The 214958-nt window shown below is 51.7% G+C and overlaps 9 protein-coding genes across 11 annotated transcripts in view; 2 read left to right on the forward strand and 7 right to left on the reverse strand.

Moving 5' to 3' along the window:
• Window positions 1-3125: 3125 nt before the first annotated feature.
• Window positions 3126-66292, reverse strand: NRF1 (nuclear respiratory factor 1). Its single transcript, XM_077783724.1, has 11 exons — window positions 66225-66292; window positions 48207-48438; window positions 46741-46855; window positions 44311-44437; window positions 43197-43337; window positions 37133-37291; window positions 36079-36273; window positions 32756-32857; window positions 28017-28174; window positions 26466-26590; window positions 3126-3452 (listed from the first exon to the last, which is right to left on the reverse strand). Exons 2-11 carry the CDS (start codon window positions 48427-48429, stop codon window positions 3289-3291), a joined length of 1509 nt encoding a protein of 502 aa, XP_077639850.1. The 5' UTR covers window positions 48430-48438; window positions 66225-66292; the 3' UTR covers window positions 3126-3288.
• Window positions 66293-78910: 12618 nt separating this feature from the next.
• On the reverse strand, window positions 78911-81492 carry SMKR1 (small lysine rich protein 1). Its single transcript, XM_031506740.2, has 3 exons — window positions 81406-81492; window positions 80738-80790; window positions 78911-79184 (listed from the first exon to the last, which is right to left on the reverse strand). The coding sequence occupies exons 2-3, from the start codon at window positions 80738-80740 to the stop codon at window positions 78981-78983; spliced, it is 207 nt and encodes a 68-aa protein (XP_031362600.1). The 5' UTR covers window positions 80741-80790; window positions 81406-81492; the 3' UTR covers window positions 78911-78980.
• Window positions 81493-84095: 2603 nt separating this feature from the next.
• Window positions 84096-103971, reverse strand: STRIP2 (striatin interacting protein 2). Its single transcript, XM_077783725.1, has 21 exons — window positions 103816-103971; window positions 102222-102291; window positions 101185-101259; window positions 100961-101095; window positions 100670-100790; window positions 100005-100073; window positions 99814-99920; window positions 99578-99705; window positions 98575-98769; window positions 97185-97408; window positions 95826-95891; window positions 95111-95174; window positions 94409-94480; window positions 94219-94293; window positions 93640-93737; window positions 93029-93155; window positions 91202-91302; window positions 89840-89906; window positions 86738-86842; window positions 86154-86358; window positions 84096-85476 (listed from the first exon to the last, which is right to left on the reverse strand). The coding sequence occupies exons 1-21, from the start codon at window positions 103969-103971 to the stop codon at window positions 85226-85228; spliced, it is 2511 nt and encodes an 836-aa protein (XP_077639851.1). The 3' UTR covers window positions 84096-85225.
• A 3167-nt stretch (window positions 103972-107138) lies between these two features.
• Window positions 107139-171227, reverse strand: AHCYL2 (adenosylhomocysteinase like 2). Of its 3 annotated transcripts, none has more exons than XM_077783726.1 (17): window positions 170783-171227; window positions 131475-131583; window positions 129495-129638; window positions 127093-127193; window positions 125725-125827; window positions 123989-124083; window positions 119261-119367; window positions 117461-117577; window positions 115302-115365; window positions 114397-114485; window positions 112879-112949; window positions 112665-112759; window positions 111101-111199; window positions 110430-110498; window positions 110271-110349; window positions 108897-109017; window positions 107139-107317 (listed from the first exon to the last, which is right to left on the reverse strand). In XM_077783726.1, the coding sequence occupies exons 1-17, from the start codon at window positions 171167-171169 to the stop codon at window positions 107311-107313; spliced, it is 1857 nt and encodes a 618-aa protein (XP_077639852.1). In that variant the 5' UTR covers window positions 171170-171227; the 3' UTR covers window positions 107139-107310. The 3 variants fall into 3 exon arrangements, with proteins under 3 accessions (XP_077639852.1, XP_077639854.1, XP_077639853.1); XM_077783728.1 differs by lacking the exon at window positions 170783-171227 and adding an exon at window positions 139289-139308; XM_077783727.1 differs by lacking the exon at window positions 170783-171227 and adding an exon at window positions 133305-133377.
• A 5042-nt stretch (window positions 171228-176269) lies between these two features.
• On the reverse strand, window positions 176270-183593 carry SMO (smoothened, frizzled class receptor). The gene is made up of 12 exons (XM_077783145.1): window positions 183415-183593; window positions 180636-180841; window positions 179891-180100; window positions 179637-179809; window positions 179254-179473; window positions 179050-179173; window positions 178875-178967; window positions 178561-178669; window positions 178211-178396; window positions 177776-177924; window positions 177556-177690; window positions 176270-177355 (listed from the first exon to the last, which is right to left on the reverse strand). The coding sequence occupies exons 2-12, from the start codon at window positions 180780-180782 to the stop codon at window positions 176853-176855; spliced, it is 2049 nt and encodes a 682-aa protein (XP_077639271.1). The 5' UTR covers window positions 180783-180841; window positions 183415-183593; the 3' UTR covers window positions 176270-176852.
• Window positions 183594-189409: 5816 nt separating this feature from the next.
• On the reverse strand, window positions 189410-194419 carry TSPAN33 (tetraspanin 33). Its single transcript, XM_077783146.1, has 8 exons — window positions 194288-194419; window positions 193072-193129; window positions 192851-192978; window positions 192679-192753; window positions 192489-192584; window positions 192126-192254; window positions 190621-190782; window positions 189410-190104 (listed from the first exon to the last, which is right to left on the reverse strand). Exons 1-8 carry the CDS (start codon window positions 194390-194392, stop codon window positions 190003-190005), a joined length of 855 nt encoding a protein of 284 aa, XP_077639272.1. The 5' UTR covers window positions 194393-194419; the 3' UTR covers window positions 189410-190002.
• A 4884-nt stretch (window positions 194420-199303) lies between these two features.
• Window positions 199304-203795, forward strand: LOC116184386 (acrosin-like). Its single transcript, XM_077783162.1, has 6 exons — window positions 199304-199385; window positions 201054-201126; window positions 201246-201509; window positions 201979-202244; window positions 202373-202518; window positions 203316-203795. The coding sequence occupies exons 1-6, from the start codon at window positions 199304-199306 to the stop codon at window positions 203793-203795; spliced, it is 1311 nt and encodes a 436-aa protein (XP_077639288.1).
• Window positions 203796-205599: 1804 nt separating this feature from the next.
• On the forward strand, window positions 205600-208456 carry LOC144246291 (acrosin-like). The gene is made up of 4 exons (XM_077783163.1): window positions 205600-205805; window positions 206863-207128; window positions 207258-207403; window positions 208052-208456. The coding sequence occupies exons 1-4, from the start codon at window positions 205600-205602 to the stop codon at window positions 208454-208456; spliced, it is 1023 nt and encodes a 340-aa protein (XP_077639289.1).
• Window positions 208457-210086: 1630 nt separating this feature from the next.
• The window catches only part of ARSA (arylsulfatase A), a 14694-nt gene continuing 9822 nt past the window's right edge, over window positions 210087-214958 (reverse strand). Inside the window, exons 5-8 of the mRNA XM_077783729.1 lie at window positions 214482-214606; window positions 213176-213303; window positions 211297-211399; window positions 210087-210481 (exon numbers count right to left, since the gene is read on the reverse strand). Of these exons, the coding sequence (XP_077639855.1) occupies window positions 210147-210481; window positions 211297-211399; window positions 213176-213303; window positions 214482-214606 (691 nt within the window). The 3' untranslated portion in view covers window positions 210087-210146. The remainder of the gene's footprint in view (window positions 210482-211296; window positions 211400-213175; window positions 213304-214481; window positions 214607-214958) is intronic.

The raw sequence follows: 214958 nt of genomic DNA on the forward strand, positions 1-214958 counted from the left end.
GTGCAGGTCCAGCCCCACCAGTCTGGCCCAGTACGAGCTGGGGGTTACTGGTGCAGGGTCCCAGTACGAGCTGGGGGTTACTGGTGCAGGTCCAGCCCCACCAGTCTGGCCCAGTACGAGCTGGGGGTTACTGGTGCAGGTCCCAGTACGAGCTGGGGGTTACTGGTGCAGGTCCAGCCCCACCAGTCTGGCCCAGTACGAGCTGGGGGTTACTGGTGCAGGATCCCAGTACGAGCTGGCGGTTACTGGTGCAGGTCCCAGTACAAACTGGGGGTTACTGGTGCAGGTCCAGCCCCACCAGTTGTCCCAGTACGAGCTGGGGGTTACTGGTGCAGGTCCAGCCCCACCAGTCTGGCCCAGTACGAGCTGGGGGTTACTGGTGCAGGGTGCCAGTACGAGCTGGGGGTTACTGGTGCAGGTCCCAGTACAAACTGGGGGTTACTGGTGCAGGTCCAGCCCCACCAACCTGTCCCAGTACGAGCTGGGGGTTACTGGTGCAGGGTCCCAGTACGAGCTGGGGGTTACTGGTGCAGGTCCAGCCCCACCAACCTGTCCCAGTACGAGCTGGGGGTTACTGGTGCAGGGTCCCAGTACGAGCTGGGGGTTACTGGTGCAGGTCCCAGTACAAACTGGGGGTTACTGGTGCAGGTCCCAGTACAAACTGGGGGTTACTGGTGCAGGTCCAGCCCCACCAGTTGTCCCAGTACGAGCTGGGGGTTGCTGCTGCAGGAGCTGCCCCAGCAGGAGGCCCCGACCTGCTTATTAAAGGCCGATTAACGAAGATTAAAACCTGCCAGCAGCGTCTGCCCGGCCGAGCTGCCTCCCCCGGCCCTGCTGCCGGACCCGGGGCCCCTTTGGGGCACCCCAGCCCTGCCGTGGGGTGTCCTGATGTCCCCAGAGGTCCCCAAAGCCCCGGGGCACCCTCTCGGCCGAGGATTTGCTCCAGCTGTGGGAACACCGTGGAGCTCCCCAGGTTCTCCAGGGAAGCAGCCCCGTTGCTCCTTCCTCCCTCTCTCTGTCCTTCCAGCTTCTCCTCCTCTTCCTCTCAGCCCCGGCCTCCAGGAGCCCCCCAGGATTCCCTGGATCCAGCAACCATCCTTCAATAAAGCTGCTGAAACCCATCCCTGCGTTTCCCGGCTCCTCCTTGGGTTTGCACTCCCCCCCAAAAAAAAAAAAAAAATCATCGGCCCTGGGGGTGACAAGAGGCTGAAAATGGAGGAATTCACCCCAAAAGGCAGCTCAGCCCCTGGGGGGATGCTCCAGCACCCCCAAGGTTGGTGCTGGAAGATGAAAATGAGATAAATTGCACCAAAAAAAACCCAAAAAAAAAAAGGATTAAACCCCAAAACCATCCTGGTGATGCTCAGCTTCTCTCCAGCCCCAGCATGGGAGCAGGGAGGGATCAAACCCCAAAACACCCAGCAGGAAGGGAGGGATGGCAAATACTCCTAAAAATCCCCCCAAATCCCCCAAAACAGGAGAGTTGGACACCCAGGTAGACACATTTGTAACAATTTATTGAATGAGGCAATAATAGACACTGGGAAAACAAGGGGGGGTCCATGCTCTGCAATTTGCCTGGTTTTTGTCTTTATTTTTTTTTTTTTTTTGGGGGGTGGGGACTGAAAGAACCTCATTTCATCGCCAAAGAAACACTGACTTGGAAAGCCACCGACATCTTCACAACGACGATAAAAAAATAATCATTAGAAAAGGGAAAAAAAAAACCCCAAAAAACTTCATCAATTGGAGAACCAGGACCGTTTCTATGGAAAATCTCCCTCCCCTCGGAAAAAGGACCAAAGAACTGTATACAAAGAACATTTGATAGGTTTGTTTTTGTGGTTTGTTTTTTTGTTCTTTTTTTTTTTTTCCCCCATATAAAACAAGGAAATACAAGAATCTGAGAAAAACTTCCTCGAAGGCAGAGCGAGACGTGAAGAACTTGGAAATCATATTTAAAAAAAAAAAAACAAACCCTGAAATAACCCCAAAAATGAAATCCCATGGGAAGTGCTTACGGGGAGGGGGTCTGGTCGGGCACCAGGGTTTGGCCCGTGGGGATGCTGAGTAAAATCTGCCCCCCAAAAAAACAGCCCAGCCCACCCCAAAGGCTTTTTTGGACCCTCCTGGGAGGGTTTTGGGGTTAAAACCGTGCACAGGGCAGGGTGGGGCAGAGGGGCCCCCCAAAGGGAAGGGTCTCGCTCGCATCCCCCCTTCAGGCAAAGCTTTTCCTGGAGGAATTGCAGGAGGAGAATTCGGGGCTGGCAGCGGGGAATGGGACGAGCCCGAGGTGGCTCCTTAGGGAGGGAAATCCCGGGAATGTGGCAGGAAAAAAGGGGGGGACACGCAGCCAGAGCCCCTTCAGAGGCGCTTCCGCTGCGGCCTAGAGCCACGAAATAATAATAATAACAACGACATCAACGACAATAATAATAATAATAAAGGAAAAAAAAAAAAAACAACCAAAAAACACAACAACAACACAACCCCGAGGATCTCAAATGGCAGGTAGGAGAGCAGAGAAGTGGGAACGGGTCTCCAGTGTGCACCAAGGGCAGCCGAGCGGGCGCGGATCCTCCGGCAGGCTCCTGGAAGAGCATCGTCCCTCCACGAGGTCTGCACCCCCCTGCAGTCACACATGCAGCTTCTTTTTTTGTTTTTTTGTTTTTTTTTTTACTTTTCCCAGGAGAGGAGTCTTTTTTTTTTTTTTTTTTTAATCCTTTTTGTGGTTTGTCGGGTTTTTTTTTTTTTTTTTGGTTGGTTTTTTGTTTGTTTGTTGGTTTTTTTTCCAGGGCGGGTTTTTTTTTGTTGGAATATAAAAGTCCATGTTAAAATCTTTGATACCTAATTTGCTGTTGAGGTCGGTGCTGGCTGAGGGTGTCCGTGCTGGGCCCCAGCCTCCTCCTGCTTGATCCCACATGGGGGAAAACGGGGCGTAAAGGGTCGCTTTATTTCTATTTTCTTTTCAACCTCCTCAGAATCAAAGTCCCGTCACAATTTGGCTTCTCGTTCCTCCAAGAGCAGAGTGGCGCTAGAAAAATGCACTTTACACACATCCTCCGCCAGGATTTGTTTGTTTGGTTTTTTTTTTTTTGTTGTTTTTTTTTCTATTTTTCTCGATTTAAAAAAAAAAGAAAAAAAAAAAAAAAAAGAAAAAAAGGTCAAGTACACCTTTCGTTTCCAAAGCTGGGAGACTCAAATGCCACCTTGATTGCATCTCTGGAGAGGCGTAAAAATAAAGAAACGACGTGGAGGAGAAGGGCCGCGGCGGCGCCGGCCCGACGGTCACTGATCCAAGGTCACCACCTCCACCGCCTGCCCGTCCATGGTGACGGCCGTGTCCGCTATCCGCGTGGTCACCGGCGCCATGGCCACCTGCACGGGGCCGTTGCCCTGCGCCAGGCTGGTCACCACGGTCTGGTACATGCTGACGGGGATCTGCACGAGCCCTGCGGGGACACGAGGGACAGCGCTGGCACCGGGAGGGACGCGGGAGCTCCTGGGGCTGCTGGGGGGGATCCTGAGGAGCTGCCCCAGGGCTGGAGCTCCTCAGGGAGAGCTGGGGATGTTCTCCTGGAGAAGGGAGGGATCCAGGGAGAGCTTCCAGCACATTCCAGGGGCTCCAGGAGAGCTGCAGAGGGACTGGGGACAAGGATGGAGGGACAGGACCCAGGGAATGGCTCCCACTGCCAGAGGGGAAGGATGGATGGGATCTTGGGAATGAGTAATTCCTGGCTGGGCTGGGATTGCCAGAGCAGCTGGGGCTGCCCCTGGATCCCTGGGATGTCCCAGGAAGGACTGGAGCACCCTGAGATCATGGCAGGTGGCCCTGGAATGAGCTTGGAGGTCCCTTCCCACCCAAACTGGTCCAGGATTCTGGGATTTGGGACACTCAGGATCCATCCCGAGGGATTTTTATGGAAAATGGGGATAGAAAAGAGAGGAAAAGGGAAGGGAGACCCTTGATGGCTTCCTGAGATTCCAAGTGAAGCCCCTGGGTCCATGAATTTCTTGGAGAGGAGATGGATCCAATGTCAGGCTGGGAGAGCTGGGAATGTTCCCTGGAGAGGAGAAGGATCCAGGGAGAGCTTCCAGCACATTCCAGGGCCTGAAGGGGCTCCAGGAGAGCTGCAGAGGGACTGGGGACAAGGATGGAGGGACAGGACCCAGGGAATGGCTCCCACTGCCAGAGGGCAGCCAGGGATGGGAGATTAGGAATGAGGAATTCCTGGTTGGGCTGGGATTGCCAGAGCAGCTGGGGCTGCCCCTGGATCCCTGGAATGTCCAAGGAAATGTTGGACACTGGGGATGGAGCAGCCTGGGACAGTGGGAGGTGTCCCTGCCCATGGTCTGGGTTGGAAGTGGATGATCTTTAAAGTTCCTTCCCACCCAAACCATTCCATGATTCCATCCATGAGAACCAGCCATCAGGAAGGGCAGTGGCCCCACCACCCAGCTGTGTCCAGGCTGGATAAAGGGTCCAGGCCCAGGCTGGATGAAGGGTCCAGGCCCAGGCTGGATGAAGGATCCAGGCCCAGGCTGGATGAAGGATCTGTGCCTCAGTGGCCTCGCCAAGCTGGACCTGCCCTCCCTGAAGCCATCGGGATGGGAGCGGGGATGGGATGGGGTTGAGATGGGTGGCAGCACCTTGGGGCCCACACCCCAGGGCCGTGCGGCTCCAGGGAGGGAATAAGGACGAGGAGGAAAGAATTAATGTAATTTCTGCAGGAGGAACCCAACCCAGCCATGTTTTTGCGTGGTGCAGCAGGGACCTGCTCAGCCACGTTTTCCTGGAGGCAGGGATTGCTCCCAACCACCCCACAGCCCACCAGAGACCATCCACTGACGAGGAACATGCTCCCCACGTGCGCTTCCCACTTGATAGTCCCACAGTTGGGAACTGTAGGGCTGAGAAGGGGAAAAATTTGGCTTTTCCCATCTCCTGTACTCTGCAAGTCACCCAAACACCTCCCCACGGGTGGCACGTGAGAGGATCCCATTGCTGTGCCTCCGTGGACCCCGTTACAACAATTCCCTTCCTCCTGCTCCCTCTCCAAACCAGCCAGGTCCTTCTGCCCTCCCAGGGAAAGTGTGGGACCAACAAGACGTGGCCAAGCCAAACCTGCTCCTGGCACTGGCCCCAGGCTCTCTCTCACACGTGTATGTGACACATAAAACAGAGAAAGGAAAGCAATCCCCCTCCCTCAGCCCTTCCCAAATCCATGGATGGGCCCAGCTAAGAAGAAACAGCTTTTCCCAAGGCTGGCCCAGCTGCAGGAATGGATCAGATGCCTCCAGGCTGAGGATGGAGCTGGCAAAGGTTTGGGCTGGGAGGAAAACGCCAACCGAGGAGGCCCCCGAGGGTCACTGCGATGTGAACGGTGCAAAGAGGTGCAAAAACCACCAAGGAGCACTGGGCAGAGCTGGGCAGGGGAGGGGAATGGCAAATCCTGCGGGCTGGGAGGAGAAACTCCATCGTTCTACTCCGGCGTTATCCCTGTGCCCACCTCCACCTTTGGCTCGGCCAAGGGGGATTTGGGCAAGCGAGAAAATTTAGACATTTCAGAAACCACCCACACCTCTGCTGGGGGAAAAAAACCAGCTTTTTGAGGTCAACAACTCCTTGCAGCAGCGGGATGGATGGGCAGCCCTGCCACGACACCAGGGCGCCGAGCGAGGCGTTCTCGAAAAAGCAGCGCGACCCCTCTGCCGGCCACGGGCACCGGTTTGGTCACGGGGGCGGCCCCGTGTCCTCGGCTAACTCGGTGTGCAGACAGGAAAGCTTAGGAGTTAATCGTGCTGCCCAGGTGGGTGACCCCGGCACTCCTCCGGCATCCCTCCCGCCGGGCTCCGGGCGCTCCATGTGCTCGGAAGTTTCCCGATCCAACCCGGAGGGGTCGCGGCCACGTTGCCCAGGCCCAGATGAAGAATTGGTTCCCTGGTCGGATGTTCAGCTCAAGCAGAGTCAGGAGGAGGTTCCCAGCACGCTCTCGGGTCAGTGGGGATTTCAGGCAACGGAACGAATGAGAAAACAGAGCTCAGGCTCAGCCCTGCTGAAGAAAATCTCCGAGCAGACCCCTCGGGGGAACACAGCACATCCCAGTTTAGGCAAGAGCTGGAGCTCTGGCCTGGGATGCACCTCAAATCCCCGCTCCAGACCAACAAGCCAACTAAGCCCTTTGGGTTACTTGGGCTGTAAACCCAGAGGAGATCAAACGACACATGGACAACGCAAGGAGCAGAGCCACCACCGCCCGCGTGGGCCACGGACCACGCCGCGCTCGAGCCACCATCCCCCCCGTGCCGTCCGAACGCGCCAAAACCGGGCGCCGGCGAGGCCTGAGCACCCACGGGGGGTATTTGGGAAGGGCGAGTTAATTCGGACAGGGCTTGGCCACCCCTGGGAGCGCGGGGAAGTCTCGGGGAGAGCCGGTGCGGCGCGGATCCCGTTGGGCGTGGGATTAACGCAAATCGCCTCAGCAGATGACGTGGCGGCCCTTCCTGCCAGGGGTGGTGGCAAACCAAAGGAGGAGAGGGCTGGAGAGTCTGCTGTGCATTAGAGCAGAGCCGATCGCCCTTGGGAGGGAGGCGATTAAAGCACTGAGATGCTGTAATCAGGTCTGGGATTGGCCCCGCGCCGCATCTGCTCAGACCTGCACCCTGATTAGCCCTAATCTAGCTGGCATATGTTAATCTAAAGCGTGGATTTCAGACCCTTTCAATTGTATTAAAAGCAGGAAATCCATTAGACCAAAAAAAAAAAAAAAAAAAAAACCCAACCAGCCCCAAACCAATTTCTCGAGTCTTCGGAAAAATTTGGAAAATACATTTCTGCAAAGAAAGTGGAGCGGGGCCGGCAGGGAAATGGGATTCCACTGGAACCCGTGGCTGCTCAGCCCAGCTCCTGCCTGGCAGGGAGAACAGCAGAGGTGATGGAGCAGCACAAACCATGGCCACGGGCTGCCAGGAAGATGCAGCCAGGCTGTGCCTTTGCTTCCCCGCCGTGAAGCCACCCAAAAAAGCCCCTCCTGTCCTCGGCAGGGTGAGGAGCCAGCTGCAGGCAGGGAGCACAAGGGAGGCAGCTGGGCCAGGACCAGCTCCTGCCACACCCCAGAGAAAGATGGTTTTGGTGGAGGAACAGCTGGATTTGGGATGAAGGAGGGTCCAGCATGGCCGGTGATGCCATGGGGGGAAGGGGTAGGACACGAGGGTGGCCAAGGGAGGAGAAGACCCACAGCCTTCAGGGGATGAAAAATGAAATGTTTGCCCTCAGTGGGCAGAACTGGGCATGCTTTGGTCTGCCTTTCCAGGTGTAAATACATCAAGGCTGATGCAGGTTAAGTAGGGAATAATAATCTTTTCTGATTGTCTTTCCCCCACTAAGACACGAGCTTGAAGGGCAGCGTGGAAACCTGCACTTAGGAGGTGGAAAAAATCCCAGATGACAACTAAATATAAGGCTGGTGAAGCTCTGGAGCAAAGTCTCCATCACTGGAGGTGTTTTAGAGGAAGTAAGACTGAGGCTGGCTCAGGAAAAGGGTTGGTCCTAGAGAACCCTGAAGCAAAAACCATTTCTACCCTCACCAGCTGCACTTTTGGAGTGTTGCTGCCAACACCGCTCAGCACAAACATTAAAATGCCCCACAATTGATTTTTGTTAGATGTTTCCTTTGACTGGGAACTTGGTTTGCAAAGATTTCAAAAAAAAATCCTCCTGAGGTGATTCTCCCTTCTGGGGAACTGACTTGAGGGGCCTTCAAGAGGTGGAGGAGGGGGACAACCAGTGGGCACGAGGGTGTATTTCCAGGGAGATAAACCAGCTTCTAACCAGGTCCAGCCACAGCAGCTGAAACAAGAGCTCTCAAAGTCAGGGGTTACCCTGACAAATCCCAAAGTGCCAAACTAAACGTGTCCCTTAAGGCATGAGGTGACACCATGGAAGGGGTTTCACCCCAAACCAGCCTCAGAAATAAAGCATTTCAGGAACCCCACCACACTCAGCGGTGACAGAGGAGCAGAAGGCAGCTCTCAACATGGGCTTGGTTTAAGATAAAATGAACTGCAAGCTCAGCCCTCCATCTTTTAGCACCTCAACTGCAAGAGCATCCATGATTAACTCTGACATCTTTCAGGATGATCATTGGAAAAGTTTTTCCCATCAGAAATGGCTCAGTGCCCCATCTCTGGAAGTGTCCAAGGCCAGGTTGGACGGGGCTTGGTGGGAGGTGTGGCTGGAACAGGATGATCTTTGGTCCTTTCCAACCCAAGCTGGTGTGGATTCTGTGGTATTGACAAACCACAAAACCCCCATGCAGTGATTTAAGCTCTGAGAACTTTCCAGGCTCACAAGTCACAGCTCTTCCCTACAGGACCTCTGTGCCAGCCAGGTCCAAACATGAAGGTTTCTCCACCAAATTATCTGCAAAAAGCTGCAGTCCTCATTCAAGATCTTCCATCATCTGTCTTTTCAGGAGCTACTCAGATTAAAACCCCAATAAACAACAATTTAATGAGGCACCTGAAGCTTTGATATCAAAGTTGAATCAATTAAGTTACATCACAGCCCTGACTTTTCCTTAGGGCGGAAGATAAATGCAGGAGATGAGGTCCAACATTCCCATCCACAGCTGCACGGGATGCAGCCCTGGAGTCACTGCCTCCTTTCCTGCACCCACCACACCTCCATGGCCACGTCTCATCTCTCAGGCTGCCCCCGGGGGTCACCTGCCTGCTTAACATTGGCAGGGACTCCTTCTTTCCTGAGCTTTTCAAGGAATGCCTGGACGTGGCACTCAGGGCTCTGGGCTGGGGGGACAAAGTGGGACTCGATGACCTTGGAGATCTTCTCCAAGCTCACTGAGCCAGTGAGGGATTCTTTGGTTCCTCTGGATGTGCTGCAGGGAATTTTCCTTCTCTGCTCACTCAGAGTTGCTGGTGACCCCTAAAGCCACTGGTTGATCCGGGACCTCCCGCCCGACGCCATCGGAACGGGACTGGTCAGGAGGCAACACCACATTTGCACAGCTCAACCTTCCTCCCACCCACTCAGCTCCAGCAGAATGTTGCTGTTTTGCATCAAGGTGTTGTTTTAAATAAAATCCAAACACTCAAACTTGAGGTTTGTCTCCAAATCTCCATCAGGGACCAACCTTCCTTCCCTAGCTGGGAGCAGCAGCATCTTTGGGACATTCCTGGTTTCTTCCACCCTCTGAGGAGGGAAGGGCCATGGCCTAGGCAAGACCTGAAGCATCTTTGGATTCATCTCCCTTATTTCCTCCAGATCTTTTGTGGGGGCTTTGAGTTTCTGGGGTTTGTTTTGGATGTTTAGGGAGTTTCTAGACTTCTTTTAAGGCTGTGGCACTTTGAGATAAAAACCACAGGGCTGGAACTCCTGATTTACAGGAATTATCTCCTCTGGAACCTCAGCACTTCCATGGAAAGAGGAAAATCCCAGTGAGCCAACCTGATGCCCAGACCCTTCCCTGGCACAGCAAAGACCCACAGTCTGCAGCAGTGGTGACAGCCGTGTCCCTCACTGGTGACACCAGTGACACGGACCTGCAGTGAGGACAGTCCCAGAAGGAAAAAAAACCCAAAAAACTTGCAATGATGTTTAACGTGGAAAACAATCTGAAATCCCATGTTTTCATTTTTTTTTTTTTGATGGAAAAACTCCCAAGGAAAGGGTGCTTGGGAAAAGCAGACCAGCAGTTTGGTGTCCTGGGGGTGGATTTAGGCTCACACCTTTTGCTTTGTCTTACCTGAGGCCATCTGTCCCCTCCTCTCCCCTTCATGGGGCGAATTCAGAGCTGGAGAACAGGCCCTGGGCATCACCTGGGGCAGAATTAAGCTGTCCCTGCTTCAACTCAGTCCTCACCTAGACCTGCCCCTCTAGTGCTGGGTCTCCAGGGCGTGGTACCTTCAACTGGAGTCGATTGTCACTTAGGAGGGGTGACAAGCACAGGGAATGTGTCTGCCTGTGGGGAGGAAGGTTTTTCCTGGGCTCCGGGGCTGGAAGCTTAGAGAATAACCTGTCTAAGCCTCCGTGATGAGCTGGCTTTGGCGTGGACACACCTGAGAAGATTAGAAGTCTATCGTGGTCAATCATCTCTACACGAAGCACAGATAAAAATAGAGAAAGTCCAAGCCCCAAAGGTCTGCTCCAGCTGGGCTTTGCTTTTTCCCCACGATCTGCTGGGTGTGGATACAAAACTCGGGGCAGGCAGGGGCGATCTGTGCCAAGCTTCTCAGGAAGCAGGTGAAACATAAATTTTAAGGAATTTAGAGATTTTAGAGGAGCTAAGATTTTAGTTAGAAATAAGCCTTACTAGAGTTAATTAAAATAATAATAATAAATGAGTAGGCCTAGATGAAGTAAGGAGTTAGTAGTTAACGAATAATTGATTGCTTGTCAGCACAATGTTCAGTTAGCTGGGTTTATAACAAAGAATATAAATTGACAAAGAGCTTTTAGGAACATAAGACAATTGTGGACCTCCTCTTTCTGAAACCAACTGAAGACAAGGAATGGGAGTTCTACCAAGAGTTCATTTGTCAGATTGGCATTGAAAAGGCAGAAAGGTCAGAACGAGGAAGACTTCATTTACTTCCTCATTTTGGGACCCCTCCCCATGAAAGGGACACTGACCCATTTCAAGGAACAAACTACACATGCTTAATAGATTTTGGAGTAATTAGCATACGAAGCGGGGAATGGGATGTAGCAAAATGATGAATATGTATTTGTATTTTGGGTATTCAATACTTGTATGGATAAAAGACTCTGTAATCACCTGGGAGCTGCGGTGTGGATTTGGGAGCGATCCCACACACAATAAACACACACTTTCTAACTTTAAACTGTTAGAGAGTTTTGTCCGTCACATCTGGATATCGGTACTAGATCAATATCCATATTTTTTAAATAAATCACAGGGAGAGGAAACACCTCAGAAAAAATCAGAGCCCGTTCTTCTTCTCAGCAATCAGGTGTTAAACCATGAATGAGATTCTGAACAATCACCTCAAAGGGATCCCCGGTAGATTTTTCCATAAATACTTTGCTGACTGCCCTGTTAGGCTTTTAACATCCCCAGGGGCTCTCCCAGAGGAAGAGATGGATTCTTATCCTGCTTTTTTAAACAGCTTTTAGTGTCCTGTATTTTCCACAGGTTTTTATTAATGGCTACTGTGTGAAGCATGCAGGGCACCACTTGAAATTACAAAACCATTTTATTACCATTTTATGTGATATCACCACATCCCAAAGGCATTTCAACCCCAAATGGTGTCCAGGCACAAAAACCAGACAGACAGAGCCCCTTTAACCCCAAGAAACACCAAGAGGGAACTAAAGGCCCAAGTGCAAAACCAGCTAAATCCCAGCATTCCAAACTACCACCACAAAAATCCACTCACCTGATGAACCCTCTGCCACGTTCCACTTGCAACATGAATAGTCTGCTGCTAGGATGCCTGACAATGAAATGCAAGTGTAAAAGGAGAAATACTATAGCTGGAGAGAGGGATTTAGTGGGGTGATTAATGTATTCATAGGAAATGCATCCTTTGGTTTACTGGATGAGTGCAAAAATTCAGTGCCCACATAGGAGTAGCACCCCAATATCAGGCAGAGCAACTAAAATATTTCTAATTCCGCACAGAACGTTGAGTGTGTAAGTGGGAGGTAAAGTGGGAGGTAAGAATAAGGCACTGCCAGATATTTTACCAACATTTAGATGTTTAATTGGCCCAGAGAGGCCCAATGAGGAAAGTCTGCACTGAAGCAGTGAAATCCATCACGGAGAAGCTCGGGCCACCTCCAGCAAAGCTCTCCACAATTCCCACCGTGAGAGACGAATGAGGAGCAGAAATGGCTGCCAAAGTAGAATTTCTACATATCCCAGGAGCACGAGGCTGGGAAGTTCATGAAATCCAGGCACTCCTTGGGGCCTGGGAGGAGCTCCATGTGATTTAAGGCTCTGAGGGCCTGGCTGGTTGCAGCGGGGCCGGTGCCGACGGATCACGTGCGAGCACGGACGCGGGCACATCCTACGGAGGCCTTGGGCACACGGAGACATAAAGCAGCCATTGTGCTGGCAGAAAGGCAGCCTGTAACCAGATAGGCCCTGGCTCCATCTAAAAGCCATTTTCCCAGCATTTTTGCTGGTTTGCTCCCCAGGAGCCTTCCCTGCCACAACAGGATGCACATTCACGGCCAAGCGGCGGGTCCAACGCCACGGGTCCTCCCCCCGTGCCCCATCAGTGCCTCTGTGCCAGGGAATTCTGTGCTCTTAACCCAACAGAGGTGGCATGAGCCCCCCAGCAGAGCCTTTGGAGGAGGAGAATTCCTTGGGAAGGCATTTAAAGCTTGATATGGAAAGCTGCAGCTGTGGTGATCTGCTGGAGCCTCACCTCGCACTAAGTCCTGCCCAGCTACCAGGAGGTAAGTTTGGCTTTTTTCCTCAGGGGAAAAGGGGCTGGAAATGCACCTGAAGGCTCCTTTTTTTCCTTTCTCCTCAAAGCACAGCCTCCAAATCCAGCTAGAAAAGCATCCCTGCTCTAAACCAGCACATCCCCTCCTGCAGCAGCGTGTCCACGGCCTGTCCTTTATAGGACAAGGGACACGTTTAGCACAGCTTCCCCCCAGGTAGGACCTGGCCCGTCCTCAGCAAGGTAAGCAATAAATCACAGCGAAAACACGGCTCAGATGTGGAACTCTTCATGTAAAGAGCAAGTTTTTACAGTCCACATTCCTCCTTTTTTTTTTGTACACCACCGTCTCACGCTGCCCGGCAGGTGAGATGGGTTCCCACCTCGCTCTCCTGAGAGTATTTATCCTTGGAATGCTGCTGCCTCTGGCAGATTCCTCCCTTTTAAACTCTGCACATCTGGTGCTAAAAACAAACATTTTGGGCTCTGGCCTGGCAACTGAAGGCACAGAACTTTTGTGTCCCAACCATCCAGGCCTGGGGGTTTGGAAGTGTCCTTTGCACACCAAGAGAAAGCAACGATGGGTGCAGGGAGAGGGATGAGTTTGTTTTCCCAAAAAGGAGATTTCCAGTTGTTTTGTCCCTGTGGGTCTCCCCCTGGATGTGCAAAATGGAGATTTATGGGACATGGACCCACACAGACAGAATTTGTCAGGAGAATCAAGCAGTGCAAGAGCCCGTCCTGTCCCTTCCCAGGCAGACAGAACAGGTTGGAAAATGAAAGAGCTGTGCTGGTGGTGGCTGGAGAACTAATTCTGTTTTTCATTTGCTGGGATGGTTCATGCCCAAATTCTCTCAGATGGGAGGCCCACAGGTGAGGAAGCACAACTCCAACAGCAGCAAACACACACAAACCCTAAAACCCGTCAGAGTCCAAGTCTTAATTTTCTGCTGGACTTCAAAGCTCTTAACATGTAATTCCTATTTGGAATTACACCAGGAACCTCTGAGAAGGACTTCATCACTCATCCATGGGTCAAAGCAATGGGAAATAACAGGGACCAAACTCAGTGCTGGCTCTGATTGAACAGAAACCCCCCCCAGCTGCTGATCCCTGCGCCTTCAAAGGAGCTGAACATCCCCTATTTATGCCAGCAATAAAATTCCACTTCCATTAGCTCCATGTCCACCACTTAAACGCAGCAGTCCCAACTGACACGCCAATTAGAGCTCCCCTAATGCTTGGGAGTACAAAGCTTTGGGGTTTTTGGTTTTTTTACCCCCCGATGGGAAGAGGTGGAAGGGAAGAGATCAGGAGGCTCAGGGGAATAGCAGAGAGCCTTTCACTGCGAGGGCTCGGGCTCAAATCTGTCCTAGGCCACAGGAACAGATGGTCCCTCCCGAGGGCTGGGCTGTGGCTTACATGAAATAAGGGATTGTCTCAGGCCACTGGTGGACAATTTCTTGCAGCCACAAACATCCTGCTGGTGGTTTCTTGCTCAAGAAACCCAGGGGTTCCACGGCTGCGAAGCAACTGCTGCCCACCTGATCCCAAACACCTCATTCCTGCAGGGAACTGAGGGGAATTGCTGCCTGTGAGGTGCAGGAACCTGGATCTCAGGCTAAAGCCACCTGCCTTAGCTGTCATCAGCTCCTTGGACTTGTCAGCACCAGCACACAGTCACTGAACTTCCCCTGGGAGGTCTGGGAGGTTCAAATCATGGGGAAAATGGAGATGGGGAAGTTCAGGGATCTGTGGTAACAAGGGGGCAAACCCACAGGGAAAGGAAGTTTGCTCCAGTCTGTAAGCTGGGGATGGGAATCATAAACCCATGATTGATTTCAAACCAATTCTGAGCTCCCTCAGCCTGTATCTTCCAATCCAAACCAATTTTGAGCTCCCTCAGCCTGTATCTTCCAATTCAAACCAATTCCAAGCTCCCTCAGCCTCTATCTTCCAATTCAAATTCCAAGCTCCCTCAGCCTCTATCTTCCAATCCAAACCAATTCCAAATTCCCTCAGCCTGTATCTTGCAATCCAAACCAATTCCAGGCTCCCTCAGTCTTTATTTTCCAATTCAAACCAATTCCAAGTTCCCTCAGCCTGTATCTTCCCATTAAAACCAATTCCAAGCTCCCTCAGCCTGGTATCTTCTCCAGGGCAGAACTGAACTTCCCATGGGCAGATGGCAAAAAGTCCAGTGAGTATCCCAGGAGCAGGAGAGGGTCCACATGAGCCATCAGAAAGTGTTACCCAGAGAGAGGAATTTGTATAACTGAGAGGGAATATATTATGCCAAAAGATATGGAGGGTGGGAGGCAGAAGTCAAATTCGGGCTTAAAAATGCCACTCATGGTTTTGGAAAATATCCAGAGGAAACCACTTGGGGAGAAATGGTTTTTTTAAAAATCTTGGAACCTGTTGTGCAGCTCCAGGAGGGCTCCCAGGAGGAATCCTGGAAGTGAGGGCTCCTGGCCTGGCTTTTCAGGAATGCTTCCAGAGGCATCCAGTGGGGATGGGCTCGTGCAGCCTGTGCCAGCCTCCTGCCCCGGTGTGTGGAGCAGGGAAAATAGGGCGATTCCCTGGAATCTTCCTGCACAGCTGTTTAGCTGCTGAGGATTACTGCTGTCACATGAGCTGCTTTACAGCAAAGCCAAGCTGTCTCCATGAGCTGAGAAGGTCACTGGGAGACAGGGACAGACACATCACCCTCCTCTGCCACTGCCATCCCCAAGGGACACCAGGCTGTGGGAAAAGCATTCCCGACGGTCAGAGGGCAAGGGAAGGTGGTTTCACCTCCTCCCCTCTGCTCAGCTGGACTCCACATCACAGGGACAGCCCACTGCTGTCCATGGACAGGCTCCAAGCAAAGTGCTGGGAGCTGGAGGAGTCCTCATGTTGACAAATGTGCCTTGGGTGCTCACCGGTGGCTGGGACAAAGCCACCCGCCGGTCACCAGCCAAGGGACACCAAGGTGCAGCTGCATCTCTTCAGACTCTTGTGCAACCTGCTGATGCCTCAAATAACACCCAGGAAATGTCCTCCCCAACCCCAAATCCAACGGCTGAACGGCAAGGAAGAGGAAAGAGCTTCACTTGGGAAAACAGAAATCTGCAAGTTCAGTGCAGCCACTTGGGGAAATTCATTAAAACCTCCCACCTTCCTCTCTCTGCCAGGGCAGGGCTGGTGCACGAGGAAAACCTTTCTGCTCCCAGTCTCGGGGGGCTGCAGGACAGGGCTCTTTACTATGCCCCAGAGGCATAGGACAGATGGGGCTGTGCTTTTAGGCTTTAAAATCAGACCCTGCTCCTGAGATCCAATGGGGAGGATAAATCCAGGCACCAAGTGATCCTCTGGATGTGCTGGGGAAAAAGCAATAGAGGAACTTGGGAGGTCAGAGCCGGCTAAAGCAGCAGCTGAAGCTCTCAGAAAAGAGGGGCTGAGCACTTTTCAAGGCAAAGAAAGCCAACAGCCACCTGGAGTTTGGAGAAGTCCATCCAGGAAGCGGGGAATGCACATTCCAAAGAGGAGCAGGGATCCAGGGAGAACAGAAACCACAAGTGGCCCTCAGGGAGGAAACTTTGGCATAAAACAAAGGGCCACGAGCTTGGTAAATGAAGAGGCAGCAAACCTCAGTGCAGGGAGCAGCCCCAAGCTTCAGGCAGGGCATTTCTCCTTCCCCGGGGCTGCTCACAAAGCCCATCACCGACAGCTTGCTGGGATTTCAGCCAGCTTCCCATTTGGATCAGGTTGCACCCTGCACCCACTGAGAGCCATTAAGGGCCCGCAGCTCGCAGAGTGCCCCCGGGTCAGACGAGCCTCCAGCTTTCCCCTGCAGCGACATTTTCAGCTCTGCGGGTGGAGAGGGTGGCCTGAGCCAGCCCAGCTCCGGCGCACCTGGCAGGGATGGCAGGAGCTGTGCCCTGCTGTCACCTACCAGCAGATTGCAGCAGGTTCTGCCGTGGGGGTGCAGGGGGGTCTCCATCTGCCCAGGGCGGTCACAGGTAATGAATTCCTTGGGTGGTGCAAGGAGTGGCACGGCACAGGTGGGAACAGCAGGGACCGCCCCAGCCTTGCCCGTGGTGCAGCACTGTGCCTTCCCACCACGGGTGGGGATGAGGCAAGCCAAAATCTGCCCAAATCTGCCTAAATCTGCACTGGGAGATGCTCCACAGCTGTGGAGAGCACTGCCCATCCTCAGCTGAAGGAACTGCCCTGAGCTCCAGGCACAAATTTAGCTCTGCTCTGGGCAGCAGCTCACAGGAGGGAGAGCTGGTACCTCTTTTTGGGGTTTCCTGGAGGAGCAGGATGAGCAGAGACGGTGCCAGCAGCACGAAACTGCCCTGGGATCTCTGCTGTTAAGCTGGAAGATCTGCCAGAGATGGGCTCAAAAAGCTGAGGCGGGGCTGCCACATGCTTCAGATAGTTTGGAACGAGTTGTTACTACAGGGAGAATCCAGCACACAGGAATTTTATCCTGGAGAAAGGAGCAGCAAAGCAGAGCTGGTCTTGATTTTGGCTTCATCTTTCTTTCATTCTTTCATCCACCCAGCTCCACACTGGTGGGTTTGAAAGTTCAGCTCCACACCCAGCACAGATGTGTCCAGCAGAAATGGCACAAAGCTGCTTTCCCCGGGCTGGTGGTGCCTTCCAGGAGCACCACAACCCTATCTGGACCCCCTGAAGAAGCTCTGCTGGTCAAGCTCTGCCAAGCCTCTGATCCAGGATAGGTTAAGCATGGAGGAGGAGGAGGAGACCTGGAAAAAGGACTCAGCAGCACTTCTGATGGGTCAGGAGAGATGCAGGGCTGGGCAGAGCTGGATTTCTGCCCCCATCTGTGTCCTTCTCCCTAAGCCAAGGGTTATAAATAAAACAGCACCAGGCTGGAGAGGTGCAGCTTGTCAGGAGAGCAATTCCCTATCCGGGAGCCAAAACACCGATCCCAGAGGGTGGCACTGCTGAGATCTGCTTGCAGACACCCTGCAGAAACACCTCCATCCTTTCCATCCCCACCCCTGGGCTGAAAACAGTGGCAAACAAGGAAATGTTTGTCTGTCCAGCTCTGTGCTTCCAGATTTAGGAAAAGATGCCAACTCTCCTGGCTGCCATCCCTTTCCTGCTTGGATTCAAGCACATCTCTTTTAGACAGGAGCTTGTCCAAGGATTAAAATTCCCACCTACTGCAGATACCCCAAAAAATTTGCTGTGGCCACAGAGCCATGGGCCCTGACAGCCCCAGACACCCAGACAGGGCGAGGAAAGCCCTGTTGGCTCCCAAAGCCAAGTTTTTGGGGATTTTGACACAATAATGGAAAAAAACCCCTGGAATTTAATGTGAATGTTGGTGGTGGTAAAGCCAAATGAAAAGTCACTAAGAGTTCATAGAACCATGGAATGGTTTGGGTGGGAAAGGACCTTTTAAGGTCCTTGCAGCCACTCCCTGCCATAGCCAGGGACACCTTCCACTGTCTCAGGGTGCTCCAAGCCCTGCCCAGCCTTTCCTTGGACATCCCAGGGATCCAGGGGCAGCCCCAGCTGCTCTGGCAATCCCAGCCCAGCCAGGAATTCCTCATTCCCAATCTCCCATCCCTGGCTGCCCTCTGGCAGTGGGAGCCATTCCCTGTGTCCTGTCCCTCCATCCTTGTCCCCAGTCCCTCTGCAGCTCTCCTGGAGCCCCTTCAGGCCCTGCCAGGGGCTCTGAGCTCTCCCTGGAGCTTTGGTTTCTTGAAGACAGAGAAAAGCAGGATCCAAGGAATACAGAAGCATCCCTTCACCTGCCAAAAGGCCTCTTTTCAGCACCCACCCTGCACTGAGCAGCTCCTTCTGAAGCCACCTGAATTCCTGAGGGGCCGTGAGATAAAAGTGCCGAAGCCTGGAAAAATATCATACAAATCCACCAAACAAACAGGCTTCAAATCCAACCCAAACCCACCAGGAGTCCCAGTCAAGCATCACATTCAGAGTGTTCCAGACTGACTAATTCCTGGTTTTGGGAGAAAGAGTCACCATGCAAATTGTGAGATTTAACAAAAAAAAAATAACCAGAATCCATCAAATATGAAATTTCTCAACATGACAACTCAGAAGACAGTCAGATCATCTGACTTTTCCAAGGGAAATTCAGGATCAGCCAAAAGAACTTCGGCTTCCTGTTAGCATGGCAAAGATGGGAAGTGCTTGAGGTAGTCAGACCCGCTTTAAATTCTTGCACCAGCCAACAGGCAGCTCCTCTTTCAAAATTTATGGCTAAAGAAGAAATCCTGCCCAGCCTGGAGTCGCTAGCAGTCCTGCTCCCTTCCCTCTTGCAGCCCAGAACAAAAGGGAACATATTGCAGCTATGCTGAGAGAGAGAGAGGAGGGCTGCTGTCTATTGCTTTAAATGTAATGTTAATGCCCTGTAATCAGCTTTAATTTTTAAACAGACCCAGCCCTCCTGTCCATTTCCCCTAATTCAGGACACGTGGAAGGTAAATGGCCTGGGCTGTGACAGCTGGGCAGCCTGTAAGGCTCAACTGCCTGATCACAGCAATGGATGTCAAAACTCACCAGGGGAGGGCAAACGGGGAGGGCAGGGGAGGTGCTGGAGATGCTGGGAGGTCAGGGAGAAGCCAGGAGACAAGGCCAGGCTCATTTAGGGGCTGGGAGCTCCCCAGGAAAAGGGAGTGGGAGAAATGATGGAAGGGATGGAGCTGTCCAAGGAAAGGCCTCGGAGGTGGCTCCCTGCCCCAGGGAAGGGGTTCCCTTTTGGGATGTTGAGAACCCTGGCATGGAAACGCTGAGCAGAAATGGCTGCTGGCTTTTTGGGGCAGCATCAGGAGCTGAGTCACTCCTGAGGCCTCCCCAGGGCGCTGCCTCCTTCCTCTGTGCTCTCAAAGAGCAGCCTGGAGACCTCATGTGAGACTTGGATACAGAACAGGGGCACAAAACCACCCGGGAGGCTCCTTGTGCTCCTCAGGCACTCTGTGAAGAGGAGAGAGGCCTTGGAACATCCCAGGTGCTCATCATATCCAAATATCCCCAAAAATCACAGAATGCTTTGGGCTGGAAGGGATTTTAAAGATCCAGCTCCAGTCCCCTGCCCTCATGGCAAGGACACCTCCCCCTGTCCCAGTTTGCTCCAAGCCCTGTCCAGCCTGGCCCTGGACATTCCAGGGATCCAGGGGCAGCCACAGCTGCTCTGGGCAACCTGTGCCAGGGCCTCCTCCACCCTCCCAGCTTGGAATTCCTTCCCAAAATCCCATCAGACAGTGGGAAGCCATTCCTGTAAGCCTCACTCCTCAAAGTCCCCATTCCACACCGGAGGGCTGCTGTAAGCTCTCCCTGGAGCCTTCTCTTCTCCAGGCTGAATAAAGACAATAAAATGATGTTTTTCTACCCCAAAAGGCCAAAGTGTCCCCAGAAATGACCATTCTGTGTTGCTATCAAGGAAGACTAAAGGAATCCACCTCCAGCCCCTGCTGGGTTGTGCGGGGCCGGTTCCACCCCACACCTGGAGCGGGATCGGGGGAAGCTCCGGGGAAGCTCCAGCCAGGGATGTGGGACAGAAGGGACAGGAGGGACAGGAGGGACAGGAGGGACTATTTTTAACCACGGTTGGTGGGCAGACAAATCCTAATCGGCAGCAGCAGCACCGCCTCATCAGCAGGGCCAGGATGTCAGAGCAAAGCCGTGACAGCCCCACGTCACGGGGCCAGCGGGATTAACGCCGGCAGCCAGCCAGGGCTGGCTTCAGAGGGCAGGGCAGGGTGTGCCAGGGTGGGCAAGCAGCACTTCTGGATGGCTGGGGGATGGTTTTGTGCCAGGGTGGGCAAAGAGCAGCTCTGGATGGCTGGGGGATGCTTTTGTGCCAGGGTGGGCAAGAAGCACTTATGGATGATTGGGGGATGGTTTTGTGCCAGGGTGGGCAAGCAGCAGCTCTGGATGACTAGGGGATTTTGTGCCAGGGGGGGAAAGCAGCAGCTCTGGATTGCTGGGGGATGGTTTTGTGCCAGGGTGGGCAAGAAGCACTTATGGATGATTGGGGGATGGTTTTGTGCCAGGGTGGGCAAGCAGCAGCTCTGGATGGCTGGGGGATGCTTTTGGCTCTCCTGGTGGTGGCATCGCAGCTGTGGTTGGTGCCCCAAAATGCCAACGTTTGATTTGTTGGCATTTGTGGTCACACCCAGCAGAGAGCCAACAAAAGCGTTGGTTGGTTTTCCCAGCTTTTATTATAGAGATGGGGTATCTAACTGAGAGGTGTTCAAAGAGATTTTATTCTGTTAGCAGTTCTGATGAATGGTGAGGCACAAGGGATGTAAAACTCAACGCTATTCCATCAGAAGCTGACTTAATTTTTGGTTGCAATACTTTGTAAATGTTTTTCAGCCTATGAGCTTTTGCCACACAATGCTCAAATTACTTCTAATACTGATCACTTAGCATTACCCCATCTTGATAAAAACTAAAAAAACCAACAACAGGGAATGGGGGTGGGCACGGGATGCAGTCAGGAACCCCCTCTCTACAGGGCACATGCAGGGGAGTGAGTGTCCTTGGAATCATGGAATCATGAAGGTGGGAAAACACCTCCCAGACCGAGTCCCACCATCCCCCAGCACTGCCAAGGCCACCATTGCCCCACGTCCCCAAGTGCCACATCCACAGGGCTTTGGAATCCCTCCAGGAATGGGGACTCCAGCCCTAACTTGGGTAGCTGTGCCAGGGCTGGACAAACCTTTCCATGAAGGAATTTTCCCTAAAATCCCCCCTGAGGCTGTCCTGGCCCAGCCTGAGGCCGTTCCCTCTCCTCCTGTCCCTGTTCCCTGGAGCACAGCCCGACCCCACATCCCCAAGTGCCACATCCACATGGATTTGAAATCCCCCAAGGGATGGGGACTCCAGCCCTGCCCTGTTCCAATGCCTGACAAGAGAGGAATTTCAGTGCCTTTCAATGAGGAATTTTTTCCCTACACCTCCCTGATGTAATTTGAGGCCCTTTCCTCTGGTCCTGTCGTTGTTCCCTGGGAGAAGAGACCAGGACCTGACACAGATTAAGCTCCTTTTAACTGAGGCTTATGCCAAGGTATTTCACTCAGAGCCCAACAGCTCCATTGCTGATAATTATTCATTGATACACAGCAATTTCTCCTCTAGGAAACACCTCTCTCCGCTCCTGGAGCTGCTCAGCAAACCCAGGAATTCACTCTTCTGCTCTCCTGGTTGGCTGCTGCCACTGGCTTCTCTTCTACCCTCTCATCTGAAACACACCTGCAAAAAGGATTTTCCTCACCTTTCCTTCAGATTGGGATTAAATCCTACCTGTTTCAGGGTAAACCTTCATAAAAAAATTCTGTTCCCACCAGGGAGGCCCTACAAAAAGCTGCACTCTTTCCTTCCTGTCCTCCTGGATGCAAACATGCTGATCTGCACTTTGCCATGCCGCTAGCAACTCATTTGGCTCCATCTTCCCTAAAAAGGAGATCCAACAGGAAAAACATAAAAAACTCCTTTTTAAAAAGTGACATTTGCAGCCCCTAAGCCTCCCCCAGATTAAATTTATAAATATGTTTCTCATGTGAAAAAGCCATCCGTGCTGCACCTCCCTGTCCCGAGGAATCCCAAACCTGTGCCGGGTTTTCCCATCTGTGTTCCTGCCCTCTGGGAGACACACCCAGCACAGGGAGCAGGATCCCAGTCCTGCCTTTCCCTCCTGGATGTGTTTTCATCTGCAAACAGCCGGGTGGGACCGGCAGGGACACAGCTCCAGGCCCGGAGCTGCCAGAGCAGCGTTCCCATTTCCCATCTGCACGGCCCAGCCTGGGGACACTTCCCACCTGCTGACTTTGTGTGGGAAGCTGGCCCAGAACCGAAGCTTTTCCACCATTTAAACCTCTTCCCACACAGAAATCACCACCTGGAGCAGCAGTTCTGTGTGGTGCTGTCACCCCAAACTCCGCTGAGGCTCCTTTATCCTGCGCGTGTTGGAGTCCTGGGTGCTGAGAATTTTAAACTTTCTGTGCTGAAGGGCACAGAGCCACAGGAAAATACTATATTTGACCTGGGGCCGTGGAGAAAGCTTCCAAAATTGATTGGTAGCACTGAAATTATGGGTGTGTAGTTTGATTAGAAGTGTGTGATATTACATGGTGGAAAACTTAAGAATGTAACGTTTTAGAATATAACAATATATATGGGGTGAGATAGAAGTTTTAGGGCAGTGGCTAGTTGTTCTTCACCTTCATCTTCGTAAGTTTAAGTAGTATTTTGTAATTAGACAAAAAGGTCTGCATTGCAGACTTTGAGTGATCGGTTATTAAGTTAAAAGTGAAAATAATTTAGGTGTAATTTTTTAATTGGATAGCTTAGCCTTAAAAGACCTTTTGTAGCTTGTTAGTAGAATGCTGCAGAACTCACCACTTGTATTATAAATAAGAAATAATAAACACCTAAATCTGAACACAAAATATCGTCTTGAGAGCTTGAGAGATGCAGCCTTGAGAGGAGAAGAAAAAAGAAGCCAAAACCCAAGAGAGCTGATGCCTCCTTCCGGGGCTTGTGAAAGCAGGGAGCTCTCTAATCCCTGCCCACGTCAGACCCTAATGCTCCTCACAGATCCTGGCTCAGCCCAGCCCTGAACACAGCCCCCTCTGCTTGTATGGAGAGCAGGGATTGGATTTTTGGGATGGAGAAGGGCAGGACCCCTCTCAGTGTCCCCCTTTGTGCTCCCAGGAGCATCTCCAGCAGCACGGGGAAGAGATCCAGCAGGAAAATCTGCTCTGGGGACAGGAAAAGAGCAGCCAAGGGGGACAAGAAGGATCCATTGGATTTCTGGCTGGGCCAAGCTCCGGTCTGTGAAATCCATTCCCTGGTTATGGCTTGATCCCACAGCTTCTTCCTTCCCAGCTCTTCCCACGGCGCCTCATTCCATGCCCTGCTTTGAGTCCCAGCTGGAGCTGGAGTGCTCCACTCCTCTCAGCTTCCACAAGAAGCCTGGATTCGTGCTGCCCCAGGCTGATGAACCCTGCCTGGGCAGGAGCTGCTCTGCCCCTCCCGGGCACGGCCCTGCCAGGAGCCTCATCAATATTTCAGGATGCAGCCGGGAAGCCCTGGCAGCTCTCAGGGCCCCACGGATCAATGGCAAACAAAAGGCTGCGGGAGGAGGATGCTCCAGCGCCGCTCACCGAGCTCCTCTCCCTCCAAAAGCAGCTCCAGGGCACAGAGTTCTCCTTAGCAGAGCAGTTCCCAGCATTTTCAGGGACTGCTGCTGCCACACTGCCCTCCACTCGCTCTCCATATTCCTCTGTTCAATAGCAACCACTTAGGAACAAAACCATCTGAGCCTCCAAGCGTGGGGTCACCAGTTCCTGCATCCCCACTCGCAGCAGATGCTCCTGAGGAGCAGGAAAACCATAATGCACTTAGCTGGGTTGACACTGCACGGGAGCAGGAGATCTTGTTTCCTTCAGCTGGGAATGGAACAGATCACAAGATTATCCACAGCCCTTCCGCAGTTCCTGCAAGATATCCAGCCCTAGATTCCAACATTTCCATGAAAATTCAGAGGTCTCCTCTTTTTAGCCATCTTGTATTGTTATTATTATACAGATAATTCCAGAGGAGATGGGAAAAATGTCACAGTGAGAGAGAAACAACAACAACAAAAAAAAATAGAATAAAAGAGATTAACTACACTTAATGGCTAAAATCAGGAAAGAAACACCTTGCCTGACCTCCAGACATTTTCACAGAAATCATGGAATGGTTTGGGTTGGAAGTGAGTTAAAGATCATCTCGTTCCTGCCATGGGGACACCTTCCACTATCCCAGGTTTTTCCAAACCTGGCCAACCTGGCCTTGGACACTGCCAGGGATGGGGAGGTGTCAAACTATCTCCTTTACCTTATCAGTAAGATGCAGATAAAATTTCTATCCTATCCTTCCAGACAGGTTTTTTTTTCCTCAGAAAAGTCCTGCAGAATGATCAGAGCATTCCCAGAAAGAAGCATTTATTGGGAATATCAGCAAATTAAGACCTTGCAAGCAACAGCGAGAAGGGGGATTTGCTGGTTAGGACCATTCTGGCTCTGGCAGTTATTTTTTTCCAAATCACTCCCACCTCCTCTGGACAGAAGGGCACAGAGTGGATTTTTCCTGCTGCATCCATCAAATGGTGTCCAGGAGGATGCTCCCAGTCCCAGCCCAGCTACGGAGATAAATCCTGCCGGCAGTGAAATCCATCTGCTCTCCCTCCCCAGACAGAGACAGCAGCAATGGATACCAACATCTCCTCCATCCCTGAGGGAGATATATTAGCTGGTTACGTAAGGAACCAACAGCACGGAGCTTCCAAGGACTCCAAAGCCCTTCCCCTTAATACCACCGGAGATTAGAGCAAATCGAAGGAGAGTGGAAACCAAGTGAGGGGCTGTGGGCGAGGCTGTGCTCACAGGAAAATGCTGCAGTCTCTCCTCTTAATGCACTCTAAATCCCATCTGATTTCCAACTCGGCTGCTAGGAAAAAAAAAAAAAAGGAGAAAAAAAAAGGAAAAAGAAAAAAGCCCAGCCTGTATTGAAATGATGCCAGTGCTGGGAGAGTGAGGTGGAGTGAGTCAGGGAGGGTGTGGAGAAGGGGAGTTTGAGGTTTTAGGGGAAGCATCCAGAGGAATCCAGACTGTGAAAGCATTTTGGAAGCAGAGCAAAAGGAGCCAGGGGTGCAGATCTGCTTTTCCAAATCTGATTAGTTGCTGGTTTTGAGCATCTAGGGTCAGATCCTGCCTCCGATAAACACACAGCACTTATCGCCCTCACACCAGGCTGCCGGCACAACAAACACAATCCTGCTCGTCCCTCGGTGCCAGATGCATCCCCAGCTCCGGGGACAGGCATTTCCCTTCATTTCTGCTCCCTCTTCAGGCTGGCTGACTCCACAGCAAGGGAATCAAAGCAGCTCCGAGGCAAATCCCTCCTCTGCTGCAAACTAAACCTCGGTGTTCACGCTGGGTGAGGATGCTGATGGAAGGCAGCTCTCAGCTGAGCAGGTTTCTGCTTTCCTGCAAAGTGACAGTCCTGTCACCCAGCCACACGTGCTTGGCCTCTCTTTGACAATTCCTGTCCAAACAGCCCCACCCTCGAGGTTTCTTTACAGCTTCACTCTTTGCGCCCTTTTCCAGCTGGTTTTGACACACCTCCTTCTACCTAACCCAAACAACCAGTGGGTTTCTTGGGTAATTGCATAATAACCAGTCTGAGCTCGGAAATTATCCCAGAGTCAGGCTGGAAAAGACCTTTGGGATCACTGAATCCAACCTGTGACCCAACACCAAGGTGTTCAGTGCCACTTCCAGGTGTTCCTTAAACACCTCCAGGGGCAGGCTGAAGCACAGGGCAACGGGAGGTAGTGGGTGAACCCCAACGAGGCACCTTTTCATATTCCATTCATCTCTTGAACTGGATTTTACAGATTTACAGTTTTAATTCTAGTTTGAAGAGCTGCAAAAGTCACCAGACTTGATAGAAGGCAGGTGAGAAATGAACAGGTGAGAAATGCTACAGAGAATCCCTGGAATCAAGAGACTGACTGTGGTGAGAAGATGGAAAATGAAGCAGGACGAAAATGACCTGGGGCTGACTCAGGAACAGCCACCAAGCACAGAAAAAAAGCCTTGAGAAGGGCAGGAAATTAGTAGTAAAATGTTGGTTTAAGAGTTCTGGAGATGAGTTTATTATGGCACCGACTAATTGTGTTAATTGATCAAGGCTGGCCCTTCCTGTGCTGGGCACAGACACACATCACAGAGCAGTTTTCCCAAAAAAACCCTAAGGTTTTGTCAGAGGAGGGAAAGATCAGAGCCACCATCACCACGGGAGCAAACAAGGAGTTAATGCTCCCATTCCACCCTGAGATTAAAACCCACAACTTGTCAGTGACCCCTTGAGCGAGGGAGGAGTATTTTACCACCCAAACCGTGCCATTTCAACTAAAAGAGAGGAAAAGGGTGTTTTTAAGAGCCTAAATAAAAAAAGCCAAAAGGAAACCTTTGCAGAGGCCTTACCATTGGCATCCTGGACTCCGGTGAGCGCCCCGACCGCCGCTGCAGTTTCCCCAGACAGGACAATCTGTCCCCCTCCTTGGAGGGTGGCCTCGGCCAGCGTGGCTACGGCGTGGGCAGCGGCTTCACTGCGGGCGTGCAGAGGGGACAGAAGGGTTAGGAGCACCAGGGAAACCAAAAAATCTCCATTTTAACCAGCAAACACACACCAGGAGAGCAGCCCAGAGCAGGGGAATTTGTATCTGGCCTGGATGAAGTGATGCGCAGCAGGAAATCAACACTGAAGGAGGAATGGATGGGAAGAAGCTGCTTCTGGTGGATTGTGCTTAGAGCAGCCCTTTCTTTCAACAGGGACTTGGATAAAAATTTGGGACAATCCAAGCAGTTATTCCACGTGGCTCCTTCCTGCTTCTGCATTCAGGTATCAGACTTTTGGCACTGGCACATCCTGGGGCTCTGCAGATTTCAGAGCTCTCCCTTCACCCCTGGTTCTGCCCCTTCACCTCGCCCTGCTGCCATGACCAGCATCACCAGCTCTGCCTTCAGCTCCTCCCCAGCCCAGTGGCTTAATAATTATTTTAAATGAGCATTATTCATTATTTTCCAGCAGAGTGCTGTTAAATTTCTTCACACAAATGAGGCCAGGCCCAAAAGCCCTACAAAGGTGTTCAAGGAGTTCCAGAACAGGGAAGTTCCAGAATCCAGCAAGTTGGATTTGGGGAGATAGGGCTTTTTCCTGTAACTCCAGTGTCCTGGAAATACCATTTATTTTTAAAAGGGAATTTTACAGGGAAACTATTTAGTAAAACAAGTCGATTTGACCAGACTCATGTAGCAGATAAGAAATATCTGAAGGACCCAAGTCTGCATCATAAACAGCAGAAACAGTTCTAGGTGTGTTTGGGATTCAATCCCAACAGAGATTTGGGAGCAAACTGGGGTCAAAGGGATTCCTTCAGCAATTTCTGGATGGAGCAAGGTCTTGGAGCTTTATTCCAGCTACCAGCAGGGTGGTCTGGTGCTGTGTCCTATCCCTTGGCTGCTCAGCCAACAGCCTCTAACCAGGATCCTGGTTTGGATGAGGGAAATTCTTGTCCACACCTCAGCAGTGAGGAACCTCCTTCACTGCTGCACTGGGATTTCCTATCCCTCAGGGAGTGCCACAGCCATTGCCAGGTTGTAGGAACAGCAGGATGAGTTTAAGCAGCTCAGCAGAACTGAGCAAAGATATTTTGTCCTGCCGGATGGACCTGTGGAGCTACACCTCACATCTTGCTAACCTAAGTGCAGCCAAAAACCCTAATAACCACTGCAGCTCCTTCAGCTTCTACTACAGAAAGATTGGAAGGAAAAAAACCCCAAAACCAGTGACGTGAGGAGGAAATCCTGATTCTGAACAGAGCAGGAATCAGGAGCCATCCTGCACACACCACCCGCCGTAGGAATCCGCTGAGGAAAAGACTTCCCACCTGCACAGGGTGAAGTCTGCCCCAGCAGAAGGAAACCCAGGCAGGAGAAAATTCAGGTTGTGGCAGCTGTGCCCTCCCCAGGTACCTGTTGAGTGCCATGGTGACGGTGGCTCCCTGCTGCATCTCCTGTGACGCCGCCACCGCTGCCTCGGCTAAGGAGGCCACCGCCTGCGTGGCCTCCGAGGCCTGCGTCGTCTGGATGGTCATCTCCCCACCCTGTAGCGTCGCCCAGTTCTGCTCCACCTGCCAGGGGAACACAGGGAGGGGCTTTAGGATCAGCATCACCCCCCCTCCAGGGCTGGCTGTTTCCCAAAAAGACAACTGGATGGGTTTTCGCAGAGTTCTGCGGGTGTCCGGTCCCTCAGAGCGGGGAAAAAGGGGAGGGAGGTTGGGATGCAGCTGAGGATGTGGCTGGGCACTGCAGCCCTCCATCAGCCATGAGGCTCACAGTGCATAAAGATCCAGAAAAGGCCTCAAAACCTCAGAATTCACAGAATTCACACAATGCCTGGGTTGGGAGAAAGCTCCAGGAGCATCGAGCCCAGCCAGCCCCTGGCACCCAGTGCCACATCCAGGCTTTTCAAACACATCCAGGCCTGGTGACTCCACCACCTCCCCGGGCAGCCATCCCAGAGCTTCATCACCTTTCTGGAAAAGCTTTTTCCTGCTCTCCCACCTGGATTTCCCTGGGCACAGCTTGAGGCTGTGTGCTCTGGTTGTGTCAGGGCTGCCTGGAGCCAGAGCCCCAGCCCAGCTGGGCACAGGCACCTTCCAGGAGCTGTGGGAGCGATGGGGCCAGCCCTGAGTCTCCTTTTCTCCAGGCTGAGCACCCCCAGCTCCCTCAGCCCCTCACAGGGTTTGTGCTCCCAGCCCTTCCAAATCCCTCTTGTCCTGCCAAATCCTCAACAAAACAGGGCAGTGTAGTTTTTGTTGTACCTGAATCGCTGCCTGCCAGACCGGGGTGTTCATTAATTAGCTGTGTTTAATGGCCATCAATTAAAACACAAGTCCCACCTCACCATGAGGAAGAACTTCGTTCCATGGAGAGTGGCAGAGCTGTGGAACAGCTGCCCGGGGAAGCTGTGGAGTCTGTCTGGAGACATCCCAAAGCCACCTGGATGTGTCCTGGTGTCACCTGCTCTGGGTGGCCCTGCCTTGGACTGGATTACTCCCAAGGGTGCCTCCCAGCCCCAGCTATTCTGGAATTCTGTGTTCCTGCAGTGCTGGAGCCCCAGCACAGATCATATCCCTTGGGGAAATGAGCTCTGTTTGCCCCCCTGTTTCTATTTGCACATTTTGGGGATTGGTCCATGTTCCCATCTAGGATTTACCTGGACAGCAGCTGTGACTGTGGATGGGATTGAGCCATATTGCTTAATAAAAGATGATGGTGGCTGCAAATGTTTATTTATCCCAGGTATTTAAAATTCCAGACATTCCCACAGATAATTTTTGTATTACCTAAAGTTCACCCCGTTGCTCATTTTTCCCCATATTTTCATGTGGAGCTTCACAGCTGGTGAGATAATGATGATATGGCCACAAAGTCCACCAGGAGGAGAATTAAAAACATACTTTGGACCAAAAAAGCAGAGGATCTACTGACAAATCCTACTGGCTGCTTTGCAAGGTGGAGATCTCCTCCACCTCCCATCCCCAGAAACGTTTTTTAGGAACTTCTTAGACACAAATAAAAATGGTGTTAGGGGGTGATGAAAAAAAAAACTCAATTTGTTGGGATAGAGATGGTTAAAAAATCCACAAAAGCAGAGGTGATTTGAGGCTCAAGGTGAAATTTTGCACGAGGAAATCTTGCTGCCTTTGGGCAAAGGTTAATTCCAACACAGGATGGGGAGGGAGGGAAATTCTGGGTGGGAAGGGAGATCCCAGTGATGACAAAGGTGCTCGAGGAGTTCCAGAAGAGGGATGGGGTAAGGAAAGAAGGAAAAAAAGCTGAGATTGTCTCCAGAAAAGTTGAGCTGCTGAGATTCCACAGCTGAGAGGGTGTAAAAAGACTTTAAACCCACCCAGATCCAGGGCAGGGACACCTTCCACACCCAGGTGAGCTCCACCCAGGCTTGTTGGTGCCTTGGAAGGATTTCCTGCAGCTCTCAGGAGATAAAAGTGGTTTGTGACAAGCCCAAAGCAGCTGCAGAGGGCTTCAAGGTCAGCCCAGGGCTGAGACGGGAACTGGGGTTGTGGCCAGCAAAGCTGTTCTGTGCTGCCACCTCTCGCCGTGACACCCCAGCTGGACACAGGGACAGAGAGGGACAGAGAGGGACAGAGGGACAGAGAGGGACAGGGAGGGACAGAGGGACAGAGAGGGACAGGGAGGGACAGAGGGACAGAGGGACAGAGAGGGACAGAGGGGGACAGAGGGACAGAGAGGGACAGGGAGGGACAGAGGGACAGAGGGGGACAGAGGGGGACAGAGGGGGACAGAGGGACAGAGAGGGACAGAGAGGGACAGAGGGACAGAGGGACAGAGAGGGACAGAGAGGGACAGGGAGGGACAGAAGGACAGGGAGGGACAGGGAGGGACAGGGAGGGACAGGGAGGGACAGAGGGACAGAGAGGGACAGAGGGGGACAGAGGGACAGGGAGGGACAGGGAGGGACAGGGAGGGACAGAGAGGGACAGAGAGGGACAGAGAGAGACAGGGAGGGACAGGGAGGGACAGAGAGGGACAGAGGGACAGAGAGACAGAGGGGGACAGAGGGACAGGGAGGGACAGGGAGGGACAGGGAGGGACAGAAGGACAGGGAGGGACAGGGAGGGACAGAGGGACAGAGAGGGACAGGGAGGGACAGGGAGGGACAGAGAGGGACAGAGAGGGACAGAGGGACAGGGAGGGACAGAGGGACAGAGAGGGACAGAGGGGGACAGAGGGGGACAGAGAGGGACAGGGAGGGACAGGGAGGGACAGAGAGAGACAGGGAGGGACAGGGAGGGACAGAGAGGGACAGAGGGACAGAGAGGGACAGAGGGACAGAGAGGGACAGAGGGGGACAGAGAGGGACAGGGAGGGACAGAGAGGGACAGAGAGGGACAGAGAGGGACAGAGGGACAGAGAGGGACAGAGAGGGACAGAGAGGGACAGAGGGACAGAGAGGGACAGAGGGGGACAGAGGGACAGAGAGGGACAGAGGGACAGAGAGGGTCAGAGGGACAGAGAGGGACAGAGGGGGACAGAGGGACAGAGGGACAGAGAGGGACAGAGGGACAGAGGGACAGAGAGGGACAGGGAGGGACAGAGGAACAGAGAGGGACAGAGAGGGACAGAGAGGGACAGAGAGAGACAGGGAGGGACAGAGAGGGACAGAGAGGGACAGAGGGGGACAGAGAGGGACAGAGGGACAGAGAGGGACAGAGGGACAGAGAGGGACAGAGGGGGACAGAGGGACAGGGAGGGACAGGGAGGGACAGAGAGGGACAGAGAGGGACAGACCTAAGACTTCCACTATAACTGTGGAATTATATATACATATATATATATATATATATGTGTGTGTGTGTGTGTATATGTATATATATGTATATAATATAATTTATATTTATAATGTAATTTATATTTTATATATAGAAAGTACTGAATTGTTATTTCAGCTCAGGACTATGCAAATACAATTTTATGTACATACCTATAAATAAAATATTATATATATTATATATATTATATAAAATTGTATATATAAAACCATATATAATGTACAGTTTTTTATATATTATATATAATATAATTTATTTTAAAAATATATAATTGTGTTTCCAGAGTCTTGAGCCAAAATTATATATACACAATAATATATATAATTATATGTATAATTGTGTATTATACTATACGCAGTTATATAAATATTAGATTACATATTATATATAATTATAGAAAAACAAAATATATAATTATATATATAATTTTATACATAGTATATTATATGCATTACATATTTTTATAAATATTAAAATTATACATATAAACTATTTTAGATATATTATATTACATATATTGTGTATATAATTATATATAAAATATCATATACAAGTATATATATGTTGTCCATATTATTATATTATATTATATTATATTATATTATATTATATTATATTATATTATATTATAATTATATATAATTGTGTTTGCAGAGTCCTGAGCTGAAATTACATATGTACACAGTGATATATATATGTTCCATTGTATATATTATGTATATAATTATATATATAATTTTTATACATTATATATAATATATATTATATATTATATACATAATAATAATATATATAAAGTATATAATAATATATATTCTATCTATTATATAGTATTTTAAAAAATTTATATATATATAAAATATTGTTTACAGAATCCTGAGCTGAAATTACATATGTACACAATGACATATATATCTACCATTTTATCTATTATGTACATAATTTTATATATTATTATATATATATAATATATATATTAATTATTACATATATAATTATATATTATATATATTATATATTATTTTAATACATGATATATAATATAATATAATATAATATAATATAATATAATATAATATAATATAATATAATATAATATAATATAATATAATATAATATATACATTATATATTATATATTATATATTATATATACAATATATAATATATTATATTATATATGGTATTATAATATATTATATATTGTATTATATTATATATATTATATTATTTTTACACATGATATAGATCACATTATATACATTATATACATTATATAGTATTTTTTTTAATTTATACATATATAAAATAGCATTGGCAGAGCCCTGAGCCTCACCTCCCCGTCAGCCACCGCCGAGTAATTGACCTGTGCCACGGTGACCGTGGTGGGCAGCTCCGAGGCGTCGGCCAGCGTGGCCACCGTGGCTCCGGTGCCGACCTGTGGGGACGAGAGAGCGCGGCTGTCACGGCACCGGGGCCAGCGGGGCTCACCGGCTGCCTCACCACCGGGCTGTGCCGGGTGGGTCGCAGCAACTCCCAAATGAGCAGCACCAACGTTTAATCTCCCTCTGCTCATCCCCTCCTTTCCCCAAGGCATCCCCCTGGAGAGCCACCATGATCCAGTGAAGGTGGCCCTGCTCAGTGCAGGGTTGGAGGAGAAAAGTCTGCTCATCCCCTCCTTTCCCCAAGGAATCCCCCTGGAGAGCCACCATGATCCAGTGAAGGTGGCCCTGCTCAGCGCAGGGTTGGATGAGAAAAGTCTGCTCATCCCCTCGTGTCCCCGAGGAATCCCCCTGGAGAGCCACCATGATCCAGTGAAGGTGGCCCTGTTCAGTGCAGGGTTGGAGGAGAAAAGTCTGCTCATCCCCTCCTTTCCCCAAGGAATCCCCCTGGAGAGACACCATGATCCAGTGAAGGTGGCCCTGCTCAGTGCAGGGTTGGAGGAGAAAAGTCTGCTCATCCCCTCCTTTCCCTCAGGAATCCCCCTGGAGAGCCACCATGATCCAGTGAAGGTGTCCCTGTTCAGTGCAGGGTTGGAGGAGAAAAGTCTGCTCATCCCCTCCTTCCCCCAAGGAATCCCCCTGGAGAGCCACCATGATCCAGTGAAGGTGGCCCTGCTCAGTGCAGGGTTGGATAAGAAGACTTTTAAAAGGGCCCTTGTAACCCAAACCATTCTGTGACCCCAAGCAGAAAACCACAGTGATTTGGGACAGCACCAAAAAGCTGCCGGATTAAAATAATTAAAAGGAATTGACTGTGTGGGTGGTGCAGGGAGGTTGTGGATGTCCCATCCCTGGAGGTGTCCGAGGACAGGATGGACAGGGCTTGGAGCAGCCTGGGATGGTGGAAGGTGCCCTGCCCCTGGCAATGGAGTGTCAGAATCTGTGGTATTGATGATTCTGAGATTGTAGAAAGTCTCTGTCTGTCAGCCCTGCTGCCAAAGAAGAAGTGATAATTCATCTGTGCTGCTTCCAAGTTTGTTTATTCTATTTCTCTCTCACATGTTCTGCTGCCCTGCCCAGCTCTGTCCTGCAGGGCAGCGTGTGGGGCTCTGCCCTCAGTGGGATGTTACAAACATTAAATACCAGAAACTCCCTGGGCTGGATTTACAATAACGTGCCAATATCTGTCACCCACGTTGGACAGTGTGTCCCCAGCCTGAACCAACAGAAAAATGCCAACACCACAGTGAGACATGGAGGACATGAAGAAGGAGAAAAAGGACAAGGCACACCCAATTTCCTCCATCTTGTCCTGCTTTGGACTCTTAATCTAGAATCCTAAAATTTTCCTTTTGCACCCATGCCACACTTAATTATTACTGATATCAAACACTCAGAGCTGGTAATTGATCCTGTAAGATTGAAAACTCTTTTCCATGGACAGAGATCACAGCCAGTGTCTCTGGGGGCTCTGTCCAGGGGGTTCCTGACCCCTGCCAGGGTCCCAGGGCAGCCAGAGGGAAGCCATGGACTGCCACATCAGAGGATCTTTAAGGTCAATTCCAACCCCCTCAAATTCCATGATTCTGTGACTAATTGTAATTGCAGAGCTCACAGAAAACATGGAATTCCTCCCAAGGGGGAGGAATCCCAAGGTTAATCCGTGGCAGCTCCCAGACTGGAACCAAGTTTTGCACATCCCTCGTGCTGTCCCCTGTGCCCATGAAGGTCTCAGCAGCCTCCCAGCCTCAGGAAGAGCAGCTGTGGGAGCATGGTGGAGTCAGCTCCCTTCTCCCAGCCAGCCAGCAGTGGCTCAGAATTCCCTGCACACCCTCTTTGCTCCCCATTTCCCTGGGACTTATCTCCAGGCACCTCAGCAAACATGAGCTCCTCCTCACCACCCCTTTGGAAATGATCTTTTCCCCGTTTAACAGCTGGGAAAGGACAAAGGCAGGGAGATGGGCAGCTTTGTCTTGGAGGAGAATGAAATATAAATGCCAGGAAGTCAATGGGATCTCAGGTGTCCAGCACCTGAAAGGACACCAGTCAAAGGGAGATTGTATGGACAGGTGAGCAAAGAGAACCAGCCTGGCAAGTCTGCTGGGCCTTGGTGGGGAACAGAAAACTCCAACAGCCACTGAAAAGCTTCATTTGGGAAAAAACACCCTGCTCATACACTCAGTTTTTATCTGCATTATATCAGAAAAGTATGTCTGAGACTTCACTAAAAATGTGATGCTCAAGAGGCACAAAGTGCTGGGCCTGGTTAGGAACCACCACCAGTGGTGGTTTGGGGGTACAGGGGAAATTGAGGTTCAATTCTCACTCCCACAAGGAGTTTGTGGGAAGTTTCAAGAGAAAACCTAATTTTTTTGACATCCTGAGCTGCCAGAATCTGCCTTCCCACACAGGGAACACAGGGAAAGCAGCAGCAGCACTGAGCTAAGAATAGTGTGGGAAGAATCTGTATTCCATGAGGACAAATATGTATTTGGTGTTTATAATAAATATAATACACTTCAGGGGTCAGATGAAGACCTGAGGCACAGAAATACCTGATCTATATATAGATATATATCTTCTATATAAATATCTATAAAATATATATCTATATTTATATATATATATGTATTTGGTGTTTGTAATAAATATAATACACTTCATGGGTCAGATGAAGACCTGAGGCACAGAAATACCTAATCTATATATATATATATATTTTTAAAAATATATATATATAAAATATATATATATGTATTTGGTGTTTGTAATAAATATAATACATTTCATGGGCCAGATGAAGACCTGGGGCCTGAGATAGACAGATAGATAATTTAAAAAAAGAAATATAAATATAAAATACCTGAAATGTAGCTAATTAAACTACATCTCATACCATTAAAGGAAGGCAGTTCCACCACCTCTCCTCCCATTGCCACCACAGGTGTTTTGTGGTGGCACCAGGGACTGGATTTGTTGTAAGTAGATCCACTAAACTCGGGTCAAATCCCTGAATTTTTTTGACCACATGACAGAAATCCTTGCACAGGAGAACAAGGGGTGGGAGTTGGGAAGAGAGAGGATGAGGACGGGGATCTTTGCCGTGGGGGAAGACACGATAAAGGCAAAAATCCCCCAAGGACAAGCTGAGCTCCTGAGTTTCCTTCCAGCAGCTGGCTGAGGCGCTGGAAACGGGACAGCCGGGGGCTGCTCTCACCTGGATGAGGGACACGGTGCCGTCGGGGTTGCTGAAGGTTTGTACCACGGTCTGGGAGGGCACCAGGTGGGCGATGCTGTGCGTGGTCGTGGTCTGCGGGGTCTGCTGGTCCTCGAAGGCGTAGAGCAGGTCCTCGCGCCCGTGCTGCTTGTAGCAGTTCTTCACGATGGTCCGCAGGGCCTGGGTCCAGGACACCTTCCAGCAGGAAGGAACAGAGCATGGTCAGCCCAGGGAAGGGTTCTGGAGCAGCTCGGCGCTGGGATTTGCATGTGTGTCTTCACTGGGCTTTGCCGGGTGGTTTGCAGCAATTTCCAAATGAGCAACCCCAATATTTAATCTCCCTCTGCTCATCCCCTCCTTTCCCGGAGGAATCCCCCTGGAGAGCCACCATGATCCAGTGAAGGTGTCCCTGCTCAGTGCAGGGTTGGAGGAGAAAAGTCTGCTCATCCCCTCCTTTCCCCTAGGAATCCCCCTGGAGAGCCACCATGATCCAGTGAAGGTGTCCCTACTCAGTGCAGGGTTGGATGAGAAAAGTCTGCTCATCCCCTCCTTCCCCTGAGGAATCCCCCTGGAGAGCCACCATGATCCAGTGAAGGTGGCCCTGCTCAGTGCAGGGTTGGAGGAGAAGACTTTTAAAAGGGCCCTTGTAACCCAAACCATTCTGTGACCCCAAGCAGAAAACCAGGGTGATTTGGGACAGCACCAAAATGCTGCCACAGCGCCATTTCCAACCTCCCCACCCAACCAGCCCTGAACCAGCCTGCACAGGTCCTGCTGCCTCCACACCACGGTGGCTTTATCTCTGTGACAGGTCGATTTAAACTTTACTTTTTCACCTGGTTCTCTCATTTTCCCTGGCTCCACTGCACATCCACGACTCTTTCCTTGAAGCACAAAGCTCCCTTGCTGCTGCTCTGAACAGGACAGCATCCCCTCCCTCCTTCAGGAGGCCATCACACAGACCTTTTCTTCTGTCCCTCAAGGCAAAAACCACTGCCAAAAGCCAGCCTGCAGCCCCCTGTGCTCCATTTGGAGCAGACAGGGAGGCACCCACCCGCTGCTTCTGTTCCTCCGTGCGGACGTCGCTGCGGACGTTGGCCCACGGAATGTCCTCGGGCCACCAGATGGGCTTGCAGCTCTCCTTGCCCCAGCCTGGCTTCCCACGACCCGTGGAATACTTCAGCATCTCGGGGATGAAGGCTCTCAGCTGTGCCTGGAACAAACAGAAGGTTGAGAGGTGTTTAGAATTCACATCTTGGGTAGTTTTGAGGTGCGTCGTACGGAATTATCGCGTTCAACTTCCATCTTGGAGCCACCAACTGGAAGAGGCCTGAAAACCCAAGGAAGGTGGACGATACTTTGTCATCTTCTCCCAAGATTCAGCATGGCAGCAGGTGGGAGAAACAGAATTCAATCAGCCAAAACAAAATTACAACACCAAGGCACAGCCATTGTATTGACATTTCACAGTTCAAACACAAGCAGAAAGAAAACAAGGCAACCTGAAATGGAAAAAAAGCATCACAAAAACCTATTAAAAACCCAATGTCCCTACAGTGGCAGTGTGAGCTGATGCATCATTTACAGAGATGCTGCGAGGGGATGGAGCTTCAGTGACTGCTGAAATGTGGAAACCACGATCTCACGCTTCTCCAGCCCTGCCCTGCCAAAATAAATAAAGAACTCACAAAGGGTTTTGTGACAAGACTGGTTTTGTACCAAGGACTCCTTGGAGCACCAGGAAAAGGCTGGTTCAGCTGCAGAGTAGAGGAGGAAGGGGAGAGCTCTCTTTATATCAGAGGAAATAACATTTAGAGTTTAAAAACTGCATTTAGGAACAGGTCCTTGCATTCCTTCAGAGCTTTTAGAGTAAATTATTTCATAGAACCACGGAGTCCCTTTGGTTGGAAAAGAGCTTTAAGTTCCCCAGCACTGCCAAGGCCACCACTGACTGTGTCCCCAAGTGCCACATCCACAGGGCTTTGAAATCCCTCCAGGGATGGGGACTCCACCCCTGTGCCAGCACTGGACAAACCTTTCCAGGAGGAATTTCCCCAAAATCCAGCCTGAGGCCGTTCCCTCTGCTCCTGTCCCTGTTCCCTGGAGCACAGCCCGACCCCCCGGCTGTCCCCTCCTGGCAGGGACTTGTGCAGAGCCACAAGGTCCCCCTGAGCCTCCTTGGCTCCAGGCTCAGCCCCTTCCCAGCTCCCTCAGGAATTCTCCAGAGCCTTCTCCCTGTGCTCCAGCTCCTTTTCTCTCTCTGGACAAGGTCTGGATGTTGCATCCATTGGCTCCAAGCTGTCCATGATGTCCATGAACTCGTTCCAAGCTGCCTTTTCCACCTTCCACTGCAGAAGGTGAATCCACTTCCACTCACCCTGACATGCTCCAGGTTCCCCGGGTGAAGCCTGGTGAAAGGAGAGGAAACAATTCTTTCCACTGAGCAGTTTCTTTAAAAATACATTGTTCATAGTCCAAGAGAGAAAAGGATTTGTTCTTCAGCAACTCTGCCATAAACAGGGCTGAGTGAGCAGAGCTGGGGAAGGAGGGAAAACCAGAACGGAGCTGTAAAAGGCAGGGAGTTCACTCCCGAGGATTAGTAATTAACAGTAACTCTGCCCAATAATTTATTCAAATAAACCTGGTAGCAGCAGGGCTTTTTTGAGTTGTTGTGGGTTGTTTTTTTTGGTGTTTTTCTTTAGTTTTTTTTTGTTGTTGTTGTTGTTGTTTTTGTGGGGTTTTTTGTTTGTTTGTTTGTTTTTTGTTTTTGTTAAGGTTGGGATTGAAGTGTTAGACATGGTATTTTGTGTTTAGGTTTAGATGCTTATTACCTTTTATTTATATTATAAATATGCATATTTATAATATTTATAATATATTTCTTTATTATATATATTATTAATATGTATAATATATATTTATATATTACAAAATGGTTATCTATTTTTTTGTATAATGTTTTTAAGGTTAAACTATTTAACTATTTAAACTATTAACCATTTAAGAAATTATACTTAAATGATTTTTATTTTTAACTTAATAATTAATTATTTGAACTTTGTAATGTAGATTTTTTTTGTTTAACCATAAAATACTATTTAAATTTATGAAGAAGAAGGTAAAGAAGAAGGATTAGTTTTTGGTTTAAAATTTCTATTTTGTTTTATATATATAATATATTAGATAATGTATATTATATATTTTAAATAACAGATATATATTGCATTTTAAGATTCTTACTTTGTGATATTACACACTTTTAATTAACTACATATTGTAAATTTAATGGTAGCAATAAATTTGGTTCATGGCTTTAGGTTTAATGTAATTTTCTGTTGGGGATTAGAGTTTGTTTGCACAGAAAGTTTAAAATTTTCAGCATTTAGGACTCCAACACGGTGCAAAAAGAGTTAAAAGCTGCCTCCCTGCCCAGCCATCAGGGTACTTGTTAAGGAGGGCTTGTCTTTAATCCAAGGGGACACAATCAGCAGCACTGTCAGGAGAGAGGACTTGGCTAATTAGTGCCCTAATTAGGCCGGGCTCAGCCACAGGTAACAGGTGGGAACATTCACCTGCAGGAGCCAAGGTTCTGCTGAGAGAAACCCCCCAAAAATCAAACATCTGCTGAAAAAAAAAATCCAGTGGCACATTGCAGACTGTGCCCTTGGAAAGGGCGCAGGTTACCCCCAGGATGGAGGATTTGGGAGAAAATGTGAGAAATGGTTCTTTGCCACCCTTTCACACAGGCTCAGTGTTTTCATTTTTAACGTTAAATTCAAAAATTAATGGTACCGAGCTATCCCAATCCCAAATGCAACAGCCCAGAGCACAGCCAGCTGTATTCCAACTGCTCTCCAGAGCTGGAAACAACAAGGAAAGCAATTTCTAGAGCAGAGCAAAACCCGTGGCTGGGAATTTTCTACACATCCCCACAGCTCAGCCTTGGGATCTCCGGGGAAAAGCAAAGTCCATGCAGGACCTTGGCTGCACCTGGAGGTGGGAGAGGGAAAACCAGAGCTGGAAGTGAACACTCATCCCTGAACCCATCCCTGCTGCACTTCCCAGAGCTGGGAAACCATAAAACCATCCAGGCTATTGCCCAGCTGCATGGCAGCTGATCCCAGCTGTGGGAACTCAAAATGTCTCTCAGACATTTTTAGAGGTTCCAGGCCTTGGTCAGAAGCATTCTAGACCCTGGCAGACAGCTGAAAAACAGCTGTGATTTTGGGTTTGAACCATGGAATGAGTTACCAACTTTGGAGGTGGAACAAGCAGTCACAAAAGGTTAGATAGTATAGTATAAGTAATTACAAAGTAGAGGGGAAATTGTTTTAGTATTGTACAGGGGGGTTTTAACACATGTACAGGGGGGTTTTCACTTTGTACATGGGGGTCAGAAGTTCTAAGATGGAGGAAAGTGGGCTGATCCTGTCCTTCCTCCTTCTTTTTCCTTACCTCCATGTTCTTGGTGATGTTGGCACTCAGAGATTGATTTAGAGTAGAAAAACACTTGGCAACGTAGGTAGTAGGTATTGGGGAATAATTGTAAACATGTTATACGTAATATATCTTATAAAAGATAGCAGCAGCCCTGGGCGGGGAGAGAGATGAAGAAGACAGCAGATAGAGAGGATGTCAGGGGGTGTGTGTGCCTCTACCCAGGCCGCTGATCAAACAGCTGCAGTCCAAGAACATAATCTGTTAGATAACTAGCAATAAATCGTCTTGAGACTGAACAACAAGAGACTGCGGAGTTTTTCTTTGGAAGCACGGGTTGGAGGAGGAATTTCACCACCACATGAGACCCCAGAGCAAGGCCGGGGTTCTCACACCCAGCAAGGATTCTCCCGCTGCCGTGTGCCAGGGAGCAGCTGGGAGAGCAGGAATGCAGCTCTCACGAGGTGAATGGGCACCACGATGATCTTTGAACAACCTCTTCAAGTTTTCTTTTTTCTGACTTGTAGGAGCCAGAAAAGCTTTTGCTGGCTCCTACAAACAACTTATAAATCACAGGGGCTTCAAAGAATTCAGATTAAAGGACAAATCACCTGTTCATAAAAGAGTGAGAGCTGACTGAAGCACTGAGCTCAGCTTGGTTAAGCTCAGATTACCCAATTTTACTCCTCAATCACATCAATGAGCAGCTGAGAACAAGCTGAGGGGCAAACTCAGCTGTCACCAAAGTCCAGAAAGCACCAAGATGCCCCTCTGTGAAGGCTGAAAATCCCACTGCACAGGAAAGCATAGAAAAACACAGGTTTTCCTGCCCAGCCCAGGTGGGTGATACTCTCCATTCCCAAGGCTAGAGAAACATCTTTGACCAGGCAAATAAAGGCTTTATTTCCCTCCAGACCACTGGGGAAGCAGAGCAATTAAAAGGAGAATTATTTTCACCTCCTCACTGATGACACCTCTACACCTGCCTGCTGGCACCTGCTGAAAGCAGAGGCCTCGTTTTTCCAGTCCCTGCCATCCCCATCCTAATTACATTTATATTTCTTTTTGTTCCAGTTTTCCATAGGGTTTTGTGCAACTTATTTGCAAAAAAAGAAAAAAAAAAAACAAGCTGATTTTTTACTAGAAAATACAAATAATTATACTGGAAGCTCTGGCAATCAAGATTCCCACAATAAATTATGTCACCTCTGTGCCCAGCTCAGGAGAAACCTTTCCACAAAGCTCTGCTTCACTGTGCTGGAAAGATGAGGGCCTTTCCTAAAAAGATCCTTGTTTTTCTGCCATAAAGCAGCAGGAGAGGATTTGAAAGAAATCCTGCAGGTTCTACATCAGCACTTTGGGCTGGCTGAGCAAAGGCCCTGCAGGACAAGGAGGAGAAAAACATTTCCATGGGGAACTGCTCCTGGGACACAACAAAAGCTGCCCAAGAGCTGCTCCTGCAGGTGCCACCTTTCACTGGAGTTTAAAAATCAAAAAAAAAATTTTTGTCTTATTTGTCAGGGATGGGGAAAATTATTTGTACCAGCCAAAGCACAGTCAAATTTTATTATGACTGAGAGCTTGTCTGAATGCACTAAGAAATGGAAATGGTGTTTTGAGATGGGCAGAGCACAGGAAATTCTGCACATCTTTGCCCTGCTCCTGCACCTCCTTTTGTGCTGCCCTTTCCACCTTGCTACTCGCTCAGAAAAAAAAATTGATTTTCAGCACTTTAAACTTGCTGTGGTGCCTCAGACTGGGTGTACCCAGAGGCTCCTGCAGGACACACCTGCCTGAATTCAGGTCCTGCATCCCTGGGAAGGAGATTTCCCTCCAGGTGAAGTTTTCCTGGAGTCCCCTCCACTTTCTCCCAGCAGTGAGGTCAGGCTGGACCTGGAGAGAAAGGGAATCTCCCAATTCCCTGTCTCCAACAAAAAATATCCCACTCAGGGTCTGATCTGGGGTTAAAACTCCCCTCTGCTCCAATCCACAGCAAGAAGCAGAGGAGGAATGAACTACAGGACACAGAAAGCTGTCCACGAGTGACTTTCCCAATTTTGGCACCTAAAGATTGTAGCAAAACATGGAATATTTTCCCTGTTCCCACTTTCTGGGAGGTGCCAAAACCAGCTCCAAAGGGAATGCTCCCAGCAGCCTGAGCTCTCCTCACCAGCAATTTTTTTTTTTTCCCCCCAGAGAAAATCAGCACCACTAACAAAGCTCCAACAAAAATATCTCCCTCAGGGTCTGATCTAGGGTTGAACCTCTGGCAAACTCCCCTCTGCTCCAATCCACAGCAAGAAGCAGAGGAGGGAATGAACTACAGGACACAGAAAGCTGTCCATGAGTGACTTTCCCAATTTTGGCACCTAAAGATTGTAGCAAAACATGGAATATTTTCCCTGTTCCCACTTCCTGGGAGGTGCCAAAACCAGTTTTAAATGGAATCTCCCAGCAACCTGAGCCCTCCCCAGCAGTTTTTTTCCTGGAGAAAATCAGCACCACTAACAAAGCTCCACATCCAACCACGACCTGAGCTGTTACAGCCCCAGGGGAAAGAGATCAGAGCTCAGAGCCAGCCCCTGGAGAGGCAGCCACACAAAACAACAGGATGTGACTGCAAGGTGCCAAACATCCCCCTGCCACGGCTGCTGCTCACCTGGGTCACCTTGTCCACTCACCTGGGTCATCTTGTCCACGGAGACGGGGATGCCATCGATGGTGAGGGGTGGCAGCTCCGAGTTGACCTCCTGAGGGGCCGGGGCGTGCTCGGCCAGCGCCGACTCCAGGTCCTCCAGGATGGTGCTCTTGTACTTGCGTACCTGTGGGGAGTTGTTAGGCTCAGGTAACCAAGGTGAGCAGCACTGGGAGAGGAGCAGGATGCAGGCCCAGCCACCTTCCCCAAGGTGCTGCAGAGCAGGAGGAGCAAACAGTGGCACAGCTGGCAGGAAAGAGCCAGCAGCCCCCCGAGACTCGGCCCTAGCGAAGAGCTGCTGATGAAACTTGAAGTAACACTGGCAAGGGAAGAATTTGTGGGATGAAAGGAAAAGTTCTGAAGGTAGGACTTCTTCTGGGCAGGATCTGCAACAAGGTGTAGGAACTGACAGCGGAGCTGAGCTTAAACATGTCATTTTTTAGGGTTTCGTCTGGAGCCAAGGAGGCTCAGGGGGACCTTGTGGCTCTGCACAAGTCCCTGCCAGGAGGGGACAGCCGGGGGGTCGGGCTGTGCTCCAGGGAACAGGGACAGGAGGAGAGGGAACGGCCTCAGGGTGGACACCAGCAGGAATTTCCCCATGGAAAGGGTGGTCAAGGGCTGTCCAGGGAGCTTTGGAGTCCCCATCCCTGGAGGTGTCCAAGCAACTCCTGGAGGTGGCACTCAGATCTCCAGGTTAGGGACAAAGTGGGGTTTTTGACACCTTGGACTCAATGATCCTGGAGGTCTTTTCCACCCTCAGGGATTCTGGGATTCTGTGATCATGACCTGTTCCCTCTGAGTTTTAATTTGGGATATTCTCCCCTGGTGAGAAGTGCCAGGCAGCCATTCTAGCAGAGAAGAGAGGACCTCAGTGCTGCCCTCATGTCAGGGAGTCACGGGAACATTAAGGCTGGAAAAGATCTCTGGAATCATTGACTCAACCAGGTCCAGCACTGTACTCCATAACACCTGAACTCTGTTCTCCAGGGTTTTTAACATGACCTTCAGATCCCTGCCAGGCTTCCAAGGTTGCCCTGAGCAGAAGGAAATCTGCAGAGAAGGTGAGGAATTTTTTTCCTCACTTCCCTAGGGACACTTACCACGTTCTCCAAGGGTGCAGCACCGAACACTTTGAAGACAGGGTTGGGTTTGGAGGGTGAGATGCACAGGACGATGGCCTGCTGGCCCACTCTGGTGGTGTACTCATCCAGCGTGGCCCGGAGCTTCCTGAAACAGGGCAAAAACAGGGAATGGGCACCAGCTGAAAGCCCTGCAGAAACACAACCCCTCGGACTGCCAGCTCCCTTTCACAAACCAGGTGAGAAACGGAGCCCCAGCTGCTCAGCTTGGCCACATATTGAGTTTATCCCTCAGATCCACAGGCCTGCTGTGCGCCCTGCAGTCACCCAGCAGCTCAAATGTCAATTATTCTCCCCTCTCTCCTTTTCTCATTGATGTCAAAAGAGAAATCACCAGAGCAGCAAAGCTGGGGCAGCAAGAGTCTGCACTTCCACTCTGTTTTAGCAACACAAAACTTGTGTTTTGTTGAAGCACCTGAATGATTCATCAAAAGAGGCCTGCAGACAGACGTTGTTTTACATCCAGATCATGGCAGTGCAATTCTCCAGCACCAAAGTCCTGCTCAAACCAGATCTGTAGGAATTCAAGCTACAGGATAGGCAAGAACTGGAAATATTGCAACAGCTCAGCACAGGAAACCCAGGTGTCCCAACACCTGCCCCATCAGCAACTCCCTCCGGAATTAAAATGTTCCACTGGATATTTTCTGCCTCTTACTCCCTTTAAAGCAGTGCAAGAGTCAGAAATGGTGGCAAAAACTCCAAAATCAAGAGAAAAGTAATGTGTTCCTCAGAAAACCTGAGCACTCCATGAAGTGACAGCTCAGTCCCTGTTCTGGTCATTTCAGAACCTGCTGTTGCCAAAAAAGCATCACCAGCTACACACAGATCCCACAGTCAGGTGTTTGAAATTACCACTTGATTCCCAGTGAAAATCAAGCACAACTGCGTGTTCAGCTGGTCAGAGTGGAAAATAAAAAGATGTTTTGTCATTATCTTAACGTAGTAAAATAAAGTAGTTGTGTGAAAGGAGAAGAAATAATTCCTTCACTGAGCAGTTTCTTTAAAAATACATTGTTCATATTTCAAGGCAGAAAAGGATTTGTTCTTCAGAAACTCTGCAATAAACACAGAAACACTAAAATAAACAGGGCTGAGTCGGGGGAAGGAGGGAAAAGAATGGAGCTGTAAAAGGCAGGGAGTTCACTCCCATGGATTATTATTTAGCAGTAACTCTGCCCAATAATTTAACACTAACTGTCCAACAAGATCCCAAACGGCATAAAAAGCAAGAATTGCTTTGTTCCAAAAGCTAGGGAGCAGCAGCAGCCAATATTCACAAATGTTTGCAGAGCATGGAATTTCAGGTGGAGTCTCCAGGGCTGTGCAGATCTGGTGTGGCTCGGGGGCCATCAGGTGGGTGAACAGCCTCAGAGCACCTGGAATGCAACACCTGGAGGGCTGTGGAGCTCTGGATGATAGCAAAAGGGTTTTAAAATCATGGGGATTTAGGGTTAAAAGGAAAATAAGCTTAGTAGGCCCTGGAAAAATAAACACCCTAAGTACATGAAGAACTTGTACTTGCTAGAACTGTACCTGTGTAGCCAGTACATGATTAATGATATAATTGTTAGATGTGATGATTGTTTAGTAATTAAATATAATTACTGTTTAATCATAAGAATAATCATGAGAAACTGTGGTCAGGGGCCTAAGAAAGATCATGAGAAACTCATGTCAATGTATACAATAGAACAATATAAGCTTAATAATTAATATGTGAGTTATGTAAGGGTAGAATATAAAATAGGTTCAGCTCGAAAGCCGTGTTGGAGTCAGATTTGGGTCTGGACCCCTGATTCCCAGAGCTCATAATAAAAGTTCCTGCAGATAATCATATCCCATGATTATGTGTGTTCCTGAACACTGACATGGTGTCTCCACAAGAAGTTTCTAAAGCCAAAAAAAGTGTTTCAACTCGGGCAGGAATCTCCACTGGATTATTCTTCCTAAAATTGTGCTCTAAACCGTGGGATTTGTCCAATGGCAAAGGAAATTTGGATATACACACACTGAATTTATCCCCAGAATGATCAAGCAGAAAAGACTTAATTTTTTGTGAGGCAGAAAAATCCTTTGCAGAGCTGGGATATGGATGGAGCTTCAATTTCTGCTAAAGCCGCTCTGGATATCTTGCAATGTCACTGTGACAGATTTAACTGGTGACCAGCTGGGGTTAAAACAGAACAATGGATCCACCAGAGTGTCAGTCCTGGTGAGCATAAAATCAGAGACGAGCAGAGCTGCAATTTTAACCCTTTAAAACACAACTCTCGGGTTCCAGAAAGGCACTCCCAAAAAAATCCCTGAGCTGGGTGACTTGCTGTGACCACACAGGCCAGCAGAGCTGGCTGGAGGCCACCGAGGTGGCAGGGCCAGGTGAGTGCTCACCTGAGCAAACGTGTCTGCTGCCTCTTCCGGATGGAGGGGTTGGACTCAAACACGTGAGGTCGCTTCCTTTTCTTCCCCGTTGCCACGGCAGCAGCTGCTGCCATCCCCACAGGGCCTGGAAATGAAAGCACAGAGGGACAGTCAGCACCAGCAGCTCAGCGGGGACATTGCCACCGTGCCCCCCAAACCAGGAATGGGTGCCCAGGGTGGCCCCGGCAGAGCCAAGTGACACAAATCCCTCCCTGAGCTCTGCTCTCCAGCCCTGCAGTGGAAGCTTCATCCCCCAGGCTGGTGAATCCCAGCTCAGTCCTGGGTGGGAGTCACCTATTTCAGCCTAAAGTTTTCCCTACACTCACAGAATTCTGTATTTCATCTTCCAAACATACTGAAAAATGCCCAAGACTGAATAATTGAGGAGATCCTGGTGGCTGGGAAGAGGAAACCAGGCAAAGCTCCACAAATCCTGTTTGGACACCTCAACTACAGCATCAGGAGTCTGAAGGTTTCCTGAGGGATTGAGGACCTGTTCTAATGGGAAAGAAATGTAAAATCCAGAGATCCCAGCAGTGTCCTAGCAGGGAAAGAAATGTAAAATCCAGATAGGGAAAGAAACGTAAAATCCAGAGATCCTAGGAGGGAAAGAAATGTAAAATCCAGAGTTCCCAGCAGTGTCCTAGCAGGGAAAGAAATGTAAAATCCAGAGATCCTAGCAGGGAAAGAAATGTAAAATCCAGAGATCCCAGCAGTGTCCTACCAGGGGAAGAAATGTAAAATCCAGAGATCCCAGCAGTGTCCTAGCAGGGAAAGAAATGTAAAATCCAGAGATCCTAGTAGGGAAAGAAATGTAAAATCCAGAGTTCCCAGCAGTGTCCTAGCAGGGAAAGAAATGCAAAATCCAGATAGGGAAAGAAATGTAAAATCCAGAGGTCCCAGCAGTGTCCTAGCAGGGAAAGAAATGCAAAATCCAGATAGGGAAAGAAATGTAAAATCCAGAGGTCCCAGCAGTGTCCTAGCAGAGTCTTCTGAAGACCACCCAGGCCTGAAAATCCTGACTCTGGCAGTGGGTTGTTTTGTACTATTGCATTTGTATTTTTAATTATCCTAGTAAAGAACTGTTATTCCTATTCCCATATCTTTGCCTGAGAACCCCTTAATTTCAAAATTATAATAATACATGGAGAGGGGGTTTACATTTTCCATTTCAGGGGAGCCTCCTGCCTTCCTTAGCAGACACCTGTCTTTTCAGACAACCCAGACAACTACACATTCATAACCTCAGTTCTATCATTCAATTTTAGGAGCTTTTTGTACGACCTTTTGGGAGTGCTCTTTTGGGAGTTAGCATCTGTCTTTTTAGCCCAGAAAACCTAAAGTTCTCAGCCACCAGGGTTCCAAGAGCCACTCCAAGCATCACCAGGAGGTGGTGGTGGTGGTGATGATGATGATGGAGCAGCCCCGGGCTTTACCTGCAGCCGCCAGGTGAGCGGTGACCTCGTCGGCGGCCGTGGAGTTGAGGATGTCGGAGTCGTCGTAGGAGGTGTCCTCGGGCGAGGAGGGCGAGTCCTCGTCGGCGCTCAGCATGCTGTGCTCCGTGTAGGTGGCCACGTGCACCTGCTGCACCTGCTGGGCCACGGCGTGGGCCTCGATGGTCGCCATGTGCTCTGCCTGGGTCACTCCGTGTTCTTCCATCAAGAGTCACTGGCAGAGGGGACACAAAGCTGGGACACAAAGCTGGGACACAAAGCTGGGACACAAAGCCGTGAGCACCAGGGACAGAGATCACCTCCCCCCGGAAAATCCAGAGCTTCCCTCTGGCTGCCCTGGGACCCTCGCAGGGGTCAGGAACCCATGGACAGAGCCCCAGAGACACTGGCTGTGATCTCTGTTCATGGAAAAGAGTTTTCAATCTTACAGGGTGAATTACCAGCTCTGAGTGTTTGATATGAGTAATAATTAAGTGTGGCACGGGTGCAAAAGGAAAATTTTAGGATTCTAGATTAAGAGTCCAAAGCAGGACAAGATGGAGGAAATTGGGTGTGCCTTGTCCTTTTTCTCCTTCTTCATGCCCTCCATGTCTCACTGTGGTGTTGGCATTTTTCTGTTGCTTCAGGCTGGGGACACACTGTCCAACGTAGGTGACAGATATTGGCACATTATTGTAAATCCAGCCCAGGGAGTTTCTGGTATTTAATGTTTGTAACATCCCACTGAGGGCAGAGCCCCACACGCTGCCCTGCAGGACAGAGCTGGGCAGGGCAGCAGAACATGTGAGAGTAAAACAGAATAAACAACCTTGGAAGCAGCACAGATGAATTATCACTTCTGCTTTGGCAGCGAGGCTGACAGACAGAGACTTTCTACAACCTCGGGATCATCAATACCTCAGATTCTGACAGATGTCTACAAGAGGGAAATAACTGCCAGGAGCCAGGAGAGGAACTTTAGGTTCAAGGGATTGGAAAAATCCACACTTCCAAGCTGAGCACAGCGCCCAGACACCGTTATCCCTGCTGGAGACAAGGTCCCCAAGGACCCTGCAGCTCTGAGATCGTCCCTCACCCGCACGTTGAAGGGTCAGAGCTGGCACTTGGTTTTGCCACATCAAGTTCCAGCTTTCAGGGAAGAGTTCTGAGGGTGGCACGAAGTCTCCTCTGACCTCAATAGCTCAGGACACAAACGAGGATGCCAGTACAGAATCCCAGGATCACAGAGGATGGAAAAGACCTCTGAGATCATTGAGTCCAACCTTTGCCCCCTCCCCAGATCAGAGCACCGAGTGCCACATCCAGTCCTTGGACACCTACAGGGACGGTGAGTCCACCACCTCCTTGGGCAGCCCCTTCCAAGGCCTGACAACCCTTTCCATGAAGGAATTTTCCCTAAAATCCCCTCTGGCCCAGCCTGAGGCCGTTCCCTCTGCTCCTGTCCCTGTTCCCTGGAGCACAGCCCGACCCCCCGGCTGTCCCCTCCTGGCAGGGACTTGTGCAGAGCCACAAGGTCCCCCTGAGCCTCCTTGGCTCCAGCTCAGCCCCTTCCCAGCTCCCTCAGCTTTTCCTGCCTCTCCAGACCCTTCCCAGCTCTGTTCCCCTCTCTGGACACGCTCCAGCCCCTCCAGATCTTTCTGGTCAGGAGGGACCCAGAGTCCAGAAAGAGGCAAAGGCATCACAACCCAAGCACCAATATCACAGAAAGCTGATTTATTTAAGGTGTCCAGTGGTAAAGCACTGAGGAAAGCAGCAGCTGACAGAGTCAGCAGGGCCCTGGACCACACACTGGGAACAGATCTGTGCAGAAGGAGCAGGATGGGAGGTGCAGGGATATTTTCATTCTTTGCCTGCTGTACATTTGTGGAAAAGAAAAGGCACATCCCTAAGATATTTTCAAACAGGGGAATTAGAACTTCAACCCTTAAAAAGGATTCCCCAAAGGGAAAAAGAGCAGAAAGAGGTAAGCATCTGCAGGGAATAAGAAAAATAAACAAAAAAAGGTTCTGACCTTGTAAGTACAGTCATGGAATTACAGCTCCTGACTGAATCAGATCACAGAATGCCATGAGGGGTCAGAGAGACACGAGAACCCAAAGCATTCTGTCAGCAGGGTTATTTTGACCAAACAAAAAGGAGGTTGTATCCAGGTGGGAGTCAGCCTCTTCTCCCAAGCCACAGGACAAGAGGAAAAGGGTTCAGGTTGTGCTGGGGGGGTTTAGATGGGATTTTAGGGAACATTTCTTCTCCAAAAGGGCTGTCAGTGGAACAGGGAAGTGCTGGAGTCCCCATCCCTGAAGGGATTTAACAGACCCTGGGGACATGGTTAGTGGTGGGACTGGCAGTGCAGGGGAAGGGTTGGAATATTCCAGCCTGAGGGACAGCAGAATTGTTGTTGTGAGACTGTCACAAACCTACTGAGGCTACAGCTACAGCTAAATCAGCTTCAGGCTCCCAATCCTCCCAAAAAAAGCCACTGGAGTCTGATGTTGCTGTTGTCCAACCCTGTTTACAACTTGGGTTGTAATATTAGAACCATCCAAAAATAGCAGGAGTTCGAGCAGTGCCAGTGAGGAAGGGACTGAGATGCTGAGGGACATTGAGACAAACAAAATTTCTGGTGGAGAAACAATCAGCCCTAACCTCCTTCCACAAAACTCACACTGCCATCACCACAGAAGAGCAGGTGGGAAAAAATATTTCAAGTAAATCCTTATGGACCAGCTTAACAGATTTCCCAAGACACCAAGCTTTTCCTGAAAGGGGACATTGCTGCTTCTCTTACTATTAAAATTTTAAAAAAACCCATGGAAAAAAATGTGATCAGAATATGACTGATAGAGCACAGTGACTTTAAGATCAGGAGACAAGATCCCAAGGCAACAGATGAAACCAAACCTTGCACTCAAAGGCAACCTACACTTAATGCCACCAACACTGAAACCTTGGGAAGCCATTCCCATATTCAAATTATTCCCAAAAAGGATTCCTGACACAAGCCAGGCTTGACTGGCAGGTGAAGGTGTCACCAAGCTGGCCCAGCCAAGCATCCCTGTGACACATCCGAAGGGTGGGGCTTGGGTTGGAGCAGGGATCCAGGCACAGGGATGAAAGGAAAGCTGTTCCCTTTGTCCTTTAGAGATGAGCATTCACCACTGCAGAAAAGGAACGCTGATCCCTGGTTTTCTCCCAAAATAAGAGCGATTTCAGGAGGAGGGAAAGCCTGATGACACGGTGGTGATTGCAAAGCCATTTCCTGGCAGCCGTGGTGTGGTCCAGAAGGTTTGGATGACAGCCAGAAGTAGTTTTAAAGTCATTTAAAGTGCTTATAAAAAATATGAGGATTAACTCCCTCTCATCACACAGCGCAGTAGCTTCACTGAGTGTGTCAGGGGTTCTTCTGATGTCCTGTCAGCCCTGACCAGCGGCTGTTGACACCATGGCTGGAGGAACACCAGAAGCAGAAGGAAACAGCAGAGCTGCACCACTCAAACCACCAGAAAACAACAGGAACTGGTCGTAAACCCCATAATTACTACACCAAATTTAAATCCACATGGATTGAAATGAAGGTCTCTGTGGTGTGATTGTAACAAGTCAACAACTCAACCCCCCCACACACCATCCTCTACCATCACCATCCAGGTTAATGGGTGCTTAAAACTGAGTCCAAAATAAAAATTCCACACTAGGAAAAATCATGAGGAACAGCAGCACAATGGAAAAACCCCCTTACACAGGCAGGGACTGGAATTATTTTAAACCTTTATCCCACTGAAGAGGTTTTGCTTCAGATGCTGCAGGAGACACGACTGAGACTGACTGAACCAGGAGATGAGCATTTATCCTCTGCAGTGTTATATCATGGTGCCATTTTTACCAACTCAGCCCACACCTCATTAATTTGAAACCCTGCTCAGATCAGCAATAAATAAAAAGAATCGCTGGGTCTCGCTTCTTTGGTGGTTTAAATAACTTTGAAAGGAAGCAAAATGGGAATTCTGGGGAGATTTTGAGAGACCTGCTTGCTCTGCCCTCTCGTGAGCATGAGAGGATCCCTCCTAGGATCCAACCATGAAAGGGAATCTTGGGGAATGCAGGGGTAAAATTTTAAATGAATTTGGGTAATTTAGATCAGATGTAAGGAAGAAATTATTCCCTGTTGTCCAGAGCAGCTGGGGCTGCCCCTGGATCCCTGGAATGTCCAAAGCCAGGCTGGACAGGGCTTGGAGCACCCTGGGACAGTGAGAGGTGTCCCAAAGCAGGGAACAGCACTGGGAGGGATTTAAGGTCACTTCCAACCCATTCCATGATTCCAGCATTCTGAAATAGGGTGGGAACAACCAATGGCATCCAAAACAGCAAATATAAGGATCTTGTGTTCAAACTGATCAATCAGCGTGATGTTCTTACAAAACTTGCTTCCTTGCTAATTATCCTGATTGTCAGAATTCAGCATTCATATTTTCATATTGAGAGTGAGTCATTCTGGGTGGAAAACCAAACGGGAGAAGTTCCCCTGCATTCTGAACCAGCATCAACATGAAAACAAATACATTTCACAACTAAAACTAAAAATTTATAACTAAAACGCAGGAATTAGCAAACCCCCCCAGCAAACAGAGAGATTAGCTCCCACACAGCCCGCTGAGGGTGCACAACCTTTCCCAACCAAAGGTTTTGGGAAGAAGGAAATCCCATCCCAGAAATGAACATTATTGGATGCCTGTTCCCAGCTCAAGCAGCAGCTCTGCCTTCTCTGCAAGGGGTTGGTAATTACAGGAGAGGAAAAAGAGAGGACCAAGGAAAACATATTCTGAAAGCTCAGAATCCTCTTTACAAGCAATCAATGTCCCCAGTTAGTTTAACAGACAAATTAACGAGGTCTGGGGACTGTCCCTGTTCTCACTTCAGGCTGGTCAGGTCATGGACCTTCTCCTCTTCCCAAGGATGAGACTCAGGAGAAGATCTGCCACCCTCCAAAGGCTTTCAACCACTGAAAAGATGGAATCATGGAACAGCTCAGGTTGGAAAAGCCCTCTAGGATCACCAAGCCCCAATTGTTGTCCCCCTGCACTACCAAGGCCACCACTAAACCCATCTCCTGGTGATGGACCCACCCAAACACACAGAGCAGGACACAGGTGGGGCCTCGTGGCCTGCAACACTTTTGTAGATTAAGGCTTTTCACATCCTTTTCCCCAAAATCATGCCTTGTACTCAGCAAAAGATGGAGAAAGGAAGAGGCAATCAATGATGTGGTTGCTCGGTCAGCTCAGGGGACATCAGATGCTCCTGGGGTTTCTAATTTATTTTGGTTTAATTTGCTTTGTTTTTTTTTTAAATTAAGTAATTTAAAGGGCTTACTTGAGAGGGTCAACCCTACACTCTCAGGAATAATCCCTCCGGTTTGTTTCCTGGTTGCTTTCAAAGGAATGAAAACACTCCTGGTTTTCCTTTCCCAAATAATTTTCTGTTTGATCTCTGCACTGCAGTCAGCACCAATTCCTTACTGACAAACCCTGCTCCACACAGGAGCTCAGCATGGAGACTTTGTCTGGCACTACATGGGAATCTTGAAAAAGAAAGAGAAAATCTGGCTCAGTATTCAAGCTGATCCCACTCCTGCTTTCACTTTGGGGAAATCCTGCTCCAGGTGTTTTCCAGAACACCTGCAACACCTCCTGCCTTTCTTCTGCTCTTCCTGCAAAGCTGACAAGCTTCTGGAGTACAAGGGATTCAAATCTCTACCATCAATAAGTCGCATTAAACAACATCACAGTGGCACTTTTGTCCTGGGAGGGGCTGCAGAGCTCCTGTGATCCACACTGGGAGTTCTCCGTGGTGTTCACCCTTCCCATGCACTTCTGCAGGAAATCACCCCTAAATCAGGTTCTGGCCACTCTTTGCTGTTCCCTTTGCTGGGAGGGAGCCGTGGTGATTCCTCACTACTGCTGCTTCAGCTCCATGAGCCACGGAGCAAGGCTGGAGCAGTTTCCAGCAGTTTCCCAAGGTGCTGCTGGTGGCACCCAGGACTTCCCACCTGCTCCTGCTGAGCTGCTTCCTCAGTCCCAAGAGGGTAAGGGAGACCCCACTTCCATTTATTTCAAAATCTACCAACTGTTTGTGGCTTCAACTCCTCCTCCTCCTCCTCATTGCCACAGCACCATCAGCACCACTGGCAGCTCGTGATGGGGAGGGATCAAAAGTACCTTTGATGATCTGATGTGAAGGAGATTTTTCAACTGGGTCACACTTGGTGGATTCAATCAGATTAAAAAGCACTTCCTCTGCACTTAGTGCTCAGGAATGTGTTATTTAAAAAGCTGTTCCAAACTTCTGGCTGCGTGTCTCCATAAACTCCAATTTCCCTGCAGAGGCAGCTTGGGATAATTAGTAAGTGAAAACTGATCTTAGCAAGAAATCAATCACTGGCCACTTACTAATAAAATCAAATCCTGTTTGAGTGGAATTATCCCTTTGCAATCGTCCAGTCCTGCTTTTCCAGTCCTGACACAAGACCTCTGCAGTTTTTCAGGAGAGCGGGTACATCCTGGTTTATCACCTGCAGATTTCTGACACATCACATTCTGATGGTCACAACCACAGAGAGCCAACCTCATCTGGGAACAAACACAAATCCAGGGATGTATGACACGATTTTCAGCTGTGACTGAAATCAGTGGTCAGCCTCCTAGTCTTGAGGGATTTGTGTCTCCCCTCCGATGAGAATGGCCAGAAACGAGCTGGTTTTGGTGGCTCCTGGCACGGTCTGGCTTAGAGGAGCTGCTGCCAGCCGAGGGGAGGATTAGAGGGCAACCTTTAAAAAGAAGGAATGGCCACTCCTGGTGCTGTCCTGGCTCTGTTCCTGCTCCATCTGGGCCAACCTGGTAGCTCATCCGCCTCCCAGCCGGGGTGCAGAGCTCCCTCACGGCGTTTCCTGACAGCGCTGCTTAAGAGAGAAATCAGAGATTTCCAGGAGAAATCCAAGAAATCCTGGCAAGGAGCTCTGTGCCAGCCAATTCCAACAGCACCAGCATCTGGGAGAGCCCAGGAACGCCCCCCACTCCCAGCACCGAGCCAGTCCCAGACCTTCTCCTGGTCTTTTCTCCATGGGGACAGGAGAAAGAAGATGTCCAGGTGTCCCTAGAGGTAATTCCAGACTCTCAGTCATAGGGATGCAGCTCTTTCCATGGTTTCCACGTTGCATTGGCATCTCTCACTGGGTAGATATTCATAAATTCCTATTTAGGGTGAATTTGACACCCCTCCTGTATAAAACTGTGCCTAGAGGGAATCACCCCTGCGGGGTTAATAAGCAAACACCACCATTCACCAGGATAAGCTTGATTAATATCTCACTTATTACCACAACTCATTGAAAATGCACTTTTAAATACCAAAATCCCATTTTCCACGGAAAGGAAAAAAATGCTCCCTTGCTCACAGGGAGAATTTTGAGGCCTACACCTCAACCTGATAAAAATCAGCTTATTTTCCTCCAGTGAAGCACCTGCCCCTCCGGAAGCTGCTCAAGGTTTTGGATTGGAAAGACTTTCCAGGACTGGAGACACTGGCTCTTGTCAGCAGCACAGCTGATACCAGGCACAAAGCGAGATAAGACACTCCAGTTTATTCCCTTCCTATCAAGATTGAAGTGAACATCTTATTTACGTGGCTGACACAGATACGGTGACTCAAGCAACAACATGAACCAGCTCTCGTTCCACAGCGTCCTCCTGTGGCATAACATTAGTAAAATGATCCTTTTAATTAGCATGGGGAACAAAAAAAAAACAACCAAAAAAAAAAAAAAAACCCTAAAAAAACCCAAAAAATCCCTGTGCTCTTGGTCTCGGAAATCAAATGGATTCTAGCAAACAAAAACCAAAATTCCTTCTGTTGACGCCTCTCTTTGTCACATCTCGCATCAAAAAGCAGAGAAATCCCCCTGCAGGAAAAAACTTCCCTCTGGAAAAGAAACAAACAGGATTTCACGGGTATTTATTAGGATAATAGCTCCTACTTGCTGCCCAGAGCTGCCACTGGGTGATGTGATAGGACACATCACCGCAACGTGACTCGCAGTGGGTCCTTTTTGCAGCTAAATTTCATATATTTAGCACCAAACACCAGCAGGAAGCCACGGGGTAAACACAAGAAGAGGTGGATTCCTCTTGACATCTTCTCAAGCTTTGGCACCAAGAAATAATATCCCGGTGGAACCAGCCCTCCCCAGGAAAGAAAAGGACACATTTTGCACTCAGAAACCCCACGGGAAGGGCACCACCACATCGCAGCCTGTGGAACCCAAAACTGGAAGTGAAACTGCACCGCACAGGATGGAATTCTCCTCTGGCATTCCCGTGCTTGCCCCAGGCTCTGCAGCTTGCACAGGAAGCATTTGGGGTGGCTCCTCCTCACCAGTAGCACCTTTTTCCCTAAAATCTTTTTCCAGGATGTGTGGTCTGCCACAAGTTTAGGAACCAGAACACGATAAATGCCGTTCTCTGAGGTAATACTTTGCCACCTTACACACCCTTGCAAAATCCTAATTTTAACCTATTTTCCTCAGACCTGAAGAACCCAGGAGTCGTTCTAACAGCGTGAAGTGAGTTCCTCATCTTTACTCAATTCAGCTCTTTTAATTAACAGGCAAAAGTGGTTTTTTAAGAATTCCTAACCCCACAAGCAGAGGCTGCTGTTTGGTGCTGGCTGAAGCATTCCTGGCTTGGCACAGCCCTTGGGATTACTGCTGGAAAAGATGGAGCGTGGCCCTCGCTGGCTGCTGTAAGGTGCAAATGTTCTCGGTTTTAATCCTCTTTTATGGAGAGAGAGGATTAGTGGTTATGCTGGACTACCACAGGAGAAGAGAATGGCAGTGGGTGACACGGACAGGTTTGAGCAAGAGGGTGGGAATGAGGAATTCCTGGCTGGGCTGGGATTGCCAGAGCAGCTGGACCTGCCCCTGGATCCCTGCAATGTCCCAGGAAGGACTGGAGCACCCTGAGATCATGGCAGGTGGCCCTGGAATGAGCTTTGAGGTCCCTTCCCACCCAAACTGGTCCAGGATTCTGGGATTTGGGACACTCAGGATCCATCCTGAGGGGTTTTTATGGAAAATGGGGATAGAAAAGAGAGGGAAAGGGAAGGGAGACCCTTCATGGCTTCCTGAGATTCCAAGTGAAGCCCCTGGGTCCATGAATTTCTTGGAGAGGAGATGGATCCAATGTCAGGCTGGGAGAGTTGGGAATGTTCTCCTGGAGAAGGGAAGGATCCAGGGAGAGCTTCCAGCACATTCCAGGGCCTGAAGGAGCTCCAGGAGAGCTGAAATTTGGGAAAAGCCTGGAGGGACAGGACCCAGGGAATGGCTCCCACTGCCAGAGGGCAGCCAGGGATGGGAGATTGGGAATGAGGAATTCCTGGCTGGGCTGGGATTGCCAGAGCAGCTGGGGCTGCCCCTGGATCCCTGGGATGTCCAAGAGGGTGGGGACAGAGATGGCACAGCCTCGCCCGATGCTCCGGGGTGGGAAGGATCACCACGTGTCCAGCATGGACCAGCTCTGTCCAGCCTTGGACAGAATATCCCCAGTTGGAAAGGATCCACAGGATCATCGATCCAGCTCCTGATCATGCACAGACACCCCAACAATCCCAGTCTATCCCTGAGAGAGCTGCTCAAACACTCCTGGCCGTGCCCGTTCCTTGGGGAGCCTGGGCAGCGCCCAACACCCTTGGAAAAGTTTTCCCTGATATCCAGCCTGATCTCCACCCTGACACGGTTTAATACCATTTCTTCAGGTCCTGTCCCTGGTCACTACCACAGGAGAAGAGAATGGCAGTGGGTGACATGGAAAGGTTTGAGCAAGAGGGTGGGGACAGAGATGGCACAGCTTTGTCCTGATGCTCCAGGGTGGGAAGGATCACCATGTGTCCAGCATGGACCAGCTCTGTCCAGCCTTGGCTCCAACTGGGAATATCCCCAGTTGGAAAGGATCCACAGGATCATCAATCCAGCCCTTAGCCCTACACAGACACCCCAATAATCCCAGTTTATCTCTGAGAGAGCTGCTCAAACACTCCTGGCCGTGCCCATTCCTTGGGGAGCCTGGGCAGCGCCCAACACCCTTGGAAAAGAAGTTTTCCCTGATATCCAGCCTGATCTCCACCCTGACAGTTTAATACCATTTCCTCGGGTCCTGTCCCTGGTCACACAGGGTCTCCTCCAGGCTGGACAAACCAAGTCCCCATAGCTGCTCCTCCAGCCCCTTCCTCATCCTGAGTCCCTCCTTTGGACACTCTTATAATTCATCTTATAAAATTAAAAACTCTTTTCCATAAACAAAAACTAAAAACAATGTCTCTCAAAGCTCTATACAAAAAAGTTCCTAACCCCCTACCAAAATCCTAAGCCTTCCAAAACAGCAACAAAAAAAAACCCCTAAATTCCCACACCTTTGTATCTTTTTTCTATCGTGGTGCCCAAAATTACAACGGATCACCTGAAGGACTCAGTCCTCACATGGCATTATCTCAAGACCAGCACATGGTAAGAACAGCCAGTACAGCCCTAACCACGTTGAATTATCAAACTTCCACCAAAAGGGCAGCCTGGCCACCCCTTCTTGAAGTTCAAGTGGTTCAAGAACGCGTCTGCTTGGCAAAATATGCACTTGAGGAGGAAAAACTCCCCAGAAAATCCACTGGGAACTAATGAACATAAGGACTTGGAGCTGCTGGAGCAAATCCACAGGAGGCCCCGGAGCTGCTCCAGCCCTGGAGCCCCTCTGCTCTGGAGCCAGCCTGGGAGGGCTTGGAATGTTCCCCTGGAGAAGGGAAGAATCCAGGGAGAGCTTCCAGCACATTCCAGGCCCTGAAGGGGCTCCAGGAGAGCTGCAGAGGGGCTGGGGACAAGGATGGAGGGACAGGACCCAGGGAATGGCTCCCACTGCCAGAGGGCAGCCAGGGATGGGATCTTGGGAATGAGGAATTCCTGGCTGGGCTGGGATTGCCAGAGCAGCTGGGGCTGCCCCTGGATCCCTGGAATGTCCAAGGAAAGGCTGGACACTGGGGCTGGAGCAGGTTGGGACAGTGGAATGTGGTTGGAATAAGATGAGCTCTCAGGTCCTCTCAGCCCAGACCATTCCACAATTCCATGATGACTCCAGAACCCTGAAAAAGGAAAACTGACCCTGTGCAAACAACGCGGCGGGTACCTGAGGAAAATCCCGTGTCACAGCCACAGCCTCACCATCAAAATTCTGCACCATCAAAATCTCTGTTTTCTGGAGGGGAAAAAAAATTGCATTTCCCACCCAACGACACCGGAGAGATCTGCCTGCCAGTCTTTCAGGTCTAAAGCACCTCCAAGCTGGGTTTAAATGCTGATCCCACATTTGCCTCTCCACACTGACAGAGCCTGTTGAACAGGCTGGGTGCTCTCCGTGTCACTGGTACCTGTCTGCCTCCCACACGGGCAGAGGGAACCCTGCAGACCCACAAAGAGCATCCAGAGCTGAACCACCCTGGAATTCCAGCCCTCACCCACCCTAACTCTGTGCTTTTCCTGCTTTGAGCATGGAATGCAAATCCTGAGGGAATTCCAGGCTTTCACAGCTCCTGGACAGCCCTGCGTTCAAGGCACTGAAAACGGACCGTGGATTTTTATTTGCTGCCACATTTTGTTCTTCAGATGTCTTTCACGTCTTACCACCACCACCTCCATCTACATATGCTTCTGATTATCAGAGCTGAAGTATTCCAACCATTCCCAGGGAAATTCACGGTTTCCTTCTAGAGCAAGAGACCAAATTCACCACTTTACCCCTAAATCCATGGGAATGCTCATGATGCAGAAGTCATAAGCCTGAAAATAACCCAATTTTCAACCCAAAACAACCACAAGAGCAGCTCTGAATCCACCAGCTCCTTCTAGGAAGGGAAAGGTGCAGCACCGTTGAAATCCCTTCTCCTTCCAAAGGGAAATCAGGAGTTAAAGGATTTTCCTGGTGCCCAAGGAAGCGGCTGCAGAAGCAGCAGGAGACTCTAAAGGCTGACACCGAAAATAAACTTCTTAATTTAAACAGAACTCCTCAGCATAAATAAAACATGGGCACTCTGGGCTGTGGTTTTGCGAGTATTTTTGACCCAGAGTATGAAGTTTTCCAAGTCATCCCTGTTTGATTCCTTTAATTAGATGCTTATGTAATGAACAGTGGGAGGGACTCAGTTACTTCTGGATTGGCTTCCTTGGTCACACTGATCACAAGCAAACGTGGTCTGTGAGTGAAAATATACTTTCATGGGTTTTCCCTTCTGTATTTGAGGTCAGGTGAATTTTGTAGGACTGGAAAAGTTGAGTTTCCCTCCGAGTCGCTGCAGGATCTGAGCAACCCATTTATTATTTATAGGCACCACAGGCAGCACACAAACAATTCACACATCTGCCAAACAAAAAACCAACAAAAATAATGCTCTAAACCGAGGAGACTCCTGCTTCCATCCTCCAGCACAAAGCCAGGCTCCACTCCCCGGCAAAAGCACCACAGTCCCTGAGAAGGTGGAAAACAGGAAGGGAATGAGACACTGAAATTCCCAATCCTACTGAGATTGCATCCACCTGCCATCCACAGCATCCTAAGGGTGTTTTTACTTTCTTTTTTTCCAGGAAGGGGAAAAAAATGGGAAAAAACCAAGGTGGAATTTCATTGACATCAAAATGTCAGCGTGGATCAGAACAAGCTGAGAGCTCCACCAAACACAGCCTGCAGCTCCCTGGGTTCCATCTGGCAGCGCAAGGGATTCCCTCTTGGACTTTTCCTTGGATTCCTTCTCGGAGTCTGGCAAGCAACTCATCCACAACAAACCCAGAGCAGCCTCAGAGTCCTTTCCCGAAAAACTGGAATGCAGCCTGAGCTCCAAAATCCTGGGCACCCTCTCCCACTCGGGTGAAAACCAGGGACAGCTCCTGGCTGTAGCTGTGATATTCCCAAAGGATAACGGGCTCTGAATTTCCCAGAAATCGGACAAACCCCAGCCAGCCCTCCCAGTGGGATTGTCCACCTGGCAACTGGATCAGCCCCATCAGTTTTTGGGGAAAAAAAAGCAGAAGTAGAAGGACCAGAAATGGGGAAGCCACAAATGTTGAACCCCACTGCAATTGCTGCAGTGGGCACAGAAGAAAGCTGAATTTCCCCGAAGCTGGAAGGTCCTGGAAGGTGCAGGTTTACCTGGACAGGTGAGAGGCTCCTCCACCCCTGGCACAATTCTGGACCTTAAAACTTTTCTCACACTCTGCTGCAGACCATAGGCTGGGAAGTGGTGAGGGCTCCTGGTGGGAGTTTTAGTTTGAAGAGATAAAAGACACCAATGATGTTCTGAGTTCCACAGTTTGCAATATTTGGAAACCAGAAGGGTTTTGCCAGGGTTTGTTTACCTGGTTTGGATTCACAGGCAGTATGAGCTGATGAAGAGATTCATGAGGGCAGATGCACAAATTTAATCACTCAAATAAGTGATAAATGGACCAGGGCACGGGTGTGGATCTGCACCCAACAGCAGGAAAGCACTAAAATGACCTAACAAAAAGCTGAATTCCAAACCCTAAGAGGATGGATTCCCTTTAAACACACACAGTGATTCCACTTCATCCAAGGGAATGACTGGAGCTGTATCAGGGAGTTTAGGCCAGATTTTGGGAAAAGGTTCTTCCCTCAGAGGGTAGTGGGGCATTCAACAGTACAAGCAAAATCCCCACCGTGCAGCAGAAGTTATTTTAAAACCCCCAAAAAAGTGGTTTAAAATTATTCTATTAAATATCTTAGGCACTGGGTAACACAAAATATCTGAACTGCGTGGTTTTTTTCCCACAGATCAACTTCAGAAGCAGCCTAAGGAAGATAAAAGTCCAAGGCTGAATTTCACAGAACTCCCTGCACTGAAAATCATCAACACAACCCCACCACTCCTACTGACAGCACAAAATGTTCTTATGTAGCAAAGTCTGGATTAAATTTTCTTGGTAAAAGGGATTCGGGAGCACAGCACAGTTCACTGTGCCCTGCTGCCTTCCTGGAAGACAATTTCCCACATGGAGAAAGTAATGCATAAAAAATAGTAATTCCCAAACCCTTCAGGAGAGGGAAACTGAGTGGAGATCTCCCTTCTTTGGAAAAGCAGTGGAAATATTCCCAAAGCTTGTGCATGCACGTGGCAGAAGCTGAACGTAACCAGCCTAGAAGGGAGATGGACACCAAGAGTGGTCCCAGTGCTCCCAGTCTGGGCTCCTCCACTCTCCTGGGGTTCCTTGGTTTCCCCTATAAAGCTGAAATATTCCAAACCTGAGCTTGCCAGGAGTAGAACTGCCTGGTTTAAGGCTGAGAAAAGGTGATCCAGGCTCCTGAGAGACCAAAAAGCGATGAAATCCCAACGTGTGAAGAATTCCTCAAGTCGAAACACCCGTGGGTTGCTGGTGGACATCAGAGCAGCTGACCTGGCACAGGGCTTCTGTGCAGGGAATTCCAGACAATGAACTGGCAGGAAAAACCCCACGGTGGCCAAGCTCCCTCGGCAGCAAAGTGGCCTTTGCTCATGGAATCATGGAATTGAAGTTGGGAAAGCTCCCTGAGAGCAGAGTTCAACCATCAACTCAACCCCATTGTGTTCACCACCAAACCTCGGGTGCCACATCCACAGGGTTTTGGACAATTCCAGGGATGGGGATTCCACTACTTCCCTGAGCTCAGTCTCCCAAGTTTTCCATTTTCCTGGTGGAGCAGCGCAGAGGTGCAACCTCCCATCCACACCAAGGATTCTCACTGGCACAGCTGGGTTTTCCAGGATGGTTTAATTTAACTTCTGTTGTCCTGGCCAAGTCACCTCTGTCAAGACCACACACTTCCTAAATCCTAAAATATTCCAAGAGCTGCATAAAACCCACAGGGGATGAGGCTGAGAGCTCCCACCTCGCTGTGTTTGTGGCCTGTGCACAAGGGCTCATCACAAACCCTCACAAAAATGATGTGAGGCTCATGGAAAACAACCAGGATGCAATAAAACTCCATAAAAGCCAACTGAGACTCTCTACAAAACACCAAACACACCAAGAAACTGCAGAGGAAGATGAGAGGGTTTAAATGAACGCTGCACGGCGACACGTGGTGGAATCATGGAATGGTTTGGGTTGGAGGGATCATGAATCCCATCCCACTCCACCCCTGCCACTTCCCACCATCCCAGGTTGCTCCAAGCCCCATCCAACCTGGCCTTGGACATTTCCAGGGATAGATGGGCAAGGTTAAAACCCTGAAAAATTCAGCAGCTACAGTCCTCAGCTTTCCACAAGTACCACCATCATCATCATCATCATGCACTTCCTCTTTCACCCTCGACAGGAACAAAAACAAAAAAAAAAAAATCATTGGTCCCAGTTTTACCACCAGCACGAAAATTTCAATTAAAAAGATGAACAATTCTCTCACCTATTTCCTCAATATTTGGGAATTGAAAGTTCACTGCGAGGGGATTGGGAAAGGGGCAATTGTGATGTGGGTGAAGGAGAAGGAAGGATAAGTTCACGCTGGGAATCCTCTCAGGATGTGGGAAGAGGGTCTAAAACCATACTCAGAGACCAGGAAGGATTAGAAACAAAACCACAACAGCCAGGCCCTGCCTAAGGGATTAAAATTCACAAATTCAGGAAATAACAGTTCAGGGAAGGAGAAAAAAAAATTAGAAACATAAAGCAAATTTCCCAAACTCGAACAGAGAAAACATCTCCCCATGCAACAAAAATCATCTGCGGCTGCAAGAAAGCTTAGACTTGGTAACCTCAAATGTAAGAAGAATCTTGAGCTGAATTATTTCTTTCCCTTAATTATTATTTACACTAAAAAGGACCTGAGCACCTCAGTCACAGCCAGGTCTGTCCTGAGCCAGATTTTTAGAGCTCTTTTTTGGGTATTTTAATACATAGCAAGTTACACCCCTTTTTTATGGCCAATTCACAGCCCTTTTTTCGGTATATTACATGGAGGGGAGGTGAGTGATTAACACGTTTCAACTCGCTCCCAACCTCCTGTACAGAGGGAGGAAAATCATACATGTGCAAAATGTAAAGTAAAATAAAAGGATGGGGGGAAAGGGGGGGAAGAGGGGGGAAAAAGGATGAGAGGAAAAAAGTGGGGGCAAAAGGAGAATGAAGGGGAGAAAAAAGAGAGGAAAAAAGAGAGGGTGAAGGGAAAAAAAGAGAAAAAAAGAGAAAAAAGAGGGAGTGAAGGAAAAAAATGGAGGTGTGAAGGGGAAAAAAAAGAGAGGGTGAAGGGAAAAAAAGAAGGGAAAAAAGAGGGGGTAAGAGGAAAAAAGAAAAAAAAAGAGGGGGTGAAGGGGAAAAATCTGAGGTGTGAAGGGGAATAAAAAGAGAGGGTGAAGGGAAAAAAGAGAGAAAAAAAAGGGGGTGAAGGGAAAAAATGGAGGTGTGAAGGGGGAAAAAAGAGAGGGTGAAGGGAAAAACGAGGGGGTGAAGGGAAAAAATGGAGGTGTGAAGGAAAAAAAGAGGGTGAAGGGGAAAAAAGAGTGGGTGAAGATTAAAAAAAATGGGGGTGAAAGCAGAAAAGTGGGGGTGAAGGCAAAAAAATGGGTGAAGGCAAAAAATGGGTGCAGGCAAAAAAAGAGAAAAAAAGGGGGCAAAGGGAAAAAATGGAGGTGTGAAGGGGGTAAAAGGAAAAAAAAAAAGAGGGGGTAAAGGGAAAAAACCGGAGGTGTGAAGGGGGAAAAAAAGAGAGGGTGAAGGGAAAAAAAGAGGGGAAAAAAGAGGGGGTAAAAGTAAAAAAGAAAAAAAAAAGTGGGGGTGAAGGCAAAAAAATGGGTGAAGGCAAAAAAGGAGAGAAAAGAAAGGGGGTGAAGGGAAAACATGGTGGTGTGAAGAGGGAAAAAAGGGCGGGCGAAGATTAAAAAAAATGGAGGTGAAAGCAGAAAAGTGGGGGTGAAGGCAAAAAAATGGGTGAAGGCAAAAAAAGAGAGAAAAGAAAGGGGGTGAAGGGAAAAAAATGGAGGTGTGAAGGGGGAAAAAAAGAGGGTGAAGGGAAAAAAGAGGGGGCAAAAGGAAAAAAGAAAAAAAAAAGGGGGTGAAGGGAAAAAATGGAGGTGTGAAGGGGGGAAAAAAGGGCAGGCGAAGATTAAAAAAAATGGGGGTGAAAGCAGAAAAGTGGGGGTGAAGGCAAAAAAAAGGGTGAAGGCAAAAAAATGGGTGAAGGCAAAAAAAGAGAGAAAAGAAGGGGTGAGGGGAAAACATGGTGGTGTGAAGGGAGGAAAAAAGGGCGGGCGAAGATTAAAAAAAATGGGGGTGAAGGCAAAAAAGTGGGGGTGAATGCAAAAAAATGGGTGAAGGCAAAAAAAGAGAGAAAAGAAGGGGTGAAGGGAAAACATGGTGGTGTGAAGGGAGGAAAAAAGGGCGGGCGAAGATTAAAAAAAATGGGGGTGAAGGCAAAAAAGTGGGGGTGAATGCAAAAAAATGGGTGAAGGCAAAAAAATGGGTGAAGGCAAAAAAAATGGGTGAAGGCAAAAAAAGAGGGAATTGAAGAAAAAAAGGGGAGGTTGAAGGGAAAGAAAAGAGGGAGGGTGAAGGGAAAAAAAAAAAGGAGGCATAATGAGAGGAGAGGAAGGAAAAGAAAAAAAAAAAGAGGTGGCGAGAGCTAAGAGCAGGCAAGAAGGGGCTCCGGGAACAGCAGGCGAAAGGGCGAAGCCAAAGCCCCGCCAATGTCTGCGGCCCAACTTCCCCGCCCGGCCGGGCCCGAGCTCCGAGGCCGCCCCGCACCCGCCGCCCCCCCGGCCCGCGCCCCGCCGGCCGCCCCGCCCGCCCCGGCCGCCCCCCGGCGCTGCGGCCCCGCGGGCCCGGCGCGGCCGGGCGGCGGCGGCCGGCGGGGGAGCGGGTGCGGGCGGCGGGGGCCCCGCGTTGGTGCGGCTGCGCCGGGGCTGGAGGAGATTGCGCGGTAGGACGCTCACCTCAGAGCGGCTGCGCTGCGGCGGGCCCCGCGCCGCGGGGCCGCGGCGGGAGGGAGGGAGGGCGGGCGAGCGGGGCGGCGGCGCGAGTCGCCCTCGGCCGCCGCGGTGGCGAGCGAGGGAGGCGGGGACCGGCGGCGGCGGCGGCGGCGGCGGAGGAGGAGGCCGGGGACAGCGAGAGGGGGGGAGCGGGACGTATGGCGTCATAGCGCCGCGCCGCCGCCATCTTGGGGAGGGTGAGGGTGGCCGGCGGCGGGAGGCGCGGCGGGGCCGCCATCTTGGGGAGGGCGCGGCCGCCATCTTGGGGAGGGCGCGGCCGGGCCCGCCTCAGGGCGCTGAGGGAAAAATCAGTTTAAAATTTTCCATATTTCTAGTGGTAAAATCAGTTTAAAATATAAAATTTTTTTGGCCATATTTCTGGTGGAAAAATCAGTTTAAAATAGAATTTTTTTTGGGCCATATTTCTGGTGGAAAAATCAGTTTAAATTTTTTTTTTTTTTTTTGGCCATATTTCTGGTGATAAAATCAGTTTAAAATAGAAACTTTTTTCCATATTTCTAGTGGTAAAATCAGTTTAAAATATATTTTTTTTCCATATTTCTAGTGGTAAAATCAGTTTAAAATATAATTAATTTTTTTTTGCCGTATTTCTGGTGCAAAAATCAATTTAAAATAGAAACTTTTTTTCCATATTTCTGGTGGAAAAATCAGTTTAAAATAGACTTTTTTTGGTCATATTTCTAGTGGAAAAATCAGTTTAAAATATAAATTTTTTTCCATATTTCTGGTGGAAAAATCAGTTTAAAATAGATTATTTTTTATTTCTGGTGATAAAATCAGTTTAAAATGGATTTTTTTTGGCCATATTTCTGGTGGAAAAATCAGTTTAAAATAGAATTTTTTTTTTCCATATTTCCGGTTGGCAAAATTATGTTTAAAACAGAAATATTTTTTTTGGCCATATTTCTAGTGGAAAGATCAGTTTAAAATAGAAACTTTTTTCCATATTTCTAGTGGTAAAATCAGTTTAAAATAGATTATTTTTTATCTCTGGTGGAAAAATCAGTTTAAAATAGAATTTTTTTGGCCATGTTTCTGGTGGAAAAATCAGTTTAAAATAGAAATTTTTTTTGGCCATATTTCTGGTGGAAAAATCAGTTTAAAATAGATTACCCCCCCCGCACCCCCCCATATTTTTGGTGAGGAAATCTAGTTTAATAGGGGTGTTGCGGAAAAATCAGATTAAAATAGATTTTTATTTTTCTTTGCCATATTTTTGGTGGGAAAATCAGATTAAAATAGATTTTCTGCCACCCCCCCCACCCCCCCCATATTTTTGGTGAGAAAATCCAGTTTAAAATGGAAGCTGAAGAAAAATCAGTTTAAGATAGATTTTTTTTTTCTTTTCCATATTTTTGGTGGAAAAAATCCACTTTAAAATGGAAGCTGACGAAAAATCAGTCTAAAATAGATTTTTATTTATTTGCCATATTTTTGGTCAAAATCCAGATTAAAATGGGAGTTGCAGAAAAAATATGTTTAAAATAGACTTTTCTTGGGCCATATTTTTGGTGGAAAATCCAGATTAAAATGTGAGTTGTGGAAAAATTCAGTTTAAAATAGAAATTTTTTTCCCAGTTTTTTTGGTGAGAAAATCCAGTTGAAAATATAAATTCCTGGAAAATGCCTTTTGAAATAGATGTTTTGAAAAAAATCTGTTGAAAATAATTTGGTGGGGGTTTTTTTATCATCTTTAGAATGGATTTGTCTTTCATTGCTTTGGCAGAAAAATCCATTTTAATGTGGAAATTGTGAGGAAAAGCCAGTTCAAAATTGAAATGCTTCCCTTATTTTTTGGTGGAAAAAATACAGTTTAAAACTGTACAGTTTAAATACAGTTCAAAACGATTTATATTTTTATATATTTATATTTATATTTTAGATGTAGTACAAAAGGGAAGTTTCCCCTTTTTTTGTGGGATAACTAGGTTTCCCTTAGTTTTTGGTGAAAAAAAAATACAGTTTAAAACAATTTATTTATATTTTCATTTCTATGTAAATTACAATGCAAAAGGGAAATTTCCCCTTTTTATGGGAGAACCAAGTTTAAAATCTACTTTTTTTTTTTGTGGAAAAATCCATTAAAAAAATTTATTTTCCCTCATTTTCTCTGCAAAAACCCAGTTAAAAAGTCAAATAGTTTCCATTTTCTGTAGAATTCACAATTCACCTCAGTGGACTTTTAGTGGGAGTTAATAATATTAAAGGCCAATGTAAACAATTCCACACTAGGGAGCTAAAAAATAAATAAGAATTTGAAACAGAGAGGGGAAAGGAGCTGAGGGAAATAATAAAAATGGGTGTAAATTGGTGGGATTTTTGACTCCTGAGGTGGAACTTGATATGTGATGCCCTGAAGCTGACAATTTTTGTTTTTTTTCCTTAGGAATGACATGGAAAATGCAACAGGGACAGGCACGAGAAGAGTTCCCAGAAGTTGTTTAGGAGCAGCCTGGAAAGCAAAATATTGTCAGGGATGTTCCTTCATGAAGGGAAAATTTGTGTTTATTCCGTGCTCTGTGCTGGAGGTCTGGTGGGTTCAAAAATTCCTTGGGATTTAAATGAATCACTCCATATATATATATGTAATAATATATGTAATATATATGTAATAATGAAATATGCAATATATATGTAATATATATGTAATAATTTTATACATATATGTAAAATTGTATATATTATTAAATATATTATATTGTATTGTATCATATCATATTATATCATATCACATCATAATATATCATATCACATCATATTATATTATATCATATCACGTCATATTATATTATATCACATTATATTATATCACATATATATAGTATATTTTTATATATACTATAATATTATCATTATTATATATAAATATATATAATTATGTATTTTATCTACCTATTTATATATCTGTATTTTATGTATTTACTATAACATATTAATTACAAATATATTTAATATAATATCTATTTAATATTATGTATTTCTATATCTATAGGTTGATATATAGCTAGAGATTCCATAGAATCTGGGATCCCTGCAGGAGGAAGGTCCTGGAGAAATGTGGATTTAGGTGAGGCAGCAGGAAAATCCCCCAGGGGTGGGATGGGACAATTCACCCAGGTTTGAGGTTTTGGGAGCAGACTGGACAAAGCAGGCTCAGGAATGCTGCAGGTGGGTGACAGGGATGTCCCATCCAGGTGCATATTTCCAAAGCCACATGTAGTCTCTTTTTTGGTGGAAAAAAAATATAAAAATCGCATTTAAAATGGATTTTTCTTTCCTTGTTTTGGCGGGGAAATCCATTTTTCAGCGGAAATAGTGGAAAAAAGCCAGTTCAAAATAGAAATGTTTACCCTACTTTTTTTGGTGTAAAAAATACAGTTGAAACCAGAAAGGTTTTGTTTTGTTTTGTTTTAATTTATATATATATATTTTTAAGATACAGTACAAAAGAGAAATTTCCTCTTTTTTTTTCTCCCTACCTCTGTGAAGAGCAAAGGAGCAGCCTGGGTGTTCATGGATGATCCAGAGCCATCATTTCCCAGTGGGAACAAACCAACCCTTTCTCTTTGGAAAACAGCACCAGCACACACCTTCCAGGTGTGAAATCCAGGCTGTGCTGGGCCACAATTCCACCTGAAAAAGCTGGGAAAAAACTTAACCGGGAATACAAACGTGACCAGCAGAAGGAAGGGAGCCATGGGAATGCTGGAGGCTGGCCAGGAAGTGCCAAATTCAGTGTTCAGGGAAAGCCTGGGGAGGAACAACCCTGGCAAAGGGTTTAAAATTCCCCATTCCTGGGTCTGGGAAGGGAAAATCACAGAGCCATGGAAGGGGATTGGGAGGGAATTTAAGGATCATCCAGTTCTTCCATGGGCAGAGATACTTCCCATCATCCCAGATTCCTGGGAAAATTACAGAGCCATGGAAGGGGCTTGGAAAGGAATTTAAGGATCATCCAGTTCTTCCATGGGCAGAGACACTTCCCATTATTCCAGATTCCTGGGAAAATTACAGAATCGTGGAAGGGGCTTAGGAGGGAATTTAAGGATCATCCAGTTCTGCCATGGGCAGAGACACTTCCCATCATCCCAGATTCCTGGGAAAATCACAGAGCCATGGAAGGGGCTTGGGAGGAATTTAAGGACCATCCAGTGCTATCCTCTGCCGTGGGTATTATTCCCATTATTCCAGATTCCTCCAGCCAGGCCTTGGGCACTGCCAGGGATGTGGAGTCCACAACCTCTCGGATACCCTGAAAAAAAGTGAAAAAAGCACACAAACACCATTTCCCAAACATTCAGGATACAGATGGAAGGGGAAAAAACACAGCTGCAGCTCCTTGGCCTTTTCCTTCTCTCCCTCTTTTCCAGATTAAAAAGAAAATGGCATCCATGGCTCATCAAGAGCCAGGATGGTTTTCCCAACATCCAGGGAGAATTTTGGTGGTGCAGTAACTTTGTTTTAAGTTTAAGCCCAGCCTTGGCCAGGCTCTGCCTTCCACGGCTTCTCTGGAACCGACCAAAACCAAAATTGAATTTGGGGATGGTTCCTGTAGGGGAAAGCTCTTTTAGGGATTGTAGTCCCCAAAATCTGTAATTCTTCTGGGGAGCTGCTGCTTGGGGGGATTTTGAATTCCTGCAGCATCTCCCAGGGCCCTGCAAATGCACATTTCTGATTTTTCATCTGAATATTCCCTCTCTCCAGTTTAGATCCTTACGTGCAGTTCAGCAGGCTTCTCAGATATTTTCAGCATCTTCTCACTTTTTATTTTCAAATATACTATATTTATAAATGTGGATATACTTTGGTCAAGTTCACCACAGATTGGTTTGGGTGGGAAGGGAGCTCAAAGCACCTCATGTACAATTAATGGGGAGACAAAGATCAGACTGAAGAAGGGAGAAATGCGGTGGGAATTTGTTAGCAGGAAGGCCTCCAGAAACATTGGGAGGATTTTTTTTTTTTAATTGTTTTTTCTGGAGTGGCTGCTGGAGCACTTGATAATTTTCCTTTTGTACTAGATCTTAGAAAAAAAAAATCTGTTATCAACTGCATTTTTTCCACCAAAAATAAAGGAAAACATTTCCATTTTGAAATGGCTTTTTCCCACAATTCCTACTATAAAATGGATTTTCCCACCAAAACAAGGAAAGAAAAGGGTGTTTTAGATGTGGTATTTTTTCCATAAAAAATAACAAAAAAAATTGCCACCACAACTATTTTAAACAGATTTTTTTTTTCAAAATTTCTATTTTAAAAGGCATTTTCCAGGAATTAACCCCTTTCTGTGGCCTTTAGCCCAAATTCCTAAGGGCTAAGCTGTGGCCATGTGCTGATTTCCCCTGCGAGGAACTTACATTTCTGCAGCCATGCTAAATGTTATTTTTTTTTCTCAGCAAAATTTTATAAATCTGAGATTTATACCTAAATTGGTACCTAAGCAAGACACTCGGGGCTGCTCTAAGCCCCTGCAAACATTTATTCAGAGGAGTCCCACCCTGAGCTGCTCTCCCTGTGTTAATGAAGATAACCAGTCCCAGCATCGATGCAGATATTTGGGTTTGGGGAAGATCAGTGCCCTGAATCCCGGTTTAGCAACGTGTGGAAGGAAAACTGCAGGTTGGAGGTGTTAATTGTCACCCTGTGCTAATGAAAGGGCAGCAGTGTGGGGAAGGGAGGAAAGCAACAAGAATTACAGGTTGGAAACCTGTGACAATATGAAAGGGTGGAAGCAGGGCGCTTGGTTACCCTAAAGAGATGAAAGGAGGGATTTTAAGGGAACAGGGATTTAACAACACTCACCTGGTGGGAGATCAGTGGGTTCAGGTGAGCTCAGGATTAGCAGAGCTCTCTGCCACGTGAATTCCGTGGGAATTGGAACAGTCCTGGAGCCACCTGAGAGCTGGAGGACCCTGGGACACGCCAAGGGACACCGGGGAGATCACCAGTGTGAATCCCACAGACACCTCCTTCCATCTCTGCTGAAGAAACTTTTAGAGGAGAATTTTTAAGACCTGCTGAAGCACTCTGAGAGACCCCAGCTGTGGTTCTAGGTGGAAAAAAGCAAAATATCAGCTGCCAGTGGACGAGCTGGAAGTGTTTCCCACCCTGCTGTCTGCTTTTCTGGTGATGGGAACAGAGATGTGAGGAAGGCAGCGGAAAAGGATGAGGAGTTGATAAAAGTGTGAAGGTTTCTAAGAAAACAGAGCTACTCCTGGGACAGTTCCCAAAAGGCAAGTTGTAATTATGAGGTACTCCCCCAAATATTGTACCTGATTTCAGGACATTCTTCCTGACAAACTATTTCAGGAGCCAAAGCAACAGGGGACAGAAGCTTCCAAGGACCCACCTCAGGCCATGTGGTTTGAGAGGGTTTGGACCCCATGCCAAACTCAATGGTTACAACTGGAGTAAGACCAAGAGCTTGGAAAGCTCCAGTACAACCCAGCAGAACACACCTAATTCCCTGGCTGCTCCCTGCCTTAGCAGCTTGATAAAATCAGCTGACAGCCCAATCAAACCTCACAGATAAGAAATCATCCTCCTCAACAGGCCCCTGCCCATCTCTGCTGAAAATAATTCCATTTTATACAAGCAAAGTGCTCCCAGTTGCTCTTCCCCAAGCACCTCTAGTGAGTGACACCTCAAACCCCAGATGGGAAACTCACAGAGCAGGAATTCCCTCCAGACAAAAATGCTACAGATACCTCAAACCCAGGATGGGAAGCTCACAGAGCCACCACAAACAAATGTCACAGAGCAGGAATTTCCTCCAGACAGAAATGTTACAGATACCTCAAACCCAGGATGGGAAGCTCACAGAGCCACCACAAACAAATGTCACAGAGCAGGAATTCCCTCCAGACAGAAATGTTACAGATACCTCAAACCCGGGATGGGAAGCTCACAGAGCAGGAATTCCCTCCAGACAAAAATGTTACAGCTCCAGCAAGATCGGTCTGGCTCTGCAGCATTTTGAACTGCCATAAGAAACCCTTGGGAAGTGTCCCAGAGCAGGTTTTGTGTAAATACCAAAGGAGCCAGGTCATTCCTGCTGTTCCCTGGCCGATCCAAGCCGCTGTCACCGTTGTCACCGTTGTCACCGTGCCTTCAGCACACACGGTGCCACGTCACGCGCTGTGGGAGCAATCCATCCAATCAATCAGTACGTGGGGGCAAATTTATTGCACAAACCTTCTTTTTCAGACTCAAAGAAATCAAAATAAGTGTTAAAAAGAATTTTTTTTTTTTTTTTCAGGAAGAGCATAATTTAAGGAATGAGCATTTTGCCACACATGTGACAAAGAAACACCAGTTTTTTGGAAGTGGCCATAATTCACATGCCTGTTTCTGTTTCCCATCTCCTTTTTATCCCTAGGGAGATCCCAGCATGACCAGCTCAGCACCCACAGCTGTGCTACAAAAGTGCAAAGCAGGATGAGATAATCCACATTTAAAGCCCCTTTCAGGTGTGCTGGCCACCTAAGCACTGAGATAACCCCGGGAAACCCCAACTGCAATAATTACTGTGATTTAATTGCATCATTGAGACAACTTTAACTCACACATCGGTGGTGTAACTTCTGATTTAACATCTCAGTCTGCACAGAAAACTTATTCCAGGCTGATTAGCTCCATCCTTCACAGAACAGGCACTTCCTATTAAATGATGTGGGAAAAGTGCCCCAAGATTTGCATAACCTACTTGAATCATCCTGAAGAGAGAGAGAGAAAAAAAAATCTGAAGTTCAATATAATTTTTGGGTTGTACTGCACAGCTTTAAGCATTTTTGTTTTCTTCAATTATCCATGTGCTGCTGTCTCCCTGCTGACATTTCCTGTAGGATTGTAGGAGCTCTTGGCCTATCCTTGTATTTTCAGCTATTAAAAATATTCCAACATTCAGCAGGCAAACTTTTGGACGTTTAGTTCAAGAATTTCCACCAAAAAGAAAATTGTTCCTTTCATGGCACAAGATTCTGCTGCAGTGATGGGTTCCATTAAACATTTCCCTCATTTTTCTTACATATTTCTCTCTTTTAGTGCCAGTTACAGCTCGAGGACAAATGCTGGCACTTTTCTCGCATAGATTTCACACTTGGTTCACTTTAGCTTAGTTGTGAACATATCAGACTTTAAATTTAAAAATTCCTTTTGGTTATTTCTTCTGAAATCGTGTGGCAATAACCTAAAAGGAACACAGCAATTTTGAAGGTCTGTATTTTATTTTAAAATAATTAAATATTTTTTTTTTACAAAATTATGTGGAGCCTAAACAAACAAACCAAAAAAATGAGAGGAAAAAAAAAAATAAATAAAGGAACAAAGTGGGTTTTTTTTCCAGGATCTTTTTTAGGTCTGAGGCTGTTCATCTAAGGGGACACCAAAAGATGCAGGAGTTCTGGATTCCCTGAATACGCCCAGAAAAACACTGGATAATTACATGTAACAAACCCATCCCAGTGTTCCACCTGGGAGAATTTGGTACCTGCAGGTGTCCTGGAACTTGCCTAAAAACCGTTCCTGTGAGCTCTAAAATTTCATTCCTTTTGCTCCTTTGTATGACAGTTACAAAAGCAAAAGAGAGAAAAAACCAGCTCGTGTAATTTAAAAAAAAAAAATCTATAGAAAGTTTGTAAAGCAGAGCCTTATAAAAAGACAATAAAATTGAGTTTTTTTTGTTCTTGATACAGCACCAGGTGAGGACAGTGAAAGATAAATGAAGGGGAGAGGAGTTAACCCGCTGAAAACTTTGTTTTATTTCTCTCTACTGACACTCATTAGTGGCAACATTTTAAAAGCCTCTTGCAAGGAAGATTTTCTTTAAAAATTCTCCATGGGATCCTCTTTGTTGTGGAGATACCTTTTATGAGGAAAAAAGTCCTCAGCTCTCCATCCTTCCCTGGAGCTGGGAAGTAACAGCCAGGGCAGGGGGACAAAAGGATCCCTGCCCCTTCTCAAGCTTTTCTTACACGTCCAGAGATCCACTGTGCTTTTCCTCGGGTGAAATAATGCAGAAGGAGAAACCTGGCAATCCAGAAATGCTGGCTGGAGGCAAGGGAAAAGAGAGAAAGCTGCTCACAAGCAGCTTGAATTCACCAAATGTGGTGAATAATATGTTTTATTAAACCATATTTATAGTTATAATTTATAACTTCTATTTATGGTTTATTTATATTTTAATTATAGTTATACTTTATAGCTATAATTTATATGTATGTTTATAAATAATGTATATTTATATTTTTTTATGTCTACCACTCCCATCCCAGCACAGCCCTGTGACTCTTCCCCACCCACAAACACACCCACCCCAACATCTCCTGTATTTTTAACAGCAGGGCTCTGGTACACAACTTCCTGCAGGAAACGTGAGCCAACAGTGGCAGCAGAGCACAGGAAACCCCAACACTACAAAACTCCCTGCAAGGCCTGACACGCAGAACACCACAAAGTTCCCCGTGCCACAAAAAAAAGGGCATCTCCAGCTTGCAGATTCCCCTCACAAAACACTTTGTGGATTTGGACAGAACAGGGGTTATTCAGCATAAATTCGGCTCAAATCCTGCGCCCCAGAAAAACCCATCTGGGAACCAAACTCTTACAGGTTGGGATGAAGCAGGAACAGCTGCAGCTGTCACCCTGTCACGTCCTTAAGCAAATCCAGCCATTTGAAGTCCAAACTTTTCTTTAGAGATGCCTTTTGGTCTTTATTAATCACCAGTGAGATGGAATTACACACAAAATTCAGCTGAGAGGTAAAATGAAAAAGGAGGGGGAAAAAAGGAAAATGTTTAATTACTCAGTTTGGGATTGTTGGGAGAGTTTTTTCATCTGCTGTCAAAGAAGAGAATGGCAACTTTTGAGATGCACTGGAAGGCAGAGCCTTTGTCCTTTGCACTTCACTGGTCACCATCTGCTGAGTTCAAGGGCATCATGCTGAATTTTTTGTAATAAATATTCCAGTAAATTTTGGATACTGGAACTTGGAGTTTTGAAACCACTGTAGCTCCAGTTTACCACAGATGTAAAAAGGGCCTTGCTCACTTTTAACCATCCTTAATTAACCACATTAAGCAGTTCCTACTTCACTGCTCAAAAACATCTGTTCCTATAAGCCCCGTGTGGTAAATATATCATACAAAAATCTAATATTTTTGGGTTTTAACTGGTTTCTTGATGCTGAATACAGAGGTTGCAGAAGATCTCTGGCTTTAGAAGGCTGATGACTGGAGGAACGAGCTGCTGTGACCAGCGACTTCCTGGTGGGTGATGGGGAAGCGAGACACGAGAGAAGGCTGAGGAGGAGACGTAGGTGCACAGCTCACAACAAAGTGGTGCTGCAAACCACATCCAAATCAAATCATCAAACCAAATCATCACCAGCTGCAGCTAGTGAGCAGGGAAACAGGAAATCCAGCAGCCTGGGTGTCCCTCCTGAGGACGTGGGTTAGTCCTCAACACAGCTTGATGGCTGGACTCGGTGATCTTTTCCAGCTTGGAGCTTTTCCATTCTGTGATTATTTACTTGACGTGAGAGACTGAAGTGGCTCGTGCATTAGACATTGCTAAAATCATCAATCAATCAATAATCAATCGATTTGCTCACTGTAGCAAACTGCGAAGGAACTGCTGTCCATCTGTGGCCACCAGAGCCACCCCTCCCCAAACACCCCTGCTAACTGGAATGTTGGATTTTGAACCTGGGATAAGACAAAGGTGGTACTTTTGTCCAATTATCTGGGAAGAAGAATGGATCCACAAGGGTATTGGAAGAGAGACTGTGATGCTGCCAGCTCATGCATTCAGGGGGCAAGTTAGGATGTGCAAAGGAGCACAGCCCAGCTCAGGCTACAGACTGATAAGGGACTCTTTATCAGCTCTGAACAGGGCACTGCCTCTTTGTCCCTGCTCAAGGGAACTCGGGGATAACTCCTGGGATAACTCCCCTGCCTTGGAATATCAGCAGATTCACAGGTAGCCCCATGGTGTTCACCTTGGCCATAATGGGCCACAATGGACTGAGCTGTGCTGACAGAAAAGGCAGCTGCATCATCCTTGAAGGTGTCAGAGTCCCAAAGTGCCCCACGCCCCACAGCATTCCATCATCCAGGGTGAAACTCCCCCTCCAGGGGAGGCACCTGGGAGTTCCCACTGAGCCCGAGTGAACATAAACCCAGATTTTGTGTTCTGTGCATTTCTCCCACCACTTCTTCGAGATTCCCCCTCATCCCCTGGTGGATCCACTCTGTGACCAGCAGCTGGACCAACAGACACTGAGATTGCAACAACCAAGTCTCATCACAAGACCTGGGGGTGGTGAGATCTTCCTCCTCTTATCCTTTCCCTCTCATCTTTCCCTCTCTTTCTTTTCCTTATATCACATTTTCTTAAGTGTTACTTTTATGCTTTCATATTTTCATATTAGTACAGATAGTAACAGCCAAAATGGCTACATGGCTGTTTTCTTCTGCAACCAAATTGCTCTAAATTAAACCCTTCATATATTACCTACATATATCATTATTAAACCCTACATATATATATTTTTTTTCCCCAAACACCAGTTTTACCCTTGGCTTTCTAGGGTGGGTTGTACCACATGTAGGTGGAACAAATCCCGTGGAGTTTGCAGCAAGCTACAAATGACAGCAGCTGGCTAACGAGCAACGTCACTAATTATGATTTTCCCAGGTCAAAACCTCCTCAGAGAGGGAATGCTTCAGGATGGAGAAACAGCGCCAGGATTTCCAGGCCTTTATTGGCTTGGGTTGATGATAATTGAGTGTTACCTGGAGGTCAGAGGGGTGGAAAGATCTGGGAGAGATGCACAGCTCCTCTCAACGTGGTGCTTCATGGTTTCCCCAGGGCTGCGTTGAACACCCGTGCAGGAAATGCAGCAAAAGAACTCTGAATGTGACACTGTGACACGGAGCTTGTGACCAGCCATGTTCGGGCTGAGAACGGTCACAGTGAGTGACAGCCTGGGGGTGAGGGACCATCACCCCCTCTGCCAGAGTCACATTCCCAGAATCATTTGGGATGGAAAAGACCTCCAAGATCATCCAGTCCAAGCTGTGCCTGACCCCCACCTGTCCCCAGCCTAGAACCTTGAGTGCCACCTCCAGGAATTCATGGGACACCTGCAGGGATGGGCACTCCAAACCTCCCTAGGCAGCCCCTTCCAAGGTCTGACAAACCTTTCCATGAAGGAATTTTCCCCATAATCCCCCCTGAGGCTGCCCTGGCCCAGCCTGAGGCCGTTCCCTCTGCTCCTGTCCCTGTTCCCTGGAGCACAGCCCGACCCCCCGGCTGTCCCCTCCTGGCAGGGACTTGTGCAGAGCCACAAGGTCCCCCTGAGCCTCCTTGGCTCCAGGCTCAGCCCCTTCCCAGCTCCCTCGGCCTCTCCCCACACCACCAAGGCTCTGTCAGTCCTTGCTGAGCTCAAGGAGGTCTCAGGGAACTCGTCCCATCCCTAAGGAGTGGCACAGGGTGGGTGAATCCAGCCCCAGCACAGCGCTCCATTCCACACAGGCTGAAGTGACAATGGCACAGTGGCCCCTGCCATGTGCCACTGCGAGTGAGCTGCAATAAAAGTGTCTTTGTGTGGACACAGACCAAGAAAAATATTTGAGCTGATCACTGCCGAGCTCGGGGCGGGTTTAATCACAGCTGAGTGTTCACCAGGGAGTTTGGTTCTCACTTCTTTTTCTTCCCCTTCTTTTTGAGAGAGCCAGGCCAGGGGTGGCCCCGGAATTCCAGGAAGGCAGCGGCATTGTGAGAGATGTAGTAAGCGTTGAGCATGGCAGCTGGGCTGAAGAGATCCACTTGTTTCACAACCTTAGTTGCACCCTTTTTGGAGCTTTTGTCTTTGCCACCCTTGGGTTTTTTGGTTTTGCCTGCCTGCAGAGAGAAAATGACCACAAAGCCACTCAGTTTTGGGTCTTTGTTGTCTCACTTTTGGGTGAGAGACTCAGAGAGCTGGGGGTGTTCAGCCTGGAGAAGGATTCAGGGAGAGCTTCCAGCACATTCCAGGGCCTGAAGGGGCTCCAGGAGAGCTGCAGAGGGACTGGGGACAAGGATGGAGGGACAGGACACAGGGAATGGCTCCCACTGCCAGAGGGCAGCCATGGATGGGAGATTGGGAATGAGGAATTCCTGGCTGGGCTGGGATTCCTGGAGCAGCTGGGGCTGCCCCTGGATCCCTGGGATGTCCAAGGCCAGGCTGGACATGGGGCTGGAGCAGCCTGGTACAGTGGAATGTGGTTGGAACAAGATGAGCTCTCAAGTCCTTCCAACCCCAACCATTCCATGACTCCAAGACATCCCAGAGCAGCTGTTTTGTTCTTTTTAGTCCTGCCTCACAGAGCCCCTCACCCAGACCCCAGTACCTTGTGGTGGTTTTATGTAAGGACTCACAAGCATTTATACACCTTTCCAATCCCTGCAGGCTGTGACCACCTCTAAAACCATCAGACTGAGCTGATCCCTGTCCCTCTGCGCTTCCATCGGGCTAAAAGAAGGTGTGTGCACAATGAAAGTCAAACAATTCTCTACTTAAAAAATTGGTTGTTTTTTAATTACTACATGAGGATGCAATCCTGGAGTAACTTGGCCTGTGTTCATCCGTTCCTGTGTGCCTGCTTGGATTTTAACCCTCCTACAGCTTCCATGGGTCTGCGATGGTGCTGCTCTCCCACCACTGCTGGTTACACAAATCCAAACCCACATACACAGTGTGTTTTCCACGTTCTGATTTCTAAAAACTCCTTTCACAGCTCAGCTCTACTCAGTGCAAACGGGAAAAACATTTTTGCTCTGAGGTGTGAGGACAGAGTAAAGGGCACAATCCTCAGAATCAGCTGGAACCAATGAAAAGCTAAAGCAAAAATGTAAAAATAATCAAATTTTTAATCTAAACCACACAGACTCTCTATTACAGAAGCAAAAAAGAGATAAAATAAGAGTGTAAACTGCAGCTGCTGACAGCTAATTTGCAGAATGAAACTACTTGAGCTCAGACATGTGTTTGAGAGAGCACAAGCCTCTTTAGCAGACTTTAATTGGGCAGAATTTGTGGAATACCTCACATGCTGCAGGGACATGCTGGTGCCAGATTTTCCAGCCAGCCAGTCACCTGAGTCCCATCCCTTATTTGCTGAAAGTGTCTGGTGGATTTTGTGAGCACTTGTAGGCTCCTGATAGGAATTCAGCCTGTAGCTCATCTTTCCAAATATAAAAGACGCTCGCAGGCTTTATATGCTATGTACAAAATTTTACAGCCTGCAGCCAAGAACAAAAAAAGCTAAAAATCAGAATTAGGTTTATACTTGCACACAAAGTAAATTTAGGCAGGTCAGTTCTGTCCTGCAGCTGTGGGAAGGAACCTTCTGGATATTAACCCTTTTCCTTAAAAAGGTGCTAGCAACACTTCTGAAGGATCAAAGGTGTTTTACCATGGCTGAGTCTTTTCATGGTGAAGTGTCATATCAAGCCCTGGAGATGGACCCTGAAACACAAAATTACATGGTTAGTTACACAGTGTAAAGCACCTGCTTCTGTGTCAGTCCCCACTAAACTTTGAAGAGAAAAAGGGAAAAAATAGTCCCTTGCAAAACCAGGTCGAAGTGTTTAGGGGGTAATCTCTAAAAGCTGATACTCACCTGTGAAATCAGCTGCTAATTGTAAAATCCCAGGACTCTGAGCTTTTCAGCAAAGCCCTCGAGGTTTCCAATCACAGAATCCTGGACAAAACCTCCAAGACCAAGCCCAGCCGTTCCCCAGCACTGCCAGGGCCACCAGTGACCCCAGGTGTCCCCAGGTGCCACATCCACGGGGCTCTGAAATCCCTCCGGGGATGGGGCTCCCTCCAGCCCCGCAGCTCTGCGAGGGCCGGACAGCTTTTTTAGGAAAGGAATTTCCCCAGCCTAAACCTCTGGCACAACCTGCCGCTGTTTCCTCTTGTTCTGTTCCATGGGAGCAGAGCCCGACCCCGCCTTGCCTGCACCCTCTGTCAGGGAGCTGTACCGAGCGAGCAGCTCCCCCCTGAACCTCCTTTTCTCCCCGGCTGCCCCAGCCCCACCTCCCTCCGTCACCGCCCGGTGTAGAAATGGCAGAATCTCACCTTCCCGTCCCCCCATCACCGCAGCTCTGAAGAAACCCCGGCCCCTCTTCCCCCGCAGGGCCGCCATGGCCTCCCACCCCCCCTTCCCCTCAGCGTCGCGTTGTCATAGCGACCCAAAGGGGCGGGACCTCGTGCTGATTGACAGCTCGGTGTCCAATCCGCTGCTGAGGCGCCCGCCCGCCACCCAATCAGCTGCCGGGGGCGCTTCCCGCCGCTGCGATCGTCGCGGGGAAAAGGGCGGGAAAAGCTGTGAGGGGCCTGAGGGGAGCGGCTGCCGCCGTGTGCCCCGCCCCGGCCACAGCCACCGCCAAAAGCCCCAGAAATGGCGCAAAACCCTCACCGCTGCCACTTGGAGCTGAGAGGAGGAGAGGAGCAAGTCGCACTTTCCAAAGGTCTTGGAAAGATCGGCGTTTGCTGGGCTGTTTAGTGGAATTTTCACGTTATTGCTGCTTGACGTGCGGGGCAGTCTCTGTTTAAATACCTGACTCAGCCTCCTTCACCATAAAAATATTTAAAAAACAAACTCTGCTTTGCATCCTCGCAGAGCCACGATTCCGGATAGCAGGCTCTGAAAATGTTGTGTAATTCAGGTTGGATATTTTCAATAAATCCCCATAAACCGAGGCTTAAGGCACAGAATTGATGGAGGTGGAGGGGTCTGAGGGAGGGATAGGGACACGAAGGGTTCATTTTGTTCTCTGCACCTTTTTTAGACACAACAATTTTATCTAAGGGTAGTAATGCTTCTAAAGGTGGGATGATTTTTAAATTTGGGAAAAGAACTATGGGAAAGAGGAGTCTCTCCTGCATCCCTCAGCACCAGATTTTCACTTGCAAAGCACTAAAAAAATTAGGCACAAGTGAAAAATGTCAGTATGGACTGGATTCCCTCATAGAAAAAAGAAATAGCTCATAATTGCAGTATTGCCAAACTCCAACAAACACATCAGCGAGTCTGCCTAGATCATGGGTTTATTTTTACCTTTAACATTAACCTCTCTAAATGTGCTCTCTGCTGCATAAGTGAATTTCCTTCCTTCTTGCCTAATAAAAATACTTGGTAGTGTAACTCAGGAAAAAATTCTGCAGATTTGGGAGTAAAATTCTCTTGAATGAGCCTCGGATAATGAAAGCAAAAATTAAAAATAAATACTGGTTTCCACTCTGTTCAGGGAAATTCTGTGTCATCTGTATTAACAAACTACACAGCATAAAAGAAACAATCATAATTACACTAATTATCTCCTTTTAGCACAGACAACTGTCCGGAAGCCACATTATAATTACTGAGACAAAAAGGAAGGCAGAGAGCACTGAAATGTTCGATCAAGGAGACAAAATTCATCCTGTGCAGTCAAATGTTGTGTTTTGTGGCAGTGCTTGGACCTGGCTGCAGAACAAGCTGCTGTTTACACATGCAAGGCTTTGATAAATAATTAAGGGAAGCTTCTCAAACTCCAGAGGATAATGAGCCTGACCTCATACAGTCACTTCTGTGGTTACAAGTGGATAAATACAGAGGCAGCCAGGACATCTCAATGTTGTTATTTTTATGGAAATATTCATGGGAGAAAAAGGAGGGATTTTTTTTTTTTAACACTGCCAGACTGAATGGATAAAAGGCTAAATTCCCTGCCCCCTCTTCTTTTTTTAAACCATTCTCTCCTTTTCTCAACTCTGAAAGGAACTTTGTATCTCTGTAGCCTTTTATCCTTCACCAAAATTTACTTTAAATTCACCAAACAGCTCTAAAGTTGCTTAGAGAAGACGGAGGAGAAATTAATAACTCAATTCTGTATGCTTTATATCCCTAGGAAACAGGAAGAATCTACAAGAAAACAGGAGAATCTGTGCTGAGGTGCTGAAGAAAAGGTCTTACCCACAGCAGAACTTTTAGCAGCCACCTGTAGGGTAGAAAAAAAAAGAAAAAAAAAGTTCTTTATTGCAATTGCAACAGGGACTGGGAACACTGAGGGGTTCCTGGAACCAACAGTCCTGCTGGAGTGAGATAACAGATGTTCCTCCAGCTGTGCAGAAACCACCCAAAACTTTGTTCTTAAACTGCCTTGCTAAACATATAAAATGATGATTCCTTAATTGCTGGCCCCCAGCTCTTCTGAGAATTTTTCGTCAGGAGAAAATCCTCATTGTCAAGGAAAAAAAAAAATTTGAAACTACTGATTGCTTGCCAGGATGGGACATAAATATTTCAAATAAAGGCGTAGACTCTCCCTAAGTAATTTTTTTGTGCAGAGGTTCAGGTTTTCTGTGGAGATCTCTCTCTGGGAAGCAGAAAATTTGATGGTGGTGGTGTGAATAAACTGTAATCCAGGAACAGTTGTACCACCCTCCACCACACAGCCATTCAGTTAAGAATTTGTATTTCTAATCTCTCTCAGTAAAAATAACAGGCACTGAAAAGCACAATTTAAATATAAAATACAGAAAAATGCACATTGGGTATGTACTGTTTTTTTTTTTTTTTCCCAACATATTGTGGGAAAAAAAAAGGGTTTGAGCCAAACACCAAGGGCTTTTTAAAATTTTTTAGTAATTCATTCAATTCCCCCTTGAGTGGAGATGGGCAGGGATGAGGGCTGAGTTTGGGGGATGTTTTTGTCCTTAAAAACATTAAAAAAAAGAAACATTTAAATTGAGACACAGGAAGAAAAAGCTTAAATAATGAGGTGTCCTTTAAAAGTTGGTTTATTTTGAACAAAAGCGTATCTTAAAAGGTTTTAAAAGGCTTAATGGCATTTCCATGAACAAAGCCTTGGACAAACCCCATGAAAGAAACATTCCCAGGTTAGTTAATTATTTAAGCAATTAGCACAAATTCTGCCATAACAAACACTTGTTTATTTAGGGCTTCCCTGCCCTATGAACACACGATGCTTTGACAAATGCCACCCTCATGCAACGCAGCTTTACCCAAGTGTAGCGTTCATTATTTCATTTAAGTATTCAGTTATTAAATTGATAGAAAGTTTACAGCTCAATATCCTATTCATTCTGGAATTTATGGACCACAGAATCCACTCTTTTCCTCATAAACTGTTCACCAATGCCCCTTCCCTCCCTACCCTAAGGCCTGGCACAGACATTCCCCCAAACAACCAAAAATCTGTGTTTTTTAGCGTGCTATTTGTTGTCTCCTCAGGGCTGGAAGGGCTGAAGAGGATGTGGAATCATCATGACACTCGGGGAGGAGAGAAAAGGGATCTCCAACACTGCACAGCACAGGGGTGGTTCTATAAAGGTGAGTGAGGTGGAGGAGAGCGGAGGTGATGGGTGGGTGTCCAGGGGACATGCAGGACCGGTCCCTGGTGGCACCAGCACTCTGAGCTGGGCTGGGTCACCCCAGCAGCAGTGCCAGCCCAGGGACAACACGGAATTCTGTCTCCATCCCAAGCCACGCTGTGTTCCTGCTGTGGCAGGGTGGTGTTGGAGCAGGTCAGCAGCCAGCCAGAACCAAACAGACCCAAACAAGCCAGGCACAGCCGGGAGGGATGGAATTCCCAGCTGGGAATCCCTACACCAAGCCTCCATGGAGACACACCTGGGCTCTGAGCTCACTCTGCAACCAAAGGTCTCCAAGAAGTCACAGGATGACCTCCAAAAAGAGGTGTCTGCTGGGCACAGAGAGACTTGGTCTCTTTGGAAAGTTTAGGGGTTGTTTTTTTCCCCAGCTGTGCTTTAAAACCCCCCAGATCCAGCCCAGCCCGTGGCACCGCCAGCCCTCGGGGAGGCGGGAGCGGGGCAGGCAGGGACGTGGCTGTCACTGGCAGTGCAGCAGCCCTTCCCAACGAGGAGGTGGCTGTCACTGGCAGTGCAGCAGCTCTTCCCAACGAATGGGCTGTGAGAACACCTCCCGCTCCAGCCAGAGCTCGTAGGAGTAGTGGAAGTCCTCGGGCAGCTCCAGGCGCTGGCCCAGCACGCTCTGCAGGCAGTTGTCCACCGGGGCGAACTCCGAGTCCTGCGGCTTGTCGTACCTGCGGCTGTTGAAGGCTTCGATGTTGGCCCTCAGCGTGCACTCCTCAGCCTGGAAATCCCACGGCCTGGCGTCAATGTCTGCAGTGAAGGAGAAACAGCACCCAAATAATGTGGGGAACACCGCTCTGACAAGGTCTGAGCAAAGGAAAGGCTGAAGCTTTCATGGGAACACCGCTCTGACAAGGTCTGAGCAAAAGAAAGGCTGAAGCTTTCAAGTGAATTAACCAGAGTCACTCCTAATTATTATTATTCCTAACCAAATCCCATTATGTGCGCATTTTCATTTAGGATAACCCATAAAAATGTAATTATTCCTGCATTAATGTAATTATTCCTGCATTATTCCTCCATACACAGCGCCTGCTTTTTTCACAAAGACCCCACCACTTTTACTGAAAATCTCCGCTGACCACTGAAGCAGGGATCAAGATTTAAAACATTTAAAACCTGGTGAGCTTATTATGAGCTAATAACCACAAATATTTTAAAATTTGGGGAAATGTAACTATGAATGATACCGAAAAGCTGCAATAACCATGATATTATGTCATATTAGATAAACCTATAATATGAAAAAAATCCCAGTATTTTCAAAGCTGGCTTTCACGAGCTCTAAATCTGACGGTGCAGAACAGTGCCATGAAACTTCTGGAAGAAATCCCCAACGGTGACAAGCATTTTAGAGGTTTTAGGCCAAAGCAAGTGAAGCTGATTGCAAAGCCCCAGGCAGAGGGATGAGGCCGGGCAGGACTCACCGTTGCCGTAGGCCCAGTCGTCGTTCATGCGGTGCCGCACCTTCTGGTAGATGGCAGACATGGTCTTCATGTTGCTCTTCCTCCACTGGCGCCCCAGGTACTTGGTCTGGATTTTCAGCAGCTTGAGCACGTAGAGCTGCATCATGGCCTGCTTCACCTTCAGAGCCCGCTTCAGGATCGGGGCTGATTTAAACACCACCAGCATCTGCCAGGAAATCAACACCCATTAATGCAGAGTGCTCGGGGAGCCGCACAAACGCTGTCTGGGCTGATTTGGGCACCAACACCTGCGCCTCGTACACCACAAGCCCCCAGGAGGGAGAACAGGAGCGTTCAGCACAACCAACACTCTCTGCACGGGGCTTGAGGGTCACAGAAATAATGTTATTTGCAGGAGAAAAAGTATTTCTGCATTTAAGGCTCAATCTGTGAAAGAAAAAAAGGGAAGATGATGAAGAGAAGAAGCTCCAGCACTTCCACAAGAAACCCTGAGCACAAGGCCAGGCTGAGCCTGCTGTGTAGAGCCAGGGACGTGCTCCAGGTGAAATGCTGGAGGGTCTCATGGGGAGGGGACATCCCCTTACCATTGTCCTCGAGTGTTTCCACTTGGTCAGCTTGTTGAGGATCCTCAGCAAGTTAATGCAGGAGAACAAATTCCTCCAGCAGAACTGGTTGTTGTCTCCGGCTTCCTGCAAGGGAGAAGTGCAACCCTGACCACAGCGTTCATCAGCACCACCACAGAGATGTCCTTAGGCAGAAATCTTAATTTTTATTGTCTGCACAAGCCTTATTTCTCAGGGAGGACAAGCAGCAGAGTTTCCTCCTCACTTGGGTTATCATCAGCAGATTCTGGGGAACACCATTCTGAAAGACTTCAATTCTAATCTGCTTTTAATTTAGAGTAAGAGCTAATAATGGGATAAATCACATTATCTAATCATAGGGAATATATTTTGTGGTAGATTCACATTCTTTGTTTACAGCCAGAGAGAAAATTTCAGCCTGGTGATCACCACCGCTTTTGGTAACTATACAAATTAATTCATGCTGAGAGCACACATTACAGACCAGCAAAAGCAAATCACAAATCAACACAGGATGACAATTAGCAATGTTCGTATCAAGAGGATGAGACCTTTCTGTAATAAAAATCCCCTCCCTCAGCTCCAGCTTGTGGAAATAGTGCCCGTGGCACTTTCAGTGGTAATTCCACCACTGCAGTGGAATTACCATGTTTGAACAACTCCAAGCACAGGAGAAATGTCCCACAAAAATCCTGTTTGGGGATTAGTGCAAAACAAGAGCTGCTGAATTTATAAACCACTCACAGCCAGCTACAGCCTTCTTAACTCGGGGCAAAACCTCAACCCATTCCAGGATCTTGGCACCCCTCAGGAGGAGTTTGAAAGCAGATTTACCCAAGAAAATACCATCAGCGCAATCCCTTTGCTTTTAAAGGCAAGTGCCAAACAGAATCAAGGAATCACAGGTTGGAAAAGACCTCCAAGGCCACCGAGTCCAAGCTGTAACTGATTCCCACCTTGTCCCCAGCTCAGAGCCCTGAGTGCCATGTCCAGGCTTTCCTTGGACACCTCCAAACCTCTCTGGGCAGCCCCTGCCAATGTCCGAGAGGCAGCCAGAGGTGGCATGTCACCAGAATGTCACCAGCATGTCACTGAGGTGCTCGTGGATGCTGTCTGGTACTTTGGGGATCCCAAACTGCATTGCCTCTGCAGTGTCACATCATGCCCAGGCCTAACCTGCGCCCTCTACACCAAGTAATTTTCCCAAAGATCCCAGTGGAATAAGCCAACATCCATTCCTTAAGCTGATGGATTTGTTTGTCACCTGTCTGATGTTGTCTCTACAGATTTGAGGAAGGAGGGTCTTTCCATCAGATTTATGGGAGGAGGGAACAGACTGCACAAATTTTAATACCCCTTCTAAGGGGTGGGTTAAGCCCTTTGCAGACCCCTCTGGAACGACAGGAGAGGGAAGATGGCGACTGGGCAGGATTTGAAGAGCCTTTCCCACACATGGTGAATCCCCCATCACCTCAGCCACTCCTGATTTACACCGGGTGGGGACAGCAGTTACCCCATGAGCCCCTCCTTGGCAGACAGCAGTGCTGGACTCATCCTGGCTCTCCTTGGGATAACCAAGCACACATCGCTGTGCTCAACCCACTGCGAGCAGAATCATCTGTTACATCCTCTAAGAAATGTGTTACACTGAAATATATCACTCATCAGAGTGGTAAAAAAAAAAGCCAAAACAACGTCTGAAGTGCTGGCTGAAGAAATATAAATACATGCACAAACATCTGAGTACCAGGGTGTGTCTAATTCCTACTAAATCCTTACTTCCATGGGTATCCTTCCAAAGACAAACCCTCGTGGTAAAATTCAAGTTTGGTTTCTGCATATTTTCTAATTAAATTGCTCTCCCTTGACAATAACATCCACGTCTGCTGGAGGAAAGTGAAAGGTGCTGTCCTTGAATGTGACAGCTCTCAAATTGTCAAGACCCTACAGGGAATATTTTCCCTAAAAACGTTCGGTTTCCCCCTACAGCCTTAAGGCTGATTGTGAGGATTACGCAAGCCATGAAACCCTCGCTGAAGTGTCACTAGATGTCCCCATCGCTCCAGGTACGATGGAGTCTGGCAGGGCTGAGTGAGAACACCCAACGCTCAGCAGCCCGTGGATCTGGGGAAAATCCTTCTCTCTGATAATTTCGACCTTTACACACCTAAGGAAAAAAAAAACACAGACCCCAGATTGCAGCAGCACCATGAGATTATCCCTGCCCGGACTGGATTTGTTCAGGATCCTTCTTCATGATTTAGAGTCTCCATTCCCTGTCCATTATTTCCTGTTAACCCCAAAGCTTTCCCCTGTGCTGTCCAAGTCCAACTTCCTCAGCACTTGAATTATTGTAGTTATGAACATGCCAGCGTTATTATCCCATCTGCAGTCTGTGTATTTGCCCAGCCCATCCTGCTGGCCAGTCTCTGGAATACTTAAGGCTCCTCTCCATATGGAATTTTGTTCATCCCTTAAACTGGTGTCTCATAAAACAGGAGTGCTCTGAGCAATTGAAACCTGGGAGGCAACAGCCTCTGGGTAAATTCTCTTTCGAAGCAGAAGAGCCTTGTCTTGACAGGACAAGAGGAAACAGCCTCAGACTGTGCCAGGGAAGGCTCAGGTTGGACATCAGGAAGAATCCCTTATGGAAAGGGGGGGTCAGGCCTTGGCAGGGGCTGCCCAGGGAGGTTTGGAGCTCCCATCCCTGGAGGTGCCCAAGGAATTCCTGGATGTGGCACTCAGGGCTCTGAGCTGGGGACAAGGTGGTGTTTGATCAAAGATTGGACTTGATGATCTTGGAGGTCTTTTCCAACCACAATGATCTTGGAAGTCTGTGATTCTATTCTGTCAGAGGGAAAACCCTAAACCTATTTTTATGGGGTGCCCAACACCAGCAGTGTCTCTTCCTCACTTCCCCACAGCTGACAGTGACTCAGAATAGTGATAGGAGGGATTTTCAAGCCTGGAGGTGAAAAAAAGTCCGATTTTGAAAAGGTTGAGGGTTACAGAGAAAGAAGACAGAGAATAGCAAACCCAAGCCTTCCTTATGCTGTCACACAGAACAATCCTGGCCACAAAAACCCTTTCTGTGCTGCTTACCAGACTTTCTGCTGTGAGCTCGGGCAAGTCACAGACCGTGCAATGTGGATAATCCAGGACAGAGATGCTGCAGCAAACGGGAAAGAAGGGGCTCGTTAGCAACCAATTAAAACGAGAGAAATTTTTAAGGTGATCTACATGATCATGCTCAGGAATCTGTAACATTTTTCCTGCTCTGTGAGTGGAAATGCAACAAGTGGTGTCTCACCCCTTGGCTTAATGGAGCACGTCGATGCCTCCTGGCTCCACAGCTCCATCCTGAGTGCATTAATAGGGACTCAAAGGATTTGGACCCATTAAGACAGGACAGAGGAGTTATTCCTATGAATATTTTAAAAGGGGGAAAAAAGTAAACAAAATAGACCTGAGGTTCACAGGGAGGCATCTGGTTGGCAGCAAGAAAATTCACCGTGAGCAAGTATTTAGAGTATCACATTTTTCAAAGGCCTCCAGGCCTGTGGAATTTGTAAAAGTAGTAAATTAAATACACCCAGAACTGGGATTTACACCTCCCTGGCTCAGAGCATCCAGCTGCACATCCCACCTCACTCACAGGTGTGTATCCTGCCTGTGAAACCTCCATCCCAGAGCAGAGGAGGGAGCTGAGTGCTCCTGGGATATGTTTTCTCCTCACTTAAAGCACAGGACCAAAAGTGGAAATATTTACAGCAGGAGGATCAACATTACTTCCTATTTTTCTATGCATGCCTCCTCACACAGACACAACCATACCATGCAGGAGACAGACCAGCCTACACACACAGCTGAAGAGCAACAAAAAGAGCATCAAAAAGGAAGAAAAAGGATCTTTTTATCATTCCAACATCCCTCTGGAACTCCTCTCCAAAGAGAGGAATCCTGCCCTGGTGAGCTGTGAAAGATCTGTGCTGTCTCAGGACTTTGACCCATGGTGCTCCAGCCAGTGCCCTGCTCAAAACGGGGCTGGTGCCTCTCTCAGATCAGCAGGAAAAGGCAGTGACAGCTATGGAAAACCTGAAGGAGTCAGGAAAGCTGAATTACAGCTATAAAAAGTGGGAAAGACCTGGAAGGCCTCGATGAAGCTGTGTCCCAGAGATGCTGGGTGGCACTGGACGGCTCCCCAGGAGTGCACGTGAAGATGAAAATTACTTTATTTTAAAGATTAAGCCTATTTTATTTTAGTCCTATTTCAGCAGCCCAATCAGAGACTGGAAACCCAGCATCCAGTCACCCTCATCATGCCAAAGGGATTTGCTCTCCACATATTTCTGTAGTGGACAAGACACCCCCAAAGCCTTGTGAGGACACCTGGGTCCCCCCGAGCTCCCCAAGCACGAAGCCTTCCTGCCCCATCGCCTCTCTGTCCCCCACCAGTGGCTGTACCTGTTTTTGGCAGCGATGTAGGACATGATGTTCTGGTTGAAGAATTTCAGGATCAGCGGGATGCAGTTGGCAAACACCAGGTGCTGGGACACGTACTCAAACTGGGGGAGAGAAGGGAAAGGGGTCAGCGTGAGCTGGGCAGCTGGGAGCACCACCTGGGAATGGAAACCTCTTTCCAGCCAAAAGCAAAGCACTTGGCGTGGTTTGCCCCAGCCACCTCACAGACCATTTTGTCCCTGAAGTTTGCTGTGTGAGGTTTGTGTCGTGCACAGCAGCTGGAAAATTCCATTTGCCATAGAGAGGACACGCACGCTTCACGGCAGTGCTTTAGGAATAGCTGCACCTCATGGCTTTTCAAAATTAAATCTGTGGCAGAACAGTGTGTGGGTTAGAGGGAAGGGGTTGTAGCTATTACATGAGAAAATACAATAAATCCTCTTGCTCTCACACACTAATCCCTCAGTTCCCTCAGAAATTTTGACTGAAATTATATCCCTATTTTCCTACTTGCTTTTAATTCCTCTCTCCCTCAAAGCATTAAATGGTTTTCAAGGTCCCTTCCAACCCAAACCACTCTACAGTTCAATAATACAACAAATCTCTCCTGTCCTCTAAAGCTACAAACTGCAGCAAAACCCAATCCTGTCCCATCCTGCCCTTCCCATGCCTCTCCATCCAGATCTCCAATTTGAGAGGGAAGGAACAGTTTGTTCTCCTCTCAGCCTGGTGCCAGCTGTCAGCATTGGCACACCACAGATGACACAACACCACAGATGACACAGCACTGGGATGTGCTGGTGAGTAATCGACCCTTCCAACCCAAACCATTCTGTGGTTCACCGATTCCTTCATTTCAGACCTGCTGGAGTTCTCATGGTGCTCCCTGAGACCACCTTTGTCACCAAAAGAACAAAATCACCCAGATCAGACACAAAGAAAAGCAGAATCGGGGGATTCAGGAGAGCCTGCAGCTTTCTCCAGGCTCAGCAGCAGGCTGCAATGGCCCTCCTGCCTGGGGGAAAGAAAGGAGGGGAGCTGCTTTGAAGTGAGAAAATTTAATGAAGGCATGTGGGGGGGGGGGGGAGCAGAACAAATGTAGGATTGTAAAAATGTGGGAGTTGGTTTCATTTTACCCAATCCAATACGTGGATTTATATTTATCCTCAGTTAAATATCAGTGGGTTTTGTAACGCAGAGGGATTTGTAGCGTGCTGAAAGCTTTAACAGAAACAATTAGAAAACATTAATTGTTTGACTTGCAGAACAAGTGCAGAACTGGGCCACAGCTCATATTAGTCCTTGGGTTTTTTTAACCAAAGAAAGCCCTGAAGTGGGTGCTGTTTGATTGGTACATGCAGATGGAACAAAAATCACATTGGGAACAAAAATCAGATGGCAACTATGACCCAGATCTCCTGCCTCTGTTGAAACTGGAGCCCCAAGAACCCGATCCTGCCAAAACCAGATTAGGTGACCTCGTGAGGTCCTTCCCAGCACTATTTCTGGGCACTGGAGATGACAGAGCAAAAGAGTCTTGCCTAATCCCCTTCCTCTTCCCCCTTCTGCCAGGGAGGCTTGTGCTATTTCCTAAATTTAACCTGAAAGGATATTCCCAGAAGTCTAAAAGCTCCTGCCACGTGAGTAGAAATGATACTGTCAAAGCACAACGGGGTTATCCCAACCTGAGCGACCCTGTACAGATCCTGGAGCTATGGAAATGTGATTACAGCTCCTCATGGAAACTCCTCCTGGAAGTCTTCCAGGAGAGGGTTTATCAGGACCTTCAAGGCCAGCTGGGCAATGGCCATCCCTTCCTCTAGTTCCCACCTGGTAGATGTGGTTCAGCTTGAAGTGCTTGAGGAGCAGCAGCAGCAGCGCCGAGATGCTCTTCACGATGATCTCCTTGTGCCTGTTCACGTCGATGCCCAGCTTCATGCTCTGCAGGACGGTGATGCTGGGGTGGAGGGAAAACAGCACCGTGGCTGTGGCAGCAGGGAGCCCAAGGGACCCTGGAGTTCTTCATCTGGGTGAGCTCTACAAAACCAAGCACCTTTGCTCCCCCCAAGACTCCCATTTCCACTCATCCTACCTGGTGATGCCAAAATGCGTTCAAAAAGGAGTGGAAAAAATGATGGATTGCCCTCCACCAGGAATCCTGGCAGAGCAGTAGGGAGGACACCTCCTATATGCTGACAAATCTTTATGATTTGGGTCAATTAGCAGGATTTTATCATTTGTGCCACTTAGCTTGGAGTGGCTGCACTCAAATCATCGCAACCTCGCTTCCTTGGCTTTCACAGCTCTGCCCCGGTGCCAACTGTAATTTACACCTGCCCAAACAAATACCCCAAATCTGGAGGCCCCCAGACCTATTGGCTCTCCTCCTTGGTCCAAGACTTGGTAGCAAGGCTGGGATGGCCACCTAGTGAGGAACTTACGGCATCTCTTCAGGCAACACGTCTGCCAGGATGTTGATGGAGTCAGTCTTGGCCTTGGAGGTGGGTGCAGCAGCCAGGAGGATCTTCAGCAAAGCAATCTGCAGGAGAGGCCAGGTGTGGGGGGATGGTCCAGGAAAGGGAGTTCCTTCCTTCTCATTCACTTGCCAAAACTGGACAACTCCAAGCCAACTCTACAGGGTTTCTTTCACCAGGCCACACTCAGCCTCTGACAGGCAGGACAAGTGTGGGGAGCTCAGCAGCTCTGTTTGATCCTTAACCTAAGGCATCACATGTGCCTGAGCTCTGGTAGGGTGGGTAAAACAGCACAAGGAACGTGTGAAGTTTAAATTCACTTAAATCTGTCTCTCTCTACAGAGCCCATGTTACCCAACCAGCATCTGAGAATCCTCTGAATCCCTTCTCTTGGACTGTACTTTCCTCCCAACTCTGCTCAGGATTCCCACCAAAATCTCACCATCCAGGTCCTGAACACCCTCCTGTGCTGATCTCTGCAGCTCCTGGACTGGCACCATTCCCTACTCCAAATCTCTTCCTTCCTTTTAAGGAACAGGGCCTTACCATGTACTGGGGGAGATTGTACAACATTGCTCGATACAAGACCTCACAAGGGGTTTCTTGGACTTCCTCTTCCCCCTAGGGCAGAGAAACATTAAAAACAAGGGAGAATGAAGCAAAAATAAGCATGGATTTACGTGACACCTTGGAAATCTCTCCCTCTCTCTGGTGACAGGATGAAGCAACTTCTTACCAGAGACATGGGGCACTTCTCCAGCTCCTCCTCGTTCTTGATCTGGATATCCGAGATGGAAACGTACTTGTGCTGGCAAAACACAGACAGAGGCAGAGCAGTGTCACAGCTGAAGGAGGAAACACGGCCAGTGATGGTCACAGCAATCTCCCAGTGAGGTGTGCAGGTCACAGCAGAGCCATGGGGAACTCATCCCTGTGTGGGACATCCCTCTGTCCCTGAAGCCACTCACACCTCCTGCCTTTGGTTACTTCCACCTGCTCCTTCTAGGAGCTCTCTGTAAGGAATTAGAGGAACAATCACCTCTAAAAAACACCCCAGACCTTGGATAGGGTCAGATGGCCTCTGGAGAGGTCTCATTCCCTGTGGAGCACTGCAGGAGCCAAGGCTGGCTGTGCTTCCCTCTGGGAACAGCACCAGTTTGGGAATTTATGTCCAAACCCAGCTCTGAAAGTCTTTCAGCTCCAAAACACACAGCAGACACTTTGAAACAGGAATGCTACACCTCCTATAAAGGGGAAGTAAAAATGCTGGAGAGGCTACTGGAGGACTCAGTTTTTAAGTTTTTGCCTCAATTCCTGCAAGAAGCACCAAAAGTTTTTCCTGTGGCACCCAACTTTTTACTCCCTGCAGTAAGAGTGTTTCAGGGAGGTTGGCCAGGAGGATCCACGTGGTGGATATCCCATGGAGCCACCATCTCACCTGCTTCAGGGTCTTCACACTTTCATGGATCGGCCGTGGGAGCCCTATCAGGGTTTCGGTGTCCCTGGGGAAGAGGAAAGAAAGTCAGGACATCCATGATCAAACATTTCCATGTCATAAAAAGGTAAAAGAGGGAGCCTGAAGCCTGCTGAATGCATCCCAGATGGGTCAGGAATTGGGAGAGGTGTTGGCCTGAGCTGCTGCCCTCCCACCTCCTCCTCATCATGCCTGCACGAGAGAGGAGAGACATCGGGGTGAAGAATTGGGGTGAAATCAGATTGAATCAGAATTTGGGTGAAATCAGATGACATCAGAAATAGGGTGGAGCCCAGCACTGCACCTAAAAATGAACGTACCCTGCTGGGCCTGTGCCAGGATGACTCTGAACCCACAGCTTGATTTGTTCACAAACTGGGTAATTTGCTGTGGATACCAAACTGCCCCAGCTGCCTTTCACATCAAACTAGTTCCTGACTTGGGCCAGCGGTCACCTATTCTGGGCTAGGTCTGATTTTTAATAGAAAGAGGTCCCTGGGGACCAGTGTCTCCAGGAACATGCTTTTCTAGCACTGCTTTCATTGCTGCAGCTCTGGCAAACCCAGCACTGCCTCATCCTGAGCATGTCTTGAGCTGGGAAAACCTTTGTGCACACCTCCCACCACTTAACCCCCGCCGATGGAAGCTGCAGGGCAGATCTTGTGGATGAAAAACTCACTGTCCCAGCGTGAATCCAATGAATTTGTTCCTGCTTGCTTCCAGGAAGTGCTCGATGTCTTTCTGTCTGATGGAGCAGCGGAGAGACAACAACAAGGAGAAGGTTGGAAAACAGCCACGTGTAAGATTCACAAGAACCTCAGATTGATTTCTAGAGATCTCAACGGCAGCGGGCAGAAGCCACTCTTGCCCTCACTGAGCCACCAACGTGAACCTAAACCATTTGTAAGTGCTGTGCACCTCCATGGGAATGTGCGAGTAGACTGAGAGGAGTTTTCTGCTAGCAGCACCTTTGTATCCACCTCCTGCGCTCCTCACACGCTTCTCCAAGGAGCATCTGCTCGCTCTGAGAGAACAAATGTCATCTCCACAGTCTGTCAGAGCACACGCTGCTCCGACAGCAAGCTGACATCTTGTCCACCTTGGGCATCTTTCATGGGAACTGCTCGGCAGCTCTGCACTACAAGCAGGACATGAGCTGTGAGCCAAGGCTCTCCTGGACAGAAAGGAATCCAGCTGGATTTCCAGCCAGCAGCCAAGGAAAGCAGCAGCCACTCGGTTGCAAAGCTGAGAGTGTTAAGTGACGTGGAGCACCACGGCACCACCATGGAGATCCATGTGGGAAACCAATTCCGGCTGTGTTTCTGCTAGGAATGCTGTGGGCAGACAGACTTAACCCTCTCACTGCTCCTATCTCAAAAATATCTATTTGCTCCTGTGTTTTAAAGACACTGGATTAAATCTAGGCTTGGGATAAACAGCAAAAAAAACCCTCACATGGATCAGAGGGAAAGGGGCAGAGGTTTTCACCCTCTTTTCCTACCATTCCCTCATTTCATGTGTGGATAGCTGCCTTAAGAAGGAAAGGCACCAACGCCTTTTTCCTTAGATGTTTTTCTCTGCCACTGAAAATGGCTTCACCTGGCAGCACCAGGGTCCTACTCACCCAACAAGGTGTCATTAACCAGCTCCTAAGATGATTAGTCAAGGACTTTGTGCTACCAAGATCCACTGGGACTTGGTTGGGAAAGCTGACCCTGCTCCCACAGCGCCCCAGCACAGCCTCCTTCCCAGTACAACCTGGGATATCCAAAATTGGATCACCACTTATTGGGCAATGAGTTGGTTTGCCCATTTATTGGCTTGGGCTGGGTTGAGCTGAGCTCTTCCCCAGGCTTTACACACCAAAAGTGGCAAGTGGCCAACCTAGAAAGGACCAACCCTGACAAAAAGAGAAGCGGAGTCACTTCAGGTCAGCTTGCCAGAGGTTAAAAAACTTCCCAATGCTTCCCAAAAAACTTCAATGAACTCCGGGACAGGCAGGGCTGGGGAGGATGGCGGTGACACCAGGTGGCTTTACCTGACTTTGGGGGCCCAGGGGAGCCCCTTGGGGAAGGACACCCTCTCGATGGGCAGGCGCTGAGCTGGCATCGCGGGGATGATGGCATCCCGCTCCATCAGGTCCAGCTCCCCCTCGATCCCGCTGTCCACGTCGTCGTTCTCCTCTTCATCAACCCCTCCTTCATCGTTCTTGAAGAGATCTCTCTCGTTGTAGATATCCAAACTGTCTTGCTTCATCAGGGGCTGCAGCAGAAGGGGAAGGAAAAACTCAACTCACTTCAAGGGTTTTATTTCCCTCTCAGGTGCTGGCACCAGGTTTCTGCATCCTGAAAGGATCAAGCTCTCAGATGTTCCTCAGGTAAGGATTTCCCTCCTAGCTGTTGCCACCAAAGCCTGCACAAGAATAATTCCTTCTGTACCTCTAACCTTGCTGCTCTAGGAAGTGCAACCCCATCTTCCACCTTAAATTTTGGGGCTTCCATCTGACATCTCTTCCTTAGCAAAAGGCATTTCCATCCTCAGAACACAACACAGCAACTCCAAGAGCAGAGCTAAAAAAAGAACTTGCTGTGAGCAGTTTGTCCCTGGTGCTTATCAGCCCTTTGCCATAAGGTCAGGATGTCCTCTGGCTTCCTCTGGATCAAATACCCCATGGGGCTGATCTGTTGCAGTTGAAATTGGTGGATGAAAGACTGGACATGCTCTGACCGTGTGTACTGAGAGCCCAAAATCCCCGCCAGCCCTGGGCTGAGCCCAGTGGGCAGCAGAGGAGGGGAGGGATCCTGCCCCTGGGCTCAGGTGAGACCCCACCTGCAGAGCTGCCCCAGCCCTGGGGACACAGCAGCAGCACCTGGAGCTGTGCAGAGAGTCCAGAGGGATCCATGGAGCTGCTCCAGGGCTGGAGCCCCTCTGCTCTGGAGCCAGGCTGGGAGAGCTGGGAATGTTCCCCTGGAGAAGGGAAGGATCCAGGGAGAGCTTCCAGCAAATTCCAGGAGCTCCAGGAGAGCTGCAGAGGGGCTGGGGACAAGGATGGAGGGACAGGACCCAGGGAATGGCTCCCACTGCCAGAGGGCAGCCAGGGATGGGATCTTGGGAATGAGGAATTCCTGGCTGGGCTGGGATTGCCAGAGCAGCTGGGGCTGCCCCTGGATCCCTGCAATGTCCAAGGCCAGCTTGGCTGGAGCTGTGAGAAACCTGATCTAATGGAAGGTATCATTTGGAACTGGATAGCCCTTAAGGTCCCTTCCAACCCAAACAATTCCACGAGCCTAAAACTGGGAAACACCGGAGCACTCGGGATTAGGGGGAGAAGGGAACCATAACCAGGAGCACTCCTGGCTCGACCCGCCGGTGCCTGCTGGAAACCCATCCCAAACCCATCCCGGCCGGGAGGACGCTCCCGCTCTCACCCTGCGGCTGCGGTGGCCCCGCTTCTGCTGCTGCTGCTGCTGCTGCTCCACGAGCTCGATGGCGTAGGTGGGCGGGGAGGCCGCACGCATCCCCCGCACCACCTGGATGCTGTCCTCGGGCAGGGGCGGCAGCCCCAGCTCCTCCCGCCGCCGCACCTTCATGGCCTGCAGCGCCTCGAACCCGCCCAGCGTGAACTGCGGACAGAGAGGGGTGGCGGAGCACCCAGGGGTGAACTGCGGACAGGGAGGGGTGGCGGAGCACCCAGGGGTGAACTGCGGACAGAGAGGGGTGGCGGAGCACCCAGGGTTTAACTGCGGACAGAGAGGGGTGGCGGAGCACCCAGGGTGAACTGCGGACAGAGAGGGGTGGCGGAGCACCCAGGGTGAACTGCGGACTGAGAGGGGTGGCGGAGCACCCAGGGTGAACTGCGGACAGAGAGGGGTGGCGGAGCACCCAGGGTTTAACTGCGGACAGAGAGGGGTGGCGGAGCACCCAGGGGTGAATTGCGGACAGAGAGGGGTGGCGGAGCACCCAGGGTTTAACTGCGGACAGAGAGGGGTGGCGGAGCACCCAGGGTGAACTGCGGACAGAGAGGGGTGGCGGAGCACCCAGGGTGAACTGCGGACTGAGAGGGGTGGCGGAGCACCCAGGGGTGAATTGCGGACAGAGAGGGGTGGCGGAGCACCCAGGGTGAACTGCGGACAGAGAGGGGTGGCGGAGCACCCGGAGGGCGCAGCCCTCCCGGGCAGCTCCCAGCTGCGGGCCATCAGCGGGGAGAACCGAGAGGAATGCACCGCGGCACTCGTCCCTTCTCCAGAGTCCTCCCCCACCCCACACCCTCAGCCCACCCTCATCCCAGAAGGAATTGTTTCCTTGTGTCAGCTCCCAGTGCCATCCTAAAGAACCCCATTCATGGTCGGGTTGAATGGTGGGGAACGTCCAGGCTGCAGCAGCACTGTTCCAGAATAAAAGTTTCTGGAGCCAGGAAGGGCTTGCACTCACCAGGAGCACCTTCCAGAGCAGGAGCAGGACCTTCTTCATGGGGAAGTGCGGAGCGTGGCCGCTGCAGAACTTGGTCACCATCGTGAAGAGCAGCAGAGCAAACGGCTCCTCAGTGTGCACAGGGAAACCTGTGGAGAAGGGACCGGGATCAGAGGTGATCCCCTGTCCCCGAGCTCTCCCCACTGTCCAGCACAACAAAGGGACCTCAGTAGGGCTCAATGAACTTTGGGGCTCACTCAGCTCCATCCTGAAGGTCTCCCGGCAGGTTTTCCACTCGGGGGGATCCATCTCCTGCTCCACACGGATGTTCTCCACCATCAGGTACATGACACTGAGCAGGACCCTGCCAGGACAGCACGGCAGGCAGGTGTGAGGCCGCTGTGTCCCCAGAGGTTGTCCCACACCCCTTCCAGCGCTGAGGGGATACCTGAGCTCCGTGCTGTCGGCCAGGGAGATGGCCGGCTTCCGCAGGGCACTGCTGCAGGCCTGGCTGTTCCTGCAGGAGAGGGACGGGCTCAGCACCAGCCCCCTCATCCCCACCCCGGCCAACGTCTGCAGCGCTGGGAATGCCACCCCGGGGCACGTGACATGGCTGTGGCACCTCCCGAGGAGGAGGAGGATGGGGAGAAAGAAGGTGAGGAGGATTGAAAAGAGCGTGAGGAGGATGGGGAGAAAGAAGATGAAGAGGAGGGTGAGGAGAAAAGGGTGAGGAAGGTAGGGAGAAGGAAGATGAAAAGGAGGAAGTTGAGAAAGATGAGAAACATAAAGAGGAGGAGAAGAAGGAAGAGGAAAAGGATGAGGAGAAAGAAGATGAAAAGAAGGAAGGTGAGAAGATGAGACAGTGGAAGTAGAAGAGAAAGAGGAGGATGGAAAAAGGTGGTGAGGAAAGTTGGGAGGAAGAGGATGAAGAGGAGGAGAGTAAATTGAATGGAAGAAAAGGAGAGAAAGCAGATCAGAGAATCACAGAATCATTTTGGTTGGGAAAGACCTCCAAGGTTATTGAGTCCACGAAGCGGAGGCGTGAGAAGAAAGAATGAAGTGACAAAGAGGACAAGGAGGGAGAGGTGGGCGAGGGCAGCACAGTCCTCTCACTCAATCTCCATGTTGAGAAGCTCCAGGAAGGCAGAGAAGGTTCCCAGCTGGTACAGGAGGAAGCTGTTGTGCCGAGACCAGTGCAGGACATCACCTTCATTATCACAGTCCCCAAAGACACCTGGAGAGGCCCCAAAGAAAAACACTGGTGAGGGAGGATCTGCCTTTGAACCCCTGGAGTCCACAGGAGCTTCACTGCACCAACGTGGCACAACCCCGAGAAAGGCTTCTCCCAAAACCCCGTGGCAGTGGATCTGTGGCCACATCCGGCCATGGGGGACGTGTCCTTACCCTGTGCCAGGTACAGGATGGCCCGTGCCACTCTGAGCCTCTTGTCCCTGTTGACCACCTCCAGCCCATCCAGCAGGCGCATGACGTAGGCCTTCTGCTGAGCCCTGTCCAGCTCCAGCCACCTCCTGTCCGGCACTGGAAAAGGGACACGGCCTCCAGCCGGGGGCTGCCCTGGGGGTCCCGTTCTTGCCCCAGGCAAGGGGTGCTGAGCCCAGAGCTGGTACCTTGAGTGTGAAAATCCTCCTCGAAGCATCTCCTGTTGTGGCTCAGCTCAGGCTCCTCGGTGTAGCTGTACAGCTCTGGTGGAGACAGGGGATCAGCAGGGACATGGAGGGGATTCACCCTCCTCCTCATTCCCAAATTCCTTGCCAAATTCCTGTGCACCCCGGCGGACACGGGACAGAGATCACAACTGGTCTCTGAGCTCTCCTGCAGCTCCAAGGGCACCTTGTGGCCACCCAAAGCCACCAAACTCGTCCCCGTGTCCTGGCGGGGCTGTTCCCAGCTCCCGCTCCAGCTGCATTTGCAATTTCATTGGGGTTTTTAAGTCTCACTTAAGAGTTTGGGAATGAAGGGAATGCAGGAACACCCAGGCAGGACCTGCACTGATCCCCCACCCAGCAGCTCAGACATTTTGGGTCTTGCAAATAAGGGCTGGACTTGGAGGGACACGATGTTGCACCTGCTCTTTGAAATTCCTGCCTGTTCCCATAGAATTCCTACTTGTTCCTATAGGATTCCTACCCGTTCCCAGAGAATCCCTACACTCCTGAGGTGCTGAGCAGCACCACGGAGGGCTGAAGCGATCCTGCAGGGAAGGAGGAAGGATCCCTTGCAGAGGAAATGTGTTTTTGCCAGGCCAGCTCATGCGGCGGAGATACACGGAGCTAAATATAACCCCATTTTCTCCGGAACGCGCTCGGGACCGGGGGCTACGGAGCAGAAGCAGCTGGAGCCGCCACACAGCAGGAGCACAGGGGACAAGGACAGAGCCGCCCGATGAAGGGTGACACCTCCCGCTGTCCCCGGACACTCCGCCCTCCTGCCAGCCCCGGCGCTGTGCCCGGGGTGATGGGGATAACCCCCGCGTCCCTTCCGCGTCCCCAGGGAGCGAGCGGCTCTCTCATAATAAACCCCACTTGCTCCGTTACCGCAGGGACGGCACCGCTCAACATCCATCCCCCATCCCGGCGGGATTTTCATTTTCCCTGCCCGCCGGGCGCCTGGAAATCACAACGCAGCACCCCAAAACCTGCCTCACCTGCCAGCTCAGCGCCGTGGCTGTCGGCGTCCCCGTACTCAAATTCCAGGTTGGGACAATCCACGGAGCCCTGCGGAGAGCGGGATGGGGTTAGGAGGGGGCTGGCACGTCGCTGGGGATATTTTGGGATGCGGGATGGCTGCCAGCGCTCGCAGCCTTTGCGCCAAAGCCGCTCCAGCCGCCGGAGCAGCGGCTCGCAGTGATGGATCTCCCGGGCTGGAGCGGGGAGTCCGTGCGCGGCCGCTTAAAACACGGCGGAAATGTGGAAGCCGTGTGTAAAAACAGCATTTCTCAAATCGCACGGAAAGCAGAGGCACCACACAAAAACGCCGCTGAATATCTGATGCGTCTCAGAACCCTGCACGCCCTAAAAACAAACCCCGGGGCCGGTTCAAAGCAAAAGCCCGCGGGAGGATGCTGCGGATCCCTGAGCTCCGTCCTCAGCGCCGCAGATCTGACAGCTCTCGGGGCCGGGCTTTGCCTTCCTGATCTCCCCCTCCTCCCCTGCGGATGAGGAACTGGAGCATGAAACTTGGCCGGAGGATTCCGGCGGGGCAGCGAGCAGGCAGCCGCAGCCAGACGACCCAAGGCCGGCACCGCGCCGCCCTGCCCCGGGTAAGGGAACACATGAATGGGTAATCAACGAAAATTAACATAATTCCCCATTCCGAGTCTCAGCAGCTCTCCTCGGCAGCCGGGCTGCAACTGATGCGCATCGTGGCGATTAATATTGAAGACTAGGAGGATGCGCGGCTCCGGGATGAGCACTTCTTGCTCAGAAACGCTGTTTTCTCACCCAATTTCTGCAGCCCAGCCGGCGGGGAGGCTCGGGCGGTTAAAGCTGGCGAGGAATTCGGCGAAGCGCGTGCAGCCCTAATCCGCGTTGAGAGACCGAGCCGGGGGAGCAAAGCAAACCCCAAATTCACGAGTTGAGAGCACGACTTGGACACCGTTCCCAGGGACCCTTTTGGGGTTAGGGGGCTCCAGAGGTGGCTTTACGGTGGCCGGGGACATCAGATCCCAGTGGGATCCCGGTGAGGCGATCCCGGTCCTGCTTCCCCAGCCTGGCACTCACGAAGCCGCTCGGGCGCAGCTGGGGCAGAGCAGCCCAGCGGGGTTTGGTGGTTCCCCCGCGCCCCGGAGTTATTGGGGCAGGAGGGGACAGCGGCACCCGCACCTCGGTGAGGGGCAAAGGGGAACCTGCAGAGTGTGGGGGAGCCCAGTGCCCAGGTGGGTCCCCAAAACCTTTCTGCCGCCTCTGGGCGTGGGGCTGGGAGGTGCCGGTGCTGGGGCTGAGCCAGCACCCCAAAACTCTGCAGCTGCGTCTGGGCGTGGAGCGGGGAGGTGGCAGTGCCGCGGAGCGCCCCTGGGGACTCCCGCTGCGGGCTGGGCACCGCAGGACGCTAAAGCCACCCCCGCAGGACCCCTAAAGCGTCCAGTTGGGGCCGGGGAGCACCCCCAAGACCGGGAGCACCCCCACTCCTGGATGAGGCTCCTTCCGCAGGAACCCCAGCCCCGGAGCAGGGAATCCCTTACGGCACAGCAGGTCCCGGCGGAGCCCGGGGGGTGCCGGCAGCGAGCTCCGCGCTCTTACCTCGGACTCCTTGCGCTGGCTCCTGAAGAGCTCCCGGCCCTTGGGCTGTGGCTGGGGTTGTGGCTGTGGTTGTGGCTGGGGCTGGGGCTGGGGCTGGGGCTGTCCCGGGCGGGCCCGGGCCGGGCCCGGGGCTCCGCCGCCTCCCGCCGCCTCCATCCCGCGGCCGCCGCCAGCACGTGGGGGCCGGGCCGGGCCACGCCCCGCCACGCCTATTGGTCCGCCGGGAGCGGGGGCGTGGCCTCAGGGCGCTCCCCCGCCTCGCCATTGGTCCGGAGCGGGACGGGGCGGGGCCCGGGGTAGCGGCGGAGGGGCCGGGATGATCCCGGGGAGATCCCGGGACCGGGGCTGGGCTGGAGGGGTCGGGAACGGGGGATGCTGGGGAAGGGATTCGTAGGGTGTCCCTGCACTGCTGGGAGGATGGAAGGAGGATTTGTAGGGTGTCCTTGGAGTCCAGAATGCTGCCATGGGGGCGTTGTGGGGTGTCCCTGGAGCGCAGGGGGCAGCAGGGCGGGAGCCGGGGTGTCAGAGGTGCCCGTGGGGTAACGAGGGGGTGGCCATGGATGGGCCGGGGGGCACCTGTGGGGCTGCACCCAAGGCACCCCAAGGCGTCCGAGCCCCGCCGTCCCCGTTTCGGTGCCAGGCAGCTCCCGGGGCCCTGGAGCAGGATTTCCATTCCCACAGCCAGTAATGGGGCCGGCTGGTTTTGGGGTGACTGTGCAGGTTTGTGGCCGGGGAGGTACCGAGTGGCCGATCTCGGTGCCCCTCATGTCCCACATCCCTTCAGAGCCTCTGGAGAGCTGGAAACGCCAAGGGTCGGGTCGGAATTTCCCGTGGCTGCAGCGAGGCAGGGCGGGAGCAGAGCAGATAACGGGATTGTTCCAGAGGAGATAACGGCACCGGGATCCTCCCCACCGCTTCCCAAGGACACAGCAGCCCAGGAGCTCAGACAGCTCCGGCTGCCCCAAGGACGCGGCCCCGGAGCCGCTTCCCCAGCTGGAATCATCTGGAAACAGCAGGAGCTCAAGGCTCTGGGGACAACCCCTCCCATCCCACCAGCATTCCTGATCCTCCTTGTCCCCCTCCGCCCCAAAATCCCGGTCTGCCCCCGCCTGACCCCAAGGACGCTCAGGAGAGGCTGAGTTTTCCAATGTTTTATTTGTGTTTTGAGATTACAGAGTCTTTATTGCTGATCTAATACAATCACTCAGACATTAATATTTAAAACATCCTTCTGAAATGTTATGGTTGCGACGTTTTCGTTTCCTCACTGCTGAGGACGACTTTTGTCTTATTATCTCTAAAGTTCAGAACAGAATTAATTTCCTTTATGCGATTTTGCTGGTGTTACCTAAAATCTCCTTTTTTCCTAAGTCTTGAAAAATGTGTTACATTTAAAAAAAAAAGAAACCAAACCCCATTACACGTTTAATTTAGAGATGATCATAGGATATGATTCCAGGTTGATTAGGAAAAAAGCCAAGCGAGCCAATAAGCTTTTACAGGAGAAGCAGAACATGGAGAAGAGCTTTAAAAATCGAGGTGGGAAAAGCCAGTTGGGATTTTAGTATTAATATATATATATTTTTTTCCTTCCTATCTACCTGGAAGATAAAAGGAGGTTAGAACAGGGCACGGAGGGATCTGGGGCTGTGCAGAGCAGGCACAGGGCGGGAGGCAGCTCTGGGGATGAGAGGGGTCAGGATGAAAGGGGCTTTTCCAGGGGGAAGTGGCTGTGCTTGGGTTGGGATGGGATTCCCGTTCTTCCCACAGCTGCATCTCCCCTGGGCCAGGAGCAGCTCCCAGAAAACAGCAGGGGCTGACAGACCAGGATCCAGCTTGGGGAGAAAGCCTTGGGTGTGATGTTTCAAAGAGCTCAGGGGATTCTTCCCAGAACATCTCGGGATCGGGGAAAAATGAACGAGCAGAGAGCGAGTCTGTGGTTAGCAATCAGTCTCCCGGAAGCTTCTCGAAGCCTGAAGGTCTCCACAAGGCCTTGGCAAAGCCCTGACGCCTTCCCAAGGCCCTCTTCAAGGTTTCCTCAAGCTCTTCTCAAGGTTTTCCTTCCTGATTTTGAGAGATTTCAAAGAGAAGCTTGGAATAAGCCGGCACATGGGAGCGTTTGCTCTGGAGAGGAGCGACTTGTGGCCAACCTGACTCCAAATCTCCTAAGAGCCGTGGGAAGGACGTGAGGATGCAATTCCTCCGTTTTCCCTTCCTTGTGCGTGAACGAGCTGCCACAAAAAAGTTCTCCATGATAGCAAAGAAGCCCAGGAGGACAAAACACGGATCTGCAGCCGAGGAGAGACTCCGGAGCCAAGAGGGAGGACAGAGGCTTCTGTGCTCAGGGGGCTGGGCAGTTTTATTTCAGCAGGATCACGTTCTCCACGAGGGACAGGAGTGACTCCGCGCGGACACCGGCACTTGGGGAGTCACCTTGCTACGGGTCACGCTGTCCTGTGCTCAGCTGGGACATCCTGGGATAAAACAGGGAACTCTGGCAAATTTAGTCTCCATCGGCTCTGACACGTCGAGGTGACCAAAGGGTTTCAGCGATGCTGAGGTGACCAAAGGGTTTCAGCAATGCTGAACTCTCCCCTCGCACGGAATCCGCGGGGGTCGCTCCGGCGGGCGTCTCATACATTCCAAAGGGGAATTCCAGATTCGTACAAATGTGAGCAGAAAACAAAACTCCGAAATTCAGCTGGAGAAGGACGTGGGTCCTCCCAGCCGGGCGGCCGGGCGAGCTCTGCTCGGCGTGGCGGAGCCGCCGGCGCGTGAGCAGCATCGGTGGGCGAGGAGCCCCTTCCAGCAGCGCGGGGCTGCCCCGGCCCCGCCGGGAACACGACTTTGGTTGATCCAGAGAGGTTGGCACTCGGAACGACAGCAGCAGGAAAACGCCGCGGGGCTGCGGCCAGGGGAGCGCTCGGGGATCTCCCCGGGCCGGCGCTGACCCTTGGGCACGGCTCCGGGCAGTGCTAAGGCGAGGTTCCCCGGCCGGGCACGGCTCCGGGCACTTCCAGAGCACACGGAGAGGCGGAGAGGCTTCTCTGCTCCCGAGGCAGCTCCGGAGCCCACGAGGAGTTTGGCTCTGTTGTCGAACGGCCGGGGATTCCCTGGCTGCCAGGCCGGGTCCCGCCGTGCGCGGGGGTGAGCAGGGATAAGGGACTATTCCACGGCTCGATTCCAGCAGCTTCCTCCTCGCCTTCCCCCTCCTCCCAGCCCCGAAAAAAGAACGAACCCAAAGAGGAAAATGAAAGGAACGGAAAGAAAATCCAGCGTCTCCCAGTCCCGCGGCAGGACGAACACCAGTGGCAGAGGCCACGTGAACAGTATCCTAATTTAATAAATAAATAACCTAAAACACACTGTCGACTATGGCAGCAAGCCCGGCTCTAGCGTGGGAAGCTTGCGCGGTTTCATCCTGTACAGTAGTTGAGAAAGACTCGGGTGCTTGTCGCAGCTCCTGGCGGTTCTCCGGGATGCGGCGGCAGGAACTCAGTATCTGGGGAAAGAAGGAAAAACGGGGCTTTGCCAAGTGGGGAAGGGATGAGGAGCTGCCCCGGCATCGCCACGGTGGATTTTGGCAGGGGGAGACGCCAAGGACAGAAATGGCTGAGGAAGGGACTCGGTCCTCGCCGCCCCCGAGGTGCCCATGGAAGTTGGAGGGGTTGTGGCTCCCCCTCAGCGCAGGAATTCCCGAGACCCTCGGATCCCAACCTCTCCAGGACAAACCTCGCTCCCAGCAAGGCTGGGCAGTGCCAGGCACCAAAACCGGGCACAGAGAACCGAACCAGAGGGAATCCCTGCACAGCCACGGGGAAGCACCAGGATTTTGCAATGGAAAAAAAAAGCTCAGGATCTGGGAAAACCCAGTAATCCCCAAACTGGGAGTGTTCCGGTGCTCTCTGCCTGCCAAGAAAATCCCTTTTCCAGCAGGAAAAGGATCTGGGCTTCACCCTCCCAAGCAGATCCACATTTGTGCAAAGCCATTTCATTTTCACAGTGGAAATTCAAGGCAGCGCTGGCTAAAAAATGTGGAAAGGGAAGCGATCCAGGGGCTCCTACTGAAAATTATGATTATTTTGGGGATCTGCCCAGCCTGTGCTCAGGAAGGAGCCGTGGAGCTGAGCCCGTGGGAGCAGCCCCGGGGCCGAGGCCGCTCTGTGCCACCTCATCCTCCGTCAAACTTTAAAAATAAAGCTGCCACCGAGCCGGTGGCATCGCGCTGGCATCTGCCACGTCTGGGTGACAGCTGCTGCCACGCACAAAGGGCTCCTGTCACCGCTCCGGCTGCGCCACCCCCTTCCTGCTGTCTGAGCAGAGACCTGGGAATCCTCCCAGGGTCGGAGTGGGGCTAAACCCCGGCCCCTCTGCCCCCACAGGCATCCCCGTGTGGGGCAGGAGAGGGCTGGGAGGGGACTGGAGGGGACTGGGAGGGGACTGGGAGAGGGCTGGGAGGGGACTGGGAGGGGACAGGACGGCACAGGAGGGGACTGGGAGGGCACTGGGAGGGCACAGGAGGGGACTGGGAGAGGGCTGGGAGGGCACAGGAGGGGACTGGGAGGGCACAGGAGGGGACTGGGAGGGCACAGGACGGCACAGGAGGGGAATGGAGGGGACTGGAGGGGACTGGGAGAGGGCTGGGAGGGGACTGGGAGGGGACTGGAGGGCACGGGAGGGCACGGGAGGGGACAGGAGAGCACAGGAGGGGACTGGGAGGGCACAGGAGGGGACTGGGAAAGGGCTGGGAGGGCACAGGAGGGGACTGGGAGGGGACTGGGAGGGGACTGGGAGAGGGCTGGGAGAGGGCTGGGAGAGGGCTGGGAGGGCACAGGAGGGGATTGGGAGGGGACGGGAGGGGACTGGGAAAGGGCTGGGAGGGGACAGGAGGGGACTGGGAGGGGACTGGAGGGCACGGGAGGGCACGGGAGGGCACGGGAGGGCACGGGAGGGGACAGGAGAGCACAGGAAGGGACTGGGAGGGCACAGGAGGGGACTGGGAGGGGACTGGGAAAGGGCTGGGAGGGGACAGGAGGGGACAGGAGGGCACAGGAGGGCACAGGAGGGCATAGGGAGGGCACCTGTAGTAGTTGGGTTTGAAAGGTCCGTTCTTGTTGAGCCCCAGGTACTTGGCCTGCTCGTCCGTCAGCTCCGTCAGGTGCGCGTCGAACGTGGGCAGGTGCAGGCTGGCCACGTACTCGTCTGCGGGAGGGCAAAGGGGGCCAGGCCTCGTCACAGCCGGGCACGGAGGCCACACGGGTCCCCCGGGATGAGGCACAGCCCACCTGACGTCTCTGGGAGATGTCACCTCACCCCAAGATCAGGGTAAGCCAGCCCTGCCTCAAAAACCCCGACTCCCACCAAAGCGTGCCCAGGGTGGCCGTGTGCTCAGAGGGGCTCTGCGGGCAGGGGTGAGGCCCATCCCCAGTGACCCAGCCTGGCCAGGGCCACCTCCCAGATGTGACAGTGACCCAGCCTGGCCCAGGGCCACCTCCCAGATGTGACAGTGACCCAGCCTGGCCAGGGCCACCTCCCAGATGTGACAGTGACCCAACCTGGCCAGGGTCACCTCCCGGCTGTGACGGTGACCCAGCCTGGCCCAGGGTCACCTCCCGGCTGTGACAGTGACCCAGCCTGGCCCAGGGCCACTTCCCAGATGTGACAGTGACCCAACCTGGCCAGGGTCACCTCCCGGCTGTGACGGTGACCCAACCTGGCCAGGGTCACCTCCCAGATGTGACAGTGACCCAGCCTGGCCCAAGGCCACCTCCCGGCTGTGACAGTGACCCAGCCTGGCCAGGGTCACCTCCCGGCTGTGACAGTGACCCAGCCTGGCCAGGGTCACCTCCCAGCTGTGACGGTGACCCAGCCTGGCCAGGGTCACCTCCCAGCTGTGACGGTGACCCAGCCTGGCTAGGGTCACCTCCCAGATGTGACAGTGACCCAGCCTGGCCAGGGCCACCTCCCGGCTGTGACAGTGACCCAGCCTGGCCCAGGGTCACCTCCTGGCTGTGACAGTGACCCAGCCTGGCCCAGGGTCACCTCCCGGCTGTGACGGTGACCCAGCCTGGCCCAGGGCCACCTCCCAGATGTGACAGTGACCCAGCCTGGCCAGGGTCACCTCCCAGATGTGACAGTGACCCAGCCTGGCCCAAGGCCACCTCCCAGATGTGACAGTGACCCAGCCTGGCCCAAGGTCACCTCCTGGCTGTGACAGTGACCCAGCCTGGCCCAGGGTCACCTCCCAGATGTGACAGTGACCCAGCCTGGCCAGGGTCACCTCCCAGATGTGACAGTGACCCAGCCTGGCCCAGGGTCACCTCCTGGCTGTGACGGTGACCCAGCCTGGCCCAGGGCCACCTCCCGGCTGTGACGGTGACCCAGCCTGGCCAGGGCCACCTCCCAGCCATTCCAGCCCAAGAGCCATGAGGAGAATGCAGCAGGAACATGGTTACCCATTTTTTTAGGCAGCAAGTACACGTCCTGCTTGTAGCGGCCCTCGGGAGCGTTGTACAGCTCTATCAGAGCCAGGGCCTGCGGGGAGGACACCGGGGTCAGGGGCTGCTGTCCCCCAGAGCGGGGCCTGCCCCCGGCCCAGCCCAGGCCCCCCTCACCTGGGTGGTGGCCGTGATGGACAGGACGAAGGTGGGCACGGTGGAGCAGCTCAGGTTCAGCAGGCGGCCCTGGGGAGCAGAATCTGGTTGTTAACAGGGCACCAAATCTGGTTTGTAACCCCACAGGAGGGACAGGGACTGCTGGAGCAAGGTGTCCCAGCTGTTTGTCACCTGCAGCGGGCCCCAAGGTGGGGCTGCCCTTGGGAAGTGGGAATCTCCCAGTGGGAGATACCCTGGAGTGGGATGAGTTAAAACAAGGGGTTTTTCTTCATCCCAGGAACCCAGGGGGACCTTGTGGCTCTGCACAAGTCCCTGCCAGGAGGGGACAGCCGGGGGGTCGGGCTGTGCTCCAGGGAACAGGGACAGGAGCAGAGGGAACGGCCCCAGACTGGGCCAGGGTGGATTTTGGGGAATTCCTTCCTGGAAAGGGTTGTCCAGCCCTGGCACAGCTGCCCAGGGCAGGGGTGGAGTCCCCATCCCTGGAGGGATTTAAAGCCCTGTGGATGTGGCACTTGGGGACGTGGGGCAGTGGTGGCAATGGCAGCGCTGGGAACGGTTGGACTTGATGGACTCCGAGGCGTTTTCCAACCTAAATCTGCGATTCCACGATTCCCTGAGCCAAATTCCACGAGGCCCAGGGACCCCTCAGCTGCAGTTCCTGCTGCTCTCACCTCTGCCAGCAGCACGATCCTCTTGCCGTCGGGCCAGATGACGTGATCCACCTGGGACCTGACGCGCTCCCAGGTGAGCTCGGGCGTGCGCAGGCTGGCCTGGAAAACGGGGAAACGTCACAGCAGCAGCAGAGCCAGCCCAGGAGCTCAGGAACGGGATGGAAAGAGGCAGAACCCCCTGCCAGCATCCTGGGAGTGTCATCTCCCCCAGACCCAGCCCAGCCCCCCGAGTGGCACCCCTGGGGCTCACAGCCTGGGCTGTTTGTATGAGCTCCATCAAAGCTCCACCACGAGTGACCAAGATCTGGTGAGGAGGATTCACCATCACCCCAGACAGTGTCACTCAAAGTGTCACCCCAAACTGCCCCAAAGCACCATCACCTCAGAACACCATTATCCTAAAGCCCAAAACACCGTTACCCCAAAGCACTCTGACCCTGAAAGTTACCCCAAAGCACCATCATCCCAAACACCATTGCCCCAAAGAACCATCATCCCAAACACCATTGCCCCAAAGAACCATCATCCCAAACACCATTGCCCCAAAGAACCATCATCCCAAACACCATTGCCCCAAAGAACCATCATCCTAAAACTCCAAAGCTCCATCACCTTAGAACACCATTGCCCCAAAGCACCATCACCCCAAAACACCATCACCCTAAAACAATCACCCCAAACACCATCTCCCCAAAATACCACCAGTCCAAACACCACTAGCCCAAAACTCCATCACCCCAAAATGTGTCACTCAAAGCACCCCCACCCCAAACACCACTGCCCCAAAGCACCATCTTCCCAAACACCATTGCCCCAAAGAACCATCATCCCAAACACCATTGCCCCAAAGCACCATCATCCCAAACACCACTGCCCCAAAGCACCATCATCCCAAACACCATTGCCCCAAAGAACCATCATCCCAAACACCATTGCCCCAAAGAACCATCATCCCAAACACCACTGCCCCAAAGAACCATCATCCTAAACACCACTGCCCCAAAGAACCATCATCCCAAACACCACTGCCCCAAAGAACCATCATCCCAAACACCACTGCCCCAAAGAACCATCATCCCAAACACCACTGCCCCAAAGAACCATCATCCTAAACACCACTGCCCCAAAGAACCATCATCCCAAACACCACTGCCCCAAAGAACCATCATCCTAAACACCACTGCCCCAAAGCACCATCATCCTAAAACACTGTAACCCCAAACACCATCACCCCGAAACAATCACCCCAAACACCGCTCAGCCCAAAACATCATTATCCTAAAATATCCTTACCCCAAACGCTGCCACCCCAAAACAGTCACTCAAAGCACCACCATCCCAAACCACCACCACCCCAAACACCACAGCCCAAAAGCACCACCACCCCAAACACCACCACCCCAAACACCACAGCCCAAAAGCACCATCACCCCAAACCACCACCACCCCAAACACCACGGCCTCAAAGCAGCACCACTCTAAAACAGTCCCCTCAGAGCACCATCACCCCAAAACCCCGTCCCCACCCCAAAGCTGCCACCCCAAGCCCCCCAGCCCTGCTCACCACGTCGATCTCGGTGTTGGAGTGCCCCATGTTGCAGACAATGCAGCTGTTCTTCATCCTGTCCAGATGTTCCCTGGTCACCACGTTCTTGTTGCCTGCCAGCACCCAAACCCGGATGAGTGCCCCGTCCTGCCCCGCCTCTGGGGCTTTCCCTCAGGCTGGGGTGGGGCCGTTTTGGGGTGTGAATCCCCTCTCCCCCCTCCTGGCCCCGTACCTGTGCAGGTGATGACGATGTCCACCTGCCTGATGACTTCGTTGAGCTTCACCAGCCGGAACCCGTCCATGCTGAGAGCAGAAACAGGGACAAAGTGACCCCAGATCCCCTTTTTATCTTCCTGATGAGCCACTGGGAGTTTCTGGGGTCACGCTGGAGGGTCTGGGACATTTGTGAGAAGAAGTGAGAAGGGATTTTGGGGCTTTCCCGTGTCCTGTCGGGGCCTTCTCATCTGCAAACCTCAACCCTTGGCCCTGATGGGTTTTTTAGAACTGTTCTTCCTGCAAGGAACATCCAGGAGCTGTGGATCCGCTCAGAATCCAGGTTGGGATGGATTTAGAGCATCCTAAAAAACTCCCCAAAGCTGTGGGTGCCTCTCACCACCCCAAAATCCTTATTTAGGCACCTGCAGAACCCTCAGAGGTGCCGAGCCCCCGGCAGGCCTGCCCTGCCCTCCCCAGCAAGGTGAGTTCTGGGATAACAAGGGCAGGGTGGGTTTTTTTGGGATCTGTTGACAATCCTCCCCAGAGCTCCTTCCTGTGCCTCTCACAAGCTGCAAAATCATAGTTGCTAAAAAAAAAAAAAGTCATTTTTTTCTGCTGCATGTCCCCGTTTCCTGAGCTTTTTCCCCACTGCAAGCTCCTCCTGAGAGGGGCCACGTGCTGCTGCTGCTGCCTCGTGCGGGGTCAGGGAAGGGACTGCTGGAAATTCCCAGCTGAGTAACCCAAAAGTTCATCAGCTCTGCTAATTAGAACTCGTTAGTCCGCTCACCATAACAACCTGGTGAGGAGCAGGCTGAGGGCTCTGGGTGTTTTTGGGATCCCACCCCTGGGGGTGCACAGGGAGGATCCAAAGCCAGCTGTGTGTGGAGGGATCGAGGTCAGGTCTCAGGGGGGGCTCAGCCTTTTTTGGGGTGTCCTGGTGCCGGTGAGGGCTCCCCAACACCCCCAGGGTGAGGTGTGGGAACAGCCCTGGCAGAGCCAGGGAGCAGCTCATTCCCAAAATCCTGGCAAGCCGTGTCCCAGCTCCTGGCTGCTGTGGGATGGGATAAACTGGGAGATGTTTTAGGGCAGGTCCCTTCCTGGGATGGGATAAACCAGGAGATGTTTTAGGGCAGGGAGCTGGGGGGCTGCTCAGGAACGTGGGGGGCTGCTCAGGAATGTGGGGGGCTGCTCAGGAATGTGGGGGGATGCACAGGAACGTGGGGGGATGCTCAGGAACGTGGGGGGCTGCTCAGGAACGTGGGGGGATGCTCAGGAATGTGGGGGGCTGCTCAGGAATGTGGGGGGCTGCTCAGGAACGTGGGGGGATGCTCAGGAACGTGGGGGGCTGCTCAGGAACGTGGGGGGATGCTCAGGAACGTGGGGGGCTGCTCAGGAATGTGGGGAGCTGCTCAGGAACATGGGGGGATATACAGGGAGCTGAGAGGATGCTCAGGAACGTGGGGGGCTGCTCAGGAATGTGGGGGGCAGCACAGGAACGTGGGGGGCTGCCCCGCTCGGGGGGCTGCAGCCTTACCAGGCCTGCAGGGCGCAGATGGGGTCGATCTCGGTGACGTAGACGATGGAGCCCATGGCCTTCAGGGCAGCACAGCAGCCCTTCCCCACCTGCAAGAGGGACGGAGCTCAGGGCGTCCCCACATCCCCAAATCCCTGCCCTGGGGCAGCCCCAGGCTCCCCAAAATCCCCGCTGGGCTTGGCCCCAGGGGTTGTTCTCATCCAGAACACCCCAAGGTCTGGAATGTGCAACGGAGATTCCTGTGATCCCAGAGAACCTTCCAGAGCCTCCTGCAGCCTTTGCTCCACTCAGGAAGCTTTAGGGGTAATTAACCTCGGAGGGTTAACGAGCTTTAACCTTTGGCCAGCACAGGCAGTGCAGGAATCAAGGTTAAAATGTTCCCAAAAATGTGGTTACAGCAGGAGAAACGGACCCATTCCAGCTGCTGGGGCATTCAAAAAATTCCAGTAGAGCACCCGCTGCCACTGGTGTGAACTGGTCCTGAGAAAAACCGGGAAAAAGGGAATATTCCCATGTGGAGAGAGGGTGGGTGAAGGGATAAATTAACATGAATTCTCTCTTGGCCACACTGGAATGCCCAGAACATCTGCAGAACCTCTGATTTTAGTAAAATCCGATTAAATATAATATTAAAATTCTAGAAATACGTGTTGTATCATTATGTGGCCATGCCAATATCCAAATATTAAAGATATGGAGAATATTTAATGTATTTTTTTAAAGATTCAGCTTTGGCATCTCTTTAACAATAAAGAAATGAAGAAAACTTTTGGTTTTTGTCGAACTCCTGCGCTTTGGAGGGTCCTGCAGGTGCAAAGACCCGGGGGTGGAGGAAGCTGTGCTGATTTTACACAGGGAATTCCCAGTGGGAAAAGGGGGAAAACTGGGAAAATGGAGCCCCTTACCTCCCCATAGCCACACACCACCACCTGCTTCCCTCCAAACATCATGTCTGTGGTCCTCTTCAGGCTGAGGAAAAAGGAAATAAAACCACAATTAAAGGTCAGAATTCCAGCCCAGCACTGAGAGCTGCTCCAAGGATGGATCCCACAGCTGGATCCTGCATCCCTGAAATTCCAGGGGAAGAGAAAACCCCAAAAGCACCTAAAAATTCCCTTTTCCTTTTGGAAGGGTGGGGGTTCTCTTGTTCTTCCAACAAAAGAGGATGGAATTTGGGTTTGGAGCTCTTTTCCTGTTGATTTTTATCCTTTCACCCTTTGTTTTGACACTCCCTGAATACTGAAGAGCCTCTCCACAATTACTTTAATCTGAATTTTTATTGTCAACCCCGAGTGCTCCCCAAGGAAGAGCCCCAGGAGCAGCAGGGGAGTGGGAACTCCGTGCCAGAATCCCAAAAGCAGCTCCCCCTTCCTCTGGCTTCCTTCTGCTCCCTCCCCAGCGTGTCCTACATTCCAGGCTATTTTTAGCTCTGGAGTAAATAGGTTAGCAGTGCAGGGAAGGTGAAATTCCCTCCTTTTTCCAGGAAAATCCAGCTGAAACCCACAGCAGCTTTAAGGCACCTCTGCTCTCATCTGCCCTGACCCCGTCTCCAATTCCTGCACCAGGCTGAACCCAAATCCCAGCTTACTCTTCAAGGTGTTTCCATGGAATCCCAGGAATTTTGGGGTTGGAAAGAACCTTAAATCCCATCCCATCCTATCCCATGTCCATGTCCATCCCACTGTCCCAGGCTGCTCCAGCCTGGCCTTGGACATTCCGGGGATCCAGGGGCAGCCCCAGCTACTCTGGGAATTCTGCTCCCATTATTTCACCCCCCTCATGATTCCCATTCCTTGGAGAGGCTGCTGCACACCCCAAATTCACGGATTGTTCATGGATTGTGCCACAAACGATGTCACAGCAAGGACAAAACCTGTCCCAGCCTCACTTGGCCATGAAGGAATTTGGGGCTGGAGGGACACGGACACCCAATTCCATGAAAAGAAAGGGAATGAAGAACTGGAGAGAAAAAATCCCTGTGGGATTCCTCCTCATTCCCAGTGGGATTCCTCCCTGCTTCCCATGGGGATTCCTCCCCATTCCCATGGGGATTCCTCCCGGTTCCCTGTGGGATTTCTCCTCCTTCCCCATAGGATTCCTCCCTGTTCCCATGAGGATTCCTCCCCATTCCCTGTGGGATTCCTCCCTGTTTCCCATGAGGATTCCTCCCCGTTCCCCATGGAATTCCATTCTGTTTCCCATGGGAGTTCCTCCCCATTCCCCATGGGAACTCCTCCTCATTCCCTGTTCCCTGTGGGATTCCTCCCCATCGCCAGTGGGATTTCTCTCCATTCCCTATAAGAATTCCTCCCTGTTCCCTGTAGGATTCCTCCCCATTCCTTGTGGGATTCCTCCCGATTCCCTGTGGGGATTCCTCCCGATTCCCTGTGGGGATTCCTTCCTGTTCCCATGAGGATTCCTCCTTGTTCCCTGTGGGATTCCTCCCCATTCCCTGTAGGAATTCCTCTCTGTTCCCCGTGGGATTCCTCCCCGTTGTTCCCCATGGGATTCCTCCCCATTCCCCGTGGGATTCCTCCCCGTTGTTCCCCGTGGGATTCCTCCCCATTCCCTGTTGTTCCCCGTGGGATTCCTCCCCATTGTTCCCTGTGGGATTCCTCCCCATTCCCTGTTGTTCCCCGTGGGATTCCTCCCCGTTGTTCCCCATGGGATTCCTCCCTGTTCCCTGTAGGATTCCTCCCCGTTGTTCCCCATGGGATTCCTCCCCATTGTTCCCCGTGGGATTCCTCCCCATTCCCTGTAGGAACTCCTCCCCGTTCCCCGTTGTTCCTCGTGGGACTCCTCCCCATTCCCCGTGGGATTCCTCCCCGTTGTTCCCCGTGGGATTCCTCCCCGTTCCCGTGGGATTCCTCCCCGTTGCTCCCCGTGGGATTCCTCCCCGTTCCCGTGGGATTCCTCCCCGTTGCTCCCCGTGGGATTCCTCCCCATTCCCTGTTGTTCCCCGTGGGATTCCTCCCCATTCCCCGTGGGATTCCTCCCCGTTGTTCCCCGTGGGATTCCTCCCCGTCCCCGTGGGACTCCTCCCGCTCCCGAGGGTCCCGCTCACCCGTCCAGGATGGACTCCCGGCAGCAGTAGAGGTTGTCGAACTTCTGCTTGGTGACGGAGTCGTTGACGTTCATGGCTGGCACGCAGAGCTTGCCCGCCTTGGAGAGCTGGTACAGCCTGGCACGGGCACGGAACCGGGCATTATCCCCCGGGAATTCGCCCTGCCCTCGGGGCTTTGGGCTGGAAGGGGCCTTAAGGATCTTCCTGGCCATGGGCAGGGGCACTGGGCACTGTCCAGCCTGGCCTGGGACATTCCAGGGATCCAGGGGCAGCCCCAGCTGCTCTGGCAATCCCAGCCCAGCCAGGAATTCCTCATTCCCAAATCCCATCCATGGCTGCCCTCTGGCAGTGGGAGCCATTCCCTGGGTCCTGTCCCTCCATCCTTGTCCCCGGTCCCTCTGCAGCTCTCCTGGAGCTCCTGGAATGTGCTGGAAGCTCTCCCTGGATCCTTCCCTTCTCCAGGAGAACATTCCCAGCTCTCCCAGCCTGACACTGGATCCATCTCCTCTCCAAGAAATTCATGGACCCAGGGGCTTCACTTGGAATCTCAGGAAACCATGAAGGGTCTCCCTTCCCTTTCCCTCTCTTTTCTATCCCCATTTTCCATAAAAATCCCTTGGGATGGATCCTGAGTGTCCCAAATCCCAGAATCCTGGACCAGTTTGGGTGGGAAGGGACCTCAGAGCTCATTCCAGGGCCACCTGCCATGATCTCAGGCTGCTCCAGCCTTTCCTGGGACATTGCAGGGATCCAGGGCAGCCCCAGCTGCTCTGGCAATCCCAGCCCAGCCAGGAATTCCTCATTCCCAAATCCCATCCATGGCTGCCCTCTGGCAGTGGGAGCCATTCCCTGGGTCCTGTCCCTCCAGGCTTTTCCCAAATTTCAGCTCTCCTGGAGCCCCTTCAGGGCCTGGAATGTGCTGGAAGCTCTCCCTGGATCCTTCCCTTCTCCAGCATCCCCCTGCTCTCAGCTCTGGGCACAGACTTGACTCCCCGGAGCAGGAAAATCACTAAAAAATGGATTTAAACCCCTCACTGTGCCTCTTCTTTCCAGAGAGTCTGGAAATCCTGCTCCAGCCCTTGGGAAGGAGAACCTGCCTTTGGAGAAACCTCTTCTTCCCACCCTGGGATTTCGGATCCTGGAAATATCACCAGTCCTTCCTTCTCCTGAGCCACTGGTGCAGAGCTGGAGCCACTTCCCTGTTCCACACATTTCATTTCCCTGTTCCAGGAGCTGCCTGATCCTCTGGCCAAGCTCTGATGAGCTCAGAGCTGCAGCCAAGCCTTTTCCCCTGTGAGAACTCAGCAAAAGGTGCTGCTCTCCTCAGTTCCCTGCTTCCCGGCACCTGGGATGGGATGAATTCCATGGAAAAGCTCCTCTGACACCTCCCAAGCCCCAGAGCCGCTCCCAGCCCAGCTCTGCTCCTGCCAGGCACCGAGGGATTTCACTCACCCCTCTCCGAGCTTCTCAACAACTCAGTTCCTCTTCCCAAATCTCACCTCTTCCCACGGATTTAGGGGAGGGCTGTGCTCTGGGCTTCCTCCTCTTCCACCTCCCACAGGAGGCGAGAGCCTCTCCTCCCCTCCCACCCCACACCTGGACACCCTCCCACCCACGGGAGAGGCTCCTGCTGCTCCCTGGGGCTCAGAGCAGTTCCAGGGTCCTGCTGGATTTAAACTGCTCAGGATTTAAACTGCTCAGGATTTAAACTGCTCAGGATTTAAAGCAGTTTCCACAAGCCAGGCCCAGGCTGGGGGAAAAGCCGAGCTCAGCTCTGGGGGACTGGGCTTTGTCCCAAACCTGTGGACCCCGGTGACGCTCTCCTCCACAATGCCCTTGATCTTCTTGAACATGTTGGGGTATTTCTTGTAGATCCAGTGGGTGAGATCTCCCCCATCATCCAGGATCTGGAATAGAAACAGCCACGGAGTCACCCGGGGCCGGCAGGGAGCCACGGAGCCGCTGCTGGAATGGAAACGTTGGAGGTGAGTGAGGAGAGGAACCCTCTGGAAAACTGCCTTGGGAAGGGCAGGCAGGAGAACAGCTCAGGCCCAGAAACCTCAGGGTGCCAGGGAAAAGAGAGGTCCAAGAGCTTGGCCAGTTTATGAGTATGGAACACCTGGAATGGCACCCAGGGAGAAAGAAGAAGAGGAAAAGGCAGAAGAAAAGGAAAAAACCCAAATGTGGATTTTGCCACGTCCTCCTGCCCCCAGCAGGCCCCGGTGGCCTGGGCAAGGTGGGAAGTGTGAGAACGCTGCTGGATTCCAGGGAAAACAGGGAGCAGATGTCACCCAGGGCAGGGGAAGTGTCCAGGGGCTGCACAGGGTGACAGCACAACGGCCACCGTCAGCCTCAGAGTCACCATCACCATCATCATCATCATCATCACCATCATCCTCATCACCATCATCATCATCCTTGCATATTCCACACACTGATGTCAAAGACTTTTCATTGTATCATCATCATCATCATCACCATCATCATCATCATCATCATCCTTGCATATTCCACACACTGATGTCAAAGACTTTTCATTGTATCATCATCATCATCATCACCATCATCATCATCACCATCATCATCATCATCCTCATCCTTGCATATTCCATACACTGATGTCAGACTTTTCATTGTATCATCATCACCATCATCACCATCATCATCATCATCATCATCATCATCATCATCATCATCATCCTCATCCCACTCTTTGCACATTCCTTAAACCAAAGACTTCTCACTGCATCCTCCTCTTCCTCCTCCTCCTCCTTTTCCTCCTCCTCCTCCTCTTTCCATATTCCATACACTGAGGTCGAAGACTTCTCACTTCTTCATCATCATCATCATCATCACCATCACCATCATCCTCATCCTTGCATATTCCACATACAGATGTCAAAGACTTTTCATTGTATCATCATCATCATCATCATCATCATCATCCTCATCCAACTCTTTGCACATTCCCTAAACCAAAGACTTCTCACTGCATCCTCCTCCTCTTCCTCCTCCTCCTCTTTCCATATTCCATACACTGAGGTCAAAGACTTCTCACTTCTTCATCATCATCATCATCACCATCTTCCTCCTCTTCTTTGCATGTTCCCTACTCCAAGGCAAGGAATTCCAACTCCATCATCATCCTCATCTTTGCACATTCCCTACACCAAAGTCAAAGACCTTCTCACTGCATCATTGTCCTCCTTTACCTTCTCCTCCTCCTCAAAGATTTCTCACTTCACCACCATCATCATCCTCATCCCTGGCCCGAGGCCGCTGGATCCCTTCCCGCGGGATCCCGGAGAGGTTCAGGGGTTCCCTCACCGCTGTCCTGAGGCCAGGGAAGGGGCCCTGCCCGGAGGCATCTCCCAGCTCATCCCCACCCCACAGCAGCCAGGAGTTTAGGGACGTGTCCTGCAGGGATTTAGGGAATTCTGGGCGTCCCAAAATCCCGAGGCTGGGTGGAAGCAGCTGGAGCTGGGCGGGGACCCTGCGGAGCCTTCCCGGGAAACGGGAACACCCCTGGCTCAGGGGTGACATTCCCAGCTCTGCCGGTCACGCCGCCAGCCATGGCCGCAGAGCTCCTTGGGAACGTTCTGCTCCCTCCTTTTCCGGAATGTGGGAATTGCTGGAATTCCTGCTGCTCCACGGGCGTCCTCCAGGAGTCTCCAGGGAATCCATCCCCGGCTCCGTGTCCCATCCACGGGCTGGGAAGGGTTAAGGGGAACCCGGAGGAATTTGGAATTCAGAACTGGGAATTCCCTGGACTCTTCGTTGGATGAATCCCAGTTTAGTGGAGGGAGGTTTGATGTTTAATCCTCTTCCAAGAGGGAATCCGGCCCTTGGCATTCCCCCATTCCCGGGAGAGCTGGGGATGGAAACGCCACGGAGGAGATCCCAGAGGGGCTGGGAGGTCACCTTGGTGTGGCACCCCCAGATATCCTACAGCCCATCCCACATTCCTGCAGTTTTCCCAGTTTCTTGAAGCTTTGGCCTCGTTCCTATTCTTCCATGCAGGTTTAGGTTGGTTTTTTTTTTTTTTTTTTTTGGGGAAAAAAACAGTTTATTTGAGATGGAAATAATTTTTCCCAGAGAAAAGCAGCCTTGGCAGGTACCTGGAACTCCTCTCCAGGTCACCAACTCCCTCCCAAGGTTTTCTCCAGCAGAAAATCCCTGGAGAGGCTCTTCCATGAAGGAAACCTCGCAGATTCCATGTTTTCCAGGAAAAAAAAAAAAAAATCCTTTTTCTGAACCACTCCTGTCCAGAAGGAGCCTTCCCCTGAAGGCCAGAATTCCCAGAGCCATCCCATGAAGGATTCCCAGAAGGGAATGGCCATGAACTGGCCCCATGTCCAAGGAACAGGGAGCAAGGATGGGAAAAATGAGGGTGGCACAGAATTCCCAGAGCAGCTGGGGCTGCCCCTGGATCCCTGGAATGTCCCGGGCCGGGCTGGATGGGGCTGGGAGCACTGGGACAGTGGGAGGTGTCCCTGTGGAATGGGATGGGATCGAAATCCCTCCCAACCCAAACCATTCCATAATTCCCTGACTTTAAGATCCATCTCACACCCTGTTCCTCACCCAGCATCCTATTTCTTCTCTCTAAAGCCATTTATAATAATTTTTCATCTCTAAAACCATTTAGAATCATTTCTTATCTCCAAAAATCCAGCAAAATCTCAGGGAACAGCTCCAAGGTCCCGGTGCTCCCTCCATCATTTCCATGCTCCAGGAGCAGGTCTGGAAACAGTCCCAGGATGAAGAGATCCCGGGAAAGCCAAATCCACATTTTGCTCCAAAAGTGGCATTTTTTGGGCAGGAAACGATTCCTCAGAGAGCAGAACAAAGCTGCTCCCAGCTCCAGACTCAGTCTGATACCTCGGGGCTGGATTTTTTTTTGACATTCCCAGTTCTTTTTAGAGGCGACAGCGACGGGAAGGGACAAAAATCCCACCTCAAACGAGCCAATATTGGCAAAATCCCAACTCAGAGCCACGTTTCCACCTTCGGCCACGTCTCGTATTTAAATCAGGAGCTCCAGGGCCCGAAATCCCTGGGGAAATGTGGTGAAAAAAGCACATCTGACAGCTGGAAAGGATTCTGCTCTCCCCGCTCCAGGTGCTCTGTTTTCCCTGGAATCAAGGGCGGGATAAAAAGGGAGCCGGGTGCCTGAGGTTTGTGTGGGTTCAATTTTGGAAGCGCCGAAAGCAAACCTCGCCTGGTGAGATCCAGGAGATTTTAGGTGGCCTTCCCTTCCCTCTCCAGGAGGAATTCCCCAGAAAATCCAGGAATTCTCTATAAAATCCAAGAGGAATGACTTATGAAATGAAGTAGGAATTCTCTATAAAATGCAGGAGGAATTCCCTATAAAATCCAGGAATTCCCCATAAAATCCAGAAGAAATTCCCTATAAATGCAGGAGGAATTCCCTATAAATGCAGGAGGAATTCCCTATAAAATGCAGGAGGAATTCCTTATAAAACGAAGTAGGAGTTATCTGTAAAATGCAAGAGGAATTCTCTATAAAATGCAGGAGGAATTCCCTATAAAATTCAGTAATTCCCTATAAAATCCAGGAGAAATTCCCTATAAAAACCAGGATGAGTTCCCTATAAAACAATGTAGGAATTTGCTATAAAATGCAGGAGGAATTCCCTATAAAATGCAGGAGGAATTCCTTATAAAACGAAGTAGGAGTTATCTATAAAATGCAAGAGGAATTCCCTATAAAATCTAGGAGGAATTCCCTATAAATCCAGAAATTCCCTATAAAATGCAGGAGAAATTCCCTACAAATTCCAAGAGGAATTCCCTATAAAATGCAGGAGGTATTCTCTATAAAATGCAGGATAAATTCTCTATAAAATCCAGGATAAATTCTCTATAAAATCCAGGATGAACTCCTTATACAACTAAGTAGGTCCCCGTAAAATGCAGGAGGAATTCTCTATAAAATGCAGGAGGAATTCCTTATAAAATGCAGGAGGAGTTCCCTATAAAAAGCAGGAGGAGATCCCCATAAAATCCAGGAGGAATTCCTTATAAAATGCAGGAGGAATTCTCTATAAAATGCAGGAGGAATTCTCCATAAAATCCAGGAATTCTCTATAAAATCCAGGAGAAAGTCTCTATAAAACCCAGGAATTTTCCATAAAATGCAGAAGAAATTCCCCGTAAAATGCAGGAAGAATTCTCTATAAAATGCAGAAGAAATTCCCCATGAAATGCAGGAGGGATTCTCTATAAAACCCAGGAGAAATTCTCTATAAAACCCAGGAATTTTCCATAAAATGCAGCAGGAATTCCCCCTTAAATGCAGGAGGAATTCTCTATAAAACCCAGGAGAAATTCTCCATAAAACCCAGGAATTTTCCATAAAATGCAGCAGGAATTTCCCCTAAAATGCAGGAGGGATTCTCTATAAAACCCAGGAGAAATTCTCTATAAAACCCAGGAATTTTCCATAAAATGCAGCAGGAATTCCCCCTAAAATGCAGGAAGAAGTGCAGGTGTTTCCCGACTCACCATGTTGGGCTGCCAGCCCTCGACGTTGACGCAGCGGTCGATGCACCACCAGAAATCGTCCTCGGATTCGCCCTTCCAGGCAAACACAGGGAACCCTGGCCAGGGAGGGAGAGGAGTTCAGGCAGGAAAATCCCTTGGGAATGAGCTCCTGGACACTCATTTATTAATTCATGTGTTGTTTGAATAGATTCAATTATTACTCAGCTTCAGCCAGCGAGGCCCACGGTGGGTTTGGCTTCTTCTGGGTGTTCCAGAGCTCGTGGTTAAACCTGTGGCTTCAGCCAGGTGAATTCCTTGATTTTATCCAGGTAAAATCCATGGATTTATCCAGGTAAAACCCTTGGTCTTACCCATGTAAATCCCTGTCATTACACAAGTTAAACCTCTGTATTTATCCAGGTAAAATCCTTGGCCTCACCCAGGTAAAACCCTTTGCATTACATAGGTAAAACCCTTGATTTTATCCAGGTAAAATCCATGGATTTATCCAGGTAAAACCCTTGGTCTTACCCATGTAAATCCCTGTCATTACACAAGTAAAACCTCTGTATTTATCCAGGTAAAATCCTTGGCCTCACCCAGGTAAAACCCTTTGCATTACATAGGTAAAACCCTTGATTTTATCCAGGTAAAATCCCTGGATTTATCCAGGTAAAATCCCTCATTTTATCCAGGAAAAACTCTTGGCCTTACCCAGGTAAAATCCCTGGATTTACCCAGGTAAAATCCCTCATTTTATCCAGGAGAAACCCTTGGCCTTACCCAGGTAAAATCCCTGGATTTATCCAGGTAAAATCCGTGGTCTTACCCAGGTAAAACCTCTGGATTTATCCAGGTAAAATCCTTGGCAATTACCCAGGTAAAACACTTGGGTGTTATATATAATCCAAGATGAATTCCCTATAAAATGAAAAAGGAATTCCCCATAAAATCCAGCAGAAATTCTCTATGAAATCCAGGAGGAATTCCTTATAAAATGCAGGAGCATTTCCCTATAAAACGCAGGAATTCCCTATAAAACCCAGGAGGAATTCTCTAGAAACCCCGTGAATTTTCTATAAAACACAGAAGCAATGCCCCATAAAATGCAGGAGGAATTCCCTATAAGATGCAGGAGGAATTCCCTATAAAATGCAGGAGGAATTCCCTATAAAACCCAGGAGGATTTCCCTATAAAACCCAGGAGGAATTCCCTATGAAATGCAGAAGAAATTCCCTATAAAACCCAGGAGGAATTCTCTATAAACCCCGTGAATTTTCTATAAAACACAGAAGCAATGCCCCATAAAACCCAGGAGGAATTCCCTACAAAACCCAGGAGGAATTCCCTATGAAATGCAGAAGAAATTCCCTATAAAATCCAGGAGAAATTATCTATAAAACCCGGGAATTTTCTATAAAACGCAGAAGCAATGCCCCAGGAGGAATTCCCTACAAAACCCAGGAGGATTTCCCTACAAAACCCAGGAGGATTTCCCTATAAAACCCAGGAGGATTTCCCTATGAAATGCAGAAGAAATTCCCTATAAAATCCAGCAGAAATTATCTATAAAATGCAGGAATTCCCTATAAAACCTAGGAGAAATTATCTATAAAACCCAGGAATTTTCTATAAAACGCAGAAGCAATGCCCCATAAAACCCAGGAGGAATTCCCTATAAAACCCAGGAGGATTTCCCTACAAAACCCAGGAGGAATTCCCTGCAAATTCCGGGGGATTCCCGGGAATTGCGTACCGCTCTCGGCCAGCGCCGCCGCCACCTCGTTGAGGGTGGAGTAGATGTTGCAGGCGGCCCAGCGGCACTGGGCTCCCAGCGCTCCCAGCGTCTCCATCAGCACCTGCACCAAAAAAGGGACAAAATCAGCACAATTCGGGTTTTATGGAGAAAAACAACCCGGGAATCAGGGAAATCGGGGGTTTGTCTGCAAAAACGCCCGGGAAATCGGCACGACTTGTGGGTTTTTTAAAGAAAAACACAGGGAATAGCAGCAAAATACAGCATGTGGGGTTAGTTTGGGGTACAAGCAGTGGCAATGCAATATTTGGGGTCAGTTTGGGGTACAAGCAGTGGGAATGCAATATTTGGGATCACTTTAGGGTACAAGCAGTGGCAATGCAGTATTTGGGGTCAGTTTGGGGTACAAGCAGTGGGAATGCAATATTTGGGGTCAGTTTGGGGTACAAGCAGTGGCAATGCCCCATTTGGGATCACTTTAGGGTACAAGCAGTGGCAATGCAATATTTGGGGTCAGTTTGGGGTACAAGCAGTGGGAATGCAATATTTGGGGTCAGTTTAGGGTACAAGCAGTGGGAATGCCCTGTTTGGGGTCAGTTTTGGGGTCAGTTTGGGGTACAAGCAGTGGGAATGCTCCATTTGGGTTCAGTTTGGGGTACAAGCAGTGGGAATGCTCCATTTGGGTTCAGTTTGGGGTACAAGCAGTGGGAATGCCCTGTTTGGGGTCAGTTTTGGGGTCAGTTTGGGGTACAAGCAGTGGGAATGCAATATTTGGGGTCAGTTTGGGGTACAAGCAGTGGCAATGCAATATTTGGGGTCAGTTTGGGGTACAAGCAGTGGCAATGCAATATTTGGGGTCAGTTTGGGGTACAAGCAGTGGCAATGCAATATTTGGGGTCAGTTTGGGGTACAAGCAGTGGGAATGGAATATTTGGGGTCAGTTTAGGAGATGAGCAGTGGGAATGCCCCGTTTGGGTTCAGTTTGGGGTACAAGCAGTGGGAATGCAATATTTGGGGTCAGTTTGGGGTACAAGCAGTGGGAATGCAATATTTGGGGTCAGTTTGGGGTACAAGCAGTGGCAATGCAATATTTGGGGTCAGTTTGAGGTACAAGCAGTGGGAATGCAGTATTTGGGGTCAGTTTGGGGTACAAGCAGTGGCAATGCAATATTTGGGGTCAGTTTGGGGTACAAGCAGTGGGAATGCCCCGTTTGGGGTCAGTTTAGGAAATGAGCAGTGGGAATGCTCTGTTTGGGGTCAGTTTTGGGGTCAGTTTGGGGTACAAGCAGTGGCAATGCCCTGTTTGGGGTCAGTTTGGGGTACAAGCAGTGGCAATGCAATATTTGGGCTTTGGGGCCGGGCTCTCACCGCCGTCTGGGCCGTGATGTGAGTGCAGCCCACGATCTTGGCCCCGGCCAGGGGCTTCTCCCCCTGAGCTCTCTTCCTCAGGGCCATCAGCGCCGGCATCTCTGCGAGGGAACGGGAAAAGGAAACGGGGATGGGCCGGGAAGGGCTCGGGAGGAACGGCCCCCGCTGCCCCTCAGCTTCAGAACAGCCAAAACCTCGAGGGCAAACCCCAAATCCATCCAAATGACCCCAAATCCCTCTGGACTTTTCCCTGTTTTGTTCAAGTTTTTGCCTCCAGGTGAGGCAGCAGGAAAATCTGCTTTGGGTTGAGGATTTGGGATTTGCCGATTTGCTCCACCTCTCCAATATCCAAACCCTGCCTGGCCTTTGCTGGTTTTTTTCTTGGAGGTAATCAAGCTCAGCCAAAATTGTGATGTTTATGGGATGGATTTCATCTTTTCTACTGATTTAACAAAACAACTTTGACCATAGAATAGTCCTCTAATAACTGGAACCACACAGCAAAACCCTGTAACTCCTTTCCCATCCCCAAAACCCCACAGAAGCCCCAACCCCAAAACCCCACAGAAGCTTTCCAGCCCCTAAACCCCACAGAAGTTTTCCCATCCCCAAAACTCCACAGATGCCCCAACCCCCAAAACCCCACAGAATCTTTCCCAACCCCCAAAACTCCCCAGAAACCCCAACCCCAAAACCCCACAGCTTTCCCAACCCCAAAAACCCCACAGAAGCTTTCCCATTTCCCAAACCCCACAGAAGCCCCAACCCCAAAACCCCACATCACCTTTCCTACAGCCCAAAACCCCACAGATTTCCAAACCCCACAGATTTCCAAACCTCACAGATTTCCAAACCCCACAGAAGCCCCAAATGCCAAAACTCTACAGAAGCTTTCCCATTTCCCAAACCCCACAGAAACCCCAACCCCAAAACCCCACAGAATCTTTCCCATCCCCAAAACCCCACAGAAGCCCCAATCCCAAATGCCACAGCAGCTTTCCCCAACCCCAAAACCTCACAGAAGCTTTCCCATCCCCAAAAGCCCACAGCTTTCCCCAACCCCAAAACCTCACAGAAGCTTTCCCATCCCCAAAACTCCACAGAAGCTTTTCCAACCCCAAAATTCCACGGCAGCTTTCCCAACCCCCAAAACACCACAGAAGCCCTCATCCCCCCAAAACCCCACAGCTTTCCCAAACCCCAAAACTCCACAGATTTCCCAAACCCCAAAACTCCACAGAAGCTTTTCCAACCCTCAAAACCCCACATCACCTTTCCTACACCCCAAAACCCCACAGATTTCCAAACCCCACAGAAGCCCCAAACGTCAGAACCCCACAGAAGCTTTCCCATTTCCCAAACCCCACAGAAGCCCCAATCCCAAATGCCACAGCAGCTTTCCCACCCCAAAAGCCCCGAGCAGCTTTCCCAACCCCCAAAACCCCACAGAAGCTTTCCCATTTCCCAAACCCCACAGAAGCCCCAACCCCAAAACCCCACATCACCTTTCCTACAGCCCAAAACCCCACAGATTTCCAAACCCCACAGAAGCCCCAAATGCCAAAACTCTACAGAAGCTTTCCCATTTCCCAAAAGCCCACAGAAGCCCCAACCCCAAAACCCCCGAGCAGCTTTTCCAACCCCAAAACCCCACAGAAGCTTTCCAGCCCCTAAACCCCACAGAATTTTTCCCAACCCCAAAACCCCACAGAAGCCCCAATCCCAAATGCCACAGCAGCTTTCCCACCCCAAAACCCCACAGCAGCTTTCCCAACCCCAAACCCCCCGAGCAGCTTTCCCAACCCCAAAACCCCCGAGCAGCTTTCCCAACCCCAAAAGCCCCACAGCAGCTTTCCCAACCCCAAAAGCCCCGAGCAGCTTTCCCACCCCAAAACCCCCGAGCAGCTTTCCCACCCCAAAACCCCCGAGCAGCTTTCCCACACCAAAACCCCCGAGCAGCTTTCCCAACCCCAAAACCCCACAGCAGCTTTCCCACCCCAAAACCCCACAGCAGCTTTCCCAACCCCAAAACCCCCTAGCAGCTTTCCCACCCCAAAACCCCACAGCAGCTTTCCCACCCCAAAACCCCACAGCAGCTTTTCCAACCCCAAAACCCCACAGCAGCTTTCCCAACCCCAAAACCCCACAGCAGCTTTTCCAACCCCAAAACCCCACAGCAGCTTTCCCAACCCCAAAACCCCCGAGCAGCTTTCCCAACCCCAAAACCCCACAGCAGCTTTCCCAACCCCAAAACCCCACAGAAGCCCCAACCCCAAAACCCCACAGCAGCTTTCCCAACCCCAAAACCCCACAGCAGCTTTCCCAAGCCCAGGAAGGGGGTCAGGAGGCCAGCAGCACCCCGAGGCTGCCCAGGAGGGGTCGGGAGGCAGGAGCCCCCTTACCCTGCTCGGCGATCTCGATCTCGCGGCGCCCGAACTCGGCCTGTTTGATGTTCTTCACGCAGAAATCGCTGCTGCCCTTGGAGTTCTTCTGCTGCTTGTCCCTCGGGGAGGTCTCATCGTCCGAGCTGTCCGTGTAGGAGGCAGCTGCAGGGAGCAGGGCGGGTCAGAAAAGGGTTAAACATTCCCAAAATTCCCAGTGCCCACGGGGAAGTGTGTGGGTGCCCCACCGAGGGTGTCCATGGATGTCCTTCCATCCCAGCTCCTTCCAGGCCCAGCTGGGATCTCTCCTTCTCCTTTTCCCAGCTGGATTTAGCTGGGATGAATTGTTAATTCTCATCCATCTCCAAGAGCACAGTGATGGGATTGAGCAGTGACTGGTTCCCACACGGGCTCCTCTGCAGGGTCTTCTCCCACCTCTCTTCCCCCAAAAGTTCTCCCACCTCTCTTCCTAAAAGCCCTCCCACCTCTCTTCCTAAAAGTTCTCCCACTTCTCTTCCCCGAGAAGTTCTCCCATCTCTCTTCCCCAAAGATGGTGACCCTTCCAGGACCCAACTGGCCATTCCCTCATTCCTCATGGAATTGTTCTGCTCCAAGTCCTTCCTCTCCAGCTGACCCTTCCAGGACCCAACTGGCCGTTCCTCATGGAATTGTTCTGCTCCAAGTCCTTCCTCTCCAGCTGACCCTTCCAGGACCCAACTGGCCGTTCCTCATGGAATTGTTCTGCTCCAAGCCCTTCCTCTCCAGCTGACCCTTCCAGGACCCAACTGGCCGTTCCTCATGGAATTGTTCTGCTCCAAGCCCTTCGTCTCCAGCTCATGTGGTGCTTGTAAAGTGAACCTGAGGCCTGGCATCCAACAATTTGCTCCACCCCACAGGAATTCCGTGGTGGAACAGCTCCATCCACGTTGGCCCTGCTGGAGCTGCCTGACATTTTGGATCACCGGGAATGATGGACACGGTGATGGATACTCCTCCTTCCACATCCCCTCTGGAACCCAAAGGAGCTGCTAGGGTCAAGATTCCCAGTTTCCACCCCAAATCTGCACCAGGGGAACGGGGCAAGCAGGAAGTGCTGACCCCACCAGCATTCCCAGAGAGCCGCGGCATTCCAGAGGTATCCAGGCCTTGAGCGGGGATGGATTCCAACGGCTCCTTCATTTATTCAGAGCAAATCAAACGATCTTCTACCCTGATCAGCTCCAGTGACATCCCCACATCGAAACCCCAAAAAAAAGGTGTTAAACTGGCCATGGGGTTGTGTTTCCTGCAGGACCCAACAAGCTCCATGCTCTCCCTCCTGGCTCGCGGGAAAGGTTTCAGGATTCCAAGGAAAATGCTCAGCCTGGGTGCCAGGCTCCTTCAGAGCTGCCCGGCTCTCCATCCCAGGGAATTAGGAGGGAATTAGGCATTGCTGGAATTTCTCCTCATCCTCGGCAGGGGATGAAGGGCGAGCCCCACCTTGCCAACAACCCCCGAGGTCCAGAACTGAATCCGAGCTTTGAACCTCTCAGGCCAGGCTGGATGAGGCTTGGAGCAGCCTGGACTCATGGAAGGTGTCCTTGACCACGGCAGGGGGATGGAATGAGATGAGCTCTAAGGTCCCCAAAACCACCCAAATTCTCCCCAAATACACCGTGAGCCGCCAAGTATCCCAAAAATCCATCCAGCAACGTTCCAGCTGGAGAAACCCCTTCCAAGAGCCCTTCCAACTCCCCGAAGACTCCAACCCCATGTGCAACAAGCCTACAGTGGATTTGTGATGCTCAAGCAGGAATAAAGCACGGAAACACTTTTCCTGGGAGGAACAGGACAGGGAGGAAGGGAATGGAAGGGAAGGCAGCAGCAGCTGCACGCTGGGGTTATAAGGAGAGAGCAGAAGAGCACCAGAATAATTTTCATTTTCCATCTATCCATACAGGACAAGGAGGAAAAAGGCAAAAGTCTGACCCCAGAGCAGGCGTGGGAGATGCCTGGACACACCTGAGCTGTAGCTGTCTGTCGAGGACTGCGAGATGGAGCGGGACAGCGACCGGCGGCCGATCTTGGTCGGGCGCTTGTTGAACTCCTGCTTTTGGTCAGCAAACTGGATCTGTGGAAAGAAATCAGGGATTTTCCATAAAAAAACCCAACAGATCAACCCCAAGAACCCAAAGCCTTGAGCAGACACCGGCACATCTCAGTCATGGCTCGGAGCACAATTCCTGTTATTTAATGGGGACTGGATATGGTAAATTGCCAATTTTGTTTAATTTCAGTCCTTCCAGACAAAATTAGAGCTGTCACTCCAGGCTGTTGAATTTTGGGAGCACAGCTGGCTGGAGAACACAAGTTTTTAGGAGTACACAAGAGAACGACACCAGATCAGGGAAGGGAAAATCCACACCAAACTCAAGTTACAGCCAGTGCTGTGCCGGGATTAACGCCCTGATCCCGGCGGGACGGGGGCTTTGCACACACACCAGGGTTTGTGTTCCTCCTCTAAGAAGCTGCTGGCCTGAAATAACTTCCCTTTTTTGTCCTTTTCCTTCCCTTAATTTAGAACAAATCCCTGCACGGCTGAGCAGCTCCATTGCAGGAGGAGGTTACTGGCATGAAGTGGAGCTGGAGACACACAGGGATTCTAACAAACGGGGAATAATTTGGGTTAAATTCACTTTTTTTTTTTTCCCACATCACCTCTTCAAGGACATTGAACCCAACTTTTCACACAACGCAATGATCTTGGTAGTTCAGAGCTCCCTGAGCCCTCACACGTCCAAAACCAAGGAAACGACGAAGCAAAAGAAGTCCTGAACCGAATCAGGCAGAATTAGAACCAGACTTAAATAAACCCTTTAAGGTTTAAACCCCTTAAACACGGCCACGAGTTGGGCTCAGCTTTAGCTGAGACAGCCAGGAGGTGGAAGGAAGCACCAGGAAAGGGAAATTCGGGAAGGGACCAGGTCAAGACTCGGATCTGCTTTTGGCTTGTGCTGGCCAAGGTCCTTTGGGTTTAATCCTTTAGGGAATACAGAGAGTGGGCAAAAAGGGAATTTCACAGAATCCCAGGATGGTTTGGGTTGGAAGGGACCTTAAGGATCATCCAGTTCCACAGGACACCTTCCCCTACCACAGGCTGCTCCAATCCCTGCCAAACTCACAAGAGTCATGTTCCAGCCCGGCTGGGAAGACGAGAATGTTCCAGATGGGATGAAAAGAGAGATTTGGCTCCAGGCTGAGCTCGGTCAGCTCCCACCAGAACAGCTCTGAAGGCAACAGCTCCAAGGAGAAGCTGTGGAGCCTTGGAGAGCTGCAGTTCCTTGGATTTAGGAGCCCAAGCTGCTCTGAAGTGACACAAGAGCTGCTGCTTTCAACTTCCAGCAGGAACAAACAATTCCCGCTGGAAAACCTCACCTGCAGGGGCACAAGGGGTTAATGCAGGTGAGGTTTCACCTTTACATTCCAAATGAGCCACGGCTCATCTGACCTGGGGTTTCCATCACAAAGAGCCACCTTGAGCTACTCCTCCGTGCAAAAAAGGTCTCCTTATCCAAGGTTTTCCTGGAAAACTTCCCCACGCCGACCCCACCAACTCCTCCAGACAGAAGAACAACCCCGGAGCAACGCGTTTGCCTCGACTCTTCATCACTCCCAAGAGAAAATTTAAGATAAACCCTCCAGAGGTTTGGATTTTCTCCAGCTGAGGAGCTCCAGGAATAAGCGACTGGATGCAAACAGCGAGGGAAAGGAGGAAGAAGAGAGAGGCAACAGAGAAACGATGGCGTTTTTGAGCAGAAAAGCCATTATTACGGTCCCAAAGCGTGCCCTCACCTGGGCTTTCGTGCCCGTTGACTGCCCGTTGACGTTGTACTTCTTCTTGTTGGGCATGGTGGCCTCGCCGGCTGCCCCCGGGCGCCGCTCCCCCGGGAGCAGGGAATGCCCATTTATACCCAGCACCCATCCCCATCCCGCTGATCCTGCCCGCTCCGGTTTCACCGCAGGCGGAGGCAGCCGGGGCGGGAGCCGAAGGGAACCAGTTGGGATTTTCGGATTTTTTTTTTTAAATTTTTGTGGTTTTTTATTTTTTTGGCAGACCCCAGGACTTAATGAGGCGTCGCCGCGAACAATTCCTGCCTGTGTTTTGTGTGGAATTACAGCGTTCCCTGACCTCCGGAGCTCCGCCGCGGCAAGTTTTGAACGTGGCCTGGCCACAATGCCTTATTTATGTAACCAGGACATTTCCCTGCTCGCTATAATTAACTCGCTAATTAAGCTCCTTTAACTCGGGCCCTCCCCTCCCCGCTCTCCCTCTTTCCCCCCCAATGTCAGATGACGGAGCCTCGTTAGAAGGAAATTAACTAATGAGCAACTAAAACAACGGGGGCGTTTGTTGGATGGCAAAGTGGTTTTTAATTATTATTATTTTAATTATCCCGCCCCTCGCTGCGTCCCCCATGGCAACCAGGGCAGAGTTTGTCCTTGGAAGGGTCCAGACTCCAACGTCCATCCCTGTGTTGTTCCAATCCTTTGGGAATTATGGAATCATGGAATGGTTTGGGTTGGAAGGGACCTTAAATCCCATCCAGTTCCACTCCACATCTCCCACCATCCCAGGTTGCTCCAGCCTTGGACGTTTCCAGGGATGGAGCAGCCACAGCTTCTCTGGGTAGGATGTTGAGGGGCTTTTATGGGAATTATCTCAGGTAATAAATTATCACGGAAAAAACTCCTTGGATAAAAACTCCAGGCATTAAATGAGAATGAAAATGATTGTCCTGCACGGCATCCGCTCGTTCCACAGCCTTTTAGGAGGGAAGAGATGATCCAAGGAAGAAAAAATGGGAAAAACGAGGCTGGTGAGGCACTGCCAGAGGTTGGTGGGGCTTTGAGGTCTCCTCCAACCCAACCCATCCTGTGATTCCATCCTGTGATTCCAAGGAAAAGGGATCTGGGAAGCAGCAGGGCACAACTGATTGTCCTCAGCACCAATTCTGAATATGGAACTAAAAAGCTCCCCCAGCCCTGATTCTTTCTATACACCAGATTTACACCAGGTTTACACTGGATTTACCCCAGGTTGGATCTGATCCTGCTCCTCTCAACAGTTGTCCCGAGGATGGAAAATGCTGCCAGGGAAAATCCCCAAAATGTTCCTCCCATGGCATTTTCCCTCTCCAGGGCAGATTTCAAGGAATTCACTAAAAGAGCAAAAAATTCCTGAGCTAGATGAAAGCAATTCCTGAAGGAAAAGATGGGGGGAAAAAAAAGGAGGGAAATCCCCTCAGAATTCCTGAGTTGTACAATGACTGAAAAACGTGAGAAATAGAAATATGAATTATTTCCAGTGTGGAAATATCTCAGGGAATGAGAAGCTGGGATCAGCATTGTTTTTCTCACTTGATATTGCTGCCCCAATTGTGTTTTCCAGGTAAAGTTTTCATTTCCCACATTATCCATGAACCTTCTCCTGCAAAATCCTAAGGGAGACAAGACTTCAGCTCAGTGTAAAACAACTCAGAGCCTTTAAAGGGGGTAAAAAACCCATTTTATGGTGACACCAAAGCACAAACTCCTTTTCCAGCAGGTTTTCACACCAAGTTACTTAAATCCAAAAGCTTTTCCTGGGAAAAAAAACCTTTTTTTCCTCAGTGAAGGTCTGGTCGAACACATTAAGAACAAATATTCAATAAAAATGCTAAAAATAAAAGATTTTGCTTCATCTCTACCCCAGAGCTCAGGAATATTCTGTAATTTCTCTGCCAATCTGGGTCAGCCAAATAAAACCAGAGAGAACTACGCTCAATCCCAGTAAATTGTTTTGTTCTGAGTGTCTTTAATTGATTCTTGGCCACGGGTATTTGTTATTTTTTGGGAACAAAGGGAGAAAACAAGAGTTTTCTGAGGGGTTAAGCAGCACAAGCTCTCCAGCATTGCTGGAGCTTCCAAATCCACCTGCCAAGAACTTGGGAATTCAAATTTCTGCACGGAATGAATTTAAATCCATCATTTTATGGATAGAACAGCAGGACAAGGCGGTGGCCTTGCAGAACTGCCACTGCTCGGTGACAAACTTCCTGGGAAGTCTTTTCCCAGTGGAAAAACATCTCATCCATCGATGATGCAGAGATAGAAAATCAGTTTTCTTTTTTTTTTTTTAAACAAAGAAGGGTGAAGATTGGTGAGAAATTATTTTTTTTTTTGTGCTGTGACATGGGGTGGGGATCAAGGTGATTGTCCTGATGTCCCACTCCAAACCTCATCTCTATTCCTGAAGGAAACGTTGTTTTCCTGCAGCGCTGGAGCTGCCAAGGCGGGTCCTTCACCTCCTGCTCCTGGTGACACCTGAGAGGTGTTGGGGACACCGGCGTTGGCACAAGCCTGGCTCCTCCCACGGGGTTGGTGATGCCAAACCCTCTCCATGTTGGGAATGAGCTCCAAACCCTCAGCCTCACCTCCTCATCCAGCTCCCGAGCCCGGATCACGGCATTCCAGGAGAAGGATTGTCCCACCCCGCTCATTCCGGAGTTCCTCATCCCTTCAATCAATGTGGGATCCCCCCCGAGCTGAACATTTCACCGGGGCTCAAAGTGTTCCAGATCCATCACACGGAGCTCGATCCAGGATTAACAAACCCGGGTTTAACCCCTGTGTGGAAAACAGCCAGGGAATGTGCAGGTTAAAACTGGTTTTAGCCCGAGGATTTGCAAAAGGACGGGAATGAGGAGTCGCCCACCTGGGCCAAAACGCTTTTCCAAGGGGTTGGGAATTCTAACCATTGGTTCTTGAAGGGATCACCCTGATGCCTCAGGGTTTAGTTTTTATATTTTTCACATTCTGAACTGCTTTGGTGTGTGGGTCTGAGCTTCACATGATGGGATGGTGAGCTCTGTGCACAGAGCAGGGACACAAAACAATTCCTGCTCCAGCTGGGCACCAAGGACAAATGATCCAAACCTCAGCCCAGGAGCACAAACACCGTGGGCTGGAGAGAGAAAAACAAGCAGGGTGGGACTGATGGGCTGGAGCTGGAATGGGACAATGAACTCCAAGGTGCCAATGGAGCAGAACTGATCCCAGGGAGAGCCCCGGGAGCGCTTGTGCATTTTGGGACCATTTGGGTTCATTTTGGGGCCAGTTTGGGTCATTTGGGTTCATTTTGGGACCATTTTGGGTCATTTGGGTTCATTTTGGGGCCATTTTGGTTCATTTTGGGTCATCTTGGGTTCATTTTGGGGCCATTTTGGTTCATCTTGCGTTCATTTTGGGACCATTTTGGTTCATTTGGGTTCATTTTGGGACCATTTTGGTTCATTTGGGTTCATTTTGGGGCCATTTTGGTTCATCTTGGGTTCATTTTGGGTCATTTGGGTGCAGCCCTGGCTGGGCTCTGGTGCTGCCCAAGGTGGATCCATGGAGGAGATCCTTTCATAAATCCCTGATTTATTCCTTAGTTCTGCTCAGCCTCTGCTCCAGCTCAGCCTCCACAAGGCATCAACCCCAGTGCTGGATCATGGAATGGTGGAATTCTGGTGGGAGCCTCTCCAGTGCCACCCCTGCCATGGCAGGGACACCTCCCACTGTCCCAGCCGGGCCTTGGACACTTCCAGGATCCAGGGACATCTGACAGAGAATCCCTTGGAATTGGTGGGAGCAGGGAGGAGAAATCCTTCAAAGGAGAAAACAGCAAACCCCTAACCTAGGCACTTCCAGTGGGGACAACGGGAAGGACAAGGAAGAGAAAAATCTCCTCCCTCAGCAGTGGACTGGGTCCTCTGTTGGCCACAATCCCCCAAAAATCAGGAAAACCAGGAAACTGCTATTTCCACATTGCCTCAGCTCGCACCAAACAGGCCACGGGTGTTTTATAGTTGGGAAATGTGGGATCTCAGCAGCTGGAGCTGGAAAATCCCTGCGGAGTCACCTCCTGCCAGGACACCTCGTCCCGTGGGATCCCACAGCTCCTCGCAGAGCCGCACACGGAGCCCTTCCAGGACTGCTGAGGGTGTTCAGGAGGTCCAGGTGGGATTCTGGGGACAATTCCTTCATGGAAAAGCTCTGGAAAAGGCTGCCCAGGGAGGTTCGGAGTCCCCAGCCCTGGGGAGGATTTCAAAGCCGTGTGGATGTGGCACTTGGGGACATGGGGCAGTGGTGGCCTTGGCCATGCTGGGAATGCTTGGACTCCGTGGGCTCGGAGGGGTTTTCCAGCCTCAGGGATTCTGTGATTCCATCAGAGTCCCAAAATATGGGAGAAGCCACATTTTCAGCTTCTTTCCCAAGAAGCAATTCAAAGGAATTATTATTATTATTACTACTACTACTACTATTACTATTACTATTCACTACCAATACAATTTTCCAATATTTGGTTAATAACAAGAGGTGGACGTAAAAACAGGGACTCAGCAAGAACATTAAGACCTAAAAGACTCTTTTGAAATAATGACCTTAAAGATAATAAGCAATTTAGAGCTTGGGCTAATTATTTCTTGAAATGTGGCTGCTGCCTCCCACGCTGACCCGAGGTACCACATAAAATGCAAATGAGCTGAGTTAAAACCCTGATTAAAAATTTCGCTGCAGGACATGACCCTTTGGAGCCCTTTGGAGATGGATTTGATGCCACACAGCTTTAAACCATCCATGAAATCATAAAACTGCCCTGGAAAAGGAAATTATTGAAGCAATAAGAATTAAAAAAAAAAATCTATTGAAATAAAGTTTTTGTCATCTGACCCCGATCCCAGAAGCAACGAGTCCACAATGGAAAAATTAGAGAACCCACAGGGAGAGGTTTTGTTTTTAGGGAAAACTCCAAGTTTTTCCAGAGAAAAACCCACATTCGAGGCTATAAATGAAGTTGTGAATGATGCAAAGTTTGCCACTGATAACCCTAAAATGCAAAAGTCATTCCTGATTGTTGATAAAAATATGTTAAATTTGGAATTGTGTCGCAAAAATTGAGTGAGAGGCAGAATAAACTGGAATTTCACAATAAAATCCACACAATTAAGAAAGGGATAGCAGGGAACATAAAGATGGATATAAAGGGGAATAATGTGCCCGAATCCAATACATGGACAATATTTATAAATAAAATCAAATTCCTTTGCAGGAGCACCAGAATTCCAGCTTTTTATCACATTGATCCAAGTATTTTTAGAAGAACTACCGAGAAGGACAGCTTAAAATCCAGACTGGAGATGTGAGCAGAAATTTAGGAAGAAATAACAAATATTGGTCCATTTTTGGGTCACAGGATACCAGGGGACACACGAAGCCAATCCCAGACATGGAATTCTGCCCTCCAAGCCCTGCCTGGTGTTTTGGAGCTATGTAATTTTATTTTCAGCTGCTTTGGGAATTCTTTCCACCAGAGAAGAAGGGAAAAGTGGATTTTAATATTTGGGATCTATTCTAAACTCTTTAACCACTCAAACGAGGAGCGCTTGGTGCCCTGGAGGGCGCCTGGAAGTTTTAAAGGTTTTATTCTGACAGCAGAATGCAAATTGCTGGTAAAAATTACACTGAAAAGGTGGACCTGAGATGAAATCCCAAATCTCCTGGAACACACTGTGGATTCTGCCACTCCTCCTCCCCGCCAGTCCCAAATTCCATAAAAACTGGCTGTGAATACAACAGATTTGGGGTGATCGGGGGGGGGGGATCATCCCGGACACTTGGCCCTTATTAATGAGGCAATTAATGCCAATGATGCTCGTTAATCTCCCACCTTAACGAGCCTCACTCCAGGGCTTATCCTGAAGTTCTCACCAGGAATTCAGCTGCTGGTTGAAGGCAGCGGGTCAGAAACTCACCATCCACTCGGGCAGCTGGAAGGCACCGGCGCCGCTGTCCCACATCTCCGACGGCGAATCGCTCTGGGAATGCACTGGGATGCACTGGGATTGCACTGGGAATGCACTGGGAATGCACTGGGATGCACTGGGATGCACTGGGATGCACCAGCCCAGCCCCACAGCCCACAGATGTCCCACAGAGATGTCCCCTCAGGATCCGGCCTCGCGCTCAGGGCGGCGACGCGTTCCTCATTCCTGCTCCAAATCCCAAACCCGGGAAGGGCTCGGATCCAGCCCGATCTACAGCCCCGAATTCCCACCAACCCCAGCTCTGCTCGGAGTTTGGGTCAGGAACAACCTGGCTGTGGCGTGGAGGACGAGTCCATCCATCTCCCGCTGACGAGCTCTGCCCGGCGCCCCCAAAATTCCGATGTCCCCAAGAATCCGGCAGCGATGTCCCGCAGGCGCGCCGGGATTCAGAGCTGGAGGTTCCAGCACCCAGGATTTCACTCGGCACCACCAAAATTCCTGCAGCCTCAGCCCAAAGAGCACAGGGATGCCTCAGATCCTGACCCAAGCTCAGCTCCAGCTCGATCCGGTTTGGAATGAGCTCCACATTCCAAAGGGAACGCTTTTAAAGGATGGATCCAGTTCAGAACAAGCTCCACATTCCAAAGGGAACGCTTTTAAAGGATGGATCCAGTTCAGAACAAGCTCCACATTCCAAAGGGAACGCTTTTAAAGGATGGATCCAGTTCAGAACAAGCTCCACATTCCAAGGGGAACGATTCTAAAGGATGGATCTGGTTCAGAATGAGCTCCACATTCCAAGGGGGATTCTTCTAAAGGATGGATCCAGCTCGGAATGAGCTCCACATTCCAAGGGGGATTCTTCTAAAGGATGGATCCAGCTCGGAATGAGCTCCACATTCCAAGGGGGATTCTTCTAAAGGATGGATCCAGCTCGGAATGAGCTCCACATTCCAAGGGGAACGATTCTAAAGGATGGATCTGGTTCGGAATGAGCTCCACATTCCAAGGGGAATGTTTCTAAAGGATGGATCCAGTTCGGAATGAGCTCCACATTCCAAGGGGAACGATTCTAAAGGATGGATCCGGTTCAGAACAAGCTCCACATTCCAAGGGGAATGCTTTTAAAGGATGGATCCGGTTCGGAATGAGCTCCACATTCCAAGAACAATTCTAAAGGATGGATCCAGTTCGGAATGAGCTCCACATTCCAAGGGGAACGATTCTAAAGGATGGATCCGGTTCAGAATGAGCTCCACATTCCAAGGAGAACAATTCTAAAGGATGGATCCGGTTCGGAATGAGCTCCACATCCCACGGTGAAAGCTTTTAAAGGATAAGAGCAGGCACACGGAGCCGCTGGAAGGGCTGCAGCTCCCTCTGCTGAGCAGACAGGACAGGAAGGAATATTTGGATCTCCTGCACAATCCACACCGGGATACAAACACAATCCTGGCCCTCTGCGGGATGAAGGCTTGATTGAGGTTTCATCTTAAAGGAAATCCACTCAAAATTCCACGTTTCCGTGAGCTTTCTGAGCCCTCCTTGGATTGTGGCAGTGCCAGGGTGAGGTGGGGCTGGGAGCATTTCCCCTTCTTCTTTCTCCCTTGGAATTCCTGTTTTCTGCTGGGAATGTCTGGGAGTTTGTTATATTTGGGGTGGTTTTCCCACTGTTGGCAGTCCCCCCTTCCAGATGGGAAGAGATTCCGGTCATTTGAGACTGTCCCGTTCCCGTCTCCAAGAACACCAAGTTTAACTTGTGCCAGGAAAAAGCAGAAGTGTGGGATTTGCACAGCACGGATATTCCCAGGGAACAAAAGGATTCCCAGAGCTCTCGCTGCCCTTGCACACTGGGCTTTCCTTCCTCCATGGAAAACATGGAATCACTGAGGTTGGAAAAGCCTTTGGAGACCACGGAGTCCAACCCAGCACTGCCCAGGCCATCACTGATCCTGTCTCCAAGTGCCACATCCAGGTGGCTCTGAAATCCCTGCAGGGATGGGGACTCCAGCCCCGCCCTGGGCAGCTGTGCCAGGGATGGACACACCATTCCAGGGAGGAATTCTCCCAATATCCAACCTAAACCTTCCCTGGAACTGCTCCAGTGTCCTTTCCATGGGCTCAGTCCTTCAGGAACTGCTCCAGCCTGGATCCCTTTTGGGGTCAATCCTTCAGGAACTGCTCCAGCCTGGATCCCTTTTCCATGGGGTCAATCCTTCAGGAACTGCTCCAGCCTGGATCCCTTTTGGGGTCAATCCTTCAGGAACTGCTCCAGCCTGGATCCCTTTTGGGGTCAATCCTTCAGGAACTGCTCCAGCCTGGATCCCTTTTGGGGTCAATCCTTCAGGAACTGCTCCAGCCTGGATCCCTTTTGGGCTCAATCCTTCAGGAACTGCTCCAGCCTGGATCCCTTTTCCATGGGCTCAATCCTTCAGGAACTGCTCCAGCCTGGATCCCTTTTCCATGGGTTCAGTTCTTTAGGAATCTGCTCCAGCCTGGATCCCTTTTGGGGTCAATCCTTCAGGAACTGCTCCAGCCTGGATCCCTTTTGGGGTCAATCCTTCAGGAACTGCTCCAGCCTGGATCCCTTTTCCATAGGCTCAGTCCTTCAGGAATCTGCTCCAGCCTGGTCTCATCTCTCCATGGACCTCCCTGGGCTGCTGTGCTCAGCTGCCTCTCCAGGGGCTGGGAATCTGGGAATCTCTGCTCCAGCACCTGGAGCAGCTCTTCCCCTCCTTCACCACTGGAGATCTGCTCCTCTCACATCCTTCCCATCCTCTCTCCCACGGGTGTCCCACCTCCAGTGTCTCGTTTTCCCTCCTGAATTTATCCCAGAGGTGCTCCCACCATCCCTGATGGATCCAGCTCCAGCCAGTGGTGGCTCCAACGTGGAGCTTCTCCCAGAAGCCACCCCTGTCCCCTGTCCCTGTCCCCATCCAGTGTCCAGTGCTGGGTGTCCCAGGACAGCAGAGGAACCTGGAGCAAGGACCAGGGTGGTGGCCAAGGGAGGCGAGCATCCCTGGAGAAGCTGGGAATGCTCAGCCTGGAGCGAGGACATCTCGGCACAAGAGGACCTGGACAGTGCCAACACCCGAGGAGAGGGGAGGACAAAGCCAGGATCTCCTCAGTGGTGGCCCAGAGTGGGCAGGAGCCAGCAGGGACAAACAGGAACACGAGAAATTCCCGGTTTTCCTGGGAGGGTGACACTGCTCAGGCACAGGGCCACCCCATGGAGGCTCCATCCCTGGAGAAATCCAACACCTGACGGGATCTGGGCCTGGCTAACCTGCTCCAGGTGGCCCTGCTGGACTTGATCCCCCGGGACCTTCCTGGGAAGTTTGATCCAGCAAAGCATTCCAATGTATGAAACCCTGAGTTGTTGCCATTTATTCCAATATATTAAACCCTGAGTTGCTGCCATTTATTCCAATGTATTAAACCCTGAGTTGTTGCCATTTACTCCAATGTATTAAACCCTGAGTTGTTGCCATTTATTCCAATGTATTAAACCCTGAGTTGTTGCCATTTACTCCAATATATTAAACCCTGAGTTGTTGCCATTTATTCCAATGTATTAAACCCTGAGTTGTTGCCATTTACTCCAATGTATTAAACCCTGAGTTGTTGCCATTTATTCCAATGTATTAAACCCTGAGTTGTTGCCATTTATTCCAATGTATTAAACCCTGAGTTGCTGCCATTTATTCCAATGTATTAAACCCTGAGTTGTTGCCATTTATTCCAATGTATTAAACCCTGAGTTGTTGCCATTTATTCCAATATATTAAACCCTGAGTTGTTTCCATTTATTCCAATGTATTAAACCCTGAGTTGTTTCCATTTATTCCAATGTATTAAACCCTGAGTTGTTTCCATTTACTCCAATGTATTAAACCCTGAGTTGTTGCCATTTACTCCAATGTATTAAACCCTGAGTTGTTGCCATTTATTCCAATATATTAAACCCTGAGTTGTTGCCATTTATTCCAATGTATTAAACCCTGAGTTGTTGCCATTTATTCCAATATATTAAACCCTGAGTTGCTGCCATTTACTCCAATATATTAAACCCTGAGTTGTTGCCATTTATTCCAATGTATTAAACCCTGAGTTGTTGCCATTTACTCCAATGTATTAAACCCTGAGTTGTTGCCATTTATTCCAATGTATTAAACCCTGAGTTGTTGCCATTTATTCCAATGTATTAAACCCTGAGTTGCTGCCATTTATTCCAATGTATTAAACCCTCAGTTGTTGCCATTTACTCCAATGTATTAAACCCTGAGTTGTTGCCATTTATTCCAATATATTAAACCCTGAGTTGTTTCCATTTATTCCAATGTATTAAACCCTGAGTTGTTTCCATTTATTCCAATGTATTAAACCCTGAGTTGTTTCCATTTATTCCAATGTATTAAACCCTGAGTTGTTTCCATTTATTCCAATGTATTAAACCCTGAGTTGTTTCCATTTACTCCAATATATTAAACCCTGAGTTGTTGCCATTTACTCCAATGTATTAAACCCTGAGTTGTTTCCATTTACTCCAATGTATTAAACCCTGAGATGTTGCCATTTATTCCAATGTATTAAACCCTGAGTTGCTGCCATTTACTCCAATATATTAAACCCTGAGTTGTTGCCATTTATTCCAATGTATTAAACCCCGAGTTGTTTCCATTTACTCCAATGTATTAAACCCTGAGTTGCTGCCATTTATTCCAATGTATTAAACCCTCAGTTGTTGCCATTTATTCCAATGTATTAAACCCTGAGTTGTTGCCATTTATTCCAATATATTAAACCCTGAGTTGTTTCCATTTATTCCAATGTATTAAACCCTGAGTTGTTTCCATTTATTCCAATGTATTAAACCCTGAGTTGTTTCCATTTATTCCAACGTATTAAACCCTGAGTTGTTTCCATTTACTCCAATGTATTAAACCCTGAGTTGCTGCCATTTATTCCAATATATTAAACCCTGAGTTGTTGCCATTTACTCCAATGTATTAAACCCTGAGTTGTTGCCATTTATTCCAATGTATTAAACCCTGAGTTGCTGCCATTTATTCCAATATATTAAACCCTGAGTTGTTGCCATTTACTCCAATGTATTAAACCCTGAGTTGTTGCCATTTATTCCAATATATTAAACCCTGAGTTGTTGCCATTTATTCCAATGTATTAAACCCTGAGTTGTTGCCATTTACTCCAATGTATTAAACCCTGAGTTGTTGCCATTTATTCCAATGTATTAAACCCTGAGCTTTTTCCATTTATTCCAATGTATGAAACCCTGAGTTGTTTCCATTTACTCCAATGTATGAAACCCTGAGTTGTTTCCATTTATTCCAATGTATGAAACCCTGAGTTGTTTCCATTTATTCTAATATATTAAACCTGGAGTAGTTTCCATTTTCCACTGCAAACCTTTCCAGTTTGGGATAATCTCTCAGATCAGGAATTTCAGCACAAGTGGGGTGTTCCCACTGCTACCCATCTGGGCCCTACAATGTTATTTTAGGAAAAAAAACAAACTAAAAAATGTGAATGCTGAGTATTTAAGCTCCTCTGAAGTTTTAGATGGGATGAAGCTTTAGGTCAGAATGAGGAAATCAGGATTTTCCTCCTTCCCTACCATGATTCCTAAAAACACTGGAACAAAACCTCCCTGATGCTCCCCAACCTTTAACTCCCTGTGGATGGTGATTTCCAACTCCCTGACTTGAACCAAGGTTTATTATCAAAAAATTCAGGAAATACCAGCAGCGATCTGTTGGAAAAGTTTCTCCCAGGAAAAGGGAGAACAATTACAAAAATCTTATAAACCCTATTCTGATTAATAAATCACTTTGGGTTGAGTTTCAGAGCAAAGAACAATTCAAAGCCTCAGTAAATATAAAATTCCCAGAATCCAGAGGTTGAACGGGATTAAAGCCCTGAGCGGAGAACAAAAATTAGGAATTACAGCCCAAATCCTCAAAAATACAGGGATTGCCATCCCTGCTGAAAAGCTGGGCCCGATTGTGTGACAGAAGGATGGGATCAAAGCCGGGCTGCTGGAAAAGGAGGGAATGGGATGAATTCCAGCCGAGAGGCTGCAAGAGCCGCACGCAGGCACGAGGGGGAGCGAGAGCCTGCGGGAAAATCCCAAATTTCCAAGGATGGAGGAAAATGGCAAAACCCAGAGAGGCTTTGAGGAGCAGCCACGATAGGGAGCGAGAGCCTGCTGGAAAATCCCAAATTTCCAAGGATGGAGGAAAATGGCAAAACCCAGAGAGGCTTTGAGGAGCAGCCAGGATAGGGAGAGAGATCCTGCTGGAAAATCCCAAATGTTCAAGGATGGAGGAAAACGGCAAAAACCAGAGAGGCTTTGAGGAGCAGGCACGATAGGGAGAGAGATCCTGCTGGAAAATCCCAAATTTTCAAGGGTGGAGGAAAATGGCACAAACCAGAGAGGCTTTGAGGAGCAGCCACAATAGGGATCGAGAGATCCTGCTGGAAAATCCCAAATTCTCAAGGATGGAGGAAAACAGCAAAACCCAGAGAGGCTTTGAGGAGCAGGCACGATAGGGAGAGAGATCCTGCTGGAAAATCCCAAATGTTCAAGGATGGAGGAAAACGGCAAAAACCAGAGAGGCTTTGAGGAGCAGGCACGATAGGGAGAGAGATCCTGCTGGAAAATCCCAAATTTTTAAGGATGGAAGAAAATGGCAAAACCCAGAGAGGCTTTGAGGAGCAGCCACGATAGGGAGAGAGATCTTGCTGGAAAATCCCAAATTTTCAAGGGTGGAGGAAAACGGCACAAACCAGAGAGGCTTTGAGGAGTATCCATGACAGGGCATTTGTAAGGATTTTTTCCAACTGCAAATTCCATCGTCTGCTGGGGAATGGAAGATTGGGAAGGGATTCAGAGCCTGTCCCTGGATGGAAGATGAGGAGGGTTGTCCCTGTTTGGTGTCCTGGTGTTCCCGAGCTGCACGTCCCCACCAGGGGTTCCAGCCACAGCTCACCTGGGAGCTCTCCAGCTCCACTGGAATTCCAGAAGATCCAGCACTGGTGAGGCCCCATCTCAGGAGACCTGGAGGGGCCGGAGCGTGTCCGGGGCAGGGAATGGAGATGGGGCTGCAGCACCAGGAGAAGGATCTGGAGAACTTTGGAGAAGAGCCATGGGATTGTATCACTGGGACAAGAATCAGAGGTGGAAATTTGGGAGAGAGCTGGGAGTTTTCTTGATGTGTGGTGAGAAGAGGAAGAGAAGAACTAAAAAATGAAATCCAATTATAAATCAAGACTTTTTGGTTAAGTGACCCTGGCTAAGGAGGAGGAGGTTGTGGCCAGAAATGGTGAATTCCATGTTTGGGAAAAAACAACGGACACACGGAGCTCACCGAGTGTAGCTGAGCAGCCTGGTCTGGTGGGAGGTGGAATTGCTGCGTTTTAAAGTTTATTTTTTGTATTTTAAACCCATTTAAACCACGACTGGATCCTTCTCATTCCTTGTGACTTACACAAATCCCTGTTTTTAAGATCCAAACCCCTCGGTGCTTGCAGAAATTACAAATAATTCCAATTATCTCCCCCTTCCTGTGCTGAAGCAAAGCTCAAACCTGACCTAGGCTGGCGTTTTTTACACTGGGAATGTCTTTTTGCCAAAATATTCCAGCACGGGAATCAGCCCTGGGAACGAATAATGGAATTTTACAGATCCTTTACCCGGCACCAAGAGGAAAAGGACGGAGAAGGGATAAAATATGAAATATAAACCCAATTATTAATATGGAATTATTGAGAGGAATAAAACAGAGCACGGAGAGGGAGGGGAGGAATTACTGGCAATCCTGTGCTTTCCCCAGGATAATTCCTGACGGAATGGAGTCCACAAGCACAATTAAGAGCCGTTAATTTGGGTGTTTTAATCACCCAGCACCCAGAGGCTGTGCCAGGCCCCGGAGCTGGGAGAGCCATGGAAAAGGTTCATTTTCCTGAGCTCCAAGGGATTCCCAAAGTCAGGAATGTTCCACCTGGTTTCCTCCTCTCCTTATCCCAAGTGCTGGCACTGAGCACTGGTGATGCCCAAATCCATCCAAAACTGAGTTTTCTTAACTTCTCAAAATAGGATTTTTTGGGAAAAGTGAAATAATTGGATATTCAGATTTGTTTTAAAATAGGTAGATTGCTCTGGAAGATAAATCTGCCCCAGCTTCCTCGCAAATTTGGAGTGATTTTCCATTTTAACCCGAAAATCCCGGAATGGTTTGGGTGGGAAGGGACCAAAGCTCATCCCATTCACTCCTGCTGTGGGTGGGGAAATTCCCCTATCCCAGGGTGCTCCAAATCCATTCCAGCCTGGCCTTGGGCACTTCCAGGGATGGAAAATGCACAACCCCTCTCCTTTTTGAGACAGCTGGATTGCTGTGGGAAAGGAACCCTGCAGCACATTCACATAAATTTACAGGGATTTGTAGGGATTTGCCATCCCGTTTCCTTGTTCCCTTTCCCACCCGTGGCAGCAAAGTCTGGGATTTGTTCCCATTCCGACCTCCTCTCCTGCCGAGTTGGGAAAACACAGAGCAACTCACACTTCTTTTAACCAAACCCAACCAGGGACAAACTGAAACTCGAGGATGAGGGATAAATTCCTTGGAATTTATCCTTGGAATTATCTGGGAGCCATCCTGGAGGGCTCTGGGAAGCTCCAATGGGATTAATAAACGCAGCCTGATAAACCCAAAAGGAATGAGAGAGGCAGGTGAATCAATTAAGGTTTTTTTTTTTTCATGTGTATTAAAAGATCAAGGGGGAACGTTAAAATCCGTGTGAGAGCCTTAAAATGAGACTAATGAGGGATTACTAACGAGCCTCCCTCTGGAAGCTCTGACAGCTCCCAAGGAAAAGCTGAGTTATTCCCTCCCACACCCGGGAATGGGATCCACGGGGGTGACAGGAGCGTGGAACACGTGAAATCGGCTCTTTATGGATTGAGGATTCCAAAAGAGGCACTGAATTATCCGAATTATTTGAATTACATTTGAATGATTTCAGGCAGGGTCTGTTCGCAGCTTTGCCGAAACGCCGGAGCAGGAATTTTCAGGGATCAAGAATAACGACTCTGCAGCCAGAGTTTGCAGCAGTACTTGGTGTCCTTTTCCAGCTTGCCTGGATCCCGTGGTCCCACTCCAATCTGCTTTCCTCCCATCTGCTCTGCTCTGCTCACCCACCCCCCTGGGTGTACTAATAGGCAATAATTAGGGGGGAAAAAAAAATCACTCTGAAAACCAAGCAGGTGCTCCACGTTCAGTTCTCCACCAAAAAAATCACTGCTCAAAGCGAAATTCAGCCTTTTTTTCCACTGCGACACACTGAACTTACCATCATTTCCCTGGATTGATGGAAAATGTGCTAAAAGCTACATTTTTTTGGGATGCAAACATCCAAAATCGCTGATGCCACCGCCTCAGACAACTCTAGGGGAAGTCCCCAGCTCCTCCAGTCTGCCCAGTGAAGAATTCTTGGGGTGTTCCCAACCTGATTGAGTCAAAATTAACTAAAATCATTATTGGCTGACCAGGCTGGGCTCAGTGGGGGCAGAAGAAATCTTGAGATCCCTGAGGAGTTTTGGGAGACAACCCCAGCCCCCGCTGGAAGGTGCAGGGCTTATAAAAAGCAGAGGTTGGGAACGGCACGTATGAACAGGGATAATTAACACGCATTAATTAACACAGCATTAGTCACATTCTGCTGGAGAAGGGGCTGATAGAGCGAATATCTTGGAAAAATCCAACCCAGCTGCTGTTTTATCTGGGAATCCTCTGGGGTCTTGTTGTTAAAAATAAAAGGGTTTTATGGACTGGGTTCTTGTGTTTAGAAATAAAAGGGTTTTCTGCACTTGCACGTTGCCCAAACTTGCGTTATTTGCAGGTTTTTGGAAGTCAGGGATTTGTCATCCATGAAATGGGTGACTCAGGATCAGCAGAATAATTCAAAGGATCTGCTTGGGATAAATGGGGATGGGAGGGATCACGGAATGCGTTGGGTGGGAAGGGAATTTAAGGATCACCCAGTGCCACCCCTGCCATGGCAGGGACACCTCCCACTGCCCCAGGCTGCTCCAGCCCCATGTCCAGCCTTTCCTTGGACATTCCAGGGATCCAGGGGCAGCCCCAGCTGCTCTGGCAATCCCAGCCCAGCCAGGAATTCCTCATTCCCAAGATCCCATCCATGGCTGCCCTCTGGCAGTGGGAGCCATTCCCTGGGTCCTGTCCCTCCATCCTTGTCCCCAGTCCCTCTGCAGCTCTCCTGGAGCCCCTTCAGGCCCTGGAATGTGCTGGAAGCTCTCCCTGGATCCTTCCCTTCTCCAGGAGAACATTCCCAGCTCTCCCAGCCTGACATTGGATCCATCTCCTCTCCAAGAAATTCATGGACCCAGGGGCTACACTTGGAATCTCAGAAACCATGAAGGGTCTCCCTTCCCTTTCCTTCTCTTTTCTATCCCCATTTTCCATAAAAATCCCTCGGGATGGATCCTGAGTGTCCCAAATCCCAGAATCCTGGACCAGTTTGGGTGGGAAGGGACCTCAAAGCTCATTCCAGGGCCACCTGCCATGATCTCAGGGTGCTCCAGTCCTTCCTGGGACATTGCAGGATCCAGGGGCAGCCCCAGCTGCTCTGGCAATCCCAGCCCAGCCAGGAATTCCTCATTCCCAAGATCCCATCCCTGGCTGCCCTCTGGCAGTGGGAGCCATTCCAGGTCCCTCTGCCAGGGCTGCTCTCCATCCCTCCATCCCCATCCCGGATCTGGGGCTGGAATTGCCCAGCCCAGGTGCAGGATTGGCCCCTGGCCTCGCCGATCCTCACGGGGTCTGCACAGAGCCCCCTCCCAGCTGAGTGCATTTGTGCACTTTCATCCAGTGTTTGTGGCACTTTCAGAGCTTTCCTTTTAACAACTCTAATGGATTTTCTCCCCAGAAATCCAAATGGATTCTCCCAAAGGCTCAACAGGCAGCATCACTTCCTCTGGGTCCCCTTTTCTCATTCCAGCTTCCCCGTGCAGAGGCAATAACATAATCATTTCCAAGGAAGCGAAAAGCCGGATATTTGGAATTTGCAGGAGCAATCTGAGCCCTTCACAAAAGGTGCTGCAGCTCCTTTTCACTGCAGAGTTGGGCCTGTCCTCAGCAGCATTCCCAAGAGCTCAGAAAATGGGATTTAATGAGTGTGGCAGGAGGAAAAACTGAAAGGAGCAATTTGAGAGCCACGAGTTTCTAAGGAGCAGCAGATTTAATGAAGAATGTCCTCGCATTTCAAGGAAACCCACGGAGATAATGGCAGCAAAAGGCTGAGAATTCCAAAGTGTGGGGGATTTAAATAGAAGGGTGGAAAGGCCAGGCTGCTGGAGGTGTGGGAAGGGAGGCACAGGAAGGGAAAAGCTGAAGCAGGTGGGATCTCAGCACAGTTTTCCAGCTGGAAGAGAAAATCTCGGGTGTTTGTTCACCTGAGTGATGATATCTGAGATAAAGCCCTGCTTTAGGCTGGATCAAGGCGCAAAAAGAGGGCGAAGGATTTTTAAGACACACAAATAATAACAGTAAATAATAGTTTTGATGGAATCACAGCCAGGAATTTGGGTTGGAAGGGATGCCGAAGGGATCCAGTCCCACCCCTCTGCCACACACAGGGACAATTTCCACCATCCCAGCTTGCTCCAAGCCCCGTCCAGGGACAATTTCAGATTTTCAATCAGATGAAATCTCATTTAAACACTCCCTGCAGGCTGTTCCACCTCCAGCAGGAATTGTTTTGGCACAGGGATCCCTCATCCCAGCCCAGCACGACGTTCCCAGGGGCTCAGCTGTGCACTGGGAGCAGCATCAGGAGCTGGGAGATCTCTGCCAAGAAGGGTAAAATGAGAATTTTGAGCTTGGTCAAGATCCCAGCAGTTTTGGTTTTAGGGACTAAAAGCAATTTTTTGGAACAACAACAAAAAAATCTCCTTTATAGGCAGATTTTTTTGCTCTTAAATGCATCTAAAATATAGAAGTGTATAGAGAATTGTGGTTATTTCCCTGAGCATTCTCTTCAAGGCATCCTTACACAATGCACAGCTTAAATCAATAAAATTCCAACAAACCCTCTGATACAGGAGTGGGAGCCAAGGAAAAAGGGGATTCCTCAGTCTTCTCCTGGAAAAAAAGTGGGAACCTGTTTTAAAGGCAGGATGATGGCTTTGCACTCATGTTCCCAAATTAATTTGGGGGAGGAGACAAAGGTCAAGGCAACAAAATCACATTAATGGCAATTTTTTCATTCTCAGCCACCCAAGCCTTTGATTTTTGTTTTCCTAATGCCCTGAGAGTCACTGGCAGGTCAGGAAATATTTCAGTTAATGAGATTAGAGCAGCCCCAACTCATTGCCATTCCTTCCCTTTGCCAACATCCCCAATCCCAGCGAGATCTGGAAAGGACTCCACATGTTTGGGGCAGCTGAAATAATCCAATCACTGCTGTGGATTTCATTAAGTTAACAGCAAAGTTAAAATCAAACTGGTTTTAGAGAGAGAAATTGGCTGTACTGGTGGAACACGGGCTGTGCAGATGTTGAACTGAAGGGAATGTTATGAAATATTCTTCATATGACAGAGAAAACAGGGAATGCTGTGAGGGAAAGCATCCCAAAGCTTTCCCTCCATCCCAAAGTTCTCCCTCCATCCCAAAGTTCTCCCTCCATCCCAAAGCTCTCTTTTCATGCCAAATCTTTCCCTCCATCCCAAAGTTCTCTCTTCATCCCAAAGCTCCCCTTCCATCCCAAAGCTCCCCTTCCATGCAGGTCTTGATATGAAGAGAATTTCATTAAATATTTTTAATATGACAGAGAAAACAGGGAATGCTGTGAGGGAAAGCATCCCAAAGCTTTCCTTCCATCCCAAAGCTTTCCTTCCATCCCAAAGCTCTCCTTCCATCCCAAAGCTCTCCTTCCATCCCAGAGCTCTCCCCCCATCCCAAAACTCTCCCTCCATCCCAAAGCTCCCCTTCCATGCAAGTCTTGATATGAAGACAATTTCATTAAATATTTTTAATATGACAGGGAAAACAGGGAATGCTGTGAGGCAAAGCATCCCAAAGCTTTCCCTCCATCCCAAAACTCTCCCTCCATCCTGAAGCTTTCCCTTCATCCCAAAACTCCCCTTCCATTCCAAAGCTCTCTCTCCATCCCAAAGCTCTCCTTCCCTTCCAAAGCTCCCTTTTCATCCCAAAGCTTTCCCTCCATCCCAAAGCTCCTTTTTCATCCCAACTCTTTCCCTCCATCCCAAAGCTCCCCTTCCATGCAGGTCTTGATATGAAGAGAATTTCATTAAGTATTCTTAATATGACTGAGAAAACAGGGAATGCTGTGAGGGAAAGCATCCCAAAGCTTTCCTTCCATCCCAAAATTCTCCCTCCATCCCAAAGCTCTCCTTCCATCCCAAACCTCTCCTTCCATCCCAAATCTTTCCCTCCATCCCAAAACTCTCCCTCCATCCCAAAGCTCACCCTCCATCCCAAAGATCTCCCTCCTGACTGCTTGGGCCAGGAAGGGTTCTGGGAATAAAGTTATGGATGGATAGAATGGAAAAAATGGAGAACCAAGCTGGAAGTCCAACCCAAGGCAGCCCAAGCACCTGGAGGAAGAAGGATTGATGGCTCTGGGATCTTTCCGTGCAATCCCTGGAGCTGCCAATCCCATGGAACACGGGACGAGCTCACAGGGACGAGCCCCAAAAACCTCTCCAGTGACACGTGGAGAGAGGAAAACCCCCAAGGGCTGCTCCCACCATTCCCTGCAGCAAACACAGCTCTTCCCAAATTTGGGAACGTCCTGGAGCCAGGTTCTGAGCAGCAAGGCCGCCAGTGAATAATTAACACGCTCAGAATGCCTCAGCATTAATTAATTGAGCTCTGGTGCGCCGATAATGATGGCTGTGTTTCCCTGAATGTCAGCTCTGGTTCCATCCTCTTCCCAAGCACAGGAATTTTGCCTTTGGCACCAGGACAGGCTCCCAGAGCAGCTCTGGGGTTGGGGGGTGTGGGAGCAGGGCTGGAAAGCCCAACAAAGGTCCCCAGAATTTCCTGACCCAGGATTCCTCAGCAGCAAAGCCCTGCTGGTGTTCCCTGCGGTGCCTCGTGGAGGCTGAGCTGGAGCAGAGGCTGGACTAAAGAATCAATCAGGGATTTATGAAAGGATCTCCTCCATGGATCCACCTTGGGCAGCACCAGAGCCCAGCCAGGGCTGCACCCAAATGAACCAAAATGGTCCCAAAATGAACCCAAATGAACCAAAGTGGTCCCAAAATGAACCCAAATGAACCAAAGTGGTCCCAAAATGAACCCAGGATGAACCAAAATGGTCCCAAAATGAACCAAAATGAAACAAAATGGTCCCAAGATGAACCCAAATGACCCAAAATGGTCCCAAAATGGCCCCAAAATGAACCCAAGATGAACCAAAATGGTCCAAAAAGGAACCCAAGATGAACCAAAATGGTCCCAAAATGAACCCAAGATGACCCAAAATGGTCCCAAAATGGCCCCAAAATGAACCCAAGATGACCCAAAATGGCCCCAAAATGAACCCAAATGAACCAAAATGGTCCCAAAATGAACCCAAGATGAACCAAAATGGTCCCAAAATGAACCCAAGATGACCCAAAATGGTCCCAAAATGAACTCAAGATGAACCAAAATGGCCCCAAAATGAACCCAAATGAACCAAAATGGCCCCAAAATGAACCCAAGATGACCCAAAATGGCCCCAAAATGAACCCAAATGACCCAAAATGGCCCCAAAATGAACCCAAGATGACCCAAAATGGTCCCAAAATGAACCCAAATGAACCAAAATGGCCCCAAAATGAACCCAAATGACCCCAAATGGCCCCAAAATGCACGAGCGCTCCCGGGGCTCTCCCTGGGATCAGTTCTGCTCCATTGGCACCTTGGAGTTCATTGTCCCATTCCAGCTCCAGCCCATCAGTCCCACCCTGCTTGTTTTTCTCTCTCCAGCCCACGGTGTTTGTGCTCCTGGGCTGAGGTTTGGATCATTTGTCCTTGGTGCCCAGCTGGAGCAGGAATTGTTTTGTGTCCCTGCTCTGTGCACAGAGCTCACCATCCCATCATGTGAAGCCCAGACCCACACACCAAAGCAGCTCAGAATGTGAAAAGGAAAAAGCTAAAAAATTGAGGCATCACCTGGAGAATTTGGGATAATTCAGCCACGTTTGGGAGAGCCTGGGAAAAGTGGGATCTGCCCTGGGACAAGTGGGATCTGCCCCGGGACAAGTGGGATCTGCCCCGGGACAAGTGGGATCTGCCCTGGGAAAAGTGGGATGTGCCCTGGGATTAGGGCAGGATCGGGAATGTCCTCCTGGCTCTGCCCAGCTCCTGCCAGGAGCCAGCGGGGATCGGGATCTGCTCCAGGGAATGAGCCCCGGGAAAAGAGGGAGCGGCCTCAGCCCGGCCAGGGCAGGCTCAGCTCCGAGATTTGGGATCATTTTCCATGGAAAAGGGGCCAGGCCCTGGCAGGGGCTGCCCAGGGAGCTTTGGAGTGCCCATCCCTGGAGGTGCCCGAGGAATTCCCAGAATTCCACTCAGGGCTGGGATTGGGCCGAGCTGGGACTCGGTGCCCTTGGAATTCTTTCCCAGCCTCAATAATCTGGGAATTCAGTGCTCACACCCCCATGAGAATTCCCAGCACATCCTGGTTATCCAGGGAATGAGCCCTGGGAGAAGAGGGAGCGGCCTCAGCCTGGATCAGTGGGGAGATTTGGGATCATTTTCCATGGAAAGGGCTGGCACGGCTGCGGGGCCGATTTCAAAGCCACCTGGGTGTGGCACTTGGGGACACGGGCAGTGGTGGCCTGGCAGTGCTGGGGACGGTGGGACTGTGATCTCCAAGGGCTTTTCCAACCCTAATAATTCCATGATTTTCAGATGATCCTGCTGTTAGCATCCCTCCATCTCCATCCCTTGCCCTTTCCCAACCTGCCCGAGGTAATTTCTTTCCCCACCAAACTTTGGGAACCCCAGACCATTCCCAAACCTTCTCCGTGCTCTCCTGAAGCAGCCTCACCCCTCACCCCTGCCCACAGCAGCTCTGCCTTGGAATGTGTGAAATAAAATATCTCAAATACCCCAAATTTACCAAAATCAGAGCTTTTCCTGAAGGTTCTTCCCCACCCTGCTGCACCCACAGCCCCGGGGCAGAGCTCAGGGTGACCCCGAATCTTTGTGGGATTTCCCGCACGGCTCAGCCCTGCCCACGGTGCCAGTGTGTGTTTAGGGATTATTCTGTTTATTTAAAGGATTCCAAACAGCAGCTTTTCTCACAAAGCTGAAGCCTTTCCTCCCCTCATTTCTTCAGCCTAAATTTGGGCGCTGTGGAAGGCGAATCATCCCATTCCTAAGCTTTTCCAGCAAATCTTTGACGTTTTTAGCCCTTCCAGCAACACCCTCACACCACAACAACTTCATTTGTAGAGCCCACAGTCCTTTAAGGGGTCAGTAATTCTTCTACAGATAAATAACTCTGTAAAGAACAACAAATTTCTGTCCTTTTTCCCATTCCAAGACAAAAGTTTTGTTGCATCGGAGAATCACGGAATGGTTTTGGTGGGAAGGGACCTTAAAATTGGGGTTTTTTTTCCACTCCTGCCATGGACAAGGACACCTTCACCTATCCCAGGGTGCTCCAGCCTGGCCTGGGACACTTCCATGGATGGAGAATCCACAATTTCCCTGGGCAAAAAGGTTCCTGGGAATGCAGGGGTGAGAAAAGAATATCTGAAAACCACCCGGAGCTCCGCATGAGATGGACTTGGAGGGAATCAGCCCCTAAAAGGATGGATAAAAACAAAAAATAAACTCTGTGTAGTATATAATTCAAAATAATCTCATCCCCACAATGACTCCTTGCCCTCCTGCACAACCAAAGATTTTGGCTTTCGATGTTTTCGGGGAAAAGGGCAAAATCCCATTAAAAATACGGATTCTTGCCTAATTAACACGAGGTTTGGGCTGCACCTTTGATGAATTTCAGTGTTTGACTCTGCTTGTGTTGCCCAGCACAAACCACACATCCCACATGGAATTTTCTGATGCCTGCAAAACCTTTCCCAGAATTTTTTTGAGGGAGAAATTTGCAGGAAAGGGGAAAAAGGGGAAAAGGGGGAAAATTCCAACTTCCACAGCAAAATTCCATCTTCCATGGACTCTCCCACTGTGAAATTCCATCTTCCACGACAAAATTCCATCTTCCACTACAAAATTCATTTCTCTCTGCAAAATTCCAATTTCCATGAGAATATTCCATTTCCCACTGCAAAATTCCATCTTCCAGTACAAATTTCCATTTCCTACTGTGAAATTCCATCTTCCACTACAAAATTCATTTCCCTCTGCAAAATTCAAATTTCCATGAGAAAATTCCATTTCTCACTGCAAAATTCCATCTTCCACGACAAAATTCCATCTTCCATGAGAAAATTCCATTTCCACTGCAAAATTCCATCTTCCAGTACAAAATTCCATTTCCCACTGTGAAATTCCATCTTCCACTGCAAAATTCTGTTTCCCACTGCGAAATTCCACCTCCCACAATAAAACTCCATTTTCCACGATGAAATTCCATCTTCCACCACAAAATAACATTTTCCATGACAAAAGTCCACCTTCCATGGCAAAATTCCATTTCTCATGACAAAATTCCATTTCTCATTATGAAATTCCATCTTCCACAGCAAAATTCCATCCTCCATGATAAAATTCCATCTGTCACAACAAGTTTCTATTTTTCACAATGAAATTCCATCTTCCACCACAAAACCCCATCTTCCAAAACAAAATTCCATTCCCCACTGCAAAATTCCATCTCCATGATAAAACTCCATTTTCCACGATAAATTTCCATTTTCCACAATGAAATTCCATCTTTCACCACAAAACCGCATCTCCCACAACAGAATTCCACCTTCCACAGAAACATTCACTTCTCCATGACAAAACTCTATCTCCCATGATTAAGCTTGATTTTGCACCACAAAATTCCATTTCTCACAACAAATTCCCATTTTCCATGACGAAATTGCATTTTCCACCACAAAATTCCACTTTCCACCACGAAACTATATCTTCCATCACAAAAAAATCCATCTTCCACCACAAAATTCTATTTTCCACTATAAATTTCCATTTCCAACCACAAATTTCCACCTTCCACTTCTGTGGCCCTTCCTGACAAGGCCAAGCAGGGGAAAAAAAAGTAATTAAAAAGCAAAACCAACTCTTGTGTTGCTCTGTGCTCAGCGAGGGAAAACGAGGACAGGCTTGACGAGGGTGATTAATTTGCTGGAGAATGATTTGGGTGATATTTGCCATAAATTGGCCAGGAATCAAAAAAAAAGGGAAAAAAACCCAGCCACAAACAAATTATTGAGCAGGGAATGAGATTTCTCACAGGATTTTGATGTGGAGATTTATTATTATTATTATTATTAACAAGGATGGGAAATGGAGGCTGGGGGATCCAGAGTCCAGGATTCCAAAATTCCAGCCACGTTTTCCTTAGTGTTTCACTATAAAATAATGGGAATTATGGACGGAACAAGCAGGGACAAGACAAAAATACCAGCATCAAGTCAATTATTGAGGAATTCTCCGTAATTATTGAGGAATTCTCCACCCTACTGCTTCAGCCCCGTGCCACAGACTCCAAATAAACCCAAAAGTTGAGCAGATTTTTTAATTAAGGTGACATTAAAGCCAAGCCAAATTGTTCGAGGAGAGCTGCACTGGATCAGAAAAATTCCAGGGATATGGGATGGAGGGACAGGACACAGGAAATGGCTTCAGATTGAAGAAAAGGGGAGATTTGGGTGGGATTTTGGGAAGGAATTCCTGGCTGGGAGGGTGGGGATGGGATTCCCAGAGCAGCTGGGGCTGCCCTGGATCCCTGGAATGTCCCAGGCCAGGCTGGAGCTGGGACAGTGGAGGTGGCACTGGGGTGGCACTGGGTGGGCTCCGAGGTCCTTCCCACCCAACCCATTCCAGGATCTGTGGTGGATACAACCCCCAGCACCTTTCACCTGCTGGATAAAGGCCAAAATTCCCGATGTTTCCGAGGATTCTGGATTTTCCACCTTGCTGGGGCAGCACCTGAGGTGCCCATGCTGGAGGTTGGGGCAGAGCTGTGGCCCCAGGACTGAAGGGTCCCTTTAATGCCAGGCACCGGCGTTAATTCCCCGCGGCTGCACGGACACACCAGAGGGCAGGACACGGAGAACAAATAAACACAGAGAACAAATAAAAAGCAGGAAAAGCAGCAGAGAACAAATAAAAAGCAGCTCAGAGGCGCCCGGAACAACGGGAGCTTTGTCTGCGCTGGGCTTCAGCCAGGAAGCTCCGCAGGTCTTTGCACACACCTACTCACTTTTCCTCAAGTAACCCAAGCTAGAGAATCTAAAAATCCCACCCAAAATGGCTCGGTGAGTCGGGCAGAGCATCACAATCTGGACTGAGGCTCCAAAGCAGCTTTTGGCTGGATTTTTCACGGGGCCCGACCCAAGGAGCAGCTTCCTCACGCTCTGGAATCACCGTCTCGGCAGATCAGAGTGGGGTGAGACAGCCAAAAATGTATCACAAGGAACACTGAAAATGCTTTACGTGTTCAGGCAGCCCCGTGACTCATCTGTGGTCATTCTGCTGCAGAGAAACCAGAAAATGTTGCAGCTTATTTATATTAAAAAATAAATTAAAAAAAAAAGAATGAAAAGCAAAGCACAGAAAGTTCTTGGCTCTCCGAGTTACCCAACAGCTTCTCTGCTGTGGCGAGCAGATAACCCAAGCCTCGTGCAGAATCCTTCCCTGGAATCACCCAAAATAATTCTTCACTCAGGGCTGCAAAGTGGATCTCAGAGGCTCTGCCCCGTCCCAAAGAACCCGACTCCGCTTGAAGAGGCTCCCACAAAAATGACATTTACAAGCAATGCACTGCGGAACTTCAGAGCCGGAGAATTCTGCCAGACACTTTTATGGGTGTTTGAGTCATCGGCGATTTGAGACAAAAAAATAACTGGTTTAGAACGAACTAAAAACCCTTTTTTCATCTGGGGGTTGTTCCCTTTGAAAAGCTCAAAAGATATCCTGGAACAGCGTGAGCACAGCTGGGAGCAAACTCCCTCCACACCCAAGTGCTCCTTCCCATCCTCTCAGGATCCATTCCCCCTTCCCCTGAACCCCTCAGATGTCCGGAAGTGAATCCTTGGGATTGCACTGGAGCAGGGTTTTTAGGAGATGCTGGAAGAGTTTGGGTGTAGGAATGGCTGGCTGGTGTCCAGGCACAGAAACCAGGCAGGAAACAAATCTGGAGCAGGGAATAATCCAGCAGGGAGCGTTTCGGGAGTTAAGAGGGAGATGCCAGACAAAAAGCTCTCCTGGAACATCGAGTGGATGGTGATTTCATCTCTCCTGGAATTGCAAATGATCTTCAAACAGCACAGCACAAACACTGCCTGGGCTTGGGAATGAGGAAGGCACAGGCAGAGCTGGGGGGATTTGCCCAAGGTCATCCTAAAACCACGCCCAGCCCTGGCCAGGCCAGGAGGATTTTCTGTTCCTCACCTTGCTGCTTCTAACGCCTCTTCCACCCCACAGATGAGTGGAGCCTGTGCTGGAAAGGACCTCAGAGCCCCTGCAGTGCCACCCCTGCCATGGCAGGGACACCTCCCACTGTCCCAGGCTGCTCCAGCCCTGCCTCGGGCACTGCCAGGGATGCAGAGTCCAGAACCTCTCTGGGACCCAGCTGTGGGAGGTTTCTGTGCTGAGGAATGGATCCAAGACCCCTCCTGGACAATCACAGTTGGTTTCTCCTGGTTTTTTTGCACTGCCAGTGATGCAGACTCCAGAACCTCTCTGGGACCCAGCTGTGGGAGGTTTCTGTGCTGAGGAATGGATCCAAGACCCCTCCTGGACAATCACAGTTGGTTTCTCCTGAGTTTTTTGCATTGCCAGGGATGCAGAGTCCAGAACCTCTCTGAGACCCAGCTGTGGGAGGTTTCTGTGCTGAGGAGTGGCTCCAAGACCCCTCCTGGACAATCAGAGCTGGTGTCTCCTGGGTTTTTTGCACTGCCAGTAATGCAGAGTCCAGAATCTCTCTGGGACCCAGCTGTGGGAGGTTTCTGTGCTGAGGAGTGGCTCCAAGACCCCTCCTGGACAACCAGAGCTGGTGTCTCCTGGGTTTTTTGCACTGCCAGGGATGCAGAGCCCAGAACATCTCTGGGACCCAGCTGTGGGAGGTTTCTGTGCTGAGGAGTGGCTCCAAGACCCCTCCTGGACAACCAGAGCTGGTGTCTCCTGGGTTTTTTGCACTGCCAAGGATGCAGAGTCCAGCACCTCTCTGGGACCCAGCAGTGGGAGGTTTCTGTGCTGAGGAATGGATCCAAGACCCCTCCTGGACAACCAGAGCTGGTGTCTCCTGGGTTTTTTGCACTGCCAGGGATGCAGAGTCCAGCACCTCTCTGGGACCCAGCAGTGGGAGGTTTCTGTGCTGAGGAGTGGCTCCAAGACCCCTCCTGGACAATCAGAGCTGGTGTCTCCTGGGTTTTTTGCACTGCCAGGGATGCAGAGTCCAGAACATCTCTGGGACCCAGCTGTGGGAGGTTTCTGTGCTGAGGAGTGGCTCCAAGACCCCTCCTGGACAATCACAGTTGGTTTCTCCTGGGTTTTTTGCACTGCCAGGGATGCAGAGCCCAGAACCTCTCTGAGACCCAGCTGTGGGAGGTTTCTGTGCTGAGGAATGGATCCAAGACCCCTCCTGGACAATCAGAGCTGGTGTCTCCTGGGTTTTTTGCACTGCCAGTGATGCAGAGTCCAGAATCTCTCTGGGACCCAGCTGTGGGAGGTTTCTGTGCTGAGGAGTGGCTCCAAGACCCCTCCTGGACAACCAGAGCTGGTGTCTCCTGGGTTTTTTGCACTGCCAGGGATGCAGAGTCCAGAACATCTCTGGGACCCAGCTGTGGGAGGTTTCTGTGCTGAGGAGTGGCTCCAAGACCCCTCCTGGACAACCAGAGCTGGTGTCTCCTGGGTTTTTTGCACTGCCAGTGATGCAGAGTCCAGAATCTCTCTGGGACCCAGCTGTGGGAGGTTTCTGTGCTGAGGAGTGGCTCCAAGACCCCTCCTGGACAACCAGAGCTGGTGTCTCCTGGGTTTTCACTCTGCTGTTTGGGTGAGATTTGGGCTGGGACATCCATGGTGAAGCCCAGAGCACAACAGCTCCAGCTTGCCACGAGTCCATCAAACACAGCAACAAAAACCCTCCAGAGCTGTGTCTGAGGCCAGGAATGAGGCAGGAAAGCAGGAACTGAAGTGTTTTTCTCCTTCAGTCAGGAACTGACCTCCAGCCCTTCTGTGCCTGTTGCTGATGAAGAATGAACCATCCCAGACACCTCCCTTCACACAGGCATCACCAACCAGCTCTGGGTGCTGCTTCTCCTGGGATCAGCAGCCAGCTCCAGCTCCCAGCGCTTCCCTGTCCGCCCATCTGGAGGCCCCTGGAGCTCTCCAAACCCGTGTGCCTGTGCAAGCCCCGATCTGCAGCTGGGCCTTCTCCCCAAAACACCTCGGGGCTCCCTTCCCTGTCCTGCCTTCTTCTGCTCCTGTCTGTTCTGCAGCCACAGGAGCAGCTCCCCAAACCCAAAACCAGACACAGCACCCCAAAGCCAGAGACAGACGTGGTTCCCCATGAGGACTTAAGTTTTATATTTCATGTTTTTCAGATTCTGTGCTGCATTGGTATTTAACTCTGAACTTCATATACACTGTTGGCAAGTTCTCCTCACAGCTCAGTCAGACAAAACAATCCTTTTCCAGCCCCTTGGGTTTTGGGCAGCTTCAGGCCCAAAAAGTGCAAACAGCAGCACACTGAGGAGAGCAATCTGGGAGGATGGGACTGCATCACCTGGAGCTGGAATTGGACAATGAACCCCAACATGGAAACGGACCAAACTTAGAAAATGTGAACACTCGTGACTCAGAGTCCATCTTGGGTGTAGCCCTGGCTGGGCTCTTGCACTGCCCAAGGTGTATCCTGTGAAGGCTTTTAATGAATCCCTGCTTTATTAATTTAAGTTTCTTCCCGGTAGCCTCTCAAGGCATCACCCAAAGCAGCAGTGGACACTCAACCCTGGGAGCCCCGGGCTGTGTTTGCATTTCCAAGGAGCCTTTTGGCTCCTCTCGGATGAGGGCTGCACTTCCCTCTCCAGAGCCTTGTCCCAGCTCCTTGCAGAGCCCTGCTCCGAGGGCAGTGCTGCCCAGCCCCTCCCTGGTGCCACTCGGGCACCAGCTCGCCCTGTTTGCCAGGATTTGCTGGCCAGAGGCCACTCAGGTGTCACACTGCCACGGGAAATGCTGGGAGTGGCTGCATGGAGAATTCTGCTCTGATTTAACCCCCAGCCAGCAAAAAAAATGCTCTGCTGGCACCACTGACACTGCTCCTGACAGCGGGGACAAAGCCTGGCACCACGGGTGGCACCCCTGGTGACAAAGCCTGGCCCCACGGGTTGGAATTGGAGATCTTTAAGGTGCCTTCCAGCCCAAACCATCTCACGGCTGTATAAAACAAACACATCCATCCACAAAACACCCTGGCTGTGCTCTGTTCCCAATCCCTTTCCTCATCTCACAACCCCAAAACCACTCTGGGAACAGCCTTCCCTTTGCTGAACCTCTCCTCTACCTCCCTACCCAACATCAGAATTTCAAACCAGGCGTGGAGCTAGTTCTGATTTTGAAATTTTTTCTCTCCTTTTCTTTTTCCTCCTACTCTGTATCAGTTTGGACCAGGTTCAGCTTAAACATTCTGGGCTCCAGTCTGTAGGAAGGGTATGCACAAAATAAAGGGTGTGAAGCCTTGCCCAGGGGTGGAGGTTCTGCTGCCTTGTCCTTAAGGATTCCTTGTGTCCACCAGGAACAGAAATTCCAAGAGAAATACATCAACCTGTCACATCCTATTTGACAATTAGGAAAGAAAACCCCGATTCTTTTCCCCTCCTCTCTTTTCTCTCCCTTTTTTCTTCTCCTCCAGATGTTGGCCAAAACAATTGATCTGTTTGAAAATCATCTGCAAAGCAGATGTTCAACACATGGAAGAACATTTTAAAATTCACCTGCCAGGAATATCAGTCAAAAACAACAAAAGGAAGAACGAGCAGTTAAACACAGAGCTGCTGAACGCACAAAATCTGGTATTATTTTTTCACTCAAAAATAACACAAGAAGCACCAAAACAGCAGGTTAAATTAAAACTAAATTAGCAAAAAAAGCTTTGGGTTTTAAAAGTGCCCCACAGCACGACAAGAGCTTTGATCCTCCCAAGGTTTTCCTAAAAATTTGCATGACAAATTCTTCCACCCAGCTGTGACATTTAAGGATTTCTCCCCCCCATTATTCCTCTGTGAATCACGGAATCATTATAAAAGCGGGGAAGGGCTGGGGTTGAAAGGGATGTTAAAGCTCCCTCGGTTTGTTTTGATAGGAATTCAGAGCCACGGGAGGAGAGGGAGCGGCCTGAGGCTGGGCTGGGGTGCTCAGCAGCAGGAATTAGCAGGAATTGTGTGCCCAGGCAGCGCCCAGGCAGAAAGGAGCTGCTGGACAGCAGGACGGGCACGGACCAGCAGGAATTGGTGTGGCTGGGCAGTGCCCAAAGGAGCTGCTGGACAGCAGGATGGGCATGGGCCAGCAGGAATTGGTGTGGCTGGGCAGTGCCCAGGCAGAAAGGAGCTGCTGGACAGCAGGATGGGCATGGGCCAGCAGGAATTGGTGTGGCTGGGCAGTGCCCAGGCAGAAAGGAGCTGCTGGACAGCAGGATGGGCACGGGCCAGCAGGAATTGGTGTGGCTGGGCAGTGCCCAGGCAGAAAGGAGCTGCTGGACAGCAGGATGGGCACGGGCCAGCAGGAATTGGTGTGCCCAGGCAGAAAGGAGCTGCTGGACAGCAGGACGGGCACGGACCAGCAGGAATTGGTGTGGCTGGGCAGTGCCCAAAGGAGCTGCTGGACAGCAGGATGGGCACAGGCAGAGTGCCCTGGTGGCCAGAGCCAGTGGCCAGTGCCAGGAGCTGTGTGGCCAGCAGGAGCAGGGAGCTCATTCTGCCCCGTGCCCAGCACAGGTGAGGGCAACACCTCCAGGGCTGTGCCCAGCTCTGGGTGCCCCAATTTAGGAAGGACACATCCAGAGGGACAAGGAGGCTGGAGAGGGGCTGGGAGCACGAACCCTGTGAGGGGCTGAGGGAGCTGGGGGTGCTCAGCCTGGAGAAAAGGAGACTCAGGGCTGGCCCCATCGCTCCCACAGCTCCTGGAAGGTGCCTGTGCCCAGCTGGGCTGGGGCTCTGGCTCCAGGCAGCCCTGACACAACCAGAGCACACAGCCTCAAGCTGGGCCCAGGGAAATTCAGGTGGGAGAGCAGGAAAAAGCTTTTCCAGAAAGGTGCTGAAGCTCTGGGATGGCTGCCCGGGGAGCTGGTGGAGTCACCAGGCCTGGATGTGGCACTGGGTGCCAGGATCTCGATGCTCCTGGAGCTCTCTCCCAACCCAGGCATTGTGTGAGTTCTGTGAAATGTGTTTTCAGACAAAAACCATTCTTGGTGCTTACCCTGTCACCTTGTAGGCCCTCCTGTTTCTACCACAGCTGTCGACCCTCAATGGCTGCAAACTTTACAACTACGGCAAACAGATATTACCAAATACCCATATTTTAGAAAATTTTAAAATATTCACGTGTCTGTAGATACTTTTTCAAGCACAGTTTTGGCTTCTGCACTCACAGGGGAAACAATCAATCATACTTGCTGTCATAGTTTTGCATGAGAGACATTTTAAAAAGTGATACAAAGCTTCCAACCATTAAAAAACTGGACATGCTTCTGTGAAAAACACATGTTAAAGAGAAAAGAAACCCAGAAACTATTAATAAAATTTTCTTTATACCCTTCTAAAATTTTAAACCTACTTTACCTTTCTCCGAATTCTATCTCACAACAAAAAGTAAATACATTAATAATTAACCGACACCAAAAGCCACCACACTCTTGAATACATTAACCAAAAAAAATCTTAAAATTAAAAAAAAAAACAAACTTAAATTAACAAACCAAAACCAGTACACTTGCCAAGGTTTTTTACAAGCTTTTGCTTCGTTGTGTGTACCCCAAGAAGTGAAAACAGACAACAAGGAAAGCTCCAGCATGAAGAACTTGGTGTGATTCTGGAATTCTGACCCACCACAGGAACAGATCCCGGTGCCACAGCCCCTGGCAAAGGGCAGCGTGGCCATTCCCAGTTCCAAGGTTCCTTCCTCATCCCGTTTTTATTTCCCTCTCCTTTTTCATCTCCCGCTCCTCAGCGCCATGGATTGATCCTTGCACTCGGTTCCACGCAGGCACCTGCTCAAATTAACCCGGATCCGTTCAGATTATCACACCAAATTAAAGAATTTGCCTCTCCCCCTCCCCTGGGAAGGTTTTCCTAAAGAGCATTCCAGCCGTGCTCATTCCCTGCATTTCCTAGGAATTCAGCCACGGGGGGGAGAAGCATTTATCACCTGGCAGAAGGGAAATAAAAGAGGAAAAAAATCCTTAACAGAGCTGAAAACCCCTCATTCCTGTGCCTGAAAACAAAGTGGGAATTTCCAGGGGAAAAAGCAGGTGAAATCTGCCGGGAAGCAAGGTCAGAGCCATCATTCCGAGGAGCCACATGAGAGTCATTTATAGTGGGAGCAGAAAAACCTCAGGTGATGTGGCAGCCCAGCGAGCAGCCGGCATTTGTGGGGATGGGATGGAATTCCCTCCCCAGCCTGGGATTCTTCTCCCAGCTGAAGAAAGGGGCACGGAGCTGGCACTTCACAACCATTCAGTCAATCTGAATCTGATTAAATTGAAGTTTTTCTTGTGGTTGAGGGTCATAACTGGATGGGCTTTAAGGTTCCTTCCAACCCACTCTGTGATTCTTCACCCAGCTGAAGAAAGGGGCACGGAGCTGTCACTTCACAATCATTACATCAATCTGAATGTGATTAAATCCAAGTTTTTCTTGTGGCAGGGGTCAAAACTGGATGGGTTTTAAGGTCCCCTCCAACCCAACCCATCCCATGATTCCACCATTCTTCACAGGGTTATCACTTTAGAATCATTAAATCAAGACCTGAATGTGATTAAATCCAAGTTTTTCTTGTGGCAGGGGTCAAAACTGGATGGGTTTTAAGGTCCCCTCCAACCCAACCCATCCCATAATTCCACCATTCTTTACAGAGTTGTCACTTCACAACCATTCAATCAAGACCTGAATCTGATAAAATTTAAGTTTTCTTGGGTTTTCACCTGCAAAATTTCACCTCAGGAATGAGGAATTCCAGCATTTCCAGCAAGAACCCAAAGGGAACAACAATTCCAGGGATTTTCCCCAAGATCTGATCTCTGCAGGTGGCAAAGCACAGCACCATCTATAATGCCTGCATATAAATATAAATATAAATAAAAATATCACCTACTCCATCTATTGCTTCCTGTTTTACACCACACCAAGGTGAAATACAAATCAGAACACCTAAAGGCAGACAGATCAATAAAAGGCTGGACTGACAGAAAAGAAGATTTAAAATGAGAGTGAAAAGAGGAAAAGAGTCGCTGCAATTTTCTGGGAACTCTTTTTGCCTCAGAACTGCAAAATCACAATATTGTGGTGCAGTATCTCAAGGATGGGTGTTAGAATCCCAAGGAAAGGAAAAAAACCCAAAAAACCCCAAGAAAAATATATTTATATAAACCAGCCATGAAAAAACCAGTGAGATTTTGTTTTTACCAAACACTCAGAAGGATCACAGTTCCACTACAAATTTCATCTATTTCTATTAGACTTTTACCTCTATTTCAGCAAATTTCTGTTGGATATGAGTAAAAAAATTCTCTTTATTTTTGTTCCAAACCTCCTTTCACCAGATGCTTCAGCTCCACGTGCCCAATTTTACAGCCACAGGCCTGGGGACAATCTGATGGCTCCCAAATTTTGGTTTTATTCCAATAAGAGCAGGATATTGCATATGATTTTATTGAACATGATTTCTTTCACTGACTCCTCCTGAGAAGGAGAGGATCTGGATGAATGAAAGGTTTGGGTGCTGAGCAAAGGAGGAGAAAAACAGTTTGTACTCCCAGATCCTCTCCAGCAGCGCATCCCAGCCAGAGGGATCCAGCTGGGAATCCTGTGGAATTCCAGGGAGCAGCCAGGGAATGATGCAGGTTTGAAGCTGTTTCAGGTTCCCTTTGAAAAAAGGGTGAAATTCCTTTTTTGGTTTAACCCAAAAAAAAGAATGGAAAGGGGTGGGATGAAGAGTTTAAGCAAATTTAAGGGGAAAAAAAAAGGATACCCTGAGGGTGTCTAAAAATAGAGATGGGATTAGGATATCCAGGAGAAAGGACTCCAAACACTGGGGATGGGAGTCAGGATCTCAGAGGGAAAATGCCCTTTAGTGAGCAGCTGAACCCCCTCCTGACCCTAAAAAAGGGATTTCAGGGGGATGAAGAAACTGAGATCCAGACCTTGCCCCGCAGGGATGTGCTCCTTCCAAGGAGAAACTGGAATTTCAGGGAAGCCACGGCTCTGGAGACAAACCCCCTCACCCTGGGCCTTGCAAGGGGAGAGGAAATTTGAGAGCAACCCCAAAAGAGGGTGGAAATCCATCAGCAGGGGAGGTGATGCAACTTTTCACCCCAAAATTTCATGAGGTGAGAGGCTCCCTTAGGACAGGGACGCTTGTTTCACAAGGTTCACAGGGGACAGCTCATTCCCGTGAGATTTCCAACGGGAAGGACGCCAAAAATCAGGGGAAAAATGCATTTCCCTGCACGCACAGCAGGTACAACAACCCCCCTGCTCCAGGGAGCAGCGGAGTCCACCTGAGGAGCTGCAGACACACGGAGGAACTCGCCAGGATCCACAGCTCCTCACACTCCTGGGCTGCAGCTGCAAGGCCACGGCACCCCCGGGAGAGGGGCACCCCAAAATCCACCCCCGACACACCCCACACCCAGCCGTGGGCACACCTGGCCCTGCCCCCCGTGCCAACGTCACCGGTGGCACCTGGGACGTTTTTATCTTCCCCACATTCCCCAGATAACCCTGGGAACGTGAACCTGATGTGAACCTGCACACACCCTGGGGCTGCAGAAATGGGTGTAAGGGCACCCAGAGACACCTGGGGGTGCAGAAATGGGGTGTAAGGGCACCCAGTGTCACCTGGGGGTGCAGAAATGGGGTGCAAACCCATCCAGAGACACCTGGGGGTGCAGAAATGGGGTGTAAGGGCACCCAGAGACACCTGGGGGTGCAGAAATGGGGTGTAAGGGCACCCAGAGTCACCTGGGGGTGCAGAAATGGGGTGCAAACCCATCCAGAGACACCTGGGGGTGCAGAAATGGGGTGTAAGGGCACCCAGAGTCACCTGGGGGGGCAGAAATGGGGTGTAAGGGCACCCAGTGTCACCTGGGGCTGCAGAAATGGGTGTAAGGGCACCCAGAGACACCTGGGGGTGCAGAAATGGGGTGTAAGGGCACCCAGTGTCACCTGGGGGTGCAGAAATGGGGTGCAAACCCATCCAGAGACACCTGGGGGTGCAGAAATGGGGTGTAAGGGCACCCAGAGACACCTGGGGGTGCAGAAATGGGGTGTAAGGGCACCCAGAGTCACCTGGGGGTGCAGAAATGGGGTGCAAACCCATCCAGAGACACCTGGGGGTGCAGAAATGGGGTGTAAGGGCACCCAGAGTCACCTGGGGGGGCAGAAATGGGGTGTAAACGCACCCAGTGTCACCTGGGGGTGCAGAAATGGGGTGTAAGGGCACCCAGAGACACCTGGGGGTGCAGAAATGGGGTGCAAACCCATCCAGAGACACCTGGGGGTGCAGAAATGGGTGTAAGGGCACCCAGTGTCACCTGGAGGTGCAGAAATGGGGTGTAAACGCACCCAGAGACACCTGGGGGTGCAGAAATGGGGTGCAAACCCATCCAGAGTCACCTGGGGCTGCAGGTGTGGGGTGTAAGGGCACCCAACGTCACCTGGGGGTGCAGAAATGGGGTGTAAGGGCACCCAGAGACACCTGGGGGTGCAGAAATGGGGTGCAAACCCATCCAGAGTCACCTGGGGCTGCAGGTGTGGGGTGTAAGGGCACCCAGAGACACCTGGGGGTGCAGAAAGGGGGTGTAAGGGCACCCAGAGACACCTGGGGGTGCAGAAAGGGGGTGTAAGGGCACCCAGAGACACCTGGGGGTGCAGAAATGGGGTGTAAGGGCACCCAGTGTCACCTGGGGGTGCCGAAATGGGGTGTAAGGGCACCCAGTGTCACCTGGGGGTGCAGAAATGGGGTGTAAGGGCACCCAGTGTCACCTGGGGGTGCCGAAATGGGGTGTAAGGGCACCCAGTGTCACCTGGGGGTGCAGAAATGGGGTGTAAGGGCACCCAGAGACACCTGGGGGTGCAGAAATGGGGTGCAAACCCATCCAGAGTCACCTGGGGCTGCAGGTGTGGGGTGTAAGGGCACCCAGAGACACCTGGGGGTGCAGAAATGGGGTGTAAGGGCACCCAGAGACACCTGGGGGTGCAGAAATGGGGTGTAAGGGCACCCAGAGACACCTGGGGGTGCAGAAATGGGGTGTAAGGGCACCCAGAGACACCTGGGGGTGCCGAAATGGGTGTAAGGGCACCCAGTGACACCTGGGGGTGCAGAAATGGGTGTAAGGGCACCCAGAGTCACCTGGGGGTGCAGAAATGGGGTGTAAGGGCACCCAGAGTCACCTGGGGGTGCAGAAATGGGGTGTAAGGGCACCCAGAGACACCTGGGGGTGCAGAAATGGGGTGTAAGGGCACCCAGAGTCACCTGGGGGTGCAGAAATGGGGTGTAAGGGCACCCAGAGTCACCTGGGGGGGCAAAAATGGGGTGTAAACGCACCCAGTGTCACCTGGGGGTGCAGAAATGGGGTGTAAGGGCACCCAGAGACACCTGGGGGTGCAGAAATGGGTGTAAGGGCACCCAGCGTCACCTGGGGGTTCAGAAATGGGGTGCAAGGGCACCCAGCGTCATCTGGGGCTGCAGAAATGGGGTGCAAGGGCACCCAGCGTCATCTGGGGCTGCAGAAATGGGGTGCAAGGGCACCCAGTGTCATCTGGGGCTGCAGAAATGGGGTGCAAGGGCACCCAGCGTCACCCCCCACGTCCCCAGTGCACAAACCCGGCAGCGGGGAGGGACGAGACGCAAACGCGCCGCCAGGCACGGCACAACACCTCCCCAAAACGCAAGCAGAGCCGCGGAGCACCCCCGGCTCACCGACACCCCCCGAGCCCGGGGCACCCCCACAGCGGCACCCCACGGCCCGGGCCCGCCGGGAGGGCTCCGCGCCGCCGCCGCCCCCGTTACCTTCTTGACGGTGCGCGGCGCCTCGCTGACGGTGCCGTCGGGGCTCACCAGCGCCTCGGCCGCGGCGCCGCCGCTCTCGCCGCCGTCGCGGTGCCGGTGCTGGGGGTGGTGCGGGTCGCTCCTCTTCATGGCCGAGGCTTGCGGCGCCTTGGCGGCGGCCGAGGACAGCCCGGGGCAGCCGCTGCCCGGAGGCCGCTCGGCGCAGGGGGCCGGGGCCGCCTCACGCTCGCCGCCCGGCACGGGGCAGGCGGGCGCCGCCGCCGCCACGCCGTGCCCCGCTGCGTGAGCGCCCGCAGGCTCGCACGGCGGCCCCGCCGCCTTGTCCATGGGGCCGCCCAGCTCCTTCAGCTCCACGGCGGGCGCGGCCACCGCCACCTGCACCGACATCGCCGCCGAGCTGCTCCGGCGCCGCTCCGGCTCCGGCTCCCTCAGGGCTGCCGGCCCCGCCCCGCCCCGCCCCGCCCCGCCGCCTCGCCGCCGCGCGGCATGCCGGGACGTGTAGTCCTGCCGGGCCTGCTCCGCCCCGTCGCGACTACAACTCCCGGCGCCCCCCGCAGCGCGGCCGCGCGGGGGTTGGCGGGAGTTGTAGTCCGCGAGGGGCCGTGAACGGCGTTATTTGGTTGTTTGGGTTTTTTTCACGTTTTGGTGGATTTTCAGTGTTTCGGCCGCTGGGCACAGAATCGCAGAGGCATTGAGGTTGTAAAACACCTTCAGGACCATCGAGACCAAGCTGTGCCCGATGCCCACCTTGTGTCCCCAGCTCAGAGCCCTGAGTGCCACCTCCAGGAATTTCTGGGATACCTCCAGGGATGGGAGCTCCAAACCTCCCTGGGCAGCCCCTGCCAAGGCCTGACAACCCTTTCCATGAAGGAATTTCCCCAAAATGCCCCCTGAGGCTGCCCTGGCCCAGCCTGAGGCCGTTCCCTCTCCTCCTGTCCCTGTTCCCTGGAGCACAGCCCGACCCCCCGGCTGTCCCCTCCTGGCAGGGACTTGTGCAGAGCCACAAGGTCCCCCTGAGCCTCCTTGGCTCCAGGCTCAGCCCCTTCCCAGCTCCCTCAGGTGCTCCCGGGCTCCATTCCCTTCCCAGCTCCCTCAGGTGCTCCCGGGCTCCATTCCCTTCCCAGCTCCCTCGGCCCCTCCCGGGCTCCATTCCCTTCCCAGCTCCCTCGGCCCCTCCTGGGCTCCATTCCCTTCCCAGCTCCCTCAGCCCCTCCTGGGCTCCATTCCCTTCCCAGCTCCCTCAGGTGCTCCCGGGCTCCATTCCCTTCCCAGCTCCCTCGGCCCCTCCCGGGCTCCATTCCCTTCCCAGCTCCCTCGGCCCCTCCCGGGCTCCATTCCCTTCCCAGCTCCCTCAGCCCCTCCTGGGCTCCATTCCCTTCCCAGCTCCCTCGGCCCCTCCCGGGCTCCATTCCCTTCCCAGCTCCCTCAGAGATTCTCCATTCCCTTCCCAGCTCCCTCGGCCCCTCCTGGGCTCCATTCCCTTCCCAGCTCCCTCGGCCCCTCCCGGGCTCCATTCCCTTCCCAGCTCCCTCGGCCCCTCCCGGGCTCCATTCCCTTCCCAGCTCCCTCGGCCCCTCCCGGGCTCCATTCCCTTCCCAGCTCCCTCAGCCCCTCCCGGGCTCCATTCCCTTCCCCAGCTCCTTTGTCCCTTCTCTGGACTCAATCCGTCACAGGACTCGGTGTCCCCACGGTGCCACGGTCTGGCCAGGCATCTCCCCACGCCTGGACCAAAATTACGGAATTTCGGAGCCATTGGGGTTGGAAAAGCCTCCCAGGCAATGAAGCCCAACCACTGCAAGGCCACCACTGATCCATGTCCCCAAGAGCCACCAGCAAGGAAGATGTCCCACTAAAGCCATCCCAATGGGAAAATTTGGCTGAAATTACAGAATTTCAGAGACAAAGGGTCGGAATAACCCTCCCAGACCATCAATCCCAACCAAGGCCAGGAAAACCCTTGGGAATGAGGAACCACAACATCCTGGCATGGGGAACGTGCCATCCAAAAACCTGGGACTGGCCACAGAGGCACAAACCAGTGCTAAACCACAACGTTTGTGATTTACAGTTAATGATTGAAGTTTTAATTGAAGATTAATTGAAGATTGAAGTTTCTCAATCCAGTTCTTTGGGAATGTGCCTCTCCTGGAGTGCTTTTATTATTGTTATTGATTGATACCAGCTCTGAGAGAAGAACTTGGAGCTGCTGGTGGGTGAGAGCTTAATTAATTCTCAATTCTGACCCTGATCCTCCTCTGCGGAGGAGAGGAGCTTCTGCTGCCCTGGAGATGGGAGAAATCCTTTAAAATTTATCATTTCCTGGTGCCACAGATCCCACAAAAAACAACAACAAAAAAACCAACAAAAAACCCAAACCAAAACAAAAAACAACAACAACAAAAAAAAAAACCACCAAAAAAACCCCCCAAAACAAAACAAAAAAACCCCAACAAAAACACAAAACAAAAACCCACCAGGTTGTTTTGACAAAGGCAAAATCCCCTCCTCTGCTGAGGGAGGAGCTTGTGTCAACCTGAAGATGGAGAAATCCTCCAGAATTCATCATTTCCTGGTACCACAGATCCCAGGGGGAAAAAAAAATAAAAAACCCAAAACAAAAACCCACCAGGTTGTTTTGACCAAAGGCAAAACCCTGACCCTGATCCTCCTGTGCTGAAGGAAGGAGATTGTGTCGACCTGAGGATGGAGAAATCCTTTAAAATTTATCATTTCCTGGTGCCACAGATCCCACAAAAAACCCATCAGATTGTTTTGCAAATCACTTATAAATGCAAAATCCTGACCCTGAGTTCTCGTCTCTGAGAGGAGCTTGTGCCAACCTGGAGATAAAGAAATCCTCTGGAATTTATCATCTCAGATCCCACAAAAAGATCCCAGGTTGTTTTGGGCATCCTTCACCAGGGCAAAATCCTGACCCTGAGCCCACCTGGTTCCAGGTGGGCTCTTCTTCACCTTTTAAAGGATATTCCTAAAATCAGGAGACTGGCAGGGATGGTGTTTTCCTGGGAAAAACAGCCTGTGCTGCTGCCAGCAGCCCCAAAACTGGTGTTGATTTGGCATAAATGCCAGGGCTGATGCCTTGAGAACCTGACCTAGAGCAGAGGTTGGACTAAAGAATAAATTAGGGATTTATTAAAGGATCTCCTCCATGGATCCACCCTGGGCAGCACCAGAGCCCAGCCAGGGCTGCACCCAAATTAACCAAAATGGTCCCAAAATGAACCCAAGATGACCCAAAATGGTCCCAAAATGAACCAAAATGGTCCCAAAATGAACCCAGAATGACCCAAACTGGCCCCAAAATGCACGAGCGCTCCCGGGGCTCTCCCTGGGATCAGTTCTGCTCCATTGGCACCTTGGAGTTCATTCCCATTCCAGCTCCAGCCCATCAGTCCCATCCTGCTTGTTTTTCTCTCTCCAGCCCACGGTGTTTGTGCTCCTGGGCTGAGGTTTGGATCATTTGTCCTTGGTGCCCAGCTGGAGCAGGAATTGTTTTGTGTCCCTGCTCTGCGCACAGAGCTCAGCATCCCATCATGTGAAGCCCAGACCCACACACCAAAGCAGCTCAGAATGTCAAAAATATAAAAGCTCAACCCTGAGGCATCAGAGAGGTTATCCCAGGGATCCAGGCCGTGCCTGGTGATTTATCTGGGAAAACAACAGAAATCAGGAGGGGAAGTTTGGGGAGGGAGGCTCCAACAATTGGGGCTCTGTGAGAAGCAGGCAGCTCGGGGCTGCCTCCCTCCCTCGCTCCCTGACACCAGGCTGGGATGGTTCTGCCTGGAAGTTTGGGAGAAAACAGCTTTGGAAAAGCAAAATTCCAAATCCTCCTCGAGAGCCGTAGATCCACAGCAGAGCTTGGTTTTTCCCACAAACAGAATTAAGGTAGAGCAGGAGGAAAAACCTGCATTTTCCAGGTTTGTTTTCTGGTCCGGCTGAGATTTCATCCTTTTAATTCCACCAGATGGGTGGAAAATGCCAACATTTCTCCCTAGGGATCAGTGGTTCAGTGAAAACACAGGGAATCAGTGAATCCACAGGGAATATTACCCAAATTTCCTGAAATTTCCCCGTTTTTCACCTCTGGAGGTGTTGGGAGATGTGTGACCCTCTGCACTTCGTTCTCCTGCACCTCCCATGGGAATGCTGGAGCTTTTCCCTAAGGATATTTCAGGGAAATTTGCTGGATTTTGGCAAACTCCTTCAACATTTTCTCCCCCTGCACAAAATCCAGGTGGGGTTTTTTGGGAGGGGATGTGATGTCGTCAGCACATCTCCTGCTGCTTCCAAAATGAAAATATTTTGGTGGTTTTGTTTCAAAATGGCAAATCTTGTAGGAATAGTTTTGTTAGAACTGGGATTTTCACCAAGAAAGCTATGAAATAAAATATATAGAAAGAAAATAAATAGCCCCAAAAAAAGTAGATAAAGAGAAATATTTTGTTTCATCCCGGACCATCCAGCTCTGACTCTGGAGCAGGGTCAGCCCAAAAATAAAAAATAACAAACACTGGAAAAATGCAATTTTCACTGAACAATTCCACCTAAATTTCAGGGTTTGGTTTGCAGGATAACCAAACCCTGCAGCTGCAGGGCTCTCAAGCAAAATAAGAAAAGGATCTTTTCCAAAAGCAGCATTTTTCCCCCCAAAAGAAAGCACCAGCGCTGTGGGAAACTTTGGATGCTTCAGTGGGACCCCACCCAGGAGCACTCCAAAATTTGGGGCTACCCAAATTTTAGGGGTTTGGGGGATATTTTAGCCCGTGGTGCCACCTGCAGGCAAAGGCCCCGGTTGTCCCCAGAACTGCCCATTTGTCCCCAAAACTGCCAGTTTGTCCCCAAAACTGCCCATTTGTCCCCAAAAATGTCCCCAGAGCCCTCAGGGGCATTTCCAGCCCCTCAGAGCTCCCCCCTGCAAGTGGAACAGGGGGTTCAATGCACTTTAAAGCAGTTTTTAATGTGCTTTAAAGCAGTTTGAAAGACTTTTTAAGGTGCCTTAAAGTGGTTTAAAGCAGTTTTTAAACCAGGAGTTTTTAGGAGAAGGGCAAACTCCCCCCCACAAAATGTTTTCCCACATGGATCCCTCCCCAAAAGAGCCCAGAGCAGCCACGGGGATTGAAAATCTGTAAATTTAATACTGATACAGGAGGGTTTTTCCTTTACACAGCAAAAATTAATCCGTGGAGGTCACTGGGGTAGCAAAAAAAAAAAAAAAAAAACAAACCCAAAAATAAACAAACAAACAAAAAAAAAAGCCAGGAGCCTACCAGGACTTAATAAAAATAGGGAAAATCCAAACACCAGCAGGGACTGGAGCTCTCCTGCCTCAGGGCTCCGCTGGGTTTGCTGTGACTTGATTTTTTTTTTTTTTTTTTTAATCCTAAAAAAATAATTAAAAAAGCTTTGCTCTGGGGGTTGCTGACCCTGATTCACCTCGAGCACCCCAAGGTTTTTGGGGTGTTTTTTTTTTTTTTGCTCAGGAGCACCCATGCAGCCCAAGGTGCTTCCTGTTCCCATCTCCCTGGTGCTGACACCCCACTAATCCTGATTTGGGTCTGGCTCAGCTCTCTGGGGAGCTGGAAGGCACTTTGGGGTCTCGGGAGGGATTGGGGTGACCCCAAAATAGGGCTGCACACCAGGGATGCTGCTACTGCTGCTGCTGCTGGCCCTGAGCGGGCTCACCCCGAGCAGAGGCATCACGATACAAACATTTAAAAAAAAAAAATCAGAAATTGTAAAAAATTTGCTATTGGCACAAGTGGGGGTGAGCTCTACGTACCTCTAGCCGTGGGTGGGGCAGAGCTGCCCCAAATCTACCCTGATCTAGGCTGTCCCCAAGCGTCCCCCTGGTCCTTAAATCCACTGACAGCTCCTTTCTCCCAGCCACGCTGCAGGGAATCCCAAAACCCTGCCAGGTTGGGAAGTGCACGGAGACCAATCCTCCAAAAAGGGGAGAAGAAATGGGATGTGGTCAGCTGGATGGAACATTTGGGATGGATCCCCGTGGGCTCAGCTGGGTTCTGGTGTCCCCCACGCCCTCCCCACGGGATCAGAAGTCCGAGTCGGGCTCCAGCAGCTCGGCGTCCACCAGGTTGGTCCGAGAGTGGATGGGGGCCAGCGCTGCCCGGCCGCCCTGAGTCCTGGCTGCCCCGGGGCGGGGCAGGGAGCCGGGCTGGGGGGGCCACAGGGGGCCCCCGTTGTGGTGCCAGCGCCCGGCGCTGGGGCCGGGGCTCTCGGGGCAGAAGGGGCTGCTGACCACGCGCAGCACGCCGGCCCCGCGCCCGTCCCACGGCACCCCGGGGAAGGTGGCATCGGGCTGGACGCCCGGCAGGACATCGGGGGCAAAAGCCACCAGGCAGGGCTGGGGGGGCAGGCGGGGCAGGCGAGGGACGCTGCTGGGGATGGCGGAGAGCCCCGGGCAGCGCTCGGGGTCTGGGGTCACCTCCTTCTTCTTCTTCTTCCTCCGCTTCTTCTTGCGGCCGCTGCGCTTCTGCAGCTCCGGCGACACGTCGGCCTCCACCACCCACAGGTTGGCCCTCTCCTCTGGTGGCACTGGGGAACGTGGCGGAGGTGGCTGTGAGTGGCCAGGTCCCGCCTGTGCCCCTCATCACACTCCGCCACCCACCTGATCCCGCGTGGATCCATCCCAAATATTCCACCAACATGATGGAGTACACCCTCCCTAAACACCCCCACTGCCCCCAGCCCGGCTCACCCCCCAGAAATTCCCCACGAGGTCCCCGAGGACTTGCCAGGTGTTGCCACGGGTGTCACGGAGATGTCCTGGGGCAGGATGGCCCCTCTCCTGGCCACCATCTTGGTGACGTGCTGGGCCCACGCCGAGGACACGTCGGCCGACGGCTCGTTGATGTTGAACGCCAAGCCGGCTGCGGGGACAGGGGGATCCGGTCACGGGCGGGACTTTGGGGACCCCGGGGGGCTGCTGGGGACGTCCCCTGCCCCAGCACGTACCCACGGGGCCGTCGTGGGACACGGTGTGCATGCTGAAGGACAGCTCCTGGCCCGGGTCGCGCAGCAGCTCCTTGCGCTTGGAGAAGGCCTTGGCGATCATCTTGCTCTTCTTGATCCTCTTGGGCTGGTCATCGCTCTGCCCCGTCAGCCTGGGGACACGGAGGGCACAGAGGGGACAGGGGGGCACAGCTGTCACAGCTGGGGGCACAGGGACCCTCCCCAGCTCCCCCTCCTGCACATGGGGACACCAGGCTGGGGAACGGGCTTGGGGATGGAGGTGTCCCACAAATGCCACGTGGGAGGAGCCACCCCGTTCCCGAGCTGCTGCTGAGGGACAAACATCTGGGAATGTCCTCCAACATCCCATTGGATGGGGCAGGAAGGGCTCCAGGGAGCTGGGGTGGCATCCTTGGGTGACACTCTTGGGAGTCCCACCTGCACCAGGTGCGCTTCCAGATGAGCAGGGTGGCCTTGGTCCAGACCCAGGTGCTCATGGAGACGCCGGTGCCGAACATGGCGAAGAGGTTGATCTTCTCCACCAGGAGGCTCGGCCTGTTCTTGATCTCGCAGTCCGGGATGGGCTTGTTGGTCTGCGTGGCGATGGTCACGTTGGCCTCACACCTGCGGGGACACGCGGGGGGACAGTGGCCATAAGGAGCGGGGACAGCCCACGGCCCCCACAGCTCTGCAGGGTGGAGATGTGGTGGCACCGCTGGTGGGGGACACGGGGCTGGCCGCTGCGGTGCCACCGCGTCCCCGGCACGCCCCGTCCCTGTCCCGCTCACAGGACGTATTCCCGGAAGCTGCGCTCCCACTCGGCCTGGTTGAAGAAGTCATAGAAGTGGCAGCCAAAGGTGATGAAGACGAAGCCGAACGCCAAGAAGCCAAAAATGCCTGTAAGAGAAGAGGGACATCCAGCCAAACTCCAGTGACACCGAGACAAGGACGCCGCACTGGGGCCATGCCACCACCACCACCACCGCCACAGCTTTGTCCCCCGCTGCTGCCACCCCTGGGAAGGGGCTGTGTGACTTCAGGGGACAAAACGTCCCCGTTGCCGCCCGGATTCCCTGGGGAACGGCGCCGGTGAAGCCCTCACCCAGGCGCAGCATGGTCTCGTTGATCTTGCTGGCCGCCTTCTCGCTCAGCAGCCCGGGGTGGTTGCTCTTGATGGAGAAGAGCGTCATGACCCCTGCGGGGAGGACGAGGGCGTCAGGGTGTGGGGACAGCCACGGTGACCCCGTCCCTTCCCAGAGCAGAGCCACCACACCTACCCCGGATGAGGAAATAGCCCCCCAAGATGAGCACGAGCCCGATGGGGGCCAGCACGAAGCCGGCGCGGTAGCGGTAGTTCTTGTAGCCCACGAAGCAGATGCCACTGACAGAGTCACCGTCCACCTGGCAGCGACGGGGACAGGAGGGTCAGCTGGCTGCGGGTGTCACCCTGAGACCCCACCCCGCGACGGTGGCCCTGTTACCTGCGCCACAGCCAGGATGGCCACGGTGAGCACGAAGGGGATGGACCAGGTGATGAGGTGGAAGTAGGAGGTCTTGCCCAGCAGCGGCTGGTAGGTGGTGCCCAGGGCCTTGAAGGAGGTGTGCCAGGCGTAGGTGAGCATGACAAACCAGATGACGCCCGACATCAGCGAGTAGTACACGATGACAAAGATGATGACGCAGGACAGCGTCTCGTTGGAGCTGCGGAGAGGTGAGGCAAGAGCGTCACCCACCCCCGTGAGGGGACACGCAGGAGCACGGGGGTCTCGCCCTCCATGCTCCCAGGAGGACAGCGGACCCCCAGAGCCCTCCTCGGTGCCGGGGACAGCCCTGGTGGCGGGCTGGGGACGGAGGTGACACCTACGTGGGCTCGCCCAGCCGCATGGTGCCGTCGGCCCGGCACACGATCTCGTCGCGGGCGCCGTCCATGAACTGTGCCAGCCAGCCAATGCTGCCCACGAAGAAGCAGGCGTTGACGTAGAACAGGATGACGGCGGGGTAGCGGTTGGAGTTCCTCCAGTCGGCGACAAACGTGGCCTGGAGGGGTGGGGAAAGCCACAGCTCGGTGCACCGCCCCCCTTTTTGGGGACGGCTCCCCAAAAGGAGCCCGCGTCTCACCAGGGTGAAGAAGGTGCAGAAGATGGTGACGGAGCTGAAGGCGGCGATGTAGACGTGCATCTCGCGGTGCTCCTTCTCGGTGAACAGCGGGTTCTGGCACTGGATGCCGCAGCCCTCCACGTCCTCGTACCAGCTCTTGGGGTTGTCTGTCCTCACCAGCGGCGCCTCGCACTGCCCCGAGCTGTTGAACTTGATGTTCTGCACCTCGTTCTGCCACAGGGGAAACCAGGCTGTGAGGAGGAGGAGGAGGAGGAGACACCCCCGTGGCCAAGATGGACATCAGTGCCCTGTGGAGGGCAGGGGACAGCTGGGTTCCATAGAATCACCAGGGAATCGTGGAATGGGTTGGGTGGGAAGGGACGTCAGAGCCCCTCCAGTCCACACTGCCATGGCCAGGGACACCTCCCACTGTCCCAGGCTGCTCCAGCCCCAGTGTCCAGCCTGGCCTTGGGCACTGCCAGGGATCCAGGGGCAGCCCCAGCTGCTCTGGCAATCCCAGCCCAGCCAGGAATTCCTCATTCCCAATCTCCCATCCATGGCTGCCCTCTGGCAGTGGGAGCCATTCCCTGGGTCCTGTCCCTCCATCCTTGTCCCCAGTCCCTCTGCAGCTCTCCTGGAGCCCCTTCAGACCCTGGAGTGTGCTGGAAGCTCTCCCTGGATCCTTCCCTTCTCCAGGCTGACCAACACCAGCCCCTCTCTCCAGCAGAGTGACTGTCCCTCCCCAGGCCCGCGTGCCGCGCCGTACCGGGCAGCCCTCGGGGAAGCGGTCGGTGGTGCACTTGAGGAAGTCGGGCCAGCCGCGCTCGCGCTCCACGATGGTGCAGGGTGCCCGGGTGGCCTGGCACAGGGTCTGGCTGGGCAGCTCCACCTGCCCATCCTCACACTTGGGCATGTAGACGGCGCAGAGCAGGGGCTGGATGACGTCCCAGCAGCGCGGGGCGTTGCGCAGGCCTGCGGGGAGGGGACAGCGCCGTCACCACCGCCGGCACGGCCACCTCCTGCTGTCCCCACAGCACCCACACAGCACTGGGACCCCTCTGTGGGGCTCTCCTGATGTCCCCACAGCACTGGGACACCTCTGTGGGACCCTCCTGCTGTCCCCACAGCACTGGGACCCCTCTGTGGGATCCTCCTGCTGTCCCCACAGCCTTGGGACCCCTCTGTGGGGCTCTCCTGATGTCCCCACAGCCCTGGGACACCTCTGTGGGTTTCTCCTGCTGTCCCCACAGCACCCACACCTTACTGAGACCCCTCTGTGGGACCCTCCTGCTATCCCCACAGCCCTGGGACCCCTTTGTGGGACCCTCCTGCTGTCCCCACAGCGCTGGGTCCTCTCTGTGGTTCCCTCCTGCTGTCCCCACGGCCCTGGGACCCCTCTGTGCAGCCTCTGAGGCACCATGCCCTTCACCAGGGCTGCCACACTGTACCCCCACACTGCTCTTGTCCACACTGTGCCCACCCCCAGCCGCTGATAAACCATTTTCCACACTGTCCCATCCCCAGTCTCCTGCTGCACCCATTCTGAGGCCATTCTATCCTGTTTTCAACACTGTACCCATCTCCAGTCCCTTTCCAATCAGTTTTCTATACTGTACCCATCTCCAGTCGCTTCCAATCAATTTTATATACTGCAACTATCTCCAGTCCCTTTCCAATCAGTTTTCTACTCTGTACCCATCTCTATTTTCTTTTTAATCAGTTTTCTATACTGTACCCATCCCCAGCCCCCCTCTATAAATTTTTCTAGACTGTACACATCCCCAAGCCCTCTCCATAAAGTTTTCTATACTCTACCCATCCCCAACCCTTTGCTATACACTTTTCTACACTGTACACATCCCCAGCCCTTTGCTATACACTTTTCTAGACTGTACACACCCCCAGCCCTTTGCTATAAAGTTTTCTACACTGTACCCATTCCCAGCCCCCCTCTATAAAGTTTTCTATACTGTACCCATCTCCAGCCCTTTGCTATAAAGTTTTCTACACTGTACCCATCCCCATTTCCCCTTCCATAAAATTTTCTACACTGTACATATCCCCAGCCCTTTGCCATACACTTTTCTACACTCCACCCATCCCCAGCCCTCCTCCATAAAGTTTTCTATACTTTACCCATCCCCAACCCTTTGGTATACACTTTTCTAGACTGTACCCATCCCCAGCCCCCCTCTATAAACTTTTCTACACTCTACCCATCCCCATTTCCCCCTCCATAAAGTTTTCTATACTTTACCCATCCCCAGCCCTTTACTATACACTTTTCTACACTGTACACATCCCCAGCCCTTTGCTATACACTTTTCTAGACTGTTCACATCCCCAACCCTTTGCTATAAAGTTTTCCACACTGTACCCATCCCCAACCCTTTCTATACACTTTTCTACATTCTACCTATCCCCAGCTCCCCTCCATAAAGTTTTCTATACTTTACCCATCCCCAGTCCTTTGCTATACAGTTTTCTAGACTGTACACATCCCCAGCCCTTTGCTATAGTTTTCTACACTGTACACATCCCCAGCCCCCCCTCTATATAAAGTTTTCTATACTTTACCCATCCTCAGCCCTTTGCCATACACTTTTCTACACTGTACCCATCCCCAGCCCCCCTCCATAAAGTTTTCTATACTTTATGCATCCCCAACCCTTTGCTATACACTTTTCTACACTCTACCCATCCCCAGCCATTTCCTATACACTTTTCTAGACTGTACACATCTCCAGCCCTTTGCTATAAAGTTTTCTACACTGCACCCATCCCCAACCATTTGCTATACACTTTTCTACACTCTACCCATCCCCAGCCCCCCTCCATAAAGTTTTCTATACTTTACCCATCTCCAACTCTTTACTATACACTTTTCTACACTGCACCCATCCTCAACCCTTTGCTATACACTTTTCTATACCCATCCCCAGCCCCCCTCCATAAAGTTTTCTATACCCATCCCCAACCCTTTGCTATACACTTTTCTATACTTTACCCATCCCCAACCCTTTGCTATACACTTTTCTATACGGTACTCATCCCCAGCCCCCCTCCATAAAGTTTTCTATACTTTAGCCATCCCCAACCCTTTGCTATACACTTTTCTAGATTGTACCCATCCCCATTTCCCCCTCCATAAAGTTTTCTATATTTTACCCGTCCCCAACCCTTTGCTATACACTTTTCTATACGGTACCCATCCCCAGCCCCACTCCATAAAGTTTTCTATACTTTACCCATCCCCAACCCTTTGATATACACTTTTCTATACTGTACCCATCCCCAGCCCCACTCCATAAGGTTTTCTATACTTTACCCATCCCCAGCCCTTTGCTATACACTTTTCTATACTTTACCCATCCCCAGCCCTTTGCTATACACTTTTCTATACTTTACCCATCCCCAACCCCCCACTACACCCAATCCCCCCTCCAGTCTCTCCCACCCCTCTCCCCCCCGCAGCTTTCCCCGCTCCCATCCCCCTCCATCCCCATCCCGGGCCTCTCCCCGCTCCCTCGCCGTCCCGTCCGTACCGGACCAGAGCAGCAGCTTCCCGTGCGCCTCCTCCTGCGAGGCGGAGTCGGTGGCCAGCAGCGTGGAGGTGGCGGCGTAGGGCAGCGCGGAGCCCAGGCAGGCTCCGAAGCGGAGGCGCTCGCAGGGCGCGGGGCGGCGGCAGCGCGGCGGCCCGGCCGAGGCGTTGTGGGCGGCGGGGCAGCGGCCGCCCAGGGCCAGCGCCAGCGCCAGCGCCAGAGCCCAGCGCCGCCCGCCGCCGCGGCTCGGCCACATCGCGGCGGGGCTTTAGGGCGGCTGGCAGCGGGCAGAGGGGCCCGCCATGGCCCCGCCGCCTTTGTTGGGCTGGCCGGGAGCGAGCGGAGCGGCCCCGCTGCTGCTCCTCCTCCTCCGCCGCCGCCGCCGCCCGCGGCCCGGCCCGGCCCGCGCCCCCCGCCGGGGCGGGCTGAGGGAGGGGGAAGCGCCGCGGAGGGCGAGGGACGCGGCTCGTGACGGGAGAGGCGCTGGAAGGTGAGGGGAAATGATGTTTGTGGGGAGGAAGGAGGCTCCTTTGTGAGGGAAAAGTTCCTCTCGCGAGGAAAGAGGCGCTTTCGGCCAGAAGTTTCCTTTTTCTGAGGAAAAGTTCCTTTTTGTGAGGGAAAGTTCCTTTTGCTCAGGGAAAGTTCCTTTTTGTGAGGAAAAATTCCTTTTTATGAGGAAAATGTGGCTAAAAAGTGAGGAAAAAGTCTTTTTTTGGGAGGAAAGAGTCTCCTTTTGTCAGGAAAATCTTCCTCTCCTGAGGAAAGAGTAATTTTCCTCAGTCAGGAAAGGCCAGGAAAAGTTTCCTTTTTCTGAGGAAAAGTTTCCTTCTTGTGAGGAAAAATTCCTTTTTATGAGGGAAAAAGTCGGTAACAAGTGAGGGAAATGCTTTTTTTTCTTTGTGAGGAAGGAGTCTTTTTGTGAGGGAAAAGTTCCTCTTGCGAGGAAAGAGGTGCTTTCAGTCAGGCAAAGTTTCCTTTTTCTGAGGAAAAGTTTCCTTTTTGTGAGGAAAAATTCCTTTTTATGAGGAAAAAGTGGCTAAAAAGTGAGGGGGAAAGTCGGTAAAAAGTGAGGGAAATGCTTTTTTTTAGGGAGGAAGGAGTCTCCTTTTGTGAGGGAAAAGTTCCTCTCGCGAGGAAAGAGGCGCTTTCGGCCAGGAGAAGTTTCCCTTTTTCTGAGGAAAAGTTCCTTTTTGTGAGGAAAAAATCCTTTTTATGAGGAAAAAGTGGCTAAAAAGTGAGGGGGAAAGCCGGTAAAAAGTGAGGGAAATGCTTTTTTTTAGGGAGGAAGGAGTCTCCTTTTGTGAGGGAAAAGTTCCTCTCGCAAGGAAAGAGGCGCTTTCGGCCAGGAGAAGTTTCCTTTTTCTGAGGGAAAGTTCCTTTTTCTGAGGGAAAGTTCGTTTTTATGAAGAAAAAGTGGCTAAAAAGAGAGGGGGAAAGTTGGTAAAAAGTGAGGGAAATGCTTTTTTTTTGGGAGGAAGGAGTCTCCTTTGTGAGGGAAGAGTTCCTCTCGCGAGGAAAGAGGCGCTTTCGGCCAGGAGAAGTTTCCTTTTTCTGAGGGAAAGTTCCCTTTTCCTCAAGGAAAGTTCCTTTCTGTGAGGAAAAAATTCCTTTTTATGAGGAAAAAGTGGCTAAAAAGTGAGGGAAAAAGTCACTAAAAAGTGAGGGAAATGCTTTTTAATTTTGAGAGGAAGGAGTCTCCTTTTGTGAGGGAAAAGTTCCTCTCGCGAGGAAAGAGGCGCTTTCGGCCAGGAGAAGTTTCCTTTTTCTGAGGAAAAGTTGCGTTTTTGTGAGGAAAAATTCCTTTTTATGAGGAAAAAGTGGCTAAAAAGTGAGGGGAAATGATGTTTTTGGGGAGGAAGGAGTCTCCTTTGTGAGGGAAAAGTTCCTCTCACGAGGAAAGAGGCGCTTTCAGCCAGGAGAAATTTCCTTTTTCTGAGGAAAAGATGCGTTTTTGTGAGGAAAAATTCCTTTTTATGAGGAAAATGTGGCTAAAAAGTGAGGGGGAAAGTCGGTAAAAAGTGAGGGGAAATGATGTTTTTGGGTGGAAGGAGGCTCCTTTGTGAGGGAAAAGTTCCTCTCGCGAGGAAAGAGGCACTTTCGGCCAGGAGAAGTTTCCTTTTTCTGAGGAAAAGTTCCCTTTTTCTGAGGAAAAGTTGCCTTTTCCTCAGGGAAAGTTCCTTTTTGTGAGGAAAAAAATTCCTTTTTATGAGGAAAAAGTGGCTAAAAAGTGAAGGAAATGCTTTTTTTTTTTCTTTGGGAGGAAGGAGTCTCTTGTGAGGGAAAAGATCCTCTTGCGAGGAAAGAGGCGCTTTCGGCCAGGAGAAGTTTCCTTTTTCTGAGGGAACGTTCCTTTTTGTGAGGAAAAATTCCTTTTTATGAGGAAAATGTGGCTAAAAAGTGAGCAAAAAGTTTTTTTGGGAGGAAAGAGTCTCCTTTTGTCAGGAAAATCTTCCTCTCCTGAGGAAAGAGTAATTTTCCTCAATCAGGAAAGGCCAGGAAAAGTTTCCCTTTTTCTGAGGAAAAGTTTCCTTTTTGTGAGGGAAAATTCCTTTTTATGAGGGAAAAGTGGCTAAAAAGTGAGGGAAAAAGTCGGTAAAAAGCGAGGGAAATACTTTTTTTTCTTTGTGAGGAAGGAATCTTTTTGTGAGGGAAAAGTTCCTCTTGTGAGGAAAGAGGTGCTTTCAGTCAGGCAAAGTTTCCTTTTTATGAGGAAAAGTTCCTTTTTGTGAAAAAAAATTCCTTTTTATGAGGAAAAAGTGGATAAAAAGTGAAGAAAAAAAGTCACTAAAAAGTGAGGGAAATGTCTTTTTTTGGGAGGAAAGAGTCTCCTTTTGTGAAGAAAAATTCCTCTCGTGAGGAAAGAGGCGCTTTCGGTCAGGAGAAGTTTCCTTTTTCTGAGGAAAACTTCCCTTTTTCTGAGGAAAAGTTGTCTTTTTGTGAGGAAAAGTTCATTTTTATGAGGAAAAAGTCGCTAAAAAGTGAGTGAAAAAGTCAGTAAAACTGAGGGAAATGCTTTTTTTGGGGGGGAGGAAGGAGTCTCTTTTGTGAGGAAAAGTTCCTCTCGCAAGGAGTCACTTTCCGTCAGGAAAAGTTCATTTTCCTGAGGAAAAGTTCCCTTTTTCTGAGAGAAAGTTCCTTTTGCCTCAGGGAAAGTTAATTTTGTGAGGAAAATTTCCATTTTATGAGGAAAAAGTGGCTAAAAAGTGAGGGAAATGCTTTTCTTTGGGGATGAAGGACTCTTCTTGTGAGGGAAAAGTTCCTCTCGTCAGGAAAGAGTCACTTTCCGTCAGGAAAAGTTCCTTTTTCTGAGGGAAATGTTCCTTTTTCTGAGGAAAGCTTCATTTTTATGAGGAAAAAGTTGCTAAAAAGTGAGGGGAAATGCTTTTTTCCAGGAGGAAATAGTCTCCTTATTGAGGAAAAATTTCCTCTCATGAGGAAAGAGTCACTTTGGGTCAGGAAAAGTTCCTTTTTGTGAGGAAAAGTTTTCTTTTTGTGAGGAAAAGTTCCCTTTTTCTGAGGAAAGGTTCATTTTTATGAGGAAAAAGTTGCTTTTTGTGAGGGAAAAAGTCGCTGAAAAATTGAGGGAAAAGGTTTTTTTGGGAGGAAAAGGTCCCCCTCACAAAAGGCCTTTGTGAGGAAAAAGTTCATTTTGAGAGGAAAAAGTGGCTTTTTGTGAGAAAAAGTCACATTTTGTGGGGAAAATATTCCCTTTTCTGAGGAGAAATGTTCCTTTTTGTGCAGAAAAACTCCCACGTGAGGAAAAAAGTCACTTTTTGTGAGGAAAAGGTTCTTTTTTTCTGAAGCAAAAGTTGCACTTTGTGAGGAAAAAGTCACTCTTGTGAGGAAGAACACCCTTTTTGTAAAAAAATGTTCCTTTTGGGAGGAAAAAGTCACTTTTAGGAGGGAAAAGTTGCCTTTACATGAGAATAAAATCACTCTTGAAGAAAAATTCACCTATAGTGAAGGAAAAGTTCCTGGTTTTGAAGAAAAAGTCTCTTTTTGTGAGGAAAAAGTCACAATTTGTGAGGGGAAAGTTCATTTTTATGAAGAAAACATCCCATTTTGGAAAGAAAAAAATCACTTTTGTGACAAAAACATCACTTAATATGAGGAAAATACCAATTTTGTGAGGGAAAAGTTCCCCCTTGTGAGGAAAAGGTGCTTTTTTTTTCTGTGAAATAAAATGTCCTGATGAAAAGGCCTTTGTGAGTAAAAAGTTACTTTTTGGAGTTATTTTTTGGAGTACTTTTTGAAAAGTTGCCTGTGGGGGAAAGAAGCCATTTCTGGGAGAAGAAAAGTTACTTTTTTTTAAGGGAAAAGTTGCTTTTTGGGGAGTAAAAGTTACTTTTCTGGGACAAAAGACACTTTTTCTGAGGGAAAACAAAGCTATTTTTTTTGATGGGGGGAGTATTCTTTGCGGGGAAAAATCAACTTCAGGGGAGAGAAGACAATTTTGGGAGGGGAAAGATTTTTGTGGAGAAAAGTTCTTTTTTAACAGGTAAGATACTTTTCTGGGGGGAAAAAATCTGGGGGGGGACAAAAGACAATTTTTGGGTGATGAAAAGTTGATTTTTGGGGGAAGAAAAGTTGCCTTTTGGGGAGAAAAGATGGAGTTTTTTGGGGGAAAGCCATTTTTTTGGAGAGTGGTTGCTTTTTAGAGTAAACTTGCTTTTTTTGGGCGAGGAGTAGCTCTTTAGAGGGGAAGTTTTGGGAAGAAAAGTGAATTTTGGAGGGGAAAAAACCCACTTTTTTTTGCGGGGAAGTGTCATTTCGCGTTTGGGGGAAGAAATCACATTAGGGCGAGGGGATGAGGTGGATTTTGAAGGGAGAAAAAGCCCAAAAAAGGTTTTTTTAGTGAAAAATAAGCCTCCCGGCCGCACACAAAGAGCCGGGCGCTGGGCCGCGTCCCGGCGCCCTCCGCGGGAGGGACCACCCAGCCTGAGAGACGGGAAAATTAAAATAAAAAAAATCCCTAAAATCCCAACCCCAAAAAACTCCACCCACGCGTTTGCGACAGCTCCGAGAGGCCGGGCCAGGCCCTCCGGCCGCTTTTCCCTGCTCGTTTTGGGGTGTCACAGCACAGGGCCGTGGGGCCACCTCCGTGTCACCAAAGCCACCACGGTGTCCCCTCCGCTGGCAGCGCCGGCCTCGTGTCCTTATTGTCCAGGAAAGACAAGGAATGGGCACAGCCTGGCACCCCCCATTTTATCCAGGAAAGCCAAGGAATGGGCACAGCCTGGCACCCCCCATTTTATCCAGGAAAGCCAAGGAATGGGCACAGCCTGGCACCCCCCATTTTATCCAGGAAAGCCAAGGAATGGGCACAGCCTGGCACTCCCCATTTTATCCAGGAAAGCCAAGGAATGGGCACAGCCTGGCACCCCCCATTTTATCCAGGAAAGCCAAGGAGTGGGCACAGCCTGGCACTCCCCATTTTATCCAGGAAAGCCAAGGAATGGGCACAGCCTGGCACCCCCCATTTTATCCAGGAAAGCCAAGGAATGGGCACAGCCTGGCACTCCCCATTTTATCCAGGAAAGCCAAGGAATGGGCACAGCCTGGCACCCCCCATTTTATCCAGGAAAGCCAAGGAATGGGCACAGCCTGGCACCCCCCATTTTATCCAGGAAAGCCAAGGAATGGGCACAGCCTGGCACCCCCCATTTTATCCAGGAAAGCCAAGGAGTGGGCACAGCCTGGCACTCCCCATTTTATCCAGGAAAGCCAAGGAATGGGCACAGCCTGGCACCCCCCATTTTATCCAGGAAAGTCAAGGAATGGGCACAGCCTGGCACCCCCCATTTTATCCAGGAAAGCCAAGGAATGGGCACAGCCTGGCACCCCCCATTTTATCCAGGAAAGCCAAGGAATGGGCACAGCCTGGCACCCCCCATTTTATCCAGGAAAGCCAAGGAGTGGGCACAGCCTGGCACTCCCCATTTTATCCAGGAAACCAAGGAGTGGGCACAGCCTGGCACCCCCCATTTTATCCAGGAAAGTCAAGGAATGGGCACAGCCTGGCACTCCCCATTTTATCCAGGAAAGCCAAGGAATGGGCACAGCCTGGCACTCCCCATTTTATCCAGGAAAGCCAAGGAATGGGCACAGCCTGGCACCCCCCATTTTATCCAGGAAAGCCAAGGAATGGGCACAGCCTGGCACCCCCTCGGGCCAGCCCTGCTGTGCCCTGGGCTGTCCCCAGGGCCAGGGACACCGAGACGGACACCCGGCCATGGGGGCAATGTCCCCGGTCCCGCAGCCCCGCCTGGGCGAAGGCAGCTCGGTGCACGGACACACAGACAGACAGACCGACAGACAAACGTCCTTCTCCAGCACTCGCGGCGTGGGGAAGCACGCCCCAGTGCCAAGCTGCGTGAGCCAGCAGACAGACAGCGATCCCGACAGACAGACGGACAGCCAGCCAGCCAGCGATTCCCCGGCCTCGCTTCAGCCCAGCTGAGTCCAGCACCGGCTGCCAAAGGCACGGATCTCCTCCGCTGCATTCCCTCTCCTCCAGCGCAGCCCCTCGGGCTGTCCCCGCGGATCCGGGGCTCGGGAATGCCCCCGGAGCGCTGCCGGAGCATGCGGGGCTCAGGACCAGGGGTCTGCCCGGTGCTGCTGGTTGTAGAGCTGCAGCTTGATCTGGTCTCGGATCTGGTTGATGAGGAGCCGCGCCAGGACGATGCCCACCAGCTGCAGGGAGGGAAACGAGAGAGGAAGGGAGTGGGGAAAAGGAAAGGGATGGGGAGAGGAAAGGGGGATAGATAAGGAGAAGGAGGGGAAGGAGGAGGGGGAGAGGGAGGGGAAAGGGGAAGTGAGATAAAGGGAAGGCAAAGGGGAAGGAGAAGGGGGCAGGAAGAAGGGGAGAGGAAGGGGATCAGTGAAGGAAATGAGAGAGGAGGGGTAAGGGAAGAGAAAGCAAGGAGAGAAAGGGAGAGGAAGGGAGGGAAGGGGAAGAGAGAAGTGGGAGAGGAAGGAGAGAAAAGCGAGAGAAAGGGAGAGAAGGACCAAGAGGGATGGGGGAGATGGAGGAAGAGGAAGGGGGACAGGGATGTACTGAGCGACACCAGGCAGTGTCACCCCCCGTCCTGACATTTGCGTTACTCCCCCACCCCAAATCCCATCCCAAAACCAGCCACCATTAGGGCAGCTCCCCAAAAAACCCCACAAAGCGGAGCTTTGGGGGGCCCTGGTCCCCCAGCCCCGTACCTGGGGCAGGGCCAGCCCCAGGGTGATGCCCCCCAGCAGGAAGAGGTTGCTGTGGGTCCAGTTGACCAGCTTGTCGATGCAGCCGTTGGTGTGGATGAAGGCACTGGCCTCCAGGTAGCCCCTGGCCTGCATCCCGTGGCCACACATGGTGTTGATGACAGCCTGGGAGAGGGGACAGAGCACAGGGGCTGGGGACAGAACACGCTGGGCTCCCTGCTCTTGGGGGGCAGCTCTGGCTCCTGTCCTGGTGGGGTGTCCCTTCCTCAGTGTCCCCATGCCAGCTCTCCAGAGCCACCTGGCCCCAAAGAGTCAATTCCAGCTCTGCAGAGGGAGAATTCTCCCCCACCTCACCCCAGCATTGCTACCCAGGAGTCCCCAAACCCAAAGGATGGGATGGGGAAACCATAGCCAGAGGGTGGAATTGGGACACAAACCCAGAGGGTGGATTTGGGGACACAAACCTGGAAAGTGGGATGGGGAACTCAAACCTGGAAAGTGGGATGGGGGAACCCAAACCTGGAAAGTGGGATGGGGGAACCCAAACCTGGAAAGTGGGATGGGGGAACCCAAACCTGGAAAGTGGGATGGTGGACCCCAAACCCAGAGTGTGGGATGGGGAACCCAAACCTGGAAACTGGGATGGTGGAACCCAAACCCAGAGTGTGGGATGGGGAACCCAAACCCAGAGTGTGGGATGGGGAACCCAAACCCAGAGTGTGGGATGGGGGAACCCAAACCTGGAAAGTGGGATGGTGGAACCCAAACCCAGAATGTGGGATGGGGGAACCCAAATCCAGAGTGGGATGGGGGAACCCAAACCCAGAGTGTGGGATGGGGAACCCAAACCCCAGAGTGGGATGGGGAACCCAAACCCCAGAGTGGGATGGGGAACCCAAACCAAGAGTGGATGGTGGAACCCAAACCCCAGTGTAGGATGGGGAACCCAAACCCCAGTGTAGGATGGGGAACCCAAACCCCAGAGTGGGATGGGGAACCCAAACCCCAGAGTGGGATGGGGAACCCAAACCAAGAGTGGATGGTGGAACCCAAACCCCAGTGTAGGATGGGGAACCCAAACCCCAGTGTAGGATGGGGAACCCAAACCCCAGAGTGGGATGGGGGAACCCAAACCCCAGAGTGGGATGGGGAACCCAAACCAAGAGTGGATGGTGGAACCCAAACCCCAGAGTGGGATGGGGAACCCAAACCCCAGTGTAGGATGGGGAACCCAAAGCCCAGAGTGGGATGGGGAACCCAAACCCAGAATGTGGGATGAGGAACCCAAACCTGGTACATGAGATGGGGGAACCCAAACCCAGAGTGTTGAATGGGAGAACCCAAACCTGGAAACTGGGATGGGGGAACCCAAACCCCTAGTGGGATGGGCTCCTATGTTGCCACCATCGTGTTCCCTCCCCATGGGCAGGGCCCCAGGCCCAGCACAGCCCCAGGGGAGGGGAGGACGGGCCCAGGGCAGGGTCCCCTGAGCCCCCCCCAGGACAGACCTGGTCGGCGTCGTGCAGGCAGCAGGAGAAGGGCACGGAGCAGCGCTCGCGGCTGGGGTTGGTGGCCGTGCAGTTGAAGTACATGTTCTGGGACCAGTCCTTGTAGGAGACACCCCCACAGCAGCTGAACTGTGGGCAGGGCACGGGGCTCAGCGGGGAGGGGACCCACGGCAGGGGGACAGGGCGCTCAGGGCTCTTTGTGTGCCCCCAGCCCTGCCCAGCCTCGCCCTGCCCAGGCAGGACATCGCCGTGAACATCTTGGGAGAGCCATCCAACGTCCCCAGCCTGTGCCACCCCACAGACATGGGGACGTGTCCTCACGCGCTGGAGGGACACCCCGACCCCGCAGACCGCCCTGGTCACCTCCTTCTGCCCAAAATCGATGAGGTTCTGCAGGTCCAGGTCATCCCGGTAATGCACGATGGCCCCGTTGATGATCTCGCTGACCTTCCCGCGGGCCTGGGGGACAAATGGGGGGACAGCAGCGAGGCTGGCACCCCGCAGGACAGAAGTGGGGTCACCCAGCACCCCCGCTGCCCTCCCTCACCAGTACCTCATCAGAGAACACAAAGGCCAGCGCGCCGGCCGCCAGCTGCAGGAGGAAGATGATGGTCAGGCAGATGGAGAACTGCGGGAAGAAGGATGTGACGGTGAGGGGAAGAGGAATGTGACAGTGAGGTGACCACCGAGGTGCCACCAGGGTCCCCACCCCTGGCAGGACTCACCGTCTGCAGCAGGCAGATGTTCTCCCGCAGGGAGCCGACGCAGCCGCAGAAGGTGATGAGGAAGGTGAGGATGCCCACTATGATGAGGAGGATGGCAGGGTCCACCGCCAGGCACGCCATGGCCGCCTCTGTCACCGTGGGCGGGTTGTCACCAGCACTGTCACCCCACATGCCACCCCCGTGGCTCGCAACCAGCAGGGCTGGGGAGCCCCCGAGCTCACCTGCGTGCTTCAGCAGCCGGGCGTACACCCCCACGGCCACCATCACCATGGAGATCACCTGCAGAGGGACACGGCTGACCCCGCAGGTGTCACCGCCCCCATGCCACCTGCACACCTCCCCCCGCAGCCCCCCAAAGTCAGGGATGCACCACAGCTGCAGCCGCTGCCTCAGTTTCCCCTTGTCACACCGTGTCCACCGTGTCCCCACCTCCCGGGAGGTCACATCTGTCTCCACCTCCCCGCAGGTCACTCCCCAGCCAGTGCTGTTCCTCTTCGGGTGGCTGGACACAGGGACGGTTTATGGGAAGTGAAAAACTTCCTCAAAAATAGGGTTACAAAAACAGAAATAACCCGCAAAAAAACCCCAAAAACAACCCTGCAGAACAAAACCCCACAAAAGCATTAAAAAACCCCCAAGCATAAAAAAAATCCCAAACCTCCCAAGTGCTGCAAAAGTCTCCAAAACGATTTTAAAAAGTCGCTGAAGGATTAAAAAATACTCAAAATATAAAACTTTCCAAAAACATTAAAATGTTAGAAAAAAGCATCAAAAAGGCTCCCAAACGTGGAAAACTGTGACTTCCCTACAGGAGATGTCCTGGGAGCGGGCTGGGGACAAGAGGGGCTTCTGTCCCCCTCTCTGGGGGGTTGTCACCCGTGTGGGGCCAAGGAGGGTCCCGGTGAAGTGGTGGGGACCCAAAGGACCCCAAAGCCCCTCGGGGAGAGGGGGAACCCCTTCTGTAGGATCTGGAATGGGGGATCCCAGTGGGCTCCAGGGATGGGGACACTCCCAGGGGCCAGGAGTCCCTCAGGAATGAGGGGTCACGGCGGGGTACTGGGGTTGGGGGGCTCCAGGGATCCCGAGGAGAGCAGATTCCAGTGGGGACCAGGGATGGGGACAGCTCCAGTAGCTGGGAATGGGGGATCCCAAAAGGGACCAGGGATGGAGACATTCCCAAAGCTGGGGGGTCCCTGGGAATGGGGAATCCCGAAAGAGTTCAAGGATGGAGACATTCCCAAGGGTTGGGGGGTCCCGGGGAATGGGGGATCCCAAAAGGGTTCGTGGATGGAGACATTCCCAAGGCTGCGGGTGCCGGTGGGACCCCCGGGATGGGAGTCCCGGGGATGGGTGGCGGTGTCCCAGTGGGGCGCAGGGATGGGGACCGGGTGCGGGCGTCCTTGGGGACCGGGGGTGTCGCGGTGTCCCCGCACTCACCCAGAAGAGCAGGTTGAAAAAGAAGAGCAGGTACTTGGCCACCGGGCTGACGAAGGAGAAATCGTCCCCGAGGGGCCCGGCGGGGACCGGCGCTCGCCTCTCCATGGCCGAGCGGGGCCGAGCGGGGCCGAACCGGACCGGTCCCCGCTGCGAGCGCCACTCAGCCCCGCCCACCCACTCTGCCCCCGCTCATTGGCCGCCCTCTCCTCCCTCTGCCTTCCCATTGGATAACCCCCCCGTCACTCATTGCCGCCGGTCCCGCCCCCGCGCGCTGCCGCACCTGTGCGGGATTTAAAGGGCCAGCGCACCCCGTGCCCATCCCGTGCGGAGCCCAAATCCCGCCTGGGCTATCCCAGCCCAAATCCCGCCTGGGCTATCCCAGCCCGAACCCCACCAAAACTCCTCTGTCCGTGCCCCAGAGAACCCCGAAGCTTGGAGGGATTGTGGAGTTTTATAATCATGGCCGTAATTCGCCATTGATTTCTGCCGCGGTGACAGTCCTTGGTGGGACACGGGGACAGCGCGGGGTTCTCATCCCCAAAACGCGGCCAGCTCCAGCTGAGCTGCTTCGGGGTTCTCCTGGAAGGACGTGGCTGAGTCTCTGATGACAATTTGCTGAAGTCAACCCTGCAGTGCTGACTCTGGGTCCTCGGTGACCTCTCCAGCCCAGGGAAGTGGGAGCCCAAACCGCGTCCATTCCCCTCTGCTGCCAAAACTGGGACACTTCTGCCTCTCCCGGGACACCAGGAAGCAGCACATCCCTTTCGAACAGGATCCAACCCTCAAATCACATTTTTTGGGATGAATTTTGCCCTGTTTTTTGGCCTCACATTTCAGTTTTCTTGGTTGGTGCGGGCAGAGACAAGAGCTGTCACCTTGTCCCGTCACCGTTTGCTTGGAGGGAGCATCGACTCACAATAATTGAATTTATTATTATTCCATCTTTTACCATTTCTCTCCTAAGGCTGGGCTGTAAATCCCCTGGGAGCAGATGTGGCATGGCCCTTCTGGAGGAACACGAGAGCTTCAGACAGAGGAACCAATACCAAAAAACCCCTTTGTGCTTTTAGGGTCACAGGGGTGCCTGTCCCACCACCAGAACAGCCATTTCCTTGGGGTGCTGCTGAGAGAAACCCCCATGACCCCAAAAGTTCCAGGTGTGCACTCATCACGTTTTGTGTTCCTACCCAAAAATTCCAGGTGTGCACCCATCAGGTTTGGGTGTTCCCCAAAATTCCAGGTGTGCACCCATCAGGTTTGGGTGTTCCCCAAAATTCCAGGTGTGCACCCATCAGGTTTGGGTGTTCCCCAAAATTCCAGGTGTGCACCCATCAGGTTTGGGGGGATGGGATCCATAGGATGGGATCCATGGGATGGGATCCATGAAATGGGATGGGATACATAGGATGGGATCCACGGGATGGGATGGGATCCATGGGATGGGATCCATGAAATGGGATGGGATCCATGGGATCCCTGGAATGGGATGAGATCCATGGGATGGGATCTACAGGATGGGATGGGATAGGATGTATGGGATGGGATCCATGGGATGGAAATCAGATGGGATCTATGGAATGGGATGGGACTGGATGGGATCTATGGGATGGGATGGGATCCCATGGATGGCATCCCATCACATCCCATCCCATGAATACCATCCTATGTATCACATCTCATCCCATGAATCCCATCCCATGGATCCCACCCCATCTCATCCCATGGATCCCATCCCATGGATCCCACCCCATCTCATCCCATGGATCCCATCCCATGGATTCCACCCCATCTCATCCCATGGATCCCATCCCATGGATCCCATCCCATGGATCCCATGCCATCCCATCCCATGGATCCCATCTCATGGATCCCACCCCATCTCATCCCATGGATCTCATCCCACAGATCCCATCCCATGGATCCCACCCCATCTCATCCCATGGATCCCATCCCATCCCATCCCCACACCACAAAGGAACTGGAAATCCCCACCCCACACAGAATCCCCATCCCCAGTGGACCAGGGGGTCTCCAACTGGCCCCATCCTACAACAACGCCCCCTTTGTGGCCCCAGCACCCCACTGTGTCCCCCCCTGCACCACCTTGGTTTTACATAAATAAAGTTTAATTTATAAATACGTCTCACTTATACATTGTCCCCCACAGCACCCCGTTTGTGACCCCAGCATCCCCTCTGTGACCCCAGCACCCCCCTCTGTGCCCCCAGCACCCCCCTTTGTCCCCTCCAGCACCACCTTTATCTCCTCCAGCACCCCCTTTGTGCCCCCAGCACCCCCTTTGTGCCCCCCAGCACCCCCTTTGTGCCCCCAGCACCCCCTTTGTGCCCCCCAGCACCCCCTTTTTGCCCCCCAGCACCCCCTTTGTGCCCCCAGCACCCCCTTTTTGCCCCCCAGCACCCCCTTTGTGCCCCCCAGCAGCGGCCCCGGCAGTAGGCACACATCAGCACAGCGATGCCCGCCGCGACGAAGGCGGCCACGAGGACACAAACAATCGTGAGCGTGTCCGGCTCCATGGCCTTGGGGACATCTGTGGGGTGACAACGGCACGTGGGGTCAGCAGCCAGGCCACCCCTGGTGTGGGCAACCCCAAAGTGCCCCGGGGGAGCAGGCGGGGGCAGACAGACATGCCAGGGACAAGGGACAGACATGCCAGGGACAAGGGACATGGCAGGGCATGTGGGGACCCCAAATAGGGCAGGGGGACAGGGCAGGGACACCTGAACTGCTCAGGTGGGACAAGGGACATGGCAGGGCATGTGGGGACCCCAAATAGGGCAGGGGGACAGGGCAGGGACACTTGGCACTGCTCAGGTGGGACAAGGGACATGGCAGGGCATGTGGGGACCCCAAATAGGGCAGGGGGACAGGGCAGGGACACCGGCACTGCTCAGGTGGGACAAGGGACATGGCAGGGCATGTGGGGACCCCAAATAGGGCAGGGGGACAGGGCAGGGACACCTGAACTGCTCAGGTGGGACAAGGGACAGACACCTTGTGGGGACCCCAAATAGGGCAGGGGGACAGGGCAGGGACACCGGGCATTGCTTAGGTGGCACAAGGGACAAATCAGGGCATGTGGGGATCCCAAATAGGGCAGGGGAACATGGCAGGGACACCTGGCATTACTCAGGTGGGACAAAGGACAGACACCTTGTGGGGACCCCAAATAGGGCAGGGGGACAGGGCAGGGACACTTGGCACTGCTCAGGTGGCACAAGGGACAGACACCTTGTGGGGATGCCAAATAGGGCAGGGGGACAGGGCAGGGACACCTGGCACTGCTCAGGTGGGACAAGGGACATGGCAGGGCATGTGGGGACCCCAAATAGGGCAGGGGGACAGAGCAGGGACACCTGGCACTGCTCAGGTGGGACAAGGGACATGGCAGGGCAAGTGGGGACTCCAGACAGGGCAGGGGGACAGGGCAGGGACAGGGCTGGGCCAGGGGACAGAGCAGGTGACAGGCACAGCAGGGCATTGGCGACACCCCCAAATTCTGGCACCATGCAGATGGGGACAGGGCTGGGTACAGCAGGGAATGAGAGAGACCCCAAAGGGGACAGTGCCACCCCCGCCCCACTCACCTGCCACCCCAGGCTGCAGCACCAGGGAGCAGAGGAGCTGCGGGCCCACAGCGCGGGCGGCATAGCAGGAATAATTCCCGAAATCGGCATCGCTGATGTTCCTCAGCAGCAGGGACACGCCGCTGTCCCCTGTCCCCGCGGCGCAGAAGGCCACCCTGTCCCCAAAGCGGCTGTGGGGCTGCACGGGAGGCTGCCAGCACGGCTCGGGGTGCGGCGGGCGCCAGCCCAGGCGCTGGCTGAGGACGGGGACAGCGCGGTGGCCGCCAGCCTGGTGGGTGCAGCTGAGGGTGGCCCAGCGCAGGTCACCCCAGGGCCGCGGGCCGCAGGGCAGGTTGGCATCCTCACCGACGGCCGCTGTCACCGTGACGGTGACGGGAAGCTGGTCTGGGTGGGGACACAGCCGCGTCACTGCGCGGTGACACCAGGGATGGGGTACAGCGGGGTAGAGGGGCCACCCCCGGGACAAGGTGGCTCTGCTGGGTCGGGGACAGGGGACATCTGTGGGGACACGCCCGGTGGCGGCAGCACCGAGGGCTCGGAGGTGCCAGGACCAAGGGCTCAGAGGTGCCAGGACCGAGGGCTTGGTGATGCCAGGTCCTGGTGCCGGCACCGAGGGCTCGGAGATGCCAGCACCGAGGGCTCAGAGGTGCCAGGTCCTGGTGCCAGCACCGAAGGCTTGGTGATGCCAGGACCGAGGGCTTGGTGATGCCAGGACCGAGGGCTCAGAGGTGCCAGGACCGAGGGCTCGGAGATGCCAGCACCGAAGGCTCGGTGATGCCAGGACCAAGGGCTCGGAGGTGCCTGCACCGAGGGCTCGGAGGTGCCAGCACCGAAGGCTCGGTGATGCCAGGACCGAGGGCTCGGGGGTGCCAGCACCGAAGGCTCGGTGATGCCAGGACCGAGGGCTCGGAGATGCCAGGACCAAGGGCTTGGGGGTGCCAGCACCGAGGGCTCGGAGGTGCCAGCACCGAAGGCTCGGTGATGCCAGGACCGAAGGCTCGATGATGCCAGGACCGAGGGCTCGGGGGTGCCAGGACCGAGGGCTCGGAAGTGCCGGCACCGAGGGCTCGGAGGTGCCAGGACCGAGGGCTCGGAAGTGCCAAACAGCCCCGTGTGAGTCACACCGCCCCGCCGCCCTGCCCTCGGGGTCCCCGCGGTGCTCTCCGCTCAGGGGAGGAACGGGGGAGGGTGGGGATGGGAAGGGGGTCCCCGGGAAATGGGGGTTCTGCCCGGACCCCCACCCCGCTGCCGGTGGGTACCTGCCCGGGCAACGAGCGGACACAGAGCCAAGAGCATCGCGACGGGGACCAGCGTCATCGCGGTGACGAGCGGAGCCGGCAACTCCTGTGGGACGGCACCCTCAACAGCGGGACACCCCAAAACCCTGGGGGCACCCCAAACACAGCCCCCCATGGCGAGGGAGGGACCCCGGGGGTACCCAGCCCCCACATCCGGTGAGAGCAAGGGGGGTTACGGGGCTGAGGACTGGGCAGGTACGGGGCAGGGGGTGGGGTGTATGGGGCAGGGGGCTGGGCAGTTATGGGGCAGGGGGCTGGGCAGTTATGGGGCTGGGGGCGGGGGTTTATAGGGCTGGGGGTTGGGAAGGGGCAGCCGTGGGTGTCGGGCAGCACCCCGCGGTCCCCGGGATGGCCGGAGTCCCGGCCCGGCCCGGCCCGGCCCCGGCTGGGGACAAGGGACAGCCCCGGCCCCGGCCACTCACCATGGCACGGGTTCCTTCCCGCTTGCAAACTCGGCCCGGGCGCGGCGCAGCCAGCATGGCCCTAAAAAAAGCGCCGCCAAACATAAACATCTGCCCAAAGCCCCGCCCAAAGCCCCGCCCAAAGCCCCGCTCAAAGACACACTCAAAGCTCCGCTCAAAACTTCGCCCCACCAGCTTCGCCTCAGTGATCTGCTGTGCCCCACTCATCATTAACATAATTAACCCCATCATTAACATAATTAACATTACCATAACATATAATAGCAGAATGTAGGTAGTGTTAAGACAGAACCAAACACTGTTAAATCTCTTTCCACAAACCACAAGGACTGGAACCTTTTCTTTCCATAAACATGCATGATTAATGTAACAATATCTTAATGTATTAATGTGTCAAGATATAATTAATGTATTAGTGTCTAATTATATGTTAATGTATTAATACATAATAATGTATTAATAGACATTATTAATGTATATTAATTATGTAATTATATATAATAATGTAATAATATATATGTAATAATATATAAGTATGCTTGAACTGTATCATTAATACAAATTATCACAAATCGTATATATTAATATTATTACATTATGAATTAGTGTTATTTGTAATGCAATATAAATTATATATGAATAAATATAAATTTATTATTTATTTTTCACGTATAAAAACGAAATTTAAAAAATTATATAAATGTATGACATAATATATAAAATGTATTTAGATATAAATTTTATTTATTTTGTCTTTATAAATTTCATTTATATATAAAATTAATTTATATATTAAAATTTATGTATATAAAATTACAGCGGGAGGTGACCCAGGGACAGCGGGAGGTGGCAAGGGGACAGCAGGAGGTGACCTGGGGACATTAGGAGGTGGCCCAGGGACAGCGGGAGGTGACCCAGGGACAGCGGGAGGTGGCCCAGGGACAGCAGGAGGTGACCTGGGGACATTAGGAGGTGGCCCAGGGACAGCGGGAGGTGGCCCAGGGAGAGCAGGAGGTGGCCCAGGGACAGCGGGAGGCGACCAGGGGACAGCAGAAGTGGCCCAGGTACAGCAGGAGATGGCCTGGAGACAGCAGGAGGTGGCCTGGGGACAGCGGGAGGTGACCCAGGGACAGCAGGAGGTGGCCTGGGGACATTAGAAGGTGGCCCAGGGACAGTGGGAGGGTGCCTGGGGACATTAGAAGGTGGCCCAGGGACAGTGGGAGGTGGCAAGAGGACAGCAGGAGGTGGCCTGGGGACAGCAGGAGGTGGCCCTGCCCACAGCACGGGTGGCACCGCGCCCTCGTTACGGTCTCTGCCACCCCAACCCTTCCAATTTTCCGCCACTCTGTGACATCAGCCCGGCCTGGTGGCACCGTGGGCACTGCCAGGGCCGCGGGTGGCACCAGAGGTGACAGTTCTGCTCCGCCTCTGCCACCTGCAGCGATGGCTTTGCTGGGGCTGCTCCTCCTGCTGGCCCTGGCCGGGCCCGTGTGGGCCACCTGGGACACCTGCAGGTCAGGGGGGCTCGGGGACACTCGGGGGCTTCCCTGGCACAGCCTGGGCACAGAGGAGCCCCTCGGGGTCCCTGTCCCTGCTGTCCCCGAGCAGGGCGGTGATGGCTCTGTGCTTCCAGAGGCACCTGCGGGCTCCGGCCCTTGGCCTTCGACCACAGCTCGCTGGTTGGGGACTACGACCCCAAAGATGGGGACTACAAACCTTTGGCACCTTCCGATGGCGGCGCCCTCGTCGTGGATGGCCCCGGTGTCCCCTCAGGGACCTGGCCCGGCGTGGTCAGCGTCCAGGCCACCCTGGAGAACGGCACGTGGCACATGTGCTCGGGGGCACTCATCCACCCCCAGTGGGTGCTCACGGTGGCACAATGCTTCTTCGGGGCTGGGTAAGGAGGAGCAGGGTCGGGGCTGTCCCCACAGCGGGGACAGGGATGTCCCCAGAACAGGCTCAGGGGTGTCCCCACAGCAGGGACATGGGTGTCCCCACAGGAGAATCAGAGATGTCCCAACAGCAGGGATGGGGAAGCCTCCAGAACAGAGTCAGTGATGTCCCCTCAGGAGGATCAGGGGTGTGCTCACAGCAGGGATGGGGAGGTCTCCAGAACAGGGTCAGCGGTGTCCCCACAGCAGGGACAGGGGTGTCCCCACAGCAGGATCAGGGATGTCCCCACAGGAGGATCAGGGATGTCCCCACAGCAGGGACATGGGTGTCCCCACAGGAGGATCAGGGATGTCCCTGCAGCCCAGGGAGGTGCCCAGAGCACGAAGGGCATTGTGCTGCCACATCCCTCGGCTCTGTTCCATCAACTTTTCCTCCTTCTCCTGCTCCTTCTCCTGCTCCTTGTCCTGCTCCAGGGACACCTCCGAGTGGGAGGTGGTGATCGGGGCCACGGACCTGGCTCGGCCGGGCCCCGAGGCCGAGCAGCGCCGCATCGAGAGGGTCGTGATGCACGAGGACTACGACGCCGACTCGGAGAGCAACAACATCGCTCTGCTGAAGCTGGAGCAGCCCGTGGAGTGCAGCGACTACATCCAGCTGGGCTGCGTGCCCGACAGCGCCCTGGCAGTGCCCGAGCTGAGAACGTGCTACATCGCGGGCTGGAGAGCCGCCCCGGACAGCGGTCAGTGCCCGGCCGGGCCGAGCCCGGAGCCGCGGGAGCCGGGCCCCGTGTGCCCGGAGCTGCGGCAGGGACGCGGCGGGACGGGGGCGCGGGGAGGTGCCGGTGCTCAGCGCCCGCTGTGCCCGCAGCCCCCGGCCCGCGCCTGGTGCTGCAGGAGGCCAAGGTGCGGCTGATGGACGTGCAGCTGTGCAACAGCAGCCGCTGGTACGGGGGGGCCGTGCAGCCCCAGGACCTGTGCGCGGGGTACCCGCGGGGCGGCATCGACACCTGCCAGGTGGGGCTGGGCCCGGGCTGGGCACGGGGACCGCGAGCCGGGCACGGGGACCGCGGGACCACCCGAGCCGGCACAGGGACCCCGGGACCCCCTCAGACAGCACAGGGACCCCCTGAGCCAGCACAGGGACCCTGAGCCCAACCCTGCCTTGGCACCCTCTGGGCCTGGCCCGGTGCTCTCCCAGCCCCGTGTCCCCACCACTGATGGGTGTCCCTTCGCCATCCCCGTGTCCCTGTCCTGTCCCATGTCCCCAGGGCTGTCCTGCCCTTCCCCAGTTCCCAGATCCCTCTCCTGTGCCTCCGTGCTGCCGTTCCCTTCCCCTTCCACCTCTGAATCCCCTCGGGCCCAGCCCAGCCTGGCCACCCCCGTCCCACCCTGTCACTGCTCCCTGCCCGTCCCCATCCCCATGTCCTTGTCCCCATCCCCCTGTCACTGCTCCCTGTCCCCATCTCCATGTCCCTGTCCCTGTCCCTGTCCCTGTCCCTGTCCCCATCCCCATGTCCCTGTCCCTGTCCCCATCCCCATGTCCCTTTCCCTGTCCCTGTCCCCATCCCCATGTCCCTGTCCCCATCCCCATGTCCCTGTCCCCGTCCCTGTCCCCGTCCCCGTCCCTGTCCAGGGGCTCCTGTTCCCTTTCCCATCCACGGATCCCTGTCCCATGTCCCAGGGCTGCCACTCCCCCTCGGTGCCTCCCTGTGCCAGTGTCCCCCTGTCCCCAAACCCCATCCAGTGTCCCCATAACCCCGAGGTGTGGCTGTGACCCCGGCACAGCCCCTGACCCCTCTCTCCTGGCGCAGGGGGACATCGGGGGTCCCCTGGTGTGCAAGGACAACGGCGGTGACTACTTCTGGCTGGTGGGACTGGCCAGCTGGGGCAAGGGCTGCGCTGGAGAGAAACGGCCCGGGGTGTTCACCTCCACCCAGCACTTCCACACCTGGATCCAGGTGCAGATGGGAATGGTGCCGCCGGATACGGAGGCTCCACCGCCCAAGCCGGAGCCACCCACCCCCACCATTGAGGAAGAGCCAGAGGAACCCGAAGAAGAACTGGAACCAGAGCCTGAGCCAGAACCAGAATCAGGACCCCATCCGGTACCGATACCGGTACCGATACCAGAACCGGAACCCATACCAGAACCAGAGCCAGAAGATGATGAAGATGAAGAAGAACCAGAACCGGAGACGTTTATAACAATTTCATTCCCCAAATCCATCCTGCTGAGGTTATTCACGAATCTGCTGGAGTTCCTGGAGTTCCTGCGGGACAAACTGGATTGAGCAGGAGGGGGAGCAGATCCAGGGCTGGCTGCAGGGGGGCACAGCCATTCCCTGCTGGAGCCGTGGCTGTGCCAAAGCCACCCGCGGTGCCCAGGTCTGCTCTGTCCTGCTCATTATCCCCCTTCCACCCACCCTGGAGATGAGCTTCAGTTTGTTCTCGAAATAGAGTTGTTCCCAATTATCCTCATTGTCAGTCCAGTCCAGTCTTGTGTGCGCAACGAGGGTGGGACAATCCCGGGAAAAAAGGGTGGGGTTGGCTCCTGGTTTGGGGGGGATGAGGGGAGGATGAGCCTGGGTGTAACTGATGGTTCCCCAGCAGCTTCTGAGGGACTCCTGGGGTCAAAACTCCCACCCTGAGGGGTCATCCCTGCTCATGGGCCACCAGGAACTCAAGGGTGCAGCAGAACTACCTTCAGGGATTCCAGAAATACCCGATAACTCACGGGGTTCCTTTACCCCTTCGTGAAATTCCTCGTCCTGGGGGAGGTTCTGGACATTCCTGCCTGGATTTAGGGGATGTCATCTCAAGGTTTGGGGATTTGGGACACAGCCACCACCACGGGACCTCTGCAGGAGAACCAGACCAGCAGGGCCACTTCAACAGCGCTGCCACCACTGCTGGTCCTGACTGTGCCACTCACAGGATGTCACTTGTGCCCTGACTTTGTGGTTTTAACCCAATTTTTCTGAATTCCATGCATTTATTGGATCCTTCCCCTCAAATTTCAGCTCTGACTTGCAAACCCCCTGCACGGTACGTGGGGTTTGTGGGGGGTGAGTTCCTCCTGTGGGCTTTGCTCCAAACCAGCACAGCCTGGAGGTGACAGAGGAACTTCTCCAGCCCAGGCTGCCCCAGCAGAGCCTCAGCTGTGCCAGGACTGGGACAAGCCCTGGAGAGGGACAGGACCGGGCATGTGGGACCCAGATTCAGCCAAAGGAAGAAACTGGGAGTTTCTAGCAGGCAAAGGCCTGGGAAAGAATGTAAATAATTCTTTATCTCTCTTGTTTTTGCATTCTTTATAGTTAAGTTCTATCACTGTGTGTCAAGCACTCTGAACCAATGGTGGTGGGTTGTTTTCACTTCAGAACCAATGGATTTGGTCCTTGTGGAGCTCTGTATAAAAGAGCAGTGTATTTTGAATAAATTGGAGTTTTACTCTCACAGCCTTCAGAATCAGAGTTCTCTTCATTCCCGTTCTGCCTTGACAACAACACGGGCACAGCTGGAGCTGCCATCCCTGTGGAGGTGCTGGAGGTGCCACCCTGAGCTGCTGCTGCCACCCAGGGCTGTCCCCTCTGTCACCAGCTCGTGTCTCTGACCCCTCATCCCACTGCCCCCGCTGTGCCCTGGGTCCCAGGTGGGATCCCCGGATCCGGGACATTCCCTCTGCTCCAGCGGGATCCCCGAGGTCCCTTCGGCCCAAACCCTCCCGGGCTCTGCCACTGCCCCCGCACCACCCGCGGCCACGGCGCCCCGCACACGGAACCGACCCTCTGTGACATCAGCCCGGCCTGGTGGCACCGTGGGCACTGCCAGGGCCGCGGGTGGCACCAGAGGTGACAGTTCTGCTCCACCTCTGCCACCTGCAGCAATGGCTTTGCTGGGGCTGCTCGTCCTGCTGGCCCTGGCCGGGCCCGTGTGGGCCACCTGGGACACCTGCAGGTCAGGGGGGCTCGGGGACACTCGGGGGCTTCCCTGGCACAGCCTGGGCACAGAGGAGCCCCTCGGGGTCCCTGTCCCTGCTGTCCCCGAGCAGGGTGGTGATGGCTCTGTGCTTCCAGAGGCACCTGCGGGCTCTGGCCCATGGTGTTGAACGAGAGCAACGCCATTCCCGAGTTCGGATCCTCGCGCTCTGCCAAGGACACGACCCTGGACGCCAACAAGGGGGCCTGGCCTGGCATCGCCAGCATCCAGGTCACCCGGGAGAACGGCACGTGGCACTTGTGCTCGGGGGCACTCGTCAGCCACCGCTGGGTGCTCACGGCCGCCAGCTGCTTCATCGGGGCTGGGTAAGGGGGAGCAGGGACAGGGGTGTCCCCACAGGGGGACAGGGGTGTCCCCATCAAAGGGACAGTGGTGTCCCCATAGCATGGTCAGGGATGTCCCCATAGCAGGGACAGGGATGTTCCCATAGGAGTATCAGGGATGCGCCCACAGAAGGATCAGGTTTGTCCCCACAGCAGGGACAGGGATGTCCCCACAGCACCATCAGGAATGTCCCCACAGCAGGGACAAGGATGTGCCCACAGGAGGATCAGGGATGTCCTCACAGCAGGGACGGGAATGTTCCCACAGCAGGGTCAGGGATGTCCCCACCAAAGGGTCAGGGATGTCCCCACAGCAGGGATGGGGATGTCCCATCAGGAGGATCAGGGTTCACCCCACAGCATGGTCAGGGATGTCTCCACAGCAGTTACAGGGGTGTCCCCACAGCAGGGATGAGGACGTCCCCATAGGAGGATCAGGTTTGTCCCCACAGCAGGGACAGGGATGTTCCCATAGGAGTATCAGGGATGTCCCCACAGGAGGATCAGGGGTGCTCAGTGATGTCCCCTCAGCAGAGACAGGGATGTCCCCACAGCAAAGACGTCCCCTTGGCAGGGTCAGGGAGGTCCCCCATCATGGTCAGGGATGTTCCCACAGCAGGGCCAGGGATGTCCCCATAGGAGTATCAGGGATGTTCCCCCATCATGGTCAAGGATGTCCCCACAGCAGGGTCAGGGTTGTTCCCTCAGCAATGTCAGGGGTGTCCCACAGCAGTGTCAGGGTTGTTCCCTCAGCAATGTCAGGGATGTCCCCCAGCAGTGTCAGGGTTGTTCCCCCAGCAATTTCAGGGATGTTCTCTCGGCAATGTCAGGGGTGTCCCCCAGCAGTGTCAGGGATGTCACCCAGCAGTGTCAGGGATGTCACCCAGCAGTGTCAGGGGTGTCCCCACAGCAGGGCCGGGTGCCAGGCCTGCAGCACCCTGTGCTGCCCCATCGCTGTCTCCGCTCCCTGTTGTGGGAAGCAGAGCGCCGGGAGCTGCCAGCCCTGTCCCTGCTCCCTGTCACTCTCCGTGGATTCCAGGGACGTCCTCAAGTGGAAGGTGGTGATCGGGGCCACGGACCTGGCTCAGCCGGGCCACGGGGCCGCGGTGTTCCAGATCAAGCAGCTCCTGAAGCACCAGCACTACGACCCCACCACGGCCAGGAACAACATCGCTCTGCTGGAGCTGGAGCAGCCCGTGGAGTGCAGCGACTACATCCAGCTGGGCTGCGTGCCCGACAGCGCCCTGGCAGTGCCCGAGCTGAGAACGTGCTACATCGCGGGCTGGAGAGCCGCCCCGGACAGCGGTCAGTGCCCGGCCGGGCCGAGCCCGGAGCCGCGGGAGCCGGGCCCCGTGTGCCCGGAGCTGCGGGCAGGGACGCGGCGGGACGGGGGCGCGGGGAGGTGCCGGTGCTCAGCGCCCGCTGTGCCCGCAGCCCCCGGCCCGCGCCTGGTGCTGCAGGAGGCCAAGGTGCGGCTGATGGACGTGCAGCTGTGCAACAGCAGCCGCTGGTACGGGGGGGCCGTGCAGCCCCAGGACCTGTGCGCGGGGTACCCGCGGGGCGGCATCGACACCTGCCAGGTGGGGCTGGGCCCGGGCTGGGCACGGGGACCGCGAGCGGGCACGGGGACCCCGGGACCCCCCGAGCCGGCACAGGGACCCCGGGACCCCCCGAGCCGGCACGGGGACCCCGGGATCCCCGAGCCAGCACAGGGACCCCGGGACCCCCCGAGCCGGGCACAGGGACCCCGAGCCGGGCACAGGGACCCCGGGACCCCCCGAGCCGGCACAGGGACCCCGGGACCCCCCGAGCCGGCACAGGGACCCCGAGCCGGGCACAGGGACCCCGGGACCCCCTGAGCCAGCACAGGGACCCCGGGATTCCCGAGCCAGCACAGGGACCCTGAGCCCAGCACACCCTGGTACCCTCCGTGCCCTCCCAGCCCCGTGTCCCCACCGCTGACAGTGTCCCTTCCCCATCCCCGTGTCCCTGCCCCGTGTCCCCTTGCCCCCAAGGCTGGCACTGTGCCCACAGAGCCCACCCAGAGCTCCCGGCAGCCCCAGGTGTGGATATCCTGGCATCGCTGTTCCCTGCTGAGGCAGAACCTCCCCTGAGCTGGTCCCATCCTGTTCCCAGTGAGGCTCTGGAGGCCCCAGCAGAGCTGGGGACGTGGCTGGGACAGAGGAACCAACCCTGGCACAGCCCCTGACCCCTCTCTCCTGTCACAGGGGGACATCGGGGGTCCCCTGGTGTGCAAGGACAAGACCCATGACCACTTCTGGCTGGTGGGACTGGCCAGCTGGGGCAAGGGCTGTGCCAGTGCCAGGAGGCCTGGCATCTTCACCTCCACCCAGCGTTTCCACTCCTGGATCCGTGCCCACGCCGGCCCCAGCCTGACAGGGCCAGCACCAGCACCAAAGGCCACCCTGAACTCGCCGGAGCCTCAAGAACTGGTGCCACCAAAGCTGGAGCCACCAAAGCTGGAGCCACCAAAGCCGGAGCCACCAAAGCCGAAGCCATCAGCAGAGAGCAGCCACCCGTTCATGGACATTTCCTTCCCGAAGGAGACCCTGACGGGATTCCTCAGGAAGCTGCAGGAGGTGTTGGAGCTCCTGAAGAACAGGACAGGGTGAGCAGGAGGGCCGGCAGATGCAGTTTTGGCTGCAGAGGATCTCCAGCAGCCCCAGGTGGTGCCGTGGCGGCGGGGCCAGGCCAGCCCCGGTGCCCAGGGCTGCTGTGCCCTGCCCACGTCCCTGCCCTGAGCCCACCTCACCAAACCTCAAGTTGATTTAATCCTTGGATTAAAGTGTTGTTGTCCGTGGTGGGGGTTTAGGGATGGAATTCTCCATTGTAATGGTCCTGAAACCAAACCCATGTTCCTGCTCCTTCCACAAAAGGCAAAGATCAGGGGTTAGAAACAATTTACTGCAAACAGCCATGTGATTAGGAATCAAACAATTATTTGCAGCAACATTAATTAGAAAATTGTAAGACAAAGCAGTGATTTACATGGAAATCCCCTGAGAACGCCCCTACCACGTTTTATCCTGGAAATAATGCCCTCGTCCATGGGAGTGAGAGGGGACACTGCCAGTGCCATTGCCCTGGGGGCCTGGACATGCCCCACTCCCAGCTACTGCAAAAACTGATTCCCGTGGCCAAAATCACACACCCAAATATCCACATTTTCAGCCTAGTTCGGTCTCCTGGGAAAAACAAGGGGGGGACAATTTGGGGAAAAGGGAGGGGTTGGGCCTGGTTTGGGGATCCTGGAATGGGTCAGGATCCTCCTGGAACGGGTCAGGGAGCCTGGAACAGGTCAGGGATCCTGGAACAGGTCAGGGATCCTGGAACAGGTCAGGGAGCCTGGAATGGGTCAGGGATCCTGGAATGGGTGAGGATCCTCCTGGAACGGGTCAGGGATCCTGGAACAGGTCAGGGATCCTGGAATGGGTCAGGGATCCTGGAATGGGTCAGGGATCCTGGAACGGGTCAGGGATCCTGGAACGGGTCAGGGATCCTGGAACGGGTCAGGCAGCCTGGAACAGGTCAGGATCCTGGAATGGGTCAGGATCATTGAACAGGTCAGGGAACCTGGAACGGGTCAGTGGTCCTGGAATGGGTAAGGGATCCTGGAACGGGACAGGGATCCTGGAACGGGTTAGGGAGCCTGGAACTGTTCAGGATCTTGGAATGGGTCAGGCAGCCTGGAACAGGTCAGGATCCTCCTGGAACAGGTCAGGGATCTTGGAACGGGTCAGGGATCCTGGAACGGGTCAGGATCCTCCTGGAATGGGTCAGGCAGCCTGGAACAGGTCAGGATCCTCCTGGAACAGGTCAGGGATCTTGGAACGGGTCAGGATCCTCCTGGAACGGGTCAGGATCGTCCTGGAATGGGTCAGGGATCCTGGAATGGGTCAGGATCCTCCTGGAACAGGTCAGGATCCTCCTGGAACAGGTCAGGGATCTTGGAACGGGTCAGGATCCTCCTGGAATGGGTCAGGATCCTCCTGGAATGGGTCAGGATCCTCCTGGAATGGGTCAGGATCCTCCTGGAACGGGTCAGGGATCCTGGAACGGGTCAGGATCTTCCTGGAACGGGTCAGGGATCCTGGAACGGGTCAGGATCCTGGAACGGGTCAGGGATCCTGGAACGGGTCAGGGATCCTGGAACGGGTCAGGATCCTCCTGGAACGGGTCAGGATCCTGCCCGAGGCCTCCCCTGGAACACCCCACACAGCGGACCACAGATCCCTGTCTCCTCGTAGTCTCCCTGCTCCCATCCCACCCCGTCTCTCCGAGGGCTCCCCGAGCCCAGCCGGGTTACGGGGCCGGGCCCCTTTCGGGGCGTCCCAGCGGGGAGCAGCGGCAGCAGGCCGGTTTGGGGGTGCAGGCGGGGTTGCAGCAGGGCTGCAGCGAGGGGTCCTGGCCCTTGTCCATCTGGCTGTCCCCGAAGCGCAGCCGCTGCTGCAGCAGCGCCTTCTCCAGGGCGATGTCCTTGAGCGCCTGCAGCGCCTCGGGGCCTGGCCGGCCCCGCAGCAGGTCGTAGTTCTCGGCGGGATCGGCCTCCAGGTCGAAGAGCAGCGGGGGCAGGTGCGGGGTGAGCGGGGTGAGCCCGTGGCACGCCTGGTCCGGGGTGGTGTCGCTGTGGAAGGAGCCTGAGCCGCCGGCAGCGCCAAAAAACGGGGCTGAGCGCGCGGCGTCCTCCGGGAGATCCGGGCGGCACCGAACGCCACCCCAAAAACCACGAAAGACACTCAAAAAAACTCCCAAAACCACCCAAAAAACCCCGAAAGCCACCCAAAAAACCTCCCAAAACCATCCAAAAAAACTCCCAAACCGCCCCCAAAAAACCCACCCAAAAAACCCCAAAAGCCATCCAAAAAACCTCCCAAAACCACCCAAAAAACCCACCCAAAAAAACCCCGAAAGCCACCCAAAAAAACTCCCAAAACCACCCAAAAAACCCCGAAAGACACCCAAAAAAACTCCCAAAACCATCCAAAAGACCTCCCAAAGCCACCCAAAAAAACTCCCAAACTTCCCCCAAAAAACCCACCCAAAAAACCTCGAAACCCACCCAAAAAAACTCCCAAAACCACCCAAAAAACCCACCCAAAAAAAAACCCCAAACCCACCCAAAAAACCTCCCAAAACCACCCAAAAAACCCTGAAAGCCACCCAAAAAACCTCCCAAAACCATCCAAAAAAACTCCCAAACCGCCCCCAAAAAACCCACCCAAAAAACCCCAAAAGCCATCCAAAAAACCTCCCAAAACCACCCAAAAAACCCACCCAAAAAACCTCCCAAAACCCACCCAAAAAACCTCCCAAAACCACCCAAAAAAACTCCCAAACCACCCCCAAAAAGCCCACCCAAAAAACCCCCAAAACCCACCCAAAAACCCTCCAAAACTCCCCCAAATCCCCCCAAACCCCCCAAAACGCCCCGGGTCCGGCGGGGCGCGCTGACCCTGTGTGTAGTAGTGCGCCTTGTAGCGGCCCAGGCGCACGGCGAAGGGGCCGCGCACGGGGTCGGGCGCCGGCGGGAAGAAGAACACGGAGCGGCGCGGGCTCTGCGGACAGCGGCGTCAGCGCCGGAGAACCGGGGGAACCGGGAGAACCGGGGGAAATGGGGGAAATGGGGGAAATGGGGGAAATGGGAGAAATGGGGGAAATGGGAGAAATGGGGGAAACGGGGGAAACGGGTGAACTGGGGGAACCACGGGAACCGGGGGAACCGGGGGAAACGGGGGAACCGGGGGAAAAGGGGGAAACGGGGGAAACGGGAGAAACGGGGGAACCGGGGGAAACGGGGGAACCGGGGGAACCGGGGGAAACAGGAGAACAGGGAGAAACGGGAGAAACAGGAGAAACGGGGGAACAGGGGGAAACGGGGGAACCGGGGGAACCGGGAGAAACGGGGGAAATGGGGGAAACGGGGGAAACGGGAGAAATGGGAGAAACGGGAGAAATGGGAGAAACGGGAGAAACGGGGGAAACGGGGGAAACGGGAGAAATGGGAGAAACGGGAGAAACGGGGGAAACGGGGGAAACGGGAGAAGCGGGAGAAGCGGGAGAACCAGGGGAACCGGGAGAAACGGGAGAAACGGGGGAACCGGGAGAAACGGGAGAAACGGGAAAAACGGGAGAACAGGGAGAACAGGGAGAACAGGGAGAAACGGGAGAACCGGGGGAAACGGGAGAAACGGGGGAACCAGGAGAAACGGGAGAAACGGGGGAAACGGGGGAAACGGGAGAAACAGGAGAACAGGGAGAACAGGGAGAAACGGGAGAAACAGGAGAAACGGGGGAACACGGGGAAACGGGGGAACCGGGAGAAACGGGGGAAATGGGGGAAATGGGAGAAACGGGAGAACAGGGGGAAACGGGGGAACCGGGAGAAACGGGGGAAACGGGGGAACACGGGGAAACGGGGGAAATGGCAGAAACGGGGGAACCGGGGGAAACGGGAGAACAGGGAGAAACGGGAGAAACGGGAGAAACAGGAGAAACAGGGGAACACGGGGAAACGGGGGAAATGGCAGAAACGGGGGAACCGGGGGAAACGGGAGAACAGGGAGAAACGGGAAAAACGGGGAAACCGGGAGAAACGGGAGAAAAGGGGGAACTGAGAGCACGGGGAGCACCGGGAGAACCAGGAGAACAGGGAGAACTGGGAGAAATGGGAGAAACGGGAGAACCGGGAGAAACGGGAGAAACGGGAGAAACGGGAGAACCGGGAGAAACGGGAGAACAGGGAGAACCGGGAGAACCGGGAGAACCGGGAGCTCCAGGAGAACCGGGAGCTCTGGTAGCCCCGTTAGCCACAGCAGCCATGATCATTTATCATTGATTTAAAATAAACTAATAGTTATCAGCTTTTTGGCATGAAAAATCTGGGTTTGTATCATCATCATCATCATCATCATCAACATCATCATCATCAACATCATCATCATCATCATCATCATCAACATCAACATCATCAACATCATCATCATCATCATCATCATCGTCATCATCATCATCATCATCATCATCGTCATCATCATCATCATCATCATCATCATCATCATCATTGTCATCATCATCATCATCGTCATCATCATCATCATCATCATCATCATCATCTCACCTGGCCGCGCCCCACCCGGTCTCTCTCACCTGGCTGTGCCCTGCCCGGTCTCACCTGGCCCCGCCCTCTCTCACCTGGCCGCGCCCTGCCCGGTCTCACCTGGCTGTGCCCCGCCCGGTCTCACCTGGCCGTGCCCGGTCTCACCTGGCCCCGCCCAGTCTCACCTGGCTGTGCCCCGCCCGCTCTCACCTGGCTGTACCCCGCTCTCTCTCACCTGGCCGCGGTGCAGCAGCAGCGCGCTCAGGTCGAAGCCGTCCAGGGCGGCCTCGGGCAGCGCGGCGCCCGCCAGCGCCGCCAGCGTGGGCAGCACGTCCAGAGAGCTGGCCAGCTCGTGGGTCACCCCTGCCAGAACGGCACGGCTCGGCTCGGCACGGCTCGGCTCGGCTCGGCTCGGCTCGGCTCGGCTCGGCTCGGCACGGCTCGGCTCAGCTCGGCACGGCTCGGCTCGGCTCGGCTCGGCACGGCTCGGCTCAGCACGGCTCGGCTCGGCTCGGCACGGCTCGGCTCGGCTCAGCACAGCTCGGCTCGGCACGGCTCGGCTCGGCTCGGCACGGCTCGGCACGGCTCGGCTCGGCACGGCTCGGCTCGGCTCGGCACGGCTCGGCTCGGCTCGGCTCGGCTCGGCTCGGCTCGGCTCGGCACGGCTCGGCTCAGCACAGCTCGGCTCGGCTCGGCTCGGCACGGCTCGGCTCGGCTCGGCACGGCTCGGCTCGGCTTGGCTCGGCTCGGCATGGGGCTGGACTGGGGCTGGCCTGGGTTTGTTCCGGGTTTGGACTGGGTTTGGCCTGGGTCTGGCCGGGGTGTGGCTGGGGTATGGCCTGGGTTTGGCCTGGGTTTGTCCCAGGTTTGGCCTGAGTTTGTTCTGGGTTTGGCCTGGGTTTCTTTTGGGTTTGGCCTGGGTTTTCCCAGGTCTGGCCTGTGTTTGTTCTGAGTTTGTTCTGGGTTTGGCCTGGGTCTGGCCAGGGTTTGTTCTGGGTTTGTTCTGGGTTTGGCCTGGGTTTGTTTTGGGTTTGGCCTGGGTCTGGCCTGGGTTTGTTCTGGGTTTGTTTTGGGTTTGGCCTGGGTTTTTTCCAGGTTTGGCCTGGGTTTGGCCCAGATCTGGCCTGGGTTTGACCCACGTTTGTCCCAGGTCTGTCCCCATTTTTTCCTGGTCTGTCCCAGGTCTGTCCCAGGTCTGTCCCCATTTTGTCCCAGTCTGTCCCCATTTTGTCCAGGACTGTCCCCAGTTTGTCCCGGGTCTGTCCCGCTCTGTCCCCATTTTGTCCCGGCCTGTCCCAGGCCTGTCCCCATGTGGTCCCGGTGTGTCCCAGGTCTGTCCCTGGTTTGTCCTGGTCTGTCCCAGCCTGTCCCAGGTCTGTCCCCATTTTTTCCCGGTCTGTCCCCATGTTGTCCCGGTCTGTCCCAGGTCTGTCCCCATGTTGTCCCGGCCTGTCCCGGTCTGTCCCCATTTTGTCCCCAGTTTGTCCCGGTCTGTCCCCATGTTGTCCCGCTCTGTCCCGCTCTGTCCCGGCCCGGCTCACCTGGCGCGATCGTGCCGGGCCAGTACGCCAGGGCGGGCACCCGCATGCCGCCCTCGTAGGTGGTGCCCTTGCCACAGCGGAGGAGCCCGGCGCTGCCCCCGCGGGCCCCGCGCAGCGTGGAGGGGCTGGACACGACACGGACACGGTCAGCCACGGACACGGACACGACACGGACACGGACACGGACACGGACACGGACACAGTCAGCCACGGACACGGACACGGACACGGACACGGACACGGTCAGCCACGGACACGGACACAGACACGGACACGGACACGGACACGGACACGGTCAGCCACGGACATGGACACGGACACAGACACGGACACGGACACGGTCAGCCACGGACATGGACACGGACACGGACACGGACACGGACACGGACACGGACACGGTCAGCCACGGACACGGACACGGACACGGACACGGACACGGACACGGTCAGCCACGGACACGGACACGGACACGGACAC

Source organism: Lonchura striata, chromosome 5 (assembly GCF_046129695.1).
Source record: "Lonchura striata isolate bLonStr1 chromosome 5, bLonStr1.mat, whole genome shotgun sequence".
Lineage (NCBI taxonomy): Eukaryota > Metazoa > Chordata > Aves > Passeriformes > Estrildidae > Lonchura > Lonchura striata.

Coding starts and splice junctions, on each gene's coding strand:
- NRF1 (XM_077783724.1), bottom strand. CDS start 48,429: ATGGAAGAACACGGAGTGACCCAGGCAGAGCACATGGCGACCATCGAG. Junction 46,856..48,206: donor CGCTCACCTGGCGGCTGCAG/GTAAAGCCCGGG, acceptor TTTCATTTCCAG/GCCCTGTGGGGATGGCAGCA. Junction 32,858..36,078: donor GCACCGTGTCCCTCATCCAG/GTGAGAGCAGCC, acceptor TCGTCCCCACAG/GTCGGCACCGGAGCCACGGT.
- STRIP2 (XM_077783725.1), bottom strand. CDS start 103,971: ATGGAGGCGGCGGGAGGCGGCGGAGCCCCGGGCCCGGCCCGGGCCCGC. Junction 100,074..100,669: donor CTTCTCAACATGGAGATTGA/GTGAGAGGACTG, acceptor CCTCTCCTGCAG/GAACAGCCAGGCCTGCAGCA. Junction 98,770..99,577: donor TGCTCTGGAAGGTGCTCCTG/GTGAGTGCAAGC, acceptor CTCTGTCCGCAG/TTCACGCTGGGCGGGTTCGA.
- AHCYL2 (XM_077783726.1), bottom strand. CDS start 171,169: ATGTCGGTGCAGGTGGCGGTGGCCGCGCCCGCCGTGGAGCTGAAGGAG. Junction 125,828..127,092: donor ACATCACGGCCCAGACGGCG/GTGAGAGCCCGG, acceptor TTTTTGGTGCAG/GTGCTGATGGAGACGCTGGG. Junction 109,018..110,270: donor CTTGCTGCCTAAAAAAATGG/GTAACCATGTTC, acceptor GCCCTCCCGCAG/ACGAGTACGTGGCCAGCCTG.
- SMO (XM_077783145.1), bottom strand. CDS start 180,782: ATGCCCAAGTGTGAGGATGGGCAGGTGGAGCTGCCCAGCCAGACCCTG. Junction 180,101..180,635: donor GCTTCCCCGAGGGCTGCCCG/GTACGGCGCGGC, acceptor CCCCTGTGGCAG/AACGAGGTGCAGAACATCAA. Junction 177,691..177,775: donor GTCCCACGACGGCCCCGTGG/GTACGTGCTGGG, acceptor CTGTCCCCGCAG/CCGGCTTGGCGTTCAACATC.
- TSPAN33 (XM_077783146.1), bottom strand. CDS start 194,392: ATGGAGAGGCGAGCGCCGGTCCCCGCCGGGCCCCTCGGGGACGATTTC. Junction 193,130..194,287: donor TTTTCAACCTGCTCTTCTGG/GTGAGTGCGGGG, acceptor GTCCCTCTGCAG/GTGATCTCCATGGTGATGGT. Junction 192,979..193,071: donor CCGGCTGCTGAAGCACGCAG/GTGAGCTCGGGG, acceptor CCACGGTGACAG/AGGCGGCCATGGCGTGCCTG.
- LOC116184386 (XM_077783162.1), top strand. CDS start 199,304: ATGGCGAGGGAGGGACCCCGGGGGTACCCAGCCCCCACATCCGGTGAG. Junction 202,245..202,372: donor GAGAGCCGCCCCGGACAGCG/GTCAGTGCCCGG, acceptor CTGTGCCCGCAG/CCCCCGGCCCGCGCCTGGTG. Junction 202,519..203,315: donor GCGGCATCGACACCTGCCAG/GTGGGGCTGGGC, acceptor CTCCTGGCGCAG/GGGGACATCGGGGGTCCCCT.
- LOC144246291 (XM_077783163.1), top strand. CDS start 205,600: ATGGTGTTGAACGAGAGCAACGCCATTCCCGAGTTCGGATCCTCGCGC. Junction 207,129..207,257: donor GAGAGCCGCCCCGGACAGCG/GTCAGTGCCCGG, acceptor CTGTGCCCGCAG/CCCCCGGCCCGCGCCTGGTG. Junction 207,404..208,051: donor GCGGCATCGACACCTGCCAG/GTGGGGCTGGGC, acceptor CTCCTGTCACAG/GGGGACATCGGGGGTCCCCT.